We start from the raw sequence: 269663 nt of genomic DNA on the forward strand, positions 1-269663 counted from the left end.
GGGCATAAAGGAATTATCTTAATAACTAAACAAATTTGTGTTACAACTTACACAGGAAACATGCTTCAAAAATTTTATTTGATTGCATGGTTGATTTTTTGTTTTCCACAATGGCATTATTTTGTTTTGTTTATCATAATTTTAGCAGTTTTTATTGTTTAATATGTTGTTTTTGTACACCGTTTTACATTGTTTTAGGATTTGCTCTTTGAACTTTGTATTTCTTGCCCTAAAATTTTACACTAAACATTGTTTCTTTTTAAATAAATGTTATTTATTTTGTGCTATTTATCATTTTTGTAGTGGTTCATTTAGTTTAGAGTGTTTCAGTATGACTTTTTTTTCTTTGTAAATAAAGAGCCAAGAATTTGTAAATTAGTTACAAAATATGTGCAACTGAGTCATGTAGCTTAGGTTTCAGTAAGCATTTTGCTGCATGGGGTGCGGTGCAAAACTCCTGTTTGCACCTGCCAGTCTAGAGCCAGCTCTGTGTACACACACACACACACATATGAAACTGCTACACTGCAATTTCACGCTGGGAATAATAAAGTTTTTTTTTTTTTTCATTTCCTTTCATTTCATGAAGAAGCAAAACTGAAACAAAAAGCATATGAACTCATAAAGTATCATTATCTTGCGATAACAGCATCAAAAATTAATAACAGCAGGAATTGACCATTTTGGCTTTTGTAACTTTTAATACATGACTTGTAACCATTTGTATTTATTAATTTTTAGTCTTTATATTTTACTTTTGAAACTTTTCCATTCTTCTTTATCTGATATCATGGTTAGGATTTTATTTCATTTACTTCATTGACGCCTGCCAGAAAATTCCTTTAAGTACTGTAAGTTTTACTTTTGGACACCAGATGGCAGCATACTCATCAACTAAAATGTCGAGGCATTAGATAGTTCTGCTATATTTATGGCTTAACACTGCGCATGCGTGAGTTTAAACCTCTCGCATACTCTTCTACTGCGCTCGTGTGAGGGAAGTCACACAAATAAAGTCTAATAATACCTTCGGTTCTGCTGCCTCTTCCGCGTAGTTATGAAAAACCTTCATTTCAAAGATTTTTTCTGGGTGAGTACTTTTATTTTCTCTTTGTTCGTTGCTAAGTTTTTGACTAAAAAAAAAAGCTGCTTTGAGTGAAAGTAAAAAGCATTTTAGTCATGTTTACAAACTGAGATTTTCTGTAATCTGTTATCGATTACATCACTGGAAAATTATAGATTCATTTCCATTTTTATATTTGATTTTTTCTGATTATGTTTTGTTTTAAAAAATTAATTGGTAGCATAAATAGTAAATGTGACTTTTAAATGAATTAGTAGTACAACATGGCCTCATATATGAGGAAAGTCTAAATGTTGAGTATGATTACAGGCTGTTAACCTCACCTTCGCTAAATTATGGAGGTGAACAACTCAAAACATCAATTACACAGAGTGTCAAAGACACTGCATGGACCATGCCTGTCTTACATTTCACACTGGATGTTGGAGCAGTGATAATGACGTCATTTTTAATGTAATGTACATTAAAATTGTAAAAATAGTTTTCCTCTTGCTGACAGAACTCGGATCTTACTTCCACTGGTGGCTATGACGCCATCATCCAGTATCTCGGTGATGGCAAAAGGACATGCAAAGAAGTAGAGGACTTCATGAAAGCCAGGTAATGATTAATTCAGCCCTTTCACAGAGATGTGAGAGTAAGTCAAAAAGACAGGTAGTGGAGACAAAAAAAAGAGTGTGAGGTGAAAAAGAAGCTAAAGAAAAAGAGGGACATGAACTAAAGACTTACTGGAGTTGTTGCCGGAAACAGCACCGTTTATTACTTGAAAGATTGGAGTATTAAATATTGGCAGACATTGAGAGTGGTGCAGCCCAATGCAAACATCAAATATGCATTCATGAAATAGGAAGTTCCGTATCCTAAACTTTAAGTATTCCTCACTTTTAAGGTGATAAAGCTGACTTCCACATCAAAGCAGACTGGCATTGATTAAAGTAATTCAGAAAGTGTTATTTGTCTTTTACTCTTTTTAAGTACATTTTACAATAAAGTCATGAAAAGTCACATTTTTAATTTTGAATTTCTCACTGTCCTCTTTTCAGTGCCTCAGACAGAAACAGAAACATACACAAAATAAGCCCATATGGCAGCAACTAACTCAAATTACTGCACCTGATCTAACGACCAAAATGATGCACTAAGATTTTTTATGATTCCATGAAGTAACAGGTGATTGTATCAGTATGATTTCCCATAATAAAGTATGGAAACAGCAAAAGAAGATATTGCATAATAACACAACTGAAAGTTGACTAATTTAGGAATGAAAACCAGTTGTTTGCAGATTTCAAGAAGTAAGCCTTTTTGAACTGAAAGTTACCACAAGGCAACATGCTAGAGGTTATGCACATTGCATAAAAATGGAAAAAATGTATTAATAGTTTCAGTGAATATTTGTTGCATGCATTTAAGTTTATATACCTTATATACCTCTTTAGTCAGACTCAGTAATATAATAATTAATTTAGGTCCCTGAGAGTAAAATTAATTTTAACAGCCACTTCCTGGTATGACTGAGTGTTTTATGCAGGTAACATTATCTATTACGTATACCAATTTAGATTTATTAGTAGCTCATAAGCCTTTTAATGGATTATAACACACTTTACCTTAAATCCAATCAAGATATATTTTATATTTATACAACTGTATAATGCTTATTGCAATTTAATTTAATGCAAGCAATGAATTTACCTTTTGTCAGCTGAAGAATTATCCTGAGTGTCACCATGCCATTTGCATGTGTCCTTGCATGATAGACCTACTTCAACTGCTGTCTATCTTTCAGGGCATCAATCGAAGAGAAGTATGCCAAGGATCTGCTTGGTTTGTCCAAGAAGGTGTGTGGATTCCATGAGATGAAGTAAGCAACCAGCTCTACTTTGTTTACACAAAGCTTCTGCTAATTAAATGCATAAGCATGCTCTGTGCAGAGATGGTGGTGCACAGCTCCACCAAATGTGGAATTGTCAGCTGATTCATAAGTGAAAATGAAAAGGATGATTGCACTGTTACACCTATACCAATAAGACCAACAAAAATAGTCTCTTAAGTATGTTAATTTAGTCTTTTATGTATATTTTAATGTTAAAGCATTGTTTGCTCCACCAACAAACCAAGTTCCTGTTCAGTCACACGATCAGAGGGGTTTTGTTTCGTTTAAGGGTTTTATTAGTGTTATGAGGAAGGAAGACTAATTGGGGAAGATGGTTCATACAATATTAACTACTTTACCATAAAAGACGTGCAGTCACATACCTTTCTTGTAAATGTGCCCTGTGGGGTACTTCCTGGAACCTGCAGGACTTATTTCTTTTCTGGGAATAATCAGGTATTTGTCATTTCATATCATTAAGTAACATGATGATGAGAATTTGTCACCTTGACCACTCCTACTAAGTTTTTATCATAGTTTTACCGGTAGGCAGATTTTATGGCAGGTATTAAATTGCATTTCTTGTTGTAATAAACCATCTTGAAGTGATTTACCTGCAGAAACTTTTCTTGAAACATTTCAAGGCCTTTTCCTCCCTCATGAAACTATTTACAGAGCATTTTAAGCATTTGGAGAATCAAGAGCTGTTTAGATGTGTTTGCTTGTTTCATAGCGTCTTACTTTCACTGACTAGCAAACCTTACAAGGTACTTTCACAAGATATTTTTGTCCATTTGATCAGGACTATATAAACCACAAGACTTATCATGCAAAACTGCAGCAAACTGATCTGTAGTGAGCAGCATTTCAAAGTTTTGCTGTGAAAACTAAAGCTTAAATTTAGTAGATGAAGCAATGAAATCTGAGTTTCTTCCGATGACCAGGCACTATATTTCTCCAATTTGCTTGTGTGTTTTCACAGGATTAGCACACACTCACTTCCATATTGAATGAAATGATATTTTTTTCTCAGTGGGATCTAGTATTGAAGATTTTGGATCATGTATTTAGCCAGAATGCTGGTTCTTTATTATTAAAAAGCCTCTTCTATACTGTATGTTCATAGCAATTATGTAATCTTTTCTATTTTTTAAGCACTTTAAAGAGATCCATGGACATGTTAAAATTACGTAAGTGTGTAACATTTTTTCTTAACTTTCTTAACTATTAACTTTATTACTTAATTTCTATTTAGATAGCAAACTAATTCACATTTTGACATTGCAGAGACCGAAAATGTGAGCGTGTCACACTTGCAGTTGGCACAGAGCCTGAGGGAAGAGGCCAAAAAACTGGAAGAGTTTAGAGAAAAGCAGAAAGAAGCCAGGAAGAAGGTTAGTGGTTTTATCAGTTCTGCAATGCACTGAAATGCAGACAGCTTCTGTGTAATATGTTAATTTGCTAACAATAGATACAAACTTGTTTTTCAGACAGAACACCAATTAGATGTTCTCCACAAACAGAAGTCATCTCAGTTTAAGAAGACAATGGATGTAAGTTGAGATGGAAATGTGTTGAAATGCAACTAAAGGTATTTTTTGCAGCTCTGTGTCTATATAAAATGATTTGCCACAAAAATTTCCTTTCAGAACATTTCTGTTTATTTTCCATGCAACATGTTAATGATAAATAAGCTATTTGCTATGTAAATTTGTAGATATAAAGGTGGCGCTTCCAGGTTGTTTTCACTCTCCTGCAGTGCTACCTCTGTTGTGAAATGAAAACCAGAAGTACTCTAATGAAGTGGTATTAACAGATTATACATTTTTTGAGTCATGTTGGTGAAGTTTCTTTTCCCTCTGCTCTTCCTCTTTGGTGGGGGAAGTTGTGTTGAGAAGTGAATTAGACCAAAAAAATCCACGCCAAAAGAAATCATGTTTGGATCTGTTAGGATTTAGGTGTTAAAGAACCCTCAAAACAGGAAAACAGGGTAAAGCATATCACACAAATGACAAAATCTCCACCGTGATTTTTTAGAGCTCTGAATGTTCTTTTACTTATAAATCAGTGTTTTTTTTAACTGCTCACCAATGGTAGGGTGGTTAACAGCAGACATCACAACAGCTGGTTTCAACAGCATCAGACATTCAGTCTGCCTAACCCCCATGTCCTCATTTGTCAGATCATTACACAGCACTTATATAATTATAGGTTAAACCATTCTACTGAAAATGAGCTTCCCTGACTTTTTAAATACAAATAAATCACTAATTACAACCCACCCCCCGGAAATTATTTACATACTACATATATTGTGTCTAACTAACTTAAATACAGAAAAGCAAAAGTATCCAGACAAAATAAACTAATCAAAACCCCCATTTACTCCCATCCCTCTCTACGCTGACTCCTTGGTTCAGGCTAAGAAGGCGATTATTAAGTAGCTTGGGTCCTTAAAGGCTGCCCTCATGTGTGTGCTCTATGAAGCCATGTCCAGCAAGACCTCAGAGAAAGAGAAATTTCCCAAAATAAATAACAAAACCACAACTTGGATAGAAAAAAAATGTCTCAATATATGGAACACATTCAGCTTAGTGAGGAGGCTGTCCGCTCCACCCTCACAGGATCAAATTATTAAAACAGAAATAACAGATTGAAACTCTCTGCAATGATGCACTAAATAACTGTGGTTCTCTTTCCAGTCAAAGAAGGCATATGACCTGAAATGTCGAGACAAAGAAGAAGCAGAGCAGAATGTGAACCGAAACACCAACACCACCAACACCAAGCACATTGAGAAGGTATAGAGGAAATAGTCAACCTCAATGTTTCCCATTTTACCACAAAAGATGCTATAGAATTAACTTTTAACTCTTTGTGATCAGTCTTCATGCAAGGTTATTGTACATTAGTCTGCATATAAAGTGAAAGGTAGTCCTCAGCAACCTTTTTAATTCACTTAATTATATTAGTTGTTTTTGTGTTAGTTGTTATACATTTGATTGTCCTTAATCTACTGATTTAGTACCCATGATTAAACCTATTAATGGACATTGTAAAGCAGGTGTAAATCCTGTGTGTTCTTAAAACAGGAAAATAGCAGGATTGAAAAGTTTTTTTCCATATTTAAGGCACATCACACTAACAATTTTTTGAGGAGAGGGAAAGGATGGTTTAATATGTCTAGTTTTATCATAATTCACATAAAATATTAAAAATCCCATTTCTAGTAAAAAGTCTACCCTCTTATCTGGTTGACACACATTGACAAAACTAAAATCTTTAATTTGTCAATATACTTAAACTTTGTGAACTCATGTGTGGGAAAAGACTTGATTTTCATTACAGCATGCTGATCCAAATTTCATTATACACCTCTACATCAATGTATGCTCAAATCACATTAAATGAGTCATTTGTTGTTAGTGATCACCCCACATATCATCACAGATGCTGTATTCTGCACATTTCTTTTATAACAGCTTGAATGGTCTTTCTTAGTTCTGTCATGCAGAACCATGTTTCACTTTTATCCAAAAAGAGCTTTAGCATGTACTAGGGATGTGACATTCGTGAACGAATCGATTCTTTTGAACTTTTAAATGAACGATGGGAACCAAGTTACAGCTGTGAGTCGTTCATTTGTGAGCCATTCTTTTTATATACAAATTTTATAATACTGTGAGTTCTAGCTAAAACATTTACTAGAATTTGCACTGACTGCTCAGGTTTATCCTTGATTCAATCTATATTTTCCCTATAATTTTTTAATCTTGTATAGTAGATTTTATATTTATATATTTATATAGGTACACATTTTGATTCTTATATATTATGAAATTTTGTAAGATATTTTAAAAAGGAGCCAGTCTTTTGAATGGCTCTTTGAAAGGAACGGTTCCTCAAGATCCGGCTCCCTTCAAAGAGCCATAAATCCCATCTCTAGCATGGACTCATTCGACCACAGAATGCATGTCCAATGGTTTTTTTCAGTCTTAGCTGAAATCCACTGAACTCAGAGTTGATTAATGGCTTTATCCTTACATTACTGGATGAAGTGTTGAATGAAAGTTTTTCCACGGTACTTAGAGTTGGTGCCAGCTTAGAACCAGTTTTGAGAGCCAGGAACTGGTGCTTCAGGAGAGGGAAGTCAAAGAACTGGTTCTAAGGCAGGCTCTGGCTCCAAACCAGCACTGGAACCAGCTCGACATTCATACTATTCTACAGTCATTTGGCAGACGCTTTTCTCCAAAGCGACTTACATCTGAGAGTAAGAACAGCACAAGCAAGAATTCAAACAGGATGGGACATCATAATTAAGTGGTAGTCAGACTGCTGTGAGTCCAGTTGGACCCAGGTGCTGTGAAAACCCCCCATGTGGCTGGCTGTACTGATCCTGGTGGCATAGTCATTCATTGGAGGACTTCAGAGTCATGCACATCCAGAAGTTGTTTCCGTCTTTGACCTCGACATAGTGAAATATCTCAGACTCAGAATTATATGCAATGTTGATGTTGAAAAATATATATGTTTTTTTTTTTTTTTTTTTTTTTTTTGCAATCCAGCAATTCTTTGTTTTCTAAAAAATTGAAGTTATTTGGTGAAAACATTAAAAATGATTTTCTTCTTTCTTGGGTCTTTTAAACAAAAGTTTAGGTAATAAATGTTCAGTTTTATTTTAGAGTGTTTATTACAAGGAAATCTTGTTTTTTTTTTGTTTTTTTTTTAAAATGTCTTGTAGCCCCATAAGTCACATTTACTTATTTGACCTTTATTCTCTTTCAGCTACACTCAAAAGCACATCTGGCAAAACAGAATGCAGAAGAAGCAGGTAAATTTACCAGCACTGCTGGGACGGAAGTGCTAGACTCCTTTTATATATTGATTTTAACTTACACTTTTGAGGCTCTCATTCACACATGAACACTGGTGACAACATGCTGTACAGATAAACGTTGCCTCTGCATTTGACGATTAAATCCAAAATGAATGTTCCTTGCAGTGACTTCTTTCGTGATTTATTACTGTTTGTAGGTTTATTGCATGACTCAAGTCTTTTTAAATGAAAGATTTAGAGTAAAATCAGTGACAATGGATGGAAACCTTGTAATTTATCGCTGTTGTATCCATATAAGTCATCATAAAACCTGCTTGCTCAAGATATATGGTTGATAAAATTAAAATAAAATTACTCAAAGCTTTAAAACTCCATCCATCCATCCATTGTCTGCCGCTTATCCGGAGTTGAGTAAGCAGGGAAACCTAGACTTCCCTCTGCCCGGCCACATTCACCAGCTCATCCGGGGCGATCCCGAGGTGTTCCCAGGCCAGCCGAGAGATGTAGTCTGTCCAGCATGTCCTGGGTCTTCCCCAGGGCCTCTTTCCGGTGGGGCATGTCTGGAACACTTCACCAGGGAGGCGTCCAGAAGGCATCCTGACCAGATGCCTGAGCCACTTCATCTGGCTCCTCTTAATGTGGAGGAGCAGCGACTCTACTCTGAGCCCCTCCCGGATCACAGGGCTTCTCACCCTATCTCAAACGGAGTGCCCGGCCACCCTAGCTGAGAAAATTTATTTTGGCCGTTTGTATTCGCGATCTTGTTCTTTCGGTCTCTACCCATAGCTCGTGACCATAGGTGAGGGTAGGAACGTAGATCGACCGGTAAATCGAGAGCTTTGCCTTTTGGCTCAGTTCTTTCTTCACCACGACTGACCAATGCAGAGTCCGCATCACTGCAGACGGTGCACCGATCCACCTGTCAATTTCCCCCTCCATCCTTACCTCTCTCGTGAACAAGTCCCAGAGAACTCCTTCACTTGGGGCAGGACCTCAGTGCTGACCCAGAGAAGGCACTCCACCCTTTTCTGGCTGAGGACCATGGTCTCTGATTTAGAGGTGCTGATTCTAATCCCAGCTGCTTCACACTCGGCTTCGACTCGCTCCAGTGAGAGTTGAAGATCACAGCCCGATGAAACCAGCAGAACCACATCATCCGCAAAGAGCAGAGACCCAGTCCTGAGGCCACCAAACCGGATCCCCTCAACACTTCGGCTGCGCCTAGAAATTCTGTCCCTAAAAGTTATGAACAGAATCGGTGACAAAGGGTAGCCTTGGCAGAGTCCAACCCTCACCGGAAATGATTCTGATTTACTGCTGGCAACGTGGACCAAGCTCTGACACCGGTTGTACAGGGACCGAACAGCTCATACAAGGGGGTCTGGCACTCCATACTCCCGGAGTACCCCCCACAGGAGTCCCCAGGGGACACGGTCAAACGCCTTCTCCAAGTCCACAAAGCACATGTGGACTGGTTGAGCGAACTCCTATGCCCCCCCCAAGACCCTGATAGGAGTGTAGAGCTGGTCCACTGTTCCACGACCTGGATGAAAACCACACTGCTCCTCCTCAATACGAGGTTTGACTATCCGACGGAACCCTCCTCTCCAGCACCCCTGAATAGACCTTACAAGGGAGGCTGAGGAGTGTGATCCCCCTGTAGTTGGAGCACAACCCAACTGGTTGAAGACGTGTTGGTGGGATTGATAAGGTCTTTAAAGTATTCCCTCCACCGCCTCACAATGTCCCGAGTCAAGGTCAGCATCCACCCATTCCCACTGTACACAGTGTTGATGGAGTACTGCTTTCCCCTCCTGAGCCGCCAGATGGTGGACCAGAATCTCCTCGAAGCCGTCCAGAAGTCATTCTCTATAGCCTCTCCCAACTCCTCCCATGCCTGAGTTTTTGCCTTAGCGACCGCTGAAGCTGCTACCGCTTAGCCTGCCAATACCCATCAGCTGCCTCTGAAGTCCCACAAGCCAAAATGGCCCGATAGGACTCCTACTTCAGCTTGACGGCATCCCTTACTGCTGGTGTCCACCAACAAATTTGGGGGTTACCACCACGACAGACACCGACGACCTTGTGGCTACAGCTGCGGCTGGCCGCCTTAACAATAGAGGCACGGAACACAGCCCACTTGGACTCAATGTCCCCCGCCTCACCCTGGACATGGTTGAAGCTCTGCCGGAGATGGGAGTTGAAACTCTTTCTGACAGGGGACTCCACCAGACGTTCCCAGCAGACCCTCACATCACGCTTGGGTCTGCCAGGCCTGACGGCATCTTCCCCCACCATCTGACCCAACTCACCACCAGGTGGTGATCAGTTGACAGCACCGCCCCTCTCTTCACCCGAGTGTCCAAGACATGCGGCTGCAAGTCCGACACTAAACAGTATGATTACATTGTCCTGAGACTGTTAGCATTTAGAGAGATTATATCTAGCTGAAGGATGGAAAAAAATTTCCTTAAGTTTAATGCTTTAACACGGTCAGTTTACTTATTAAAATGGTTAGTGTATTGTTTCAGGGTATTCATACTATTTATCCTGCATTTCTCTGGCAGACAGGTTGTACCAGCAGAATGTGACCATGCTGGGAAAGATAAGAGACGAATGGCTGAAGGAGCATGTCAAGGCTTGTGATGTGAGACTGTGGATGACTCCTCAAGTTTAAGCATAGCACACATTGTGTAAATTAGCTAAATGTCATGTTTTGGTTTTTTTTACACAGGTGTTTGAAAAACAGTCGGTGGAGCGTATTAACTTTCTGAGGAACACAATGTGGACGCATCTTAACCAGCTTTCCCAGCAATGTGTCAACAGTGATGAGGTAAAACTCCAAAACACCAGATCGACATGAAAGCTTTTCTCATCTTTTTCAAGTTTTTTTCATATCTACATCACCATGAAACATTTTAAAAATGCCTGACTAGTAGCTTGTTTTACAAGCCCAAACAATGCATTAGTAGCTACTTCCACCCCATCATTTTTGCCCACCAGAGAATGGAAATCTGACCTCAATATTTTATTTAGATGCTATATTGTGTTGCCTATTTAGAGGCTATCTAAGCCAAAAATGTACATTCAAATCATATTACAGTCCTTTTCTAATCTAAACCAAATGCTAAACTTACCTGTCCACTGTGTGTTAAATATTACATTCAAGAGGACGTCTTCATTATGAATATAATGACTAATGAAACCTAGGGCATTCTGTATGTCTCTAAAGAATAAGCACAATATTATTTTTTTATTTTTAAGTTTTAGCATTTGTTTATTTTCAGAAATTTGCCAAATAAAAAGGGGTTTGATTTTGGAATGGATCACATTTAAGTACAGTACCAGCTTGTTAATTAGCAACATTAGCATTTAGCAGTACAACATGAAGGCTCATTTTTCTTCCTTTAACTTTTCCATGTCTTCCATTTACCAGCAGTTTTGGCCATTTTTAGGCAAACAAAACTAACCAGGAAACAACTGCAGTAAAGAGAAATAACAGGCAGGCACCATGGTGTGAAAAACTTCATAATTTCTATTAACTAATTATTCAGTTGGCTGAATAGCAAGCATCTGTTTATACAATAAAGCATTCAGCAGGTTTCCAATGAGAAAATGTTGGTCTTAACTCAAAATCTGCTGGATATAATAACAGGTGCCATGATAGACTTTATTACTTATGTCAGTGTTGCACTTTAAACTTCCGTCTAAAACAACAGAATCAAATTTATTGTAGTGACAATCTCACCATCTTGGACAAATGTACTAAAACTGCATATTGCAGACATGGCTCCTTTTTTTTGACCCTGACCTTATTTTTATTGTCTCTCTCTGCATGTGTGTGTGTGTGTGTGCGCACAGCTGTACGAGGAAGTAAGGAAGTCACTGGAGCAGTGTGACATCCAGGAAGACATTGAACACTTTGTAAACCTCAGATGGACCGGAGAAAAACCACCAGGTATAAAAGCAGCAAAAAATAAAATAAAATAGAAAAAAAAAATCACAACAGCACCCAGTCATTAACAATCAACCTGTGCTTGGTTGTATGTAGAAGGAAGTGGTTATCACAGATTAGTTTCCTATGCCTAAACTGTATCTGTGTTCCTCAAACAGCTCCTGTTGTGTACGAAAACTTTTACAGTGGTCAGAGGTCACCGACAGGAGCTCCACCCTCTCGACTGCTTCCACCAATCAGGTGCCGCTTGTCTGTTAACTTATCTATGTTTTGATAAGTTTACCTGTTCTTTGCTTCAGTTGTTGAACATTAACAGCTCAGTCCTGTTTATTTTGTTGTGTGAATCTGCAGGAGGGGCCCATTACCTGAACCAACACACAACAGTAGAGGTATGTTTTTTTGGTCTACTTAAAGGCATAGGAATACATGTCAGTAGAATCTGCCCCGCATCATTTAAAGCTTTTTCTAGAGACACTAATTAAATATGACATTTATACTGAGCATATAACTCAATTTTAATTGATGAGTTAAAATCTAATTTACCTCATCAATTAAATTTGAAATATAAAAGATGGAAGATAATAGTAATAATCCCCATTATGCACTAATAAGCTGTGACAAGCAGTTATTTTCAATATTTAACAATAATGACCATTTTTGCAATCATTTCAACAGTTAGATAATCATCAGAAATTTTATCTTTTATATTGGTCCAGAAGGGGAAACCATTTCTAGGAAATTAACAATATGTATAGCTACCATGCATAATGATTAAAAAAAGGGGCCCAACAATCCACAATTCACACTGCATATTCCTGCCAATTCTACCTCTGGAAAAATTTTCATCCAAATCCACCTTCAAAGTAATCCTGCTGACTCTCCTAGAGCCCGCAGAGGCCAAAAATGTGTTTCATGTTTTTTAAAAACAAATAATACAGATCTGCTTTCAAAGGAAAATTAAATAGACATTTTATTCATTTGCCCATTCACTTACATATATTCATTTTCTAATAAAAGATATTTTCCTGATTGTATTTATTTTTTGCATGCACAGAAATCGTTTTTGTTTGCTTTGATTGCAGATGATGCACAGTTCTCAGAGGATGCAGACTACAGTGTCATCCAGTACTAACACACACATCTCCTGCAACTTTGTCACGAACATCAGATTTCCCTATTATTTCTCATCACCCTTTGTGTGTCCTCTAAACATACTGATGTAACAATTGAAAAATTTGGTTGCATGTTTGGTTAGTTGCATTGACTTTTTTTTTAATGCATCATGCTACGTTATACCTCAAAACAATACCAGACAGTCTACTGTTACTGCATCTATCTGAATAACATTTCAACCAGGCGGCTCTTTGCATGTGTATTGAGAAGCTTTTATTCTTATGGTTTTTTTGGATAGCAAATGTTTTTTCATGGCATGGTCTTATAGACCTCCACAAACATGTTTCTAAGCTCTTGAGACCTTGGCATGATTATCCCACACCTTTCAGAGAACATTAGATTCGACATGTCAAAGGTTCTTTAAGCCGGGTCACACACTGCAATTAGTGGCACTTATATGCAACTTGATGGGTAAGGAATACTTATTTATTACTTCATGCTTCAACACCAAAATCTCTTTTAACTTGTGCTAGATGAATAATGAAAAAGACCAAAACAAAGTAATTTGTTGGTATTTCACCTTTACATGTAAGCAATGTTCCACCCGAGCTAAAAACAGTCAAAAATGTTCTCAGAGGGTAATTTTGTTAAAACAGCCATTTATTTCTGATGATTAACTGTGACACAATAACATCTCAAATTAAAACATTTTTACTCTAACCATATAATACAGTCCTCAATATGAGCAAAACATTTCAGGTAACCATAATTTTTTATCTGTCCATGTCAGTGGATGGTGTGTGAATGTGTTTCTGCAGGTTCATCCTGAATTAAAAAAGGACATAAGTAACACTAGAATCACAGGCATTAAAAGGCGTGGAAGTTGTTCAGAGACAGCCTGTTGTGTTACACAGTGTGCTCTGATCTGATCAGATCCAGAATCAGCTGGATGGTTGCTTCACCTGAATGAGAAAAACAGGAACAAACCAAACAGCAGAATTAAAGTATTTTCTCACTTTCTTACTGATTTAGATGAATTATAGTTCCCCCTTTTTTATTAAGAGAATAAAATGTGTTATTTTACAAATCTTATGAAGATGTCAAATCCACACTACAAAGGTTGATTGCTTTCAACAGCATTTCAATAAAATGACTTCCTTTTACTGAATATGAGTATTTTTATTTAGTATTCACATCGCCTTGTGCTTCTTTTACTTTTTAGCTTCCACTGTGTCTTCACTTTGTTGGGCAAAGTGACTGAGTAGAGTTGTGCATTAGATTTAGTACTTTTTAAAAGGGGAAAACTGTCACTGTCATATTGAGATGCCTGGGTTTACCTTTAAGATTCATTCTGGGGTTCTCCAGCTTCTTTTCAAGCAAAGAGTCCATCAGTTTCCTCAGATGTTTGAAGATCACACCAATCCGCACAGGAGCCTTAAAAGAGGAACAAATGGCTTTTAATTAAAAACAGCTGCAAACAAAACACTGGGAACCGAAAGTTAAAGTAGATATGATTTTTTTTTAAGAGTTTGTTTCAGATTTATTTAGAATAAATCTGTCTTTCCTCGTGTTAGGTTATGGCTGCAGTTACTGTTCAGTGCATCATAAAGCAAGAGTAATAAATTCTTATGAGTTTCTTTACTGTTTAAAAGTAACTGGACTGAGCTGGATTTTCACCTCTTCTAAATACAGAAATCCTTTAATTCTTCATATGTTGAAGTATTTTCCAGTTCAGTTCATAAACATTCAGGACATTTTAATCTGTTGGACTGCAAAGTCCATTTTTACTTAAACAACTGGACCACTCCCAAAGTAACCCCTCAGACCTCAGACCTGAAAGTGGATCCAGCCGTCTAAAGTGATGAGCTTCTCTCTGTGCTGAATGTCGATGTCACCTCCAAATAGCAGCATTGGGAAAGGAGATATCAGCGTGGTGTCTCGCAGGTAGATCTTGGTATATTTTACCTGTGCATGAACATTTGTTAACACAACGGTGCACTACAGATGAAAAAACATCACATTCCAAGTACATACCTTCTCCTGGTACAGCAGCCAGCCGTGGGTCTGCAGGTTATGGTTTACAGATGAAGGGTGGACCTGAGCCTTGCCTTGAGGTGTCTCCACTGTGCAGGCCACTCGCTCTAGCACATCCACGGAGGGGGTGCACAGGACCCGGGCCACGTTGTCATAGAGCCCCGCTGTCAGCGCCGCATTCAGGACGGAGATCTGCTGCTTGGACAGCGCCACCGATTGCTCCTTCAAACGAGAGGAGGAAGAGCAAGACCAGAAACCTGTCTGCTCCATCATCTTCATCAGCTCTCGTTTCACATCCTGCAGTGAAGATGGAGTTGAGCAGATAGATTTAGACAGGAGGAGGGAGAGTAAAGGTTTCTTACAATAAGAGAAGCTTTTGTGTTACCTCTATTGTAATGAGAGCTGTTCGATTGAGGAAGTGTTTCCTGCAGTAGGACAACTCTGCTCTCATTCCTTCAGTCTGTGCATTTTTCCATCTAATAGTTTCAGAAAAGAGAAGAGGTCACAGAATTTAAACAATCCAGTTTAGAAATGACAAGACTGTCCTCAAGTGATCCTGAAGCATTATTTCCCTCAGTCTTCTTTTCTTCTCTTTCATAACTATAAGAACAGTTGCATTGGTTGTCAAGGTAACTTAATTGCTCATGCAAATGACTTCCTGATGGGAAATTTTTACCTTTTTATATATATATATATATATATATATATATATATATATATATATATATACAATGGGGGAAATAAGTATTGGACACGTCAACTTTTTTCTCATTATATTTATTTCCAAAGATGCCATTCATGTGACATTTCTTCCAGACACTGGTATTAACTCAAATAATCCACGCATGAAAAGAAATCACAAGATTCAAATCCATAAATAGTGATTATGTGGAATTAAGTGCAATAACACAGGAAAAAAGTATTGAACACACCATGGGAAAGCTGTATAGTTTGGCAAGGAAAGGCACCATACCATCTCAAACCTGAAAGTAATTAGTCTTTGTACTTCCTATAAGTGCAAACCAACATCAGCTGGGTTAGTGCTAATTGATGGCCCTATAAACAGGTTGTTTTTTTACTAAGTAGTCAAACAAGACACATCTCATGATGGGTAAAAGCAAGGAGCTCTCTCAAGACCTTCGCAGCCTGATTGTTGCTCAGCATCAGAATGGAATTGGTTATAGACTTATCTCAAAGAATCTGAGTATTCCAGTAAGCACCGTTGGGGCCATTATCCGCAAGTGGAAGAAGCATCACCTTATCATCAACAGGCTGCGCACAGGAGCTCCTCGCAAGATTTCTGACCAGGGAGTCAGAAAGATGGTCAGAAGAGTTCTCAAAGAGCCAAGGACCACCCGGAAAGCGCTCCAGAAAGACATGGAGGCAGCAGGTACAAGTGTTACAGAGAAAACGATAGGCAATGCACTCCACCGCCATGGCCTCTATGGACGTTCAGCCCGCAAGACTCCGTTCCTCAAAAAAAGGCATGTTGAAGCTCGTTTACAGTTTGCTAAACAGCATCTGGATAAGCCTGTGGAATACTGGGAGAATGTTGTCTGGTCAGATGAGACCAAAATTGAACTTTTTGGCTGTCATACTACACACCATGTTTGGAGGAGAAATGGCACTGCACATCACCCAAATAACAATATACCAACAGTGAAGTTTGGTGGTGGAAACATCATGGCGTGGGGTTGTTTCTCATCTCGGGGTACTGGCAGACTTCATATAATTGAAGGAGCAATGAATGGAAACATCTATCGGCACATTCTTGAGATGAACCTGCTGCCATCCACCAGGATGATGAAGATGAGACGTGGCTGGACCTTTCAACAGGACAATGATCCGAAGCACACGGCAAAGTTGACTCTCGAATGGTTTAAAAAAAAGAAAATCAATGTGTTAGAATGGCCCAGTCAATCACCTGACCTAAATCCGATTGAACATTTGTGGAAAGAACTAAAGATAGGGGTTCACCAGAGGGCACCAAAGAATATTCAAGATTTGAAGACAATCTGTGCGGAGGAATGGGCAAAAATCACACCTGAGCAGTGTGGGCGATTAGTTCATACATACAAGAAGCGTCTGGAAGCAGTCATTGCAAACAAAGGCTTCTCCACAAAGTATTAAACGAGTCTCAGATAGTGTGTTCAATACTTTTTTCCTGTGTTATTGCACTTAATTCCACATAATCACTATTTATGGATTTGAATCTTGTGATTTCTTTTCATGCGTGGATTATTTGAGTTAATACCAGTGTCTGGAAGAAATGTCACATGAATGGCATCTTTGGAAATAAATATAATGAGAAAAAAGTTGACGTGTCCAATACTTATTTCCCCCATTGTATATATATATACATAAAACAAATATAGTAAATCCAAACAACCACAGAAAACTCAAACTAATCTTACTTTACATCCTTTACTACTGAGTACTATGACTCAGTTTGCAAGATCCTGTTTTTCCATTCAAAACTAATCTGAGCTGAGCTTTGTATACATATCTGAGAATCCTAAACACACTTTTTAAAGAAAATTTAAACTCTTGTGATCTCATGTGTTCCTGCTGTGTTGTATATAAACATGAACCAAGTAAAAATATTTTATTAGCAGGATTGGGATTGCAATAAAAACAAAGGAATAGAGGTTGAATGGTTACTCTACCTAATGCCTACATCTAATTCTCAACATGAATCCCAAATAATCTAAATATAATTGTTAGTTGTTGCAGTAAACTATAAAACAGCATCACACACTGTCCTTTGGCAAGTTCCTGTCTTGTTAGAGGAAGGGAGAAAATAAGCAATTTGTTCTTATCATGGCTGCTTCTCTGTTAATTTAAAGTAATTTCCTTATGTTAATCCTATTCCTGAGCACAAACAAACAAACAAGAGATTATTTGAGTCTTTTAGGTTTGTCCATACCCCAGATATGCATTGTATATGGTCAGGTGATCAGAGTTGGCTAAAGCCAGAGCAGCTTTGGCCAGGTTAGCTTCATCTTTTGAGTTCATTGGTGTGGAGAAAGGAGATTTCTCTGTGATGGCTGCTGCAATGGTTGCCTGAAACAAGTCTTCTGTTAATGCAACTCAAACACACATGAAATAACACATATAAAATATCTATCAACATAATTATGACATGATACAGGAAGAATATGTAAAAGCCATAGCAGATTCAGTTTTTTTTTATAATGAACAGGTGCAACGTACTATGGGCTCCAAGCAGCCGAGGATGGCTCCATAGATGAGCATCTTGCCAATCTTCACATTGATCGGCAGACTTGCCAGGTGGTGTCCCAGTGGGGTGAGGATGTGATTATCGGCGTGACACGCACCTATCTTCCTCAGCAGGTTGACAGCGTTACTAACCGACTGAGGCTGAGGAGCATCCAGGGCCCGGCTCAAAAAGTCCTCTGGGGAGCCGTACTGACATTTCTACCAGAGAAGAGAAGAACTTGTTTTTGTGTGACTTTTTCTATCAAAGTGACAAAGAATAATTTATTTACCATAATGTGAAGACAGAGCTCCTCCAGTGGGACCCGCAGAATCTCTGGAATAGAGTAATCCATGAAGGCATCAAACCTGGAGATGAGCGTTAAACAAGACCAGAACAAAACAGTTTTATTCTTAATGACAAAGCAAGTCCTGTGTATTTAACAGAATATTATCATTTTATTATTATGTTCGCTGTACATCTTGGTGTCATACAAACACTGAGACTTGACCAACATGTTGAGCTCCACACCTGAATTTTGGGTAGAGTCTGAAGCAGAAGCCGTTTCTGACTCGTCCTGCTCTCCCCTGCCTCTGGAGGGCGCTAGCTTTGGAGACAAATGTTTCCACCAGAGAACTCATCTGGCTGCTCTCGTGGTACCTGAACAGTACAGCAGAACAGAGTTATAGCTGTTTAAAACCAGATGATAACTTCTCAGGGTGAGAAATATTTGGAAACTGGTCTAATATTTGTTATGATAGCATTAAACAAAATATATTTATATTACAGCTGAATAAAAATGAATGAGTTTTAAATGCCTCTTTGAGACGTCCAAACTGTAGGGAGAGTTTAGAAATTACAATTACAGTTAATTAAGTCTGGAAACCTTTTAGAGGGTTCCCCATAATGGGCAAAATATGCCAAAGGAAAGCCAGATTAGGATGTGTAACAAGCAAAAAAGTGGGAAAAATGGAAAACAACATTCTTTAGAAAGATTAAAAAAGATCAAACTGCATCTTTTTCTGAATTAGTGGATAAGTTCTGAAGATTACAGCTTAGACTCAAATGCAAAAAGATTGATAGTACTGCAGTTTCAAATCCTCTATACTTGCTCATTGTAGTTCAGGATTGTGGGGGGCTGTAGCCTATCCCAGCAGTTACTAGGCAAAAGGCAGGGTTCATCCTGGACAGATCACCAGTCCATTGAAACAAACCCAGAGAGACAAACAACCCCTCACACACACGCACTCACTCCTAGTGAGAATTTATAGTGAACAGTTAAACTAACATGCATGTCTTTGGACTGTGAGAGTAAGCCAGGTACACATATGCATACACAGGGAGAACATGCAAACTCCACACAGAAAGGCCCGGCTTGAACCAGGAACCCTTCTTGATAAGAGGCAACAGTACTAACCACGACACCACCAGGCAGCACTGTAATAAAAAAGCCCACAAAAGATAACTAAAATATTTAAAGCTGCAAAGATGCAAAACTTGTTTAAACCTGACTATATATTAACTATTGCCTTTTCAATCAATTTACATCACAGACACCAAGATAAAGTAATGTCTGAAAGGGAGACTCCAATAGTTAGAACTTAATTAAATGAGAGCTGGACACAATCAAATAAACATTAAATATTCTTTTTGAGAGCTCTTACTTATTTTCTTTGGTCTTCCCTGAATCAATGACAAACACAACATCAGGAATAGTAACACCTGTCTCAGCAATGTTGGTCGACAACACAATCTACAAGAAAAAGAGCAGCGAATAAGGACGACGACTTCTGCATTATACGTCATTCAAGTACTTCTGAATTACACTTCATTTAGCAGTACCTTTCTAAGGCCAGCAGGGGGCACTGTAAAGGCAGAAGCTTGGTCTTTTGATGAAATAGTGGAGTGGAGGGCAACAATCCTAAACCTTAAAAAGTAGACAAAACACAGTGAGACAAAGGGAACAGGTGAACCTAAAGCTGAATGGTGGGTATGTTTTAACAGCTTATGCGTTTTCAAAATGTGTTGGTAATGAATTTAAGTGTGTTACATCACCTCTTTTTGTCCTGAAACCTCTTATCTGAAGAGAGCAGGTCATACAGCTGCTGGATGTGAGCCAAACCTGGGAGGAAAATGAGAATGGCTCCATCCACATCTGCAAACTGAGGGGCCTTGTCTGGTAGAGACACCAAAAATCACAAGTGACAAGTTCATTTTTCACAAGTCCTAAACATGTATGATCATTTACTTTGTGCATCCTCCGACAGTCCACTTCATCTGTACCTAAATAGTGCACAAGGTCCACGAGCAAGTCCATATTGATCTTATTAGGGTTCATATACTGCAACACCTGCCGAGTCCTGCTGCTGAAGTGGTCAAGGTCCGGACCCAGGTCCCAGCTGTTTGAGTCCCTCACTATCACCTCCTGCAATCAATAGGAGCACACAGACTGACTTGTCTGATACAGTCAGCTCATCACAAGGACAAAGGTTAAGTTCACACAGCAGGTTAACAAACACTCGTTTAGGAAACATGAGTCCATCAGCATTACTGAGCTTTAGCTGAACATGTAGGGAACTAAAACCTCAATCTGAAACTTCCCCTTCAGTGGTAAATTGAGGTTACAGTCAGATTTATTTGAGCCTAAATTATTCATTTATTAACTTTTTACAAACTTTCCTTCTTGGATTTTGTTGCATATTTTCAGATTTTTATGTTTTACTATTCTTGTTAGGAACTTGCCCCTAAAGAGCTGTCCGTGTTTATGATTGTTCATCGATGTCAACACCATCCCTTTTACATTTGAGTGCTCGTAGACATTCAGTGACACAGCTTGGCAGGATTTTAAGGATTTTTTTTTTAGTTAGTGGAGCCAGATAACAAACTACCACAATCGTCAGATATCAAACTACTAAAGAGAGCCAACATTACCTGGTGCTGTAAAGTCTTCCCTCCTTTCTGTGTAACAGATATGGAGACTTCTTCTTCTTCTTCAAGAATTTTCTGGCTGTACTCGGAGTCCTTTTCCAGAATGTATCCTGTCTCCTCCACTATGTCTTCTAAGTGGTATACCTGGAACCAAAACCACAGCAGCTTCAAACTGTCTGCTCTGTTTGAATGTACCTTTGAATTTTTGTTACAGACTCATATCCAGCCAATCACCTGCACCCACACCAGTAAACTACTACTTTACCTCTACAGGGAAAGTCCTGCCTGGAACGGTGATCACTGGGCAGCGGTTGAAGTAGTTGGAGAACTTGTCACAGTCCACAGTGGCACTCATGAGGATCAGCTTCAGATCGGATCTTCTCATTACAACATCTTTAAGGATGGTTAGCAGGAAGTCTGACTGGACGCTCCGCTCGTGGACCTGAGAGGACGAAGGTGAGGCGGTGAGATGAGAAGTTAAAGGTTTTAGCCCAACAGTGGAAAGAAAATATGCGAGGAGTGTGTTCAGCAGCTGTTAGTACCTCATCCACAATGATGTGGGTCAGGGAGCTGAGATGTTTGTCATGTTGGAGCTTCCTAATCAGAACTCCAGTTGTGCAATACAACAGTCGGGTCCAGTCCCCAGACTGGTTCTCCATCCGGATCTGGTACCCACACAGCGAGGACTAAATTCAACATAAAACATAATCATTAGAGCGGATGGCAGTGCATTTGATTTAAAACTGGGGACGCACCAATACCATTATCATGTCTAAGTCCAATAATTCTCGTACTTGGTAATCATAAAAGTACTCCGAACTACACCACCCGACACCAATGTAAAAACATTAGAGCTGTCACAATTAACACGTTAATGCAAAGACATAAATTAATAATATTCAAAATCAGGTGTCCAGAAACAATTTTTAAAAATCTTAGTGAGAGAAGCTGCATACAGGTGCCTTGTCACAGCTGTGGACATGACCCACCAAAAGACACTTCATCTTCCTTATTTATGAAGATTCTGACCATTTTCAAGCTTTACATTTAGAGGATGGCAGCAGGATGACCTATTTTATATATCACACAATGAACTAATCAGTGAATGCATCTGGCATTCTGGTCCACATTCCTTACCAGTAAAGTGTTGTTTGAATACTATTGTCAAGTACTCAAATGTAAGTACTTGTATTTTTCTTTTTTTTTTTTTTGGTGCATCCCGGTTTAAAACCAAAGACCTGAACATGAGTAGTCACCTTGGATCCTGGTCCATCTTCACAGCCCAGTTCCTCGCTGACTCTACAAGCCAAACTCACGGCTGAAATCCTGCGTGGTTGAGTCACCACAATGTTGCAGGACTGAGCAGCTTTTCCTCCAGTCAACAGCTCCTCCAGGAGGAACTGAGGGATCTGAGTACTCTTCCCGCTGCCCGTCTCGCCAGCAACCACCGCCACGGGGTGACGCTGCAGAGCTTCCAGGATACGACGTCTGTGTTGAAAGACAGGAAGCTGCTCCCGTTCTGCCTTGGAGATTGAACACTAGGTGAAGCTTTATGTCACGTAAAATCAACTTTGTTTAAAAGTTCAGGTGAATCTACCTGCAGTTTTTGGGCGAGTGGAGATTTTTTCAGCTTGAGTATAATCTCTCTGGCTGCCTGCAGTGCTGCCTCTTCCCTCCTTCCTCCAATTCTTTCACTCCTTTCTTCCACATCTTTTTCTCTCTCTCCAATATCAAGACCAGCCAGGTTCTCCCAGGATTCTTCAGGCTCCTCTTCATCAGCGCCGCTCAACCCATGCTGTCCTTGAGATGCAGGCTTCTGCCCCTGACTCTGGTTCTGCTGCTGCTGTTTGAGTCTGGTCAGGAGCCGGGAAATGAACTGGTCTCGAGGTTTGTTGGCGGCAGTGCGGCTTTCATCCTGCTGCTGCTGCTCGCTGTCTCTCCACTCCAGCCACACATCTCTGTAAGTTGGAGGAAGGAGCTGATGTACTGACTGACAGAAGGAAGAGGAGGGAAAAAAAAGAGTTCACTGCAGATGCATAGATGGACACAGTCAAAACTAAGCAAAAATGAGGCATCAAGCATATTGGACCTGGTAATACATATTACCTGTCCTTTAACTAAGGTGTAGAGAGCCAGTGTGGCAGCCAGATGCTGAGCCTGCATGCTGTCCTCAGTCAGGATAGTTGGACAAACTTCCAGGACATCATCTGCTCTCTGAACACGCACCCTGATGCATGGAAAGTCATCATGTGATTAAAAGAATATAAATCTAAACTCACTCATAAGACTCTCAAACAGTCCTACAATCTACGGTTTTATTCTGCATCTTCTGGTGGTTTCATTTTATAGTCTGTTTAAAAAAAAAAAAAAAAAATGAAGATATTGCCAGCAGTCAGTTTAGGAGGATTTCAATCATGGCAATACCGTCTAACATTTATCTATTTACTAATGTTACTCACACACACACACTTACTTGCATCTCCAGTATCTACCAGCAGCAACCTTGTTGAAAGACGGTGGCGGACTTTTGGGAAGGTTCTTTCGGACCCAGTCGATGAGGAACTGTTTGGGAGACTTTCCTGTCCAGCTGCGAGCAGTGTAGTCAAAGTTACGAATGTCCTTTGGTTCGTTCTTTTTTACAACTATAAAGAAAAATTATACAAAAAGGTCAACATTTGTCTCATACAGAGGCCTCTGAAAACACGGTTACAGTCTTAAACTCCAGATAAACAGCTTTTCTAGGAACATCTATTATTATTTCCGCCAAAACGGAGGTCGTGTATTCGGCAACGTTGGATTGTCTGTATGTCTGTTAGCCAAATAACTCAAAGTTACACATGGATTTTGATTAAATTTTCAGAAAATCTCAGAAACAGAATAAGGAACAAGTAATTTGATTTTGCGGGTGATGCCTGGACAAAATACAATGGCTTGGTGGAGGTCTGCGCTCGCTGAGTGCTTCTAGTTTTTTATTATTCTTACTAGGTTTCCTCTTCTGCTTGGTTGATGCTTCACTCTGTCCTACATTGCTTTATTGTTAACCTTCTCCATACAAACATACATGAGTGCATTATTTATGGACTACATGTGCACTAACACACCTGGAGATTTGAATGATTGGTCCGGAACACACGAGAAGAGGTCATGAAGCCTTTTTGAAGCAGCATTTCATAGTATGGAAATGAATTTAGTAGAAAAGCTTCCATTTCTATATTATGTGGATGAAACTTTTGTCCACACAGAATTAGTGTGACACAATATATAAAAACATAACCTGAACCATGACCTTAGAAAGTGTCTCTGAATAATGGCTGTTAATTGGCTCTGAAGCTGGTAGATGAACCTTTTTCTGCAGGAGGCTCCTTCTCTGCTTGCTCAAACAAACTGAAGCCAAGATCTTCTTTGACCTCACTGACAGGAAGCATCCTCTTCTCCTTTTGAGGGAAATCAACCACTTTTATGGCTGGATTGAACATGGGGTGGGACTCCAGTTGTTTCATTTCTGGAAAGAGAAAATATACCAATATATTAGAGGAGAACGTTAATGATGTAAAACTATAGGAAATGGCATGAGCTGCTGCCTTTTGCACGTGTTAAATGTGAAATTCCATAAAAAAAAAGTCAAAGAAAATACATTTGATGAATGCGATTCAAAAGTCTCACACACACAAACCTTGCTGTATGATGCGTATTCTGTCCTGCGCCATCCTCTGACCCGCCTTGTCTAATTTAGTCTTGGCAGCAGCTGCCATTTCTTTAGTGTCATACAGTTGAGCAGTGAGGATCAAATACCTGTCGTTCTACACAAAAGTACATAGTACAGTTAGTTACAGAAAAACAACATGAAGAAAAAAACATTTATATTGATGAACTGATCAGGCTCAATGGTTTTATGTGACTTAAAAACTATGTTTTGAGCTCTGTTGCTCTGGGAAAAATTATTCCATTTGATTTGGTAGAATTTTCATTGAGCTTTAGATAAATGAGGGCTTAATTCAGTTTGTATGAAAACTGCTAAAAGAAAAAGTCTGATCAGGTGGCTGACTGAGAAGTCTGTAAATGCTGCTTTAAAATGTTTTACTGACAGAGAGTCATAGATCCCAGCTGTAAGTTGCTTTAATTTTTCTTACTGGATCAAACTTTTCATCTAGTTCAGGATTGTGTGTCTTCTTCCCCCCTCTTTCTTCTTCCTCCTCCTCCTCTTCTTCATCGCTGCTTTGCTCTGCGTACCTCAAGATCCAATCTTTCATGCTGGCAGCTTCATCCTGCTCTGTGACCTGGCAAACACCACACACAAACTTACAGGTTATTGCGCAAAGCACATCATGTTCAGCCAAGCTACATGTACGTTGCCTAACACGCAAACCTTGGTGGTCTCTTTAGGGGTGTTGTTGGATACTTCTGGGCTCTTAGCTGCAGGGTTTTGCTGGGGAAGAGGCTGAAATTTCGGCCTGCTCTTTTGGCTCTCCTCCTGCAGCTGCTGGCTGAAACCATCTGGCAACTCCTCTGATAAATTGACAACAAATACAAAGAGTCACCTTTAGGAATTTCATCAGTATTTACACTTTAATGTGGAGTGATTCTTTATTACCATCTTTAAGGTTGAGACAGAGCCAGTCAAGAGCAGAGTGAAGATCACCTCCGTATAAGACGCTACTCTTCATCGCTTCTTCTATGTGTTCTCTCTTAAAGTTGAACTTTTGTAAAGCTGTGTATAGGTCCTAAAAACACATGAGAATACAAATATTTTAAATCCAAAATCTGAATGTGGTGAAACCAAAGAGGCATCAGAGGGATGGTTTAGTCTTTACCAATAATTTCTTGTTTGTAAGTCTACCAGATATGGGCCCTTTGTCTCCATTCTCCTGTCTGAAGTCATTGATCAGCTTGATAATCTTCTTCTCCAGGTCAGTGTAAATAGAAACCTATGCTCACAAGTTAAATGTAATTTATTATTATCATTTTTCAGTACGAAACACATTTTAAACCTGATATTTCTCCTTAGACATGGACACACTAAACTTACTTTAAGAATTGACTTGTCTGAGACCCCACTCGTGTCAACTTGCGCTGTGTTGGAAAGGCTGTAGGTCTTCGGAGCTGAAGACAAAACAGCAATACATGACATGTCACTACTGGGCCAATATTCATGTTAGTACAATTGTCACCTTGTCTGATGCAGATTTGTTAACTAATACTGCATAATCAGGTTTTATGGACATATTCTGGCTATTAAAATTATCTGAAAGTCAAGATACTAATGGTACAGCATGCTGACCACCGGCTACAAACTGAAGAGGATCATATGAACTGATTGACAGTAATGGAGTGTGCAACACCTACACGGAAATATTGATAAATACAGTATATGTAAACTCAGCAAAATAAATATGCGGCGTTTCAATTTATTACCACCTTTACACTTGCTCTCTTTCACTGGTTTGGTAGGTTTATTGCAGGTAGCCTGTTTCTTCGGTTCTTCCGCCGCATCGGACCCCGCTGTCGTTGCACAAGTCCGACCAGCTGCTACCGGGGCCGCCGAAGCAGCCTGAGCCGCCGATTTCTTCTTCTTACCGCCCATTAGGTCAAGATCCCTAACTGACTCGGTTTCCTTTACCGGGTTCCGTTTGCGGACATAAGGTTACAAGACATCAGTGAGCGGCTGGGTGGAAGAGATAATTACACCACCAGAACGTGTTACTGTTGGGCCACACGGCTTCCGTAGCGGAATTGTCGAAACTTTACGTTCACGTTGCATTTACGACCGTAGCCTTTTTGTAGTGATACGTCAACGCGTCCGCCATATTGGCCGTGGCAATACAAGACATTCAACTAAATCAAGTGAAACTGGATTTGTACTTCAACATATGCCCCTTTTCTAATCAAGAACACACACACAAATTTTTATATATATATATTTTATATATATATATATATATATATATACACATATATATATATATATACACATATATATATATATATATACACACATATATATATATATATATACACACATATATATATATATATACACACATATATATATATATATATACACACATATATATATATATACACACATATATATATATATACACACATATATATATATACACATATATATACACACACACACACACATATATATGTTATTTTGAGGTGTAATACAGGCAAATCCTAAAACATGCTGATAAAAAAAATACAATTCACAGGCTGTTTGTGTCACATGCTGTTGTGAATAAGAAATTGCTACAAATATTTGTTGCTGTATACTCTGTATAGCTGATTTTATGTTATCTATTGTGCAGCGCATTGAGATACTCCAGTAGTTATTCTCCCAAACCTGTGCACACAAACTATGAGAACTATCACCTTCAAAAGGATGCACTTTCCTTTTCCTCATACCCTTCAATCAAAAATACAGACATCCTAAATTCCATCACAAAAGTACACAAATCACTCTAAATTTAGTTTCAAGTGCCTTTCTAGAAATAAAACTATGATTGGAAAATAGAAAATGTCAAGGTGCCAAAACGCCTTTGTTTTAATTTGTATATTTCAGGTGTATTACTGTAAAAACATGCTACCACTGCATTAATTCTCTTATAAGACTAAATATATGAAGCAATGAGACATTTAGAATACTCTACCTGCTCTTGCCCAGTAAATTCTGATTTAGTTCAGTTTGGAAAGCCGTGAAAATTCACACAGCTATTCCAGGACATCCAAACTCTAAATTCACCTGGAATAGAGGATGTTTAGTGTTAATGGATTTACCTTTTCAGGTACTCCAGCTTCAAGCTGTGGCACATTAATTCCTCCATGTAAACTGAATTACAACCTCATATTCAGGGTTTGACCAATTATAGCAGGCAGCAATAATGGTCAAACACGCTGAGACAAGCAACTGGAGCTTGATTTAAATGAGTGTCTGGCACATGTTTGTGATCTTATTTCTCTGGTGGTTACTTGAACATGGTGATCTCCAAATTTTGCGAACTACAGCTGTAATAAGGAGACAGTATTTTATAGAAACATTTTATTTCAGTATTAAAAAGGCAGATGGTTCACATGAAAATTCCAGTTTAATACTCTTCTCCCTCAGCCTCATCACCCATGCTGTCGGTGCCAACCTCTTCATAATCCTTCTCCAAAGCTGCCATGTCTTCTCGGGCTTCAGCAAACTCTCCCTCCTCCATACCTTCACCCACATACCAGTGCACGAAAGCACGCTTGGCATACATCAGATCAAATTTGTGGTCGAGCCGAGCCCAGGCCTCTGCAATAGCTGTGGTGTTGCTTAGCATGCAAACAGCCCTCTGAACCTTGGCCAGGTCCCCACCAGGTACTACAGTGGGTGGCTGGTAGTTTATGCCAACTTTGAAACCAGTGGGACACCAGTCCACAAACTGGATGGTGCGTTTGGTTTTGATGGTTGCAATGGCAGCATTGACATCTTTAGGCACCACATCCCCACGGTACAAGAGGCAGCAAGCCATGTACTTCCCATGGCGAGGGTCACATTTCACCATTTGGTTAGCTGGCTCAAAGCAGGCATTAGTGATCTCTGATATAGTTAGTTGCTCATGGTAAGCCTTCTCAGCAGAGATGACAGGGGCATAGGTGGCCAGAGGGAAGTGGATACGGGGATATGGGACCAAGTTGGTTTGGAACTCTGTCAGATCAACATTGAGAGCACCATCAAAACGAAGAGAAGCAGTAATGGAGGACACAATCTGACTGATCAGCCTGTTCAAGTTGGTGTAGGAGGGACGCTCAACATCGAGGTTCCTGCGGCAAATATCGTAGATTGCCTCGTTGTCAACCATGAAGGCACAGTCCGAGTGCTCTAGGGTGGTGTGGGTTGTCAAGATGGAATTGTAGGGCTCCACCACGGCAGTGGACACCTGAGGAGCAGGATAGACTGAGAACTCCAGCTTGGATTTCTTGCCATAGTCCACAGAAAGACGCTCCATCAGCAGGGATGTGAAACCAGAGCCAGTACCTCCACCAAAGCTGTGGAAGACCAGGAAGCCCTGAAGACCAGTACACTGATCAGACTGAAAACAGATTGAAAACCTTATTAGTTCTGACTTTAGTGACAGACATGATAAATTCTGCTCACAATTTTACCTACCAGTTTACGAATTCTGTCCAGAACCGAGTCAATGATTTCTTTACCGATGGTGTAGTGACCACGGGCGTAGTTGTTGGCAGCATCCTCCTTGCCAGTAATGAGCTGCTCAGGGTGAAACAGCTGGCGGTACGTTCCAGTACGCACCTCATCTTAGGAAACAAACTCAAATGAATATGTTTGCAGATACTCAGTTAAGAACTCTAAGTTCATCCAGAAACATTTACCAATGACAGTGGGCTCCAAGTCCACAAAAACTGCTCTGGGGACATGCTTTCCAGCTCCGGTCTCGCTGAAGAAGGTGTTGAAAGAATCATCTCCTTTTCCAACGGTCTTGTCAGAGGGCATCTTTCCATCCGGCTGGATCCCATGTTCCAGGCAGTAAAGCTCCCAGCAGGCATTTCCAATCTGGACACCAGCTTGACCAACGTGTACTGAAATGCACTCACGCTGTAGGGGGGGGAATAATAATAATAATAATAATAATAATAATAATAATAATAATAATAATAATAATCTTACTAGAGTCAAGGTTAATTTACCTAGTACCCTGTCATATTAAAACTTCCTGAAGTCACATGTTCATTGCTCTTCACTAACAGAAAGGCTCTATTGTGAATTACTGAGGCATGAATACAGTCACCTGATTTGTCACAAGTACCTCTGAACCAAAAACATATACTAGAAGTTCGCATTTGAAACGAGCAAAACTTTTACATGAATGTTAAGCCATGGAACAAATGCACACGCAGCTGCAGTTTCCTCACATGAAAGTATCAGACCTGGCAAGAAAACTTAACCTAACACATGACAGGACCACACAATTACTGAAAATGTGGTCTTTTTAAAGTTTGCAACTGTAGTTTCATAACGGCCCTGTCAACCCCTTAAACCGTATTTCAATACGGAAATGTTTGAGAGACATCCACTCCCGCCAACAATGTGCGCACGAGAATTTTGAAAAAAAAAAAAAAAAAAAATTCAACTCGCCTGTTAAGTTCAACAAAAGATGTCGAGAAATTATACAACTTAATAGACTGCTTTAAAAGCTCATCCCGTTTGTTAAGTCTTAGTTTATTGTCGGGAAAACTAAAAAGTTGGAGAGAAAATAAGTTTAATGAGTTGTCACCTTTTAAATTTAGTTGGATAAGTCAAAACAAACATATCAAAAACAAAAAAAAATGTACTTACCATTCTTACTCGACGAAAAAGCTTCAAACTCGGGATGATGAAATTAGGGAAGGGCACTAACTGTAATCTCTTGCAGAAAGACGTTTACGAGTCTTGCTCAAGAGACACCTGACACCTCCTAAACTGTGCATGTTCCTTTTATATTTACTAACCGGAAACTTGTTAATCAAACTGTGGATGAGCCTCGTTCCCTATTGGTTAGAATTTTTTTGTCATTTCCTTCGTCGGCTAACTCGTGTTGCATTGTGGGAAAATTTCTTCTGACAAACATGGCAGATCCCTTTGGAGATGGGTTGTTCAGCGTGTTTGACGATGAACAACAAAGTTCTAATAGCAAAAAACCACCCGCAACTGTGGCTACAGAAACAACGTAAGTTAATTTCGCGAAACAAAGTCTTGTATGCGTAATTAGTAGGTTTTCTTGTATAGAAAGCGTAAACGTAGCATCATGCGTTCTCGAGCAAGCACGGATCAGTCTTAACTAGCTAATAAGCTAGCTAGTATACTGCTTAAATTAAAACAGAATTTAAAGTATTAATGAGTGCAGATCACAGCCAGTTTTAAGCTTGTCTGTATTGTAATAATAATGTTACCCCCTTTTCGATGTGTTTGAGGGAGGTTTTAATCTAGTGAGCTACATGGAGATAGCTCAACCAACGACCTGCCTGTTTATCTGTTCTCCAGGAAAACCGCAAGTAAAATCAGCGCTGACAAGGATGCAGGTCCGTCTGCTCGGGTCAAGAGGGAGGCAGACTTTGATGGCGGGGATGAGGTGGTGATTGGGAAGAAAGCTCGACATGAGACAGTTTCATCTAATGACATAAAGTAAGTTCAGTTTCAGCTTCTTTGTATCTAAGCAGTACATTATACAAATCATTCCTGATAGCCGTTATACTTTTTAGTTTATTAAACAGAACCAGTTCAGTTCATTTATGTTTTAATCTACTTTATACTTTTATTTCACAGCCTTTCAAATAAAAATGCTTTGCATATTTAAACTATACTTATTTAAATACTTTATCCACAAGAGGCCTGTCCCACAGAATATGTTATTATATGCCAGTAATGTCATGGATGTAGTTGCAAAGGATCACTGTGGGCACAATAGGGCTGCTAAACTTGGAGATCATTTGTTGGATTTATGGCAAAAATCACTGCCATTAATTTAAATAAATAGTTGCACAAAATAACCAACTTAACTTGTTCTGTTTTTTTGTTTTTATTTTTCATCTGAGACTTTGAGTTTATAAAAAGTCTTTTGCACTTTCTTGGGTTTAAGTAATTAATTGTTATGATGAAACTGTAGGGTTATCAAGTTTTTGAGAAGATTTAGAAAAAGTGATATTATAATTTCCCAATGCCCACAGTTACAGCACAGAATGCCATCTTTTATTGTTTAAAGAAATATTAAATATTAACACTATAATATTAATTAAAAAGTTACAATATTCACTGTTCAGTTTCTGATTAACATACTTTACAATAAATTCAGCTTTTATGTTATTCAAATAAACATTTTAGTTTCTAACTCAAGTTGCATAAAAAGTTTATCATAATCCTATAAGCAGATTTTTACTGTTGCCTCAATCATTCAATTTACTGAAGTAAATGAAGGATCACTGTATATACCAAATCTAGCTTTTCTCTATTGTTTAACCTCTTGAAGTTTAAGATGGATCTGATTGTTGTATCACAGTTTGCATTTTCCTTTCTTGATGTTAGTCTTGCAGAATTAATGCCTCAGGTGAAGGTGGAGCAAGTGGAAACTGTGGAAGGATGCTCACATGAGGTCAGTTAAAGACACTTGATGTTTTATGCACCTTTTTTTTTCATTCTTAATTTTGTTGCCTGTCTTATTTTTCAAGGTTTGAAATCCTAAAACTCACATTGCTACAAATTCAAACTTGCCTCAACAGGTTGCTTTGCCTGCGGATGATGAATACAAACCACTGAAACCGAGAGTGGGGAAAGCAGCAAAGGTATAACACTAATGATTTGAGCCTTCCTGTGGATATATTTAGTTAATATTTCTACACTAAAATCTATTTAGAAACTACTACAATTTTTTAATTTCTTGACAAAGGTTTTCCCACGTTTCCACAGTAACACATCTAATTGCACCTGCCATGAAGAATAGTGTATAATTTCATAGGAACATTATTTAGATTGCATTGTGAAAAGCACTAATGAATTTAGATAAAAGATAAACATGTTTCTTTCTTTTTTGTTTCAATTCATCTGACTTGTTTTGCAGGAGTATCCTTTTGTACTTGATCCTTTCCAGCGTGAAGCCATCTTATGTATCGACAACAACCAGTCTGTGCTGGTCTCTGCACACACCTCTGCTGGCAAGACTGTTTGTGCAGAGTGAGTATCCTCAGTGAATACAGTACAGTTAAAGGAATCACTTTTGTTGTTGTGACAGCTGATTGTGTTCATAAAAACTTTAACTAAGCAGTGCTGTAGTCCTGCACAATTGATGAAACAAAGCATTTAGTAACTCAGCTACATTTAATATCCTTTATGATCTATATTGGAGATTGTGCTGTCATTTATTTGTGTTGTCATTTATCACACATGACATTTGGTGGGTTTCAGAAATGGCTGAATAAAATGCAAATGTATGCATGTTTTACTCTTCTATTGTCATGTGATTATTAAGGATGTATTTTTCAGTTTTAAGTATTTTAATCTCCAGTGTTGAATTGTAAATGCACTTTTGATCCTGCCCATACAACAAACAGAAGTACAGACTGAGAACAATTGCAGTTATTGTATTAGTTTTTATTTGTTTCACTTCATCAGCTCTAATCAGATCTGAAATAATTTACTCCTGTAGATATGCCATTGCACTGGCTCTCAGAGACAAGCAGCGAGTCATCTTCACCAGCCCCATCAAAGCCCTCTCCAACCAGAAGTACAGAGAGATGTATGAAGAGTTCCAGGATGTTGGACTGATGACTGGAGATGTCACCATCAATCCCACTGCCTCCTGTCTTGTCATGACAACAGAGGTGGGAAGAAGTTGTGTTCAGAGTGGAAGCATAAATGGAGACCTCAGATACCACATTGACTTGAAACTAGTCTTTAGGAAGTGCATTGCAGCTGGTCTAACATGATGAACTTGTTTTCCATCAGATCCTGAGGAGCATGCTGTACCGGGGTTCAGAGATTATGAGGGAAGTGGCATGGGTCATCTTTGATGAGATCCATTACATGAGAGATGCAGGTGTGTAGAGAGAAAAATATTTTTGAAGTTTGGTTGTACTTGCTGCTTCCCTATGCTGAACATCATGTATACTGTGGTCTGTGACGTCCTTGTTTTGAAAAGCAGTCTGCAGGATGGGCACACAAGCTAAGCAGTGAACTGTGATGTTGCCTGAAAAAACAAAAGATGTTTGTTATTGAGTGTTTTATTACTGTTAATGTTGTCTTGGAGCTTTTAAAAGAGCGCAGTTTGATGTAACAGTCCTTCATTTGAAACGGTCACGTGACAGCAAAGTAACAAATTAGATAACTCATTACTTTGATGTTATTGATGACTACGATAATGAAGATACCAGTAGACTGACATTCTCATATTCTTTGAGGAAAACTATTGCTTTATGTTGAGTCTGATTGCTTTGAAGAGAACATGGATAGATATAACGCTGAAGTTTTACAAAAGCCATTTTTAAGGTCATGTATAATTTCATTGTGGTCCAGGCCATGCCATGGGACTGGGAGTAATAAATGATGGTTAACTTCTCTATACACTTAAAAGAAAAAGAATTTTTGACCTGAAACCGTGATGGCATATTAGAAAATGAAAAAGAAATGTGCATATGATGTCAGAAACACTTTTAAGTTTTTGTCAAGGCACAGCTGCCTCCACATCCAATGACCTTTTCTCAGTTCTTCAACTGTTTTTAAGCATCAAACTTCAAGTGTTACTATCTTTGTTACCGTGCTGTTGCAATGACAAGCTGTTAGTAGATGCACTGATAGTGTTTTCTAGGTATTTATTGACTCAAATGCATTTAAAGAGACTACAAAAATATACTGTTACTGAATGCAGTGTTGTAGGTTTTACAGGCTTCCGATTATTATTTGGTAACAATTTTCACAGTGAAACTGGCACATAAATAGTGTGAAAGAAGTTGGTTGAAATCATTGGTTGAACATTTGTGTGTGCAAAGCTAAACCATAGGGCAACAGTAAGATATTGAAAATGTTCTTGTATTTGGCCTGCTTTTGGTAACATGAGCTGCTGCTTTCTGTGTGTTTCAGAGCGCGGTGTGGTTTGGGAGGAGACCATCATTCTTCTTCCTGACAATGTGCATTATGTATTCCTGTCTGCTACCATCCCCAATGCCAAACAGTTTGCTGAGTGGATCTGCCACTTGCATAAGCAGGTGGGATTACATAGATAGATTGACAGATAGACAGGGGAAATTAAGTTGTCACAGCAGTCCGGTATAGTACACATACACACAAAAAAAAATAGACACACACAAAAAAAAAACACTATAAGAAATATTGAAAGTAGAAAAATAGAATAGATACACTTAAGGGCACTTGTGAAATGATAATACAATAATAGTGAAAGTGAAAACAGTGTAATAATAACAGTATGGTAGCAGCAACGGTATATGCTAATAATAGTAATAATAATAATTAGTTTCTTTGTCTGTCCTTTTTTTGTAAAGAGGCATCCATTATCCAGCTGTTTACAGAAGTGAACTGTTCTTGCATTACTGATGAAATGTGCTGATTTAATATTCCTGCAGCCATGCCATGTGGTCTACACAGACTACCGCCCCACTCCTCTGCAACACTATATCTTTCCAGCAGGGGGCGATGGACTCCACCTCGTGGTTGATGAGAATGTAAGGACACGTGGAACTTGCACCTATCAGAGTTTGTCAGAACTGATTAATGACATGAAGTCAAACTCCAATTTTACACTGATAATTCTGTCATCTGAATTTTATGGTCTTATTGAGCCCAGATGAAGTATTTTTTCCTCTAAACTGTGATATATCTAATGGAGTCATCATGATGTCATACAAGCATTCACACATCTTTCTGTGTTAGCTTATTAGTATCTGACATGCGCCAACTTGCTATTGGCACCTTGTTAGTAGTGGATAGATAAAATTTTTGTTTGTTTGTCCTCAGGGGGACTTCAGAGAAGACAATTTCAACACTGCCATGCAGGTGCTGAGAGATGCTGGGGATTCTGGAGGCAGCAGTGGAGGTGGCAAGTGGGACCCGAGAGGTCGAAAAGGAGGCACTAAAGGTCCGTGTATAAAGTTAACATCTGTAAATATATATTAGAACAATTAATTCACCTCAGAATGCATATTTGTGTTCTCCTTTAAGGTCCATCCAGTGTTTTTAAGATAGTGAAAATGATCATGGAGAGAAACTTCCAGCCGGTCATCATTTTCAGCTTCAGTAAGAAGGAGTGTGAGGCCTACGCTCTGCAGGTGGCCAAGCTGGACTTCAATGGTGGTATGTATGTTTGTGGTGATTCTGCTTAACAGTTTGACTTTTATCATCACTTCTTTATCTACTTGTAATTAGGGCTGCAACTAATGACTTTTCTGATGGTCGATTAGTCACCGACTATTAAAACAACTAGTCGACCAGTCGGATTATGTATCTCATGATTATTATATATGGATCTTATTTCACTTTCAGCTTTGAAATCTTGCATGAGGTTGTTAAGTAAGTCCGACGTTCCTCCTCTTTAAATGTTCGAGCATTGCAGACGTACTTCCGTGGTACACAAAGTCCACTTTACAAATCTCACATGTATTTAATTTATTTTGTAAGTTTAACGTGAAGTTATCCCAGACTTTTAACGTTCTCCGCCGCAGGTTTCCTCCCTGGTCCGCCACCATATTTTTCCCCTGGCAGACTTTATTGCACATGTGCAACTCTCAGATAAAAAAAGAAGACGATGTCTCACTCTGTATTTTTTCCCCTCTCTGCGCATGTGCATTGTGCAACTCTCAGCAGAGATAGAATTAGAAGACGATGTCTCACTCTGTAGTTTTTATTTTTGTTTCGTTTTTTTTTTTTTTTGCCGACAATAGTCGACGGCTAAATTCATTGTCGACTATTTTTATTGTCAACTATTGTCGACAACGTCGACTAATTGTTGCAGCCCTACTTGTAATTATTTAATTTGGCTCACATATAATCTCAGGCCTCCTCACAAAGAAAGAAAGGTACAGTACAAGTCTGATAGAGTTAAAATGAATCTGGTCTCCTGTAAAAACTCTACTTGGCCTGTCAGTATCCTGATAATTCAGCAAGGCATGCCAGACTAATGTTGTTGGCATGTTGTGGTTGTCTTGTGATCACAATGATTGAGTAGTTTAACATGATAACAACCAGTGATGAGTAAAGGGCATAAGAGCACATATAAGTTATGCTTTTCTGCTAAACTAGATACAACTAAACTAGTTTTGGCAGCTGTCTTTAGATTGTTTGTTTGACTAGAAATTTGTAATACATAAAATTTATCCTGGCACTTTTTTTAAAGAGTAGAAAAAAATCAATTCTTAAAAACCCAATAAACTACGATTCTTGGTAATAGGAATGAAATAGTTGCTTAACTTAATGTGTCTTATAATGTTTAACGCTATAACTTTTAAGTGATCAAACAATTCTTCTTAGATTTAGTAGTCAAAATTTTAACATGCTAGTTAGTGGCATGTTATTAATTAGGTCTCTATTTGGTGAACACGTCTGCATGCTAAAATGACATAACAAACATATTTCTTTTAGAAAAAAGCTGCTGAGACAGCTGGGAGTTGAACTTAGGAAATGGAGACTGCTCACCACCAAAATGTTAAATTGTTGGCAGGCTGGGCTGATTGAACCCTCCCCACAGGATGAGTGCCATGAATATGGCTTATTGTGCCTTCACAATTGGGTCTGCTATTTGTCTCAGCGGATAGGCAGAGGAGTTGCTTCATGAAGGCCAATCCTGTGTGGAGATAATTCAGCTGCAGAGAGAACTTGGCTCACATCCACTTACTTTAGGCTTTTTGCAGTGAAGTCAAACATGCATATGAATTCTTGTTGGGAAACATTTGTTCCTCCTCTTGATTTGTTTTTCCTGGATTGTGACATTATTATGAATGAGGTTTGTCTCAATGCTGAGCTCCTCCAGCACTGAAGGCATTTATTTTGTGTAAGAGGAAAAACTTTGCCAAAGGTAATACTAATTTCTAAAAGTACTCTTTCCTGAAAAAGTTTACTTTCCTAGAAAATGAGCATAGTCCCAGCAACAGCAATGAGATAATGTAGCTATGCTAGAAATAGAATTGAATAGAAAATAATAATGTGCTAATTCCATTTGCAAATATTGTAAAATTAACCTATTGACAAGTATTTTAGATTTCCTCACTGTGTAATAGATTCAGCCAAAGTAATGACCTCACATGATACAAGTCTAAGTTAGTGTTTGAACCAGTTCTATCTAACAAACAGCTGTAAAATCACATTGTGTGACCATTGTATATGTGCTCACATTTCTCTGTTTGTCTCTGCGTAGTTGTGTGTAGGTGGGCTATGATGAGTAGCCGGAGCCACGTGGCTCCTCTTATTTCATTTGAGCTGCTCCCCATCTCCTTCCATTCCTATTTTTTACTTTGTGCTTTCATTTCTTCCTGCATATATTTATCTATTTGTCCTAAAATACTGAAGTCTGCAGTGTGCTGTGTGATAAACTTTCTGGGCAGCGTTGGTAGAGTTGGAGAGCTATGTTGGAGTCAGGGGACCAGCTGGTGCTTAAACCCCAATCAACTGACCACATCTTACAAAATATTTAAGTTTTGGCTGGTTTATGTGGAGTCTGACAGAACTGGACATAAATCTTTTCTGTCATGTTGTGATGCAGCTTTTTTTTTGGCTGTACAGCTTCAGTACAGACATTTTTGCTACTACTGACTGTGCCTCAGGTAGATGCAGTCTCCAGGTCCAGTGTTTTTATCAAACTTAAAAAATATCAGCTTTTGTTCTATACAAATAAATATATCCTGTCCCACATTAGCTCTTCTTTTATTGTGCTTTAGCTGTTTTCTTTTCTTACCCACTTTTATAGCATGGTGTGATTAGCGAACAGATTTGTAAGATTGATGAGGAGAGTTTAATTTTTGGGTTAGAGAAATATCCAAAGCTATGCAACCCACAGCCCAGTCATTAAATCCCATAAAAAATATTTTTCTTCAGTTTAGTCACAGACGTCTAAACAAATGTCTCAATGTGGCAGAAAAAAATATACGGGGGAAAATAAATTGATATAATCGTAAAATACAGATCCATCCATCCATTATCTTGACCGCTTATTCCATTATGGGTCGCGGGTGAGCTGGAGCCCATCCCAGCATTTTAACAGGTGAGAGGCAGGGTAGACCCTGGACAGGTCACCAGTCTGTCGCAGGGCCCGTAAAATACAGATAATTTTCAAAAAGTAAAGAAACGGTGTGTTTTTATTAGTGAAGTTTATGGTCAGTCTGAAATGGTACAGCCTTACTTTAGAAAGGGCTGTGCATAAGCCAACGCTAAGTTCTTTATATTTTGTTTCAAGGAGACATATTTTCTCTGGACATTGGCTCCTACTTGGAGTGTCATCATTCTGTATGTTATGCCACTTAACGCTCACATATAAATCCTTCGACCGTAAAAAGGAAAACCCACCTCAAGGCATGAATTCGTTCTGTGGCTTCACACAACAGAAAAATTGGCAAAGAATCACATTTTCCGGGCAATATATAAAGAAATGATGCGTGTGGTGCCCCTGGTGTGAATGGGTTGAAAATAAACATCTTTTGTTGATGGATGACTTTCTCTTGCAAATTTTTATTTTGAGGACTTCCCTCTTTCACTTAATTTCCAAAACAAATATGGGATTTTTTAGATGGTTAGATTAAACCCTTTTTAAGCATCTTTATTACCCTGTTCTGTGGATCCTCTATGCTTCTTATTTTTTATTTTATTAGTAGTAGTTGTTAATATGGCTGGACGATATGAACCAAATCTTATATCTCGATATTTTTCACCTGAATTACAATATACGATATATATCTCGATATTTATTTATTTTTTTGTCAAGTAACTAAAGAGACAGTTCTAATATACAGCCTTCAGTGCCAAATATACTAATAATGTTAATATAAAGATCAGCAGCACATGTGCATTTAAACGGCTGACTGAAATTACAGTACCTTTATATTAAATTAAATGCTCCTAAAACAAAATAAATGAAAAATACTTTTCAATGACCACAACTAAAATACAGCTGTGCAAAATGCAAAAGAAAAGATGCTTTTAACTCAAAACAAGCTATCTCGATATAAACAATATTCCCTCCTTCTATATTGCGTCTCGATATATTTGGAAATCTCTATATATTGCCCAGTCCTAGTTGTTTATATGATCACTTAATTAAAATCACAGATTTATCAAAGTCAAAGCCAGTTTTATTGCCAATTCTGCAGCATGTACAGGACAAGCAGAATTGAAATGACAGTTTTCTCAAACCTTGGTGTAATGAAATACAAAAATATAAACATAAACAAAAGTACCATCACTAATAAAATGTGATAATAAATAGGCAAGGCAAATTACAGTCAGTGCAATATATGTTTATGGTTATATTGCAATAAAATAAGGAAACAGTTCAAGGTTTCCTTATTTATAAATGTATTAATTTATTTCAACTTTGGCCTAATAGTGTGCATGTGGTATTGCCTTAATACTGAATCAACTAAATGAAATTTACTAGAACTGAATTTCCATTGACCATGAATACTGAGCCATCAGACTTTGGAACGTCAAGTTTCTGAGTAATATAGACAGAAGAAGGAACATTTCCCTGAATAAATTCGTGAATAAGTAATACATGATTAAATTCCTCCAAGGATAGACACCAGTAAAGACAGTTGTCCAGCCACAGCAACATGACTCGCAACAAGATCCTCATTGTATGTAATGGAATGGGCCATAAATCCATTTATTATTCATCATTATAAAATGCTTATATTAAATCTAACAGCTTGTAGTTTCAGTCGGTCATCAGTTGGAAAGTATTGACATTTGCAAACATTTTGTACAGAATTACACAAGTTACAGACATTGTTTTATTAAAATACTTTTGCAAAGTGGATAATAATCTGTAGTCAGCAGAGACTTGCTTAATGTGTTTGTGGTCAGTGTTTTCCTGCAGGAATCCCCTCCATTGTCCCACATTTACCACACATGCCAAGAGAAATTAAAATAACATTTTGAAATGACTGCGATTTGGAGTGGTCAAGGATATAAGAATATTTTTGTGCTAACATTTGGAAAATGGAGCAGGCATTCCAGGATGTTAAGAAATTCATTTTTTTTTTTTGTTCCAGATGATGAGAAACGTCTGGTGGAAGAAGTGTTCAGCAACGCGGTGGACTGTCTTTCAGATGAGGACAAGAAACTCCCTCAGGTGACGGGACTGGTGCATAGCTGCTGTCAAACTAGTTCTTCAGACCTGTGATGTTTTAATAATTATCCTGTTTTTTAACTTAAGCTTGACACCTTGTAAAACACAAAGAAGGCCTCATAATTTCCTTTAGTCTTTTTTCTGCTAAAAGAATACAGTCAGGCAACCTGATTAAAAAGAGCTACACGTTTAATGACAGCCTCAAACTGTGAGCTCCTGTTGTTTTATCCTGCTCTGTTGAGTCATATTAGGAAAGCCAGCCATGCGTAGGTTGTAGCTGTTAGTGGGTAGACCACAACATTATGAGCCCTGGCTTTTTCCTCCTTGGTTCCTACGATTAAACTTTGTGAATTCAACGTGTCCCAAATCTGGTAGTTCAATAGTACTGAATCTCTGGTGTCATGCAGGTCGAGCATGTGCTACCACTGTTGAAGAGGGGGATAGGAATCCATCATGGAGGCCTGCTGCCCATTCTGAAAGAAACCATTGAGATTCTTTTCTCTGAAGGACTTCTCAAGGTACCTCTATGTATTTCAGAAGATGCTCATCTAAAAACAAGTTGATCTCCTTCAGCAGCTAATATCAAGTTTTACTTGTAAGCAATGCGACTTTGCCATTAGTAGTCACACGTAGAGGTGCAAACAGATTTTAGAATTCTGAATAAAACTATTTAATTGTTGTATGAGTTAATGACTGTCCTGGATAAAATACACAAAGCTAATGAAGCATTTATTATGAACGATCTTTCTGTACATAAAGATCTTGAAAGCTACATTACAAGGAACGGAAACAGACTGAATGTGTGTTGTTTGGGGTGTAACCTTATAATTAGTTTAAAAAAAAAATCTCCACAAGGCAACTTTGAAGCTGAATTGAAAATTAAATTATCGTTCGAGATGAGATTATGATTATGTCTTTTATTTCCCATTCCAGGCTTTATTTGCCACAGAGACATTCGCCATGGGCATCAACATGCCAGCTCGAACTGTGCTTTTCACCAGCGCACGCAAGTTTGATGGCAAGAGTCATCGCTTTGTAAGAGCAGCCACAGCTACACTCTATTCATAATTGCATATTAACTTGTCAGGAGGAAATTCTCTTTGTTCCTTCACCCAGATTTTTCTGCAAATAATATTTTTATATACGGCTTTGTAGCTGAGGTTTGGCCTTGCATAAGCTGGAAAATAAGCTTGTAATGCGGTTTAAGTAAACAAGGCGCCCATCTTTGGAAAAGTCAAATGTCCAGAAAAAAAGCTAACTTTCTGTATCTTTAGTAAGGTTTCAGTTCAAAGTAAAGCTTTCCAAACACTATGCTGTCTCGTTTAAACAGCTCTGGACTGTGTTTGGTGTGCCGCTGTTGTCACACAGCGTGTTGCTGTGATGGCTTTATAAGGGCTTGGAGCACTGCAGCATACATCACCACATAAACAGCCACGTATTGTTTATAAGAGCTGGGGGCCGTGTGTGAAGCTGCCATCACACATGCACACACACTTAGGCTTGAAAAGAATGAGAGTCGGAGAGAAACTGCCCTCCAAGAAGTTCATCAAGAACATCTGGTGCTTGTGATGGTGCCAAAGCTCCACGCAGGCACTCGCACTTCAAAACACACCACTCTCAGGAATGAGAGTGGAATTCAAATGAAAATCAGATCTCTAGATATAAATGAAGATCGGATAATTTCATCACAAAATAATCTGTGGGATGGGGAGAATAGTTGAATCTCACACTTTCCTGTTCATAAATTCATAAATTTAGCATTTAGCATTCTGCCTTTGGTAATAAATAAATAAATACATCTAGTTGGACAAATACACCTTACATTGCAATTATAGCTAAAAATTCTCTAATGACTTTCCTCTTAATATAAAAATACATCTTTTCTGGCCGTCTAGATTACATCAGGTGAGTACATCCAGATGTCAGGACGTGCTGGAAGGAGAGGAATGGACGACAGGGGAATCGTTATTTTCATGGTGGATGAGAAAATGAGTCCAGCTGTGGGCAAACAGCTACTGAAGGTACTGTAAGTCTGGCTGCTACAAAGCTGTGCTCTTATCACTGTAAACAGCTTTCCTGTGGCCTACATCGTTTTTTTGGTGAAAAATTGTCTCCCTATCATTTAAAGACATTTTGCCGCTTTCCTGCGTAGGAGCTTAATGTGTCCCATCTCGGGATCATCGGAGCATCTGGCTTTCTGTTATAACTTGGCAATGCTTTTACAGAGAAGTCAGAAAGTCTTAAACGTTTGCCTTTCATTGACACGTTTATTGCCTTGTTGCTACAGAGCTGCATGGATTTGAAAGAGGCTGTGTCGTATAACTGCTGTTACTGTGTTGGGACTCATCTCCCATAGAGATTTCAACAAAGCTGTTAAATGTAATCTGCTGTTCAGAAGGTTGAGATAATAAAATCTTTCTCAGGACTTAAAATTGGAGAAAATTATTTTTCTTTTAGCCCTCATAGATTCTGAGCATGTTGATCTAAATGTCTTTTTTAATATAATTATTTATGGTAAATGTGTATATTTATGTTTTTATGTGCTGTTTAGGGATCAGCAGACCCTTTGAACAGTGCCTTTCATCTGACCTACAACATGGTGCTAAACCTGCTGCGAGTGGAGGAAATAAACCCGGAATATATGCTGGAGAAGTCGTTCTACCAGTTCCAACACTACAGGGCCCTACCTGGTGTGGTGGAGAGTAAGCGTTTTTCTAGAGTTTGCCTCTGCACACACACTGGATTAGATTTGGTAGTAAGTGGTGGATAAATCCTGATTTTTGGAGGTTTTAACCCCTTATGCCCGACGGACCCACAGGTGGGTCCAACAGGTGTAAAAAAGTTACTTTAGTGATGTAAGGATATTTTATTTATAATGCGTCTCAAAGAAGAAAACCTAATGCCACTAAATCAACTCTCCAAGTGCATTTAGTCAACAAAGTATTTGTTTAATAAAAACTTTAAAATATGTATACCACAAACAACAGCACCACCATAACGAGTAACACCCGAAACAAAATGCAACACAACGCGTGATCCTTTCACTCCACCCCAACATATTGGGTATCAAATGAAACTAGAAAAGCTGCACTTTCATATGATACCAAGCATAAAAAGATTTTCGCAAAACACCTCACGTCAGTCTCAAAACATTCACAGCTCCCATTCACAGCCATTTTGTTGTCTTGTTGTGGGTCTTGGCAGTGTAAATAAAGTTTGGTCAAATTCTACATCTTACAAGCTTTCCAACGATATCTTACACTTGAACGAGGCTTTTTCTGTCAGGTATAAATGCTTGCGCGTAAACAAAGGAGCATCATTGCCATTTTGCTGCAGTTACGCACGTGGGCACACCGGAAGGAGCGAATATCGAACAGCGTTCATTTCTTTGCTTCATTTTGACTTTTTATCCATTTAGAACGAAGGATAAAAGCCATAACATGTCCAAGAAATTACAAAAAAACAAATACACCATGTTAGAAGCTCTGGAGGAAATACAGACACAGCACAATGTGGCACAGTTTCTGTATCCAAGTGGCCAAATGGAGAGTCCGCCTGGTACCATCCACACTAAAACCTGCATAAAAGCTATGAGCTTTGTTCTATTCTCATGAAACTTTGTACAGTTGTAGTCAAGGAGTTGCTGAATGCATGCAGTGGTATCTTTATGCACAGAATGATTTCTATCATGATGTTTTTATCTGTGTAAAAAAAATTTGACCTGAAAATTACAGTTATTGTTGATTTAATTTGGGTAGGTCTGTTCAGGCGAACTACACCTCCAAAAACCCTAGGGTTCAAGAGGTTAATCAAACTTCTGTTTAATTTTGTGCAGAAATTAAGAAGTTGGAGGAGCAGTATCACACTATTGAGATTCCCAGTGAAGATGGTGTGGTTACCTACTTTAAGATAAGGCAGCAGCTGGCCAAACTTGGTAAAGAGATACAAGAGTTCATCCATAAACCCAAATACTGCCTACCCTTCTTGCAGCCTGGGCGACTTGTTAAGGTTTGTCTTCACTCACCTGAAGTCAAGTGATGATTATAGATTTTTTGCATGTTACTAAAAGACTGAACTCTTTTTATGATGCAACAGGTTAAAAAGGACGACGCTGACTTTGGCTGGGGAGTTGTTGTAAACTTTTGCAAGAAGTCTAATGTGAAAGTAAGCTGTTTGTTTTGTTTTTTTTTGTAAATGTACAGAAATTAATTAATGAGGCTGGAACTAACTTGGTTTTCCCAATGTAGGCCAGCACAGACTCCGAGCCTCTGTATGTGGTGGAGGTTTTGCTCCATTGTAGCAAGGACAGCGTGAAAAACTCTGCAACGGAGGCTGCTAAGCCTGCTGTATCTGGGGAGACCGGAGAGATGCAGGTTGGTGAAATGAGCACAACAATGGACTAAACTGCTGCCACTTTTATTATAATAATTTTCTATGCAGGTGGTTCCAGTGATGCTCCATCTACTCACTTCAATCAGCTCAGTTCGTCTTTACATCCCCAAAGACTTGAGGCCTTTTGACAACAGACAGCTCATGCTCAAGTCCATACAGGTACAAACTACAGCCAAGATATTAAAACTGTCTACATAAATCCACAGATAAAGTATTTTTCTTCTCCTCTATTCATATTGTACATAGGAAGTCCAGAAGCGTTTTCCAGATGGTGTTCCTTTACTCGACCCCATAGATGACATGGGCATCAAAGACCCTGGGCTGAAGAAAGTTATTCAGAAAGTGGAGGCATTTGAGCACCGCATGTATACCCACCCCCTGCACACTGACCCCAACCTGGAATCAGTCTATTCTCTCTGTGAGAAGAAAGCTCTGGTGAGAAACTGAATCTGCATGAACGTTAAATGTCAGCCTCAGGAAGTCCTGTTAAATGTCAGTTTATACCACACGCCAGCCTTTCTAGACAACAGGTTGTTATTATGCTGCTGAAATGTTTAAGCTTACCCATTCACCTATTTTGTTAAAAACAATGGCTGACCTTTTATTCGACAAATGCAGGAAGAAAACATGGATATAACTCCTACGTCCCCAGTCATAGGTCAGTTAGCAGACTTCATCGTCAGATGACCGACAGAATATTTTTATTTTATTATGTTTCTGTAGTTTGTGTGGTGCTGTTCTCCAGAGAATCACAGTTAGCCTACAATTCAGCAGTGTTGTTCCCCTGTAACCACTGAGAAACAAACCAGCATACATGTTCTCTGTGCCTCCTCCAGCACAAAAAAACTTCATTTGTCCTAATATTTATAAAATGAATAGCTTAAGATAAATGCAGATATAAAAATGGTAGAAAAACACATCAGTGAATCTTGCTGACATTAATGTTCATCCAAGCTAACACGACCTCACACCTTTTAGTCACAATACACAGCAGCTCTGCTTCACACATGCAGTCCAGTTCTGAGCTTTGCGATGCCGTAGACAGACACGGCTTTACTCTGAGCTCAATGATGATTATTCCAGATCAACTTTCTTTTTCAATACAGGCATCAGTTTCTTACTAAAACTCAACATCTTTTTGACGCACACATATAAATGAATTGCACGGCACAGTGAAACAGGTCATTTGCATGAATACCAAAATGGTATTTTAATTTTAAATAGGAAGTGAAGTACGTGCTTTAGGACAAGAAAATCAGTTACACATTTTTTCACCAAAAAAAAAGTCAGATGTATTTTTTTCCTTATTTCTAGACTTTTCTCAATGCATCCTGATATGACTTTTTACCAGATTTTACACAACAGTTGAAACAAACAGGTGACATATTTCCCAGTAACGGTTTGTCATGCTGTCTGTGACTCTACATCAGAGCTCTGATGCATGAAAGCAGCAGACCAACCAACCCACAGGCTGAGAGTCTAAATATTTTTCAGAATAAACAACATTAAAGTAAAGAAGTAAATCTATCAGAAATGCTTCATGTACAGTTGCTATTCTTCACCTAATTAAACAACAAAACATTTACCTTTTAAAGGAACATGCATACAATTGACATTAGAACAAACTCTTTCTACAAAAATATAGTGTCCATTTGTGATGTCCTGATGGTGATTTGACACACCCCATCCATCTAGCACCAACAGTCAAACAACTAGACTTACTTTTGTTCTGTGCAACTCCACCAAGGCTGAAGTGTGTTGGTTTTAGGATCAGTGTCTAACTTATCAGCGCAGACAAAAACAAACCAAGCTGTGCTCAAAAAATTTGAATAAATATTTACATTTTGCTGTGGTTTTGAATTTTGTAAAAAGATAAACAGTGGGGTGTAAACTGGCCTTAGGTGGAACAAGATGAAACTGCTCGTTTTAACAGCCCACTGAAGATCTTCATTAGTTTTATAGTAGCTTGGTTAGATGTGATGACTTAACAAAAAAGGTACGATCTCTACTGTACTTTCAGGGATGGCTGATTTATTTATTTTTTAAAGCATCAGCTACTAAGACAATAAGCACTAAAAATAAATGCTTTTCAGTTTGTGTGATTTATTTCTTCATCAGCACACATGCAGCCATGAGTTCATTTGATTTTGAGTTTCTTTTCTTGAGTAATGCGCCTCGCTGTTGAAGTCTTTATGCGCATTTGCGTTTTTGGCCTGAAGGTGTGTTGTTTTTTGTAATGAGGAATTGAAGTGGGTAATAGATTTTGCTGGTTCAAGATAAACATGAACCATCTGTTGCAATTTTATTTCACATTCCTTTTCATCACTATGACAGTTACTGTACTGGTTGAGATTATCTCATGCACGAAACAGCTGGTAGTTATCACACAGTTGTGAGTGATGACAGTGTTTATCTAGAAAGCTGGGAGTATTACCAAGTTACATATTACACTGTATGAGAAAATGTGTTTGTTTTTTTTTTTTTTTTATGTTTTAGATTGCGGCAGACGTTCGATCGGCCAAACAAGAGCTGAAGAAAGCTCGGACCGTTCTGCAAATGGATGAGCTGAAATGTCGCAAGAGGGTTCTGCGTAGACTCGGCTTCGCCAGTCCCTCTGACGTCATCGAGATGAAAGGGCGAGTTGCCTGTGAAATTAGCAGGTAGGGAAGAAGAGAACACGTATCTTTTTCCTTTTTTCCAGGAATCCTTGTAGCCCATATTCAGTTTCAGGCCCTGGTCATGTTACTGTTTGAGTGACGTTGCTGTCAGTGCTCACCTCTTCATATTTCAGTTGAATTCTGGTTACCTCTGACAGCACAAAATACTGTATGGTTGATACGCTGCTCCTGATGGGGGGGGTGTGTAACTGACTTAAACAATTATTGTGCAGCATGCCATATTGCTGTGGTTAATCTTGCTGTAAATGCATCACACCCTTCCCTCACAGCGGTGCACGCTTTGAGTTTTGTACAGTATGTAAGGTGTTCATGTTGAGAGGAAGGAGGGACAGTTCGCCTCTGGAGCTGTTTGTGAAGGTATTAACGCAGAAAAGATGGCGGAAAGAGAAGGCTAATAAATTGTCTGGAAATGCTTTGATTGTGAACATTCAGCCTTGAAACAAACAAAATTACTATGCAAGATTTGTCCTGTCAGTAGCTGCACTACAAGGTAACACATCTCCCTGTGCATGCTCAGGATGGGGAATTGAATCAAAGTCAAGATTCAGTGCAATCTGTTGGTGTCCTTAGATAGGCAGTTATTTTTTTATTAATTGGCTTGTATGAACACAGTTATTATAAATTGAAGTAATGTGGATTTGTTTTATCTGGATCATTGAATTGATTTGGTTATGTCTGTAAAGTGCTTTGAGATGACTTTGTTGTGAATTGGGGTTATACATGTAGAGATGAACAGAATATGAACCATTTATATAACTGATTATTTCAAGTATGCTCACAAAGCAGTTCCTGACCAAGCAATAAAAGAATAAAAAATTAAAAGCTCCCTAAGCCCGCCACAGCAACACAATTACTCATTAGGACATGCTGTATTAAACATCTGCCTGTGCACCCAGTTTTCAGAGAATGAGGAAATCTAGATAAATACTGCTCTTAAAATTCAGTGAAGTAGTAGGACGTTCTTAAATAAATTAACAATATAGATTAGATGTGAGAGGACGTCTGATCCAACCTATCCTTACTTACATCATAACCACTGGTTCAATAGATCAATTGACGTTGCCATCATCTCCTGTGTGATTAACTACTAATTATTTGCATAAAACTTTGCAGCGCTGATGAGCTCCTGCTGACCGATATGGTGTTTAACGGTCTCTTCAACAACCTGACGGCTGAACAAGCCACTGCCCTGCTGTCCTGCTTCGTCTTCCAGGAGAATGTATGAACACAAACACACAAACATGTATAATTCCCTTGGCTGGCAACTGAGGTGAAAACACAGGGGGCCCCTGAGCAATGCCCTTAACCCCTGACTGCTCCCCAGGCCCCAGGATCTAGCCTGGCAGTCCACTGCTCCTAGGGTAACTAAGACAGGTTAAATGAAGAGAAGAAATTTCCCAGCTGGGATTAATTAAGTATCATAAAAATGTAACTATTAATCAATGAAAACTCTCCAAAACACTGACATAAACATCAGACATAAACATTCCCACACAGCTGAGCTCAAATCACATTTTCTGCCTCCCCTTCTTTGCAAGCAAAACAGTAACTTGAGGTCGATTTTGTCTTGTTCTGTCAGTGAGCCTGTCCAGCATGAGATGTTTGAGCAAAGATTTTCTTTGGCTCCGCGTCTTCTGAATGGTTTTCTGCCTAAACTCATTCCACTCCGCCAACGTCGTCTCCCCTTTAACTTTTCCTCAAATGCTCCTTCATGAGTAGATGATGACAAGCAGCTGTCACATTTGCAACACAAGACCTGTGTTTGGTTTGTGTGTACACAGCTGTTGTCTGTCATTTAAGACCACCTGTTAGTTTATTTTGAGTTAATGACACTGATGCGTCTTCCAAGTCTAACAGTAAATACATTGTATTTCTCTGTAAAACACTTGTACTGTAGTCTTTTTTTACAACAATCAGCGAGACATTTAGCTGTTGTTTTAGTTTAACAATGATGCCCCCAGTCTTGCATTATTTTTTTAAAACACTGTTGGTCATCCATATATACGACAGAGCCCTCATTTGGTCAGTTTTGCTTTTTAACATATAGTTTATCCTCCTCTGATTGAGTTTTAGTTGCAGCTTTAAACTCAAACAACTGTACGTCATGTAAGTCGAGTCACTCGGCCAGAACTTTTAGACCTGGAGCAGCATTTTGTGTGATTCCAGGGATTGTTATTATTTAAAACTATTACCTCTTTTATCTTAAAAACTCTGGGGCAAAGTATTTATATCATTAAAACACATGTTTTACCTCTCAAGCGGTTTTTGTTTGATATTTGTTTTTTAACTACATAAGAAAAATATTTGTTGGAACATATATTTTAAGTGTTGCAGGTCTGAATGAGTTTAGGGGCTCAGAGTGAAGCTGATGGTAGGAAACTCATAGCTGTGGACATATTTAACAGTAACATAACTGACAGTTAACAGCAGCTGCAAGTAAACATGTTCAAATGAGACAATATCAAATACCAGCTCCTCATTTCTGGTACTTTGCTTCTGCAGTGCTTTAACATTGCTGTATATTACTGGCTCGGCATGCTTGCAACCACAACTAACGTAGTACCAAACCAAAAGTAAAGGATAGTATTGGTTCTGTGGTACTACCAACAAAGGAAAAGAAAAGCAAACCACACTGTACCATAAAGTACCTTCTAATGGAAAAGCACTGTTGGTGTACTGACAACAAACATGATTTCCTTTTTATTTAAATGTGTACCAACTTTCACCTTTCATGCTTTCATTCCTCTCTCCAGGCCAGTGAGATGCCGAAACTAACCGAACAATTGGCTGCACCACTCAGACAAATGCAGGTGGGACAACACAAAGCATGAGGTGGAAAAAGTTTCAGCTGTGGTGGAAATATGAACGCTGATTCTGTTGTTGCATTCAGGAGTGTGCGAAGCGCATTGCTAAAGTATCTGCAGATGCCAAGCTAGAGGTGGACGAGGAGACGTATCTAAACCAGTTTAAACCCCACCTGATGGATGTGGTCTACGCCTGGGCCAACGGGGCCACGTTTGCTCAGATCTGCAAGATGACTGACGTTTTTGAAGGTTTGTCATTAATGTTAAGATTCAGCAGACAACATCAGGTTTTTAAATGTTCTCCTTGACAACCAGAGAGAGGATTTCCTTCACATCATCTGCCACTTGTACTGTATTATTAGATCCAGAATACTGATGCTTTTTCCCTCCACTGCTGGGGTGCAGTGACCTTTGAGTCCATTCAAAGATCTAAGAATTCGTCACTATCTGTATGCAAATAATCTTTAGAATTTTATTTGCCTTTTTGGTTCCCCAATAGTTTCCTTCTCTTTCTGTCAGCAGTGACTTTAGCTGAAAAAAAAAATCCTTGTCATCGTAACAAGGAAGTAAATAGGAGTAGGAAAATTTGAGAGGAGATTCAATTATCTTGTTTATGTTTTAGGAACAGAGAAAGAATTGGAAATGTTTTTTTTATAATTATTCTTCTGTGCTAATTCTGCTTGAAAATTAGCCTTCTGTGTTTTAATGTACCTCCTTTTTGCCTTTTTGTGTAGGAAGCATCATTCGCTGCATGCGTCGTCTGGAGGAGTTACTGCGACAAATGTGCTCTGCAGCCAAAGCCATCGGCAACACTGAACTGGAGAACAAATTTGCAGAAGGTACGAAGTTCACATGGTGAAGTTATTAAAGCTGGAGTGATTGGTTGAAAACTAAATGGTTATTTTTTAAGATAAAAATTTGCTCGTGGCTCAGAATTGTGATATAGGATTAGAGCCATTGTAGATTAAAAAATAGGTGATTAATCTAAAGAAAATATTTTAAAATATTTCTCTCATAGTTGGACACAATTACCAGCTCATAAAACCACTAGATGTTTTGTAGCAAATGTAACTGTGCCTGTATTTGCTACCAGTTGAGGTAGCAGATGAGAAACGGAGGCAGAGCATGATATAAACATTTACTTCCACAAACAAATGATGAAGAGGAAGTCGTGTCTGTTTATGTTTATCTGTCTGGAATATTCATTTTTAGAAGCTGATCTACAGGAAGATAAATTAATGTAGTGTTCCTGAAAAATGTATTATTCTGTTTTAGTTTGAACAGTTATCTGTCTTCTTTGCATAATTCGAAACCTTTCCAAACAAAGTGATAGAGATGTGGCATAAACACTGACACAAACATTATCAGCATTTTACATATAAGACCAACATGTAGACAAAAACATATTTTGTATTCCCTCCATTTTGTAACCCAACCCCCAAACACATTATGGAACTTCACTTTTTCTTCCTTTAAGCTGTTCATAGCACTCAGTCTCATACATTTTTATTTTTACATCGACTGCCTTTATTTAATATTTATGTAATTTTAAAGCAACATTTATTCAATTAATTCCTTCCAGGATGACTCTGACATTAATGTCCCTATTAAAAAGAAATAAATAAATCTTGTTCTGTGACAACAGCATGCAGTCACATGATTAATTTTTGTTCATTCGGGCTTTGCAGGAATAACAAAGATCAAGAGGGACATCGTCTTTGCTGCCAGTCTGTATTTATAGTGGTGAACCCGCTCAAGGTTCACGTTGGCCTTCTGTTCTTCACCAAGAGATATCCGATTGGAAAATGTCTTTTTTTTTTTTTTTTACCCCTACCTTCACTCATAATTTCTAATTTAAACTTTAATGTCCTTTTTGAGCTCATTGTTTATTTACATTGAATGCATCGATGTGGCCAGAACACATTAAACATTCTTTTATTTAGCTTTTTGCTTACATGGGCAATAACAGTCATAACAACAAACACCTGTTAATTTTAATGAGTGAAATGGCTTTATTTTCCATAGTTTGACATTTGTACATATTTGTAACATTGTTTTTCAATAAAAGTCTGTATGGTGATTTGTATACATACAGATTATACAAAAGTACATTGTTGTTTATTCACTTGTTAATATTAGATACATAGCTGTAGCATTTGCAGTCCAGCAAAGGCAACACAAGACTTAAAACTGACAGTCTACTCTGCAACACTAACCAACACAATAGGTCAGACAGCTGGAGAGTAAGACAGCAGCAACCTGGAGTCAGCAGTTCCAGATGTGCAGCACTTAATGCTCTCTGGTTTAGGATCAGCTTCATTTTCCAGCATTTGCTAGTTTTTCTAGCCCTTTGATTAACACTTGCCTTAAGGCAGAAAAGTTTAAAAGCTCACTTCTGTGTGCTGGAGACATAAAAGTGACCCTTAAATCACATCCTCAAGTGCTGACTGCAGGTCAGGAGAAGCACTAAGCAGGGTACATTCACAGGTTTCCCACCCTCCTCTTTCCCAGCAGTGGTCAGACCCTTTTAGTGTGTGTGTGTGTGCATGCAGGCAGGCCTTCCCACCGCCTCAGTAGGTCATGCTAAATGATTCCCATCTCTAGCTTACATCTTCGACAGTCACTTCAGTGGGATGGACAGTCTCTCTTACCACTTTGCCACCACATAAAGAACTGGTGGACAGTCTTACATCTAAATAGGCCTTGTGTGATTCAGAGTTCCTTTAGTTCAGCGTAAAATACAATCAGGTAGTTTACACGGGAGGTCCTTGCAAGGTATTGGATGAGAATTTGTGTGATATGAAAGCTTGAGAGCTGGGATACTGGGGGTGCGTTGGGACTGAGCAAGGGTCTGTGCCGCTTGCTTAGCTTAGTTAGGACTCTCAAAGTGGTTTCCATTCGTGGGCGTCTCCTGCAGGGTTGTGTGAGGGATGTCTGCTTCCTTACGGGAATCTGCACTCGACTTGAAAAAGTCTGACACAAAGAAGACCTGCAGGACAAAAAAAATGAGAAAAACCTATTTAAATATTTTATTCTGTACACCGTTTTAAATGACACGGCTCAAGGGAGAAAGTCTAAACAAGTATCCTTATTTGTGGTGTTTAAAAACCATTAGAAAAACAAATCCATGAAAATCTGCTTATCAAGCCAGATTTGACATGATCCGACATAACTTCTAAAACAACTAAGGTTGTTGTTGAAGTTGCCAGATGAGGAAAGGGACATAAGCCGGAATAACATTGACTTGGTATTTCTAAAGAGGAGAAAACCTGAGAGCCAAAAAGGCTACAGCTTGACTCAGCTAGCTCTTCTCCTGGACAGTAAGTAACAACATAAACATAAAAGTTATTTCCACATGTTCCACAAATTGGTAATGTTGTTTTGCTCAGTATGTTCGCACTTTGCACGTTGGTTCACAAATGAGGTGAGTTGAGGGTGGGGAGGAAGAGGTAGAGGGAGGTGTGGCTCATTGTTTTGGTCTACATGTAGTGCACAACAGAGAACCCTGCGGTGAAAAGATTTTGCTTTTTACTCCTTTAAGTACTGCTTTCAGTGATCAAGATTAGCAAATAGCTTACCACCAACAGAGCCATCAGTGCACCCTGCAGCAGTCCAGTCAGCACATCGCTCCAGTGATGTTTGTAATCGGACACCCTCGACAATCCTGTATACACCGATGCAGCAATCAGAAAAAACTGAAGAGTCGGTCTCAACAGCCGCGCCCACTCTACCTGGAGTCGAGCCTGCAGATAGAGCTGAGAAACACAGGCCATGCTTTAAAAAACAGAATAGATCAGCAGTCACTGGCACTGCGTAGTGAATAACTACTGGAGTAAGCAGAATTCGTCTCTGAGTGGTGGGAAAATAGGCTGCAGATGACTTAACATTTTTCTCACTTTCAGAAACAGAAGACTGTAAAAAAAAAAAAAGGTTTTTCTCCCAAATCTTATAGAGTTGAGAAAAATCTGCTGACCACATGTAACTCAAAACAAGCTGATACAAATAATCAGTACAGCAGAGACTGACAATGATATATGTATATATATATATATATATATAAAATCTATGAGAGAGAGAGGGATCTCTCATATAAGAAAAATATAGATATCTCTTATACATAATATAAAATTGTGATTTATGTACCATTCCTACCAGCAGCCAATTAAACATTATTGGTGTGTTTTTATTAAAAAAAAAAAAAAAAACTACAACATTGTAATTTCTTTCAGGGATAAAGTATTTTTCATTTTCCTTTGGTTTTATAAACCATCTAGTATCAAAGGTGATAAATACCACACCACCTCTGAAGCTGAGCGATCTTTTTTTAACTGAACATTGTGTTTGTGTCATAAGACTGCCATCTTTGTTTGTGATAATTACAGGGCTTGTCCTTTTTATTTGTAGGACAAACAAGTTCCTCATCTCTGTTGGTTGATGTCATTTAAAATGTAATGACTACTGGTGTTTCAACTTCCACTCCACAGGGAGAAAGGAGCTTATTGTGGTGCCAGGACTTTGTCCCAGTGTCTATTTATATCTGCTCTATTAAATGAATCAGCAGCTCATGGAGTTTGTGCAGTTAAACAGGCTCTGAACAATCAGAACAGGGCTACTGATACCAGGTCATCAAAATGTGCAGGGAGGTAATTTTAAATCTGTATTTCAAAGTTGTTGTTGTTTTTTTTTTTTTAATCAAATAATTCCTGCTCCGTGTTTGCAATAAACTAAAGTCATGAGACAACATTAAAACAAAAAATGTGGATAATTAAGTTCAGTCTTAAAAACAAACTGGTTTAAAGGTTCAACATCAAACAGTTAATCAGCTGGCACAAAGCCACTTAAACACCTTTACAGTGTGTAATGCAATGAATACCAGTTGATTGGCAATAATTATCCAAGTTGTCATACTATTGGTAATCTTATAACAAGCATTTACTTTGAGGCAATGTTTCCTTTTGAAAGAGTAGTGAATTGACTAGAACAGTGTCTAGTCAGTTCTTTCAGTCTGAGAACGTGTACCTGCCCAAATCTGATTCCACACAAACAGAAAAGAAGTTTAATCCTGCTGAATTTCAACATTTTAACCAATGACATCGTAATTGTGTGAACATTTAACATCTGAACCTTACTCTGCTCTGCAGACTGAAGCAAGGACTACCTGCTGTTAGGATGCAGGTTGTTTTCATGTTCAGATCAGCAGATTAACTGCTTCCTCATATTTACTGGTTTTAAGAACAAAAACAAGTTGTGAGTTTACTGGGAATTAAAATTAACATATTTACCATGAAAGCCCTGTTTGTGTATTACTGATGTTAAAGGTAATAATTTGGAAAAAAGTTTTTCTAAACTCGCTTTGGATGGAGACAGGGTACCGTTTCCCCGTTACCAGTTTTACCAGTTGAGTGTTAATCGCCTAATTTCAGTAAATATTAATGGAAATGAAAGCATCTTGATATGAAGCTGCCTGAGATACTTACAGCAAGGAACAGCATGCAGTACATGGAAAAAGACGAGTGGCCGGAGTAGAAAGACAGTCTGCAACAGAAAGACAAAAAGAAAAAACTCAGTATGTGTTTACTTGGTTAACATCAAGCTGAACTAGTTGGACAACAATATTCAGTTGTGTAACCAGAATGGTCCCTAGTAATGTTAGCGTCAGTCCTGGCACACCTGAACCAGTACAGTAAGGTTTGATGATGTATGGACTGGAGAACAAACATCTGAGAGGGTGGTTGAAATCAACATAGGCCAGACTCCCTTCTTAATCCACCTTGTTACTTCCTGTTTGTTATAGTTTTACCTCAACAGCAAAATGCAAACGAACACACAAAGTGTAATATTACTGCACACTGAATTTCTCTCCTCTGTCACTTGACAAAGAATCAGAAGCTTTGCTGTTAAAGGATTCACAGTCTGGACAGGAGTCTGGATTAACAATTCAGTGCTTGGCCTGAAAAGAATATAACCTGGTTACATTTGCAGGTAAACAAACATCCTCACCCTGCAAAGTCATCTAACATCAAACCTACCAAACAAACTCTGCATTTCTCTTTACAATACGCACCCAAAGACATCTTGTTCACCAGATAAAAACAGAGGAAAGCAGACAATCTTTGCTCTATCATCAGTACAAAACAAACCGTTTTCAGTATCAGCAGTGAGTCGACAAAGCAGGGCTCTGCAACACAACCCAGCTGGCAAATGCAGTGATACTGTTGACCTCTACATCCCCGAGCATCACATCAAAACGGCATGTTCTGATGAGACAGGTTATTGGATGTTTCCACTAGGTCAAAAGCAGTTTCTTAAAGAAACCCACCTTACAAATAATCTCTCATTTTGCCATCCTGAACAAACACAAGAACAGCTCTGACAGTCAACGTAGTCTCTCTTGGGGAAGAGGAGTCATGTTACTGTAAGATGACGCTGGGCAGGCCACCCTGACCTCCTCTCTCCTCTCTTACTGCACTTCACTTCTAGCTTAATAGCTTCTAGCTTATACACGCTGGAAGCATTATGCATCCTGAAATCAATCTTAAAAGCTCTGAAGATCTGCCTTTAATCACTGGATTCGTCTCCGCTACATTAAAAAATAAAGCAAGCAGCCTGCAGATAAGAAACAGGGTTCCAGGAAACATCAACAATGTGTACCACACCCATATAAATGTACAGTGAATTGAGAAGAGAGGCGCGGGTGGACACATGTACATTCAACTCTTAAACTCTAAAACACTACAGCTCTGAAAAATCTAAAAGAAAACAAAGCTATGAAGTATAAAAGCTAAGAATTAATAGGGTAGAGCAGAAAGCTTTTCACAGCTCATATCAAACTGTACACCCTTATTACTCTTCTGTGGTTATGCCTGCATCAGAGCAAGAAGAGGAAATCCTCTCCTCCCACTATTCTTCCCTCTGCTCTGAGCCGATAACAGACACAGACCTTAATGAAAACAAGCTTTACATTCCTGTGACATTACTCGGTCCTATCATCTCCGCTCTTGTGTGCTGGAACTGGTTGCACTGCCACGCATCATGTTTACTACATGTTAATAGTAACTGCTGCACAAATACAGCATGCTTTTATAATTCACAAACTCACAATGGATGACAATGAAGCCTTGATAATGATTCTCCTATAACTCTTAAAACACATAACTCTGGTTGTTTATGTATTAAAGATGTGATTACTTTGCCAACTAGTCCTGTTATTGTGATACAAAGTTAATCTATTCCAGGAGAAAAATCCAAAATTGCTTTTACTTGTCATGTTCAGAGTTAGGCACCTAAAGAAAAAACAGAGTAGCTGCCTGACCAAAATAAATAATCATACCATTCTTTAAAGGTTCCTTGGTGGCATATTAACCTTTGCTCTTTGTACTTACAGCATGGCGCATGTTACAAAACAGAGAGAACAGTGGTTTCTGGATTTTTTTTTTTCTCCAGATTTCAGTAATCTCTGTGAGGACTACTGAATTTTTGCAAGTTAAATGTTTACAGAGAAAAAAAGCATGTAAAGCCCGTGGACATGCTCTGATTTCTTCATTGATTACTAATTAAATGTGGTGTGATGTTCATCTTAAATCACAACTGTACTCCAACAGTTGTACTTTTCATGTCTTTAATGAACACAATGAGCATCACTGACAGTCTAGGCAAGAAAAGTATGGCATCTATTTAATTTAGTAACTCATCAAAAATCTTTATCTAGTTACAGCCTCCATTAGATGGTTCCTGTTGCTGCTTATGAAACCTGGAGAAGAATTAAGATTTTTTCATCAGCTGTTCTGTTGATTTACTTATGTCCTTTGTGGTCTTGTATTACACAACTTCTCTAAAGTCTAAAGTAAAAGTAACACAGTTTTGAATGTTTCCTCAATAATTACAAGGTATAAAATTGAGGTAGCTAAGAAACCACAAACCATTATACTGCCTCCACTGTGCTTCACAATGATATTTTGGTTTGTTGTGCTTTTTGTTGAGCTATTGTTTCCTTCCTGTAACACCCTTCTTCCGCAGAGTTTCTGTTGAAATGGACGCCTAAACAGAGCAGTTAATTTCCTCCTTGTTTGGATAGTTTCTCATTCACATCACACCACATAAAATGGTCATCCTAAAGGGTTTGCAAACTTTTGTGTTAAATTTATATTTCTTGCATTACTGAAACATCCCAATGAAGTTCCTTTTTTGATGAACTGACTAAAAACTGGCAAAGGTAAAAAAGAAGAAAAAATTGATAACATATTTTGAACAAAACACTTACCTGCCCTCATTGACCATTGTTGCATCTCCGCTGCAGGTGAAGTCTTCGATATAAGCCCCTAATGAGCAGTTGAGGAGTTTCCAATCAGGTTTACACACATCCAGGAAGTGCGGCCTGAGCCGGCCGATTGAATACTTGGCAATGTCCGTCAGAGACTGGCTCATCGCAGCACCGAAAACGAAGGTACCAATGGCTTTGTAAACACAGGCAACATAGCTGCCGAAGGATGACTTGGATTTGAGGCGGTTTAGATAAACTAAAAGGCACTCGCCAAAAACCATCTGGAAGGAGAAGAAAAACAGGGTTACAGGTTTGTATATATATAAAAAAAAAAGCTTAAAACTGAACATAATGAACTAGCTAACTGAACTACAGAGCCAGAATCTTAACATAACACACTGAATCAAATATAATTATTTAGTTTGATGATTAAAAAGTTCAAATCACAACAACATGCTGATTGCAGAAATAATTTGTATATTTAACAAACAGTTTCTAGGATGTAAAGATATTCTCTATTGGAAATTAGAGAAGTACGTTGATGCTCATGTCTGTACACAGACAATAAACCACCAACATATGCTTTAACTTAACTTTGCATGAAGACTGGAAACAGCTAGCTTGGCTTAGATGGCCGTCAAGTGATTTTAAGACAGTTTTCTTCGGATTAAACAATCTTTTAAACTGTGAACTTTGACTTTGGACAAAGACAATGCAGCTTATTTACTTGTTCCACTATTTATGCTTAGCTAACCAATTCCTCTTATTCCTGCAGCTTCACATTTAATGACGTGAACTGAGACTGTTATTGATCATCATCTGTAACCATTATAAAAAGCACAGACTACTCAAAATCTAACTGCTCATCTGACAACATTGGCAGTCTCTTGGTTTGCATCTATTTCACTGTTTTAGAATTAAATAGTACCAGCCAAAGAAGGATGCCCACTCAATGACAAAAAACGCTGAATTCAGAACCATGCTGTAGAGTTTAAGTGAAAGTATGCTTTTTAATGGAATAAGTCAGATATTTAAGCTTATAAATATAAGTTCACAAATTCCATGTAGGTGAGATGAATGACTCATGATTTCCTCACACTGTATATGTTGAGGTTTATGTGCTTATGAATGTGAGTCACAAAAAATGACAATAGGTTACGGGCCCAGAGATATTAAACTACAACAACATATCTGAGGACAGCTTCATATCAGTACTGATCTTATAAGGACTACATGCTACTGTTTGTGCTGCAAAACATTAAAAAAATAATTACTTTTTTCATCATTACGAAGATGTGTAAAAGTAAGATTAAATTAGACTGTCAGCTTTCTAAAGAATCCATACTAAAGATTAAAAAAAGCTAAGCATCTTTTCAGCAACTGGTTGATGTTTCCACTGGATTTCTTGCAAATAGTTTCACATCTGCTATATTTAGTGTCATTCTGCAAACTGTTACTGCAGCTTCGTTGGGGTAGATAAGTTACACAACAGAAATTTACATGTTTCTGTTTCAACTGCCGAAGATTAAAATTTTCTTCAACATGGGATTAGAATGTTATCGACTGTTAGTGAAGACAACAAAAAACATGCATGCAGAGAATTAATTAGGTGTAAAATAGGAGAAAAAGGAGGAAGCAAAAAAAAAAAAAACAAACAAAACATTAAAACAAAAGTACAGGAGGGAACTGTTAGCAGAAATAAAATATATACAATATGGACTTACAATGAGTATTGTGACGGGTACCATAATACCTCCTAACAACTGATAGGAAATGGTGTCCTCTTTAAAGGGGTACTTGATTGTATCATCATTACAGAAAAAACCTCGGCGAAAAGGCCGGTGCTGCAAATTGAGTATTGCAAATGGGAGTCCAGCTAGCAGAGAAGCAACGAGAGAGACAGAAAATACAAATTATCAAAGGGATTCAGACATCTTCCCATCAAGCAACTCTGTGTTTGTGCAAAGCAGGAGATAGCAGTCAGGTGAGAAGCTCTCACAAAACACTGCATCCTCTGAAGGCGGCAGTGTCCATCGCCAGCCTTTCAGGATCATTAATGGTTAAAGTGTTGGCATGGCAACAGACAGTTAAATGCTGTTAAAAGTGCATGTTAATAGGAAAAAAAGTCAAAGTGAGAGAACAAAAATTACATTTGTGAGTAGCATCAACATGTGCATTTCCATTCCTTTCTCCTTTGAGATGTGTCCTGAGCAGCAGGAATTGTGTTTCTAGACAGGCCTCTGAAGCCAAAACACTCAAATAAAGGGGCACTCATTAATTACGTCATTATCTTTCTGTATAACATACACTCTCAGAGCTGATTTTCCAGCTCTGTTCACATATATTTGCCCACAGCTTCCACTAACAGACAACAATAAGGATAAAACAAATAAGGTCTTACAGTTACATTCGCTCAGGATAGATTAAAGAAAAAAAAAGAAAAAAAAAAAAAACATTGACACCACCAAAACTTGAGGATACACAACCAGCAGCCCTTTCTGTCTCCAATATTCTCCATAATTCAATCACTCTGTTCCAGAGGAGCATTGCAGCTATTTTAGGAAGAAAGGGTGTAGCCTGCACGTCTGTCACTCTGATTAATAACAGCGACTGAAAGTTTACCCAACAGGTTGAATAACTGTATTAAAATCCAGAAGAAGCCTGGCTTGTGTTTGTGTTCCACGCTCAGATTAGTAGCTTATTTTGTGGTTTGGATCTGTTATGCTAGATTGCATTTGTGTGTTTTGGTGGTCCAAATGTTTAATTGTTAAGTTAAATTAATTAATGACTGAAATAACCAAAAATCATAAACAGCCTTGAGTTAAAGCCTCAGAAATCCTGCTGCAGTCACATTGTGAGAATAATCGCTCTGGGACAGAACTGGACTGGAATATTCCTTTACGGATTTATAGGTAGGTTTTTATCTGGAATCTACTGATTTTAAGTGGACATCCTTCTTTGCCTTTACGTTTCTTCACAGCACAGTTATCCATCTATTTGAAAACACACTGTACATTAACCTCTTAATATCTTTTTTATTAAATTGCTTTATCAGTTCCCACAGACCTTTCTCACAGTTGATATTTTGACTTGCCAATACAGGAAGAGAAAACGTGTACCCGATAAAAGCAATGGAGTAATTTTTCTATTTAGGTGTGGCAACAAAAAGGACGTGCATCATACCGAGGCAACAGCCTTGGCACACCTGAAAACGCATGCGCTACACCTGCTTATGACAAGTCAACATACTTTCAATGAGTCAGGACCTGCTATGAGGAACTCCTACTTACGCAGCTAATGGGCAGGGTGAAGCCCACAGTGTAGAGCACCGTGGAGGTGATTGTACTGTGATGGAAAGGGTACTTGATGCTGTCATCATTACAGAAAAAGCCCCTTTGGTAAGGGCGGATTTTACCCAGGTTAAAGGCTGCCAGAGGCAGACCTCCTGTGAAAGAAGAGATCAGGACGAGTTATCAAGGGGGGGAAAAAAAGACAAAATGTTTTATAAAAGTGAAAATTATCCGAGTTAGGGTGTTTTAGATATCAGGAAAGCATATTCACATAAAAGAATATGCAGAAATGCAGAGAAACGCAGCAATTTAATACATTTACAAACCAGGAATAAGAAAAAAAAAAAAAAGAAAGAAAAAACTACAGAATCAGTTGTAAGTTATCAAAAAAAATTAACAAATAACACTTTGTATGTATTTGCTTGCATGATATTCTGTTCTTTAGAAAAGCTCATAGACTACCAGAAAGTAAGAAATGTAAAACAAACTCATGTTATGTGGTTTTCACCTTGGCTTTTTTTTGTGGGGTGTAACACAGCTGCAGGTGAGATTACACAGCTGCAGCCCTTCAGTAATTGTGTCTTTGTCTCTTTGTCTGCAGTAGTGTGCTGAGACCCGGCAGAAGACAGATGTATGACGGAGTCAACCAGGGCTGATTATTGTTCATGTCCTTTGTTCAATAGAGAAAACAAAGTCTGCACAGAGATAACATGCTCTGTGACGGTTGCTGTGGTTAAAGTGTACAGCCAGTGGCTGGAGACAGTCATATGTTGTGACTGTCTTTGCACTTGTCTTTTTGTTTCAACTTTTAACTGTTTGCCAAAAAAAACCAGAGATGCTAATTTTGTACTAACAGAACCAGCATATTTGACGTTTGCGCACCAGTTTTGTTTGTGAAGCACAAAGGAACCACTCAGAAGTTACCTGGCACATTTCAGGGATCATCTTCAACCACAGATTTAGACAAACAGGTGTGCAACACAGCAGGGCAATTTACAGGGAGCTGTCTACTTTTACACAGTACTTAAATTCCTCCTGACAGAAAGAGCATGCCACCCAGTGTGAAGAAAACAATGGCAGTCTATGTATAAAGGAATAAAATACATCAAACTTTGGAAAAATAAGAAATACTAATTGGATCATTTCATTGTGGATTGTTTTTTCCCTGAGCTCAATTCCCTAAGGGAATTTGTTTTGTTTGTTTTTTTTCCACGCTGGACTCACAGAAGTGTTCATTACTGAACTCATTTACAAATTCTGCAAAATAAGACCTAAATCAGTAAAAACAGCACTGGTGACATAAACCACATAAATGTGCTTTCTTCAGGAAGTTAAATAAAAGGACTGAGTGGCTTTTGTCTGAAGCACACTGAGGCTGTGGACACAGCAAAGCACTCCATATAGAAAGCACCATAAAGATAAGAGATCATACTGATTGCTTTTGACAGTCCATAGTCTGCACATAATGCCGCTGTCATCTCTCTGACCGTTTGGCCTGTTTAGCCCATTGTATAGCAGAAAAAAAGACACATTCATCCAAGTAAAAAGTAGGGGTCAGTTTATAAAGCTGTAATGCACAAACCACATGCATGAGAAAACGCACATGAAATTTCACATGAAGATGTACGTTAATCCACAAATATTCTGCATGTAGTTTCTGCTGCTGCTGACACCTTCAGCTGTGCCATACTGAGATGACGGGTACAACAACTGGAGGTGCCAGAGAGTTGGGACACAGACACTTAAGGCATAGGCAACTCATGGGTCTGTTCCAAACAGCAAACAGCTGTGTGACTAAGTAAGTACGTAAATAAGTAAATGTTTATTTATAATCTATTCTATTCTACAGTCATTTAGCAGATGCTTTTATCCAAAGCGACTTACATTTGAGAGTAAGAACAACACAAGCAGGAATTCAAACAAGATGGGACGTCATCATGAAGTGATAGTCAGACTGCACCTTTGCAGGGCAGACAGCATCTTTCAAGATAAAACTCACAAAGTGCTTAACAATGAAACATAAAAACCAAAATAACACTTTGTCTTCGTCCTGCAAGATTTAGATGTTTAACTGCTCCAACACACCTGATTCAAATTAATGCATCACTGTACAGAACTTAACAGGCTGTTGGATCCATTTGATTTGAATCAGGTGTGTTGGAGCAGGGGAACATCTAAAACAGGGGTAGCCAACGTCGGTCCTCAAGGACACCAATCCGGCAGGTTTTCCAGATTTCCGTGCTCCAACACACCTGACTTAAACTAACAAGTCATTGTGGAGATCCTTATAGGCTGTTGGATCCATTTAATTTGAGTCAGGTGTGCTGGAGCAGGGAAAACCTGCCGGATTGGTGCCCTCGAGGACCGACGTTGGCTACCCCTGATCTAAAACTTGCAGGACTGCAGCCCTTGATATCAGGGTTCACTGTTATAGACGGATCCTTACTAAACCTCATCAGTGCTTGACTTCTGCTAACAGCCTTGAAACAGACTCACGGACTCCTGGTTATAATCGAATGGTTTATTTCACTTAGAAGAATAATTACAATCCAAACACTAAGATTCTCATGTACAGTCAGACTGCTTAACATGCTAGTTTTGCACAAATTTAAATTAAGTTAAGTAAAATGCCAAGTATCCTGTGCAGTCTGGGAAATGTTTTGGTCACCTGAAGACACAGCACACAGTTTGAAGGCCAATTATGATAAATGAACATGGAACTGATATGAGTTGAAGGTAACAAACATTGAAAATGAACCATCATGTGCATCTGGCCTGTATTGAATCCAGTTGCATTTTCATTGATTAAAAAAAGAAAGAAAAAAGTAAGGTAGAATGAGTAGCTTAATTGAATATGTTGACTTTTAGTGGGGAAAAAAATATGTAGTAGTTCTACCATGACTCATGGTTGTAATTATTCATCGGATTTTAGAGGCATGAAAACCTACAAGATCCTTGCTGGTTATCAATCTAAATATAAAGACTTAATTTTAACAACAACAACAAAAAACAAAGTGAATAGGCCCATGTGAATATCTAGAATAGAAAAAATAATCTTCAACATATTGATTTTAGACATTCAGCAAAAAATCTCGTTACATGTGCCATCAAACTAATGATAAGAAATTCCATCTAACTAATACAGTATTATTAATCAGAAGAACTGTCAATAATATTCTGCATCCACAGATGGACTCTTTATTTTAAAATACATATATATCTATAGCATCAATCTGATGGCTATAACCATTTAACCAGTTGAAAAGTCGTACATATTACCCATCCAAATTAAACAACGTTTACGCATCAAACAAATTATATTTGACAATATCAATAAAAACTCAGTAAAAGTCTCAGTGAAGCCCACTGCCTTGGACGGTCACCACTCCCTTCACGTGATGGCAAGCTGCTAAATACCCCAACAGTCAGATTATATCAGCTCGCAAATCGGCTTATCAGTAACAGCAACAAACAGGCTATATAAATGAGTTAAAGGCATTTAAAACACATACCCAGTATCAGACAGACTAAGTCGAGGAGGACGAAGGGGATTCCTTTGGCCTCAAACATGTTGACTGTTCTTCGTCTCGGTCTCGAGTCCCTGTCTGTTGATGCGTCCTCCGCTGTAATAAACCTCAGGGGAATGCTCCTCCTCGGTACGTCGTTTGCGCTGCTGCCGTTTCCGACTGAGTCAGGTCCGGAAAAAAACGTAGCAGAAAAGAGGTTTTTAAAAGTACAATCAAGGCTGACGCCCTCGTATAAAAACAAAAAGACCACCCAGGTTGCTGGAAGGCAGCTACATATTAAGAATATGCGTCTCGCTGCAGCTGTTGCTGTTGTTATTCGGTGAAGCAAGAACTCCGTGTGAGCTTCATGATGACTTAACAGCTGTTTAAAGCTTTTTAAATAAAAAATAAAGCTGAAAAAACAAACTATTCACTCCCACGAAGAGTCGGTCATTTGGACGGACACCTGTCTCGTGTCAACGTTTGTAGCCGGTGAAACGAGAGCCGACAGCGGAGCCGGTGTCGTGCCGAAAAAAGCACCCCTGCCGTGAAAAGCAGCCCCCTCAAGGAACAGTAACAGCATCTTGCCTTATCAAAAGCCTGAACTAACCCGCTGCAAAAACAAAACAAAACATATATATATAAAATTAGGAATAATGTGGACAGATTTACTGGGGGAGTGCATATTCTGGCAGTGCAGTCTGCCAGAATATGCACTTCCCCAGTAAATCTGTTCCCATTAGTCTCAGCACTTTGATCTTTTCGGAATATGCTCAGACCATGATCATCAATAACTGTTGTGAATTTGGGGGTTGTAAGGGATTTGGAGTCAGATATAGAAGTAAATCTACCCCTGTTGGTCCTGGTCCTATTATTTCTGTGTGACCTCATACAGACCATTTAAGCATAATAGTATATATATATATATATATATATATATATATATATATATATATATATATATATATATATATAATCAGCAGGTCAGTTCAGGCTTTTGGTAAGGTTCCTTGAGAGGGGGTGCTTTTGCAGGGGTGCTTTTTTCGGTACAACACCGGAAAACTCCGAAAGCGACGCAGCAGTAGGCCTCGCGCTGCTTTCCCGTACCAGGCGGAATGTCGTAAATACGAAAGACCGTGTTGCATTCACGTAACATCAGTCAAGTGGGACAACACAGTTTACTTAAACGTGGTTAGTCCCCGTGCTAACTTTATAGTCACGAGAGGAATCAGCTTGATTAAGAATTTGTATGCATGTATGTGCTACACATTATAGCATTTAGTTTGTGTCAAAACATAAATATATATTAGGCAAAATCACAAATTTGTAGCCCAAGTAGAAATTTTGACTTCTTGGTTTTATATTTGGGTCTTACGTTGTATATACATATAGGCCTATATGGCATACGTGTAATATGTCTATGGGTCATGACTTAAAAGGTTATGTCAGCACAAGCTAGGTTTCCTTATGCTTGTGTTTATGGCATGTAAAGCTGGTTGCTAGCAATTTAGGCAGAAGGGGGAAAAAATATGAATATTACTCTCATCTATACACCCCACTTGCCACTTTGTTAGGTAGATTTTACTAGTATTGGGTTGGAGCCCATTTTGCCTTCAGAATTGGTGCCTTTATTCTTCTTGGAACAGATTCAACAAGGGGTTTGAAACATACCAAACCAATGAGCTTGTACACCAGAAATGCTGAACTACCTTCAGCCACATACGCTCCGTGATCAATCAGTTTTGTAATAAAACCCCAAAAGACAATTTGTTTGACTTGAGATTTATTCACTAAGGTTTTTACTTGGTAACAAGAATGCATTTCCCCACAGGTTGCTGCCATGTGATTGGCTGATTAGCTATTTATTTGTGTTACCAAACGATTGACTGATTGGTTAGTGAGAGTACGTATATGCAAATTTATATAAATATATAGCCTATATGTGTGTGTTCCAGAAAGCCACAAAAAAGTAGGAAGTTTAACTCAACTGCAAGTATCAGATTACACATGAAGTTCATTACGCATGTTTCAGAAATCTGATAATTGTGACTGCAGTGCTGATATCAACTAATTGCTTGGATTAACTGAAAATTAAACAAGAGTGAGCTATCAAATGCAGCTCACACGGCTGTGAAAAAATCTAATTAATAAGTGAAAACACCTGTGGATTAAGCTTAGTTACAAAATTAAACATGACAAGTCTTTGGGTTTCATTCTTGCTTTAGTTCAAGCTCTTTTACCAAACCAGCATGGACTCCAATTGGTTGTAATTTACTTACAGATGCTTGAATAAAATAACACAAGTCTCTGTGTTGAGGCTTCACATTTTTCTGTAAATTCTCTTGCAAGCCTCTTTTGTTTCTTCAGTGGACCACTTTCCACACCATGCAAGTCCAAAGCCTCCAGTATCTATCCATTTTCAGTAAGGTCATTGTCCTGAAAGAATATGTTTCAGTTTTCAAATTTATTTTTGATGGAAAAGTCTAAACAAATTTGAGTGGTCCTTATTTAAATGAAGGAGCTGGGTTTGAACTAATTCTGTATTGCAGAAAAAAGTCTCACAAGGTTTTCTGTTCCACAGTCCAAGTTGTAGTTGAACAAGACTTGCTAATATAAGAAAATTAAATCAAATAAGGAATCATCTTTATAAAACATTACAATTCACAAATGTTTATTTAACTTATTTACATGAAATAGAAAAAATAACTTGACAAAGAATTCATCTGATGTTTACAGTAATGCTATCAGCACATACATCAGAAATATAAGTCAATAAGTGCCTTTTAAATATCACCCACCAAAAACAGCTAATTTTGATTTAACCTTAGTACTAAAGAAGTGCAGGAGCATGATTTCAAGACATAAAAATGACTTTTGGTTAGTCATTTACACTATTCTTAAAAATTGTGGCTACTTGATAACACATGTCACATTGTTTTCTTCATTATTGCACAATGTTTTTGCCTGTATACTTTTCACATGAGTCACACTTTATTGACATAAATAATAACAAAAAAAAAAGAGGATTTAGTTCTGACTTCTCAAGTCATCGTCAATGTCAATATTTTAATGAATTTTATCCATTCAGAAATCAGTTATGAAGAATAAACTAACACAGAGTTGTCTACATAGTTTTTGTTTTATCTTAAGTTAGGTAAAAATAAACTTTTTTTTTGACAGTGTAGGCATAAACACACACATCCTAAAAGCCTCCAAGATAATTTAATTAATGCCATGTTTTTTCTTCCACACAGCACCACTCTCCCTTCATTGTCCTGTAGAGGTGAAATGTCCTGCTCATAATACTGTTTGGGAACAAGGTTAAAAACAAAACCTTGTGGAAGTTGAACAAAGCAATTAAACACAACTAAATTAATAAAGACTGCTGATTAAAAATTTATGTAAAAAGTTTTACAAGACAGCCAAGTCTTTGAAAGATTCCTTTACTGACGGAACACCAGCATGCAGTTCTTTTTTAGTCCACTAGATGGCTCTGTTCTCCTACATATAAAAGCTTGAGGGTGGTTCAGTTTTCATCTGCCACTTACAGGAGATTTTATTCACATAAGGCACTTGGTTCAGATATGTTGTGAAGTTTAAAAAGGGATACATATTTTTAATTAGAAATGCCTTGAATGGACCATAATTATAGGGACATTTGCTGAATAAGATCCACAGCAATTGTGTGAACCCATGCTTCAGGGAGCTGTAATTTATTTGCTTCCTTAAAAATGAAAATGTTTCACTTTTTTCACTATATGAGTAGTTTAACACCTTAGAAACTACAAATTGTTTTTATAGCTGAGACTTAGACAAGAAGACTAACAATACTTTTATATCTGTATGCTTAAAATTAAGCTACAGTCAGAGGACAGTTAGCGTAGCTTAGCATAAAACTGGGAACTAAGGCAACAAAAACTAAACCAGACCTCATGTGGGTTAGAGATATACCATGTTAGGTAGACTTTTTCATTATATTAAGATAGAGACACATTAGGTCTTTTCCTTTGTTTCCTACCTTTGCAAAAAGCCACCCATCTGCCCCAGACAGTGGAGAGACAACTCACATATGGCTCTGCCTTAATTGGGAAGGCAAATTAAGCAGTTTTTCAGTTCAGACAGGCTGGATTCCCTTGCTCTGCAACCAGCTGCAGTCCTTGCAGTCATTTTAACCAAACTAGCTTTGAGTCTTCATGTTTTTTTCAGGTTTTGCTGGTGTTTCTGTTTGCGGAGATGGGCTTCAATTTCATGTCTGAAGAAGAGCATCCCCAACTGGCCGTGAGAAGCCTCGTTCATGGCCTTGGACTGCATGCACATGCGGTACTGGTCTGGAGGGAGCTCATCAGCACAGTGCTTCTCATGCCACAAGTGGAACAAGCCACGAGATGGGGCTCGAACCACCAGAAGATTGCTGTGGAGGTACTTTCTATAGAGGTGAACATCTTCTCCACCCCATCCTTTAATGTCGATGTCAAAACCTCCTGAGAGAAAAGAATGAGAATATCGTGTCAACCATTATTTTTTTTACTGAACATCATCATAGGATGTATTCTCAGTGGTGTTTCACTTCCTCAGATGATTTTGATTACGATTTCCTGATGAGAGTAGGCTGTAGAAGATTATAATCACTATGTAGTTTGTTGTTTTCCAGAGGGGGGGAGGCATTTGGACTGATGCAGTTTTCAATCAAACATCATGTTTAAACTTGCATCTGTACATGCCTAAACTTCCACTTTGTTTCTTTGCTGTTTAAAGGTCCCATATTATGCAAAATTCACTTTTTAATGGTTTTGGAACAGTCATACTGGTCCCCCCGCATGTGTAGGAGACCCATAAGTGTGAAACTCTTTCAGGCGCTCTCTCTCCCCCCTGCTCCACCTCTAGGGAAGTAAGCGCTGAAATGAGCTTGTTTGAAAGCGTGTACGTTATGACGTCATAAGGGACAATAACCACTCCCCACAGAGCGATGGACCCGTCTACCGGCTCTCAAAGCCCGCCCTCTAAAAATCACCTAGCGCCCAGTGTTTTTCCCTCTTCGGCAACCCTCGTTAGCGGACATGGCTAAGCGACAGAAGCACTGTTCTGTTTGTGGCTGCATAAATGAACACGAAAACGTTTTTTTTACTTCCATCCACTGAACCCACGAGGACTGAGTGGATTAATTTTATTTTTGGAGGAAATGTACCCGGAAAACTTCCAAAGGTTTTGCATGTCTGTGGCCAGCATTTCAGAGAGGACTGTTTCCACAACATGGGTGCATGGAAAGCAGGCTTCGCCAACCGTTTGAAGCTGAAGCCAGGTTCAATACCAACTGTCCGTGACACAGCTGGAGAGGTAAGAGCAGTACTGTTAGTCTTCTTGCTCGAACTTCTTCAGGAATGGGTTCCGGTGTTCCGGCGTTTGTTTATCCTTCACTACGCTGTAATCAGCGTCTAGTAACCGCTAAGGCCTAACCTGTCAATCACCTCATGACGGGCGATGCGATGGGCGGAGCCAACAGCTGAGCTGCTCCACCAGGGTTCCGCCCACCATAAACGGCACATTTCTGAAGCTGCTAAAAAGAGGGAGGTGAAGAGAAGCCGCTGCACTCAAACTGAGGGTCGATTTGTCCATACCATGGCGGAAATATTTCATTTAGATATTAATGAATGGTCTCAGATTGGGAATAAAGTGTATAATATGGGACCTTTAAATTTTGATTGTGGTGTCTCTCTATTTCCTTAATTTTTTTTTTTAACTCAGTCTCCTACTAAAACCATTTTACATCAGTTTGTGCATATCCAGAATCAGAAAAGCTTGTGTTGACTTACTGAGTTAAGATCTACCCTTTAAGAATTAGTTAAAGCAGTTAGTTAGCAATCAGATAATCTGCATTGTTGTGCATAGCCCTGGAGTCTACTCATGTGCATATACAAAAACAGGTATTCTCAGCAAGAAAGACAGTAAATATGAATATTCATCCTGAACGTCAAAGTATTTCTAATAAAACAGTCTTCTAGCCTTCTTGTGGCTGTGCTTTACACTTCAACATAAGTTAACACAGAAAATGTGCATTGCTGTGTGTTTGTGCATGTTTCTGTGAATGTGTTTGGGCCAAACACAATAAAACACTCAGAATTCCATTGGAGCCGCTAATTGATTTCACTTTGGAGGGGAACGAAGTTGATGTAAATCTGTCTGCAGAGCCAATATTCTTCACACAGATGGAGAGTATCCAGGGAGATGCTAATATAAGCTGTGACTGCTCAGAGCTGTTTCATGCATTGTGATAAAATAAAATCTTCTCCCTATTAGGAAAACTAATGTGATACTGAGTAATTTATTTTTTGGTCTGACATTTTCTGTGTCCATTATGCTATGGTACCATTAGCATAGCAGAGTGCATATTTTGTTGCAATTTAGGAAGCCCATTTTACAGTGTTACATAATGCCTCTCCAGAGACAATCAACCCTCAGGAACAACTGTTTATGAGTTCCAGCATTACTGAGATCTTGTGATGACTCTGACTGCATTGCAGTATTTTTTGGTATGTAAATATACCTATGTTGATGAAGTCAGATCTGTACTGGCAGGTCATGCCAAAACCAAAATCCCTCCAGAAACCTGTGTCTTTCTTGATCACCTGCAGGAAAAAGAACTAACTTTGAGAAAATAACTAAATAAATACAAAAGTACAGTTAACATACATGCAAAGGAGGACTTATACACCTAGCAGACAGATATGTGAACTATTTCTGAACCTCTCAGCACAACAGTTCACCACTGACAACAATTTTCCACAAGTTGCTTGTAGAAATCAATGAACAAAAAGCAGATTATATTGTTGGATGTTACCAGTTGCTGCTCCACAGGTGGGATGTGCTCAGGACTTCCATAGATCAGGGTGGGGTTGTACTGGCTGAATAACACTGGGTAGAACACCTTTTTACCTGCAGAGACAGTGTCATATAATTGAGAGTTGATTTGAATAACTTCAAACGTAAGTAAGAGGCCATGGTATAAACATAAAGGGACACCAAAAAGTAAATCCCAAGCAGAAAAGGTACAAACGTTCAAGAGCAGGCTAGGTGTACTGGGATGTTAGAGGTGTTGGGGAAGATTTCTGAATTTAGAGTGCGAAACCCCTGCTCTGTTTGTGATTAGTAAGCTGCTCCACCGCTTTCAAAAACAGGCTGAACTGATTATGTCTTATGTGAAGAGGTGGCAGAACCACACTTGCATGGCTGAGTTTAGATAACTGGGTGCAAACCCCACAGTAAGTGTTTTCTAAAGCTTTTTAGTTTGGTTTAAGCAGACATTCACTTTCTGACTTTGGTTAGGATTTAGCCCCAAAACTACTTCGTTTGGTGATTATATATGGTTTAGACAGGTCAAATTCTGACCTCCTTCAATAAATGAATCTCCTGGTAGTAGGTAGGGCTCATATCTCAAGCAGGTAGGTCTGACTGACATAATGAAATTAGTACAAGATGCAAGTATGTTGCTTTTGGTGGACATGTTGTGACTTGTTATCAGACTGATCAAAGATCTTCCTTCATCATTCATGGCACCATACAGCATCAGCATCATGACAGAGGATGAACCCAGCTCACAGATGTTCTCACTATTATGTTTCCCATTCTTCAAAGAAGACCGTAAGATACTTGAACAAGCGTTCACATGGACAGTGGTGTGGTAGTTAGTATGGTAGCCTCAGATGTTTGAATCAGCTCTTCTGCGATGTTAAAAGTTTCAACAAATCGTTAATCATTAATGCATGCCACAAATATCTAATGTCTTTATTCTTTTAAATGTTGAAGAGGCTTCTCTTAGCATGTGTGTCCTTCATCTCACCAGGTTGTGTGTTGAGTCGGCAGGTGTTGAGGAAGTCAGCGGTGAAGTAGATATCCACGTCACAGAAGAAAAGCAGTACGTTGCCTCCCTTCCAAGCTCGAGCCCCGACATCGAGACCCCGTCCCCGAGAAAACTCCTCATCCAGCTGCAGCAGTGTGTAGTTCTTAAAATTTACCTCCCTGTAGATCCACAGAAACCACAAAAAATCTTTTGTTTTATTAATTCATTTTTTTTAAATATTCGTCTTATTCACTAGAAAAAAAAATCTTCAATTCTGTTCTCTGTCTTTTGTGGCTTGAGTATTTCATATACAATTATCAAAACATATGTATTGCACTAATACTCCAAACACAAGCATCATTATAAATTTCTGCTCTTCCCACTTAGAATCTGGTCTAAATTGAAGAGGAACCTCAAATGAAGAATGCTAGAAAACAGTCTCCTCTATAACTGATTTTTTCAGGGCTGTGGTTTGAGTAAAAGGAAACATCTGGATCCAGACGTACACATCTGGGGCTTTTCTTCAGCCACAACAATGTTAGTGATTAACCCTTTACTCATGCATACCCCCACACAGATGCTTACATACTCACACACATATCCACACACCAGATAAAGGATACCAAGGAAAAACTGTTTCATGTGTGTCAGTCTAAAGCAAAACGAACAGGATAAAATCTTGACTCACTGATGCTGGGTGGGACGGCACATGACCAGAGGAAAAATTTTAGACGGCTTGAATCATGACACCACAATGCTCTTTCTTTGCTATGTGTTTGTTTTTGTTTGTGACTAATGTTTTTCAGTAAATTTATTTATGTGTCGTACCTAAAACCCTTTGTCTTGTTCTTATTGTTCAGCCTTTCCTATAAACAAGACATAACAGAATTATTTGATCATGAATGGCTCTAAATCCCAGACATGCATAAACATAACGCCAATTGTGAGCCTCTATTTAATCTTTCTGACCTCTGAACACCTCCAGAGGGACAAGAAGAAGTCACGTCCCCAAAATATTTGGTGACTTCAAAGTGAATTTTTCCTGACACAACATGTACAGTTTGGTTACTGACACTAATGTGCTATGTGTTAGTGGATATGGCAGAGCACAGAGCAAAGCATTTATATCTGTTTGCTGTAAATGAGTCCAAACAGAGTTGATCTGTTTATTTGAGTCCACAGAGAATCCCAGAAGAAGTGGACCCTGCAGCTGGCACTAAACTGTCCACAGCTGGCAAAGACAGAACAATGGCTCTGTTTGTCTAAAACAACTTCAAGGCAACACCATCTACGTTCACATGTTGGTTCAGACTCAGCTTTAATGGGGCAGGAAGCTTGTTTGTCAAAGATGAACAGAAAGCTGTAAAGCGCCAAGAGCACCAAATTTCTCAATGATACTTATGTTTCACAGACAGATGTTTTATGTTTTAGTTCTAGCAGAAGATTAGATTAGTTTAGATTCAACTTTATTGTCATCACACATGTACAGGTACATGGCAACGAAATGCAGTTTAACATCTAACCAGAAGTGCAAAAGCAGCAAGTGCAGATATAATAAATTAAATATGTACACGGTATGTTATGAGAATATCTTAGTGATTTATAGAATGGACTATGAACATATTATCCAGATTAATATGGGCTTTAAATATAGTCAACTATAAACAAACTATGAACATAATTTACAGGATGAAATATGCAGATGATAAATTATGCTATACAAAGCTACAGGTGGAATGACATGAAATATTGCAATAATATAGGCAGTAGCTACCTAGGATTGCAAAAAAACTAGTGATATGCGTGAGTGCAGGATAATCAAGTGGTATAGTGGTGGCGAAGTACAGTTTATGGTCCAAGGAGGAATGGGGGGTGGGCAGTGAAGTTGTGTGTCGGGGTCAGCAAGAATTCAGTAAGGACACAGTTCTGGGGAAGAAGCTATTCCTCAGTCTGCAGGTCCTTGTCCTGAAGCTCCTGAAGAGCTTGCCCGAGGGCAGTAGGGAAAACAGTTTATGGGCAGGGTGGGAAAAGTCTTTAAGAATGCTGCGGGCTCGTTTCAGACAGCGTTTCTTCTGGATGTCCTTGACGGCTGGAAGTGGAGTTCCTGCAATGCGTTGGGCAGTTTTCACCACTCGCTGCAGTGACTTGTGCAATGCGATTGAGCAGCTTTCATAGCAGACTGTGACACAGTTTGTTAAGATGCTTTCGATCACACAGCGGTAAAAGTTCACCAGGATATCTAAAGACAGGTGGTTCTTCCTCAGTGGCCTCATGAAGAACAGGTGCTGGTGAGCTTTTTTGACCAGACTGGAGGTGTCGGTGGTCCAGGACAGGTCCTCTGAGATGTGGGTCCCCAGGAACTTGAAGCTGGAGACACGCTGTACGGCCTTTCCATTGATCCAGATGGGGTCATGTGTGCCTCTTTTCTCCTTCCTGAAGTCTACAATGAGCTCCTTGGTCTTGCTGGTGTTGAGGAGCAGGTTATTTGCAGAGCACCACGTGGCCAGGTGCTGCACCTCTTCTCTGTAGGCGGTCTCATCATTGTTCCTGATGAGACCAATCACTGTGGTGTCGTCCGCAAACTTGATGGAGTTGGATCCATGCACAGGTCTGCAGTCGTAGGTGAAGAGAGAGAAGAGGAATGGGCTCAGCACACAGCCCTGTGGCACCCCAGTGTTGAGGGTGATGGTGGTGGAGCAGGTGTGGCCTGACCTAACGTGCTGTGGTCTGTTGGTCAGGAAGTCCATAATCCAATTGCAAATTGATGTGTCGGTGCCCAGATCTCCAAGTTTAGTGATTAACTTGGAGGGGATGACGGTGTTGAATGCTGAGCTGAAGTCAGCAAACAGCAATCGTGCATATGTGTTGCTGTTGTCCAGGTGTGTGAGCACAGAATGCAGCGTTATGGAAACTGCATCATCTATGCTCCTGTTGCTGCGGTAGGCAAACTGGTGTGGATCCGAGGGGGTGGGAGGGAGTTCTTCATGTGTGCCAGGACCAGCTGCTCAAAGCACTTCATAATGATGGATGTGAGTGCTACTGGGCAGTAGTCATTGAGGCAAACCAGATTGGAGTGTTTCGGCACCGGCACAATGGATGTAGTTTTGAAATATGTTGACACATCTGCTTGGGCAAGGGACAGATTGAAAATGTCAGTGAAGATCCCAGCAAGCTGCTCCGCAGATGCTCTGAGCACATGTCCAGGGATGCCATCAGGACCAGCAGCCTTGCGTGGATTGATCTGGCTCATCGCTGTGTAGACATCAGTGGAGGACAGTGTAAGGGGCTGGTGGTCTGCTGACAGTGTGGTCTTGGCAGCAGTGTCTTTGTTTTTGTTGTCCCTCTCGAAGCGAGCATAAAAGCCATTAAGCTTGTTCAGGAAGTAGGTGTCCATAGCTGTGGGGGTGGGGTTCCTGGGTTTGTAGTCTGTGATGGTCTGAATACCTTGCCACATACGGTCTGGACCCTCTATCTTGAGTTTGTAACAGTACTTGGCCTTTTTGATGCCCCTTGTCAGGTTTGCCCTGGATGAGCTGTAGGCCTGTGCATCACCTGATCTGAAGGCAGTGTTACGGGCCTTCAGCAGGAGCCGCACCTCCTTGTTCATCCATGGCTTCTGATTAGGATACGTGGTGATCTGCTTCTTTGTCGTGATACTGTCAATTGTGGTGGTGATATAGTCCAGAATAGAGGAAGTATAAGTGTCAATGTCCGTGTGTGAGTCGCAAGTGACCTGGGGAGCAAACATACTCCAGTCCGTGTGTTGAAACCTGTCCTGGAGTGCAGAGTCTGTCCCAGCTGGCCACACTTTGATGATCCTCACCGATGGTCTGACACGTTTGATGAGGGGTGAACATTTGGGAGTGAGGAACAAAGAAAGGTGGTCTGATTGTCCTAGGTGGGGGAGGGGGTCGCAGTGTAGGCACCCGCCACGTTAGAATAAACATGGTCCAAAGTTTTGTTTCCTCTGGTGTTGCAGGAGACATGTTGGTGGAATTTGGGGAGCACTGTCTTTAGATTTGAGTGATTAAAATCACCTGCAACAATAAATGCAGCCTCTGGGTGGACAGTCTGTTGTTTGCTAATAGCCGCATGAAGTTCGTTAGTATACCTTCCCTTCTGTTTTAATGGGGTTCTCTAATGAATGTGTTTTTGTGTTTTTATAACAGTCAGTGTGAAGGTTGAGCTTTTCCACCCTCTAACCCAAGGCCGTTCCTGCAAGTTTTCATTGTCTCCCTACTCCAACATACCTGACTCAAATGAATGAGTAATTGACATTGCTTGAAAATTTAATCAAAATCCGTCCATAACTTTTGAGTTATGTTGCTAACAGATAGACAAACCAACACCGCCAAATACATGACCTCTGCCTTGGAGGAGGTAATAAAACATAAGAAAGATCAACTTTATCAGCTGGTTGGTACTTGTAAGAGCTGGAGACCTGTAACAAGGCTCATCTAACCCCACATTATTAAATGAGCAGGTAAGAGATAGAGGTGAGCAGCTCATGCAAGAGGATGCAGAGTCAAGGCTGATTTGCATTTTTAACAAAGTTTGCACCAGGGAAGGGTGTAGAGTTGCAGGCACATCTCAGACTGCATTCATGTGCTGGCAAATACATCATCAGTTTGTGGTCCTATTACATTCTGCCATTAGGTTCTTCTGTGCCACAGCTTCCCATGAACGGCGTGTAATCAGTCAACAGTAAATTGTAGAAGTATAGACATCAGTGAGTCTCTTTTAAGGTCTCTGAAAACAGCTGCTCTGCTCTTTGCTTTGTCTGTTATGTTGTTTCTCTAAATAGAGATTAATCCAGGTGCATGTGTAGTTGGAAGCTCGAATAAATATTGAGGCTGCAAAATGGCCCGGTGCACACCGGTGAGGATGACAACATTTATATTACACAGGGTTTGGAGCCAGGCAGACATGCTTAAATTGCCTATTTAACCTGGTCTACACAAACCTTCAGGCTCATAAAGGGTTGTCTGCAAATGTAGGTGGGTTAATTTGAGCCTTCAGAAATAATTATAGTAAAACACTTGGTAGATTTTAGTTCTGATTTAATGCCTCGTTCTTTAGCTGGAAGTCTAATTCAATTTCTGAGCATGAGCAAACTTATCAGACAAAATGAGGAAGTAGCCAAGAGTTACAAACCACTTAATCTGACTTCAAGTTGTTTTACTACTTGAAATGAACAAATTAGATAATATAATAATATGAAACATTGTTTAGAGAACTTTATAGATTCAAATGGGCCATTTTTTTCTTTTTTTTTTGTTACATCCATCTAAACTTTTGTGTTGTGTCCACAAGTTTATTTATATTTTGAAAATACATGTGGTTATAAATAAATAATTAATACTCTACACACTCTATAATAATAATAAAAGCTAGTTAAATCACAACCAACAAACAAAATAAAAACAAGTAAAATCACTAAAATGAATTAAATAAACGCAACATAAAAGTTTCTGTTGACAAACAGAAGTTTGAAATCGCGATAAATGGAGAATGTGAGTGTGTGCTTGTTTTTATAAACAAATATTGCATATTCTCAAATATTGGGGATGCTTGTCACCATGGGAACCAAACTGAGATCCCTGCACATAGTGGTTGTTTTCTCTAAGGGTCAAAGGGTCAAAGGGTGGTTTTAGAGTAGGAAATAATTAGTGGTCGGGGTAAGTGTTAGGGTTAGGTATTAATTTGTAAGGAGCAAGAGAATATATCATGTTGATGAAGTGTCCCCATGGGTAAGTAAAGACAAATGTGGGTGTGCTCTGGTTTGAGCATATCATTTATTTAAATAAGTCTCCCAGAATTTTTGGGTGTCACCCAAACGGGAGCATAAAATTATGAACAGGCACTACTGCTATGAGGAATTCCATTTAATCCCACAAAATCCTTGTTTTCTAAATCATATTTATATCCTGCTTTTTCCTCATTTTTGCCCACAGACATCAGCCATGTTTTTATAGCCTTAAATAGTCAATTTGTTTAATGCGTGATGGCTCATACCTTGTAGCATCTAAAATTATTGAAAATGTGTCAGAGTGAAAAGTCTGTGACAAGCTATCCTGTTGTGCCTCAGCAGTAGGTCTAATCTCGTTAGTTATGCTCAGTCAGGACAGGGAGGGGAAGAATTACTGCAAACATGGTGCATGTCCAATACAGACTTGACTGTAAGCTCCAAATATGGGTCTACATTCAGCCCTCCTTTTATTATTATCACTTTTTATAGAAACCAAAAAGGCACAATAGCTTATTAGTCATGCTAGTGGCATTAACCGTCACCACTTTGGTACAGACTGAAATATGTGACAGATGTAGAATGGATTACCAAATTTTGTACAAATTTCAAACGTTTTCAAGGAACAAATTCTTTAGAACCTCCAGGTTTGCTGTTTTAAGTTTGGTAATGGATTTTAAGAGGCAGAAGTGAGATGTAAGAGATGGATTTAACAGCCTCAGGACACAACCTATTAAGATCATGGTCACAGCACTCAAATGTCTCTCAAAGCATGCCCTTAATCATTTATACCTCAGAACATTACGGTACACCTACCTAGTGGCTACCTAGCCAGTGGATCAGTTAGGAAATAAGAAATTAGCTATAGACATTAAATAAAATTTTTTGTTGTACTAGCATGGTGTGTTGAGATCAGCTCACTTGAGGATCCAGCACCTAGTGGCCATTCAAGGAACAGCAGTTTGTGGCACTTTCTGCCATTGGGTTCTTTTTTTAAATTATTATTATTACTTTTTGCAGACAGTCTGGGGCAGAGCTGGTTCTTCGACATGAAATTAGTTTTATTCCTGCTGTGAATTTTAAATGACTGCCATGTTTGGATACCTGCTGTTTATAGAGCAAACGACTATGGAGTTATTTTCTTGACAGTTGTGCAGGAGACTAAACAAAACAAAAAATGTGCTTCATGGTGAGCTGGAGAATCTGCAGGCTGTGTATGTAATGGAGAGGTAAGTGCAAGCCATGAAAAATGCAGGGTTGTTGCACTCACTTTCCAGCTGAGGCCTCAGGCAAGACAGCGACATGGGTTAATAATACTGACTAATTTGCACGATGGGTCTGCATTATATCTGTAAAGAGACATGTTCTCTTCAGAATGAATTAAATTCAGCTTTCAGAGTTCACTATAATTTGGACAGCAGTTCCTCCACAGATAATCTTCTCTATGTTAAGTCCTAAAAGATGTTCCTTACCAAAAACCCACAAATTAAAAAGACAAAGTTAAAAAAGTTGAGGGTGAAGGAGAGACAGAGTGATCTCATTCTTTGATTCTTTTAACTGTTCAGTTTCCCACATAATCCTTGTTGGTCTCCTTTCAGTCTTGAGAATTTCTGTTTTTCCTATGTCAGCTCTGTTTTTGCAATCTTATCCGTACACCTCTTCGCTAACTTCCTTTCCCACTATTTCCCACCCAAGCTATCAGCTCTCCTCCCATTCAACAACACAGTAATAATTTCTATATTTATTGATCAGTATCTTATTAGAATAGATCAATCATTCTTCTCCATCCTTTACACACAGTCTCCTTTCCTCTTTCTTTTGATTTTTCATTATTTTCAATCACTATTGGTGTGTAATGAGGCTCAGAATGTACTGAACCACTTCCTACTGTCTACATTGTGTTAGGTTTAGATTTTTCTGTAGAAGAGCTGCTTTAGTTTTGATATACAGGTGAAACTTAAAAAGTATGAATATCGTGCAAAACCTAATGTATTTCAGTAATTAAACTTAAAAAGGGTAAATTAATATATAGACTGGTTACATGCATAATGAGATATTTCAAGCATTTATTTGTTATAATTTTGATGATTATGGCTTACAGCTTATCAAATCCAGAAAAATCTAAATCTCAGAAAATTATATTACATGAAAAAAAAAAAAGTTGTTGATCATCTGTTGAGTATAGTCATGCTTATGAACTCAGTACTTGGTCTGAGCCTCAGTGCGGCGTGGCATGGACGTTATCAGCCTACTGCTGGGGGGAAATAGAAGAACAGGATGTTTCACTAGTGGCCTTCAACTCCTCTGCATTGCTCTGTCTCATGTGTCTCATCTTTCGACCTAATAAATTTTATCTGGGGTTCAGGTCAGAAGAGTTTGCTGGCCAATCAAGCACAGTAATCCCTTGGTCCAGAACCAGGTTTTGGTTCTCTTGGCAGTATGGGCAGGTGCCAAGTCCTGCTGAAAAATAAAGTCAGTATCTCTAAAAAGCTTTTCTGCTGAAGGAAGCGTGAAGTGTTCTAAAATCTCCTGGTAGACGGCTGTGTTGACTCTGGACTTAATGAAGCACAGTGGACCAACACCAGCAGATGACGTGGCTCCCACATCAACACAGACTGAGGAAGCTTCACGCTGCACTTCAAGTGTCTTGGATTGTTGCTTCTCCATTCTTTCTCCAGACTCTGGGGCCTTGATTTCCAAATGACTTTGGACCTCTGCTCAACAGATCAGTTCATTTTTTCTTTATCCTTGGTAAGACTCATCTGACATTGTGTTTTGTTCAGGAGCGACTTGACAAGAGGAATACGACACGTAAAGTCCATATCCAGGATCCGTCTGTGTGTGGTGGCTCTGGAAGCACTAACTCCAGCCTCAGTCCGCTCTTTGTGAAGGCTGCAGTCATCCCTGCTGATTGTTCCACCTTTTTCTTCCACATTTTTCCCTTCCACTCAACTTTTTATTAATGTGCTTTCATACAGCACTTAGAGAGCATCCCATTTCTCTTGAAATGACCTTTTGAGGCTTACCCTCCTTGTGGAGAGTGTCTATGATGGTTTTCTGCACAACTGTCAGGTCAGCAACATTTCCCGTGATGGTGAATTCTACTGAAATAGACTGAGAGACCATTTAAATGCTCAGGAGTCCTTTGCATGTGCTTAATTAGCTGATTAGAGTGCGGCACTTAGAGGCAACAACACTGAACCTTTTCACTCTTTTCTAATTTTCTGAGATTTAGATTTTTGGGTTTTCATAAACTGTAAGCCATAATCATTAAAATTATAACAAATAAATGCTTGAAATATCTCACTTTGCATATGAGTCTATATATTAGCTTACCTTTTTAAGTTGAATTACTGAAATATATTAAGTTTTGCTCAATACCCTAATTTTTTAAGTTTCCCTAATTTTTGAGTTTATAATATACACATTTGGAAATAATTATTTGCTAAACCCTGTAGAAGTTTTTATATGAGTTAGGAAGCTGGTGGAGACCTAGGAAAATTTTGATCTTGTTACAGTCTCATGGGAAGTCTTGCATAGTTTATAATGTTGATATTTTCCCAAAATGCTTCTGCAAAGAATTTGAGTGGGAACATCGTGCTGCTCAAAAGCAAGTAGTTTGACTGCAATGTCCGTTGAGAGTAGAAAAAAAGCTGCAGGTCATGTGTGAGCGTGCACAAACTAAAGCAGTTAGAGGAGATGAATTGAATTTGTTGGAAACGCTGTGCAGGATCTCATTGATCTGAGCCACTAATGATTCCCACACTGCTGAGAGGAAATTGATGTTTTTGAATTAAGATGTGTGGATGCTTATTTGCTTTTGAACTGTAACTCTGACTTAACCAGTCTAGTTTTACATCTTCACAGCTTTGCAAAAAACTGGAACTCTGTATAAATGCAAATACATGCAATACAGTGATTTGCAAGTCAATTGAACCCTAAAAGTCAGCAAGTCAGTAACATAATTAGGTATATATATATATATATATATATATGGTGAGCGAAAGAGAGAGAGAGAGAGAGAGAGAGAGAGAGAGAGAGAGAGAGAGAGAGAGAGAGAGAGAGAGAGAGAGAGAGAGCGTTATATAGAGAGTAGTTACACACTGTAATAGAAACTCCAATGAGGATTAAAATAAGCATGTCCTTGCACTTTCATTGCTGTATGAAACAACACATTAATAAATTACAAAAGTGACAACAGATACAATCTTTAAGCTATTCATTAAATAATTAGGACTAGTTTGTGGTTTAAATACTTAAAACCACACATTGATTCATGCACCCTTCCTTGGGAGCCTGTGAGCAGTTTGCAATTGTATCTGTGAGAATACTGTACATATGTGTCTGCTTGGGTTTGCAGATAATGAAACCACAGGTTGTTATCATCCAAAGATGATTCATATTCATTTCGTCCACAGACCAAAAGCCAGATAGAAGAAAAGGGGCACTGAGTTGATTATAGGCAGTGATGCACACCCAGATATGCTGCTTTGTAACCAATGAAGGCACTGTTACACTGTAAGAGCAATACAAAAGCTGAAAGAGTTTAAAGCTTCTGCTGTTCAGGACTTTGTTATATTGTTTTTCTTTAACACCCTTCTTTCACTGATTGCACCTTCACGTTAGCTTTAACTGTTGTCACTTATTTGTGTTTTTCTCTACAAATGTCTTTCTCTCCTTTATGAATCCTCCTGCATTACAGTTGAATCAACACAATTTCAAGTTTGTTTTATGTTCTTGTCTTCCTTCCACAATCGGAGCTTAGGAATTTTCCTTTTTTCCGCTTCATGTGACTTTTCTATCAGAGTGTCTGGTGCTGCCTTTTTTAGAGAAACAAAGACTCTGTGTGAGTGTGATACTGGAGATAGTTGGACTGATTCAAGGCCACACACAAACCTTCAAGGCTGGAAAATCGACAAGCGTCACCATAGCAACCCCTCTGGGAATCTGTGGCTGAATCCACAGCGGACCTGACTCCAGATTTGCCAACAGCCATCGTCTCTATAGGTGGTGTGGGTGTTGCGAGTGAATCATGGATGATCACAGGCCTGTTGTAATTTATCAGTGTTGGCTGGGAGCTCTTCAGCTCTTCAGCATGGGTGGCACACTGCTTCATTATTCATGGGATTGATGACTGGCTGTGGTAGGATGCCGAGTCAGGAAGGGTGTGTGATTTTGTGTATCATAAGAGAGAGTAAAGAAGAGCTTTCTCTGGTGCATCTTCTTTTATTTGACATCTTCTTCTGCGAGAGTGTGTGTGACTAAGATAGATTTGGTATAACTTAATAAATTATATTTCATATTCTATGTTTGGGCTCTAATTGAAATGGATGATTGTTGGCTGTGGTTCAAACCCACCTGGATGTGTTCTCCAGAGTATTGCGGACTTCATCCATCTGCTCCTTCCCGAAATATACCACCGTCAGATGTACCCGGCTGTCTTGACGCACACAGACTTCCCTTAAAATATGCACAAACACACAAGGAAGGGACAATAGGAATGAAAGTGTTATGTAAGCTGAGCTGATTCGAGGAAGGAAAAAAATCTAGGATCACAAGAGATGTCTTAGGAAAAGGCACTGGCCGGCAGGTTTATTTCTTGTAGAGCTGATTCAGTTAGTCCAAAAGCAACTTATTTACATCATTTATCAATAAACAAAAAAAAGTTATCTAATTTGATCTTCTCACATTTAAAAGGGTTTCCTTGATTTCTGTTTCATGCAATTATAACCTCACTGTCCTGCTTCACTCCTGTTTCCAGCAATGCACAAAGGAAGCTTATATGTGAGCACCGGAGAGACCAGGTGGAGATGCCCTTGGGTAATTTGAAGTAGACGTGTCAAATGCGGCACATAATTCAGCCCACCCACCAGAAACGCAGATGTGCACATGCATACATTTTTCAAATGTAGAAAATAATTCAAAAACAAACAAACAAACAAACAAAAAGTACATGAGAGAGAAATGAAATATGCTTACTGTATGAGTATCATGATTAATAATCATTTTTACAGTATGTATAGCCACTTTTGTATATAGGTCTCCCTTTAATTACAAAAAGATTGGAGAAAAAATATTTATTTATTTTGCTGAGAGCTGATGCTTAGGTAATGTTACCTGGACCAGAAAGCTGGAAATATGTGTCTATTTTTTGTTGCTGTTTATTCTGCACTTAAGCATAAACATGTTGGTTTTTCACAGTCTACAAATAAATATTATTTTACTAAAAGAAAAAAATCTTTGTCATCATCTCTTAACATCCAAACACTGTGACACTCGCAGTTTCTCTACAACTTAAATATAGATGAGGGGAAAATGTTTGCTCAGCCACTCACCAAGTCTTTCAAGTAAGTACACTACTTGCCATGCTGTATATCACCTACTGCAGGTCTGCCCTGGGAGGACATTTTAATGGGCTGCAACACTCCTACTAAGCAGGATTTACCATGTAAAAAGAGCTGTGATAAGCAGCTGCAACACAATGAATCACAGACATTATGGAGGACATTTCCTTGACTGATGGTGATGGACTGCAGAGCTGAAACAAGCAACGTACTTTGCTGCTACCCGATTCATTCTATTTGTTCCAACATGAATATGTAACAAAACAAAAAAGTACAACGTAGTTATTCATTTCATTTACATTTTTGCATTTGCATGAATTAAAAAGGTATACCTCTCTACCACTTTGTTTGATTACAAATCTGTAATTTAGCCGTCAGCTTATCATTGCTTACTTTTCTACAGCGCTTTTAGCCACAAATGGTTGGGTATTAAAAGTACAGTTTGGAGAAAAAAACATGGCTACAAAACTTTAAATGATTATGGCATGGTGAATAGAATAATTATTGTTTTTATGTTATGGGAACACTGCCTACAGAAAAGAACAGTAGCCAATAGATACCTTTCCATTTCACAATGCACAACCATAGATTTTGAATCTGTTTTGCCTAAACTTATCTATAACACAAAACTGGTGAAACTGGGCTGGCTTCTGTCGATGCCATGTTATTAGCCCGACTTCAAACTCAAATGCTGAGGACACAAAGAATCACAGAAAAACCCACTCACCTGAAGTTGTGCATGAACTGTTTGAACTTGTCTGTGCGTTTGGACAGTGGGACGATGATGTTGATCAGGACATTGATTGTGTCCACCCTCTCGTTTTTCACCTTCATCAGGGGTCCGAAGGGCCGGAAGAGGACAAGGCGCCTGAATTCTTTATTTGACTCCCCTCTGAAGGTCAGCTCATACAGCGTCCCTTTATCTTTCTCTGTGCGGGTGATACCTGATGGGTCAGACACACAGATATATACTTATAATCAAACACATTTATATACAGCTGAAATGCAGCCAATCTCATGTCTCCAGCTCTGCATATATACTACAGTTATGGACATGGTATTGATCTTCTTAAATTTTCTTTTTGGTAAAGCTTATGGTTAAGACTGGCCTGGGTGATCCTTGGCTATCCCTTTAGTTATGCTGCTATAGGCTTAGACTGCAGAGGAAGAGCGCTGCCCTCCATTTCTCTCTTTATTATTTTTTCCCCATGTATAAATATATGACATTATTACTGTCATTAACTTGGGCCTCTCATTTTCTGTTTCAGCAGATATCCCTGGCTTAGAGTCATGGTGCTGTTCCCGTCCTCTCCAGCCGCAACCAGTTGAGGCAGATGGCCGCCCTTACTGAGCCTCGTTCTGCTGGAGGTTTTCACTTTCTATTGTTGCCTGCCACCAAATGCATGCACAGAATGGGGGGACTGAATTGAAGAGAGGATTTTATGCAATCCATTAGTTTCCTTAACTAGACAATTATTTTCACGAGTTGGTTTATATGAACACAGTTATTATAAACTGGACTGATGTGTGCTTTAATATTGTTAGGTGTTATATGATGTATTGTCCAAGAATGGACCAGGATGAACATACTAATAGGAGTTTGCTGTTTATAATCAGCTTTTGAACTCAAGTTTTAGTTTCTGAGCCTGCAGTTTTCTGTTTCCCTTTGTAACAATGATTTTGTTATTCTCACTTTCTCCAGGGTGCAGCTTTTCTTTAAACCTCATGAGATTTTCATGTGCCAAGAATCATGTTTTTCCCCTCCAGTTTTTAAGCATCTTATTTTAAAAGTTCAGCATTAAATATAAACATTTCGACGGGACACATTTTTTCTACCACAAGTACCATCCTTATGTCTTTTTTTGGGGGGGGGGGGGGCATATGAGACATCATCCATGCACTGTGCTGCTGTTGGGCTCAGATCCATAACTATATATGTAACACACATACACTAACAGAAAGAGAGGCTATTCTCGTCTTCCAGACTAATTTACTTGTTGAGGGTCTTACATCAGCATGTTCCCTAAAAGAGAAGCAGTTTTCCAATTGCACAGCCATTACTAAGACTTTTTCTTGCCAACTGACCCTGTGTGGTAACTGGACAAAGAGAAAGAAAAGGAAATTGAATGCAGAAAGTGGGAAGTGAGACCTCAGAGAGATGCAGAGATAAGGAGCAAGAGAGAGAAAACTGTGAAAAGAAGCATATGATCTTCGAAGATAGATTGGAGCCAGAAACAGAGCAGACAGACAGATAGAGGAGAGCCAAAAGATGACAGATAAAGAGAAGAGAGAGACACAGGGGTTTCTGTGGGTACAGATTAACAGCCTGATAGAAGCTTGAATTAAAGCCTCCTTGTTAAATTGGACAGCTACTTGTGTTGTTCGGCCTCATCTCCCAGTGGGACATGGTGAGCATTCATTTAGTGAAAACACTGAACAATTTCAACTAAGTACTCACTTCCTGTTTCAGTCTTTTCTAACTGTACATCTTTGTCTCCATCTGAGGACACAGTGGCTAAAGAGTTCATTTTACATACCCTCAGTGTTTGTGGACAGTTTCAACTCACTAGCTTGTTAATGCAGCCCTCAAGCTCCCTGAAAATGCTGATGTCAGTCTTCCAGTCTTGTTTGCTTTTCACTTGGATTTAAAACGCTTCTTCAAGATTAAACAAAAATGGCTGTCCATTTAATAGAATTAAAAAATGAGTAAGAGGGAGTCACTAATTCTCTAAAAGCAAGTTTCACTTTCCTGCTGTCTAGAGGAAACGTACAGCCCATTTTTGTGAATACATACAGATACACACTAAAATGCATTCTCATTTCTTAAATCAGACTCACATAAACACACTTACTGTAGATTAAACAAGACTGCACACAAGTTATACACATGAGCCAAGCTTGGTGTCCCCACTGCTCACTTCTGAAGATAGTAACCTTTAAAGAGTGTATACACACACACATGCATACACACAGACCGCTTTTGAAGAGATGCTGCTCTCTGAATGAGCAGCAGCTGCATTCATTTCCTGAAGTTTTGATCAGAGTTGAGCAGGACAAACCCAGAGGATATCCTGGCAGCAGTTGTGGACAAACACACTCATGTTTCTGACCCTCCATGGATTTACTTGTAAGAAAGACAAAAGTAACACAAAGTGGAGGAAGAACTAAATATTCGCATGTAGGAAACTTTAGAAAATAAACAGAGTTCACATATGGTTATCTGCATCATATCCTCTGAATGATTTTATGTATATGATATTTAATAAATGCCATGTGGTGCATTTTCAGACCTGTACATTTTACTTGAACATTTTACTTGTAGAGTGCAGAATGAGGTAGACACCCCAGAGTTTGCATCCTGAACTATACATGCATCATCCAGGAGCAGCTAGTCTAGGTGCACTTTCCGAACACTTTTTTTTTTATTTAAAAAGGTAAAATATCTTTCTGATCACATGATAAAGCAGTAAAAATACTCCTAATTTAACATACAGTTAAATAAATATTGATTTTTCTGTTGGTGTTTCTTGATTTTATTGCAGGTAGTTGACCCTATTAAAAGTACTGTACTGTTTAAGATCATACTGCTTTCTTCTGCCTTTCCAAACTGAAGGAAAGCAGACTACTGCTGTCTGTGATACTGACAGTAGTGCACTGATAGCTTACTTGTGTTGGTTAGGGGCTTTGATTGATTTAAAAAGATTGAAGTAAAATCCTATGAAGTTGGCTTTTTTAGGTTTATGTAAGGATACAACTTTTGACAAACTCTGTAATGAACCCTGTTGTCTTTAAGCTAAAACTCTGTTTATTTGCACCTTCATCATAACGGCAGACAGGTCCACTTCATATGTCTGTGTGTGTGTGTGTGAAATAATTTACTGTTTTAAATGAGCTGCATATGACCATATTTTCTAGGAGACATTGTAGAGATGAGTTCTCACCTTCTATGAAGTCAGACGGTGTGTAGACTTTGCTTGTTTGAGTCTTTTTTGCTGCAGCTTTGCTGTCTTGCTGGGACGAGGGTGCGTTGAGGCTGTGCAGAGCAATCTCCAGAACCTCCCCCAACTCATCTCTTTTGTCCTTCCTCACAGGCTTCTCCTCAGGATGACGCGTGAGCCCCATCTCCAGTTGGTATACCCTTTGCAGAGTGAAGCTCTCAAAAGGCACCACAGCATACTCACTGGGCAACCTGATGCCATTATTGACCTCAGCCTTTGTCAGCTGGCTCTTCAGGAACTCCTGGAGGTCAGATTGCTGACTCTTGGACCCCTGAACTTCTCCAAGGACACCTCCCTGCAATTCAGCACCCCTTTCCTGCCCTTCACCCAGCCCCCCAGAAACTCTTTTGAGGCTTTCCTGGACTCTTTTTAACTGCTGGCTGCGCTCCTGCAAGTCCTCCTTAAGCTGAGCTATCTCCTTCTTTAAGGATGAGATGTAGAGACGGTGCTGCTCCTCTCGTTCTTCAAGGAGCACCTGGTAAGTGTGGGCTCCTGCTGGGCCACTGCTTTGGGCAGCAGCTCCAGCTCCTCCTGCCCCACCAGCCCCTGCTCTGATTACTGGCCCTGTACCTCCTAAGCTGGGGTGGTTGGATCCAACATGGGGTAATACATGACTCAATGAAGGATCGTCAGAGTGAGGAGGGCTGCATGTCATTACATAAAGGAGTGACAAGGAGCAGCAGAGGATTACCAGTATGCCCCCAACTCGGGACACCCAGGTTAGAAGTCCACGCCGCAACATTTCTGCATGAAACATCAAAACTCACACAAACAGAAATCTCATGTAACTTCACACACTCCAGCCTCAACAATAAGAGTGCATTTGTGATTATATTCCATTACCCAGCAAGGAGGTGGCTACTTATCAGTGTGAGGTTATTTATTCTGAATTAGGTCATTGCCTCTTAGCTGCCTGAGACTGTGACTTATTTTCTCATTGGCAGCAAAAATGAATGAGTCAAGAGCTTGGAAGAAATCACTCTCCCTCTTTCTGTTGGTCCATTTCACTTCATGGTCTGTTAGAGGACTACTTGAGCCATTTGTTACATCATCTGTCACTCATATGTGACTCATCTGTTTGCATGAGTTCTGACTCTCTTGGTCAGTCCACATTGTCCTGTTTCTGTCTGCCCGCCTATGTTTTGGGATGACGCAGCATTCAGCCACATAAGCTGGAGTAAAGCTGACAGATGCATAGAGAGAAATGTGAAAAGAAAATTCAATAATAAAACAAATCCTCTGTGATCAGCGTTGGTTTTTCATGTTGTCGTCCTGAGGGAGACACAGACAGAGACAGATGTTTGTTATCAGAAACACAATCATTCTTCACATTTAGACACTTAAAGTGTAACAAAATCACAACCACAAATACCAGGTTTTAGGATTGGAAAAACCTAAACTGCTTTCGTCAAATATATTACAAATAAAAAGCTGCAGAGTGAAACAGACTTCTCTGTTTATTTACATAGCCCTTTTTTCAACCACACCATCTGCTGAGATATATTATCTTCTCTGAAAGATAATGTCTATTTAAAACAGTTACATCACTCTAATAGTGTATACCCAATAATACTACAGCCTTGTTCATCACTTTGGACCTGTGTGTTTCATACTATTTGATGGATTCTTGATTAAATTTATAAACATTTATAATCTCTTGTGGATGAAGTCTATTAAATCATATATGCTTCATTGATTTTTTTTTTTTTCTTTTTTTTTTAGAAACAGGGACGAAAAATATCATTTTTAATTAAATATGGAGTTTACATGGTTGTAAAATATTTGGCTGGCTACAATATGTAATGTTTAACAGGACTAAATGCTAAAAAAGGAGCTTTTGGTGTCAGTTGTATGGCTGATACAATGGCTGCCTTTTCAATTTAGATGTCATAGGTTTTAGGTGCAATCAAACTCATTGTAACCAGACATAAAATAAAAAATATTTAGTACACATTCTTTATTTTCTATCTGGAAACAAAATTAGAACTAGAAATAACTGTGAATGTGAGACTTCTGTGTAAATTTAGAAACATATTTTTGCTGAAAGGTATTTCAAGGTGTCTGAGTTACTGTATGCATCTGTAAATGTATGTCTGTGTATCAGTCTCTGTCCGTTGTGACTCCCTACACAGTCAGCTCTTTGACACCCTGAAGCCAAGGCAAATGAAAGGATTAGTATTTGGGAGAAGTGAATACTGAACTGTGCTCTAACACATGGCTGAACCAGGAGACACAGAGCATCTCTCCAGCGGGGTCTCCACTGCCCCTACCAAAATGTTTGAGGAGAAGGTGCTCAAGGAGAAGTGGGTGAGTTGGTTTAGCAGAGATGGAGTATCATCTTTAGATAAAGAAGAAGAAGAAGAAGAAGAAGAAGAAGAAGAAGAAGAAGAAGAAGAAGAAGAAGAAGAAGAAACCATGATGCTATTGCGCAGCTATAAATTCTCAGAAATAGAAGGGCAGCTCAATCGATAATGTTTGGTTTGCATGTGGTTTCTATTAGTTCTGCTGGGAGCTTTCTTTATTTGAAGGATTACAGAACTTAATGTAGATTTTCTGTTTTCATGATTTCCTGCAACATTGAACAATACAGTACTTCTACCAGTGCCAAGGACTGTGATCACAAGCCATTCACACAAATGAAAGCATTTATTTGAGATTGTAAAGGCCAGTTTGTGATTTTGATAATAAAAAACTCCTTACTACTAAGTATTTTTAACTAAAGCAAGCCACTAAAGCTTTTAACTACAGTGGGCATTATATCCATCTAACATCCAAAGTGTTTATATAAGAATGTTATATAAATGCAAAATCCTAAAATTTAAGAGGTTATAATATTTTTTTCATTGTAGTTTGTTTAAGAAACAACTGTAGCCTTAATAAAAAGCATAATTTGGAAAAAATAAACTGAGGTCAGACATCTGTATCTGACAGTGCGGTATTTTCCCTCCCTGTTGAGACATGCTGCCTCCAGAAACCTTTGCATGACAGAAACACAATAGAAGGACATGTCACCTGGAGCGAAGCAATCATCCCCATGTTGTAAAGTTACCAGAGAAAGAGTCATCGAAGGAAGGGGGGGCTGGTGTGATTTAGATTTACGAGCACTGACTCTCAGTCAGACCGCTGAGTCTCACTGGAATGAATGCGTTGATTCAGTAGTTATTTGACTCCCCATAGGGATAAGGCATGGCTGCAACACATGAACACTGGCTGCTAAATAATCATGTTTGATTTTATTGGTGGCAGGATGCCTGAACAGGCGTTTGTAATTTCCTGCTGCCGTAGCTGCCTTGATTGTGCCCATGTAATGCTTATCCTTAAGGTATGCATCTAAAGAACATTGCATTTGATATATGATAAATATTTGGTACATTAAGATGATGGAAATATAAATGATGCATACCGTTTACAAAGATCAGATTTAACCAAATAAATAAATAAATAAGCCCAAACAGGTCTGGAGCAGCATTCTTTGGACAGATGAAACTCAAATTACCCTGTTCAACAACGGAAGACTGATGACACAAACATACGTGGCTTACAGAGGCACATAGCAAATATTGATAATACAGAAAACAGAAGCTGTTGGATAACTGCCCAAGCATACAGCTATAGTCTGGATACAAAAAGCAAAACAGCTGACTGGATGGTGTGTCATAGTTCAGACAGCCAATGACTCAAAGCATGCTGCTCCTGCATCCCAGGAGCGTCTGGAGGTAAGGAAGTGGAATATTGTGGACGTCAACCCTATCAAGCTGCAATGTACTTGTTAACAAAAGACGACTGAATAATAAAAATATACAATTTAGGTAAAAAACATTATTTGGCCTCAAATATATGAAACTTGACAAATTGTTAGTGTTATAAAAAATGGATAAAGAACTTTGTACTGGGACACTTCAAAGGTGCAGAGAGGAAACCAAACCATTTCATTATGTGATTTTAACAGCATTCCCCCCCCCCCCCCCCCCCCAAAAAAAAACAAAAAAACACAAGACTATATATTTAATACAATTATTTTACAGCATATTCTCAGCAGGTGCCCATTTCAGCTAAACTTACAATGAGCCTGACATGAAATTTACCACAACAGTTCCTGTTTTCTCCTTTTCTCTGCAGAGCTTTGACTTTCCTCTCTTAAAACTCTGTGCCTGGAAGGACTGGCAACATTTTCCTGGTGTTATTTTCCCTTTGTTCTCTTCATAAACTCCTTATATAAAAAAAAACCTCAAGGTGTTGCATTGCTAAACCTCTATTGTAAAACAAAACCTACGAAGCTACAGTCTATCTGCACACATTTGTTTACTTACACTGCAGCAAAGGGGAGAATACGTTTCTTTCACTTCCTGAGATGGCAAAACTGATAAATGTGTTTTCACCTTTATCACATATTCCATTTTGTTTGCAGGAAATAGAAACACAGATGCAGAAACGAGAGTGGGAAAGGCTTAGAGGGAGACATGAAACAAATAAGTAGGATGTCAAGGAAACAGGAGATGAGATAGAATATTTCAGCATTTGGTGACCAGAGCTCTGCAGCCTTTGGTTCAACCATGAAAACAACTTCCTTTCGTAATGCTGCAGCTTCCTGCCCACAGCGCGTTTGTGTTTTCATCAGAAAAGATTCCACTTTTATCTGCATAAATATCAGCGTTAACCTCAGTCTAAACACCTGTTAAAATAATAGCGGTTATCTTTAGGAAAGTGAATCAGACGGAGGCTGCATGGTGAGCAAACAGAGATAGCCGACTGACAAGCCAGTGCTGCAGGGGTTAGCTGTCAGGAAACATAAAAGATGAATTCCTTCTCAGTCCTCTGGCCTCATTACTGTTCGACAGTAACACTGGTACTGCAGAAATAACACACAGGTGAAAGGCTGTCTCCGCTTGTGTGTGCCTCTGAATGTCTGAGGCATCTGAGAAGCAACCTTGTGACCCTCTCAATAGTGACAAATGTTGCAACTGACTCCTGATGTTGGACTTGAAGAGCAGTGTTTTTATTCTCTGACTGTATCTAATATATTCAAGATTGCTCTTAAAGAATAATACATGCACTGAGACCAAACTTTACACAATCTTTTCAAAGAGTGTAAGAGAGTGGGAGCAATAAAAAATTTAAGGGAAAACTGTAACGTGGATACACAGAGAAGATACTGTATGTCTGCTTTAAAGCAGTTTATCTGTTTCATGGTTGCTCTTGTGCTTTGGTCTAATAATTGGTGATAACTGGGATAATCACTCTCATTTTACGTTTAAACAGTAACATGTCGATGCAGCAACATTTTTATTTTAATTTGCTATTTTCTTGCGACTTTTGGATTAAGCATTGCTAAAAATAGAAATATGCTTATCAGAAGTGGAAAAGCTAGAGAAGGGATTTGGGTTATGCAGAGCAGATCCTCCCACAACAGCTTGAGCAAACATCATGAGGAGCAACTGACTTGGAAAGACAAAGGTTTGACCTAAGTCAGCTTGGACCTATGACTATTTCTTTATGCATCTGGCTAAAAAAACTGCACATAGATGTAAATGTGGCACAATTTAAAACGTTTAATGTAAATTCAACAGCATGTATATGTACTGTATAAATCCCGTACGGAGGAAGGGGTAAACACTCATATCCTCATATTGATTTCTTGTCTATCCCCCAACCTTGTGTAATGACACATAAATTGAATTTTTAAAAGAAAATAAATCTTTTGATTCATTTTCTTTTGAAGTATTTATCTTTCTGTTCCTGGCAGCCATTGATTTCTGTTCATTTTCCTGTTTTCTTTTTCTGGCCTGCAGCACGTGGAAAAAAAAAATGTAAATGTCATCACATCAAAAGATGAATCAACAAAAAGAAACAACCCACAAATCCTCCTTAACAAGACTAAAATGGTGTAGGCTAAAACCAAAGCTGATTGGATCCACCTTTCCACATTCACCTTAACACTGTTTCTTTTTATACCCCACTTCATATGCAAAATAAAAATCATTATAGCATAAAATGAAGGACTTGAGAGAGACAGCCGTGGAGCCTGCTGTACTTATCTAACTACTTTACTACTATAAATACAGATTAGAATATCTGTCTGGTCATACTTAAAAAACCGCTGATCATCTGTTTGTTTTTCTTCTCTCACAGTCAGTACAGAAATTTTTTAAATTCCTAAACAGTTCCTAAAGCATGTGCTACATGTTGTAACACATGCTTTCTACTACACATGGATGATCTTTGGTGAAATCATCACAGACTTTAGAAACCTTCTCCTGGACACAGTGCACTCAGAAAATCGGTGCTTAACTGGGATAGTCAGTAAACACATAAGGATAACACTACCCAGTAATCTACAGTAAGCATTATGTTTTTATTATGCTTTTCTTTCATGTTCATGTATTTTTTAATGAAAGAAAAAACTGTGACTTGCTAACCTCATAGTAAAAGTACTCATTAAAAACTAACTGTACCCATACAAACATACTGTACGCAAAGTATAAAGTTAAGGAAATCATAAATTGAGCATAGATATTCTGCTTTTATGGTACTATAGAATTGACCTATGATAAGTTAGCATGCATATGGAGCTGATCATCATTCCTATAGGTTTCTTAAATATGTAGCAGAATTATCACAGTGTACTACTCAGTGTTAAGTAATTGAGATGCATTACCATGATGTCAGCCTCGTTACGCTTTGTCAAATAAATAAAACATTTCAATTAGTGTTTCATTCTCACAAAACATATAACACAAAACTAACTGTATTTCCAAAATTTACACCCGGATATTCCTAAGGGATCTGCTTCAGTGTCACATCTTGGAGAGATTGTTCAACAAAGTCCAATACATAGTCAGCCATGCTGACATAGATCTTTAGTATTTCCACTTTACTTTCTCTCACGAAGTCATCTTACATGAGGCAGCTGCTGGTCATACAACTCATTGAGCCCAATAAGTTATAATATTAGTGACAAATAAGTGTCTACTTTTAAAGAAAAGTGACCAAGTTTGAGTGCAGGAGACTTGAACCTGCAACACTGAACTTGAGAAGGGGAGCAGAGTTTTGAAAGGATAAACTATATATTTTAGAGCAAGAAGGGACTTTTGAGTGTGAGAGCAAAGAGTTTTGAGAGAGAGCAATATATTTGATATCTTGCTCTCAAATCAAACAATTATGCGTTTGATTAAAGATAGGAAAATACCTCCATAAATATATCTTTATATCTATCAAAACCAGTGTTTGAAGGCAACTTGCAAAAAGATGTTACTAGCTAAGAAAGTCACAAGTAACTAGATTTCTAAATTTGGAGATGAAACATTTTTTAAGCAAAAATAAAAAAAATAAAAAAAAGATTATTTGTTTCCAATAAGAATCAGCAGCAGAAGTTTGGACACCCTGCATGGTCACCACTTTACAAAAAGCTCTGACAGTTCTGACAGCTGGTACACATGTTGTGTCCTTGAAAAAGGATTTATGCAGTATTACATACTCTTTCCATTTGTATGCAGAGATCTTTTTAAATCATGTTTCCCTTAAAGGGGGTGCGAGGACCAATTCAAAACCTTCAGATCATTGTGGATTTTGAGGTAGGATCATTATGTTTTTATATTCAGCTTCTTTACTAATGGTTTGATGTCTGTTTTCAACATTTAGTGGTCATGAAAAGATCTGCTGTAACTTCATTAATCCACAGACCTTGTTTCCTACATCAGGCTTGGTTAGATGCTTCTTTGCAAACTTCAGAGTCTGACAATTTTGTGGTGGACCTCCACTGTCACTCTTAATTGCCAATTACATTGTTACAACCCCAGCTCTGCTAGGGGCAAAGGGGTGGAAACATTACAGACAGAAAATGAAAGGTAAATTAAACAACAAAAAATGGACTAAAAGTATTAGAACACAATTAAAAAAGACAAAGAAACTCAAATCCAAACAATCCCAGGTCAAGTGCTTTACTAATTAACAGAAAAACCGGTGGCCTAAAGCCATTCACAAAACCAAATCACAACAAAGACCCAAATCAGTCCACCTAAGAGTTATTCAAAGCCATCACAAAATGGGTCAACATGGTACACAGTTCAGCAAAGCACACAATCCCAAGTCCAAAGATTTCCAGTGGTAAGCTACTCTGAATAATCACAGCTGCCCTGAATGACGGTCAGCAGCCTGATAAATAGTGGAGAACCAGGTGGACATCAGAGGATTGGGCAAATCACAGGCAGGTGATGACAGAGCCAGTCAATCGCATGATGGGTGATCTCAAGTATTTGCTGAGAAGCCAGCCAATTGCAGATGGGAGATGGCACAGCCAAATACATGCTGAGGAAATCCAGACAGCCAACCAATCACCTGGCTGCAACCACAAATAAATTTAAATACAGTCACAAAGGCCAAATCCAAGCCTTAGGGCCTTAACAACATAATCATCCAAGAACACTGCTTCCTGAAAATGCCTTACAACCATCTTCTCGTAGCCTTCTCCTTTTTTGTGGCCATAATTACTTCCATTTTCAGAGAGCCTGGCAGCTTTATGCTGACTCTCTCTTATTGATGACTGGGAACAATCCATAGCCCAGATAGGTTTTAGTTCTTGGTAAGCGTTTTCATATGAGAGCTTGAACCTATTTGAATGCCCAAATGTTACATTATGCTTTGTTGCTGTTTTTTCCCCATATGCATAAATTATGTTAGACCAAACCTGATTTAGATGTTGAAAGAAAGTTGTATCTTTAGCTTTATTCATTTTTGGTGATGAATTGATCTACTTAAATTTTCATAGCAACAAGAATTTAGACCAGAGTTATAATTTTACATCCATGCCACTGCCAGTCAAACGCTAACTATTCAGAACCAGTGTTACTATCCTTTAGGGAAGTTCAACATCCATTTAGTTTTATAGTTTCAAATACTCATGTTTATATGGGGGTGCATTAATCTTTTAAATCAGCCTTCCTCCCAAGTAAGTGGGCTGTATGAGTATTAAAAACACCCTGATTAACTACAGGCTCATAAATGTGTGAGTGTTTCTGTCCATTTCTGTCTCCCTGTGGCCCCTGCTGGGTTGTGTATTTGCTACAGGTTAAGAATGTTAACATGTTTATGTGCATGCCGGTCTCGGTGAATGTCAGTGTTTCTTCTCAGACAGCTCTGTCTGAACATGCCCTCTGGCTATCTCTCTGTAAAAATGAAGAATTATCTCTGGGGAAGATGGAAGAGAAGAGATTAATAATGATAAAATTTAAAAAATGGAAAAGGAGCTATAAGAACATCAACAATCCAGAGATCACTTGAGGGAAACTATTACACGAGCAGATAATTTACATGGTGGAATAAAAAAAATCAAGAGCAGATACAAGCGAGTATAAAGTGAATATATGGGAGGGCAGAAGGCGAGAGAAAGGTTTCTTTTGATGTCTCCTGTCCCCTCAGGTGATTCTCCCTCTCATTCATTAGGAGCTGTTTTCCCCGGAACCTTCCTCTCAACATGCCATCTGGAAGACCCTTAAAAAATCCACTACACTTCTTTACATCACTACAAGTGCCGGCTATTAACATCAGGAATCCAGCCCCTCCTGCCCTCTCCCTTTCTCTCTGTCGGCCCTCAAACTTTTCTGCTTCCTCACAGCAATGGCAGACTGTAGCAGATGAAACTTTAATGGTCCCCAGAGGAAAGTGGGTCATTGCAGCAGATAACATAGACTGCAAGCTATTCTGATAACAGAATAAACTTTTTTTCTTCTTCTTTAAAGTTAAAATTTTGTTAATATTAGAAAATTCTACATTTCCCTGTTTTCTACTGTAGTGAACTTGATATTTTGCTACCTTTAGAAGACATACAGCACCAGTCCAAGGTTTTGGACACAACTACCCATTAACTTTGAATGAGTAAGTGTGTCCAAACCTTTGACTGGTATTCTACAATAAGTAAAGAAAACAATGATCATACACAAATGAGCTGCTAGCATATTAAACATTGAATTTTTTGCTGATTGCACAATTTGTTTTGATTAAAATTAATCCAGTAACACACTCATCCTCCACTCATATTCTCCAGAAAATTAAGAACCCATTAAAATGAGTATAATTACATAAATAATGTACAAATTCATGCTCAGAGACATAGTTTTTGCTGCTTTTATTTGCTACCGAACATGAAATGCGCATTGCATCACACTTAGATGAGTCCACATTTGGAGGTCAGGGGTGTGAAGGATGGAGCTACATTGATGTTTTTACATTACAGTTTTTAATGCCAAACCAAGTATAAGCTCTTGGCTAAGGCTAGAAAATATCATAGCTTCAACAGGTACTGTTATAACATATTGCATGACTAGGCTATATATTTTCCCTGGATCACCAACAAATCAAGTCCTGTCCCCTTCACTAAACACACTAAATATGTTGGACACACAAATCAAATGGCCCGTTGAAATACATTCGTATTCTGTCTTGAGACTGTGGAATTTAAACCTTTTGGTATATCAAGGCTACTCGGTCATTTGTTAACATTGCATTTCTATATACGGGCCTTGACACTGCTGCTACAGAAGTTATGTTTGTGTATAAAGAACAAATCATGTAGAATTGAAAACACGTTTTTGTGCAGCAGGTATTTGCTCCTTCTAGTTGCAGTTTCCAGGTCATGAGTTTCTCCTGTATCTTAACAAGACCAAGACTTGTTCTGATAATATTTTCCCTGGAATGCCATATAAATTGGTGTGAAGGGAAAAAAAGTGTCTCCCTCAACTGCCAGTAATGTGCTTTGCATCCTCCTTGCAGCAACTATCACATGCATTGTTTTTCAAGCTGTAACTTACAGCTAAAGTAGTTGTGTGGCAATAGGTTTTGTAAAAAATTCAAATGATTCCCCCCTGTAGTTCGGACAGCCTTAAAAAAGGATAAAGACTCAGTTGATAAAACATACAACTTCTACCTCAGAAATATGTTGGCTTAACAAATGCAACATATTATGACTCAGTTTTAAAGATCTTCATTACAATTGCTTGCTGAAATAATAATAATTGGTAGATATGATATACACTTAAATATCAGTTCTTGCATCTGCCTCAAAAATCCACTATCATTTGAGTTTTGAACATAAACACCTTCTATTAACCAACAAGAATGTCATATCTATCCAAAATTAACACAGCTTGAAAACATGAACATGAGCATTGATTGCAGAGTTTGAAGGGATACAAAACTATTTGTGACCTAGATTGATCTATTCCATGAATCAATAATAAAATGACAGCTATCACCAAGTTCCACAATGTGCTACAGCTATATATAAAGCAGAAAGCTAAACTAATGGACTTCGATTTGGTCAAAAAAACACAATGAAAAACCACAACCCTGACAAGACACAACACAATTCTGCATAATTACGGTGTAGTATGATAAATCTTAGTACACTGAGACACTCCCTGTGTCATATGCTTCACAGTTGTTGACAGGGTTTTACAAGTGGAAAGTTACGAATAGCTGATAACAGAGATACCAAAAGGGCAAACAAGAAGGATTGACACAAGATAAATACATTCAATATGCCAACAATTCTGTTTATATCAACCATCAACCTGCAGCACAACATAATGACATTTACAGCTAATGCCACTTGTGCAACAGCAGTGAACTGGAAATCCCACAGATGTTTGGCAAGCTTTGCTTTCCTGTTCTACATGTATTGTAAACTGCCACAAAGTCATTAATAAAAGTCTGTGCTGCCTCCTAACTGTAACATTTACACATGGAAAGGTGGTTACAGAGGACTGGTGACTTTAGTTACTGCACCATCTTGACTTTCTACCGTTGCCAACACTGATTTATGCAAGAGAAACTGTCAGTGAGACCTTAAGGCGATACTGCACTCAGTGTAACTAATAAGACTTCTATTTAATTCAATAGATTGGAATAAAGTGGCATGATCTAAACAAGCATAGGCAAATTTAATTTCATCTGGGGTAATTTGTCAGTTTGCCACAGGGAGAACACACCAGTGCCATTAAAATGACACTGGTTAACTTTCTGTATGACACTGTGATCTGATATGTGAAACATGAGAACACATAGAGTCTGCACAAGAAGAGAAAGTGAGAGTACACACATTCCCAGACTCCCAACCAGCACTAAACACATATTTAGGACACCAGCACATAAAGAGGATATCAAATGATACAGCTTTATCTTCAGGGCAGAGGAAGCACATATGTGTCATAATGTATTACATCATGAGTTTCACATACAAATACAATAATTTCCTCATGGCATGCACATGTAATGCAGTGCTCTGTTTGCTAAACAACCTGAAATACCACATGTTGTAATCCTCAGTTCTGTTTTTCCAATATCAGAAAAAGAGAGAGAGAGTAAAAAAAAAACAAAAAAAACAACTGCCTGCTTTCAAACCGAATACTATTTCAGGGTGCTATGTGCTTGTTAGTGAGAGCACTAAGCAGGATTAGAGCAATTTTCCTGATAAAACCTTCAGCTTGCTCAGTATGCTCTATGCGTGTGTTTGTGCTTGTGAGGGAGATGGAATGGAATACTGTTGAAAAGAAGCACGCGCTCACACTGCGTGCACGTAATTTCATTATCTGGCTCTGCTCAGTAGAAATGACTGTGGGCAGTATTTTAATTAATCCACGTGATTTGAAGTGGACAACAATTAATATTTGCAATAAAAGAGTTGTTTAGTTTCTATTGAATAAAAGGTGAGTAAAACGTGTGTGGCTTAAGTCTGTGACAGTGCGATGTCTGATTACAGGTTACTTTACGATTTCAAAACTAAACAAAAGAAAAAGAAAAAAACACACACAAGCAAAAAAAAACGGGATGTCCCATTTAATAAGCCTAAAGTTACTAGTTTTAATTAAGCAGTTTTATATAGGTGAGAATAATCACAAAACTCACAGAAACTGAAAATTATTTAACATTACAGGTGTCTACAGTTTCTGTCTACTCAAGTAGCGTGAATATGCCTGATCAACCACTTTACCTTTCCTTCCAGCAGGCGTTGGTTCCGTCCATTCCTGAGCGCAGGTTTTGTTTCGTCTCGGTGCGGCAGACGCGTCTTGAGGTATCGGTCTACAGTCGACTCCAGGGAAGTCAAAAAGCAGGCGCTAGCGTTTGTACTGAGGAGATGTGTTAAGTCAGAACAACACCGGAAAACGATGGCTACTAACCTTCAAAATAAAAAGATAGACTATTTATTTGACACAAGTCGAAATATAGGCGTTTGGGAGAGTTCGGAGTTTTGCCTTCCTGAATATTGGACCTGGAAACAAAGATCAATTTAATCTCTAAAACCTATTAAATAAAATTTAGTGACAGGCTATCTTTTTGGATAGCCTATGTCAACCAAGTTTTCATCCACATAATCTGAAACTATAATGTCCATGTCTAGCACACGTGCGTTTACGTTCTTTTTTCTTTTCTTTTCTTTTCTTTTCTTTTCTTTTCTTTTCCAATGAGGTAAAAGTGAGACAGAAAGGGACCTGGACTTGGAGCAATTGTCTGTATCTGCAGCTTAAGAGCAGTTTCTCCCTTTACAGACTGGCAAAGAGGAAACATCTTTAAGCAATTAGTCTTGTTAAGTGGTTCATATGTTTTTTTTTATAACAACTTACAGCCTCCATGACAATTATTATAGCCATTTCCAAGATATGCCTTTAGAAATGATTAATGATTATGGCATTAATTTCTAACTGGGATTTTTATGTTACCGCACATTGATAGTAAAATGAACAATAAGTAGCCTAAATAATTAAATCAAACTTTGTTGAAATAGCTAAAAAAAATCTCAGAACAAAATACCTTTAAATTTGAATATAGTTTAACATGCAGTGTACAAAGCTGAACAGACAATCTAAATCCACACCTGTGCTAAAAAAATCAGTTTGATGTGAGAACATTAGAAATGATAAATAGGCTTCCTTGTGTTTTTAATAATTTGACCAAAAATATTTAACTATTAATTAGATTTAGGTTCCCATATGATTCCAACGTTTTAATGAGCAGGAAAAGACAACAAGATTGGCAGATAAGATGAACAGTGCCCACCAGAAGCAACCAGTGCTGACTCCCGAGAAACAATAAAATTATAATTAAGTTGATAAGAACTCAGATTGCATTAATTTTGTTTTGACTTTGTAATGTACAAGCCATTCTATGGCTTCTAAAATAAATCTCATACTACCTTTAAATAACTAAAAAATGATGGACATTTGACATAGAAAGGTTGTTAGGCTCTTGAACCAGTTCTGTTACGGTGCAAAAAAACTGGAGTTTAATGTTGAAAGTTTTGAGCAGAAGTTCCTTTTGTCAACATGTTGAACTTGATGTCAGGGCGCTCTCTGTGCAGGTTCGCTGGTCCACCCAGATCTCCTCCCCCCCTCCCTCCTTGCTCTCACATAAAGACAGCCTTGTTAGTTGACTAACTCAAGACACCGCTACAGCAGCAGGAAACACTACCGCCTTTCATTTGTAAAAGCCTAAATATGAAGTCGACATCCTAATCTAAAGTGACCTGAGGGGTTCCTGGCTGAGCGGGGTCTCGATCAGATTGCAGGCAAGAGGTAAAAATCCTCTGACCTTAGAGGTGTGGAAACGTGCTCTTTTTACATTGCACGCTGCATTGTAGAAATACTCTGCAAACATTTCACTTCTGTCAAATTTGTAAAACACTTCAAATAAAATACTGACTTGTAAATAAGCAGTTTTCAGAAAACAATAAAGCTCAGATCTCAAAGCAGCTCATTGCAACAAAAGGAGAACATCTGTTATAAATTCAAAAAACAAAAATGAGCAGATATGATTTACATTTAGTTAATCATAGTAATTGTATGTCAGTGATTATAGTGACCTGTTCAGTTTTGGACCTATAGCCAGTGTCTATCTGTTATTCTGCAGAGCCAAGACAGGAAGAGATCAATCTCATTACTAATCATAACAAAGAAATGGGATACAGAAAGAGGTGCAGCTGTAGTCATGAGGTACCACAAAAGCCCCAATACTACAAATCACAGCTGCAGTAGTGGTCCTTCCAAAAATGGCAACACTTGCAGTGCACTTCTTACTCAGTGCAACGCTGAACGCTGCACGTGATAAGATAGGTTTCCACTGGAAATCAGAATTTCTTTAACAACTCAAACCCTATGAAAGAAGCAGCTAAGCCTAAATAAATAAAATGCCTGTTTGTGTTTCAGTAGGAAATTTTTAGATTAAACTTTATTTTATAACATGAAAAGATGCTTGAATATTGGAAGCAAGTTTCTTTTATTCATATACCCCAACATAAACTTGTTTAGCTCAGACAAGCTACAGCATGTTTAATTTGAACCTGGCCAGAATATCACCACAACAAATGCAAAGTTCTGTCAATGAAGCATGGAGGAGGGAGTATAATGGTATGGTGCTGTGTTTTTATTAACTTTTTAGGAAGTTTTCTGGTATAATTATTGCTCTTGCTGTATCCAGTAGTGCTTATGAGGACTGAAATCCAGTTCTTATGAGACAGAATGCCATTTCTGGGGTCCTAGTTATTCTTAGGACCAAGGTGTAAACTTAAGTTGAGTTGAGTTTAGCGTTAAGAATGAACTGGACATGGTCAAGATTATGGTTGGGGCTAGGCTGTCCCACTTAAAGAAAGTCAATTTAACGTCTTAACATAGATAGATGCTAGTGTTTGTACTTTCAATCAGCATGCTGGCATTGCTGTTACTTGGTGAAATGACAGTATGTCTTTAGCACCATGTTCTGCTGTGGCAGGGCTCTTCTACCCAAACAACTATTTGTCTATGCGACTATCTCCACAGGAAAATTCCAACATGACAACAATCCAAAGCACATTGCCAAGACTGAAGAAGGGTTTTTTTCTTAGAAAAGAAATAAAAACTACAAAACTGCATGTATGCTGTCCAACTTGAAACCAACAGAAGATCTTTAGGGAATTTAAAAGATGAGGTCAGAACAAAATAACTTCTCCAGGAAAAGAGAAGCTGGGAAAACATGTAGATAAAGAACAGTGGAATATTTTCTTTCCAGGACATTGGGTAATACCAGTATTTTCCATTTGGAAGAACATTGAGTCTGTCATTAAATATTATGGTGGACATGCTGAAAAATAAATCCACCCATCCAGTTATCTGATATCTGGTCTCAGCAGCAGGAGCTTAAGAAGGGAAATCCAGACTTTCCCGGGCCACTTCTTCTAGTTTGGATCCTAAAATGTTCTCTGACCAGCCGAGAGATATAATCCCTCCAGTCAGAGTCCTGGTTCATCTCCAGGATGTTCTCCTGGTATGCCCAGAACACTTCACCAGTGAGGTGAAGACAGCAGGCATCTTAACTAGATACCTAAGCCACTTCATCTATTTCTATATATGAAAAAAAAAGTCTACATCGCAGTAAATAAAACATACTAAATTAATCAGTATGTTTTGTTACCAAATAGCTGTAATGAAATTTGTAATGGAGGGACTGCACAGTGGTGTGGTGGTTAGCACCGCTGCCTCACGGTGGGGTGGAGTTTGCATGTTCTCCCCGTGTATGCGTGCATTCTCTCCGGGTACTCCGGTTTCTTCCCATTGTCCAAAGACACGCATGTTAGGTTAATTGATCACTCTAAATATCCCCTTTGGAGTGAGTGTGAGTGTGAATGGTTGTTTGTCTTTCTCTATGTTGGCCCTGCGACAGGCTGGTGACCTGTCCAGGGTGAACCTTGCCTCTCACCTGATAGATGCTGGGTTAGGCTCCAGCTTCCCCGTGACCATTAATTGCACGAAGCGGCATAGATAATGGATGGATGGATATTTACAACGGAGTATAGGCAGTAGGATATTAGAAAAATATTTAAGTACACCAAAATTTTGGTTTTTAGTAAAGAACCACTGGCAATGCTGAACACAGCATTTGAATAAATTAATCAAATATAAGTAATCCTGTGTGCTCTTTCATCTCATATTGTGCACAACTTGTTCCCATATTTTAAGTCAGCCCAAATAAAAAGACTGTATATGGATTTAATAAATAACTTAAATTTCATGTGAGTGCTGCCATCTCATGGCTTCTCCCTGTCATGGGGTTATACCACATCAATTATTCATCACAAATCACTGTTCCCTACTTGCAATGGTGGTCATCAACTTCTTAAAAAAGTCTTCTTCTTCCTCACTGAATCCATAAAATACTCAGATATGTTTTAATATAAAATATTTAACTGGTGGACAGAGGATGCTTTCCAGTGTACTGAAAAGTTTATGAGACAGCATTTAGATGTGAAAACAGGATTTACACCACAGCTTCTGCACAGTGACAGTAAAACATAAAAAGAAAAAAAAAAGAGTAATATTTGAGTAATCTCCTCAGACCTCTGGATTAAACTGCATTTTATAGTTTATTCCTCTAACTGGTATTACAGACTAATGGAAAATCCACTGCTTAATTTAAGTGTGCACACTGGTGACGGTAAGCCGTTTTCTCATATGTAACAACACACTGACCTCACATGGCAGGGTGCAAAAACTGCAACTTCCACAGACTTGCTTCTGTGAAATAATGATGCAAACTGGAATAATAAGCCTCTACTGGATGTTAAAACACCTAGATTCACTTTGAAGTACAGCAGATGTCTGTGGGTTTGTCAGATCTTTTTCCAACATGTCAATTTAAGTTTTGTACTTCACATTACTTCTAGGAGTTGCATCAGTTTACCAAGTAAGATGTAAGAAGATGCTTTCACGGCACAGTCCTCAGAGGTTGGCCCGTGATAAGCACCACCCTCTGCCCAATTTATTTGTGAATGGAGTGTCTGAGAATTAGAGGCTATGAATTATTTGAGGCCTTAAGAAGACAGACTTGGATAAATCAGCCTGTGCAGAAGCATCATGAAGTCATCACGTCTGCTGGATGATAATTGTACAAAGTAAACGGGAGCATCACTCAAGGTAAACAGGCAATTAGGGCAGTGGATGTAAATGTGCTAGCATGCTGGAAACAGATCCTGAGGGATTTATGTCATTTAATGAGGCATAAGGGGAATCAATGTTTGTTGTTCACATGAGCTCATTGATACAAAATTATAAAACAAATCCACCCAAAATCACAATATATTATCATTGCTTTTATTACAAATCATAAAAAACAAAATATAAAAATATACAGGCAGTTCCAAAATATACCCACAAGCCTTTTTTTTTTTTATTGGTGGGGGTTATACAAAAGCAGTCTACTTAATATGGGGAAGGTGTAGCTGTTTTTCTGGTGCACTACCTTCAATAGAACATAAATTAATGTTTATATATAAAAAAAAAAAAAAAACCTGAAAAACTAAAGTGGCTGTTAATTACACTAAACACACACTTTCCCAAATAATTATGCCTGAGATTCATTTTAAATGCATAGTATGTTTGGTAGTTTGGTAAAGGTCTGCAATTGAAGCAGTATTTTAAATATCTGTTATCATAAAACCATGTCATGTACTCAGTCAAATAAGGTTTGACTTTTCTTCTAACAATGCCTCATTCTAAGGGTTTGAGTAGGTACACAGAAAGAAAACATCCAGGCTTTAAAAGGATAAATTAACTAATATAATTTAGTTTAAAAGACATATAAATTCTTCTTTCTTTAATTTAATTATTCTATAATCTTTCGGACTGGAAAGGAAGCAATAGAAGTGTCTTATAGGGTAGGGATATCTACTTGATGCTCCTTCTAACCCTTGAAGTTTTGAAAGATCTCTGCAGCATCCAACCAAGACCTGAAGCAGGCCAGACCTCGGTCTCGGATCTGTTTCCTGCCCTTATCGGTGATCACATCTCCATTTTCCTTCACGATCACCAGTTTGGGAACCGCTGTGATTTTGTAGCGCTGCTTCAGTTCACTTGAATGAAAAAGAAAGAGAAACATAAAGGTAAGTTCAGCAGAAAGAGACACTTGATATTTTAAATTATTCTATTTTATGCAAGTTTGGAGCTTTTCCATTCCCATCTACTTTTAAACTACTCCACTATGTGTATCTGAGAGGCAGGGATGCAAGATACCTGAAACTTTTGGTATAAACATGGTAACGCATTCTGATGTTATCATAATGAACCAACCCCACAGTAAACAGCATACGGAGAAAAAAAAAACATAACTCCACACTGAAAAACTACAGAATTAAAAAGCAACATCAGGGATAAAGTGAAACTTTTGGATTCATTTTAGAGGTTAGACTGTTAATCAGTTAAAATAAATCATTTGATGATGTTGGTTTTAGAGTTTCTGATTATTTTACAAAAATATTAAGATAAATAAGCTGAATTATCTTTGATGAAAATAACAGCCAGATTTACACACTTAATAACACAACTCAGCTTTAATGACTAATTTAAGACAGCTGTACTTGTGTAAAACTTTTGAAGCAACCAAAAACTTTTACTTTTTACTTTTCCACTTTCACAGATGCATTTTACTTACAATAAAGACCTGTGTGCGATTTAATAGAATCTGAATTTAAGTGGTTAACAGCCAGCATAAAATACACTGATAACAGCGGACCTGAATCAACCCTGAAGTGAATTAAATTAATCATAAAATGGACATTAAATTAGATTGCTCTGAACCCACTGTAGCTCTGAACTCAGTGAGGAACTGTGTCTGCTCTGAATTTAAACCTAATCCCTGGCAGGGTGACCCCATAAGCATTTTACATAAGCTGGAGCCTTTTAAGCTGTGTAGACTACACTGTTTAAATCTAATAGGATGTAAAGCACCTAATTATGTTCCAGACATGTTATATTAAATTAAATCTGTGAGAAAGGGCGCCATTACAAAGGCAACTTTTCCTGATACTCACTGTTTATAATCATCTGTCCAGGGCAGCGCGAGCCAGTCTCCATGCATATCATGATAATATTCAACCATGTCGTCTGTCGACTTGTCAGAGGAGACAAAAACTATCTCAAACTGAGCCGGGGGGTCGTTCTCCTCCACCAGCTCCGTGTAGAAGTCACACAAGATTGGCGTGAAGTCCCGGCACGGAGGACACCATCCCGCAGAGAAGTATATGCCCACCACTTTGTTTCTCAGTGCCTCTTCAGGGTCGACTACATCCCCGTCTTTATTCAGCAGTGTCCGTCCGGAAAACACCTCCACCATGTCTGCTAGACTTTCACATACAACTCAAGATTAAGAGTCCCGTAGGTCAAACTGTTCAACGAGCCGGTTAGCTCATATCTGCCCGGTTACATCGACTCTAGTCAGAAGTGTTGAAGGTTTCCCTAATGTTTACCTTACTGCAAAAGCTACTTACAGCCAATCCCGATAATCACCTGTGGACCAATGATAAAGCGAGAAGACTGTGTCGTGTTTGCGTTAACGATCCACGTGGGTGTCACACAAATCTGCATTGCTGCTCTTAAATATGTCATATGCTACGAGCTCCTTCCGCATCAGCGTCAAGAGCTGCACGACAATTCTTTACACTTTCCGCCAATCTGACGCAGGCGCAGTGCCTGCCTTTTCTTTCTTTCTTTCTTTCTTTCTTTCTTTCTTTCTTTCTTTCTTTCTTTCTTTCTTCAGTCAGCAAAACAAACCTTGAAATTATGTATTATGTAAATTCATGAGTCACCTAAACTTAGCTGAAATAAAATAAAATGAATAAAAATAACACTAAATTAAGCAATAGATGAATCAGATTATTATATGTTACAGTTTAGCATTCAAACATACACAAAAAGATTAAAGGAAAGCATTACATTACATTTGGCCACTGGCTAATTTCCATTAGTAATCCATCTCAGCTAAACACAAATATTTATGGAGTATACAAATACATATCAAGAAATTAAATACAAATAAATACACAGATATACTATGCTCCCACTCTAAATAGTGTACTGTCCAGTAGGTCTACAATAATAATAATAATAATAATAATAATAATTCTACAACAGTAGTTATTTTATTCATTTGTGACAGCAAATAGGTTTCTGTGAAAAACATCATCAGAATGATTAAAACTGTGGGGGCTTTACTGTGGTTAAACACTCACCGTATTTCTAACTAATTATTAAAGTAGCTAATTTGTCTTACAAATGAATATCCATGTTGTGGGCTCTAATATTAATTAAGGGGGCTGTTGTTGTTTCATTCTTTGTTTTGTCTTCAAATGCACGTGGAGATCAGTATGCCTCCGTCCCTCCTTAGTTTCCTCAGCGGAGGGCACTGAGGTCATTTGGAAAGAAACCCGGCCATTCTTTTCTTGTTCAGCATTTGCTGCTCATTAGTGGAGTCAACTGCTTGTGTCTAGAGACTACGGAGACTGTTTTCTTTAAACAAGGGATTTCTCTTCACCAAAACGTCTCCTGCAGATATGACTTCTAATTCCAATTTATCCAACATGCGACGCTTGGTAGAACAACTGAAGCTTGAAGCCAGTGTGGAAAGAATCAAGGTAACAAAGGGAATACTTTAAAGATGTGAGATATGAAGCGAGTGAGACATTATAGGAAACATTTTTTCATTAGTTTGATTATAATGTTTACAATCTGTGATTAATGGAAAAAGAAACAGTGCTTTAAAGTGTATTTTTTTGTTTTTATGGTACTATATTAAATCGTACTTGTGTTGTTACAGGATGGTTATTCTTGTATTCAAACTAACTTTAAATAATCCCAAATGTCTCTGTTTCAGTGTCTGAAACATGAACCTTTATTGCTTCCTGTTTTGAAATGTTTTAATATTTTCAACGGATTATTTCAGTTTATTGAGTTTTTAGTTTGGGACAACAAACAAGAGAGTTTGAGCTATGAGTAAGATGCTGTGAAGACATTTTTCCCTTTTTAATGTTAATTTTGTATGAAGAAAATAAATAAAATAACTGAAAAATTAAATATCAGTTTGATTATTTTCAGTTCTGCACAAAAGAGTGAAAATTAAACTTCACCTTTACTAACTACAGTTATACAATGCAATGAACCTATTAGGGTATCAGTATTAATACTGTAAATTTAAGATTGCAACGGTCATTGTTGCCTCCTTTTACATCCTCAGGGCTGCACGTCATGGAGTATTTTTATATTATGGTATCATTACTAAAGAGTTGAATACTTGAGTTTCTTGCAACAGTTTCTGTTTAAGAAATGTGTGTTCTTTAACAATTCATCAACAAAACGTCAACCATCTGCATTTCTGGTTTTTATAAAAATATTAACAAATAATTTTAATAATCAAGTCTGTAGATCAAGAATATAAGAATGGTTTTGCACAACCTGGTAATTCAGTAGCACCTGTTAGCCCGTAGATAAATATTTCTGATGGTGTTGCCAGGTGTCTCAGGCGGCTGCAGAGCTTCAACAGTATTGCCTGCAGAATGCAGGTAAAGATGCCCTTCTGGTTGGCGTCCCTACAGGCAGCAACCCCTTCAGAGAGCCACGTTCCTGTGCTGTGGTATGAAGGTCAGAGTCCATACAGTTTCTTTTTTCTTTATATAAGCAGTGCTTACTTACTGCATTTGAATTTTAAATGAAAACTTAACAGCGTGCAATTTTTTTTATCTTACAGAGGAAGAAGATGTGTTCGTAGTGGCTCAGAGGAAAATTATCTTTTTTATAGCATGGTTTATGTTGTCTTAACTTCATGTTTTTATAAAAAAAATAAAAAGTAACAAAAAAGCACATGATCATTTTGATGTATTTGGTTTAAACTTACTGTCTTGTTTTGACTTATTTTACAATATAAACATGATGTTTTTCAGATATATTTTAAAGGGCATTATGTGATGTCAGTGTTTATTTGAATTCCTTTTGATAACTTAAGAATTATCTCAAGTGGACAGTTACACACAGTGGACAGGGCAGAGTCACACTGTAGTTATCTGTAAATTGCACAAAGCAGATGTTTTTGACTGAGCTCTAAGAGACACTTTGGAATCTAATGGCCTCAGAACTTCCTGATAGTCTAAAGTTAGGAATGCAGCCAGAGAGAGGAAACTGAGTCTTCCTGTTTAAACTGCAGAGACAGAGTGCAAAATTTCCCTCATTCAGCCTTTAAGCTTTGTGGAATTTTTTTAAAATGAGTTTGAAACAATGCTAAACTAGGAATAAAACATAAATCACCATGGTGTAAAAAGCAGAATACATTTATTGTATGAATTCTGTTGAACATAATATGCCAGTGCCCTTTATAATAATGGTGTATGATAATAATCAGTGTTTATTTGTGTATCTTCAAAATAAATCAAAATTTCAGTGTTGATATTTGACAGTTATCCAAGATAGAACTAAGTTCAGCATAAATGTCTAGCCAGTCACGGGACAACTCCATTTGCTCTCATGTTTTTCACTTCCTTTTCCTCTCTCTTCAATTTCAGGGACAAGTCTCAATAGTTTTATGCACAACACAAAATCATGCCCCTCTTTTAAAATAATCATAAGCATAAATGATCATTATGTAATGAAAAGTTGAACAAAGCGTTGACATTTTACGTTATCTTATATCAAGGCATTAAAATGGGTATGAAGCCAGAAAACTGAGGGAAGCTGGTTTGTTTGTATTTCTGTTTAATATATATATATATATATATATATATATATATATATATATATATATATATATATATATATATATATATATATATACATATATATATATATATATATATATACATATATGTATATACCGTTCAAAAGTTTGGGGTCACTTTGCCATGGGATTCAATAGGGAAGTGACCCCAAACTTTTGAACAGTAGTATATATATATATATATATATATATATATATATATATATATATATAGAGAGAGAGAGAGAGAGAGAGAGAGAGAGAGAGAGAGAATTATTCCAATACAACTTTGTACAATAAAATTTATAAAGATAATTCTAAAAACATGAGTTTTTTTTCTTTATTTGATTGTAAATTTCCACTCTCTTTTCTACTGTAAATTCTAACTTAGCTAACATTCAGTGCCCCTTAAATGTTTATAACATATTCATAGAAGTAGTGAAGCTAAACACAAAAACCAATAGTAAAACATAAATGCTATACACCTCTGTGTGAATTGTATTTAAATATCAACATAAGGATTGTTTTTCACTTCTGTCTCACTACTTTAACATATAATTTTTGCATAAACTTTCAAAGCAACATGCACAAACGATTTAATATGCTGCTTTATTATCTATATTACACTTTTAATAATTTATGTATTTATGGTGTGTGTTGATGACCATAAAAGACCATAAAAATATAAATTAATTTCTGAGCTAAATTCAGTTAATAGCACAAGAACACTTCACTAAAACAATTTTTTACTTCCTGGTTGTTTAGGCAATACAAGAGATGTTATCAATAAGATAAAGAGACTGTTAAGTTGTTATCTCTGGATAAGGATGTTAATTTTTTCTTCAAGCATCGTTGCTGTCGGCTTCCAAACTGGTTCTAAACTGGTTTAGCCAGTTATTTCACTAGTTGGGACCAAAATACGTTATTTTTTACAATGTGACTATTACATACACGGAGGCCGTTCGTATGCTGTTTCTCTAACGGCCATCAGAGGACTCATTTTCTCCAGGACGCATTTTACCAGCATCTCAACAAGGAAAATAATCCCTGAACACATCACAAAGATGACTTCCAACTACCAGCCAGATTTTGAAATTAAAAGATGGCAACTGGGTGCACACACTGAAACTACAAGAGAGTCAGAGACATGGCTGGTTGTTAGTGTTTACTTGGTGTAGAGTATAAATCCGCCTGCTAAGAATGCCAACCATGCCACATTCAACGAAGAGGGCACATCATGGACCTACTATGTCTTGCAGGTATTTGGTGTAGTATTGTTGAGCTTCATTTATGTTGGATTAAATTTTCCAGAGGTATAGTGGGGAGTTTGTAAAAAAAATTTAATATGATTAAAATCAGTGACTCATTATAATCCTACAGTTTTAATTTACAGAGTCTCTTCTTTTCTGAGTTTATGGCTGTCCATTTTGCCCTCACATTTGTGAAGTTTTCCAAACTAATTGGCCATGCTCAGCATGTTCTTTTAACCCAATGGATTGAAAAGTCGATGTGACTCAATAGCAGTAATATAAAGCATTTTTTGAGCATCCTTCCTTATCAAAGTTTGAAGGTTAGACTGTTGAATTACTCTGCGGTGATGAGGGATTATTATTCCTATTTACATGTGAATTTTAGTGGGTATAAAAATGGACAATGTCTTGGTGTAAACCATGATCAGTTGCCATGCAACAAGCATTAATTACATAATCCTATATTATACTTGTGTGGGTAATATTATAATTAATAGCTATATTCTTATTTTCAACTTGTAAGTTATAATCAATATGAAAAAAGCAAAAACAGACAAACATAATTTTGACCTTTCTTTCCTCCAGTGTCGACATCGCTGGTGTATAAATGTGTGTGAACATTTGATAGAGGTCAGAGAAGTTGTTGGCTGAACATTTGATAGAGGTCAGAGAAGTTGTTGGCATGAATTGTTTGCCAAGTTTTTTATCATTCTGCTCCATGGCAGCTGTCAATTCATATGTAGCTTATTACCACTAAGTATGAATGTGATGTAAATGAAAACTGGATTCAGTGTAAGGCGATTTGGGTGCCTTAAAAAGGTCTATGTCAATGTAATCCATTATTATTATAATTATTATTATTATAATTGTTATAATAATAATAATAATAATAATAATAATAATATATACACAGCAGTGCATAGTAACAATCACTTTTAATTTATTATAACATTATGGCAAAATACAAAAACAATGAAACAGCAGAAAACCAAAAACAGCTTAAGATTTTACGATTGATAATTGCTATCACACCAAACTTTAGTTAATAAAATATAAACAAAACAAATAGTAAAAGGGAAATGCATATCGTCATTTCACATTGGTGTAAAGTTCACATGAATTAAATGCATACGTTGTTTAGATGTTTACAGCTCTCTGTATACACTTCCACTCAGTTTTAATAGAGTTTAAGTTTAGTGGATTCTTGCACATGTTTTGTTTTTTTGACAAAAGAATGAGTTGTTTTTTGTAGATGTTCTCACAGGAAACTGACTTATGGATGGGTCAACCACTTATACTAACCCTAGCGTGATCAACCATGCAGCAATGCATTTTTTTTTAAAAAGGTGATATGATATTATAATCATTTAAACCATGTGCACAATGTTAAGTTTTGCATGACAGAAGTGTTTGTTTTCAGATTCTACACTTTCTACAATAAAACGTCTCAAATTCTGCCATCTGCTGGTAAAGTTTAGAAAAACACAAACTGAGACTAGGATTCTCCTGTTTGATGCATGAGTTCAGAAAGAGGCCATTTCATGATGTAGAAATAGTGCATTACAAGCCAGAAATTGGGTAAATTATTGCCAATGTTCACAAAGTAGCGAAAGTTCTCAGTTCTTTTGAAAATGTTGATTTGCATGATACATTTACTATAATGACATAATTAATGGTTTAAGAATTAGTAAGCCTCATCAAAACTGTTTTCTGTTGAAGTTGTGTTAATCAAATGTATAATAGTTTATGGACTCATCGGGTTGTTTAAAGTAACTTACAGCTATCAAGTAAATGCAGTAATGAGAAAAAAGTATAATATTTTTATTCATAGCAATTTTAGCATAAGATTTTCTTTAAATTTTGGAGTAATAAGTAAAGACTTGTTCGAGAGGAAGACCTGATGTTGCAATAGTCCCTCCTTCTACATTTACTTTCTGTTTTCTGTTGGTCCAGTTTTGCCTGCAAACCTCTAAAAGACAATACAAAAGAAAGCAGAGGCTTAGGTTTGGCTAGTAAACAGGTTGCTCTTTATTATGAATGAATGCTCCACCTGTCATTCCATTCTCAAGAAAAAGAATGTCAGGTATAAAGATACACTTGTTCTACAAAGAGGAACCAACCTGAATACCTTGTCTTTTCCTTTAAAGGTGTGGGCGGAGAGCAGACTGCAGTGTTGGATTTCAGTACATCCCCTTTTCTAGTCTCACTAACTGCAGTCCAGCCCAGCCACAGTCCAGAGTCGCTTTGCATGTGAGGGTGTCTGTGTGTGTTTGTGTGTGCGCTTTAGTTGTAGCCTCAAGCTTTCCTGGCTGACTATTAATGTAGCCGCCATCAATGAAGAGACACAATACAACACATCAGTGGGGAACTTCCATAGATTGTCCACACCTTTCTCAAAGGTCATTGACCTCTGTTGAGAGGCTGATCCAGTTTGATTTCTATTTTTCAATGACGGCACATTTTCATGACCCATGTGAGTGTTTTTATCAACTGAGGAGATGGCCAAGGTAAATAGACTCTATATAGGAGCTTTAACAGGTAAGATTCAATGTTGTTTTTACACATTTGCTTTTCACTTTCTGTTCTTCCTAACATATTTTACCCTTAGTCGTGTATCAGCAGCACATTTTAATAATGCTTACAAATGATTCTTATTTCTATTGCATTTTTCAGTAAAAGTTTTCTGAGGATCAAATAAAGTATGAAAAACAACATTTTCTTGCATATAACAAGCCAAACCAGGCTTGAAGACAGGGCCCTCTGAGCAAAACAGCAAGATTTAGTGTTGGTTAATGATTGAAAGAAGAACCATACATAAGCAAAATGTCCTCTGTGACTACAAATGATTGTTCAGTTAGAGTTGACTGTGTACGGCATTTTGAAAGTCGTGGTGTTATCATGTCTATAACTTTACACAGTCATTAGTAAACAATTATTTACTCTGAGTCCTCATGGGGGTTAATATGGCTTGTGTTGAAGGTAGTGAAAGCTTTTTCATCTCTTATACAATATTTGGAATGTGGTTACAAATTGGCTAAAATGTTTGCACATGGCCTGTGTCCACATGTTTGTTGTGTGTGCCTGGCTTTTTGCTTGTTGTGTGTTACTGGCTTTAATATTTATTTGTTTCTGACTTCAGTGCTGGCCTTATGCAAATACTGCCTGGCAGAATGGAATTCCACCGACAAGTCTGCCAATCGAACTGTGTCCCAGTGTCATCTCCATGGCGACAGAGACAATTGCACAGGTAGACAGACAGGCAAGGGGGTGGATCCGTCAGTAGTGCCATAAATGCTTGGTTTCTTTGAGGTTTTGAAGTTTAATGGATGAATTATCCTGCTCTTAATAAGTGTTGTTTATTTATTAATTTCTTTTGGATCAAATTGATTTTATGTTTTGTATATTTTTTCAGCTGTTTTATTTACTACATATTTTATTCATTTAATTTATTGTTTTTATTGTAATGCTTTGTATGATTTGTGTTTTAGTATGAGTGTGTTTTATAATTTGACAACTCTAGTTGCAACAGAGGTGAGACCTCTAGAAATTTCCCCAAGTGGGACAATAAAGTTGATTTTAATGATTGGCTCACACACAGAAGTAGATATATGCAAATATGCCATAGGCATTGACAAGTTTATTAAAGGCTAAAGCTAATTGTGAAAGACAGCAATTTATTAAAGTGTGAATTAAATGGAAATAAACTAAATGAGGCAAAAAAAAGTTTGTGCAGTACTAATAAAAATTAGTCTATATTTTTGACCTCCTTTATTCTAAACCCAGCATGAACATTGTTGGACAAGCTTTCTTGTTATTTCTTTAAGTAGACACCAGGAAAAGTCCTCCAGGACTTTCAAATTACTTTTTTTGGATGTTGGCTGCCTTTTGATCTGTTCTCTGTCAAGACGAACCACCACTGCTTCAGCACTGTTGAGACAGTGGGGAGGATTCATCACTCGATACAACATGACTTTCAGTTTTTTAAAAATGAAATTCCTCCTCCTTTCACTTTAAAAGTCAATGAACAAAATGCCGAGGACAGACCTTTTCCTCAAAATGTCTTATTGTGTAGGCAGATATAGACTACAATCATGTTTAAAGAATATTCAACCTCTAAGAGCCATGAGAACAACTGCTTGTGAACTATTCATCATCTTAGCAAACTATTGACAAAACTACAAAAAAGCATGCCCCTCCCAAACTGTCTCATTAAACATTACGTTTGGAGGTTTTTCCTTTCAGTGCAGAGGTTATGACAGCAAGCTGGTTCTCATGTTTCAGCTAATAATGGAGCGCTGCCATTGATGTATTCTCGACAACAGTATTGTTTTACAAGCTCATTTTAAAAGATAATTTCATTTGAGTAGGCTGTGAAGATAGCGGCAGCTTTGTAAGAAGTGCTACGTGAAACCACTGGTCAGAAGTTCAGCAGGTGTTTCAGGGTGTGTTTTGAGTAAACTAGAAAGAGATGAGGACATAGACAGAGAATGGGAATCCCAACCAGTCATGTTTTATTTAGCAAAGAATTGTCCTAATTGAGAGAGGTGGTAATGAGACCTTGAGGACACCAGGCCTTCTTTTGGTTCTGACCATCACACTCATATTACAAACACTATTTATAAATCAGGTCATGTCAGGGTGTACGTCAGAGATCCACAGTCAAACATACAGAGATACAAATAACATATGACTTAGCACACCAAAGTTCTCTAGAAATGTACACAATGAATGATGTAAGTATATCTCACTGGTTGCACATAACCAGGAGGGAATGAAGTAGTTAAAAAAAGAAAATCTAACAGCGCACATCCAACATGGCAAAAACCTCTTTTGTCTCTTTTTTTGCAGATAAAAACAAAAATAACAAAAACAGGATAATGTGCAAAAAGTTTCATTACTTTGGTTCATGACGTCATTACAAAAATCAATAAAAAAATCATATCAATAATATAAATAATCAAGAATCATAAACAATAACATAAATAATATTTATAGCAGTTAAAGACTCCATAGATATATATTATGATTCTGCTGATGGTTCCTAATGGTCTGAATTTTAGAAGCGCATTGTTCTACTGGGAAAGCAACCAACAGAAAGTACATGTAACTTTTCAGACTGTTCTCATGCAAAAATATGAAATTATAACAAAGCAAAAACTTGCACAAATGGACACAAATAATAAGAAATATTAAATCATCTTTTTTCTGTCACTTTAATTTATTCCTTTGGGAGATGAGGTTGGTGTTTCCAACATGTTTTTTTTTTGGACTGTTTTCCACTTAGAGGAAGTTCTGCTTTTGTGTGTTTCCTGCAACACACACCCTGTGTTCTTGTTAACCCTTTGACAGTCCAATCCAATCCAATTTAATTTGTAAAACAATACTGTCAACCAAAGTGCTGCTCAGCCTGTTTGGTAGTAATGAATTCTTTTAAAAAATTGTGGACATAAATCTTCCTGAACCTTTTCTACTACTTGCGTAAATCAAGTGTTTATTATCTCATTATTTCTTATTATTATTGTCCAAAAGAAAAGAAAATCTGCACAGAAACTGTTTTTCCTCTTGCTTTTTTCATGTTGTAAACTTTAAGGGTTAATATGCCTGAGCTCACGACCACATATAAAAGTAAAGCATACTGCCAGTGCAATATTCAACAATCATGGTGCATTTTTCTGTGTATATGACTGTACATATAGCACAAATGATAATGATGATAATAATTCATCCAAGTCAATCTGTCGTTGTGTCCTTGGGCAAGACACCTCCCCTTCCTTGCTTCTAGTGTTGGCGTCGCTGGTGTATGCATGTGTATGAGTGTTTGGTGGTGGTCAGGAAGCCCACTGGCATTGATTGGCTGCCATGTTTCTGTCAGTTTGTTCCAGGGTAGCTGTGACTACACATGTAGCTCACCATCATCAAATATGCATGTCGGGCGAATGAATAATGGATTTAAGTTTATATTGTAATGAGACCACCAGTGTTGTTCACTTCAGTTGTTAGTGGTTTGAATGTTGTGACTAAACTTTGTATTGCCCAGGTTAACAACTGATAAAATGCAAACCTTTTCTTGAAATAATTTCAGATACTGTGATTTTTTTCTGTCTGACAGACACAGAAGAAACAGGACAGTGGAATGGCCACTTCTCAGAATGTCCTGAGGATCTGACATATTACTGCGTTCATGGAGAATGTCGTTACATTAAGGAGCAGGAGACACCATCCTGCAGGTGAGACAGCTACAAAAAGTTGTTTATGGAGAAGGATGAGCTTGAGAAAGTGAGAAGCTCAACTGCAAAAACAGTTCTGCAAACAAAGATCTTTTGAGCTGCTTCAGTATGTACCTGTAGTATGATGATCAATTTAATTCAGTTCAATTTAGTTCAGCCTTATTGGTATAGCACCAGTTCACATCTCAAGTCATCTCAAGGCACTTTACAGACAATATCACTTCAAGACAATTAATTGGGATCCAATTTAAACAAATCCACAACAATAAAACAACTGTGTTCTTGCCAATTAAAAAAAAAAAAATGTAACTAAGGAGTCCAATAGATTGAAACGTGTCCTTGAATTAGACACCCATCCTGAACATGCATGAGCAGCAGGCGACAGTGGAAAGGAAAAACTACCCTTTAACAGGAAGGAAAACCTCCGGCAGAACCCGTCTCAGGAAGGGTGGCCATCTGCCTCGACTAGTCGGGTGTGGAGAGGACAGAACAGAAGGATCGAAAGGAACCACAACTTTTAGCAAGAAAGACTTGTTGAGACAGAAGAAGACAAATACAAATTCATGACCCCAATAATACCATATATTTATACATGGGAACTACAGAATAGAAAGAAAAAAAAGAGAAGGAAGCCTATGGCAATAAGGTGGATCCTCCACCAGCAGTACATCACTTGATCCTGCAAAAACTGCTCAAAGGCAGCCAAAGAATCTGACAGAGTTTAAGGGGTTCACTGGGTCTCCAAACCCCCCAGATACCAATCTAAAGGGATCTGATGGCTTCTGGGGGAACCAGGGCCCATCTGCAAATGCTCCTCCTTACAACCCACGAGAATAAAATTATCTGTTGTTAATGTTCTGGTATCATACACCTCAGGAAACTCTGCACTGACCAACCAGAGCTGTTTTTTGTGGCAAAATGAGAGCTTTTTAGGCAGTGTTTGGTAGATGGTTATAATGTTATGGCTGATCAGTGTTACTTCAGGCAAGCATGGACGGCTGCAAGGAAAATTCACAAAAAATGGAAGCTAAGAAAATCTTTGTTGTTTTCTCTACCCTCAGGTGTCAGAGTGGTTACACTGGTTCCAGGTGTGAATATGTGGACCTGGACTGGCTGATAGGAGAGAGACGACAAATCATAATAGCCTGCGTCATTGCTGGGCTTGTTTTCCTTGTGATTGTCATTGTTTTCATCTGCATCTGTTCAAAGTAAGATGAAAAGTCGTTTAACTTCATAGAAAATGTACTTAAAGGAACAGTTTGGTTTTCTCACCAGTTTCAATCAGGTCTGTTTCAGCTTAGTTGACTTATTGTCATTTTTGGGTTTTGTTGAAATTAAGTAAAATTTAGGCAGCTGGTTTTATGAAAAGCTCATTGCTTCCATGACTTTAGCAACAGGTTAGAAAGACTGTCCAGCACAGAAGACTGGGAACGAACTCCTCTCATGTGCTGCAATCCGTCAGCCTTTTGTACCTGCAGCTATGGGGGAGCTATGAGTATAATGCTACTAGAACACCAGCCATATTAAAAATAAAGAATTCATTTCTTGAACAAGGAGCAAATGGTAATTCTGTTTTGTTTTCTTATTGAAAACACATTTTGCTCTTCAGTAAGACTTTAATTTACATCATGAACTTGCTGGAAAAGGTTTATTGATCTACTTGCCTGATGCTTGCTCTTAAAAAATGTCATTAGAGCTTTTCTTTTTCAAACTCAGTAGTTTTGTTAAACCATCTACTGCAGGGATCCCCAACTCTGGTCCTCAAGGTTCACTGTCCTGCAGACATTCTGTGTTTCCCTGCTTCAACACACCTGACTCAAACTGATGGTTCATTAGTAGACTCGTGCAGAGCTTGTCAGAGAGCTGTTTAATTTGAATCAGGTGGGCTGCAGTAGGAAGATATTTAAAACTTGCAGGATAGTGGGCCGTGAGGGCCAGGGTTGGGGACCACTGATCCAGTGTATTAGGTCATGTCTGCACAGGATCAGGGATAATGTGGGTCACCTGAGGCCAGGTAACAGACAGTCTCAGTTTGGGTTAAGTTTGAATATGTATGTATTGGCATGCAGCGAATGTCAGTCTGATTGGCAGCCATTTTTTTTTTTTTTTTTGCTCATTTGGTTAAATAAATTGCATTATCTAACTTTTGGAAAGAAATGTGAAGTATTTTCCACAAGCTGTTCCTTTAAGATTGAAATCTAAATAGTCAACAGCTGTGATTTTTGAGTCCCTGCCATCCTTTGGCTGCAAATGTACTGTTGTTGTTTGTCTCTCAGTCGCAGGTGCAGACGGTTTTGGCAGAGAAGAACACGAAGGGAAGAACCAAGGAATGGGACAGAAAAACTCAGTATGATGGTCACCAGTGGGACGCACACACCCTTAACCGCAGACTTAAATGAAACAACACATACCAACTCTGTATGAGATCTTTCTGGGAGCAAATGAGCACTTACAAGTCTGGGAATTATTTATACACGTGTCTCAGTGACAGCAGGGAGCTACAGGATGTCCCTGTGCAGCATCGAGGCCTTAGAGCAAAAACACTTCAAGATAAAATGTACCTTGTCGCAGGAGTTAGAACCTTTCCTTTTAAAGAGTGGCTGTGTTTGAGACTTCAAAGAAGCCTCTGAATGAACAAGATCCTCTCGTGGATTTAAGAACAAGAATTGGGCCGGAGCACCCAGCTGCTTGTGTTCTGGCAAGGAGACTTAATTCAAATGCTGCAGAGCAACAGGCCTTTCACTGAGTGGTACTGAGTGAACAACACTACATAAATTGTTGCTATGTTGGAAAAAGCTGGGACACCAGCTGGCAGCCAGTGATAACAGCCGTTGGTTGGTTGGTTGGTCTGCTAATGGCTTGTGTGGGAGACACATTTACTCTGTCAAATGTGAAGAAAGGGACTGTCTGAAGACGCTGCACTCCACGTTCACTTTAGGGAACTGAAGTCACCAACATGGATCATTGAATGTATAGAAATATGCAATCTTACAAATACCAGCAGCTGCTGTTTAGTATGCCTATCCTTTTAGATTGTTTCTATTTTGTTTACTGCTGGTATTTACTTAAGTGTCAGTTTACTCTCTGGGTAATAATCCACAGTTATCACTTCTTCACTCCAGAGCCACATCTCCAATTTAGCTGACACAGAAAATTGTTACTCATGTACTTTAGCAATGCAAGTGGTGCCCCACGTAAACGAAAGGTTGCAGGGTTGGAGGGAAACAAGGAGAACTTGTGCTGGAGGCTTTTTTGATCTGTATATTTGGAGCTGAGCAGCCACAGCTTCAGAACAGCTGAAGCTGTGTGCACAGGCTGAAAGTGCTCCACTGTATAAAACAGTTTCCAAACAACCAAACATTTACTGTGATTTAATGTATGTCTCTATTCGTATGAACTCAGAGTCAGTTAATTCAGCTCCTGCTGTTTTTTTTATCACCTTTTTCAATAAATATGGCTTTTTTTTCTTTTCTTTTTTTTTTGTTGTTCTGTGCATTTTCATAATTTCAGTTATTTGTATCTATTTATGGAGGCTAGGTTTTCTGCACTGTGTTTTGTGTTTTAGCAGGATTTAGCAAAGAAGTCTTGAAGAATCTTCATGAAAGAAACTACATACATTTTGGTGTCATAAGCACTTTAGTGTGATTAGTAGCACAAAAGGTTGGAGATCTAACTTTTCAACTTCTTCTCTGATTGTTGCCAATTAGGTTTTGTTGGATTCCTTGAATTACCCAATTCACAGTTATGATGTCAATTGTAATGTTATTTACCAATTACAAACTTGCTCCATTGACTTTGAAGTATGAAACTTTGCAAAAAGTAAAATTATATTTGACATTATGACCATTAAAGTTTTTACTTTACACTTAAAATTTGTCTGGCAGGTCATGCCATCACTTATTGTGTCAGGAATAGCTTCTAACTCTTGATATCTGAATGCACCACTAGTTCACACCAGAAAAAGCTTCCAATTTAATTAATAAGATCTGCTGCTTCTCATTGTGCTGTACTGCTGCTGGCTCCTTTGCATCAGACTATAATGTACTGGTTACCTTTGGGAATTTCTCTCACCAACAAAGTACTGAAAGCTTTCATGAAGAAAACCCCCACACTTCACTGAAGAAAGTAACCCACCTCTTTATGTAGAGTTTGTAACTCACGAAGCAGAACTTGCTCAAATATAACAGTGGCCAGGGTGTCATAGGACACAGAGCACAGAACACTTTACATATGGTGTTTCAAAGAAGCTAATGGCCTTAAGAAAAATTCAACAGGTTTTTCAGCAGTTTGAGAATAAGAAAGTGTTTTCTTGGAATCACTAGTCAACATGCCCTTACTTTGCAACCAACCAGTGAGTTCACAGAACCACTGCTGACTGGGAACCCCACAGATTAATGTCTCAGATTTCCTGAAAGCTCCATGCCCTACAGTGTCCCTTGATCTAGGTGGGCTGAAATTATCACTTGAACATCTGCAATACAGACTCTGTGTAGAATGAAAACAAATAAGACTTTGAGGTTAATGTTATTAAAATTTATAGTATTACTGTGCTGCTGTGGTGCAGTTTCACCAGCTTGAGAACATGTATGTCAACAAATATGACTATGACCATAATACATTACAGTCCTCTGACATATGGGACTCTATCCTGCCTGCAGTAAAGCCTTATTTAGTGTCTGAATCCTTGATTCTAATATCACTTTAATCATCACCCATTGTTTGTCTTTGCCCTCCAGTGTTGTGCCATTAAACCCTTCTTAACAGATTTATTCAAGTCAAAATCCATTGTTTTCTCAACTTTTGTGTTTTTGACAATTTGGTCAGACTTGTCAAGAGGTCCAAAATGCACATTTACACAAATAAAAAATAATCCAATTAACATATCTACCACATGCTCTGTTCACACTGAAAGCTTTCAGATATTTGATCTTATTTCAGGTGGCTTGTATGACCAGCTGTTTTCAGCTGAGTGACAACTCCAGTTTCTATATGAGTGGGTGTGTTTGCAGGAAATTAAACTGATAAGAAAGACAGATACCAGCCAAATGGCTGTAGAACAGCAATGGAAAACCAGAGCATCTGCAGTAGTTCAATTTTCAATCATGTTAAACTGATATGCAGTATACTTGCCTCTGGTAGACCTTAGAGTTCAGCTGAAATGTGATTGCGGAGCAAGCTAAATGCACTTTTCACCCTTACTGCAAACAGCTCCATCTGTTCTCCTCTGGTATGCTGGTGCCTCTAACAGCTGTGTGGGGACTACAACAGTTGGGAGATATTGCAGTGCATGGAGGGCTGAAAGCTGCAGATCATCACTGGAAGTAAAGATCGTGTTTGCCAAAAACAAAACAAAAACAAACAAACAAAAAAAAAAAAAACAAACAACAACAACAACAAAACAAAGGGGAAAAAGTAACAGTGTCATTCCGTTCTGGTCAATTCATGTTCAGCTTTTGTACTTTGTACAAATGCCACTGGAGGTCAGCAGAGAACAGCAGCCTTTTAAGGTACTCATACATACAACACATACAGTGTGTGCAGAATTATTAGGCAAATGAGTATTTTGATCACATCATCCTCTTTATGCATGTTGTTCTACTCCAACCGGTACAGGCTTGAAAGCCTACTATCAATTATGCATATCAGGTGATGTGCATCTCTGTAATGAGAAGGGGTGTGGTCTAATGACATCAACACCCTATATCAGGTGTGCATAATTATTAGGCAACTTCCATTCCTTTGGCAAAATGGGTCAGAAGAGAGATTTGACGGACTCTGAAAAGTCAAAAATAGTGAGATGTCTTGCAGAGGGATGCAGCACTCTTAAAATTGCCAAGCTTTTGAGGCGTGATCATTGAACAATCAAGCGTTTCATTCAAAATAGTCAACAGGGTCGCAAGAAGCGTGTTGAAAAAACAAGGCGCAAAATAACTGCCCATGAACTGAGGAAAATCAAGCGTGATGCTGCCAAGATGCCATTGGCCACCAGTTTTGCCATATTTCAGAGCTGCAACATCACTGGAGTGCCAAGAAGTACAAGGTGTGCAATACTCAGGGACATGGCCAAGGTAAGGAAGGCTGAGAAACGACCACCACTGAACAAGACACACAAGAGAAAACACCAAGACTGGGCCAAGAAATATCATAAGACTGATTTTTCTAAGGTTTTATGAACTGATGAAATGAGAATGAGTCCTGATGGGCCAGATGGATGGGCCCGTGGCTGGATCAGTACAGGGCAGAGAGCTCCACTCCGACTCAGACCCCAGCAAGGTGGAGGTGGGACACTGGTATGGGCTGGTATCATCAAAGATGAGCTTGTGGGACCTTTTCGGGTTGAGGATGGAGTCAAGCTCAACTCCCAGTCCTACTGCCAATTTCTGGAAGACACCTTCTTCAAGCAGTGGTACAGGAAGAAGTCAGCATCGTTCAAGAAAAACATGATTTTCATGCAGGACAATGCTCCATCACACGCATCCAAGTACTCCACTGCGTGGCTGGCCAGAAAAGGTCTAAAAGAAGAAAAAATAATGACATGGCCTCCTTGTTCACCTGATCTTAACCCCATAGAGAACCTGTGGTCCCTCATCAAATGTGAGATCTACAGGGAGGGAAAACAGTACACCTCTCTGAACAGTGTCTGGGAGGCTGTGGTTGCTGCTGCACACAATGTTGATCGTGAACAGATCAAGACACTGACAGAATCTATGGATGGCAGACTTTTGAGTGTCCCTGCAAAGAAAGGTGGTTATATTGGTCACTGATTTGTTTTTGTTTTGTTTTTGAATGCCAGAAATGTATATTTGTAAATTTTGAGTTGTTATATTGGTTTTCCTAATGAAAATAAATAAGAGAAATGGGTATATATTTGGTTTTTGTTAAGTTGCCTAATAATTATGCACAGTAATAGTCACCTGCACACACAGATATCCTCCTAAGATACTAAAACTAAAAAGAGCCCCACTCCAACTTCCAAAAATATTCAGCTTTGATATTTATGAGTCTTTTGTGTTCATTGCAAACATAGTTGTTGTTCTATAATAAAATTAATCCTCAAAAATACAACTTGCCTAATAATTCTGCACAGCCTGTACATTTAGTCCTAATCCTTGTTAAAATTAGTTTTAAAATACTTCCTTCTTTGCTTCATTTCCATCACATATAGCTGTTTCACATATAAGTCTGAAACAATCAATCTTCTGTACTCATTACATCCTTAACTAGGCTGTTATTTATTATGAATTGGCTCAAATTGATATGCGTGTAAAGTGCACTGAGATGGTGTTGTTATGAAGTGGCACTATACTGTACAAATAAAGCTGAATTGAACTTAACTGAATTGAATTGAAATTCCCACTTTGTTAGAGCTTGTTATGCCTCCTACAGTCTGTCCACGTTCCATAATCTTACATCTTCAGACAAAAATAACAATCAGATTACAAATGAAAGAATTCCTTATGTAACAAAGAAAACATTCACTTTAACAGCTTTATTTAGCTGTTTCTACACCTAATGAGTTATGTTACAAGTCACATGTTTAACTCAATATCAAGCAATGAATTAAACAAAAATAAAAAAGTAGTTTGAATTAGTTATTCAGCCTAATAACTGCACTTTTAATATGTTGTTAATGTGTTGATCATTTAGGTATGATGTACCTTCAAGCATTATAAGTATACTTTTATCTAGTATGCTTTTATTCAATATAAAATTTTGAGGCAGTTTTACGGCAAGGCTAGAGATGGGTGCAAATACTCCATCTATTGTATTTGGGATTTTACAAGTCTATGGCAGGCATGGTCTGATATGTATTACTCCTGTTACTACATGCACACATTTGCATCTTTAAAGCAACTGTTATTTATCAGGATATTACAGAAGTGTGGAGCTGTCATTCAAATAAAAAAGGGACCTTATCTCTTTATAACATGATAAGGTCCCAATTCTTTTTATTTGGGTGGCAGCTCCATGCTTCCGTAGGATATATCTAAAAGAAATGTTAAAAATAAGTTTCATATGACCCCAATCTTTTTCTAAAGAAAAGAAAAAAAAAGTTTGGTAGAGCTTATAAGAAATTTGGTCTCTATGCAGTAAACGGGCAGCCGCTTTTACTTTTCTTCATTTTGCTGTCATCTGATGATAGCCTCTAAAAGTCAGAGGATCAGGAGGCCATTATTGAGATGGTAGGAGTTGGAATTGATGGTAGTGATACCAGAGATTTTTCCTTGCCAGAAAGCTTAACCCAGATTTTCAATCCATGCTGTTGAGAATCAGACATGTTGGTCTCTGCAGAAGCTTGCTTGGTATAAAAGAAATGAGCAAATGTTTGATTAAAGCAATATGACAGCAACCAAGATTTTCTTTTCTTTGGTTGTGAACCCACAAAAATAGAAGAAAAATCCTGTCCTGCTGACCTCATTGATAATGAAAATATTTTTTCCTTTTCAATTATGGATTATCTCTGATGATATGATGCTTCATTTCATTCCGCCTGCCTTATCAAATTAAACTGATAAGGCAAGTCTTTTTTGACAGATAACAAATGATTCATAATTTATTAAATCAAATAAAGAAAACTTAGTAAAACATTAAAATTTCTCTTTTTGAATTAATAAAGTGTTTTTTTTATTCATTTTTCTGAAATGAATATGTCCTCATGGTTTTGATATGTCATGTAAACTGTTGTTTTAATTTGTTCAAAATTATAATAAGAAGCCTGACGCCTCTACAGATGACTTGAAAAATCTTCTGGTAGAAATAAAGTCTGAGTAACTAATGCAGCCATAACTCAAAGGCTCTGTGAATCACTCTCCTTACAGCAGTATGAGTTATTTACTGTTGGCTGCTGGAGCTTGCACATCAGCCAAAGAAACACCTATTGAAAAGCTCACCATCATGTCAACATCTTGTCAGGTAGAAATAAACAGCAGCAAATGAACTAACATTTCAAACCATAAACAAACTGTCAGAATGTGTCCATCATCTACATATATGCAGTTAAAAGGTATTCAAGTGGATTTTCTTACACTCTGAATCTTCATTTTAACTTAAAAGAATTGCTTGAGCTTTTTTCAAATAGTAAGGCTGCACAGGCTCTCGTCTGTTTTTCCTTGTTTGGCTTTCAACTTACTATCCTGGAGGTTGCACTCATCAATTGAGAAATGATGAAAATCAAAATCAACTACATGTCATTCAAATTTATTTGACCTAAATATCATCATGGTGTATGAGTTCACGTATCATATTGTGCTATAACCTTACATCACAGCACACATGACAAGAATAAACATGAAGAATTAAAGCTGACATTTTTACCAATAGTGGGCAGAGTTAGAGCCTATAGCAGATGATGTTTAAATATACCAAACACTGTAGTCTCTATGCTGCATGCACACAGCAGGCATCAGCTGAGAAAAGTTACAGCTGCATTATAAGCAGCACTTAATATGTTAACAGTAAAAGGTTTTTGAATGACAAGTTCAGGTGAAAAAGGTAAGTGTTCTGCATCAGCTTAAGTCTTCACTGTCCAAAAGTTGTTTCCCTCAAAGAAAAGCATCAGCAAAAAAGAAAGAAACTGCTGTTTCTAGCAGTTTGTTCTTTTATGTTACTGCCAGTTTCCTTTTCTTCCTGATTTATTGTGATTCAATGGTTTTCTTTGCTGGGGAAATTTGCATGAACTAACTTTGAAAATACACATATATACACACAATTCTACTAATATCACATCTAGAGGTACAAAGTGGAAATATCCTGAAAGTATCTTGTTTATTTCAAATGAATGTTTTATGGATTGTAATTGGTACAGTTTTTTCTAGTACTGTAGATAGCTATTGTGTATGTTTAGTTCAGCAATCACCTCATAAAACATGCTCTTTGGATTTGGACATGATGTAAACGTTCTGTCAAAAAATCTGTTACTATGAACAATCAAGTGTAATAGATGACCAAATAAAGTTAAAAAAACATTTAGATCTTAATTATTCTAACTAGTAGTACAAAAAGTCATTTTGTGCTGTGAGATTATTGGCCCCCAGGTCAACCAAAACAAACATTTTTGGATGATTAATTCCAGAATTTCAGAAATGGATGCCACAGGCGTCGTTAGATATCTATCTGCAAAATGTTGATTCTACATTGTGTGGAGAGCTATTCTCTCAAGTTTTCCAAGCTTCATATTTTCACCTTATAGGTGTTTTATTAAAAACTGCATAAATGGTTCTGAAAAACTTCACTAGCATCTATTACACAGTATTTTTTTCTGCTTTAGCGGCATACAAAGAGTTTCATATTTTGATTGGAGTGTTTTTGTTGAAAACCTTCTTCGGTGTTGATGATTCACAGCAATAGAAAATATTTCACCTGGAGTTCCCAAGGTTTTATATGCTGTTGTGTTATCTTCCAGGAAGAAAATAAAATATTTGCTGCTTTCAAAATGTAATTTTATTTCCATAAACTTTATTTAATACTATTATGACACGTATACCTTTGTAGAGAGCATTCATGGTATTATGCAACTACATTCATCATCATCATCATTATTATTATTATTATTATTATTATTATTATTATTATTATTATTATTATTATTATTATTATTATTATTATTATTATCATCTACTCATGCCATTGACTGAAATTAAGAATGATGGCTTTCCTGCTGGATTACAGAAAAATGAGTCACAGTATCTAAAAGGAGAAATTCCCTCAGCTCTAACAAAAGAGACAAAAGTGGACAAGTGCCTAAAAAGAATCCCATTCTCTAAATGAAAGCTTTACTTATTTGATGGAAAATAACGAATCATGACAGAAGAGACAAATGCCCTTTTCATTTTAATTAAAAATTAAGCTGAGGCTTGGTAGATACTATGGTCTTGATTTGTGTGCTCAGTAAATAAGTTCAATGTCATAATGACAGATTAAATCACTAACCAGTACAAAATGTTATATAATAGAGCAAGATGTCCACTTAATGAATTATAGTTTAATTTAGAGGTTACACTGTGATCTACAAGCTAGGAAATTGTGGTTTCCACTGATTTCTGTCAGGCTCACTGTCATTGCTCAGAGGTAACTTCTAGTTTCAAAAACCAAGATGAGGATGATCAAAGCTTGTGAACATCCAGCTTCAAAATGTGAATTATTGAATGCATGGTTGAAGTCAGTGTTTGCCATGTCAGTCTGTTCTACCCAGTCTGTGGAGACAACATTGTGAAGCAGAGGTGGTGACAACTCACATAGCAATATTGATTGTTTCCACAATTGTCCTGCTGTGTTTCAGCGCCGCTGTTTTATGCCACATAAAACAAAGTATTGCAGGTTGTAGCCTGCATTCTGGAGCAGATTTCAAATTTTAACATTTAATGCCATCCAGTGTTATTTGATTAGTTTAAATATCTGATTTGGCCACTGTGCAAGATCACTTTCAATAGTCTGGATCTGGGTTTGGGTGGGCCGAAACAACATGAGCTCAGATATTAAAAAGGACCCTGTTAACTACAACATTGCTATGTGTCTTCTATCATGTAATTTTTATCCCTTTGTTTCGCTTAAAAGCTTGTGGGGAGCAGTGCAGCCTTTTGATTATCAACAATGATAAAATTCAACTATTCAAATATGGTACCAAAAAGCTATAAACGTTTTCTGTACACAACCTGAATATGGACTAAAACCAGGCAGATGTAGTTAGCATGATTAACATCAAAAGTATATATACTAGGTGGACACAAATACAACTCAGAGTTGATAAATTAAATATGAATATGCACTGTTGTGAGGCAACAAGATACCAATAACGTGATGGTGCCCATGTGTCCTAACTGAAGTAGTGGCTAAGGTCAGGATTCTTGTACTCCATTGTTTTTTTTTATGTAAGTTACAGCCTGCTATCTATCTTTGCTGTCTGGGCCTCTGCTTACAAAACACTAGCCTGTGCAAACACTTTTTGTTGAAATTGCTCCGAAAATTATAAACTGGTTCTGATGCTGCTTGTGCTGAATTGGCAAAAAAAAAAAAAAAAAAAAAATAGGATTTAGGCAGGAGCTGTAGTTAAAAGAAAATGAAGAGACACGATGTCTTTTGGGTTGACAGTTTTCCCCCTGCAAAATCCCCTTAAGTGCGGTGCATGACTGTCATCCTAAGCTGTTGGCTTCACATGCAGTAATGCCCAATTCCAGGGATTTTGCAGCTAAAACACAAGTAAGAGCAGAAAAAAACTCCAACCAGGTCTCACAGTTGCACATAAAAACAGTTATGAAATTTAAATAACTGGGTTTGAGATAATGGATGTGCATCATCAATTTTCTGACACCCAGTATTTCTTTGTTCGATGCAAGCAGCTTTTAATTCCTGAATTGACCCAATCAACTGAAAGTGGAGGTAAATTAATACTAAAAGGTTGGTGTAGTATAGTACAGGATCAGATGTGAACTTGTGTACCTGGTGAACAGTCTTGTGTCATTACTGACCTCTAAGAACAGAAATTTGAGAAATTAGGTTATGTTTCCCACAAGTTTACAAAATTAGTTAAAGGTTGTATAAACTAACATAAACCACATGAATAAAGATATTGGCAAATATTTGAAAATCAGCACCATATTTTACAGACTTCAAGGACAGTGGGAGTAGGGCCATAAAAATACTCTATATAAAAAATAAAATACTCTATATCGTTATAATGAATATTGTGTCAAGTCATTTAACTGACTGTAATTCTGAGCAAGACAGCATTATATTTCTCACTTTTCCATTAAACTTATCTATTGAAAATTCATATAGATTCGGTAGAAGTGAAAAAAGTTCCAGACATGAAAAACTCAGCATCCTTGTCCTAGCATGCCGAGTAATTCTTCCTAACTTTGGAAGCTATATTAAAATCTAACAATGATAGTTTAACAGCACAGGTATATTCAAATTTAATCACAACCTTATGTCCTTTTATGACCTTTATCTTTATCTACTCCTCAGTTAAACTAGTTCACAGGTTTCAGATTATTTCCGGTTACACTTTACAACTAAGAATTCACAAGGTCGATATTTTATTGTTATCTTATTCATACAACCAAATGACCCTTTTAACTTGTGCTGTGAAGAGATAATTTCCATCTGTGTCATTGAGACAGTCTTGGAGACACTGATGTTCCAGTAAGTGACCAGCCATCAACCAGTTTGAAGCGAAATTCAATGTATAAATACAATTTTTATAAAAAGAGGACTGGCATAGTACATAGTACAAATAGTACGCAGTCATACACAAGCAGCGTTTAAGCATGGTTGTTAAGTCCAGTAGAGCAGATTTTATTTATTACAAACTCTGTTTCCAGAAAGATTTATCTTTGACAACTGCAGAAAACTGCAGTCTCTAATTTGTAAATTAATTCAAACTGTTACTGAACACACTTGAACCCCCAAAGACATCATTTCCGTTTTTTTTATTTATTTTTTTTAAATGTGTAAACAAATCTGGGACAGAAGCATGTCTACCTCTGAGTTAGATAATCTTTTTTTAATAAAAAATTTTTTAAAGTAACCTTTTAAAAACAATGGCATGTTTAATTGAATAACAATTTTAAATGGTTTTGTAAAAAAGATAGTAACTGATGCAGTTGTTAATCTGTTCAAGACTCTATAGTCTTTGTTAAATACACTTCCTCATAACACTAATTTCATTTAGTGAATCTACAGGTGAATCTACAGAGCTGATGTTGATGTGGCTTCTTTGCATAACAAAGCCTCAGATTATATTGCTGGATGGTAGACAGTGTTTAGTAAAATTGATTTTCCAAAGTGCTACCGAGTCCATGTAGCTATATTAATCATAGTAAATAAACACCTGGATGAGGGAGAATTTTCTACAATTAAATGAAAACAAAACTGAGATTATTCTGTTTGGTAGCAAAGAGAAGAGGGTCAGCATTGGCAAACACCTGGAGACTCTGGCTCTTAAAATCACCGACCAAGTTCGTAACCTGGGAGTGTTGATAGACTCAGATCTGACTTTCAGCAGCCACATCAAAGCTGTCGCTAAGAAGCTTTTTACCAGCTCAGAAACATCAACAGAATTAAAAGTTGTCTCCCAGAAAGACCAAGAGAGACTCATCCATGCATTCATCTCCACTAGGCTGGATTACTGTAATGGTCTTTTAACAGGACTTCCTAAAAAGAGCATTAAACATCTGCAGCTCATCCAAAACGCTGCTGCTAGAGTTTTACTAAGAGATCTGAACACATCACACCAGTTTTGAAATCTTTACACTGGCTTCCAGTCAGTCACAGAATAGATTTTAAAACCCTTCTGCTTGTTTACAAATCCCAGAATGGTTTAGGCCCAGAATACATCTGTGATATGTTCAGAGAATATAAACCTAGCAGAGCTCTTAGGTCCAAAGACTCTGGTCAACTAGTCCAGACCAGAGTCCAGACTAAACATGGAGAAGCAGCATTTAGCTGTTATGCTGCAAACAAGTGGAACAAACTGCCAGTGGAGATTAAACTTTCACCAAATGTAGACATTTTTAAATCCAGGTTAAAAACATTTCTTTTCTTATGCGCCTATGCATGAAATCTGCATGTTAACTTTTTGTTAAACTTATCTTGCTTTTAATCAATTTAATGTAATTTATTATTTTTTTGTGATTATGTGTTGATGCCTTTTACTATTTCTAAATATCTGTAATGCCTTTGTTTTATGTAAAGCACTTTGAATTGTCCTGTACATGAAATGTGCTATACAAATAAACTGCCTTGCCTTGTCCATAGTGGCATGACCATTTCTTACACAGTGATGCCTGAGGGCTCCAAGATCACCTATACTGAACAATGATTCAGCTTTGGCCTTTATCTTCAGAGTCTTATTTTCAGATTGAGAAATATTTTTCTTAAACTTCTTGATGCTTCATTGATTAGGTTTGGCACAAAATGATGAACCACAATCAGTCCTTTCTTGGAAAGACTAAGCTTTAAGTGAAGGCTCTTTTATACCCAATCCTGGCACTCTGACATGTCACTGATGAATCTATTGCAGAATCTTCCAGAGGCCTGTACTACGAAGCTGGATTTTCTCTTATCGGGATAACTTCAGGGTTAACTCTGGGTTTTCTGTACTATGACGCTGGTTCGCTTCTTACCAAGGTGTGTCACAGCAACAGACTCTGAAAGGCTAACCTGCTCCAGAGCAGGTTATGTTCAGGATAAGAGATCAGCGAGTATAAAAGCGCCACCTTCTGACCAATCAGATCTCATGAAAAATTGGCTGCCCATTTTTAGAAGATCCCGTTGACGTTGGTGCACGGATAGTGAGAGGAGCGCTTAGGAGAGAAAGAGTCTTTAGGGACAGATCCAACCCGTTGGACTTTCCTGGTGACATACTGTACCAAAGGTACAGATTTTCAACAAATGGGCTAAGATACATATGTCAGCTGAATATCAGATGAATTGTGCTCCTTTCATCCATGAAACAGATACAGTAATAAAGCCTTGTCACTGACCGCTCTGAATTATGGTTTTATATTTGTTCTTTACTTGCTCCCAAGTCCTTTTAGCGCCACTGGGGTTGCTTCTGAAATGGACGTTAATAATAATGATAATTCCTTTCCACGCATGACATAAGAACAGAACCATTAAGTTATGGAACGAACAACTATGTGTGCATTCGTGGTGGAGGAATTGCTATTCCGACGTATAACGCGCTCACGTGGTAGCGGATCCTTTAAAGAACTGGGAAATATGACGTAAATAAAGCATTCCCAGACATGTTTGTGCTGTAATACAGTGATCTGAGTGCTGTCACTTTATATTGTCCCATTAATTAATTAATATTGGATAATCTGACGAACTAATGCATTAACGCAGCCGGAATTTTCTGCCAGCTTTCCTTCCTGACTTTTGCTGCAGCAACAGTGTTGCTTTTAGTCTGAATTATATTTTTAAATTTTTCGTATTTTTGAAGAATAATAGATTGTTCCTCCATGGTAAAATACACTCAGTATATAAAGTACACTCAAATATACTGGTTAGAACGTCCAACCACCACCCCTTTTATGTGAACGCGCACTAATCTTAATTGGTAAACCGCTGAGTTACCGAGTTGATAACCAGCTTCGTAGTCCAGATCCTGAATGTCTGGGTAAGTCAACCCAGGTAACAGAGAGCAATCCGGGGTATGTCAATCACGCTTCGTAGTACAGGCTTCAGGACACTGTTTCTCAACAAAGAATTGCGTCTTTCACATATTTGTTTTGAGTGTTAAAATTTAATATTTGTTTAATTGCTTTTTAAATAGTTACAATTAAATTCACCAGAAAAAACAAACAGAAAAAAAATGCAATTAATTTCTTTACTTGCATCTAGATAAAAGAGCAATAAATAAATTACACATTAAAGTTTTTTCAGAAAGTTTTCCTAACCTTTCTGAAAGTGCAGGTTGTAGTTTTATCACATCTTGAAAGGATATCGAAATGTTAATCTGCTGTAAACAAATAAATGTTTTAAGTTTTAACTCTTCAAATGGCTCTTTAAATGGCTAATCCAATTAATAGAAAGTAGCATTAATTGATATACATCATAAAGGTACGGTACAAGTTCCCCCGCTTGTACAATAAACAGTTCATTACCTACATGCTTGATTTTAAAGCTCCATAAAGTAGGTGTGAGTCAACAGTAAAGACCTAATGAAAGCTTTCACAGGTTGACCTCCTTTACTTAACCTAAATGAATAAATTTAATCTATGTAAACACACGTTTGTGTGCGTTTGTGCGTGCATATAAACTGGGAGAGGGAAAGAGAGGAAAAAGTGAGATAAAGTGTGAGAAAGAGAGAGAAAGAGAGAGAAGGAGAGACAAAGAGAGAAAGAGAGAAACCGTGACTGGGCAAACAGTTCAGTTGATTTATCCCTTAAACCACTGAAATTTCCTCTGTGTAAATTGTTTAATAAATGTTCCACCATGATAGCCTTCGATTTTCTGAGTTTTACCAGCATGGAATGGATTGTGAGACGGAATTTATGCTTGCTCGGCGTCTAATCAGGACCAAGGACAGCGGCAGATTGCGCCGAAGCGCTGCGTCAGGTTGCTTTGTTCACTGTTGGAGAGCTGAGACGCACTGAGACATTCTCAAACGACACTGCAACCTGATGATCAGCTCTTTGTACTACTAAGCAACATTCTTTTTCTTTTGCTAATTTGGATTTACAAACGACCTGCGACTTACATTTAAATATTTCAATGTTATACCAACGTGGAGTCTGAGACACGAACCTAGAGCCAAGGATTATTTTTCCAAGACGCACATCAGTTGATCAGGGCATGACTTTTCTAAACATCATCAGAAAGATAAGGTAAAATGTCTGGAGAATTTACCAACGTTGTTGATGAAGGCTCGGTAGTCACTATTGCCACATCTCTTAACTTTACCTGCAGTTTGAACACGACTAACTGCTCTCACAGGGACTTCCAAATATCGGACTTGGGGAAAATGAATTTTTTGGGAGATGGCGCCGCTGCTGTGAGGATTACCATCTCCGTCATTTACTCGCTAGTTTGTGCACTTGGTCTTGTGGGGAACTTGTTAGTATTGTACTTAATGAAGTCTAAACAAGTGTGGAGAAAATCTTCCATTAACCTTTTCGTGACATGTTTGGCAGTGACTGACTTCCAATTTGTCCTGACTCTGCCTTTTTGGGCAGTGGAAAACGCGCTGGACTTCACTTGGCCTTTTGGCAAAGCAATGTGCAAAATAGTTTCCTTTGTGACAGCTATGAACATGTACGCCAGTGTGTTTTTCCTGACAGCTATGAGCGTGGCGAGATACTGTTCGCTTGCCTCTGCGCTCAAAGGCAGGCGGCGGCGGACGCACTGCTGCTCCGCGCGGTCCGTCACCATTTTCATCTGGTTTGTCGCTGTCTCTGCGGCTCTTCCTCACGCAGTTTTCTCCACTACCGCAAACGTTTCAGGCGAGGACCTGTGCCTCGTTAAATTCCCGGAAGCCAACGGAACAGTGCAATTTTGGCTGGGACTGTATCACTCACAGAAAGTGTCACTGGGTTTTGTGGTGCCTTTGGGAATAATCTCAGCCTGTTATCTACTCCTTTTGCGCTTCATCACCTCTAAAAACATCAACACGTCCAGTGCCAAACGACGCGCCAAGGTCACAAGGTCTGTCACCATTGTGGTTTTGTCCTTTTTCCTCTGCTGGCTGCCCAACCAAGCGCTGACTGTCTGGGGCATTCTCGTTAAACTTAACGTGTTTAATTTCAGTTATGAATATTACACCATGCAGGTGTACGTGTTCCCCGTATCCGTGTGCCTGGCGCACTCCAACAGCTGCCTGAATCCCATCCTGTATTGTCTGATGCGACGGGAGTTCAGAAAAGCGCTGAAAAATCTCTTCTGGCGCATGACTTCTCCTACCCTGACCACCATAAGACCGATCACAGCCTCCACAAAGCCAGAGAACGACGAGCAGGGGCAGGTACTGGTGCCCGGTAACGCATCAGAGGCGCCCGCTGTGGTGTTTTTTCCTCCGGGGACTGTGGTTTACAATGACAGACGAGACCTGCCGCAAAACAGCACGTAGTCTAATGTGACAGCTTAAGTTTTAATCGTATTTGATTGCTGTGCTCATATGCATTTATGTTAATCACCACCGTTCATGCCCAGCATGCTGCCAGAGAGCTTAAAGAGCTGAAGTTGGATCTGCATTTTTTTTAAAAAGAAAAACTCAAGAAACCTGTCAGTCATTATGACTCATTCTGGTCCAGAGAAACGGTACTATGGTCTCATCAAGTCTGTGTTTTGAATCACTGATGTAAAGTCAATTTTGTGTATAAGACAGAAAAAACATATTTGGATTGTATTGTTCAAAGGTGTCAAGAAATGTTCAATGTGCAAGTAAAGTGCATCAACAAACTGTGGCATTTGCTGATCATTCTCTTTTTTATGGAAATACATTTATTTGTAAGTAATAGTCAGTCAAGCTTCATTACTGATTATGAATTTGGGGGAAAGAAATCCAGCAAATGGAGGGTTAGGATGCCAGAATGAGCTGGTGTTTAAGGAAAACTTGGACTGCAAAGACAGGGGATCATAAGTTTGAGGAAAAGTAATTTTATATAATCTTTCAACAACAAACAGCTGAAACTTATTTGGTTAACAGCCCTTTAATCCTTTATCCTCCTGCCTCTAATCTATGTGTGCCTGGTGAGTCAAGACAGTGACAAAGCTAAATAAAAACATTCATATATGTCAGACTTAAAGAAATCTTACAAATGCACCAACAACAGTCTCCCAGAGATAAACACCTTATGAATTATTTAGCTACACAGCTCACAGCTAAAGGATTATTTATTTCTTAATTTAAAATTGCTGATTTAATTAGAGACAATTGGCTAATGGCAATAGTACTTTGGTATTAATTAAGTACACCAGACAAATTTATCATGTGGGTGCTGAATCTGACACAATGTGTGCACAAACACGCTGGCGTTTTTGAGCATTCATCTGTAGAAAAGCCTTAAATTGATATCAGGCTGAGAATTCAATTGTAGTAATGAGTATTCTTTAAACGAGTAGCTAATGTCTCAATCTCTCATTCATTGCAACGAATAGTACCCTCTAATGTGTTGAGATTAAATAGAGAATTCTGGAAAATATTTCGACATTTGTAAAAATGTTTTCTTTAACTCAATTCCTCTTTTCAATCAAATGTCTTTTGAACAATGGTCACAGATTAATGCTGACCTCTGAAGTTCTGCCAGGTAGTTTTAGCTGTCAGTTTCAACAATTACAAGCTAACAAACATGAAAATGTTCTTTTAACAAACTATTGATCTGTCTCTTTCCAATGCTTCAAGGAAGCGACAGAAATGCTGTATAATGAAGGGCAGAGAAGGATAACTTCACTGAGCTCCAGTAAAAAGCTTAAAGTAAGAGAGCTCTGGACGAACACATAGGGGTCCCCTCATTTTTCCCCATTTCTCTTGTGCTTGTCATTTTAAAATAACCTAGACTGCTTCTTTGCAGAATTTCTCTGTCTGTACATTTTACAAATATAAAGAAAATTCTGATATAATTCAAGAGGAAAATACTGCCTTAATCATATTCAATACACCGTTTAATTACCCTGTTAAAAATGTTTCAACAAGGTTACTCATTCACCCATAGTGACAGATACAGCATCAATGCATTTCCTTTGAGAAGTTTAAGGACCAAAAGTGCCAGAACAACATGAACAACCTTAAAACATCATCAAGTAAACTGGTCATCTTCCATGAACAGTAACGATTCCTGAGGCAATTTCCCCCATGATTGCAATCACGGGGGAAATTGTCTCAGGAATTGTTACCAAACACTGAACCAAACAGTATAATTTTAGGTAATTTCACAGTTTCAGTTGATATTCAGGAAAATTTTCTCCAAGAAGATTGCAAGAAGAAAACATAACGAAATACAATTCCAGTTATGGCATTTAAATAGTTAACTGAAATAAGAAAGAAACAGCACTAGGAGGCACAGTCAGAAGTCACAGTAAAGAGTTTCCAGTGGCTATCGATGGAGGATTAACAGGGGAAGATGTTTAACTTAGACGGACTGGGAGTCAGTCACAGAAGAAACTATTGAATCAGATCAAAAGCACAAAATTCACCTATTGTTTCATTGCAGTTAAAAGTTCTTAAAGACTAATAAACATCTATACCTTATATATAACTCTGTGGTGCATGCTGCATCATTGGATAATTTTAAAGTTAGTGTGTTTGTTGTGATTTGATTGATTGCTGTTATTTTAAGCCACAAACCTGCATGCTGTCATTACCTGGTGTCTTCACCCTCTGTCCACAGCCTTAAAACATAGCAAAAACAAGAAGAAAGAAAGGAGTGACTTGTAACAAACATGGGGGCAAAGAAACAGACTAAGACTCACTTTTCTGGATGTATAAACACAACTAAGAGGGTTTCATTTGGTAGGAATCTTTACATTTCATAAAATGCCTTTTATAAAAGGAACATTAGCAAAAAGACTCATTCAAGTTTTCACTTGTGTGGAAATATTTCTTAGGACCATCAGTGATATCCAGAGTGGTTGGTGTGTCAGACAGTCATGCTTGTACACGTCTAAAACTTCAAAATGATCAAAATCACATTTTAAGAGTGTTTCTCCATATGTCTTGAAATTGCTTAAATGTTACTCGGCACCTACAGCTGCAACTGTCTCATTTAGTTTGCATGGATCAACAAGCCTCTCTCCATCTTCACTGGCCACCTGCATATTCTTATTCACCTTCAGACACCTTAAAACCTCAATGTTAGAACATTAAATGATTTGGCTATGCATGTTTGAACCAGAAAGCAAATCCAAAGAAAGCTGGACTCTACAGCAGCAGTCCCCAACCAATAGGCTCCACATCATTAAACACTTGTCTGCAGGTGGTCCAGCCACAAAAGTATAGAGCAGTAAGTATTAAGTATTTCTTTATTGAAACTGTGAGTTGGGAGTTGCAAAACTTTCCTCCATTTGAGGAAAATATGTGCTTTATGTATACTGTCAAACAATCCTTGGATGTTGAGATGGTATACATGTGCATACAATAAATATAGCTACAGCTGATGAGAAATAGCTTAAGTAATATGTGTTAATGTGCCAATTAGCTTTTTGCAAATTAGCTCTATTTAAGTGCTAAGTACCAAGACTTGTGACTATGATGCAAAAGCAGGCTGTGAGGATGGTTAGTTGGTAATGTTTTATTTACCAGAAAGAATCCCAATAATCTTATAAGTTTATATGACCATGATTTATATGGCTGGAGTCAGTAATGGAAGAAGCAGGATCCAAGCAGATGAATGCAGTTTTCTAACAGTTTTGAATGTTGTGAGCAAGGCAGCAAACAGGCAGCAGGCCAGCCAGTTGGTCCATCTCTCATTGTGAATGCAGAGGATACACCATGAAACACCAAGAAAAAACAAACAAACAAAAAAAAAAAAAACAAAAAAAAAAACATTTGTTCACTTGCAGATTTAGCCTCTCCAGTATGGTGGACAAGCACGCCTGGTTTGTACTAGTTTACAGTCTTGTAAACTATAACTTTACTTCACTTTAGGACATATTATTTTGTAAAATAAATTTCAAACATAAAGTAGCTACTTCTAATTATTTCTAATAATCTTTGTCTGCACCCACCCAGTTTAAGCTGCTAGTAGAGCCTTAACAAGACCCTTGTGCAGGTGGGTGTTTCTTATCATAATCCAAACATAGAAGTGGCAGTAATTTTGTTTCAAATGACTTTTTCTTCAATTCACAGTTTTAAAACCAAACACCTATTTAGCAATTATTTTCTTCAGCTGGAACCCTCTAACAGCAATTGAGGTGGCAGCCTTGGAGCCATGCTTGAAGTGGGAACCATACAAATCAGAGGTTTCAGAGGAGACATTGTGAAATGGAGAAAAAAACTAAACAAAATTTTCTACATTCAAAATACAATTATTCTGTTTTTCATTTAGATGAATTCAGGTGGAAGGTGGAAAAACGACACAAAAGCCACTCCAGAGTTAATTAGGATAATATAGCTCACTAAAGTTAATTTGTGAGATTAAAAAAGTGTGTAAGTGTAAGCAGTCGGTCTAACTCTGTAAAAAGATGAACGACCTTATAAGTAAGTCTAAAGCTTGTTATATACTCTTAATACAGCAGTTACACTATCGCTTGAAAGACTTTGAAATATTGGGAAGGAAGGTAATGCAAAAATACCTTGATGTGCAGTGTTGAGTCAGTAATAAAATTTGACCATTTTGTGAGATCTAGTCATTGTGATTTTCTTGTAATTTTTCCTGTCCAGCATCGTAGCAGCAGAATGATGGTCTGGCTACTGTGCTGTGCCGAACAAATTTGCTTTGCCAAGGGAAGCTTTATGGGTACAAGGCTCCTCTTGATAATCTTATTTATTTATTTAATCTTGTTTATTTATTTTGAATTATGGAATTTTTGCAATCTTGCTGGACCTGACCAGAGGGGACAGAAAAAAAAGGAGAATAGTGAAGAGAAGTTAAAAGGAAAGTAGAAAGAAGAAAGAGGAGACAAAGATACAACAGAGAGAAGGCAATGACCCTTCAGTCCAAACTAACACCAGACAAGCAACTGCTACACCTGTACAGAAACACAACAGAGAATTTCTCATGGCTTTTATGGGTAAACTAAGCTGACAATCATGAGGAATTCCTAAAAAAAATTTGGCCAAGACAGGCAGCTGCTGGGCACTGGCCATCCAGGGCTGCCAGAGAACAGGGCCAGGACCACCCAGTAAAGTGAAGTAGCTGATAAACTCAGGATTTTTAAGTAATGATGTATTAAATCTTCAGTTTCTAGTTGCTGGTTCATTGTTCTTATTTCTTAGAGTGAATCATACTTGTGTTTCATTGCTGATGGTAATGGGATGGATTTTGATTTGTGACATGTCACTCATCAGCGAGCTGCTAGTTTAGAATTAATCTAATCTAGAATACGAATGGTGAACTGAAGAGAAGAATGTGTATTCTCTTAGTGTGGGAGGGTGAGAGCGCCAAGCATCCTGCAGCCAACTGAAAATTTTAACCTCTTTTCCCTTGTGCCAGCTCCATGCACATTCCAAATGCTTGGTCCAGATGGCACAAACCTATTCATGATCCAACAACAGAAATGAGGGCTATATGCATATTACTGAAGCGTGTGTCTGTGTGCATGAGCGCATGACATGGATCTGTGTATTAAATGTTTGCATGTGTGCTTGTGCCGTTCCCTCATACATTGCGTGTATGAGGGAATGTGTGTGAATTGTGCAAAGGGCTGATGTGTCTGCAACCTGGGCCTGATGTTTGAGTGTCTGTGGCCACGGTTCGCATTAATATAATGACAGGTGGGATTTCCATTAACTATAAAAGGGTTGGAAAGAAAAAGAGTGAAAAGTATACAGTGACAGTGCCAGAGGAAACAAAACAAAAAAAAAAAAACCAAACAAACAAACAAACACATCTGCATTGAGAGCAGTGTAGTGGAGATGGGCAGTGAATTTACTGTTAACTATATTTTATGGCAGTTTAAGCATTGACACAATGTAGTGAGAATATAGGAGGATTAAAGCACATACCAGCTAGTCAGTAAAACCATGGAGTGATGTTTGGGTCGCGGTACAGCTGTCCGTTAATAAATAACTTATCCACCACGTTGACAGCATCAGAGTCTTTAGTGATTGATTTTCTCTTGATGGGAAACAGGACTCTTGGTTGATCTAGGATCTCTCTTGGATATTGGTCATAATTTTGTTATTATAATTAAAGTGTCATTTTAGTGATATAGAATATGAGTCTTACATCTTTGTCAATTCAGATCTTCTCAAGCTCACAAATCATTCCATAGTGTGATGATGAATGTCATCGTTGCCTCTGCAAGTTCATTAGAAACTGAATTTTGATTACCATCGCTAGACATGATGTCAAACTATAACAAAGTTTTTAATAATAATTAAACCTAAACCATGTGCAATTCATCATAAATGAATGAATTAATGAATGATGTTAACCGAGTCACAGCTATTTTAAAAGAGAAAATGTGTTGGATAACATTAAGTAGGATAGGATTTGAACTTGGTTTTCTTGCATGTCAGTATGCTTACATGACACTAGAAAAAAATGGATTATTGTATCATAATATGACCTTGAAAATGCATTTAACAGATATAGTTTGAAACAGTACAAAATCAAAGCTGTCAAAATCAGAGTAACTCAACCATTTATTGGAGTTTCCACTTGATCAACTTCTGCATTTATCAACTCAACACGCATGCCACACGTTTTTTACACGTTATTTAATCTGTTTTTATAATCAGAAAAGCATACGTATACATCAATACAGCAAAAATCCCAATAATGCTGCTTTTGTTCAAAGTTTTTTCTTCTTCTGTCAGATGGCTGAACATATCATTAATTGTGATTGAAAAGTAGCTCATTACACGGTTTTCCATTACACTGGGCCTGTAGAAGATTTTGCCTGCTTTGTTTTTTGTTCACTAAAGAAAATGTGAAACTACTCAACATTATTAAGCAAGTCACAATTTCCATGCAATGGGAAAAAAGAAGGATCATTCTGCAAATGAAAAGTGTGAAATAGGGGAAATAGTGTAATGTTCTGCAAAAGGAATAAAACACTGGACATTTAATGAAAACTTTGGCAAGATTTTTGTATTGATAAATCAATAATGCATGTATTTCAGAGAAGCAGATTGGTTAGTTCAGCTAAAGGCATATCAAGGAAAGTCTCCATCAGGAAAATACTGGTGCTGAATACAAAGAACCACTCCAGAGGCTGAAGTTGTGCATATAGCTGTATTTCCACAAGAGAAAGAGAAATGTTTGTGGTGGACTCAAAATACATGAAGACTCATTTTCTCTCTATGAGAGTTATGCCAAGTGCAGAAAAGCTCCTTAAACAACTGAGTCTTTAGCTTGCTTTTAAAAATGGATATGGACTCTGCGGATTGGACGGCGTTTGGTAGATCGTTCCACCACTGGGGGACAACAGAGGAGAAGAGTCTAGCTACTGATTTTATGCCACGTTTTCGCTGGCAAAGCGTAACTGTCGAGAGGGAGTGTAGCTCTGGATTAAGGAGTGAAGGTAGACAGGAGCCGTTTGGGTTATTGTTTTGTAAGCCAGAAGCAGCGCTTTGAATTTGATGCTTGCTGCAACTGGAAGCCAGTGGAGAGCGATTAGCAGCGGAGTGACATGAGCTCTTTTGGGCTGGTTGAAGACCAGGCGTGCTGCTGCATTCTGGATCATCTGCAGAGGTTTAACTGAGAATGCAAGCACACAAGCCAGTAAGGAGTTGCAGTAGCCAATGCGTGAAATGACCAGAGCTTGGGCCAGGAGCTGTGCCGTGTGTTCAGTCAGGTAGGGTCTGATCCTCCTGATGTTGTAGAGAGCAAATCGGCAAGATCAAGCAACCAAGGCAACATGGTCCTTAAAGGTCAGCTGGATGTCTACCATGACACCAAGATTCCTGGTAGAAGACGTAGGCACAAGCGATCCTTCATCCATGCAGGGATATTAGCAAGACATGCTGATATTCGCATTGAGACGGTTGTGTGGTCAGGTGGGAAAGAAAGGAAAAGCTGAGTGTCATCTGCATAGCAGTGGTAGGAGAAACCATGAGAGTTAATGACTGCACAGAGTGAGGAGGTGTATAGTGAAAAGATAAGAGGACCAAGCACTGAGCCTTTTGAAGGATCTTCCTGTGAGGTAGGACATGAACCACGAGAGGACAGATCCTGAGATCTCAAGCTCCGAGAGTGTGGAGAACAGTATATGATGACTGACCATGTCAAAGGTAGCAGACAGGTCCAGCAGTATAAAGATTGAGGGCAGTATAAGGATTGAGGATTGACCAGCTGATCTGGCAATCCGTAGGGCAGAGGTGTCCAAAGACGGCCCTCGAGGGCCGCTGTCCTGTAGGTTTTCAGTGTTTCCTGTTTTAACACACCTGACTCAAATTAAATAGATCCAACAGCCTATTAAGTTTTGCACAAGGACTCATTAATTTGAGTCAGGTGGTTTTGGAGCAGGGACACATCAAAAACTTGCAGGATTGTGGCCCTCGAGGACCGGAGCTGGACACCCCTGCCGTAGGGAATCAGTAACTGACAGGAGATCAGTTTCAGTAGAGTGGCCTTGCCTTGCCTACAGCCAGATTGATATGGATCAAACAGGTTGTTGTCTTGGAGGAACTGTGAGACCTGACTGAAGATGGCACGCTCCAGTAGTTTAGACATGAATGGAAGCAGTGAGACCAGCCTGTAGTTTTCAACCTGGGCTGAGTTGAGTGTGAGTTTCTTCAGCAGCGGGGTAACCCGAGCTTGCTTGAAGGCAGAGGGAAAGACACCGGATTTAAGAGAGGAGCTGATAATATGGGTTACTGCAGTTTTGATTGTAGGTAAAATGCTCTGCAGGATGTCAGAAGGAACAGGATCAAGAGGAGCTGACTAGAAGTTTAGAGACTTCGTCCTCATTTAGAGAACGGAAGGAGCAGAGTGAGGCACCAATAGCTGGTTTGGTAAGGCTGAGTTGGTCAGGTTCATTGAATTGGTTACTGATGGTAGCAACCGCTTCAGTGAAGTAGGAAGCAAACATTTCTGCAGTCAGCATAGTGGGAGGCTGAGCAGGTGGTGGAGATAGTTGTCGTGTGTTGGGAGCATTGTGGAGCTTGTTCTGATAAAAGGCTATCTTGGCTGCCTTTAGGCTGGATGTGAAAATTTCAGGTTTTTGCTGGTACTCAGACATGTCAGTGTGCTCTTTTGATTTGTGCAACTTTCTTTCTGCAGCCCTGAGTCCGGCTCTGTGCTCCCTTAGAACCTCTGTGAGCCATGAACTGGGAGGGTTTTGTTTGGCTGGTTTTGACACCAGAGGACAGAGTTTGTCCAGAGAGGAGGTGAGAAAGGAGCAGAGTGTTTCTGTAGCCTTATTAACAGACAGTAAGGAGAAGTCTAAGTGTGAAGGGAGGGTAGAGTAAACCTCATCAGACAGCTGTGTAGGTCTGAGGGATCTCAAGTTTCTGCAGTAGGACATGATTTTTGGAGCCGCTTGGGTGACACGAGGAAGGAAGACAGAGAATTTAACCAGGAAGTGGTCTGAGAGGTGCAGTGGGGTGACTGACAGGTTGGCTATGGAGCAGTTTCTGATCAGTGCCAAGCCAAGAGTATTGCCAGCTTTGTGTGTTGGAGGAGTTTGTACCAGCAGATGAGAGTAGAGCAGATGATAGCCAGAAAGTCAGTTGCCTGAGGTTTGCCTATGTGAATGTTCATGTCTCCCATGACAATTAGTGGTGTGCCATCATCAGGACTGTCAGAGAGAATCATGTCCATTTCAGAGACAAACTCATCTATACTGCCACCCAGAGGGCGGTAAATGACCAGAATGTATGCAGTGACGGGTGTAGAGACCTTTACTGCTTGATACTCAAGTGATGAGCAGTTAGCCATAGGACAGAGAGAGGTAAAGTTCCACTTTTTAGAAATAAGAATGCCTCCTCGTCTAGCTGAGGGAGGTGTTTGGGTAAATTCTGCATTGGCAGAAAGGGCAGCTGGTGTAGCTGTGTTTTCATGGTCGGATCCAGGTTTCAGTCAGGTCTAGGACCTGAATGTCTGAGAGATTTATCAATGAACTGATAAATTCTGTTTTGTTCACTGCAGACTGACAGTTCCAGAGACCAAAGGTGACAGAGGATGTGGCAGACGTGCATGCCATTGGAAAGGACAGGCTTTGCAGATTGCGGTGTCTATGGGTGACATGTCTTGGTCTGTACCCATGTCTGACAGGGATGGGTTTGAAGTGCATTGTGCGTTGATTTTTAATGTTAACTGGCCTTCACTTGGGTAAACATCAGATGTCCAAGGATTAGTAAATGCAGCAAGAAATATATTTCTATATGTTTTTTTACATCATCTCTACCAAGTTCTGGATCATAATTCATACAGCATCATTTTTACCAACCATCTACATGGTGCTAATATCTGCAATAAAACTACCAGATATGATGACTGATGTTAAACAGCCAATTTTGATTAAAAAGCTCTTGCAAAATTGATACATTTTTGTTTTCATGCTTGTGAAGTCTTTGTGCAGCAGTGATAACAGTCCTACAGCAGCATCACCCAAAGTAAACATCTGCTCATAAAAAAATAATAAAATAAAAAAAATTAATTAGCTGTTGCAAGTTTTTCTTAATTTTTTACATTATATGATTATTTTAATTATAATTTATTATATTGTAATAATCAGTTTAATTTTTCTTAAAATCTAGACCTTAAAAAAAAATGTTTTTTTTTTTTTTTTTTTTAAAAGAAAATCTTCATCCTCCATGGGGCGACAGCCATGGGTTGCTCCATCAATGTTCTATTCTCAAATCCATCCAAAGAGCCAACCTACTCATCTTGTTCCATCTTGCCTATTAACACCATGTCCATATCAGAGAAATGACAGATGTATTGGGCTTGTCATGCCATGCATGCGTTAATTGCATTAAAAGTATTAATGCGTTTTTTTTTGTTGTTTTTTTTTGTCAGCCTTAATTATGTACATTTATTGTTGCCCAGCAGAGTCCAAGGGTAAGAAACCAAACTTCACAACTTTTTTTTCCTGTCGTATGCTCATCACTTTACAGCAGCATTTCACTTTGTGGCACCAAGTCACAGGCCAGCAAATGGATATCAACACATGAGCCATTTTGACTGTGCATCATGGCTGAGTCAGCAAAGAAATCCAAGAGGACATTATCAGAGGAACAGAAGACAGGAAAAAGAAAATGAGTTAATATCAAACAAACTCTTATAGAGGGCTAAAAGAGGAGACAGTATGCAAGACAGGTGCTGAATTAATCGTCGTTAAGGCACATCTCAGTGATAAAATCTGTCAAAGTTCAGTCTTGGGGCTTTAATGTTTGCTCTGATGTCCACAGTATTAATACATCAGGCATAGTTTAGTAAATATCTTCCCCTGCATATATATTGGCATGGGAAAAGGACAGTGTCCCAATTTAAGGTCCATGTTAAACTGTAACTTAGGTATAGGTCAAGTGTGCATGTCACCGTAGTCACCGTCCATTCTCTTGTAACACCAGGTAAGCGGTTTTTTAAAATGTAATAGTTGCGCAATATGTCATATTTATGACAGTTTTATATATTGCAAAAAAATGTGAAAGGCATGCAGCTGTTTGGTAGCTGAAAGTGAGAAATTTTATTATTTTGAACCTTTATGGTACTGCAAAGCTCCTATGTTTAGTGACTAGTATGTCTGTCATTCATTCTGGTGTGACACTGCTTTGATTTCTCTCTTAAACTAATTAGTGAGATTCGCATATGGTAAACTAGAAGGTTATATTAGCTGTTTCTCCATAGTTAATACGGAAAATAGCAACATTTAAGCAAACAGTAAATGACCATTAGTTCCCAAAGCTTTAACATTAACCCCACACTTGTTATGCCTGTTCCTCCTCCACTAGTGTGCTCATCTTTCACTGCCTACCGATCACTGGTTCTGACGACAATATCCATGATTCCTCTGCTTCTGCCATCTTGGATTCCACCTGTGCTCAATCATCATCAGTCTCATGAGTAATACCTGTCCACCCTCCTACTTAAACCATCAGTTCACACTAGTCTTTGTGTAGTCTGTTGTTTCCTTGATCCTGTGTTGGTTTCCTCTGACTACGCTGTATTAAAACAACTTAAACTCTTACCTGCGTTTGTGTCCGCCGTCAAGAGACCATATTGTGTGTCTGCCATTCCTGCTGTTAAACTATTAAAATACGTTCTGATAAGAATTACACATTTAAAGGATATAATAAAGAATCTTTATTAAAACAAAACCAGAAAAGTCGTCTTTCAAGCCATATCATTCCACAGATCTGATAAAGAGAGTGATGAACATGCAGCCAATAAGGGACATGGTTGAAGCTGAGAGGACCACAACGATGACACTTCCTGCGGCATTGACCAGAGCCCCAAGCCCCGCACCTACAATGATCTGAGCCAGCTGAACCATGCAGGTGAGAGCCGCGCAGTCCATCCCGATGCCTCGGGGGCTTTTATTACTTCCTTGTAGCTTCAGTTGTTCCTGGAAGGACAGTGGGTAGAAATATTGTTAATAACTAAAGAGGAAACAGAGGGAGAGGAGAGCATATCTGAGGTCATTAACTTTTGTATTATCGGAAATGTTTGCAGCCAAAAACAAACAGGAAAGTAAACAGACTCAGCCATGAAAAAAAAATCTAGAGACCACTTCCAATAGAACATCATTATTTCAACGCCACCTCAATAGTTTGATATCACGTTGTCAGCTGATTCATCTTAATGAGGTATTGACTGAGCATGCAAGAAAATAGGATTTTTTGGGAACAACTGATTTTTTAACAACAAGCTATGGGATGGTAATGCAGTTTTGATAGAAGCTGCAGAAGCCAAAAATGCAACAACCAAAAACAGCCTCCTCTATTGTGATGGCAAAATATGGAGTCAGTAAGGAAACAGGCTGATTCTAATTTGGATTCAAGTCACGAATGCCTACATATGTGGCTGGCAGATTTTTTTTTCCCCCTGATTAGATTCATTTGAATTAATTTATTCATTGTTTTTAGATTCATGTACCCAGTCATTTCCGGAGATTTTGTCTTTTTTAAGTAGATTATCCAGTTGTGATAAGGTAATTTTACAATACAATGTCAGGTCAGTCTTCACAAACATTTCTGCTCAACATAAGAAGACTATGTAAAGTTTTCCTTGGTTCTGTAAAGATATTTCCAGGAAAACCTCAGATGTAGCTATAGATTAAAAATTTTTAACCAAAAGCCTACACTCACCAGATATGGTATCTTTTGACACCATCTGATATCACCATGCTGATGTTGTTCATTCAACATCAAAACTGCTTCAAGAAATGCCTTATTTTCTAAACTAATGTCTTTATGTTGATACTCCCAAACAGTCTTGTAACATGGACTTTATGATTAAAAATAAATTAGGCAAATGTTATGTAAATTACATGTTAAACAGCTTTTCTGTCTGATAATCTATAAAGAGCCCTGTAGGCAAACCTCCGACATGACAGGCACGTGTAGGTGTGCCTTCCAGGCTTCCTAACAAAGGTTAATTTTGTGAAAGGGTCTGTTTAAATGCAAATCATGATCCAAACCATAATTCCTGAAGCTTAGAAAATGGTATCACTGTGACTGAAAAGCAAAAAAAGAAACATGCTTCTTTTTGTTTTTCTCCTGAACTTAGTTTGACTAATCACAGAGGTATTCTAAAAGGTAATCCAAGCCAACAGGTACTTAGACCAAAGCTACGAAAAGATTTTCTTTGCATCAAATGATTATTTATATTGTCAAGTTAATTTCTTTTATATGAAAAACATCCAGGCTGCAACAGCAATGTTCTTGGCTTGGAGAGTAAAAATTTAAAATGTAGTTTTTCCTTGGAGCTTTTTGAAGTTTAAAGGTTTGAGTTGTTTTTGAACATTCTCTCCTCTGGTCGGCCATGGTCTGAGAAGCATTTAGCTTGACTCGCAAACATTTCACACAACCACTTGCTTCAGTCTTTTTTTTCTAGTCAGAACAAACAACATAATTGACCATTTGAGCAACTTTCATCAGTCATGAATGGCAATGCTTTCCAGATGTTTCGTTTAACTTTGTTAAACTGTCTTGTGCTGTAAATCCACTTCTTTTCTGTCTAAAGTGGCTCAACTTTGGAACCTGTTAGTAAAATATAAAATCTTTAGATGTAAAGAGAAGCTGTCATTAAGGTATTTTTTTATCCTTCCAAGTTAATTGCCTACAAATAGTGTCACTTTGCTTCAATGGATTTGTGGGGACAGTCCTGTGGATAAAAAAATACTCATATAATAGCAGTTTTAGTGAACAACAGATTTGATCCTAAATCCTGATGATTGGATGTGAGCAGCCATCTTGTCTTTTTGGTTTGCTTAATTTAAGATCTACAGCAATGTTGATTGCTTCAGCTCCTTGTGCTCCTTGTGATTGTCTGCTGTCTTATTCAGAGGCCTTGGGATCTCTACAGGTGTGGCAGCTGGTTGTTTGGTTTTTCTGTTTGAGTCTGACTGTACTTGTTCTTTCTTTTGTATATTTATTTCCTTTGTTTTCACTGCACTCTCCACTTTTCTGTGTTCCAACCAGCATTAATATATAATTAACCAACAAAAAAAAATTAAAAACAAAGAACAATACTTGTCATGCAGACATGTCTGCAGAGCTCCATTCCTTTAAAGCTTATTAAATTCCTTCTTGGCAAAGCAATTTTTTTCTGACACATCACTCTGCCTGCCTTGATGCTGAACAGGACACGGTAGAAAAGCTCTACAGCAAGATTGTTAAACTAAAATTGGGTCTGATCATAACGCAGTTCTACTTTTAAATCCATAACAAACACATCTAACACAGCTCCTTCGTGAAAATTGTGGTGATGTGCTTCATGGTCATTTAAGAGCCCAAAGAATCTCTAAAAGAGGTCATGCAACAAACAAACCAGAAATTGATTTGTTGTGTTATCCAGCCATTAATAAAAGAAGATGATTGGCTCGAAATGGCTGAAAGTTAAATGGAACAGACATTTTACACACTGCAGAAAAATCCTGAAATGAATCACAGAATAAAAAATAAATCAGTCTTTTTTTTAAAAAAAATCCTCTCTGTTCTCGGTCTCTGGTTGAGTACAATATCTTTTCCTCTAATTAAAAGTATCTCAACTGTAAAAAAAAAATATCTGTAGTCCAGTACCTCTTCTTCACGCTGATACTCTGCTATCAGGTTGAATGGGATTGTGTAGAGCGTGCTGGACATGACGCCAAACACACTGCAGAGGATGAGCGTGGCGATGACATTCGGAAAGAGGCCAATTAGGCTTGTGCCCATGCCGAACACAAAGTAGCCCATAAAGTATAATCCCTTCAGGCCGATGTATGGGAGGAGGAAACGCTGCACATCTGAAAACACACAAATGCATGCGTCATGGATAGCTACAATTACTTGAGAATCAACAAAGCCACATAAGGTGTGTTGATTCAAGGTAGACAGAGGATTATGTGATAACTGCCTTGGTTTTTATGACCCACAGAGTGCATTAAATTTAAACAGTTTGGCATTTAATTAAAACATGCTGCCTTTAATTTCTAAGCGGCAAAGAAGAAATAAAATTTCTCAGTATTCTGGATATAAATAAAAACCAATTTCACATATTTTACAAGCCTTGATTGCCAAACTTTGCTTTATTTGTAGCGCATTATCTCTTCACCCGTTTATTATTTTTTTTTCTCAGAAATTGCTGTTGTAGACCCACAACATATAGACATAATGTGGTTTGCCTCTGGGAAAACACCATTTCAGCAGAGCCTGCTAATGAGCGGCTGAAATCTGTGCACCTAGTTCAGATAGCAGTGAAGCACTGATTACACACTACTATCTGTTACACAGAATAACCTTGTCAGACTATTATCTGTCAGGATGTAGACTGAAGATAACACAACCCCACTTCATCATACAGACAACTAGCAATGTCACTTACATGAATAGAGAGCAGAAGACACCGCGTTAATACACAACCCCCAGCAACCAACTTCTACTCCTCTTTCATATGTGGCATACTCTGTAGAGTTGTGGTCTGCATAAGGATTTCCCTTATATACAATCTGCATGAGAGAAGGAGAAAAGTAAAGAGGAGAATGTTAAAGACCCACCACTCTTTTCAGGAGAGTTAAACAGCTTCATTAACATAAATATCATGATGGCCTCAAGTGTAATAAAATCCTTAACTGTGTTTTTTCTATAAAAAATGGCCATGTACACAAGTCTTAACCCTGATAACATGCAGTTTCAGATAACACAGTGTGTCTGTGATTAATGAATTCAGGGTGCAAACACAACATCAGGATGTGATGTGCATCCTTTGATGAGCATGCTCACTGTGACATTGAAAAGCATTCATTGTTATTACACATGTCACACAACAATACTCACCACCCCTAACCCCCACCTCCTCACACAAATAGGGGATTAATTAGCTAGAAGGCATCTGTCTGCATGTGACAGTTCATTATTATCATTTTGTAACCTTGCCTTGGCTGACCTTGAATCATATTAACAGCTATATCCATTACTGTGTAACTGCCTAATTGTTTCTTTGATAAATTGATTTCTATGCATTTCTAAAACTGGGAACTTTAAACTACAATAAAAGGGGGTTGCGTTTGAGAGTTGTCACTCATTAAATGTGTGACATTTATAATACATACTAAGGAACAGTTTAACTTCAAAATCTTTTAACTTTCTTGCAAAGAATTTTGATGTCATGTCCCAGGTCTTTTGTTCTCTAGACGAAAATGTAATGGCACCATAAAAAGGAGCCTTGCTTCCCTCAGTTGTACATATATTGTCTCTCAGGGTCCAGCATTCCCAGGGTACCATTTTTGCCAGCTTTCGGGTATTTACATTCTCACTCCCATCTCATCACATATGGATCCACATAATCAGGGTCCTCTGTGCCATTTTTAATTTGCAGTTTTGGCTGATAGACTTCAGCAGAAGTCCCTTGGTGTCTGAATTAGATGCCATGAGACCTCTACCAAATGTTTTCTGCAGATGATGACAATTGAGAACACACACATTAATGTTGTCTGTTTAGTGTTGTAAAATGCTGTTTTAATCCAAACTTTACTTTTCTGACTGGTAGTCCTGTAGCTTTCCCTCCAACCCCACTGTCCCTAAAATTCTCACCCAACAAGATGCCAGTCAGAACCTGCACTTGAGGGAAAAATACCCTAGAGTTACCCACTGTGTCAAAAGGTGTTGTTATAGACATTTTCCCATATGACCACCAGAGTTTCAGGAAAAAGTCTTGCTACAAAAGACATTTTTTTTTTTATTTGCTCTTCACTCAAGCACATCACAGCAGGAGGCATTCTGCTGTGCTCCCAGTTGGAGATGCAAGGGGCGTGGGGTCATGCAGGACACAGCATGTCATGCAGAAATTACCTGTGGAAATATTTTTTTCTTGTGTTGAGAATAGAAGATGAGCCTCCTTATACTGTCGAGTGTTGCACAAAGAGCAAGCTGAGAGCAGCAAGCCAACAGAAAGAACAAACTCACTAGCACTCACACACTTTCACATGCACAGCAGTCACAAATGGTCTTGCATGTTTTTTGATAAATTCATGCAATTCTCAACATGCACATGCAGACGGGGGGGCTGAAAGTACAGCACCTGCCTCTCTGGGTATTCATGGTACAAGTGGTGCTTAGAAAAACTTTTTTTCTTTTTTTTTTTTTTCTTTTTTTTTTTTTTTTATCTTATCCTTAGGAGGAAAAGGGGATTTAAAGCCAGCAAAGCTGAAGTTTAATTATAATTTTGCTTTAAATAAAACATGTAAATAAACTGACATGTCTGTCATTAGTGAGTTTATGTTGCTTGATGACTGGTGGCCAAATGCCATCTGCAACTGGCTTTAGCATAGCTGACGCTCTTTGCAGCAATGCCACAATTTCTTTGGACAAACTTACTAAAATTTGGGCAGTATTATGTGCACCTTAGTGTATTTTGCAAGACGAACTTGATACAAATTACTCACTCATACTTTCTTTTTTTCCCCTCTTTTCCCTCTCAAGCCATTCTTAGTCACCAGCTACAGCCACACTTCTGTGCTGGACATTATAAGGCTGAAGACAGCTTCACCCCATTTCAGTTTATCTAACTAAAGCCCACTGTTTTGGTGAATATTTTATATTTAAATAATGATGATTTGCCTACAGGGGTGAGCCACTTTGTTAATTAAATAGTGCTGCATACTTACCTACAAGCCCTCTTGGGTTTGCAGGTGAAAAATTCCTCTGTAACATATTTTTGTCTGAATGGTAGTCTTGCTGCAGTTTAAAGATGCCTCAAAAAGAGGTAATTACAACAAACACTCAAGGAGCTTCATGTTGTTGAAAAAAGTAGTAGATCTAATCTAATTTAATCTAAATTGTTTACAAGGTACAAGGGTTGTTAAAATTTGTTCTCAGAATAACGGAACACTTCCACTGAAGGATTTAGCCTTATTCACAACAGTTGAAGAGGCAAATGAAAGGACAGATGAGGAGGTAAACTTTGTAAAAGTGTTTTGCATTTGCTTATGCAGGTTTGCATCAAGGATTGTAAAAATGTTTCACAGAATCAGAGATGGAGATCTTTCTCCAGTAAGTAAAATCAGTCTTTTAATTCCATTTGTCTCACACTGGTTTGGCTTATAATGCTGTGTAACACCACATAGGTTTTTTTTTATATGCATGTAGTGAAGCCCACTTGCAGACACACATAAATCATTACCTGCCCCATGAAATCAGTGAAAAACAACATGTTGCAGAGAAAAGCTGCCCATCCCAGGAGGTGACTGACACACAGACAGCGGTAGTGGCTTGGCATGTTGACGATGGCTTTCATCAGTGACTTGAACGTCATCCTCTTCTGTTCCTGCAGATAAACAGAGCGATCTGAAATCAGCCCTGACCTACACAGCACTGACAGGAAAAATGTCATCACACTAATTGTTTTTCTGACATCAATTCAAAACACTGAACAATAAAAACAAATGCAAGTGCCATAAAAACCTTAATTAGAATTAATAAGTGGTTTCAAGACAAACATTTTGAAGGGATCAGATCAAAATTCAGAGACAATGATGAGGATGATAAAGAGAGAAATAAAAAGCAAACTCAAAATGCTCTGGAACAATTAGCCACAACGTTCCACAATATATTTGATGTATAATTACATTTGCAGCATACTTCTTTGTAACAATCAGAACACAAACTTTTATGGTACTATTCACTAAAGACAAAATGAAGGGCTTAGTCACTGACAGTAAGATAAAAACTCTTAGAACAAAATCTGCAAAGAAGAGTAGATTTTTATTCAAACATTTCTGATATAAACTAGTCCAAAGATAAGAAAAAATATATTACTGAAGCAAAATGTGAGGGATCACATTTAGGTGGATGTGTCTGCTCATGTGAATCAAACTGCAACTGCTTTTCATCAAATATTTTTGTGCCTTTTGTTTCCAGAAGTTTGCATTGGTGGGAAACATGTCTTCAGAAAAGAATGAAAGTGTCAGAAGTCAAGCTATCATCAATAAGAATGACTTTTTCCTTGTCAAAACACCACTCATCTAAGAGTTTCTGTCTGATCTTTACATGGCAATCTAAGACATTTTTGTGGATTCTGGGTCAGTTGTATCCAAAGCACAATGAGGCAAAAAATGAGCACAAAATCAAAAGAAATAAAACTACTGTCAAATGTTGGAAGATTAGTAGCCTCTAAAAACCATTTCACAGAAGGGGAAAAGATACAAACACTTTAGAAAGTGCTGAGAAAATGTAACAATAGATGACTAGAAACATAAAAGAGGGATATAAGGAGATATGCAGGAGAAAGAATGTTACCCCTTGTATCAAATACTCTTGAGTTGGAAAGATGCACTAAACTGACTCCATCATGACAAAGACTAATCTTTTGTTCTTTAAAAACAAGCAACACCTTCTGGATATTTGCATATTTGTGGGAAATACAGCAGAATAACGAGCTAGAACACACCTTAAAAAGCTTTAAATCACACCTAGAAATTCAGGGGTGAGCTTTGCAGGAATAGGCCTGTCTGTTTAAGTGATTGATGTTCACACCATGAAAAATTATTAATCAATGATCACCTTAATGCGTGATGAAAAAATGATTTCACTCAAAATGTATGTTGCAAAGAAATAGTCATAGTTTTCTCAGCAAAATATTTATACGATTATTTAAAAGACTCAATATTCCCATCAATAGCTTTAAGAAATTAGGAAAGCTAAAATAACTAAAAATAAAATAAAATAAAATAAAAAAGAAAGCCTTCAGGGATGGACACAGGGAGTTATTGAAGACAACACAAAAACAACTCAAACAAAGATTAAGAAGTGCAAGAAGGACTAAAGGAAAAAGTTAGAAAACCAGCTCCAACAGAACAAAGTCAGGGATGTGTGGTCAGAAGTGAAAAACATCACCGGCCTCAAGTTAAAGGGGGGATCAGTCTGATGGAAGAGCTAATGAGCTAAAAATGTCCTTCAATAGGTTCAGTTCAGAACTAAGTCCAGCAATATCTCAAACAGACCACACACCCTCCACGAGTCCAAAGCTTTCCTCTCACACCTCCAATCAGTCACCCTGCAGCTCAGTCATGGACCTTAACACAGCCTCATCTCCCTCAAAATGTGAACATACTGAGACTTCCTCTACCTCCACTTCTAGGTACGTCTGTCTCCTGCTGTCAAATGAAGAAACAACTGGAGAGACTTAACCAGAACAAGGCTGCAAATCTACAATATTACAATTTCCCTCTGGTATTAATAAAGTATGTTTCATTCATCCATTTAATGTAATTTAATTTCAAGTTTAACTGCTAATGAAAGCACTGATAGCATCCTGCATGTCGCATACCTTATTTGGCTGCTTGGAGCTGGAGGTCACCGAGTTGGCCTCTCCCAGAGCTGAGAAGGACCTTGGCCTTTCCACCAGGGTTGAGAAAGATCTGGGTCTTTCCCCAAGGGCTGAGTAGGATCTTGGCCTGATGTCTGTGACAGATACTGGGACAGCCGGAGAGGCGGGCTCTTTACCAAGTGCTCCATAACCATTATTGTGATAACTTAGTAAGCGAAGGGTACTAGGAGCTGAGGTATAAGACTGATCCTTGGCCAGAGGTTTTTCTGGAATACTGAAAAGGTGCACACTGAGGAAGATGCCCCAGGTGATTGCAGAGAAGAAGTAGATGACTTGGTACTCAGAGCCCAGCAGCCGACCCAACACAGAGTGGCCCCAGTCCATGGCTCCCACCAGGTAACCACAAGCACCACCCAGTCCTGGAATACAAAAAGGAAGAAATAAGAAAGCTGTACAGATCTCATTCATTTTGTGTCAATGTAATCCACGTCACAGTGATGCAGAGTTTATAACTCATGGATGCATTGCTTTTCTGTGTGAACACCCATACTTTTAGTTCAGCAGCAGCCAGTCATCACACAGACTATTAAAACTTGGTCTAATGAAGATGAAGATGCTCTGAGAGGGTGCTTTGAGGCCATGACACACACAGTCATGGTAATGACTGAGTGTGTGGGGCAGATTATATCAACTTCTGTGGACAGTATCATCCTAACAAGAACAGTAAGATGCTTTCCCAATAACAAACTCTGGATCACCAGTGACCTGAAAAAACTGTTAGACTTCAAAAAGAAAGCCTTCAGGGATGAAGACAGGGAGTTATTGAAGATAACATAAAATAACGTAAAACAAAGATTAAGAAATGCAAGAAGGAGTAGAGGAAAAAGTTAAAAAAAGCAGCTCCAGCAGAACAAAGTGAGGATGTGTGGTCAGGAATGAAAAGGACCACCGGCTAAAGGGGGACCAGACTGATAGAGGTCTGGACAGAGCTAATGAGCTGAACATGTTCTTCAGTAGGTTCAGTTCACCCATGCTTCTAGCCCAACAGACCACACACACTCCAAAAGCCCACAGCTTTCCTGTCGTGGACCTTAACACAACTGCATCTCCCTCAATATGTGAACATACTGAGACCTCCTCTGCCTCCACCTGTCTGTCTCTTGCAGTCAGGTGAAGAAGCAACTGGATGGTGTCACCCCAAGTGCAACAAAATTACAAATTATCTGAACCAAATGACTACAGACCAGTTGCCATAACATCTCACATTATGAAAGGACTTCCAATACAACTCTGAGTCTTTTCATCTGCAGAAATACTCTGATGTCTCTGCATGTGTGGGATGTATCAATGATGAACAAGAAGCTGTGTACAGAGAACTGGTCAATTTGTGAGCTGGTGCTGAAACAATCACCTCATTTTGAACACAAAACAAGAGATGACTGATGATTTCAGGAGGAACAGGAGTAAACAGAAGACTGTTAACATCCTGGGGGAAGAGGTGGAGATAGTGGAGGAATACAAGTACCTTGGAGTTCAGCTAGAGAACAGACTAGACCGGAAATGCAACACAAAAACATCTACAAGAAAGGACAGAAGAGACTCTGCTTCTCGTCATTCAATGTCTGCACCAAGATGTTGCATATCTTCTCTAAGTCTGTCATGGAAAGTGCAATCAGCTTTGCAGCCATCTGCTGTGGCAACAACCTCAGAGCCAGAGACTTAAAGAGGCTGAACAAACTGATGAAGAAAAGCTGGTTCTGTGCTGGGGATAACTCTGGACCTGCTGGAGCTGATTGTCCAGAGAATAATTCTGCACAAGCTGCTGAAAATAGTGGAAGATTCCTCACATCCTCTACACAACACTGAGGAAACAATAAAACGTGTTCAGTGAGAGACTTCAACTCCAATGCAAGACAAAAAAAATACCAGAGATCATTACAACATTGACTATACTTACTATAGCATTTAATCTCCCTCTGGGATAAATAATGTATTTTTAATTTTCATTGAATTTATTTTATTAACAAATTACACTTTTTGGAAGTATTTCATGTGTCTACTCTCACTGCTTCTTGCTAACACACTACATGACTTTGGTGGTTTGAAGGAGTTGCATGGATAATATTCACATTTAAGGGAACTTAAAGATATGTAGTGTTTGTGATTATAAATAAGCTGGTCTGGGCCAAAGTGATAGGGCCAGTTATTTATCCCAGTACGCCTCAATCTATATTTTACTGTTGCATCTGGCCCAGGTCGTCATTGTAAATGAGAACTGGATCTCCACTGGCTTTCCCGGTTAAATATAAGTCAAATGAAATAAATAACTGACAAGTGATGCAGAAAGTGGATGTTGTATCTATGAAGATATACACAAAACCTCTTGAAGCCGTTGACCTTTTCATTATATTTCACAGTAGGACCTGTCTCATTTAAGCTCCCTCAACAAAGTGTTTGTGTCATCGTGCCAAGATCTAAAGAGCTCCCAAAAGAGTAGAGAAAATGTTATTATTGCTCTGAGCCTTGCAGGGAATACTCTTTAAAATACTCTCAAATAAAAATGACTGCATAGAATATAAAGTAAAGTGAGTTATTTTTCTGCATCTTAAGGAGATTCTTGCAGATGCGAAAGTGTGCATCCGCCATCCAGCAATGAAATTTAATATCACATATAAAAGAGGGCCTCCAGACAATATTAGGTGGACAGATTAAAGGTTCACATTGAGGATTTCAGTAGTGTCACGATCCTCAGCACGCCTTTAAATCCACCAAGGGATGTATTAAAAAGCAGAAGGTTGTCTAAAACTCAAACCCCACTGAAATTTTGTGGGGTTATTTCAACAGGTAGACATCACCTTCATTCAACTTGCAGTGGATAGATAATGGCCTACAAGAAAAATACAAGATATTACATTTAATTAAACTGCCACTGCATTCTCATGCCAAACAATGTTTTATATACATTTTTTTATATATATAGAATAACAATTATTCATGATTTTGTTTCACTAATGAGGCTGAAGTGAAAAATGACTTTATGTGCTTGACTTGTAAGTATTGTTCATACTGTAATAAAAGAAAATGATAATTTTCTTATTTTTGTTCTGCCTACTCTATCTGACAGAAGTATTAAACCTACAATGTAACCAAGATTTTGTTAGTTGCATAATTCATTTGATTAGGAAATCAGCATTATGTAATTGACTCTGGGGTTATTTAAGAACGGTTTGCTTACACTGAGCTTTACACTGAGACGACCCACACACCAAGGTACTGTCAGTGACCCCTCAGAAACCTGGATTTAGCTGCTCTGTCACAAACAATATTTACTACAGATTGCAATGACAAGTTAAAACAAGTTTTAAACCCACGCTCAACAGCTCTTGTGTGTGTTGGGGTTTAAATGCCACATCTGTCTCTTTTCTTACAGGCTTTCATTATTAACACCACCTCCTCCTGTTTCCTGCAAAGCATTGTTAACAGCAATGCCTGAGGTTGTTTCTTATTTATAAACACACAAGCTATTTATAAGAATTTCAAGCGGCTCAGATTAAGTAGTACAGTTGGCTTTTTGGTGTGAGACTATAACAGATAAACACAAGCCACCAGGCGGGCTGTTGCCATGCAGTGCAAGAATAATAAAAGCAGCAGTTATGGTTTCGTTTTAATGTGATGTTTTTCTTTTGATGAAAACATAAATGTGAAGCTGAAAGATCAATTTTCTAGCTGATGCTGCATTATGACACAAATTTTGTCAGTTGATTTTCACCTGCAAACCTAGTACATTACATGACAAAACTGTACAAATTGGTTGTCAGACTAACTGATTGATTCATTAGTCCATCTAACTGCAGTCCTCTGTACAGTTTGCTGCAGTCAGTCACATGAAATGGGGTCATTTTTCTGTGTTTCAGTAAGTGGCAGGTTTAATAATAACCACTTGAGGAGTCACACTTTGCTTGCAACTGCATGACTGAAAGATTGTTCTTCACTCTAGTTTGAGATCCTTTGCTCTTTACTTTCAGCATCATCAATATCAGTTTGAACCTTTCTGCCCTCTGCCTTAACTATACATTTTTTGGGTTTTTGTTTAACTGCAACAGATCAGAGATTATTGTGGTGCATGACACTAAAACAGAAACAGCAGCAATGAGAGAGGAAAACATTCAATATTAGCCAGATAAAACTCTTTAATTTAACTATCCAGTAAATTTTAAACATTAATTCATGATGTGTTGATTCTTATTTGTTGTGGCCTTAGCAGCTAATATATACTTGGTTTTGAAGTAATATGAAATTACCTAATATTAACAATGGAAATAACCTGAACATTCTTCTGAAACTACTAAAAGAAAGCTTTCACTGTATGCAGCAGTCCTTTTATTCATCTAAATGGTGATACGAGCTTTCGAATGAATGATAATGTTGATGCTTAGCAGGTAACATCCATTAGTGCATGTTATATCACCAGCTACTCCTGTCCTAACAGTACATCCTAACCTAAATTTAAAAAATAAAAGAAAAAGAAAGGAAAAAAGCAGGAAAAACGAGAGAGGAAAATACATTTTCTGTCATTTTACAAGGAGTACAAATGTAATTTATACTACTAAATTGTGAATGTCAGATAAGTTTTTAAACTATAATAAAACGCTACAAATCTAATTAATTTTTCACCATGACTTTTCTAAAATTTTGTACCAGGTTTCTATACATTTCAAAAGCGTGACACAGATCATCATTTTTTTTTTATCTCCGCAGATGAACTCAGATAAAAGTGCACGTTATGAGTCCTGTCTGTACAAGACATATCCAAAACACATTTTTACTTTAAATTCTTGAAAAAAAACACCTTTTTTTCAAAAGCTCTTCAAAAAAGAGGGTGAAATTAGAAGCACCATTTCAAGTCAGGAAGGATAAAGTCGAATTTGAGAATAAATGTACCATGAATTTCAATTAGGAGGGAATTAATGATGGCAGCATTATAACACATATTACTGTATGTCAGACAAACACAGTGATGCTGTATGTGAGTCTTTAAATGCATCAAACAGTTAAACATCCTCATCCAAAATGTTTCATTTACAGACTTGAACATATGATTTTTCATACTGACGTAATGGTCTGTCTTCTGTGGTGAAAGAATTCTTTCTTTCTTTCTTTCTTTCTTTCTTCCTTTCTTCCTTTCTTCCTTCCTTCCTTCCTTCCTTCTTTTATTTTTTGCCATTTTCCACGATGGGCCCATGGGGAATGACACAATGGCCTGAACTCTCCCTTTACCATTTTCGTTAACTATCTAATGCTGTAAAATGACACAAAATAAGTCTTAAATGTACAAGAACTGCAAAAACAATTACTAATAAGAGCAATGCTAATTTTAGGCTATACAATGAGATCATGCTAGATTTGAATTTTAGTCACATTTAAAACAGTAACTTTCTTGTGTAGTTCCTCACCTAGAAGATATCATATTGCTTTAAAACAATGAACCAAAAAGTGTGTTACATAAGATAAAGGTTTCCAAAACCAACACCGCAAAGTTTTTGTTATTTTGCTGCTTTTTTTCTTTGTAGAAAATGTGATGAAATGCAGAAATACTAAAATATTGAAAACTATTCTGTTTATATATCTGTGTATATATATATATATATATATATATATATATATATATATATATATACATATTAATTTCAAAGATCACCAGCATTGGCTACAGACCTTCTGTCAAATGGTTCAGTGCAGAATTTCATAAATGTTGCATACCTCGTGATTTCTTTACCTCAGTTGTGTTACTAACTTTGTGGTTATTAGGGTCCGAGCCATACGAAGTATGGAAGGACCCTATTGTTCCTGAAATGTTTATTCTCTTCCTTCTAAGCGCTTCGACTCCAAATATGACCCCCTAAACACCCATGAAAAGTTGTGAAATTTGGCACACACCTCAAGCCCGGCGAAAATTGCAATATTCTAAGGTCCGCATACACTTCAATGCAAAATTGGCTCAACAGCGCCACCTAGACACCAAAAAAAATGCCCAAATGAATGGGGCCCCGAAAGTCTACTTCGACATAGGAACATGAAACTCGGCACACACATGTAACACCCCAAGTCGACCAAAAAAGTCAATAGAACACCTGTTGCCATGGCAACGGCGTGCCCGCCATCTTGGCATGTGCGGCCATTTTTTGCACTTTACACTCATCGTATTTGAACAAACTAGTCTGAGGGGATTCGTGCGATTGACTCCAAACTTGGTGGGAAGCTTCCTGACAAGTTGGGGACCAAACGCTGTTCAAATCTTTCTAATAGGAAAAAGCGTGTAACCGTGGCAACCGATGGAAAAAAGCTTTCTCGCCATCAAACACGGTTTGCTCATATCTCCATAGGAATACATGGGAACTGCACCAAAGTTGAAAGTATTCATGCTTGTTGGGTCCTTAACGCATTACACCACCTGTTGTCATGGCAACATATTAGCATTGGGTGGCGGGTTCCAGGAGGCTTGGACCCGATGGATGCCGCTTGCGGCTTTAATTCTTTTTACTTCAGGACCACTGTAGTGTGACCAATAAATGGAAAAAATGCTAAACGTTTAAACAAAATACATATAACACAGTTTTGTCTTTTAAAGCCAGAAACAATGCTAAATACAGACCGGTAGAAACTATGGCAGGTTGAAAGATTGCGTGTTTTGTTTTAATTCATCATGAGTGTCTGAGAAAAATTTCATGGCCATCCATCCAAACATTATGTGTGTGGGTTGGGCCGCTTGTTGAAGAAATCACTTATCTGCAGTGATTTATGTGGTATGTAAGAATTTAATTAAACCTCATTGATAAAAGCAAGAACTAACCTAACATAAAAGCAAGTGTGTGATTAGTAAGGCTTAAAAAAAAAAAAAAAAAAAAGAAAGGAACAAAACATAACAAAGAAACAGAATTCTTGCCCTTTCCTCCTCTAGCCTCGCATACCAGTAGTGGCAGGGGCGTCTCGAGAGTCATGTGCCTGGTTTCTGTTTCTCTCAGCCTAGACTCATGACTGCAGCACATGACAAGCTCAGGGCTGGATTACTGCCTGACTTGCATGCTCTAACCACCCGGTGCCTGCTGGCAGCTCAACACACCTCTCACGCTCACACACAGGCATTATCTAGAATATATGCTTGATCCTGTTTGTTTTTAGATATTTCTTTTAGGTCTAATTTGAGCTATATCATTTAATATTGCAGTGTTTTATATTTTTATATTAAATATACGAAAAGGTGGTGTTAAAGAAAACCATTTTAGAATGTTTAATCATCGTATCAAAATGAGACTTAATGGTGCCAAGAGAACATGAGATCTTGTTGTTGAGACTTGAAAGAAATAAGAATTAATTTCCAGTGCTGCCCTGAAGAAAAACCGGGGCATAAAAATGGCAAAAAATGTTTCCTAAACTCATGTTCATGTCCATCCATTTTCTATATTTTTAATTCCAATACAGGACCGTCCAAATCCTGCTCACATAACATTTGTTTCACAAGCTTCAAGCTCTGAAACTTCCAGTTCAGACTGGTTGTGGAGTATGGGCTTTTACTGGGTCAGTGAGGCTTGATTACAGTACAGCACATATATAAGAGAGATATGTTTGGGCCACTCTCTCATGTGCACCCCATGTGACCAGCACACAACAAAGTTTGGTGGATAATGATGGGTTTATCTTTCCTTTCTTTTTTTTTTTTTTTTTTTTAGCTTTTTTAGTTTTTTGGATGTTGTTGACCTGCTAACGTTTGCATCAGTTTACCTGATTACGGGAACACCATTTAACATCTACGAAAGAAAGGTTAAGCATTTAGTTGAAAATGGAACTTTACAAAGTAAAATTTACAAATTATAATCCATTGATCAATAAAATTAAATTTGATGTTAGCAGATGGAATCAAATACCGTATAACACAAAGAGTGGATGTGGTAGAATTAATGTATTACCAAAGCTTCTGTACCTGTTCCAGAGTCTGCTCAGGTATAGAACACTGCAGCTACCTAAAAACAAAAGGAGGTCTATCACTTCTGTGCCTGAAGAGCTATTATCAAGCTACACCAATAAAAATGTTGGTCAACATATACAACCCCTGCTACTCAGCTAGATGGAAAGAAATTGAGGTTAGCACAACAGATGGACTCCCTATACAGCTATAATAGGGGACAGCAACCTAAGAAAACATATTAGTAAAGGGACAAGCCCTTGGTTGGACATAGAACTGAAGATTTGGTTTGAATGAATCTCTAATAATGACTTGAGAATTCCAAGTATATTATTAAGATGGATTGGGTATGATTCTGAATTAACCCCAAACTGAATAGATAGGAGTTTTAAAAATTCGGAATGGGGACCAATATTTTGAGAGCTCTTAAGAAAATTAAAAGTTTTCAAGAGATGAAAGACCAATATAGTTTAACAAATCTGGATCAATACAGATATTAGCTGTTAAGACATTATCTAGAACAAACAATAAGGGGAACCATGGGGGGTGGGTTAGAAATTATTGAGTTTTTCAGCCACTGAATCTAAACTGGGGAAAAGCTGATTTCCAAGTTATATAAGGGAGTGGAAAACTTAAAAGGAAATTACACTGTGTTTATTTAAAAGAGAGATGGGAGAGGGAAGCAAATTTGGTTATATCTGAATGGGAAGAGCTAAATGAGCAGCAGTAGAGAACAACTTGTTCTTTATCTTGGAGAGAACATGGGTGGAAAAACATCACAAGATCCTTTAGAATACCATCACAAACAAAATACCAGGATACAAAGTGTTGGCGAGTATGTATAAAGCTGACTATTACAACGTGTTCTGGAGTTGACCCTCCATTCGCAGCTCTTGGGACAAGCTTAAAAAGTGTTTGGATATAGACCTTCAACCTACATTTAATGTTTTATACTTGGGGAAACTGGGAATAGATTTTAAAAGATTTGGAGCCAAACATATTTATAGAAAAATGTTGGTTGCAAGCAATTACCAGAAAATGGATGAAGAATGTGACACTCAAGCTTGAGGACTGGGTTGAGGTGCTGCACAATATATATGTGATGGAAAAGTTAATGTTTTCTCTGAGACTGGAGGTGGACAAATTTAAAAGAATTTGTGAAAGATGGATAGAGTATATAAAACCAGTTAGTACAGACTTTATTTAAAATGTATGTCATAGAAAAATAAAAATATCCCAGTTAATACCTACAGAATTTGAAATGTTCTTTTGTTTTTTTCTTTGTTTTTTTTTATTAAGTTATTTTCTATTATTGTTGTTTTTATTATTTTCACAACACTGTTAAAACATAAATCTGATAATTAACTGGTCAAAATGGTTGGCAGAAGACAAAAAAATCATTGTCCTGATATAGAATATTTTATCGGTATATATGACGAGGTACAGTTACCTGATATTTTGATTTAAAGCAAATGTTATGTCATGTTTGCATTTTTGTAAATGTACTGGGAAAAGGGCAAAAACCTAGCCATTGTGTACCATATGTACTTTCAATGGTTGTGGAAACGCTCAATAAAACCAAGAAAAGAAACAAAAAAGAAATATGGGAAAAATGAAATGCCACTGGCGTCCATCTTTGTCCCCTTTTCTCTCAGAAATAGTGGATCTCAGACAGATTTTTTTTTTTTTTTTTTTTTACAATTTTCCACCTATAATATTCAGAATCTTAAGATCTATCCAAGTAAAAAAGATCTCAATATAACAAAGAATGGAAGTATTTGCAATGTTGAAAAACACTTTTGTAACCCTGTTTATTTCAGCGTTACTTGGCAACATATAATGTCCTCTCAGAAACATCAGGACACATAAACACCATCTGTGTGAGACCAACTGAAGCTTTAGCTGCTTCTAATCTTTCTGAGAATTTTGTTTTGGTAGTTGGAACCCTGCTGTACGTTCCTCACGTACAATTTTCTCTGTCTGAAAGCACAAACTGAGAAACCATTCACATAACCCACCATGTCCATGACCTAAAAGTAAAGTGCAGATTCATCGAGAGACAAAACCAAAACATGGATGTGTATCAGCGTGGCTGAGAAACACACAGTTTAAAGATTTAGAAAGTAGACCCCCCCGCCCCACCTGCAATCTCAGACTGTGAAGCTGTAAAGTGGCTTGTGTCTTAGAAACTTATAAAATCCACCAAGTATAGAAAGCAAGAAAAAACTGATACAAATGTTGTAATTTCCTAAATGCATATAAACCTATTAATACTGTGTATACCATAAATCAAGCATTTGGTTGCATTTAATCATTTAAAGCTCATAAAACCAAAAGACAGATTTTTTTTTTGAATGGAATAAGATTTAGATTATCAGAGATAAATTTTCCTGATATTTTATCGTGTCTTGGGAAACATTTAGTGAGACTTGCAATTTGACAAGGATAAAACATTGTGCAGTTGAGATGCAGCTCTTGTCATGCAACTGATACTGACTGTGGAGATATACACAATGGCCCGACCCTGTTCCAACACATATGCAGGTTCTCTCCACTTTGGTCTTTTTGACTACTGAAACATTTATGCAAGAGCTGGGAGTCAGGTTGGTCATGTCACAACTGTTTATCAGCAGCACTCTCCTGCAAGTTGGGGATGCAGTAAATCAACTGGCCACACAAGCCACATTCAAGAGGGAATTTAATACTATATCAGGGTTTCCTAACCTAACACCGTCTGTACAATAGACTGCGCGTGTGAATTAAAGGACTTTTGTTAAATCTATTCCCCTAGCTCAACCCTGAGCAATATCACTACAGAAAATATCCATCTCATTTGATAGTCTCTTTGGCACATATCTTTAAATAATTACAATGGTGACTCTTTATTATAATGATCTGTTTTTATCAGCAGGTTAAAGATATGCCCTGGACTTCTGTTTAATAACACCACTTTCCTGTTTTTTGGTCGCTGTCTCACCTTTGTCTGTGTCTGCATATGACCCTTCAGTCTCATGCCCTTTTATGGGTATTTTCAGCTGTTTACTTGCAAGTAAGGACTAGCTGACATGTCTTTTTAATTCACAAGGAGATTGGCTTTAATTGATCTAAGAGCAATGATGCAAAGAGTTTTGTAGCATGAACATGTCTCTGAATCTGATGTAGAATTTTCTTGAGAACAACTTAAGAAAGAATTAAGAAAATTCTTGAAGAAATTGGTGAATGAAGCCCAATGTTATTTTTTGAAGCTATGCTGGTATCCATTAATATAAATATACTATATATACTGTATATAACACAATAAAAAAAACTCTATTTTATCTCGGTTGTTATTTATTGTGAGTCAAAACCAAGGAGCAATTTTTGTTTTTTTTGTCTTTTCCAAACTTAATGACGGCTTTCCGCATCCGCTCCATGAGCACATAGCTGAAAATAGATCAATTCTCATCAGTCCGGCTGCATCCAAAGGGATAATTTATGCTTCCTTGAAGTCAGACATGGTTTGAGAGAGCAGTGAATAAGCCATAAGTATCCAACCGAAGTAACTGTCACATCCTTTTATTGATAGTGACTAATAAGGCTGACTTTCACCATCATTCCCACCTACATACATGTGACTTCAATAGTTCATGTGAGAGAGTTGAAAGAGTCTCATGTGACAACAACCCCACCAGAGCCACAGGATAGTTGAATGATCTTAACAACCCTCGAGGTACAAGTCATCACACAAGAAATAAATTTCATTTGGTGCCTCATCAGTCAGCCAAAGAAACCTCATTTTCAAGAGCCAAAACGAGTATTGAATCTGACTACTCATAATTCTTCAGAACTAACGTTATAGATTCTCTTTTTAGCTAATGAGCGAAGAGCTTCAGAGGTTCTGAGGTTTTATGCTAAAATGGCCATTTTTTATGCATTTAATGGGCATACAGGGTGGTAACAAGGCTCTTATCAAACCTAGAGAGCAAATAAGTGTAGCTTACTTTCCAAATAGTCTATTTCTCTTGAATCCCCTATTGCCACTTTTGTGTTGATCTCTAAATGCATGCACACCTCATCCATGGTCTTACGCAATATGCAAACAAAGAAAAACTCAGATTATGAAAACATTCATACATTTTTCAGTTAGTGCCGTTCCACCCACACTGTTGAGATCTTCTTAAACTTATTCTGAACCCCCATCACTTTTATGTGAGCAGCTCAGCAAAAAAGCTTTGAAAACAGTGAAAAGCATTAACACTTTCTAAACAGAAATAACTGAAGATGATGAATTTAAACCAGATCAATCAGCATGTATGTTGGAAACAGCATTCATTATGTAGTAAGCACAGATGAAGTGAGTAATGAGCAGTAGCAATGTTACATACCTGTGAATAAAGCATGGTAATGCAGACCTCGCTCCTTGTCTTGGTATGAGCAGACATCAAACAGATAGGCCTTGATGGGCCCATCAATGAAATCTGCAGCAAAGTCAAACAGCACAACCCCAAACATCACCACAACGATGGCCCATGTGCTCTTCAGCGACCTGTCACTGACTATCGCTGCAAGACACAACAAAACGTCTCATCACTCAGCAAGCACTGGAGAAAGTTAACACACAGTAAATAACCACAAAAACATCCATTGAGCAGATCATTGAAATTAAACTGATTCAATGTCAGATTTTCTGTGGAAAAGTAGAAATCTTTGCAGATGTTTAGAATTGTGCATGGCAACTTATAGCGAGGTTTATAGAGAAGAAACACGGTGAACCTGCATTTTACTGGTGCTGATATCAGTACTGTTTAACTGAACTAAAAAGATCATTTTTAACACTGACACATTGTCTCACGTGATGATCTAAAACATTTAGGTTCTCACATGTAATGCCCCCAGGACAGCAGCAGTAATGCATTTGAGGAAACATTTAAAGTGGAAAATCAGTTGTTTCAAAGGCTGAATATGTTCTACTACAGACATGTGCACAAACAGCTTTGGTGCCCTCCAGAAACAAACATGCTCCTGTTACAGTATGAGTATGGATGACATATCGACGCTGATTACCACTTGCACAGTGATATGCTGTGTAAATGCACATAACGGATTTATTCTGCACACAAGTCCATGCGTCACAACAGCTTGTTGAATCCACTGTTGTTCTCAAAGAGCTGCTTATTCACCCTCTGAAGACATAACTTATATCACACATACCAGCAGAGCCTATAATCAATTAAACAGGCCTGTCACAGTTTTACCTGGAATTTATGTTTCCAAAACAAAGGTCTAGTAACTTATTCCACCATTACCTCTCCAGCCTCCACATGTGGACCTGCACACTGCTGATGCAAATGCTGGGAACTATCAAATATTTTAACACTGTGGTTTCAAGAGATTTCATACAAATAAATGATTTCTAGAAGAGTATATGTCACACTTGACATAAAACATTTTTAATGCTAAGCTTGAGATACATTATATCTAACAGTTATAATACTTGATCTGAGCACAATGAAATCCACAATAGAAGCCACATAAAAACAGGATGATGAGGACTAAATCAGGGTTACGTGAAAAACTGTAAGGTGCTCTATACTGAAGTAGAGAGCTGGATTAAAAAAAGGTTTTTGTCTTTACTGACCTCTAATGTGGTTTTTGCGAAGTGGGCAAATTATTTTTATGAAAATTCTTTTTCCAATCCAATCCAATTTATTTCATTTTAAACACAACACTGTTGATCAAAGTGCTGAACAATAAAACAAGAACAAATCATTTATAAAGCATGTATATCTATAAATACACTGAAACATAGGTCAAAAACATCAACAGTCAAATAATTATTAAATTAAACGAAAGAAAAAACAAACAAAAAAAATAATTTAAAAAAGTCACCTCAATTAGTGTTAAAAGCCAAATAAAATAAATGGGTTTTAAGAAGAGTTTTAAAAATAGCCAGTGAGGAGGCTGTTTCATGTTTGAAGGCAGGTCGTTTCACAGCTTTGGGGCTGTTTTTCTTTGTGTAGGAGATCATATCTTTGTTTTTAGGGCATTAGCTGAATTGGGGCTGCGACAAGAGTTGTCTTAAGATATTGCCACATTGGCACTGGACTACTTTACTTAGACTTTGATGTTAAAAATAAATATATTTTAATTTAGGGACTGATATACCCTGTTTGAAGTAAATTAGTTGACCTAAAAGTTCTCTAGTTTCATTTCAAGGAACTTGGATTTATTTGAATCCCTTTGCTCCTTGCTGCATGACTATCCTGGCTCTCCCACATTTCCCATCTCTCTGAAATTGTCCCTTGTACATGAAGGCGAAAATCAAAAGATGAGAGGGGAAAATGTTGGCCTGATGCACATCTAATAGAAAAAAATGCGCATACAAAAAGCTTGTCTGGATTAAAAGCAATGCAAGATTTCAAGGATTTATGACAATTATATTGTAAAGACTGTTTGAACATAAAGCTGAAATCTGACTTTTGTTCTTCTCAGAAGAGAACGCATAAGCTGCCAGGGCCTCAGCAGGTGGTCCAGTGACTGGAAGGTTTGCAGTTTGAATCCCAGTCAGCTGTAGTTTTGTCCTTGGGCAAGACATTTCACCCTCCTTGTCTCCAGTGTTGGTATTGCTAGTGTATGAAGGTTTCAGTGGTGGTCGGAGTGAACGTTGGTGCACACTGGCTACCACATTTCTGTCAGTCTGCCCCAGTCTGTGGCTGCACATGTAGCTTACCAACACCAAGTATGAATCAGGAGTGGATGAATAATGGATCCAATGTAAGTGCTTTGAATGCCATCAGCAATAAAGCACAATATAAATAGAAACTACTGATGCACAACGACAGTTTACTCGAATTCATAGTTTTACAATAAGTCAGAACTGACCTTCCCCTAATATCTGTGAAACAGAAAACCAAATAAAGACTTTTCTGCTGGTCAAAGTAAAGCTGTTTCTCTAAAAAGAGAAGACTGAGTGTGGTTACTAATACAAATATTATGTCACACAATTACTCAGGCATTTACTACAACTCTGGGAAACAAAGAAGTAATCAGCTTACCCAGTAAACATCAGAACAAAGAAAGATTTATAGCTCACATGAAGACTAAGATAAAAGCCTTTTTTTAATGGAGCTCAACTTTCACAATTACAGCACTTAAACAGCTGACATTTTTGCACTTTGCACCATTTAAAATATAAAAAAATTGGGGCTATGTAATTTGCTGTGATTACCTTCAGGTTATGGGATAATGAAGCCTCTGACTGAGCTGTCAGGTTTTCAGCAAATCAATTTGTGAGGATGGTCTTTGGAAAACATGCTCCTCACATAACTTATCTGGTCATCAGTTTTTGTGAATTTTCTCGTGACACTGCCTGAAGCTCGGTGGATTCTCCCAAAACTATTCTGGTGCTTAAATGTTATCTGAGATATCCCACTTTACCCTGAGAAAGATTTTCTTTGCCATGTCTCATTATCCATCTGTCCCGCTGGGCATCTGCTCAGGACCACCCTAATCGTCATGCATTAAACTTCAGTCACAAGTTTAAAGTGTGAGTCTCTTGGGATTTTCTTTTCATTTAACAAACTGAATCTTTCAGGTCTTGGTAAATGAGTCCATTATCCCTAAATCTGCAAGCACGCAAAAACAGTCTGTAGATGTTCCTCAGATAGGAAAAATACTATGGACAGAAATGATAACTTGTAATCATTGTGCCAATGGGAAAATAATCCAGTTAGATCTGAAGTCTGTGTGGAAACTAATGGCTATTTTTAATGAAAGGAGAACATATGTTATTTTATTCTGTGTTGAGATGTTTGCCTCACATTTTTTGAGTTTTATTTCACTAATATGCTACAGGATGTTATTTTCTCTGGTTAGTCTAAGAAAGACTGAAAAGGAACTGTCAGTGCCACAAGAACTCATTTTCTGATGTAGCAAGATTACACAAATCAATATAACACCCCACCTTTCAAACCCAGCCCTTACCTGAAATGACAGCATCTCCGTTGAGGAACATACTGATTCCCACCAACATGAGGATACCAAGGACCAGGATGTACGGCCTCCGGCGGCCCCATGGTGAACGGCAGTAGTCGCTGGCTGAGCCGATGATGGGCTGGAGCAGGAAGCCCAGGATGGGGCTGATCAGCCACACTAGGCTGTACAGACTGCGTGGCAGGCCCACACTCAGAAGCACCGGCGTGACAAATGCTGCCTCCACAGCGTAACAGAATTCCCTACCGAACATTACCAAGCTGTGGAGAATAAGCCGACCCAGAGAGCGTCTGGGAGGTTCCATGGCTGCGAATACAGCGTTCTCCCCACTTTCCATGAAGTCCTCTTTGGAGCCAGTGTAGTCTGTTGAGTACTGGTGCAAAGATGTGCTGATGTGTTTGCTAGGCTCCGAGAGCAGGCAGGGTTGGGGCCTGCTAGACTGGTCCTCTGACAACAGGGTCATAGTTTAGAGAAGGAAAAGAACTAAAAGGAGAAAAGAAGAATGAGAAGAGAAGTTAAGAGGAAATTAAGGCAAAAACAAGAGAGAGGGTATGGTCTCTCTCAGTCAGCCAGGTGATGGATAAATGGCAAAATGCCAAATCCTTGCAGTAATGCTCAGCTAATCCTCTTCCCTATTGCATAGCTGAGCAATGAGTCCAAGAGCTACGCTACATTACTTAACAAGTGGAAGTCTGCTCAGTGGACTAAGCACAGCAGACTCAATGAAGAAGGAGGAGAGAAAGAAGTGGGTGTTATTTGAGAGATTACAGTGTCTCTTCCCCCTTTTTAATGTCCAAAGAAGTGAATTCCCTGAAGCAGGTCATGGGAGTGTGTACTAGGAACTGCATGCATGTGAGTGTGTGCGTAATAGTGTGCATCAAATAATGAGTCAACAAGTATGCGCCATGGAAACCTGAGGGTTTATACTCTAAATGTGAACAAACCAACAAGATTTATCATACATCCTCAGAACACTGGAAAAGTGGACATAGGTCAATGTTTGACTGTGTATGCTGAACAGATGCAAACAGGCAGACAAGGCACAGAAAGACAAGACTGTATGCACACATCGACTAATTAGGTAAAAAGGTGAAACCAATAAAGCTAGGAAAATAAAACAAACAAAAAATGGCACATGCAAACAAACTGAAATGATTAAGGAAATACGCTTTTAACTTTAACACATTTCAGCCCACCCCCACCTCAGCTTGTTGTATTTAGTTTGTTTTTTCTAACAAGCAAAACTTGTTAGATTCCTTGTCATCAGATCTAGAAACCCAGGATACATCTTTTCAGTCAACTGATGAATGCTCTGGACTGGGAGGTCTCAATCCAGGAACATAGCAGCAGTCCAGGAGATTTGGTCAGAACAAAGAGACCGGTCATTTCCAGCTAGTAAGTAGCAAGAGTAAGTTTCAAACACATCCTGGCTGACTAGGTAGGTGAGGCTGCTGGTGCCAGGATGATGTGGAGCATAATATTTCTGTAAGTAATCCTAAATGCTGAGGAAAAGGAGCCTGGAAAATTCAGAGGCAGGAGCTGTAATACAACACAAACAAACAAATTTAATCCCCAAGAAATATTTAAAGTCCTTTTCTCAATTGACAAAAGTTGTTGCAGTTTTAGAGGGAAAAAGATCCTAAATGTGGAATTATATAACATCCTGGGTGTGTTGAAGCAGTAACAGGAGGTGTAATGCAGTGGTAGGTGTGGTAATACCAGGTGAGATAATGGAAGGCAACTTAAATAGATTCCCACTTTACATGCCTCTGCAATGATGTTTTTCATTTTTGATTATTTAACTATAGATATGGGTTATCCATACACATATTCTCCATATTTGTAATGTCATCCCACCTGACACAAATACACAGCAAGATGGCCTTTAGTTGTTTGCTTGTTTTTTTAAGTTCAGTGGAGAGTCTTCAACCAACAGACTGGCCTATCACACAGTGGTTTACTGATTAATCTTAAGGACATGAACTCTGTAATTTAATTTCTAATTATTCTCTAAATGCTTTCTGGCTGCAGCACAAAAAAAAAAAAAAAAAAAAAAAATCAGTATTGCATCCTTCAAATCCTACATTAGGTTAGCCCAAATAGCTGTACCTAGCTTTTTCAGATAATTATTTAGACTTTCATACATTTTTTTTAAAAAACTTAACATCTGCAATCAGTGTCTAAGAACATGTGACATATATGAGCTGTTGGGGCCACGAGCTACATAGAACAACACCAAAGTATTGTGAGATGGATTAACACATTGTATTTTTTTACATTCTTTATGGCATCTGTTGAGTGTAACAATACCACGGGCCACACCAGCTGTAACACTGGGACCATAACTATGGAAAACATCATACGTGTCTACACAACATACCTCAAATACCTACATTTCAAATTTGTTAAAAAGACCATGCTTTATATTATATCTACAATAAAACCTGGTTTTATCTCATCTGTTAAGTTTGTTTTTTTTATCTTGTATTGTAGTAACCTGTTGTGCTGATGCTATTGTGCTGGTAAAAATCGATTAAAGAGTAAATATATGCATACAACAGCATTAATGAAGCATTAAGTTCTTGCTACAATAGCTCCTAACTGGAGCACATTTTGCTTTAATTGTACAAACACAGATTGACAAGGTGAAACTTTGGTATCACACCTGTTAAATCTAAAATACTGCAGCTTTATAATTTTGCGTCGTGATTAAAATAATTAGATGTGACAAACTGGTTTAATGGACCTGAATTATGTTGTCTAGTAGTAGAAGAAGTTATTCAAGTGATGTTTGTCTTTCAGGTTTCCTAAAGTTTAGAAGTTAGCTTGTCAGCTCATCATGCTTGTTTTATCCAACTGATAGAAGAAAAAAACGTCATATTTCATCCCACAATGGCAAAACAAAGAAAAGTTACTCCAATTTAATAACAAGCCAGTCGTTTCCACAACTCTACAACAAGCAATTAAATAGTTCAGATCCAGAACTGGATGAGTGGTCAGGGTGTTAACCAAAACGCTGCTGTTATAATTGTCTCCTCACACGATTAGATAAAGTTTGTGTATCCTGCAGGGCAGACAGCTCAGGCAAGGCTCTTACCAAGGCAGAGAGTTTCCATTGCAGTTACAACAGATGAGCTTTATATCGGAGATGGTTAGGGCTGTCTGTAAAGTTTCATAACGCAACAACAAACTAAAGTTTTTTTCTTTCTAATTATATCGTCTGAACTGAAAGAAAGAAAAACAAATGTTTTGGACACACCATATATAACCATATAATGAGAGTTGCACTTTTCTTTCTTACTAGTGGCAATGGTAGGTTTTAATAAATATTCTACATATTAATAATTATCTAATTATTATTTTTTTATTCTGAAGCTTGGGACAGTTTAATCTCTGTTAATTTATTGGGCTTTTTTGAGTCATTATGCTTCTTATATTAATTAATTATCACAACTCCTGAGCAGCTGAGAGGAAACTTTTTAGCTAATTAAAAGGAAATTATCACACAGTCACGGAGATGGATCAATGAGTCAGGCTGGTGGTGTGTATAAAACTGTTAAAGCATCTGTTTCACAAATATTGCTAAAGCTGTTCTCAGTCAAAATCCTGAAAATGATTCTAAGTAATTGGCTGTAAGTGGAAATAATTTATTCTGATACACACACACAGACAAGTACATGATATACATAGATAAAACACACAAAAAGCAACATATTGGCTACAGTATAAAAAGTGTGATAATATTTTTTCTGGCCAAAGCCAATTGGATATTTACAACAAATTGCTGCAAAGACTGTGACATGCATCTGAGTGACCCTTTTTGTGTGTGTGTGTGTGTGTGTGTGTGTGTGTGACAGAAGGACTTGATCAAGGAGGCACAACTTGAAAATTAGGGATCTTTCTTGTGAATAAAAACAATCCTGAATCTGTGACTAAAGTCATTTACAGTGTGGAACTGAGGAAATAAGTGTCACAAGCTTTTGATGGCAGTGTTGTTCAGGCATGTGAGGTAAAGGTGAAGGAAGACAAGTGATGGCAGTTGTATTGTGCTGGCCAGAACTGAGTTTATTGTCTACAGTGAGTTAAAGATGCCTGAGACTGTTAACTTGTGAAGCTGTTTTGCCGTAGATGGAGGTAAGGCCCACAGCAGGACACTGTCTGTTTAGTGTGTCACTCATAAATTCTTTTGTTCATAAGAATGAATGGAGAGAGGAGGTGGAGTTTTGAAAGGCTGTAACTACTGTCAGTTAGTAGTGTAATTATGGTATTTTGTGAAGGACAGATGTGATGAGGGTGAAAGGAAATGGACAAATGATATAATCTTGTGTGGCTTGAATCTAAGTAGGTGATGTTTCTTTTTTTCTGGTGACAAATTTGCTATTGTTAAAGTTCCCATGAAACAGCATGCAAAATGATAACTTTAACATACTGTTGTCTTCCAAAGAAGCTGGCTCTGATGGATGACAGTGGGTTTATTAGCCCCTTGTACCATTCTTTATCACCTCTGTTGCAACTTGAAATAAAAAAAAAAAATAAAACATTCTATTGGATGCAAAAAGGATTGAACACAATTTAAAGGTAAAGAGGGTAAGAATTACTGACATCAAGAAGTAAAGATGTGCATAGAAATGACTTGAAACACCACGTTTGTGAATGGATGGTGGCCAAAATAGTTCCAGATTCAAACATGTTTTCATCTGTTAGTGGTTCCAGCTAAGGCGCTACTTATCTCAAACAGTGCTCTAGCATCTCTCAAACAAAGCTGATGCTGCAGTTTGAAAGCTCAGAGGGTTCTGACTTTATACACAGATTGTTTGTGTTTAGAGACGCCGTGTTAAAAATGGCAGCACAAATATGGCAACTGCCATGTATGTGGACACACGGCAAATAGATACATGTCTCATTCTATGAGACTAAAAACATAATAGTTATTTTAGTAAAGTGATTGGATACACCTTTAAATTGTTACTGGGAAATTACAGAATTATTGAGAACACCTTCTTTACTACTTTTTTTGCTCTTGCAGGGCCAGATGAGGGGTCCAGCATAGTGCAAGGCCAAAAAAAAAAAAAAGTTTTTTATTGTAAATTTAAGCAATATACAGCGACTCTGAGCAGAAAGGTGGATGGGTGCAATTTCCTGATCACCTGTCCCTGCGTACCGAGTTCATCTGAAGCCCAAAAGAGGATTGTATAGCATGTTATTCCAGTTATTCTCAGGTTGGATATTGCCTGGTTTCAGATGTTAGAACAGGTCATGGCTTGACGCATCAGTCTGATAACAGGTTAGGTTGGAGGAGGATAAGGAGAAAGGAAGTTACAGCATACTTAACTTTTTAATTAGGTAAAGGTCCGGCTGTGGGCAAACAAATGTCAGGACAGTATTCCACAGAGACTTTTCAAAGACTTGTTTGCAAAGTTTGAACTCATGCTGCTGTCCCTCACAGAGCAGCAAGTTCTTGTCGACTTTTATCTCTGAGAGGCAATTAGTAGTTTATCGATTTTACTCTGTCAGAGCAACCAGTATTTCAATATTTTTACCAATAGAAATCAAACTCCCATTAATCCCTCTGAAGACTAAAACCACAATTAAAAAGGCAAACATCTTTGACCCTGAAAGCGATTAGCTATTTATTCTGTTTTAACCAAAGTTGGTGAGCAGCAGGTTCACATCCACAAGGGAAAGTCAAACAACTTTGGACTCTGCAATAAAGAGCCATTTGGGGTTGGAAGATGAAAACACCTGTTAGTACTTATGTTCTAACTTCCACTTAATGAAATAATATAGCCATTATAAATATAAAGCATATTTAAAACAAATACCATTCACTAAAATTTTACCCATAAACAAAACAAAAAAACTTTTTCCGAAAAGTTTATCTCCATATTTTTAGTAGCAGCCGTAATAAAAGCTGTTTACATTCTCTAAGTACTAAGGAAAGGCGCTTTAGTGCTTCTTCAGTATTTCCTTCAACGCAGGGTCTTATCCAGCTGGTTCTTTGTGCTGCCAGGTGTTCATGGTGTGCCGTTACCTTCTTTAGCCAGGAGGTACAGTATGTATCATATTTAGGGCCTGATCTGAGTCCAACACCTCTCACTTGAGACTGGTTCATATGTCTGCCACTGTGACAGTAACTGAGTCTTGTTTTGATTGTTTTTGTCAGTTCTTAGATAAGTGGAAAACATCTCATTTATCCTTCAGGCTTCTGCTTTTTGGGTGTTTCGTCTCAGGTAAGCATCCAGAGTTATGAGCTTTTGTGTGGTAGCGTTCAGTATCTTGTGTATTTTCTAGGCAGATGTGTTTTCATTGCATCTTTCTGCTGTTCTGATGACAACTTGTTTCTGTGTTGCCCTGAACTTAGACTCTAATAAATAAATAGATATCTTTAAACGACTGTAGTTTGAGTGCTGCCCATCCACTTCAAACCTTAGTGCAAGTAAGGTCAAATTTGTATTACAGTACTTTTGAATTTCTCCAAACATCTTTCCTCAATTTCATGATGTTTCCCAACAAGGTCAAGGAAAAGACGATTGAGGTGATATCTTTGTAACTATCCAGGATAACCCAAGGTTTTCTCTGTTCATTGCCAGATCTTTGCATCCAGTGTTCTACATTATAGTCTTATTTTCTATTCTTCCTCATACTTTGGTTTATGTTACGATTCCTGCCTCTGCAACATGTTTGGTTCAGTTTTAAAATAAAGATTTATTTTCCTCACTTTACTGCCTCCTGAGCCTGTGTTTGGGTTCACTTCCACGCACAACTTACTAACACAGATGCAAACCCTGACGTTAAGAGCCTGTTCTATGAATTTTCAGCTGCAACAAATGTAATGATGCAGAATACATGCTATCCATGAAAATAACCAGATAATCTAAAAATTGGGGACAAGAATCTCAAAAGCATTCAAATCACTCATCCAAGTGAATGGGTCTCTGACCAACCAAGAGATCACAAGAGCTCTTTTGTGTTCGACTGTCTAAGCTAATCAAGTGATGATACATGTGATTCCTGAGGCAGGGAAACAGAGAGGAGCAAACAGACAGGAGGTGGGATTCAAAGGCAAAAGGTTTTCTTCTTTGTTTTTTGTTTAGATTTGTTTTTTTCCAATGGTACTGTACACAGAAAACCTCACATATAACAGAAGCATGAGACATTACCTGTGTACACTGACAAACACGTGCACTTACAACACGTGAGGCTACACTGATATATATAATGCACATGCACATCCATATGCTACCGTTCAGCAGAAAAACTGTGTCTGTAATTATCCTTCTGTCTGTTACATACAAAATGTTCAACATATATAGGATATCTTTTAATTTGGCATATATTTATCATGCCAAAAGACTGATTAATTGACGGACTAAAAACTGAAAAATATACAGTACAAAATAGAAAAGGGCTGAAGAGTGCTATAAAGATAAGAGTCTGTAAATAACAACTGAACTTGGTGGATGTTTCAAATTGTGAATGGCCCACACAGTCGCAATCCTATCATTAAGACACCAAGAGAAGAGCTGGGACAAGTGATGAGATAAAAAGTAATCATGGCATTATTTTTTAATATAATTTCACCTTAAGGTCTAAAACATTTCTATTCTCCATTATACTGAAACCATTAGAAGTTGAACTCGTGCTGATGTTTGGTTGTCCTGTGTTTGGTCTTGGATGTGGAAAGTCAGATGCCTAGAATCACGCCACACACATTCCTCACATACTTGCTAGCCCAAAGCTCTGGTAGTGCAACAGAATATATAATTGTACTTCTTACCAAGATGATTAGTTGAAGAGAGCCAACAACTGCAGTAACGCCAGCTGAATGGAAAACATTACAGAACAAATGGTACCCTTTCTCAGTAGGAAGTGAGAAAGATGCTGTTGTCAAAGCCAATAATGACCACTGTTGTACCCACAGGTTGCTTAGTTACAAGAAGATAACCCATGACCATGCTTGGAATATGGATATACACAAGTCACCAGAGACTGGAGATTAATCAGCCCATCTAGAAATATGTTTCCCTTTTTTCCCAGCAGAAACTTGCGCTAATGACCACAGTGTCGTTGAAAAGTCATGCATCTGCTGAGTTTTTCAGATTCCATTTCTTCTGATCTCAGCACCTCAAATTCCACATTTTCATCTAAGAGACTTATATAACTTGCATTCTTGGTAAAGATAACTAGAAAAATCTCCTAGGGTTGTTGGCAAACAGTAGCAAGCAAGAATTTTCTTTTCCTTTTTCCTGTCTGTAATTCTCATTCAAATAGTTAGAGTTATTTCACATCCACCAGATTAAGAAAAGTTTCACATTTTGTGCTGCATTCCTGTTTTCTAATGAAGTGGATTCCTGTCATGAAATTCTTGATGCAAACAAATAGTATTGTCACAACAAAAGCAGTAGAATAAACCTTTAATCTGCACTATATCCTGCTTCATGAAATTCACAAGCTCACTGTTGAGCCACAAAGTCGTTCAAAAATCACTTCAGCTACACAGAAAGTTGTCTCTAAAGCCATTTCAGGTTTGTGCTGCAACTTGTCTCTACAGATTTTAAATGTTTTTAGTATAAAATTTGCATTTAGAAACTAATTTTCCATTCACCAGTTCTAAAAAATGCAATATACAAATAGGGGATGTGATTTGACACATTCAACCCCCAGAACTGAATCATTTCTACTGATACATTTAAATCTTCAGCTGCACTATTAGGCTGTATTGAAAAGATGGAACTGCCTGATAATATTAGTTTAATAAAAAATACAAACACAAGTTAATCATAATATAAACAAAAAGTGACAGCAAACTAGTATTTCCCTTTAGGCATTTCTAAACCTTTCAAGGCTGTGCTTATCCTATTTTATGCTAATTCGTTCCCTTTTAATCACTTTGGGGACTCTGCTTATTAAAGCTGACACAGTTTAGATGTAAAATGTTCATTTATATTTGAAGCTTTCATAAATTACTTTACTTTCTTTTAATAGTGAGAACTCACAAGCTTTATTAAGCCTATAATAATAAGGCTATACACATCCAAATAGGCTGTTTCAAGATACATATAACTTGCAGCTTCTTTTACTGCATCATAATTTTTTTTGTCAAAGCTAGCTCAATGAGATCGCTGAAGCAGGAAATTTACTTTTGAACAGAAAAAATAGTTATGGGTTATTAAAGAAGAGCTTTAATAATCCCCTATGGGAAAATCTTGCGAAGTCTGGCCCTCATTAAGCGGTATAAATAGCTTAGATGAAGTGTTACACTGAATGGAGAAAGTGATCAGCGAATCTGTGGTTGTCCGTTTTGTGATTAATGTGCTCCTCTGGTCAAAGCAGAAAAAAAACTCTTCATCAATCACCAACAACTTCAGATTCATCAGAGAACTCCTGCAGGAGGCACATCTATGTCACACTCACTCGGATGTGTGCAGAATAAACAGAAAATAGTGCTCCTGCCCTCCACCCTCCTGTCTGACAGGTACCTGACTGGTAAGTTGTCATTTCATTCATTTTAAATCTCTGCTTAAACTTAATTTATTCTCTTTGTCGTTTAACCCAGCATTTTTGGTTTTTATATATTTTTATCTTGTTTATATTATTTTGGTTTAAAATTGTTTAATTATGTTTTTACATTTATCTTTTTAAATGTTTTATGTATCGTTACTATTCTTACTTTTTAGCACCTTTGTCAGTACTTACAGTTTTAAAGTGCTTTTTAAATAAAGTTGGCTTGGCTTCATGAATAACGGCCACTTAGTCGACAGACACCATCTTGATACAAACCTACAATAGAAAGGCAGGCAGTAGTTCAAGAGATAACGGTTTATGACACACAGCTGGGGTTTAAATATCTTAAGTACCCCTGAGCTGATGGTGTTGAGACCAGCAGCCTTTGCTGGGTGGCATTTATAGACCTTGGTTGGACAGCAAACTCCAGGTGTCGTTGAGGCTGCTGATCTGTGATGTCAACGTGAAGCTGGATGTAAAATACACAAATGAAATGGTCCAGCTCACTACTTCTATCAATGTTATCAACCCTTCGGGGTCGAATTATAGAGAGCTCAGCTATAAAACCACTTTGAGGTTATATTTAATTCATTTTCATTTATTTACTAATTTTTATTTTGCTTTTTGTGGTTGGTAAAAAAAAAATAAAAAGAACTTTCCATCCCTGTCTGTATCTAACTGACTCAGCTACATACAGCAGTAGCAGGAGCAGGATGTTTTGGGCAGTAAGCCTGTTTTTGGCCACGCTGCCATGCACTGTATGCACACGCATTTACCTGCAATGCACACCTGAAAATAAAAGCCCATCGATTAAAGTCTTGCATTCTATCATTTGGGTGTAAGGCTATCCTTTTGTTTTTTGTTTTGTTTTTTTCTACTATTTACAAAAATGAAAATTCCTCCTCCATATATTTACAATAAATCAAAATTTCATTCACTCTGGAACTCCTGACAGAAAGTCAGTCTATTCCTTCAGAATTTTAATGCAGCCAAATTCAGTTTAGCTTCATATAATTTCAAGTTTCTGACATCAGACAATGAAATCAAATGAAAAAGTTTATAGCAGCTCACACACACTAATAGTGTCGAATCTGTTTCATCAAAACAATCTTCAGTCAAAGTAAACACAGTCAGTAGTAATAGTGACAGCATCTGTGCTTGGATTGTATTAGAAAGTCTAAAGGCACAAAAAGGTATATTTGAACAAAAAGGTGGTTTGCCTAGGCATATTAAACACAAACAATTTAAATCCTGCTATTATTGGAAACTGAGAAGTAATTTCTTACTGTAGCTGTTGTGCTACGCTGTATTGGAATAAGCAGGTATAGACAATGGATGTGTTTCTTATTGTGTGTATATATTTTTAATGCATTTGATACTCCCAAGCATTATAAATTACCCACATGAGAAACACACATGGATTAATAGATCAATAGAAAGGATGATTTCTCTAACTCTATTCAAGTCATTGCCTTTCAGCCTTTCCAAACTATGAAAGATAGACAGAACAGCCTGTTTTCAATCCACTGTTGCAATGATCCCAATTTAACTTGCATGTTTTCAGCCTCTGAAAGGTTTTTCATTGGACAATGAAACCCAACAAAGCTGTGAGTGAAATTTAAGAGAACAACACAGTTAGATTTAGTGGAGATTAGGAATGAGAGGACAAAATTACAGCCACTAGTGGATAAGCAAAAACAAACAGTTCTATTATCTTGGTGAGCTTTTAGACTGTGCACACAAATTGCTTGTGGCATATTTTGACCATGCACTAGATCATTTAAAACCCATGAGGAGAGTCATTTAAAGAATATTTGTGCTTCTCAAGACTTTTCACACAGACTCAGGGAGCAATAAAGACACAAAATCCCAAACGCATCCATGCACCCTGATAATGAAGTGAAGCCCTAAATATGCCCAATTTAGAAACAGTTTAGACATGAGCTTGAATTTCTACCTCAGGAACAAAATGAAGCCTTCCCTTCCCTTCGAATTAAGACTCTAATATTAAAAAGAAATTAACTGAATGGCAAATCTTACTGTAAATCACTCAAATGTCCATTGCGTTTTTTTCCCCAAATAGAACACATTTTTCCAATTTGTCCACATAACTGATTTTTTTTCAAATTCCTCTTCCTTTACAACTTTGCCTTCACAGCATTACACTCTAAGACACCTGCTGCTAACATCTTGTCTATCTCTGCTTTAGTAAAGCCATACTCCTCCAGGACCTCAACTGTGTGTTGTCCAACAGCGGGGTCGGAAGTGAGGCAAGGCTCCGCAGGAGTCCGAGACAGAACCGGGGCTGGCCGAGGGCTCTCCTCCCCACTGGAGTCTTTCATGAAAGAGCCTCTTTCCTGGTTGTGGGGGTGTGAGCTCACCTCATCGAAAGACAACACAGGTGTCACACAGGCATCAGTGCCATCAAAAATCCTAGACCAGTCTGCTTGCGTCTTTGAGGCAAAACTCTCTGTGAAGATCCGTCTCAGCTCCGGCCAGTCACTGAAGCTCATCTGAGGAGGCAACGCTCCAGCGTCCAAGTCCAAGCCTGGCAAATAAAAAAAAAGACTGGTGTAACACACTGAAGAAACAAACATAAGTCAGCAGTGAAATGATGCAAAACACAGCATAATACAGCAACAGTCAGCTATGCTTTCGTCTCAGTAGAGATGCTCTTTTTCACAGTTTTTTTTTTCCTTTTATTTCTTATACTTCAGTACATTTCTATTTTACAAAGGACACTTTTTCTTTTTTTTTTTAATTGCAGATGTGACATAAGATCATATTATGTAAGAAAAAAATCCTCAATGCCTCAGTCAAATCTATACACAGATGTTTAGGAGATTTTTCCAGCTAAATAACAATAAAACTGAAATGATTGTTTAAAAACAAAGATGTGCATCCAAAGATTAGTGCTCAGCTTCGGCCAGCCATGTTGAAAACGACGACTGGTGGCTCAGCATGATTCACGATAACTTGTTCATGCATTTGTTTTCAGTAAGCTCGACTACTGTAATGGAGTTTTTACAGGTCAGACAACTGCAACTGATTCAAATGCTGCTATTCGTGTACTCAAAAAGAACATGAAAAGGAAACACATGACTCCAGCTGTCAGATCTCTACAGTATCTGTATGCCAATCATTGATTTTATTTTTTTTATTTATTTAATTTTTTTGCTGGTAAACAAGGCACTGAATGGTTCTGGTCCAAAATCCGCTCTGCTGATGCCATATGAGTCACCGAGACTTCTAAAGTCATCTGGGTCAAGTTTCCTTTCCATCCCAAGCGTTAAAACTAAACTGACTGCTTCTACTCTAGCTTGTTCTGATTTTATTTATAGTCTTTTCTTTTTAGCTTGTTGTAATTGTTGTTTTTAATGTTGCTTTTGAACCTGCTGCAACATTTTTAATATCTTATGTAAAGCATTTGAAATAGTTTTCTACATAAAATGTGCTATACAAATAAACTTACTTTGCCTTCAAATTTCCCTGGAATTTAACACTCTGATGTATGAACAGTGCCATTTTTTCCCACACGTAGTATTTTACTTTTACAGACATTAAAAATGATGTTTTTCTTCATTTTTAATCCTATTTGACTTTTTATGTTACTTATTTGTATTGTTTTCATAAAATAAAATAAAATAATCATTTCCCTATATCATTGTTTTGACCCTTTCATGCATAGTGTCTACAACAGTAGCATGTAAAAATGGGCAATGCTGAAAAGATTTATTTCACACAAAAATACAGACTTAAATCTGTTTGAGCATGCTACAAACCCTTTAGTAGTTGTTTGTAGAACTGCGGTTCTATTGCGCCCACAGCCATGTACTTTCCATCCAAAGTCTTGTAAGTATCGTAGAAAGGCGCTCCACTGTCCAACATGTTCTCTCCTCTAGCACGATCCCACAGGCCAATGCGACGAGATTTCCACACAAATGAACCCGTATATGCTGCTCCCTCTACCTGAAGAGAGTAAAACCGGACACTTATATAAAACGTGTATAGATGATGGCAAGCACAATGTCTCCACATATTTGTTATTCACTTTTTCACTGATTATATATGCATTCCTCTATAAAGCTGTAGAAAAACCATCTGTCTATAACTTTCATATAAATTAAGAGTAACCACATAAACAGGGGTTATGCACAGCCAATAATATGTGGCATTGTGTGAGTATAAGGCTTTATAGTAAAGCATGCATGACCCATTATGTTGGCATTTCAATGCTTTCATTGCTATTGCTGAATGACTGAAAGAGAAGGAAAAGAATGATAAACCTTGATCAAACAATAACTAAGATAGACCTACCAAACTTCAGCAGCAGTTAACTTTAAAAACATTGTCATGGAAACATCTGGACATTCAAAGATCTTTGTGAGTAATATTACTGCTGACTGCAACCAATTAACTGAGACCAACCTTGTATGAAATGTGTGCTTTCTTGCAGAAATTATGATAACAAAAAAAGAAAGAAAGAAATGAAAGTAGCACAATATTCTTGGCATACACTGTTTCCAATTGTTCCTTTTATTTTCAATAAAATATCTTTATAAGAGCCAGTTATTAGTTTCTTGCTGTTAAAAACTAATATTCTAAGATGACTGAAACATTAAATAATGTATAACAGAATGTATTTTCTGTCAAGCTGCAGCTTTGTGAGGATACAAATCACAGAGAAGCAGACGGCCCGTCTGTCACTGGTCAAGGCCTTTACAATTATTCTGTGTCAAAAACCCAGACTCATGCATGAAAAACTGAGTCTGTGCAAAAGGTGGGATAATACTCTAAATGTGAATTCTTATTTTGATGGTTTTTGGTCATGAAAAATGACATTTTGGGAGAAAAAAAAGTTTCTGATATTTAAAATAATTAATGAGGTTGGATATTAAATAAAAGTCTCATTTTAAGCTAATTATAAAATAATAAATAAGATTAAAGAGAGTGTCCCTAACCTCCCTTCTTGTCTGTGTGCCAGTTAAATGTAATTGCTCAACTGGCTGCACAACACTCGCTTTAACCCATTAACTTCCTGCCTTGTCGTTCATCATATTTTATATCGTAGAACAAACTTTTAGTGACTAATGAATCTCATTAAAAATTCATCTAAGTAAACCTGCCTGAAGCCTTTGCAAACAACAGCAAATCAGCTGCTTGTTAAGGCACCAGCTGGTGAATATAGAGTCAAAACTGATGTTTTCCTGACGGAAATGTCAGGCTCATTAAAATGTTTTGTAAAACAGGTGAGGTGAGGGTCATGCAGCTAAACAACACTATGAAATTATTTACAGGAGCGCAGCTTCTGAAACACATGGTCTGCCAAGATGTCATTGATATATTACTGGGTTTAACTAATATAAGGGATCCAGACTCTGACCAATAAATCACATCATACATAAATATGAGTATGCATGTACACTTATATGTACATTTGCTAGTACACTGTGACACAACATCATACTGAAGTGACAATAATGATACCAGACTTAGATAACAGGCTGGGAGAAGCAAAGGGAAAAAAGAATGAGAGATTATACTTGAACAACAGATAAAGAAACTGATGGCTGTGTTGTATTTCACATGATGACACCAATTTCATGTCTCATGCACATGGAGGGGACTGAGGCAAATATTTTTCCTTATAGACCCATAATATGGAGAATGAATCTACTCCATTTTGAATAAAATTGCCCTAATCTACCTGAGTAAAAGAATCATGCTCATAAGCTGCCACTTTGGTTAAGAGGATATGTCAGAGCGGGATTGATGCCAGTCCTATTAGTGTCTAATAGATGCATTTGTACAAAGAAGAGCTGGCACAGTAGAAAATACTTCATTTTTCAACAACTTTGTCTGCAAGAACAACCAAAGGTGGAACAGGGACATTGTGTGACAACAGCTTATGTGATTAGGTCTTAATTTTTCCTAAGTTTACCTGTATTTAAAGATCTCTTTCCAGTACTTTCCAGTTTAGCAAGGTGGATTGTTAACACACGCACACACACTGTAGACACATATATGTGCACAAAGAAAGGTTTAGAAAAAAAATCTGTGAATAAATACATAAAATCTTTACATATGACATCGGAAAATAAAGTAAGTTGTGTTTTTTATGAACTACTCTTTGACCAGAAAGACAGAATGTGGATCCAGTTCATGCCTGGTGAGTTTAAAACAGGATTTCTACTCACTGCTTTCTGTCCAGTTTGGAGCATGCTGGGATTTATTGACTTGAGTCCACACAAACCACAAAAGAATAAATAAATAAATAAATAAGTGGTGAAAGGTGGACCAGTGAATGATAGATAATATGACAGAGAACATATTTGCAATGTTAGGCGTTTGAAAGATTGGATGCCAGGTGAAAAATGTTCAGCCCTGATGTGTGAAGGTGACAGTTCTGAAGCAGCACCGAGATCCAACATAATAACATATTGTTCTGTTAACAAAAGAGGCAACAGCAGGTGTTTCTGCAGCCCAACAATGACGATCTGTCTTAACTAAAAAGCAGATTAAAGTATGAAGTCTTCATTCACTAGAAATCATTACACTGATGATTGAGTTTCTTTTGTTGTTTCACATATATTGCAATTCTGAAAAAAAAGCTTGATTTGAAGCCATTATGTTAAGAAAATTTGCCAAAACAGAGTATATATTGCGATAGCAGTTAAAATTATTTTAGTAATATTTACTTAGAGAGCAGAATTGGTAAAGCACAAACACAATTAGAGCAGATTTTAAGGCCGTTTATACATTTGTCTGAACATCTCTTCAACAAGTGATGGTCTGCTGTTGTTCCAGAATTTATGGCTCTCAAACAAAATGGTACTGAAAACATTTAAAATACAAAGTAATACAAAAAATCTGTTATTCTCAGTAGAACTTCAGAAAATGTCAGATCTTGAAATGTAGATATTTTACCATTTCATGAAAATATTAGCTTATTTTGAATTTCATTGTAGCAACACATCTCAAAAATTTTGGTGAGGGTGATATTTACCATTATGTAGCATCCCCTCTTCTTCTAATACGGTCTGTAAACGTCTTGGAATTAAGGGGACCAGTTGCTGAGTTTAAGTAAATGAATGTTGTCCCATTCTGGTCTGATGCAGCATTTTAGCTGCTCAACACTCCTGGACCTTTGTTGCCAGATGTTTTGTTTCATGATGCTCCAAATTTTTTCTAGTGATGAAAGGTCTGGACTGCAGAAAGTCCGTTCAGCATGGAGTCTTCTACAAAGCCATGCTGTTGTGATGAATGAAGTATGTGGTTTAACATTGTCTTCTTCTCATGTCTGGATGGGAAGATGTTGCTCTAAAACCTTGTTTTTTTAGATGCTTTTCAGCATTGATGGAGCTTTACAGATGTGGAACCTTGGCTATAGGCTCTAATGTAACCCCATATCATCACAGATGGGGGTTTTTAAACTGTCCACTGATAACAATCTGGGTGGTCCATCTCCTCTTTAGTCTACAGGACACGGCATCCATGGTTTCTAAAAAGCATTTCAAATTTTGATAGTTCAGGCCACAGAATAGTTTCCACTTTGCTTCAGACCATTTTAAATGAGCTTTGGCCCAGAGAAGACGGCAATGTTTCTAGATTGTGTTCACATATGGCTTCTTTTTGGCATTATAGAATTTTTAACCTACATTTACAGATATCACTGTAAACTGTGTTCACAGTCATTTCTGGAGGTGTTACTGAGCCCATTCAATGGTTTCCAGAAGAGAATTATGCATGCTTTTAAAGCAGTGCTGCCTGAGGGCCCAAATATCATCCATTATGCACAAGGATTCCCCCTGGTTCTCTAAACACTGATGATGTTATATACTGTAGAATTTTACTTTTAGGAACATTTTTCTGAAATTGTTCCGCAATGTTAGACATGGTCACAGACTGGTAATCCTCCACCTACCTTTACATCTGCCTCTCTAACATGTTATTGAACTGTTGCTAATTAACATAATTAGTTGTCAAATGCTCCTCCATTGTTTTTCCAGTCTTTTGAGATGTGTGGCTGCCATTGAATTCAAAATGAGTTAATATTTTTATCAAATGATAAAATGTCACAGATTCAACACCTGATATGTTGTTTGCTTTAGTTGGAATAAATTATGGGTTTATGAGATTTGCAAATCATTGCATTCTGTATATTTTTTTAACATTTTACACAGCGTCCAAACTTTTTTGGAATTGGGCTTGAACATAATAACGCGCTTCGAGGGTTATTAGGATTAATCTGTTTTCAAACTTATGTTCGAATGATAGCTCAAAAGCTCTACCACCAATTTCAAAAGAGTGGAGCGGAGGGAAAGCAGAGTGTCTCAATCGACCCCTAAAACTAGCTGCTATGTGCAAAGATGTAAAGAGAATTTTGAAACGAAGGTTGTGGTACTGTTTCTCTGGAGTTGTAACCAAAAAGCATGTCACAGATGTTTCATATGACCTCACAAAAGTGTGTCAACTTGTAGAAAAGAAACAATGATATCCTCTTGTCTAAAAACGGAAACTGGCCCAGATTTTATGCATTTATACTAAAGATTCAAACATTTGGATGAACAGGGGGATGCTTATAGAAAACTGCATGTGCAGTTTAAACCACCATGATTAACTATGAACTTAATAATTAATGAACAATATAAAAATTAACATTTGCATAATGTCAAAGTGCAGATGATTAACTTTATAATAGGTTAAATCGATTAAAAACAACAACTCTGCATGCACAGTCATTGTCAGTGAAATACATTTAAACATCCCAGGAGCAAATATCTGCATCTGCATGAGTATTCACTTTATCTACTCCTTCACTCACAGCCAGGAGGTGAATTTACAGATAAAACTCCTTTTGAACCAAGCACTGACCTTTGATTAGAACTTGATGGGTGCCTGCTTCTTTTAACACTAATCAGAGGACTACAAAGGTGTAAATGTTTGCTACCCTGAGAGCAACAATGTGTTTTAGCTGCCACAACCCAGAACCCATATTTCATTCACTCATTCCACTGAGCTGTAAATCACCACACAATTTAAAGAAAAAAAAAGCTACTAGCACACCTTTCAGGCACTTTTTGAAGCCAGATTGTGAAGTGAGAAGTGTCTCACTTCTCTTCAGGAGATTTTCTCACATTTCTTTCAAAAGGATCGAGCCCTGTAAGACTCTTTGACTGTTCTGCATGCGCTTCTCTTCTGAGATGTTAACTTTTGACTTAAAAGGTCAGGACTGTGAGGACAATGGCAAAAACTTTAATTTTATGCCTCTTGAGATGGTTCACTGGGATTTGGAGCCATGATCATTATCCTGTTATAGATGTGATCCTTCTTTCATCTTTATCTTTTTAACACACTGTGAGATGTTTGCTTCCAGAAGTTGCTGACATTTAAGAGAAACATGACAGGGAATTTAAAATATATATATATATATATATATATATATATATATATATATATATATATATATATATATATATATATATATATATATATATATATATATATATATATATATATATATATATATATATATATATTTTCCTGTGTGTAAGGGCATACGGTATATTTGGGCCTTTTTCTCATCTTTCTTCTTTTCTCTGCTTCAAATGCAGAAAAACTAATTACTTAAATACTACTAAAATATTGAGTAAAATGTCTTAATGTTAGTTACCAAAGATTTAATACACAGAGAAACGGAGTGCATGGACAGTGAGATCCAGAATTTACGGAGGAGATATGTGATGCAGGAATTTCCACATAGGTGCTCAGTGGTTTTTCTTAACCTACCAATTGCCCATTCTACGACTGCAGATAAGGGGAATGTAACTCTTTTGGCTTAAAATTGCCATTGAAGTATTTTTCTCAGTCCATTTACTGCTTACTCTCTCAAACCATAATAACATGCTCCAAAGGTTAAGTGCTGCAGATTGCAAAAGGCGCACTATGAACAATCGACTGGGGCACTCCATGACCCTAAAATCATGCTCTTGAATAGAGCTATAAATTAATGGAAGAAAAAGGAGCACTTGCAGTGTGCCTGTATTATTTTCATCAAAATATATCACAAACATTTCATTAGGGACTTTTTTGTCACCTGTGGAAAAAGAGCATGTGTACACTGTAGATGATCAGTTTTGGATGCTAAGGGCTGCAACACAGTCTCAAAACATGATAGACTGGTGGAGAGGTGCACTTTGCAATCAATTCTGCACCCTTTTTTTTCCAAACATAGTTTTGCTCATTGCATTAGTCTCTAAAATGTCTTTCCAAAATGCATCAGGCATGTTTAATTATTCATTTGGAAACTTTGATGCTGAACTATGAGGTGAAGTTGCTATTAAAGGTTGTCCTCTGAAAACCGAGGGGCCTTTCTATGTGATTAAGGCCTTTAAAAAATTCAGATGAAGCTTTTGATTGGCCTTTCAGGCAACCCTCCTTCAACCTCATGAACATTTTTTTTGTTTTCCCAGATCTTAATTTGTCCTCCACCATTCCACCTGGTAACTGCCACTTTTATCAACCAAAGAAGCAGGTACTTGGAAACCCTTTCTTGCTGAAAAAGGAATTAGATACAAGAAGCAGGGTATTAAAAAAAGCTTCAAAATATGAATCTCATCAATATTTACATCTAGTGAGCCTCTCACCAGTTTGTTTACACCGCAGAAATGGTTTATCTAACCAAGTTTTGCAATCTTATATCCAGCCAAAAAGTCTTTTTTAACTTGTTAAGAGAGTTTTATAGGCAAAAGCAGAAAGTGTAAGACAATTAATCATGTTTTGAGAGTATATGTCTTTTATGTCATACTTAGTTACAAAATCCTTATACATACAAATTAAATTCAATCATTTGAGAAACTTTTTGAGATCAAATTGTATCTTCCACACCCAATCTTAGCTGTGAAAACTTGTTTCATGATCTTCCAGCACCAATTCTCACACACAGTCAAAATCTGTTACCTTAATGTAAAAAAACATAACACTTTTTTTTCCTGAAATAAGGAACAAATTCTACACTTGTGTGAGAAATATAAAACAAGTGGTGAAACACTCATTCCAAATCCTTATTAAGTCAAAAAAAAAAAAAAAAAACACTAAGCCACCCACAAAATCAGAGGTACTTCCACATGCTTTTAATGCAGAGGGTGCAGGTCAAATGTGTGCCCACCACAGTTCCCTGGAGCCCCGGAGCTCTTCTTTGTGTGTTCCTCTACATTGTGATATTAATTAACAATTTAAAAAAATCCATTTTTAAACATTAGTATATCAATTCCAAATCATCCACATCTGCTTCACAATGCATCTAAAATTATTATAAGATAAACATTCAAGTGTCCTGAGGAACAGAACACACATTAGATTAAAAATAATAGAATACCAGCCTATGTGGTTATGAGTCAAATAGAAAAAAAAAAAAAACTAGATGGATTCTAATAAAGAGCTGAGGAAATTAGTTTGAGCCAACAGGCTATAAAAGCCTTTGAACTCTAAATTGAATACCACCCACACTTTAAATGAACCTACATAACCCGATTCAGGAAACCAACATATGCAAAGCATGTGCCTAGAAAGTTAAAAAAATACAAAGGATGAAAATAATAATAAGCCCAGTACAGCATGTTCTTCTCGTACTTCACAGTGGGATGATTTCATTTAACACATTTCCCTGCTCATGTGGGTGAATCCTAATGTATAATGTCTCCTGTGCCTGGAGGAGCTTTCTGAAGTCTGAGACAATCGTGGTGACAAGGCCGCTCTCCTAACGACACCGACTCAGATATCAGCTGACAAACCTTTGAACTTAATCTCGCCTTGACAGCTGCTTCCCCCCCCATTTGTTCTACTCAAATCATTGCACACAGAGAACTGCAGGACAGCAGGCTTTAGATTCTTTGACTAGCCTCAAAATTACCTGACAGAAACATGGAGAATATGCAGCAGCGCTGCTCGATCAAAGTCACTTTTTATCCAGCTGATCAGATGTAATTCCTGTCATCTTTAAAGGTGACCAAACATCCTCTTTTACTTGGACATGACATATTTTTTGAGAGCGATGCTTTGTATTCCAACTGTGTAACACTACTACTCTCTTTAAAAAGCCAAATGCCTCTTCTCTCTTTACTTGTGGACTTCCTGCAACAACTCGTCACCCAGAAAATGTCTTTTCCTTCAGCAAAGATCCTGTCAACGACGTCCGGCAGACAGAAGCCCTTTTCTTCTTTTTTGCCTCATTCTCTCACTCTGTTGGGCTTTAGTAGTAGATACTTGATGTAGTCAGTATATACTGATAAAATGCAATCAATATTTCTAACATGCCCCAAAACTTTCCTTTGAAAGATTAAAATTCAAGATATTTTAGTTTTTGCTGTAAAGTCTTCATGACGAGTAAATAATCTAAAAGTTGTTCATCTTTGCAGAATTTTAGCGCTGCAAAGACTGAATTTTGTTTTAGAAATTAGAAAACTCATGGAAACATAAAATTTGATTTTCCATCTTGCAACATTTCCCTGCAAAGGCTTTAAGTTAACTTTACTGAACAAGTGTTGTTTGTTTTCTGTTTTCCCATTTTTATGGAAATAAGCAGCAGAAGTACCCCTGCAGCCTCACAATGTAGCTCAGAAAATCCAATACTCGATTTGCATCCACTATAATATAATCCATAAAATTGATCTTTTTCTAATGTGCACCTTTGAAAACATCAACAAGTTTGCCATTTTCAGCTTCACGCCCTGAAGGACTTCATTAGAGTGGCTCTGCTTTGAAAACTTTTTAGCTACACAACAAGCAGTGAATGACACAGCAGGATTCAGAGACTTTGATGTCCTTTTCAAGTATCTCTGCTGTGAGCAATCCAACTTATCCCACTAACACTTACTCTGTTTGCCACAGACTGTTTGCAGAATAACCACCAGCTGGTAGTGGACTGCACAGTGGTGCAAAATATATTGTAGCCAATAGTTTGCTGCAGTCAATTGATCCAATTGTTCACAAACACCGAGACTGAAAATGGAATTTGTTCTGCCGCCTTTTCTGAGCTCTAAAAAGCCTCCGAGAGGAATGAATTCCTTTGCGGTGTCTGATCAGTCCTCCTACCTTGATTACCTGGTTTGTATTCCATCAGCTGTACCTGCAGCAATAAACCCACACTAAGGCAGCCGCCAGGCAGCTTAAATGTTTGCTGCAGGGCTGCTGTCACTGTAATTGTGGCCCAGCCTTGGCCAACAAATTTGTAGCTGCAGCCCAGTTACACTAGAAGAAATAAATCCTTACCATGCTAGCATCAATGATCTGTCCTTTTCCTGACTTTGTCCGCTCCAGCAGCGCCAAAACTACCCCCAGCGCACAGGTCAGACCACCACCAGCAAAGTCTGCTAAAAGATTCATTGGAGCGTAGGGCTTCTCTCCACTTCGACCCAGCCGGGATAAAAGACCTGTGATGGAAAAAAAAAAAAAAAAAAAACACCATAAAAATGCTTTATAAACCAAAGTTTAGAAGTAAAACAAATACATCAAATTAGAAAAGTTAACTTAACAGCTGCTGCAAACAGGAATAATGTTGGTATGGATGTGCACAAAACTCCTTTGAAGATTTCTCTAATTTAGTCATTGAAACTGCTGTAAAACAAGCACTTGACCTCTGTACAGGACTCCTATCTCCTTTTACTACGCTTTAATCACACAGATATTAAAAGGGACCTTAAAAAGACAAAAAACTATGCAGTGAAAAAAAGATTGTTTCTTTTTATCTGCTCTGCTGCTTTGGGTGCAAATAAAAGACACACACACACACACACAAACGGTGGGAGCTGCTTCAGCTGATGCATTTTATTTGCAGAAGTTCTACATCCTGAAACAAGGTGAGAAAAAAAATTCTTATAATTTGTTTAAATTTGACCTCATGCTAGACTGTGTGAGTAAAATTACTTAAAAAGAAACTTTTTTTTACCAAATGCATTGTAGTTTAGAGTCTATTTCTATATATTAAGGAGATGACGTGAACGGGGATTCAGCGGAGCTGGATGGGGAACAGATCTTGACGGGGTAACTGGTCTTGATGAAACACTGTATACTTGTATCAAGCACCAGCAGAAACACGTTTAATCTCCGCTGCCACCTAACGTACAACAAGGAGCTATAAAATAATCCAGCAGCTGTTTTGTGTTTTGTGTGTTGCATCTTACTGTGAATCCAAATTACCTGATATCTGCCAACACGGACAGCAGCATGGATATTCAGACAAACGACTTTAGATAGTGCTCCAGTTACTGGTGAAGGTGTCCTATCTGGCGATCTTAAAGTCATTCTGATTTTCTTATTAGCCAGGCAATAACAATACACACTAAAATAAAAAAAATATATACTAATAATTTATCAAAACTTGGTAAATAAATAGCTTTAAACTTTAGCAAAGGCTGTCAATTTACTATTTTACCTTTAGTCTTTAGGCTGCAGGGCACCACTGTACATGATCTGTTTGTCTTACTGACCAAATTTTATGAAGAAGAAAAGAATTACCAAAATCTGTTATTAGCTACAACAATTCTACTGTTATTACAGCAGAAGCTGCAAGGCTTAACAGATGTCCGTGCATGACAGTTTTATGAGTACGGCTCTGTATGAGAGCTGCATCTGTCAAAACATCGCAACTTTCAACTTATTGCATGTTTTCCTGATATCATGCAGCCCTACTTATAGCCAAAAATAAAGACAGCTCTTAGCAAAGCAGTGCAGAGGAAACTAGAAAAGACATATTTTTGTTCTTTATCACAGCTGGATTTCTAATGACAGTCATATCATCTAAATTTTGCAATTATGTCTTTCTAAAATAATAATAAAAACTCATTAAAACCCTGTTCACCATGTCAAAACAACAGAAATCTTTCTCTTTACTCAACAGCAGCATTGACCATGAAGCTGAATTAAAACCTCTCTCACAGTTTCAACAACTCAAACCTTTAATAATTATTTCTTTTCAGGATTTGTTGTACTGGACCACTGTAATTGTAGCAAAGGGCAAATCATGAATTAGAGCATATACCCGCATCAAACTGCTGCATCAAACAAAATATCTGAGTCCCAAATAACTCCTTTCACTGTTCATCCTTTTGATTTCATCCTCTGAACCTTTCTTTACAGCAGGATGGAAGGATGTTGTCAAGGTCTGAACTTTGCTGTCATCTCCTGACAGTTTTCAAGGTCCTGCTAAGATGTGTTGAAGAGCAAAACCCTAAGAAGCATGAAGACCTTACAATCACATGAAAAAGTAGAGAAACTTGAAATAACTTAGGTGTAATGCATGTCGTGTTGAGTTCACATTAAAACGCTAGCATCACTAAAGCAGAAAAAGATACACCATTAGTTGATTCTACAAATTCACTCAGTGCACACTAGCTTTTCTTGTATATGGAATTAGGCTGAAACAGAAAGGTGCTATCCTAATGACACAATTCACAAATATTTATTAGCAGTATTCCATATAACAAGCAATACTCTGTTGGTTTCAACTATGGATCTGTTTGAACATTCAACACATCTGTAGCATTCATTATTGGGACATGAAGGCATCAGTATCAGAAAAGTGATGATGTATACTAACATGTTACTCAGGTGGTGTGTGAATGCATTAAAAGAAGAAATTCACCCTGCCTCTCATATGAGCTGTAAATTACCTTTTAATTTTTATTATAAAAACTTAATGGAATTCCATCACTTTTTCATGGCAAGGTATAAAAAGAACAGCTCTGTGTGTGTTTTTACCCGACATGGCGAGGTAGTTGATGTCATGCCCCGCTGCGGGGGCGTAAGGCCCACTCTGGCCGTAGCCTGTCAGACGAGCGTAGATGAGACGTGGATTTTCCATTAACAGCTCGTGTGGACCGAGTCCCAGTTTTTCCATCACACCTAAGAGGTCAGTAAAGTGTCAGGCATCAGAAACACTTCTTCATCTGTGCCTCCTTGTGGTGTAAGTTTGAGATAAACTGTTTCCGTTTTGCAGAACTTCTACATTGATTAAATGTAATCTAATTTAAGGATTGTTTAGGATTTAATAAGCAAAACTGGTAAATCAAAAAATTGGTTACATGTTTTGCGTCATTTACAAATTATAGACAGTTGCAGTTATTCATGTTTGGTAATCTATTCTTTCATCTGGTGTTTTACTTCATGAACTACTGACTCTGACCATCCAGTACCACAAAGCTTGTTCCAGCTTCACTTATAATGCAGGTCTGACCTTTACGGTAGGGCTCAAGCACCACGTCGGACTCGATGCAGAGCCTCCTGAGTACAGCCACACCCTCTGCCGTCTTCAGGTTGATGGCCACAGAGCGTTTTCCCCGCGCTTGGGTGTCCACAGACATGCCAGCCTTAGTGCGGTCCACACGGATCACCTTGGCTCCAAAATCTGCCAGGATCATGCCACAGAACGGTGCTGGAGCCAGACCTGCCAACTCGATAACTCTAACCCCAGCCAGGGCCATGATTTATGGACTGCAGAGTCAAATAACAGAGAAGGCTCTTAGTTTAATTCAAAACTGTGACATTTTTTGTTTGATTTAACCATTTAGTATATGTAAAACATATAATATGAGCTTCAACATTCATTTTAGAACTTACTTGTGTGAATGGATCACATACACAGACAGTGGAATATGGAAAGAAACTGAAGGTGTAATGTTGCCATTAGTATAGCAAGTTGTATTGTAAACTGCAACATGCAAACAGCGTTTGATGACTTTGATATGCATGCAGAATTATCTAGCAATAATCCATTTATACTAAAATCCACTGGATGTACAGATTACTGTCAGCAAACACTTGATACAGAAGATCTTCTAAAAACCTGATTTTTCTCACTTAAGTTGTGAAGCATTTAAATTCTGGCCTGTTTTTGCATATTGTACCGTCAGATATTAGAACACATTACACAGAAATCAGAGAAGAGGAGGAGCCTCAAACTAACCTCATAGTTCAAAGATATCTAAACTTTAGACTTTACACTGAACGGATTTAACAAGTTTTTTCGAGGCTCGGCGTTTCATCATTGAGGGCTCGCAAAATAACTAAAATACAAGTACTCCAAGAACTGCATACACGCCTACCATGCACTTGTGCCAATTAGTTACCAATCTGACTTTTCTATAACAGTAACAAACTAATTACTGCTGCATTTATATGCAAAACACTAACAGATGGCAACGTTGTAGCAAAAACTACTTAATGTGGCGTTTTGAACAGAAAAACAACAACTAGCTGCAGCATGAAAAGATCGCACATGGTCGCACATGGCACAAGGTTTAAACACCCCTGACAGAGTTTGGCTCACCTTATTTATGTGTATTAATTGTGTACAAACCAAAGGGTGCCTGTCTGAGCAGACCTGAAAGAAAAGTTTGTTTGTTTCAAGTATCAGACACCCGGCGGCGGATCGGAGCAGTAGCTAGCTACACAATCACCCCTTTTCTTGCAAACATAATTATTCTAAAAATTAAATTTACACAACACAACTTACAAATCACGTAGTGACTTATGGTAGCTACAGTAGCGTGAAATATGAAAAATATCAATATTTGTAAGTACTTACCTGTGGTAAATGCACAGATAGTAGTAAAAATATAGTCCTCTGGTCCAAACCTGTCGAGCTGTTTGGTGATTTTGCTGTGGTTAAGGTGAAGGTGAATGGGGGGGGACATCAAAGTACGCCGTAGTTTACTCTGCCTTAATCAAAGCGCTAACTCCGCCCAATCAGGCGGATATCCGGGTACGCCGGTGAACTCTGGAAGCACACCCAACATGTAAGCGATTTCCTGGTGACCACTCGTCGTAAAGATTTCTGGGAAATGAAGTTCTCTTGCCTTCCACGCTAGCAAGTGATAGATAGATAGATAGATAGATAGATAGATAGATAGATAGATAGATAGATAGATAGATAGATAGATAGATAGATAGATAGATAGATAGATAGATAGATAGATAGATAGATAGATAGATAGATAGATAGATAGATAGGTCAAGTGAAACTGGCACTTTGTTTAAGTTTCTTTTTTTTTAAAAAAGAATAAAAACAGATAATTCACATTAAACAAGTACATCCTTACACTAATACAATTTGGCTTTATTTCTATAATGCCAATTCATAACAAAGTCATCTCAGGGCACTGAACAGACATAATCACTTCAAGACAACTCATTGTGATCCAATTTTTTAAATCCACATTAGTTCATGTTATAATAACTGTCTTCACACAAGCCTATTGATAAAAAAATGGCCTATGTAAGAAAATCACACTGAAGTTACAGATTGGGTGCCAATTATTGTGGGAGTGTGTGATGTCATGCTGAGATCACAAGAGTCTTCCAAGGTCTAAAGAAAAAAAATGTGCTTTTGAGTCTGGCAAGGGATGTATAGTTTATCTAATTAATCCCTTTACATGGAATTGCAGCATTTGGTCTCTTTTGCATGTTTAAAATCAGACAGAAATAGTACAAATTGTGCTTGGTGGACATATCAGGAAAAAGCCTTTTTTTATCGAAAAAGAACACAGTGTACAACAATTTGTAGTTTTGTAATTGCCTTTCCTTTTTTTTCTTGTTTTTTTAAAAAAGGCAATGGTTAAAAAAAAATCTTCTTTTGACAGACAATTCAAAGACAGAATCTTTGTCATTTGATCATTTCTGTGGCATGATCCATCTCATGGGGCACTGTTCTCCAAATGGCCAGTATTTGAGGCAGTCCACAATAGGTCTCCAATTGTGTCTTCTTCACAACTTGTCTGCACATTAATTTTGCGCATTTATCATAAATAGATTAATTGCAAAATGCAATTAAGTGCAGGCACATTTTTATTAAAAGCCCTTTATACACTGCCTGGCCAAAGAAAAGTCACCACCAAAAACAAAAGGACACACAGTCTAATATTATGTTGGACCACCTTTAGCTTTTATTATGACACACATTTGCTGTTATTAATAGGCTTCTGCAATGTCACAAGATCTATTTCTATCCAGTGTTACATTAAATTGCCTCAAAAAACAAAAAAGTAACTTAAAGATATAATGCACACATACACAATCAGAGGGAGACAGAAAAAGCTAATGAGACACAAGGGACTGCAAACACTTTGGATACTGCAGGAGGTAGAAAATATAGCCCAGTTTAATCTAAAAAGTTCAATAAAGTGATTCAGTAGTTGCAGAAGGTATGAGGTCCATGAAAAGTCACCTTCTGGATAAATTTTGTTTAAGCGTTTGTATTGTTTGCTGTTCCTTTAACGTCTGAGCAGACTGTTGCTGCATTGTGTTGTATAGTAGGACTCCGGTGATCAAAGCGTCTTTAACATCATGCTGTGATGCTGCATGTTAGTCTCACAGGAAAATATCCAGTTACATTCACAGTAAAAAAAAAAAAAAGGAGCTTGTTTTAACTTGAAATGCTGATATAAAAAAAAGAAAATTAACAACATTCCATGTACAGTAGATATTGATCAATAATAAAAGAGGAGTTATTGATTACTCTGCAGGGTGTCAGCAATACTACAAAGGATGACTTTTTCACATACAAGACTGAATTATATCTTATAATTCCATGTCACTGAATGTTGACTGGAAAAAAGTCCCTTTGGCAAGTCCAGTCTAAGGTGTTTGCTTATAGACTGCATATTTCTAAATAAATGAAGTGAAATAAATAAAATTAAAAAATGAGACTTTTCTGCAGACAAACTGTTGACTCAGTTTATTGGAAATTTACTGAAGCTATTTTACAGGCATTACACGCATTTCTGGGATCATTTCTCTGGGTGGGATGTTGATGTACTTTTGAACATGCAGGTCAGGATTAAGTTTGAATAGAAACTCAGAGATTTAACAATGATCCAATGGGCAATGCACCCAGGGGATTATTTCTTTAATTATGCTCTCATATATTATTCAACTGTCTGAATAAAAGCCCCTGAATACTTGCACATTTGATTTGGGGTTACCACTGAGATACCTTCCCACTGGAATTCTTCTCTTGTGTTTGGAAGAACATCTCTTGCATTTGTAACACATCCACACAGACACACAAAGAGTTGCAAGCCAAACCAGAAGTACAAAAAAGCATACATCACACAATGAGACAAAGGTGGCATGACTGGAGGGGCCCAACCACAATTGCTTTAAGCTCTAGGCTGATTAAAATTAAACAGAACATTCAATTAATGGGAGCAAGACCAAAAAATAGTTTTTAGCTATTTAATAATTACTCAACTGCACTGGAAAGTAACACGTATAGACCAAAGGCCTTCTGTCTGCTCTGCAGCAACATAATTATAGTAGCTATTCACAGGTTTGGTATTTTCTAACACACAAAAAGTACAATAATGAGAAAAACAGTCAGATTTTAGTCAGACATATAACATGATTCAAACCAAGAATTGCACAAATTTTCCTCCTCAGATGCTCTTCAGTCCGTTGTCTATACCTGCCTATTCCAAGGCAGATGTATAGGGTGGCAGCAGCCTGTTCCAGGTGGTAGGAAAGGGGCAGGACAGGTCACAAATCGATTGCAAAAAAAAAAAAAAAAAAAAAAACACTTGTAGGGAGATTTTAGCAACACCAGTTATTCCAATATATGTGTCTTCCTACTGAGGGAGGAACCCGGAAAGAACTCGCACATGCATGTGAAGAAAATGTAAACTCCATTCAGAAAGATCCCAGCCAAGGAAGGTACCAAGAACCTTCTTTCTGTGAGGTAATGGTAGTAACTGTTGCACCACAAAAACAGCTGAGGGAGAACCAGGGAGAACCTGGAGAGCCAGGTTCAATATTACAATATGGTTAGAGCCCACAAGTCCAATTAGGAAACAGGAAGTCCACCTAGAAGCACAGCCTGTACAGAAAAAAGAGGTAAAGACAAAACTGCACAAAAATAGGCTAAACAATTTAGAAGTGGTTAACTTCTGATTAGGTCTGCAAACATCAAACCAGCCCCACAGTCCATATAGTGCTTTAAACAACATACAGAAGCAGATAAACACACTGTAATAATGATCTGCTCTGTTTGGTGGAGATTATATAACAGTTAGGCAGCATTTCTTGACACCAAAAGAGGAGGAAGTGCTACTGGCAGTGTTCACCTGCAGCAAACCATCCACTCAATGCCAACACAGTATGATACTGACTAGAAATAAAAAACAACAAAACAGCAATGAGTCAAGTGGAAAATTAACTGCGGCTAACCCACAACAAGATGATGAAATTAATTTTCTGCTGTAAATAAATGATATAAGGTAGATGAAGGAACTGAGATGACAAATGTATTACTAAAAACATTAAATTGTGGCTAAATGTAATGCCTATGGTGACATGACACTATATTAAGGCCAATGTAAAAGACAAACACGTAGACAGTGATAGGAAAACATTAAAATAATTTAATAACTGTAACAGAATGCATCAAAATGTTTCTCATCAAACAAAACTGGTTTTTATAAAACCACATGACCCCTGAATCATAAGACATGCCAAGTATGCAGATACATTTTGATTTATCTCATCCTCAGCATTCCTATGGAAGCCCAAAAGTCTTTCTTTATTACTTTCTGACCAGTCATTTGATATTATTGTAGGTAAGCAGTATTAAATCTGTCTTTAACCTTGTTCTGAACCTGCTTTTACATTTTAGACCAACATCTACGCAGAAAGAAGATACTCAACTTACTCTATCTAATATCTAAAATGCCGAAATATAACCCACACTGACTCAGTCAGGTGACTTTCATGTGAACTCACCTTCTGCTGTCCTGTTAATCTAGCTCCATTAGTGTTATAGACATCAGCCTCTAAACAACTTTTTATATGGAAATCAAAGATTGTTTGCAATGCCTGCAAGTCTTTCATTAAGAGAGAATTTCCTTAGTTAATTGTTTTGTGTGTGTGTTTCTTTATTTGGATCAATCCTCAAGGATCAATGCCTCTGTTTTTTTCAATATTACTTTTAAAATAAAGCTGCTGCCAAGACCTGGCCAGAAAACCCACATTGTGTTGAGACTGTATGATTTTTAGAGGTTGATGTAAACTGTAAAAAAAAAAAAAAATGGCTGAATTGAACTAATTATTATGGAAACAAATTCAGCAAATGTTCAGCAAATAGATTGATACAGTTTACAAATACCTCAAATATCATATGTGCACACATAGTTGTAATATAAGTTATTCTCAAATATTGATTTCCATTCATGCTATGCCTTCTGTTGCCATGGTGTCCAAAATGTTAATTCATTCATTTTATTTTGAGGTTTCACTGGTGTTTTAAAGATCCTCAGCATAGTCTGAACCAAGAGCCATGTTTTTGTTACACTGTACACAGCTGATCTAGTTTGGTTTCATTTCACATTTAACTCTCTATAAGCACCATAAGAAACAATGCATGGCAAATCTGATTGTTGTTACCTGTAAGATGCCTGTAAGCTTCACATTAATTGGTTTAGAGACAGACTCAAGTCTTCATCAGCATGCTGGTTGACAGGCTGTTGCTGTTTGAATGAACAAGGAAGATCAATGAACAGATGCACTGTCAAAGCATTGTTATGGCACTATCAGTACACTAGATGAGCATATTACTCAGATCTGGTTTGAAGTACATCCCCATCAAATGAGAGCTATACTGTCACCTTCAGACTCTAAAGAAAATGATAAAATATGTGTGCATGTAAAATGTTATCCATTCTCATTCAACTCTCATTGTTTCTGCTTCTTAATGTTTAAAACTTGAGCTCTTGTTTGTGCTCCTCATGTATTAGCAGAATTTATTGTCAGTGAGCAGAATAGTAGCTATCACACCTTTCTCCATAAAAATCAGCTCCAAGGTTTGGTTTGATCAGTAATAAGGCAGCGAAAATAGTTTTTACCAAAAAGTCTATAGGTGGTGCTGGTTAGGGTGACCCTCAAACATTGTTTAGTTATGCTACAATATCCTCAGGCTGCTACTGAACACTTTCTCCCTACTCTCATTTTCTATGCATTTATATGCTGCTGTTGGTGGCATTAGCTTGGTGTGTCCATGATTTGTTTTCTTTCTCTTCATTCTTCTCTGTCCATCCTGTTATGGAGGAGTGAACTGTTAAACCATCCATTTTCTAAACCTGCTTCATCCAGTTCAAGGTCATGTTGGGGCTGGATCCTGCAACTAGAGGCAGGAGTAATCACCAGTCCATCACTGGGTTAAAACAACCATGCATACTCACATTCCCTCCAAAAGTCTGTTTAGAATCACTAGTTAACCTAACATGCATATTTTTGGACTGTTTAGAGCCAACACAAGGGATGGAAAGGAGACTGTACAAACCGCCACACTACCATGTAATCCTATAGAAATATATAAATAGTTAAATACAATTCGTTGTGTATTTTATGTCTTCATAAATTTTCTGTCATTTTGACATTCTAAAGAGTATAAATGTTTTGTAATGTTTTTTAATGGGATCAGTATCTGGTCAGCTTATCAGAATCAGTGTGCAGAGATTTAACATGAACATCTTTCTCCCTCACTTGTTGAAATAATTAAAGCAACTAACCAAAAGGTCAACTTTTATCATACTTTACTTTAGTGGGAGTTCAACTGTCTGCACCACATTTGTGTATTTTGCAGATGATGTTGGATTTATTGCCCAGTGAGTCAGAAACGGAGACAGCAGATGACTTGATGGTGTCTCTTTTATGTCAAGCCGTAGTATTCTTTCCATCATTACCTAATAGTTTGTTATTTCATGGACCACACCGGTTTATGTAATTACCAAGTCAGTTTTGATGCTTAAACCACAGCATTAGTAAGCAGCAACAGAAATCAAAAGCAAATTTCAAACAGAAGACAAACTCAGTCTCCTGGTTGAGACATCAATCACCTAACTCCCACAATACAAACATTATCTTGTGATAGTTTCATGAGACTGCATTTATTCAAGTATTTTTTATTACCATAAAAATCCTTGACCTATACATTCATATGTTGTACTATATTTTTAATGTATTGTTCATTTGACTCATCTATAGTAGAAAAATAGCAAAGGTCAGGACCAGGAGATACACACATGGAATTATGTGGCCAGCAAAGAAAGTGCATTAAAAAAAACCGAATAGATTTTATACTTTAGATTCTTCAAGGTGGATATGTTTTGATAAAATCCTTGTACACAGTTGACAATCTTTATCCTTTCTGATTAGCTTATAAGGTAAACCTGCTGTTTAACAGGACTGTGCAATGTAAAAGATAAAAATAAATAAATAAATGAATAATAATGGCATATTAATTCATTGCAATTTTATTGCAACGTTTTGATTCAGAAGGCTTAAACCTCCCAAACATATAACAGAATATGAACTGTTCAGAACGAACACCTTCACAGAAACTAAATATTATATGACCTTTTGAGTTATTCAAATATAGTCTAGCTGATTACCTTTTTAAAAAATCTGTGACCTTCCTACGTAACTCAGAGCTATGACTGTTAAATTACTTTAAGTTACTGTGTGCAGTGCAGTTCGCCCTGAAACAAATCATTTTGGTGCTGTTGGGCATATGACAGAGTCACTTGGCTTGATCTGAGCTTTAAATGATCTAACGATACAACAAACGATGAAATGTCATGTCTTTAAAACTGGTCTGTCACGCTGAATGATGTAGAATGTATATTTGACAGCTGAATGTTTAGAATTACAAGACCTTGTCACTTTTACAGCTTTTGTGATAAAAGCAGCTTCTGAATGGCAGACAGTCTAAATGACTGACTGAATGTCACTTCTTGAGGTATGTTTATCCACTTACACACACACACACACACACCACACATAGCGAGATAAATGGAGGGCTTTATGCTCCAGCAGTATAACATTTTTCCCCTCTAACAACAGCTCAACAACAACTCTGACAGGGTTGCTACAATTTCTCTTTTCTGTGATAACAGCAAAAGCAGCACAGGCTGAAAGAGCAGTTGTTTTAGTTATGTACTTGTTTGAAGCTATGCAAGGAAGCCAAAGCTTTTCTACTGTCAGTCATCCTGCAAGTCAGAAGATGGAAGAAAAAATCTGCTAATGGCATTGAAGATGAGAGAGTGAAAAGACGCTGCAGAGCTCTGCTGCCCTCTGTTGGCCCTGCATATAAAACAATGTTTTTTAATGTCTTGGAACAGTATTGCCATTTCAGACCTGCAGGCATAATATGTTTTGTTTTTTTTTTATCAAAGAAAAAATGTTGCAGTACACATTGAGCTATAACTGTCAGAAATGATCTCTTTAACGACTCCCGGTGAGGAGGCAGACTTCAAAGTTCTCTGTGCAATGTGTCTGTGATGTGGTAGTTAGTAGATTTTTAATGCTTGGTTTGAACTTGGATTAAATGTTTTTTCTTGTAGAAAAGAAGCAGAGGGTGTCTTTGGTCACATGCGTCACAAAGCTTATCTTGATTATAAGGTTAAATTGAACGGGCACAGTGTGTATATTCACTCATTCCCTCTGAATTTTTGTTTTATTTTGTATAAAATAGTACCAAAAAAGGATTTCTTGAAGATTTGTTAGCTGTTTTGACTTGAGGATACAATGCACTTACTGGCAAAATAATAAACTATGCAGACCAAGCAAATACCAACATAATTTTATTTCAGTTTTTGTTTAGTATGCACAATTTATCATTTTAAATATAAACAATTTAACGTCTTACTTATATAACATGATATCACTTTTGTATAATATGGTCCTTTACTGTTAAAATAGACTGAAGTGGATTATTGTACTGTACAATCATTTTTTTTTTTTTTATAGTATTTTAAGATTAAAATCCTCTCTAAGTTTTTGTTTTGTTTTTATTGAAATAAGCACATATGATTAATTTGAAAGGAAAATGAGAAAATAAGTTGTTTCTTGTTTAAATGAGAACAGGATTGTCAGAGTAAGCCTGCACATTACAAGATGCATGAATACCAAGTTCGTCATTATGCTCAGTGGTGGCTTTTGTCCTGTGAATCAGATGCATGTGCACACAAAGCAAATACTATCTCACCACCATCCTATGGAGATAAAGAGAGCAACTCTGGCAAAATACAAAGAATTGTTCATTCCAAAGACAGACAAGTGAGTCAGACAAGAGGTACATGTCTGAATATGGGAACACAAAGGCTTGGTAGCATTCACTTATGAGATAGTTAGGACTTTTTTCTAGCTAGTCATCAACAGTCCAGCTTGTTATCATCTTAAATATCTCCTGTTTTGCATAAATGTTACTAATGCATACGTGTTTGGACACCTTGCACACACTGAAGGTTGTTTTTGCAAGCATATCAGAAAGCTTCACTGCTGATAACAATATGAAATGGCCACAGTGGAAGACGAGGACAAGACCTGTTGTAGAGAGAAAAACCCTATGATGTATTCAAAGGAATTAGAAAGTGTACTTCACTAAATTTAATTCACAGTGTTGAAAGTATAAGTTTAGAATTAAAAGTTATAGAAATTGAATATAAGAAAAGTAAAAATAATTTAGATTTAAAAAAAACTGTGGGGAACAGTTCAGGGAATCCGTTTCTTTTTTCATGGCAGTGCCTTCACACAACAAAGCCGGTTCTATAAGACAAATGATGCATCAGGCCTGTGCAGGAAGGGTCTGGTCAGAGTAGCTACTGAACTTTGATGAACTATGAATACAACTTGGATGGTAATCTCAGGAGAGTTTATTCCATTTATAGCATAGCATTATTGTTGTGGAGCGGGGCTTTCATCACCATCCCTTTTGAGTATAATGAGCTATTTGGCTGTGTACACACTTTTGGTTAAGTATGGGCCATAATTAATTTCTAGAATATCACATGCACATGCAAACTGTGAAAGAACACTCCCTGGAGTATCTTTGCTATTTGTTTTTTCTTCCTTTAAAATTCTTTGGGATGTTTTCCCAATTACATAATTATCATTTTCTGTTATTTATTTATGTTTAACATTTTTAATGTAGTATGATGCTTAAAAATCTAATGATTGTTTGAAATGTTTGAGAGACTGCTGCCCCCGATGTTCTTCAAAATGTTGTTGCAGACCTTTCTGAGTTAACACAGAAAGAGAAGCATGCTCAAACACTTAATGCGAGAATCTGTCAAATAATACATTTTTCTTATGTCCAAAAGTAAAGCACTCGAAATCCTAGGTTTTGATGTACAAGCATTTAATTCCACTTTCAATTCCAGCAGCAGTCTCTTTTGATTGGATTTAAAGTTCCAGTTTGACATTTCATCAGGCTTAGGCTACTTGATGCTGTTATTTTAGTTCAATATCACATAACTGTCTGAGAATTGCAGCTGAAAACTGCTGCTTCAGGCAAAGCATTCTGAGTGTACGAACATAAAATGCAATTACTGCTGTATCACGGCTCCTGTCAACATGGACTTTAAACATAGAAGTGAGAAAGGATAACCCACGCACCCCCCCAAAAATCTAATATTAGCCTGAACTCTTTATGGCAATTTTACTACCCTATGAAAAGGGATTACAGATGTAGAAATTTGAAATACTGCATGTAATTTAATGTGGGCTATATCTTTATTTGGCTTCCTTAAATGCCTTAATTATGTTAATCCAGTAAATTAAGATGTGAATGTTGTTTAGTTAATCTTTAGCAAAAACTTCCTCAAGAATTATAAAAGGTAAACATAAACATTCTTGTTAAAAGGCTACAGTTCTGGAGATGTTTGTGTAGTAGTTTTCAGAGAAAACATAGAGACATCTATGTGTGAAGACACTGTCTGATAAATGTTTGGAAACTAGACTAATGAAAGCCAGAACTTACTTCCTGCACTACTGTATTCAAACTCAGTAGTTTTATTAAATATTAGCTGTCAACGTTTGTGTAAACAATGCCTTGCAAGACAGATTGAAATTAAAGTATAAGCAGAACAATAGACCACATTTATTTCGTGTACAGCACAAGTATTTTTGCCTTGCTGTCATAAAACATCCTTAAGAAAGACAATGAGAGGATGTCAGCTCGTGTCTGTTTCTTCTCTGTCCCACAACTATGACAATGACAAACTGCAGCAAATACCAGAGTGAGAGGAAGAAATCTGCTAAGGATGGGTAAGTTACTGGTTTTATGACCTTCAAACATTTTGAAAGTTATTTCACAACTTTCCATTTGTATGAAAGCAACAGCAAAGGTGAATGACGCACACTTCTTTCCTTACAGAAAAGTGTTCATCACTTTCAAAAGAATCACATGTAAGTTTGCAAAATATATATATATATCTTTTTATGAAGATTTGAGTAGAAAGGAAATCAGTGTTGCAGCTGGTGAAGGTGAAGCAATAAAAAAAGACTACTTTAAATATGGATGTTTTCAACATGAAGGTTGAGCACCTCATGGTCCTTAAACACATGTGACTGAATCTAAAATTCACCCTTTTTTTTTCTTTTAAATGACACCAACATGCTCAGAAGACCAAATCAGCTGCACTTTGTAGCAGAAAGCAAGATATTTTTAAAAGTATCCAGAGGAGCATATTAAACAACAGATTAATATTTGTTCTTCTGCTGCTTTGCATCAGAGGGCTTTCCAGTTGGCATCCAGTTGCAGAAAATCCTTTGCACAATTGTCTTCTGCATGACTCTCAGTAAAGCAGAAATTGTCAGTCTGTGGGGTTTTGTTTCTGTTTCAGTCTCTGCTCCTTGATGGGTCCTATCCTGCAGGTTTTAAATACTTCCCTGCTCCAACACACCTGATCAAAATTAAAAAGATCCAACAGCTTTTTCTGCACAAGTTTTGCACAAAGACCCATTAATTTGAGTCAGGTCTGTTGAAACAGGCAAACAACTAATAAACCTGTAGGACAGTGGCCTTTGGAGCAAATATAATTTCTGTAGCCATTATATTTCCAGAGTGAGAAAAAAAAACTGGGGTGTGTCCAACATAATTAGCTTCTCTAATTTAAAGCCTTTTATGATTTAGCATATGTTAGCCTTAAAAGAAAAAGCAGCCTTGGGACAGGCTCTGGAAACTTTCCCACATTTCTTTCTAATAATGACTCTGTGCAGGAAAGAAACAAAAAGGAATATGTACAATACAACCTTAAAGAGCCTTAATGCAACAAACCTTAATCTTAACTGCAATTCAAATCTGTAACACATTCATTAGACATGCATCTGTGAGATCACATAAGTAGGAAGAGGTGGGTGTACCTCCTCATTTATATCGCGTAGATACACAGTGAGTCACACAGATGGCTAATTATTAACTTAGTAATCAATAAACAGTAACTGAAGTTCAACAACTCTGTGCGACTGAGAAAAGGAAATGTTTATGAGTAATGTATTAGGGAGAAATGCTCTTTTCCATTATCTAAGGATAGTATGTTCTTGAAAGCTGTAGGATGCTCACATTAACTGTACAGCATTGAAATGACGAGCAACATTAATCCACTAAGACTGAGGAGGTTTAGAGCAGGTTGCTAGGAAGGGAAACTTTGTAGCAGCAGAGTCCATATTCAGACTGCAGGAAATTTCTTCCCCTTTAAAAGATTAATCAGGTACAAGACCAGAGGAGGAATTTTACTATCTGGAAATCTATAGTCTTCCGCTTCGTGTTATATCCCACTATAAAAACAAACATGAATGACTAATTCAGAGACAAGCCTTCAGATAGTTTATAAAGTTTATCCATTCTCTATACCATCATATTCAAATCTATGGACGAGGCAGGATGCATCGTGAACATGAGAGAGGAGATTTTTCATATGTATATGTCATCAAAAATATCACCCAGGGTAGTTTTAACCTTTGCATAAAGTTTGACAACACTAACAGCTATCTGAAGGGAAAATTTGCAGATTTGCATTCATGTGCAGGATCAGTAAACTGAATATCATGCATCATTATAGTTAGGTTACAATGGCTGGTATTTTAAATTTAATTTTTAGGAGTATGTGATCTGTATAGCAATAAACCAACAGCAAATATATAAATAACCAACACCTACTGTGTGTTGTGAGAATATTTCTTATCCTTCCCCATAAGTGCACTCTTCTAACCTTGGCATTATGCTCAGCTGTTATGTTGGTTTAAATGAACAAGTTCAGCCCCTGTGAGAATCAAGCCAGGAAATCTGTGTACACAACTTAACCTTGGCGTGAGATACAATAACTGATAATAAATCAGAGAACACAAACATCCCTAGAGCAACAGAATACATTTGTTGCATACAGAAAAGCGAAACAAAGCCTTTTGGTGTTTGCAATAATACATTTTGTTGACCTAAAAGGAATAATTTTAGGCGTTATCTTGGTGTTACTTTGACTTTAGAGAATGTTAATGACAAAAAAATGACTTCTTCTGTACCAGAGGCCAAGTTAACTCACGCAGAAGCCACATCTGTCATAGTGATTATAGAGGGAGGGGTAACTTTACATGTGTGACCGGAATTTTTTAAAAAGGAAAAACTTTATCACTGTGAGTAGTCCATTATTTTTGACACTCTTATATAGATCACAACAAACAGTGACCTGTGTTTTTTTTTAATTGCAGAAGGGAGTGTAGATTATAAAGTACACAGGTACAGACATCATATCCTATGAGCATGTAATTAGGAAACACTTTATGCAAACAACATCCTCCTGTGTTAGGCTATGGTGCACTTACTAAGACAAAGGAGAAACAAAATAAAAAACAAACACTAAATGAGAGCAGTTATTAACACCCATCTGCTGTAGAGTGAGAAGTGTGATATACCCGAGACAAATTCAAACCATCACAAAGCAAAGAAAACACAACCATGCTCCAACACCCATAGACCTACATTTAGTTTACAATCATCAATTAATTTGACATGTTTTTTTTTTTTTTGTTGGTTTGTTTGTTTGTTTTTTTGTTGTTTTTTTTTGGACAATGGGAGGATATCATTGTATTTGAAGAACATCCACTCAGACCATGAGAGAACATGCAAACTCAAAGCAGCAATCTTAAGAGCTTGAGTAAAGGCCAAACAAAAAAAACCTAATCTCAGAACCAAACCAGAAACTTATTGGTTTGGATTATGTATATATATATATATATATATATATATATATATATATATATACACGGCTTGGTTGAAAAGCACATTTACAGTCACTGTTAGGGTGTTCTTTGATGTGGTGCATACTATGTTCACAGCTGCATCTGTATTCCTGGAAAGACTGTCGTTTGGGCATGAAGTTCCATAAAACTAAAACATACAGCTGCAAAGAAGAGATGAAAATGTAAAAGTTTCAAATAATCAGTGGGCATGAAAACATGTGGTAATTGATATATCTTTTGGGATATACAATCGGTGAACACTTTATTAGGTTCTTGTTTGTACGGAGTTGGACCACTTTTGCCTTCAGACCTGATATGACATTATAGCATCGTACTTGGGTGTAGAAAGCTTCGCAAGTGTAAAAACAAACCAAAAAAAAAAAAAAAAAAATACCCACACACACACATATATATATATATATACGTATATTCCAATCAGGTCTGTATCTTCTGCAGGATGTTCACTTTGGTCTAACACATCTTTACTTCAATATATTTGTGAGAAAAACACAGAACCTTTCGTTAGACACTGATCTAGCCACCAGTGCTTACACAGTATATGTTCAGTATCCTGTCCTCTGTAATTGTTTCCTAACACAATGGTAATTCAAGGGGAAAACATGCCATTGAAGCTGAGTGAACCACTGATTGCATTTTCCTGTTATGTATAACAAGCACTTGGTGTTTAGAAAAACTCTGTTTCTATAAGTTTTATGTTGCATGAGCCTATACAAAGCAAACTACAGGGGGACACAGAGAGACAATGGTCATTTCCTAAAACCTATTTATAAAATTAGGTCAGTAGATGAAAAAGCCTCTTGACTTAGTTTTCAGCTGGATTCTTTGACCTTTCTTCATATTTTATCTGTGTTTGCATTTGCACCTGGCTACTAGTTGGATTATTTATGTTCTTAAAGCTTAAAAGGCTACAAGACAAAACAGCTGTCCCACTTGTAGGCTGTGGACTGACAGTGGTTAGAGACAAAGTGTGGGACCTTCAAGGCTGAACACAGCAAATGAATGAAACATGCAAGGTTTGTATGCAAATTAAACAGTATGCAAAGCAAAAATCAATAAAGATCGCATGAATCATTGACTCTTTGCCGGGTAACACGTCCCACAGATCATGATAAGAATGAGTAAATAGTTTTAGTTTCTTGTGTTCATATTTGCTTACATGCAAACAAACATATTAGTCAATGAGACACATGCAGTCAAATCCATTTTGATATATATATATATATATATATATATATATATATATATATATATATATATATTCCACCCCAAATCCAGCATCCTGAGACTGTACACTAAGCACAAGGAAGGAAGCAGAGGACCAGTGAGTGTCAGAACCACTATCCAGGATGAAACATTCAACATCCTTGAATACATCAGGAAGATGTCCTCAACAGACGAAGTGCTCTGTGAATGTCTCATGCAGTGGAAAACAGATCATGTGGTGATGGAGGAACCATCATGGGAGGAAAAGCCCCTCCATGGGATGTACCACCGACAGATAACTGAAGTGGCTGATATCGAGAAATCCTACCAATGGCTAGAAAAGGCTGGACTGACAGACAGCACAGAGGCACTGATCATAGCTGCACAGGAGCAGGCCTTGAGCACCAGAGCAATAGAGGCCCAGAGCTACCATACAAGACAAGACCTCAGGTGCAGACTGTGCAAAGAGGCGCCTGAGACAATCCAGCACATAACTGCAGGGTATAAGATGCTGGCAGGGAAAGCTTACAAGGAGCGTCATAACCAAGTGGCTGGTATAGTGTACAGGAACATCTGTGCGGAGTACAGACTGGAAGCCCCGAGGTCAAGGTAGGAAACACTACCGAAGGTGGTAGAAAATAACCGAGCTAAAATCTTGTGGGACTTCCAGATCCAGACTGACAAAATGGTAATGGCAAACCAGCCGGACATTGTGGTGTGGACAGACAGCAGAGGAAAGCCATTGTGGTTGACATCGCAATACCAAGCGATTGCAACATCAGGAAAAAGGAACATGAAATACCAAGGCCTGAAAGAAGAACTTGAGAAGGCCTGGAAGTGAAGGCAACAGTGGTGCCTGTGGTCATCGGAGCACTCGGGGCAGTAACTCCCACACTGGAAGAGTGGCTACAGCAGATCCCAAACCTCAGACATCTCGGTCCAGAAGAGTGCAGTCCTAGCAACAGCCAAGATACTGCGCAGAACCCTCAAGCTCCCAGGCCTCTGGTAGAGGACCCGAGCTTGGATGGATGAGACGGCCCACGGAGGGCGAGGGGACAATATATATATATATATATATATATATATATATATATATATATATATATATATATATATATATGTGTGTGTGTGTGTGTGTGTGTGTGTGTGTGTGTGTGTGTGTGTGTGTGTGTGTGTGTGTGTGTGTGTGTTTCCCTTTCTAAATATGGACATGCTTAGTCTCACCATGAAACCATCCACTGTTTCACCACCTGACGATGTGAACACTCAGTCTCGCTATACTATGACATTGAAATTCAACATCTGCTTCAGTCATTTTGTATTTGATACCTTACTACATGATGTACTCATCAGATGCTGTTTATCTGGCCACAAACATTTATAACAGGGGAGTGGAGGACAAAGACTCATCATAATTCTCCACAGTACAATAAATAGTAATATAGTAAAATAGTGATTGGAATTTTAACTGTAGGTCCTGCAGTAGACTGGGGATCTGTCCAGGGTGGGCCCTGCCTCTCGCCTGCTAATTGCTTGGATAGACTCCAGCTTCCTTCTGACCCTGAATTGGAATAAGTGGTATAGAAAATGAATGAATGAATATTAATCGTATTATAGACGTGAGCAGGGATTAAAACAAAAGTAATTTTGAATGTTATATAGAAAATGTGAATTGCTGTTAACCTATTCTATAATTATAGTTGATTTATCCCAGCTCATCAAAGTTTCAGAAACATAATGTTGTGGTAATAGAGATGAGTCAGTCATTGTGAGTCTACCCATGAGAGGATCTGAAAGTTTACAGTCTTATGGTTGACAGCTGACTTCCAGTGATGTCAGAATGCCACTTAAATGTAAATACGAACAAAACTAAACACCAGTGTGAAAGTACTTGAAAAAGTCAAAGACAAACATTCAGATTGTCAAAGAGTATCAAAGCAATTCAACTACAACATTCAAGCCAACAGTTTAATTTTGTGAGCAGCATTTGTGTTGCAATAATTACCGTTGGCTGATTGAATATAATGAAATATTATGGGATGATCTTGAAGTATAACATTACCACAGCTTGTGGTATGTGCATGACACCGAAAAACAATGTGTGCATATGTTTAATTTTGCACTGGCTTCAATCAAGAAGCAGTAGGCATGAGAATTTTTTTCTTTCCAGTGTCCTGTGGGTTGTAGCGTAAGTCCAGATCAGACTTGTTCCAGATCATTCTGCAAATGGTTGATAAAACTAAAATCTGGAAATTATACAAGTTGGTTAACTGCTCTACGCTTCCTTTTGGGTTTCCTGCACTGTTCCTGCCAGCAGTCTATTACAGTTAGATATTGTTTGCCTTTATTCCATTTGACTTGTCAGTATTAGTGAGGTTTACTAATGACACAGTTGTGAAATCTGCTAGTTATAAGACAGCCCACATCTATGAAGATAGATCAGATATGTAGCGAATGAAACAGCAGAAGGAAGCAAGGGGATCTCTTCTCTAAATCATTGCTGCGGTGCAGATGTTGGAGACAAAGGACTAATCATTTAGGGGCCCTGAATGCGGTGAGAGAAATTGTGAACAGGCACTGAGATAAATATCAGAGCAGGTTCTTCTCTAACACAGTAGTTGACAGGTGGTAGAAAGGATAATATAATATAATATAATATAATATAATATAATATAATATAATATAATATAATATAATATAATATAATATAATATATAATAATAAATATAATATATAAACAGTTGTTTACTTTGGCGATGCTGCTGTAGGACTTACACTTCAATGACTTAAAAAAAAAATGTTTTTATCCAGATCATCAGTTTTATCAGAGTTTCTTCATCAGTGTTGGCTGTTTAACTTCAGTCGTCACATCTGGTGATTTTATGGCAGATGTTATCACCATGGAGATGGTTGGTGAGATGATGCTGTATGAATTCTGCATTATGATCTAGAACATAATAGAGATTATGCAGAACTACTTTACTTGCTGCATTTACTGACCCTTGGACATCTGACGTTTACCCAAGGGAATGTATGGAAGTGTGTATGTTGTAGTTGCATGTCCACCGTGTACACAGAGCAATCCAAGCTGCATAAAATCAAGAATGAGGTCAAACATGGTCATATGAAAGGTGGACTCTGAAAACAGGGGTCTCATTGTGCTCAGCTTTCAGCTTTAGGGACATGCTCATGCCACTGTGAACAGGTGTGCTGCAGAGAGGACTTTACAGCCATGCTGGGCCTATAGGGTACACAGATGCTACAAGGAAGCCTGAATCACTTTCCATGCTGCCAATCCAAGACAAACCAGGAGTCTACTGCACATTTCTAATTGCACATATTGCCAAAAAACTGAGCATACTTAGTGCCAAGTTTACATTTACAGTGGCAAATTTCTGGTATTGCAGTTTCATGGGATGATGGGAATGATTTTCTTTTTTAAATACAGTTTCATAAAAAAAAATTAAATGAAATGAAATGAAATAAAATGAACATATTCTGTTTAGAAATGTGACTGGAGAGAAAATTTGATCAAGTTGGGAATTTTTTTGTTTATTTTTTTTATTTCTCAGTCAAATATCTGGTGATTTATTAATATTAATATATTAATAATTATCGTTATCATATACAGATTTCAATACAGAACATTGCAATTCTCCAACAGCATAATATAGCTATTGATTCAGATTGTGTTATAATTTGATTATGCATGATAAGATGTTTATGCTTAAGGACATTTTAAGATATATTTAAATATATAAAATAAGAATTTTGATCGTAATTAATAACTTAGCATTTTAATCTGTGTTATTAGTTCCAGTTTTAGCAGCTGTACGACAATGGAAATCATATTGAGCTATTAAAGGGAAATGTTGATGATACATTATGAATATCATGTAAAAGATATTTAGGAAACTTCGGCTTGGGTAACATAACAGCTTTATAAATTAACGCATCTAACATTGTGGGTCTTCTGACGATTTAACAGTATTCGATTACTTCTCTGCCTGTTTTATCTGCCGCTTGCAACCACGGGGAACTATAAACCAACAGCCGGAAGTGTTTTTTTTTTTTTAAGGGCTTTACAACAAATGATGCACGTGGCTGTTTCCTCGAGTTCTCAACAGCATACAACTTGTTGCTTGTAGCTATACAACGTTCCCTCACAGCAGGAGATGAGCACGCATGAGTGGAAACCACTTGCTATTGTCAAATAATAGTCAATACTTTAATGAAACTATTAAAGTCAGAGTTTAGGCGCGAGCTGCGGACCTACTTTACAGACTTTTAGATAATAACGGTCTTAAGCCTCTGACTCGAGCTCGGTTACTGTATATTTGACTGTACAAATAGGGAAATGTCTTAAACGGGGCTTACAGGGGTTTGAGGTATAGGGTTACTATAGGTCGCACCGCGGGGAGAGGCGCGTTTACGCGGCACGGACTCTCACGCGCACACAGCGGGCGAACTGCGGGACCAATCAGAGTTCTCCTCGGACGGAGGGGGTAGAGTGTTTATAGCCCACTACAAATACTCCGTGGCACTTTTTTATTTTTATTATATGTGCTTTCGGGTCACCACTTCAGATTGACTGAGGGGACCTCGTGGCAGAGAACGGCAGCAAGCAACCAGGCGCCCCTGTAGTGCAACGCGGGAACCCGGGAAGACCATAAACATAACACCGTTACTTAGTGACATCAAAGAGCTGGCAAACCTACAAAAACTTTTTTGTTCAACTTCTCCGCAAAACATAGCGAAAGAAACAGACTGAGGGGGTAAAGCTCTGAGCACTTAATACACAACATAGAAGAAGCGGAGTAAATTATTTCAGCGTGCGGAAATAAACGGCTCCATCCATCCTTCAAGTGATCTCTTCTAGTAGCACCTGCAAACATGACACGAAGATCATGCGCGATTTACGTGGTCGGGATCCTCTGCGCCAGCCTGTTGGTCGTTGGGATCGGTTTGGTCGTGGCTCAAGTTTTCCGAGATTTTATGCACAACCGTCTGAAAAAGGTAAAAAGAATTTATCTTTTTCCTCAAAACTTAATGTGTTTCTAGGACTGCTCGAATGACTGGATGCTGCTTTGTTTTGAATGAACTGCTGTGTACAAGTTGGGTCTGTTGAGAAAAGGACAGAAAACTACAACGATGGGATTGTGTGATCCTCACTCATTCACAGATCCTCTACTGTTTGCAAACGGTTTTTGTTTGACTGCATTCACACCATGTCTTTAGCACACATCATAAGCCACGAAATGATTCACACCAGAAACTTGTTAAGTGGGCTGTAAAAACTGTTAATCATGCATTATGATTTTACTTTTTCCCCTTTTTATTAGGTGAATCTCCTTTTTTTAAACAGCATTCATAAAACTAACACAACGACTTTTTTGCGTTGTTGAACGTAAGCTGAATAAATATTCAATGGAAAATCTATTGGAAAATTAAACAACTGGTTAATTAGTCATCCAAATGGGTGCTGCAAATTTCTTTTGTGTCCTGCAGCTAAGAGACACAGAAACAAATCATTTCAGTTCTGCATGACTTGAAGTGCACAGTAATTTAAGAAAGGTTTTTGCTGCAGTGTGTAAAATTCTGCAGTACAGTCACTGTTAACTTGTAAAGGTCACTTTTGTCCTTGATGAGCAGAACTCCCTCAGTGTTTTTGATTGACTGTCACACTGTTTTTTCTGCTTCAACTTTGTCCCTGTTACCAGTTGTTGCTGTTGGCTCATACACTCTGTCAGATGGCAAGAATTCCGAGCTGCACTTAAATAACTACAAACTTTCTGATCCACATGAGGCTGACATCTTTTTCACCTAGGCCTATACCAGTTCTTACAGTGGACACATTTTAGGATGGTATACTTGCACATTTACCTAGGACATTAGTAAGTTTTAATACACACTGCCACCCACTGGCCAATCACTGGAAGTGCAGCAAAATTTTCTGAAAACCAGGATGGAGGATGGATTCTGTTAATTTGTCACTTGTTAGTAGAAAGGTTGCATGAGCTCCACAGAAGTGTCTTTAACTCGCTCAATATTAAAAATAAAAATGTATATGTGTAAATGTAAAATAGTAAAAACATGTTTTAAAAAGTTGTATGTGAAAGGGTTATACTTGCTTTTTAACCTCAGGATTACACTTAAAAACATAAGCTGTAGACCTTTCTAAATTTTTATGATGTAACCAGTAATTATGGTGGCAACAAGCAGATTATTACATGGTTTGTGTTAATATCACAACATGTTATAGGCACACAATTATTATGAACTGTGCTAATGTAGATTATGTAATCAATTTTAAATAGGATTTAATTGGATTATTCTAGTATTGGATTGCATCTTTAAAAGTGCCTTGAGATTACTGTTATGATTTGGCACCATACAAATAAAGCTGATTTCATTTGATTTCATTTGAATGGTTGCAGAATTACAGATGGTGTTTTAGGAAACATTTCATGTTTCCTCAAAACCCTGTGCTTCTTCCTCATTTTGATGGTACGCATTTATAATGCACATTCATGAAGCTGTAATTGCTCTGCAATGTCCCAGGGCTGAGAAACCGCACTTCACAGTTTCTTTTAACCAGGCATCACATGACAGCTGCATTTTGTTTAATGGCACGGCACCGCAGCAGCTGAATATCAACACGTTTGCTGTTTTGATCATGCACTGAGGCTAATCCAGCATATAAACAAAAGAGGTTGTACTGGAGGAATCAAGAAAAAGAAAGAGGGAAAGTGACAGCATAAGAGTCAACATCAAACACTTTTCCTGACTGGACTGCTCAGGAAAGAGACAAGATGCAAGACGGATCATGAATTTGCCTTTCTCAAGGCGTGTGAAAATCTGCCAAAGTTCAGTAGTGGCACTTGAAGGCCCCTTAATCAAAGATGGTGTGTATCTAGTAGGGGCGTAAATAAGATAAGATAAGATAAGACCCTTTATTGATCCCACAGTCGGGAAATTTTACTGTTAAAGCAGCTCAAACACAAAGTATTAAATCACAAGTTTGATGAAATTAGTTTATTATGTTGATTCAGCAGAAAATGATTCGGTGTTCACTGATATCACAAATCATAGTTACACACCACACCTTTGGATACCAACCATTTCTTTATTTCATTGAATCAATGTAATGATGCAATTTATGTATTTTTAGAATCCTAATGTGTGGTAACAATTCCCCGAATGCTCCCATGGTAACAAAACAAACTGCCTCCATCAGTAATTTCCATATGCATAGCGTTAATTCTTAAGCACACCAGCATTAAAAAAAATGCATAATATGTGAAGTATCCCTCATAAAAATGGTAACATTTGATCAAAAGCAACAATGCTCCGATCCTTAAAGATGCAATATTTTCAGTAATGTTGTGGCTGATGTTACCTGAATAACACAATGACAGAACTCTTTAACGCTTCATAAAAAGAGGACCTCCAGTAAGCAATGGAGGGAAAGGCTACTGATAAGCCGTTATGAGTTTCAGTAGCCAGTTTGCAATCAGCTCTTTTCTGTGCCATTAAAGTATTGAGGAACAGGAACTGTGACTTAGCAGTCCAATTGTAGGCGATAGTGCAACGTTAGAAAAGTTCACCAGCAAAGCATTTTCCTACTCAAGACTGATTTAAAGGAGGTTTTGATGCGGAAGCAAAACAGGTTTTTGCTTTTCAGGGGGGTATTAAGACAAATTTAGCTAAAGGTTTGTGGAGCGTTCTTTTGTTTTTGCTTTTTCTATTGGCCTATTCATTTTATATATACAGTATCAGTTAGGACAAACTTTTCCATTGAACCTAACTGGATAGTGTGTCCAAACTTTTGACTTGTAGTTTAGATATTATAGCTTATGTAATCTTATCAGCAGGTGACAGTTTGAAGCTATGCTGAGCTCCATGTAACAAACTATTTTATTGAATTGTATTTATTTTTATATTCCGTTTTATCATAATTTTGTCACGCTATTTTACACACAGCAGTTCCAGTTAAATGATCTTTAATGTGTGAAGTAACAAGGTAAGACTGTTCAGCTGAAATGAAAAAGTTGAAGTTTAAACAGTGCTGTGTTTACAAGGACTAAGATCCTCACAATTTGCTTGTAATTCAAAGAGATGAAAGGCAATTATTGATTAGAAAAACAATTTTGAACTTTTGTGAATAAATAAAAAATCCCTCATATCTACATCTTAATGCATTTAGGATGTTATTTTCTGCAAAATAACATACATCCCTGGTACCCATGCAGTGTTCCCATGCAGTTGACAGCTAAGTGCTGGAAACCTCAAAGGTAAACAAAGTAACCTTCACCTCACCTTTCTCTTCTCTATATCCTCTGTGACACACTGTATTTATAAGAAATAGTAAAAAGGATTCCTACACTAGAAAACAGCAAGAATAATAACAAGAACACCTGGGAAGTATTAAATATAATTATTAAAAACAGAAATGATAGATTTAAATCTTCTACATACTTTCTAAATACAAATAATGAGACCATAGATGACATGGCTTTGATTGCCAATGAGTTCAAAAGATATTTAGTAAATTCTTGTACTGACCTGGGGCCTCATTTATCAAACTGTGCACGGCAAAGCAAACTACATGTGGTGTACGCAGGGGGGGAAGGAAATGCCGCGCATAAAAACTTTCAGATTTATAAAAGTGTGTGCACGCACGCCTGTTTCTGTTCATAAATCAGAATCAACTCTAAAGTGGTCACACATGAGGAAGCGCCTTGCCATGCCCTTGTGGTGGTCATTATATGGTCAGATGAATGCCTATGATTTCCATTCCCATGATGGCTCAGGAGAGCAAAAGAGGCACCGCAGAGTGTGAGAATAAGATCCAATGGACCACTTTGAAAAAACATAAAAAGGTTTTATTTAGTGGGTACGATGTGGGCAGTACCAGTGTCAGAAAGGCAGAGGAGTGCAGCCGGTGGCAGATGCTGTCATTGCTGTGGCAGAAGGGAAAATACGCCAGAGGCATTGGATGGTGCGGCTGGATGTCTCAGTTGGTAGGTCATCCATCTCCCAGACCAAAGTTCGAATCCCATAGGGGTGAATCGCTTTGGAGAAAAAAATCTGCTAAATGACAGTAATGATGCCGGTAATTTAGTCATTTGTTTTAATTTATAAAATCAGTATGTACAGATACATCTGAGATTTGTACCAGTTTATTTAGTGTTAAACAATATATACATTCAGAGGAAGTCCTGCAGGTGGAGAGGGACACAATTAACGAGGTGGCCAAGGAGTTGTGGGAAATAAAGACTGTCTGGACAGAAATTAGGACAACAATAAAAATAAAAAAAAAATCATTGCGTAAGAATAAATAAATAAAAGGAAATCCACCTCTTGTGTGTTTCATAAGCATTGCATCACTTCTAGACCTCCAGCTTCCAGTCTGCGTCCTGCTCTGCTGGGTCTTAGAATAAATGACCAAAGCTTCTTTTTCGCATTTTCTTTTACTGACTGGTACATGCTGGCAGCAAACTGTCCACCTTATTTAGCTGAATGTATTTTACAACATGTAAGTTTTGTTTCACAATGACAGAACATATTTTAGTGGCTGAGGTTCTTATTATCATCATCTCCCCTTTTCTTGAAAACCCTGTTTTTTTTTTTTTTTACCTTGAGCATTGAAGTTTTAAAATATTCTTTGTTGGCTTTAAAAGATTTGTTCACCACCTGTAAATCAATCATCAGAAGTCCCTTAAAAAATCCACATTTTTAAAAGAAGGCAAAAACACCAGAGTTTGAGTAGAATTGACAATTCTTTGTTAAGCCAGTAATAAGAAAACAATACATATCTTCTCGAGAAGGAGGCCTGTTAGCTTAGCTTCTGATCACTAATACACAAAGTGTCGGGACCCTTCGGTTCAGCCAAAAGACCCGCCTAACTAAATTATCCTCCTCATTTATAGTGATACAAAGCATTGTGGCTATGTGCGTGCATGTAGTGCGCATTCATGTGAATGTGTATTTTGCAAGGTGGTCCTTCCTTCTTCCGGGAATTTGATTCCTCCAGGTCCTTCGTCTGAGGTGCGTCAGAGCTGAAAGGAAAAAGATACTATGCTCTGCTTCACTATCTTTTTCTGCCTTTCTACTGACTCCCTTGTATTTTTCTCACAATATTCACACAAAGGCTATTCTTTTTAATGATTTCTGAGTTACTGGGAAATTCCGTTCTGCTAGGAGTGAATAGATAAGCAAAGAGGTACAAAAATATTTACGATTTACTCCCTAGTGGCCATCCAGAACATTGTCAAGGCCTTTTCTCAGTATTGAACTCAATAACCTTATATGAGTTTATGTGAATACACTATCTGTAACCTGCAAAGCAATGATGACAAATAAGCTGTAGTTCTATTAAAAGCAAAGCCTAATGCATGTTACTAAAATCTAAGGATAAAATGTAAATGAATAAATGAATAAGAATGCTTAAATGAGTAAATGAATAATAAATGAGTAAATGAATCAAAATGCTTATAAAATATTTGCAACAGCGTGCACTCCTAAGTATTGCATGCTCCTCTTTATTCATTTCTGCAAACAGCTTTAAAATATAACATGCGGTGTAAAAGGTAATAGTGGATTGTGCACAAATGTCGCATTTCACATAATTTTACTGATTTTATTCTGTACCGTTGGGTCGCTTTCTCCCATTTTTCCAGATTTTGTGCATACGTGAGGGTCAGAGTTGCTGTGGAGGTAGGAACATTTTCCCGCCAAGCTTGGTTTTTAGAAATCCCAAAAGTTGACTGATTGGTGTACACCAGTTTTTGCTTAATAAATGAGACCCCTGGTGAGGGAAATCCAACATCCTAAAAACAGAGACAACACAAATATTATAGCCTAAATATATAAAATAAAAACGTACACAATGTTTTTGAAAGGAACTGATTATTTAAATAACAAGCTTTCTAACGACTGTAACAATATTGATACAGTATTTGTATCAATATAATTGAATGTGTGGTGAAACCCTTTGTAATCAGCAAAGGTCATACAAATATTTAAAGTTACTGATAAACACAAACTTTCTTACTACAGGCCATTTCTGTACTGCCTTGAATCTCTGAAATATTAGGCGGAAAAAAGTAGTTTTAGTTGACTGGACGTTTTCATAAACACAGTATTTATTATATTCCGGATAAGCGGAAGAAAATGGATGGATGGATGAATATTTTGCCTGACAAACAATATGACTCTAGAAAAAACAAAACATCTTCAAATGCACCTTTAGAATTTGTGGAAGAGGTATACCAGTATACCTTTTAAATTTGGGGGAATTTAAAAAAGACTTTTGATACAGCAGAACATGAGTTATTGTTTTTTAATTTCTCTTTTGTTCAAATAAAACTTTCAATCATTTAGTCAAACAACACTGAAAAAGTATGACATGAGAGGAGTGGCAATCAGCTGGCCTATCTGAATAACAGAGAACAGTACGTTGGAATAAATCTGATGAAATCAAAAGTTTCCACAAGGTTTGGTTTTTAGAACCATTGTTATTCATTATTAACATATTCTGTATGTAAAATTTGGTTTGTAAAAAGTTGGTTTGATCTTTTTATATTAAACAAAATATATAATATCTGGGAATAGATTAACAACACTAATAATAAACTCATGATAAATAATATAGAAATGGAAAGAATGTCTGAAATAAAATTTGTTGGTGTAATAATAAATGAAAAAGTGAGCTGGAAGCAGCATATAAACTATATTTATTTAAAGACATCTAAATAAATTTTAATTCTTTATATAATCAAAGATTTTTTAAATCAGTCATCATTGTATAGTTTGCAGTGTTCCTTCATACTACCATACATTACTTATTGTGTGGAAGTATGAGGGAACATAGACAAAAATAAATTAAGTCTTTCCTCTTAAAGAAATCAGAATAATTACTAAACCCACTTATACAGAACCTACAAACTCTGTTCATCAAAATGAAAATATTTAACAGTATCCAGAAGTTTTTCAAATTAAATGAGAGTAAATTCAATCTGAGAATATAAAAAAAAACCAGCTGTGAGAACAGACTAAACTTCACTGTATCTACAAGAGGGGTTCAGATATGGAAAAGCTGCAGTGACATAAAAAATGTCAATCAAGATTTTAACAAATGAGAAAAATGACATGATTAAAAGATATGAATGAATCAGACTTATTGCAAACAATGTATATTGTGTTTGTGATTTTTATGAGAGGGTATTATTATCATTATGTGTTATGGTTTGTAGTGTCTTTAAATATCCTGGTGAAATACTGTGAAAATGTCAATATTTCTATTATTGTTGACAAAAGGGTTTTGGACTAGATAAGTATTTAACTTCATCCCTTTTTGAACTCTGAAACTTTCGATTTTGTCTATTAAATGTTCACTTATTTTGTTGAAATTTTAGTTAGAAAAAAAAATACAAAACAGAATAAGAATAAAATTTTAGCCTTGTTGGGATGGTAGCCTTCTTGGTCTGCACATTTTTAAAGAAAGTAGAGGATTCAGAACATAAACATTTAAACTGCTGAATTTAAATTGTAGAGTTTCAGCCAATTGTTGAATCAAAATTAAAGTTAAATTTACTGTAAGTTCTGTTTATAGATGGTAAAATCCAGGCTCCTCAGTTGTGGTCTTCAGCTTTAGTGATACATCACCCAATCTGGTTTGTAGGAGAAGCAGTGTGATTTAATCTGTAAAGTTCAAAGCTGACAGGAAGTGGCAACATCAGTACTGTCATGTACACACACGCTTGTCTCTGTCAGTTCAATCCTCCAGTTTAAAAGGTTTGCAAATGTCTGATGTTTGGTCCCAGAGGTGGAAGATTCAGCTATCTGCAAATACAAATATACACAACATAAGAGGTATCTCCTTTGATTGTTTCTCAAAAGCTGTGTTTCATAATATATTTGCATCTTAATGAAAACTCAAAAATACTTAAACTGGCTTTATTTATTTGTGTATTTATTAGGAAAGTATAAAAGTAAACAAGTAGATCGACAGGATTGAGGCAATGTGTTCCAGATATGTCATCAGCATAAAATAAGACAACAAATTTTTCAATCAATGATGGCAGTGGAATTAAAACAACAGACAGCAAAGTGGTTGGTGTTGATCAAGGGAGGCAGAAACAGACGAGGACGTCTTTTAATTACTTTCCGAATTGGCTCAACTGATATGTGAAAGGACCTTGTTTTGTTTTGTTTTGGTTTTTTTCCCCTTACTTTGCTTGATAACTAACGTAATCAAATTGATTAGATTGATTAGATCTGGGCAAATGTAGCTTGTAAGGACAAGCAGTTTTCTGCCAATTGGAAGCTTGATGGTTTGATCCCAGATTACTCAGACTATTCATCAAAGTGTCCATGGGCAAGATATGGAGCCCCGTGTTAATGTGTTTATTGGTGTACAGATGTGTTTATGATAGGGAAAACTGAGAAGTGCTGGGTGAATATGGCAGGAGTGTAATAACACAGTGATCAATAAGACTAGAAAAGCACTTTATAAATGCAATCTAGTTATACATAAAATACTTGCTATTACCACATAAAGCCTTAGTAGATAAGTCTCAAGCAAACACATTGATTTTCTGAGATTTATTTAACTGGTGCTCAGAAGGTGAGCATTACATAGTGCATTATCATGCAATCTATGATAATGAAATTACTGGTTAATCAGTTATCCAAATAGGTGCTGTGGATCTAGTCTCATAGATGTGAGAAGTCACATCTAAATATAGCTCATCTTTTCATTAAATAAAACCTTTAACTGAAATAAAAATGCAAGTGGACAGAAAATGTACAGTAGGTATTTTGAACTGATTGCATGACCATGGAAGCTTCTGTACAGCTGAACCAAACGTAAGTTTGAACAAGCGTCTGCAGAGTCCTGATCAGTTTACACACTGACTGGGGCAATCAGTTCTAATTAGGGAAATCATGCATGGAAACCAAGTTCCAGTCCTTTTTAGTTTACCACTGATGCATAAGTTTTATGAAAGGAACATTTTTAAACGATATGCAAATATGTTAAATATGAATTGCCTTGTAGTTTTCATGACATTAAAGAAGAGTATACATAGATCACAAAACCAATTTACAGCCGTTATTGACACAGTTTAAGTGACGTCCAAAGCTGCTCTTTGGAAGGATCCATGTTGCCTACACAGAGAGAGTTGTGGCTATATGCATACCTAAATATAAAGAAATGTATCTTTGGACTAAAATTCTTAATAATAATGTAAAAAATATGCTTTAATAAGTCCTATAGACATCCAATTGTATGCATTAGCGGGAAACAATTTCTTCTTCAAATTAACTGCATGACATGTCTGCACCTAAAGCATCAAATACATTAATGCTGAGGTCTAGCAGCTTTTATAGCTGCATAAGTGCAGCATTTACTAAGCATTTGAATTTGTTGTGATTGTCCCTAGTTTATTTTTGTTGTTCATGTAAATGAACTTATTCCTTATCTTTGATAACTGATGTCTGAAATTCACAGACACTTTTGATGCGCAGAATTTCAGTGGAGCCTTCCCAGAAAGTTCACCTTACAATGATAACAGTGCAGGCATGAAAATATTGTTGCCTCACTTCCAGGATGATCATATGGCACACCCCCATCTTTATTTTCACATAAAGCCATCTTCTCCCTGGGAATCCAATGGTTTTGAGGAACCAGTCACCTCACTCCAATGTGTAGAGTTGGTCATAACTGGGTGAATTACAGTTTAAAATTACATCTTTAAAGTCCCTTATACTTAGCTCTATGTGGCTAACTAGACTGTAAGTAAGTCTGTTTTAACTTATAATAAAACATTTCAAAGTCAAGTCAAAGTCATCACAACATACATAAAGAAAGGAAGTTGGACTTTTAATTATTTTCTATTGAACATATTTAAATGTCTTTGGCCTTAAAACTTTCTGGTTTGATGTGATGTGAAGCCATGGACAGTTACTCTATTTAGTGCTTTATGAAGGAAGATAATATTTTGTGTTGTTACCATTACATGAAACTACTGAGGTTAAGGCATTAGGTGGAGAGTCCGTGGTTAGGAATGAGATTAATCTATGATCATGTGTTTTAGGTGTTGCAGTGTGATTAAAGGTCTAATGTACATTTGTAAGGATTCATTTACCAACTCATATGCAGAGGGTGGCATTTTTCTAGTTGAATAGCTGACACCAAATATCCTCAGTAACACTGTAAACCTTGGGTTTGGTTACGTCCACTGCTGGTGACCTCACTCACCCTGCAAATAGACCGAAATTCTGTTTAGGTACTGAAGGATTTACACATCATGTTAATTCTGGTCCTCTGGTTCACATAAAAGGCATATGTTTGTAAAGAATTCATATAAAATGAATCTGAATTGATCTGTAATTTCATTTTTATTTGAAAATGAAGTCTGACAGTACAAATATATCTGTGGGTGAGACATACTTTCTTAGAACTCGTGTTTCTTCACATATAGAGTAGCCTGCTGGACAGCATGAAATATTTTAGCTGTATCAAGTTACTCCTTCACACCAGTTGCACCAGTGTGAAGAATCTCTTCCCAAGGATACCCTCCCAGCAGCAGACTCTTTGTGTGCTAAGCCTCTTTCATACTTTAAGATTTATTAGGAAACAGGCAGACTTTGCAGGATTTGGCTCCCGTGTGAGGCAATCTGGGTCAGTCTCCAGTGACCCTCTGATAAGGTTGATTCTTGTTTGTTCTTGTAAGTATACATAGTAAAAAAGCTCGACAAAGTAGCCAACAAAGAAGCTGGTTAACACCCATAATTAATATCTTTCCAATATGGTAAAATGCTTCTTTCAGAGCTTTTGGTGCACAATATATAGGAAATTCATTGTTATCACTACACCAACAGTATATCAATATCACAAAGACATTTTGAGTTACAACAGAACAAGCATGGGGTGTATTTTTGAGGGCTTCATTACACTTGGACGAAGCTTTGCTTTTGTCTTTTTGTTTGTTTGTTTGTTTTTTCAACTTGACTTGTCCTGCATAAAGGCATGCAAAATAATGTTCTGATTGCCATGTTGCACTGAACGAATTTCCCTTTCCAAGGGGGAGTTTAATGGGTATAAAGGCAATGAAGCTTTGCAGTTATAAGGCTCTCATTGATACTTAAGTGCTATTCTTAAGTTTTTAATTTGTTTATTTCTGAATTGCATATTATTCAGGGACCTGACAGGGGAACAAAGAAAAGGGGAGAGCGAACAGAGGAGAAAAGGAGAGAGAGTGAAGAGAAGAAAAAGAAAACAACTGTACAGTCAAGCCAAACAACCAGCTGTTTCACCATAGAAACTTAAATGAAAACATCCTAAGGCCCCTGTAAGAAAACACAGCAGACAATCATCAGGAGCACCTGCAGGAATAAAAACAAATGGGCATGTTTTGCTTTTGTGCATGTTTTTGTAGTAGCATACACAGGCATTAAAGTCAAATGCAGCTGACATGATCATATATTAAATTGAACTATTTGTTTATACATAATGCACTGTCAACAACCTGCCATATTACATGTTTTCTTATGTCACAGTCTTATTCAGAGCCATCAACATGAATTTGGTGTTTGACAGGTAAAAATCTTGACCACTAAAATTAAAATCACGTCATCATAGTTTTTAGAAGCTGTCCAGTAATCAGATTTCCTGTCTTGGACTCAGTCCCAAAAAGTGATCTGGCAAGGTTGTCTTAAAAGTGAATGAATCGTAACTTGTTTTTGATGGGGTCAATAACAAAAGGGATGGACATCTCAGCTGGTTTAGCTTTGTTAATGTGTTGTTGCCTCTACTGAGGCAAACCCTTTCAGAGTATGTAAAGCTTGTGCACCATGACTGTATGTGAACAACTCCACATCAAAGCCTTAGCCTTACGTGTGTTTGTGTATTAACCCGCCACATGTGTTTTCATATAGGGAGTGGCATGAGAGTAGCGGTGGTAAGTACTGAGATAAGAGGGCCTTTCTGTTCCTGTTTTCCATGTATTTTTGTGGCATGCTGCGAGGGATACCATATTGATTGTTCAAAGCATGAAAAGAAGGACATAGAAATGCTCTCTCTTCCTCAATCTAAGGTGACAGCTTTATTGTCCTTGGCTACTCAGCTAAGCTTTTGTCTCTGAACACAAGTAAAGAGGACCCCCAAACAAGGAGGGGGGCTTATACTCGGGAATTAACAGCACTGGGTGTAATCAGCTCCTCTAAACTTCTTTCATATCAAAGTGCTTCTGTTAACTTCATGACAAATCTGACATAATTAGGCCAAATTGAAATTTCCTCTTGATGTGCTGTTGAAGGAAATGGTAATCCCTCTACACCTCTTATTCCCAGTGTTTTCTGAAAATATTCTTTCAAACAGGGAGAATTTTGTCTTTTAGCAAAAACATTTACTTAGAAATTTTTCATACTTTCATCATACTGTGTAACCAAAAGGGGCAGCTGACTGTGTTGCACCTCCAGGGCCTCATCAAGCTCGATCCTAAGGAATGTGGCTCACATCATTAAGGTTGGAGTTTCACACAAACAGTGGGCGTCCAGCGCAGCATCACATGATCTGTCAGAGGCTCTCTCCGAGTGCCCGTTGTCAGGGGCAACTGCTGACAATGGAGCAGTGGAAGGGTCTCCCCTCATACCATTCAAGTAACGCAGCCAGTGCTCTTGTCTGACGCTCAGACAGCAGCTCCCCTCCACCACATCCCCCAAGGATGTTTTTGTCCTTTGGCTTGGTTTAACTTGAAACATGCTGTGGAAAGCTTAAATTGAAAACATGTGTTGGCGCTTGCAAAATCTTTTACTCTTCGCAGGAAATATGTTATTCACTTAAAGCCCCATTAAAAATTTTCTGTTTAAAGTCATCCATGAAATATTTTGTCGTCTTTATATGTTCAATTTTAATTTATGCATTGATTGCATGTAGATTTTCTATTCACATCTTTGCAATTACTGCATCTAAATGATGCTTTGATTTACAGCCCTTATGCATATGAAATGAAATGAAAATGAATGAAAAATACTTTATTAATCCCAAAGGGAAATTCAATATTGTAGTAGTAGTAATTTTTTAGTAAAACAATCACATTAATTAATTAAGGGCTTTGTTCTTCAGCCTGATAGCTGCTGGAAGGAAGGATCTTCTGTATCTCTCTGTCTTGCATCGGACTTGAACAAGCCTCCCACTGAACACACTCTGTTGTTTCGTCACGGCGTTGTTTAGAGGGTGTGAAGGATCTTCCATTATCTTCGTCAGCTTGTACAGAATTCTTTTTTTGATGATCAACTCCAGCGGCTCCAGAGTTACTCCAAGCACAGAACCGGCTTTCTTGATCAGTTTGTTAATTCTTTTCAAGTCTCTGGTTCTGATGCCGCTGCCCCAGCAGATTGCTGCAAAGCTGATTGTACTTTCAACAACAGACCTGTAGAACATTTGCAACATTTTGGTGCACGTTAAAAGATCTCAGCTTCCTTAAGAAGTAGAGTCTGCTCTGACCTTTCTTGTAAATGTACTCAGTGTTGCTTTTCCACTCAAGTCTGTTGTCCAGCTGAACTCCAAGGTACTTGTATTCCTCCACCACCTCCACCTCCTCTCCCATGATGGAAACACTTCTATGTGTGTTCTTGTTCCTCCTGAAGTCAACAATCATCTCCTTTGTTTTCTTGGTATTCAAGATGTTTATAAGATCATGATTTTATTTTTAGGTGTGCTAAAATATGTTGATATGCATTAAGCTATAAAATTATACATAATTTTTAAATTTTAAAATTTTGTATGCTTCTGCAGCAGCTATTGGCACCTTTCTAAAATGCCACATTTAGTTTCCTGTTACTTTAAGGATCCCGCCCCAAAGCAGAGTCTGCTGTGATTGGTCAGTTGCTTGATACTTCTTTTTTTGTCGGTTATACCAAAATAACCACAAGACAGGCAATGTGGCCATGAGCTCTATATATACAAGTGAAGGAAGAAAGCCTATTTAATGTCCCAAAAAGTCCACAAAAGAGCAAACAAACCAAATCCTCGATTTAGATTTTTAGTTTTTTTACATGCACAAAAAGTTATAACAAAAATAAAAAGATTATGATGTGTACTTTTTGTCTCAACAGGAGATTGTTTTAGTGGAGGGCAGCCGGGTGTTTGAGTCCTGGAAAACCCCTCCCCCTCCAGTCTTCATGGAGTATTTCTTCTTCAATGTGACCAATGTTGAAGAGTTCCTTAAAGGAGCCAAGCCAGTTGTCACCCAGGTTGGACCTTACACATACAGGTAGGTTGCAGACGCAAACGGTGACCCATTTTCTTGTAAAGTACACAAATGTTAACCACAGGACAATTTTCTTGTGTTCATTATGCAAAAGCTGCAGAAAGCTGCAGTGCAACATATTGACTTTAATTTCTGTTAAATACTCAGCACATGTGCAAACTGTTTTTACAACCTATCTTTCTTTTTATGTTTGTCTTCATTTTTATTTTTGGACATTTAAAATCTTAATAATTGTCATGCCACATCTCAGAGTTCATGGTTAATTGTAAGAGGTTTTTACAGTTAAAGACTACACAGTGTGTTGTTTCCTATCCTGTTAAGTTTGTGACCTTAGTACTGGCAGAAATTAGTCTTTTAGGTTTAAATTTGTCATTTTGAATTTCTTCTACATGCACCCAATGAGGTTTCTAGTTGACACTCATTAATAACACAAAATATTGAAGACCTAATGAACCTTTAAAACTTCTTAATTGCATTTACACAGGGAGTACAGGTATAAGGAAAACGTAACAATGGTGGAAAACGGCACAATGGTGTCTGCGTACAACACTAAAAGCTTTGTGTTCCTGCGAGAGAAGTCTGTGGGTGATCCAGCTGTGGATAACATCACCACCGTCAACATCCCTGCTTGGGTGAGTCATGAAGCAAAGGTTTAATTCAAGTAGAGAAAAATGTTACTCCAAGTAGGGTAAAGTGGAATGTGTTGTTTGTTCTCCTCCGCACTTTGTTAACTGTTTCCTCGGCTTCATTTCATTGATACCAACACTACCTTATCTCAAAGTATTTCCCATTCCTTCTCATGTCTGCTCCACGTCCTGTTTCTAGGCTGTTATGAACAAGGTGAAAGGGAGTTTTTTTAAGGCCGCCCTCGTGTCCATGTGGATGAGCTCTCTCAAAAGCGACCTCTTCACAACTCGCACTGTAGATGAGTTGCTTTGGGGCTATGAAGATCCATTGCTGGCCCGCATTGCCCCGACCAATCCTGAAGTGGAGACCGTCTTTGGCCTCATGTACAAGGCATGTACAACACTAAACTCGATTTTAATGGCGTATGAAAATGATCTGGTTTCAGTCATTTCCATTGTGAAACCAATAAGGATTTTTGGCTGCTTTTGACGCACATTTAAATGACTCCTTTGTTTTACTTAGAAAAATGGAAGTAACGATGGGGAATTTGTGTTCCACACTGGACAACAGAACTACCTGGATTATGGCCGGGTCAAAACCTGGAAAGGTCAAAGGTAGAACCGATGCAATCACACACAAGCACACACTCCGGCACCGTGATGAAACTCTGTTGAGTAGTAAATTAGTAAACTTTTAAAATCTAAAGCTTTTTTTTGCCGATAATGAGTAGGAGCCATCTGTGTCTGTTTGTTATGTTTTTTGCTTTTGTGTATCTACCATGGAATGAGGGACCGGACATCCTGATACTTGGAATGTCTTAATAAAAACTTTTTACTGATCTGTTTTATCCTATTTTCTTCTCTCTTGAGGTCTCTAATTACCATAAACCCAGGGGAAATAGCTTTTTCAAGTGTTTTTTGAAGATAAAAAACATACTTGATCATTGTAATTTCATCCTGTTAAGACTGAGATGATATCGTTTATACTGCTTGTAGGGGTTTTGAATAATAGTACATATTGCTTTGTTTTTTTGTTTGTTTGTTTTCTTCTTTTACTTCTTTCTGCATGCATAAAATGAATCTAGAATAGTCATGTACAGTATGCATAATTGTTTGCATTGACTACTTTGTGGGAAAAATATATTTATTTGAAACATAAATCCCTAGAACAGAGAAAATCCCTCTGTAACTGGTGTAATTTTTAAAAGAAGATCTCCTTTTTGTGTAGTTTTTTAAAAATAGATACTTACAGTTTTTACAATGTTTTATTTTTCAGCCAGCTTACTTTCTGGTCAACTAATGAAAGCAACAGCATCGTTGGATCAGATGGAAGTGCTTTCCATCCACTGCTGGACAAGAACGAACGCATTTACATCTACACTCCAGACCTCTGCAGGTACAGTTCAAACCCACAGTCTCCTGATTCGTCCTGGGTTTTTCTTGTTTTTGTTTTGTTTTTTTTACTTTATAAAATTACCTCACTATGAAAAATATTTTCCTAAAGCCCAACTAGTGTTTAGTTAGGCAAATCTCACACAATGAGTGAGTGTTTGTCTTTTTTCACGAAAAATGGGTCAATGAGCAGACCAGTCAGAGCTCACTGGGTCATTTAAGGAGACAGATTGTGAAGCATTTATGCATGTACTTCCTGATTGATAGACCTTGAAAATATCTTCATGATAATCTAAATAAGTCAGATATGGGCTTTTTGAAATGTTTAAATTATGTCTGAATATACTTCATTGGACTCTGCTTAACTGAATCTTGTAGTAGAATGTGCTGCAGAGAAAACCTTCATCCTGGCATTCACGTGGATGTTACTTTCACACTTGTCCCCTACGTAAACACACTTTTACAACAATCACATCCCGTCCATGTCAACAACAACAGTCCTTCCCCTTACTTCCCCTGGATGGAGCATGAATAAATAGGAAAAAACTAAGGAAAATCATTTTGAAATTAAATAAATTAAACAATTAAATAGATAAATAAACAGAAGACATAAATCCAAACAAAGCATGAACAAAACCAAAGATCACGATGTAAAGAACGATAAAAAAAGGAATGGTGCGGTTATGAGTTGGTGACTATTTCTGGTCCATGACCTCACACCCTGGGGTGGGAGCTTTCACATGCAGTGTGACCGTAGTGTTCAGAGGCTTTGGATCCCGCAGATTCTTACCATAACATCCTGATCACTTACAAACAACGCCGCAGGTGACCGCTATTTACTTCAGGCTTTTTCTGCCGATGCTGCTTGGGCTCTATAAAAGACTAACATGCCATTTCCAGGAAACACTGTGGAATGGCTTACTTGAGAAGGAATGTGTTTGGAGCATATTGGAGATAGAAGGGGGAAGAAACAGGGAAAGGTCGCAGATATAACGAACTACAAATGACAAGTTGTATCCTTTGGAAGCGCAATACAGACGTTACCCTTTGATAAGCAGGTGGAAAATTGCTTGAGCTTGCTTGACCCATGCTGAGAATTGTCTCTCACAGATTGACCAGCTCCTTGGAGGTTGATTTCACATTTTAAACCATGTACGTTTGCAAAACAGACAAGAGATTGTGATTACAAAAAACAGAAGCAGCACTTTGCAGCTTTTCCTTTTTGTTGAGTGTGGAAAGAATCTGTTATGGTAGCAGCACAGAGTGGCTCACTGATGCCTTTGACTCTGATTGGACATGTTCCCAAAACCCCTCACCCAAATATTTACAAAAAACTTTCACCTACTTACTCATTGCCTAGTGGTGTCATGTTGTCCATCTGTGCTACTGACTAAAAGGAAGACTCTCCCCATGTTTCCTGTACATTTTGTACTAATTTAAAGAGGAAACATTAAATGAGGTCATATCTACTAACCTTTACCACACATACAGTCACTGGAAGCTTGTGTGCAATCAGCTCAAGAACACATTGTGTGTAAAGAATGCTTCATTAAATGACATCTGGGACTGATCTGTGAGTTAAAACAATACAAACACTACGATAATTCCCATCTGTAAGCTGACAGCGCAGTGACCCTTTGCTCCTCTAGCCGACAGCTGAGTCACAAAAACATCAAAATTTTGATAAACTGCAGACAGGTGTCAAATACCGCCACGCCCTAATAGACACAGACATTATTTTCAGCCTTACAGTCATAAATAACCAACACTTAAAATAAGGTCAAAATGTAAAACATTTGCAAAAAGATTATGGTAAAGTTTCCTTCATGTCTGTTTCAGTTTCATTACTAATGAAAAAGAAGACATACTTTATCTGAAATTCCTTGAAATTTCAGCAATGTCTAATTCCCAGCAGTACAAGGCAGAGCCTTTCAGTCCTGTTCTAGTCTAGTAACGCATAAGGCATTTTACTTGGCCTCTTTCACAAAGGTCAAGGGAAAGGTCTATATAGTATTGTTACACGACTGGTGGGCTGCGGATCCTCCCAGCCAGTTGGCAGACAGTGTAAAGAGACCTTTGTTCTCACTGAGGATTCCCTTGACATGACAAAACTGTATATTCACAGAACAAGGATGAGCTGCACACAACACTGCAGTTCTATCAGGAGCTGTTTCAAACCAACAAAGCTTAACAATTAAATTATACATCTGCAGTTTCTGTAGTTCCAACACAAAGGGAAGGTCAAGCACACAGTATTGTGCTGTTTTTCTGATCTGATGCAGACACCCATAAAGATTTCATTATACATCTCTTGAACTTCAAAGCCAGTTTGTATATTTTCCTTCCTAACTTTTTCCCTCTGTCTTAAAATAAAAATCAGGTCATAGTTTTTCTTGCCATAGCCAATTGTCATACTACATAATTAAAAATCTCTTTCTCTAATTTAAAGAAACACTCTTTTTATTTCAACCTTCCTTCTTTTTGTAACTCTGAGCCAGCATAATAAATATTAAGCATAATGTTTTTAGCTTATCTGCCCATCCTTATCTATGTCCCATAGTAGCTCTTGACCAACTTGCAGAAATTTCTCAAAAATTGATGCAAATGGTGTCTAGTCGTCTCGTAGACGACCTGCTGTGACCTGATAAAACAAGTTTTTGGACTGAGCTCAAGACATCATGAGTCAACAGAATTTTACACAGTCGATCAGGAGAAAATGGCAAAGTTAAGACATTTTATATGCAGAAGGTCGAAGTTGGATCTCACTGTAACACCACTGATATAACACTTTTCGTAGGATATTGAATTGGTGAGACTAATCTTTGGTGTCAGACCTTGAGGTTTGGTGTCATTCTGTACTGTCTGGGCCTCTGTTATATACTTCATACTTTGTACTGAATAAGGTTTTACTACATACAATTTATGAGTCTGTCCAAACTGAGGTTTGGACAAATGTTGGATACACCACATTCACCAAAATATTTTGTTATTCAGTATCCTTTATCAACAGCAATTACAGCTTTAATGCTTTAAGGAATATATCTGTACAGGTTTTTTTTTATCATATCCAGGGGAATTTTGTCCTCAGCTCACAGTTACAATCCCAAAGCTTTCCTTGTGTTTTGTATACTGACACAGCTCCTCTGGAAGCATTGGAAAAACAGCAGATTTGGTCACACAGCCACTCATATTCAAGTTGTTCCTCTTTGGAAGAGAAAAGGGGGTTTGGTTATTATATCTAGCTAGTAAGATGCATTTATGAATCTTTTTTGTGTCCAAACTGGTGAAAATATGTGGTTTTTAGAATAGTTTCTTTCCTTTTTTTCTACCAAACTCTTGGGAGATGGAAACTGCAAATTGAGCAGTTTATTAGGCTGTGCAACCACATCATCTTAAAACTGCAGCTCAGCAAAAAATAAAGAAGTATTGTAGCAAAACAAGAAAGATTTCCCAATGTGAAGCATAAGTGTTCTCTTGGTTAGATTAACACAAACCACAGAAGAATGATATTACCGTTACATCATTGTTTAGCACATGTCTGTGAATCGTGTCTTTTTTCCTAATCATGAACAATTACAGGAAGAAAAGCCTATCTGTTATGGACACCTTTGTAATCTTTCTTATGGTTTTGAGGGCCAAATATAGAGCTGTTTTTCTATTACAGCTATTTAAAAGAGAAGTGATTTATGGATGCTGATGAGCCATCAAATCCACTGCAGGAAATCGCTGTTGTGTAATGTAATAAGTGATTACTGGTATTTGCTGATGCCAAATTTATTACACAGCCAGCCAGCATGAAAAAAAATTAAATTAGACTTCTAGAAATTGCTCTGCCATTAACATGCAAGACTGATAAAAAAAAAACATAATTGGCATTCTATTGAACTGCTTATGTTTTTATCCCCTCATGTGCCTCCACCAGCCCAGGCTAGTGTTCACATGCAGGTTTCTAGCAGTTACATTTAGGAATGAGATGAGTTCATTTGCAAAACTTTATTGTAAGTCAGAAGACTAATGTTGCAGGCTCAGTTAAAATGAAAACTGCACATAAGGAGCACCAAGAATTTTTTTGATGTAGATGTGTTGAGTGATAATTGAACTTTTTTTTCTTTTTTTTTATATTGTAATTTGAGATTCTGCTCTGCTCTTCAGGACAATCTACATGGAGTTTGAGAAAGACGTTGAGGTGAAAGGTATCCCAGCCTACCGCTTCACACCACCGCGCTCAGTTTTAGCCAGCAAGGAGGAGAATCCGGACAATGAAGGTTTCTGCATCACCCCTAAGGAGTGTCTGGGAACTGGTCTCCTCAAAGTCAGTCCCTGTCGGAAAGGTAAAAGTCAGTTTGTGCTCACATTTTCTCACCCAAAGCATCACTACGGCTTTTTCAAAGTCCTGCTATTTTTGGTTCTAACTTCTCTTGTTTCTATTTTAATAAATAGAGCCTTCCTTCTGCCAACATATGACATTCTTAGGTCACCAAAAAATCCCCAGCACAGTTACTATAACATTCAAGGTTCTTTCATACTACAAGTAATACTAACACCACCCACTTCTTTGAACGACCCATGTGACACAGCTCTCCAGTTCTTGCCACACCTCAGGCACCATCTGACCATGACTGGCCCAGTGGCTGTGGGGGGAGGCAATAAGCCTTGTCACCTGATTTTGCCCTTGAATATGACCAGGCATTATCTCAGTGCCAGTGTTCAGAGCCCTTGTGTCTCTTAATCTTTTCATTCTTGAAGGTTTGTAAATCCTGCAACTGAACGCCAATGATGTTTGAACATATTGTATAAATTTACTCAAAGTGTTTCAGCTTTTAAATGCAATTTAGGGCAAATTATAAATTGCAACATGCAAATATTTAACTGGACATCATGTCCTCTTTATCTTGTGTCAAAGTTAATTGTGGTTGTGCTGTAACAGTTTGTGCCTTTGCTGTAAAATAATATGAATAATCTAGAATGGGATCAAAGAAGACATCGTGAATTAGTGTGAAAAAAAAAAAGTTTGTGCTGCTATGACGCTGCTGTTCATGTTAATAATAGACGATTTGCCATAAAAGCAGGGAATAAAACCCGGGGAAGATCTGACATCAAATCACACACGACTTAGTTCAAGAGTTTAGTTTAGCCACCTGCAGAAAAAAGGCTGAGAGGAAAGGGTTACAGAGAGTTTTGGACCAGGTGTTTGGGGGAATGAACATTGCGATTAAGGTCACCCAGGAGCATACTGATACAAATATGTGACCTTGTAGGCTGTCATGTGAACAGCCTCTCAGGTGACTGTCCAATGTTTTTTGTCCAGAGTCTGTTGCCAAACACCAGAGGAGGAAATCTGTCACCTCTGCCCCACTTCACCTCCAACTATTCCTCCATCTGACTTTGTTATTGCTCCAAAACACATGTGCTTCATGCAAAGCCGGACTTTTCTTGTTTTTGCCAGTGCTTACATCCATAATTAGTTCCATAATGCACAAAGCCCATCAGACATGTGTTATGCAACTGTTCAGTTTCTTATCTTAACTTGTGCGATCTTTGAATAATGGTTCCTGCTGCTGATAGCATGAGGAACAAGACTCTATATCTGGACTGCCCCTGATTAGTTTTACATGTAGAGTTATTTTCCATGTGTGTGCCTGTATTGTTTGCTTTGTTTGTGGCTTTAAATCAGAGGTCTTATTATATCCTTTAACCTCCACCTTGAAGTTTTTTCCAAGATTATATCCTGACTAGATCAAACTTCAAACAGAATAAAATGTTCTCTATAATGCCGCTTTGATGACCTGTGGTGGGATGTTTTTTTTCACACCACTGTAATATTGCTTTCTATCACCTTTTTCCATGTTTAAATACCTAAACAAGCTTAAAATGAGCAGACATGCAACTCAAGCTCTCAGATTGCAACTTCTTTGAAACACAGGAAAATCCGACTTGATGCTCCCTCTGTTTCTTTATATGTATGCTGACATTAAAAACCCCTTTTATAGTAGAAAATAATAGAGAACTTTTTCTGTTTTGGAAACACGTGGCAGCTTAGTTACTTAGTTTTGTGATCATCTCAAAGGTGCTCCGGTGGTCGCCTCCTTTCCCCATTTCTACCTGGCAGAAGAGAAATACGTGGCTGCCATTGGAGGAATGTTCCCTAAAAGGAAGCATCACCAAACGTATCTGGACCTCAACCCGGTAATCCATCAGACAACACTGTATTCATCAACCTTCAGCTGACTGAACTTTCCTCTTTCTGTTATGATGATTATGAATATATAGCAATACTTCATGGGACGGAGGTTGTGTGTAAAAGCAAAGGCTATTCTAAATAAGGATGTACTGCTCCACCCCCTAGTGGTGATGATCAGTAGTGCAAAAGTTGACTTAAGTTGATAATATCCTAATTTTTTTTCTAATACATAATAATCTACTGTCCACAGTATTTTATGAGCATTGTATATATTTTTTTGTTGCTGACAGACCACTGGGGTGATTGTTCGTGCAAACAAAAGAGCACAGATTAACATCCTGATCAACAGAGTCCCTGGATTCCCGTGAGTTTCTGCATTTAAACAGACTTGTTATTACTATCTTATCACTTATTATTACTGGTGTTTTGTTTGTGCATGTGTACTGAAATGAGTTGCTATGTGTTCCCATCCCTGTTTCTAACAGGAAAACAAGAGACCTGAATGATACAATCTTTCCCGTCATGTTTATCAATGAGGTAAGCAATGATAGAAGCCCTCTTATATCTTATAACTGCTTATTGCTGAGAGTCACACAAGATTGATAGTGTTGTTGTAATTGCCCAGTAGCCAACACACAAGCAGATCTTAGTTTAGCTAAGCTTAACTCAGCTTGGTTTAAAGACTGGCTGTAGCAGAAATGGACTGGCTGGTAATCAGCATGAGGTTGCCCTCCTATTTGTAGTTCTCACACTGAGGTTTTTTACTCTGATTAAACAAACACAACATATTTACTTCTGTCTTCATGGTGGTACATCTAGGTCAGTCCTCACCTTGACTTTCTCTTTATGCATCTGACTGTTACTTCAGATGCATAAGGACTGTAAGTTGTCCAGTTTAAAGAAGAGGAGCGAATGGGGTTCATATGAATGAGGAAATACGAAATAAAGTTTTGGAGTCATCTCTGTTTGTTGTGTCAATCTGCTGCAATTTTACCGTTTTTATCAGCAAGAATAAATTTGTTCCCTTTGACAGAGTCGGCTAACTTTACCTGATTTCCACTCTTAACACTAACCTCAATTTGTCAGATGCTGGTACATGTTTATTGCTTTATTATCTTGTGTACTCTATACAGAGGTGCATAAACATTTATGGGCTTGATCAGCTCTATGTAATGTTCATAAATGTGATTTAAAACATCCACAGATTCTCACACAGGTCTTATTAGTGGATTAAAAGAGATAATGGATGAGCAAATATGATTAAATTATTGCATTGTACAATTTATTTTATTTATTAAGGAAAATTATCTACATATCAAAGAGTAGCAAATCAAATACAGAAATCCCAGTTCGGGGTTTTCAGTCTGTCAGGTTTCCAGTTTATTCAAAGAAGGCTGATCTATTCTGGTCTGGGTGTATTAAGCGGTGTTGACTCTCCTGAGGCTGTAAAGGTTTCTAAACAACCTGTGAAGTGGCTGGACATCACCAGACACGCTATAGAAATTAAGCAAAGTCGAATCGTTATCCAAAAAGAAAAGGTCACTTTTAGAACTGAGGTGCAAAACTGTCCAAGGTCACAAAGTAACCAAATGAAACTAAGAGCCTCTCTCATGTTAATCTAATGTTAGTGAGTTCATTATCAGGAGAACTTAGGACATTATGTTTGGAGAAATGAAAACTGCATTTCAACATGAGAACCTTATCCTGTCTCTAAAACACAGTAGTGGAAGTTAATGGTTTGGGTCCACTTTGCTTCTTCCCATCAATGGCAAGACTATGAATTCTGAAAAATAAAAAATATCAGGACATTAACATGTGAACTGAATCTAAACAGAAACCCTTCATACAGCAAGACAAGAACAAACACATTCTTCTTCTTTAATGGATCTTCAATAATGTCTCTTGATACACAGAGCGTGGTGATTGATGATGCATCTGCAGCAAGAGTACAGAAGCTACTGCTGATTGTCAATTTGGTGTCCAACTTCCCTCTCCTTATTGTGGGGCTGGGTGGTATCATGCTCTTAGTTTTCATCATCCTTGTGGTCCGGGCTCGCCAGCAGAAGGTATGACGGCCCTTCTCACTTTATTCTTAGAACGTACAGTTTGCTTGGTCCTGATATGTAATTTGTGTTAACTGCCATTATTAATTTACTTACCACTCACTAATAGCACTGTGCATGTATTTATCACCTCTGTGCAGAATGAAGTTAAGCACATTGTGTTTACCAAGGCTGTCTATGCTGTAAGTCTTTACGCTTTGTTTTGTTTTTTGCTGCTTTGTTTTCATTTGCTTTACTCTGTCCTTTCTCTTATTGCAGTTATGAATTATTACCTAAATGCATTGTACAATCTCATAAGTACATAATAAACATTCTCACCCCTTGTTTTAACTTCTTAACAAAATTTGGTGGATAAAAGCTAAAAAAAAAAAAGTTTTTCGTTTACATTGTAAGATGGCACATTTAAGGACACCAAGCATTTTTAGTTGTAATCACACAAGTGTAATAAAAAGTTAAAGATGTTTTTTTAATGCTTCTTTTCATCTGAAATGTTCCACTGCAGACTTCTGCTGAAGATGACACCTCTTACTCTGCAGTCAATGCCAAGGAAAAGGATGATCCCCAAAATGGAAGCTACATTGGTCTGCCACTGTCAACGGAAATTAAGTTTGTGGAGGAAGAAGAAAAAGGGGCTTTTTAAAGCAGAGTGGGTGGTTGGGGGTAGAGGAAGGGGAAATGTATTTTTGTCTCAAACATCTTGTAGTATATGTTCTTAGTTAAACTCACGGAGAGCTAACTAAAGTCCAGATTCAACACAGTCAGTTTCCTGAAAGATTGTTATGTTTTGTTGTTTATCTGTTGTTGGTGATGTAAAATTATTGACACCAGGTTGCTGTTCTTTAATGACCAGATATGGAGAGTACAGTTTGTAGTGGTTTTAAAACAAACACACTTTAAATCTGACATGTGAGATGAATGTGCCTTTAATGCTGCACCCTCAGTCTGTTTGGCTACCTGGTTTCCTTTGCTTTGAGCTAAATGCATTCAGATCATTGGGGCTGACTACTTCATAAAATGGACACAGAGGGACATTTGAAGGAGCAGGGTTTTGAAATCCATTAACAGTATTTTTATATGTCGAGGGGTGGGGAGGCTCATTATGGATGCAGTCAAACATTATTAAAGCAGGAAAAAAGCACACTTAGAAGTCTTCCCTTCTTGCAGGCTTTTAGACCAACTGAGTATTATTATGTGTCATTTGCATTTCATCCTAAAATTCAATAATGCAAACGTTTTCACAACTCATCATTGTATGTTCACGCACATATTTAGGTTTGTGCACATGTTGAGAACTTGACATTTACATCAACACTATGTTTTGAACTACTTACATTCTTCTCCGTGTATGATGGGGATTAATATCAAACAAAACACTGCATATTTGAATACTTTAGATTTGTAAAGAAATACATAGTTTGCATTTGTAAATGTAAATGTAGACATCAAATGTAGAGATTAAATGGAGAACATTTCAAGTTTGAGCTTCTCAAATATCTTCTACTCCCATAATGTGCAACAGCTTCCTCAGTCATTTAAAGTCCTGAACATGACAGGAAATGTGCCATGTGTAACTGCTCATACTAACTTTGCTATTTGAAAAATGTTTTAAATGCTGTAGTTGTGCCTTTAAAAGGATCAGTGTTACTGGATTTTTTTGCCTTTGATCTGTATTATTTTCTGAAACTAAGTGCCATGAAAATTATCTTCAGGTGCCACTTCATGTAATCTTGAAAATGCTGCAGAATCACCTGATTTAAGCTGTGATAAGTCTTGCTGTCAATATTACTCCTATATTGAATGTAATTCAGTCATTTCACGCCAGCTCGTCAGCCACACTATAATAATCGCAATGTGTATATCAGACAATAATGGAGGCATTTGATTCAACTATTTCTGTTTGATGTTTTCTTTAATCCAACTTCCTACAGTAAGAAACCTTGAGCAAAGACAAGTTAATAGAATTTCCATGATTTGTTTTTTTTTTTTTTTTATTCATCTGAGGTGTGAATTTATAGATAACTCTTGTTTGTGATGCAGAATACACAGTAGTACACAATATTAGTATAGTTGTTTTTAAAGAAGATAAATTATTTTGTTACATTGATATAAACCAAAACACATACATTGCCACATGGACTCAACACTGGGATACTTTGTGTCACATTTTGATTACACATGGTTATTTCTGAAATTATTGTTACTGCTATATCCACATTTTCGTCTGATTGCTAGCTTGTTTTAAAATGTTGACTGTTTTTTACTCTGTACACAAAAATAAAAAGTAGTTTCAGTAGACATGGCTTCTTCACTTTACACTGCTGTTTGCCTTAGTAAGTTTATTAATGCATATTGTAAGTACAGCACAACATGCTATAAACAGTATCCTTTTAAACTTGTAAACATGCTCTGCAACCATAGAAGCTTAATTTTTTTTACTATTAGAGATAAAGATATTTAAGGTTTGAGGTGTAAACCAATTTACAAATTAGACACACAAAAGGATCAACTTATTTAAAAAGTAGAACATTTGCATTGTATCTTTTTTTAAATTATTTTATTTGTAGTTTTACTAACGTTTCTGCAACAGGCTTCCACTATCCAAATTAATATAATATAAATTAATATAGTAATAAACATTACAAATGCTGTTTGACCTTCAGCCTTGCGTGACATCATTCTGAGCACCAGGTGGCGGTAACGATCAGCTTTAATAGACGATGACTAACATCACAAGGAGTAGAAGAAGAAGAAGAAGCCCACTTGTGACAGTCAACATGGCGTTTAGTTTTGGCGGCGCCACGAATAATCCAGCGTCAAGTAAGGGCAGCATTTAAATTAATTTGGAGTACCAATAGGAACTGAAGTTATGACACATACATAATATTATTATGACTTTATTTTATTGCGTTTTGTATGACTTGTGGATATTTATTATTTGCAACTGCTTCGGCTCACTGTCCTCAAGCTATGACGATGGTGTCATCTATCTGTTATCGACAGATTTAAGGGGAAAGTGTTGTTTTCCTTTTAGATTTAACGTTTGTAGCTGCTTTGCAGATTGGTCCAATATCTGCTCATTTGACTACTTAAATAGGGCTGAATGAAAAACCTCTAGTCATTAACAAGCGATGTCCCTTCTTAGCTAACTTGCTAGCTAGCATGATCATCACATTGTACATACTCGTGAAATAATCTTTTACAGAAGAAAAAGCCGCAGCTGGTAAAATGCCTTTGTAATGTTGCATTCATGACACGTAGCACTAAGAAAACACTGTTTTTGTGAAGGCACGTCGGGGTTTTCTTTTGGTCTTGGTGCCAAGACGACAGCATCAACATTTGGCTTCAACCCCGCTGCCACCACCACAACCGCCTCATCGGGGTTCGGCAGTAAGTCTCCAGCTCTGACCCACGCAGAGGGCTCCCCTCTCGACACTCACTTCACAGCCGTGACTATTTTAAATGGATACATATTTGGTAGTTAAAATCGACCACTCTGGGTCTGTATTATACATCAGAAAGTGAAAGGGAACCACAGTATACCTCAGATAATGTGTCGGAGATAGCTTGACTTGGGCCTTTTTGAAATTCATATCCAAACTCAAAGTTTGGGCCACGCTTAAACATGTACACAACATATACAAAGTGAGGTGTGCAATATCAGATGTACAAAAGCAAAACAAAGCAGCATCTCATCACGTAAAACATCCAGGAATGTCTCATATACGCATAATGAAATTGATCAAAATAAGAAATATCTTACACGACAAAAGTAATTTATCAATTTCTGCTATTCAAATTGACGCATTTTGCTAACACTGGCCTCTGTAGTTCAGATAAGATTGCAAATGTGTTGGTTTGAGCTTGAGCAAGTAAGACACTAACGGTTGGAGGTGAGGGCTCAGGGTCTTACAGCTTAATGGAAATCTAAATCAAACGGCAAAACATCGGGGTTGTATTCTGTAAATGCTGGATTTAAAGATATCCAGAAAGGTGTGAGTACTTTATGGATCATTGTTTCCCACTAGAATTAAAGACAAAACAAGCAGAATTAATTATTGTTCTGTAACTATCCTCAAGTTATTTAACATATACAAGAGTGAGAAGAAAAACTTGCAGGGAAATAAAATTAACCTGGAATGATTGGAATTGTATAAAAGTATCAGAGGAAAAATACATTAGATCACAATATGATCTATAGTTGATGTTGCCATGTGTATATAAACAATAGGAAATCACTGAAAACTGTTAGTGTTTTGATGCTGTCTGCAGAGTTTGGCTCTGTCTTTGTTGGTTATTTTGAAGTGTTTTCTCTTTTTGTGTTCACAACATAACACCAGTTTAAGTAACAACTCAGTTAATTTCTATTCTGTCTTCATAGCTCTAACAGCTCCCAGTTTTGGGACAGCCACAACCACTGCTGCTGCACCAGCCACAGGATTTAGTTTTGGCTCCACCAACACTGGTAAGACACACACTATGTTAAAAGCTAAAGCTTTTGTAAAGTTTTCTTTAGACAAACCTCTTTTTAGGCACTTTACGATTGTCTAACAGTTGAGTCCATGCAAGGTCTGGCATTGTCATTTAATTCCTCCATGTCACTCTCTTTCTCTCGCTGCCTGCCTGCTTTGGCTGCAGGATTTGGGGGGCTAGGAGCTGGAAGCACCACGGCTGGTGGGTTTAGTTTTGGGGGATTTGGTTTAAATGCCAACCCAGCAGCAGTCAGCTTTAATGTGGGATGTTTTGGTACAGCAACCACTACTGGCACTGTTTTCAATTTTGGTAATAGCCTGGCTAGCACAGGTAGATGAACTTTGTGATTCAGTGCATTTTGTTTATGTAAAAACATGCATTTTCATCTTATTTTTTTCTTTCTTTTTTTCACTTCATTGTGGTGCAGTGATTATTTTTTTCCCATCTCACCTGGTGATTCTTATTCATAATGCTTGAATCATTGCTGTTTCCATCTGCATGAAGACACAAAGTATTACATAATGCATTCATCTCATTTGATTGCTGTGGCAAGTCGGTGCACTTTCTATGTATATGTCAGAAAACATTAGTATCTAGAATTCAAATTTCCTTTTCAGTAAACTTAAAACCTTTGTCATGACACAGCCCTTATGCTGTACATCAAATAGTGATTCCATTCTTTTGTTCTTTCATCCCTTTTTTTTGATTTGTTGCCTCTATGATCACTTTTGTCATCGTTTACTTTATTTCCAGGCGCATTTGGGGGTTTTGGTACAACTACAACAACTGCTGTTGCACCAGGGTCCAGTTTCAGTTTTGCTGCCCCTTCCAACACTGCAGGTCAGTAACAGAGTCACTTAATTACAGTCCACCATATAGGTGCACCAAATAGAGATGTTTCAACACCATTTTTTATGTCTGAAACCAATTCCGATACCTGGGGTTTAAGTATCTTCCGATAATAATAATAGTATTGGTAAGCTACGTGTGTAGCCACAGTTGCGCTGGGGCAGACTGACCGAAATGTGGCAGCCAATATGTGCCTACGGCTTCGCCGACCACCACTGAACATACTCCATACTCATTTATACACCGTTGCTGCTGAGACTGGAGGCAAGGAGGGTGAAGTGTCTTGCCCTAGGACACAACGATAAATCAACTGGAGAAGTGGGAATTAAACTGCCGACCTTCCAATCATTGGACTACTCGTACCGATTTGATGCCTGTGTTATTTCATAAGGGGTCTATCAAATTTATAATTTTAAATAAATTATATTTATTATAGACTTTTATTTATGATATTCTTACTATCTATCAATGATTTGCCATAGGTTAAATATATAACAGGATTTTTTATAAACAGGTTAAACTAAAAAATTTAGAATATTGCGCAAAACTGAAGTTATTTTAGTTATTCAACTTAAAAAGTGTAGACTAATATATAGACTCATTACATGCAAAGTGAGATATTTCAAGCATTTATTTGTTATCATTTTGATGAAAATGACGACAGCTTATGAAAACCCAAAAATCTAACACACAAGAAAATAAGAATAGTGTGTATTTTCCTGGCAGTGTGTAAAGAAATGAGAGGTGGCTCATGACTTTTGCCCAATACTGAAGCTGCCACAAGATGTCTCACTAACCCTACCAGAACATGGAGCTGCTCTTTTACTACTGCTGTAATCCAGCTGCAGAGCTGATGGCCTGCTTTCTGTAAACATGACATATCTATTTAATTTCTCACTGTTCTGGTACATTGTTTTCTTTTAGGAGGTCTGTTTGGTAACACACAGAACAAAGGATTTGGGTTTTCATCTGGGCTCGGGACTGGTGCTGCTACTGGAGTATCGGGATTTGGAACTGGATTAGGAACAACTGGCCTGGGTGGATTTGGAGGTTTTAATATCCAGCCAACACAGCAGCAGCAAGGTGAAACCTTCTCTTTCTGAATGATAGTTTTACATGTACATATACAAATAACATAATATTAAAGCACATTACTGCTGGGTATTTAAAATGTGTAAATTACATCTTTTGGTCCCAGAAAAGCAAATACAATGTGTTTTTTTCTAAAGATGTCATAAATTGTCCATATTTCTGATAATATAACATGGTTTTATCTCCAAACTTTGTATACAGCAGGCTTGTTTGGACAGCAGGCCCAGCCACAGGGCCAAACTCAATCTACCCATCTTTACCAGCAAGTCACTGCTCTATCAGCGCCCACTTTATTAGGAGATGAGCGTGACTCCATTCTTGCCAAATGGAACCAACTGCAGGCCTATTGGGGCACTGGGAAGGGCTACTACAGCAACAACAACCCACCGGTGGAATTTACCCAGGAAAACCCTTTCTGCAGGTTCAAGGTAAGCGTGAATATTTTGGGGTAAACAGTTGGTTTGTGCTCTTGGCTTTTGATTATTAAACAGTAATCATCTGTGTCCTGTGATCCCCAGGCGGTGGGATATAGCTGCATCCCAGTGAGTAAGGATGAGGACGGGTTAGTGGTCCTGGTTCTCAATAAAAAGGAAGCTGATCTGCGAGCTCAACAACAGCAGCTGGTTGAGTCCCTCCATAAAGTCCTGGGAAGCAACCAGACACTAACTGTCAATGTAGAAGGTGTCAAAGCTTTGCCAAGTGACCAGTAAGTTTCTAGAACTTCTCCAGAGCTAAATATACAGTAGATCATAGACACAGACATCCTTCGTGCTTCGTATCATAGGACAGAAGTGATCGTTTACGTGGTGGAACGTTCTCCTAATGGGACCTCCAAAAGAATCCCAGCTACAACCCTCTTCAGCTATCTGGAGCAGGCCAACATTAAGGTCCAGCTCACGCAGCTTGGAGTGGCCATGTCTGTTACACGCACTGAGCTGTCTCCAGCACAACTAAAGCAGCTGCTGCAAAACGCTCCTGCAGGTAAATATATGCAAGTATGTTGATCAGCAGCAGCGAGTAGTAACTTGTTACATTTACTTGAGTAACTTCTTTTTTTTTTTTTTTTTAAGTATACCTTAAGAGTAGTTTTACTATGCCATATTTTTACTTTTACTTGGGTCTGTTTGTGAAGAAGAAACGCAACTTTTACTCCGCTACATTGGGCAACATTAAACTCGAGTGTTTTGTTTTTTTGTGTTTTTTTTTTCCCAGAATGTACTCAGTTAGATATGAGATGCTGCTAATTTCACCACACAGACACAGTAAAAATCATCACATGCCTCTCACCAATTAAAAATGAAAATGTCATGTGATCCAGTCAATCATGCCGAGCTGATCACAGATCCAAGCATAACTGTGATGAAGTTGTACCAATTGCTGGTAAACTTTAACAGAATCTTTTCGTAATAAATTAATTTGTTTTGAGTTGTTAAATTGTTGATGTGTGAGAGGACATAGGAACAGTGATCCGTATGATCGGATCATTTTCACAGCACTCTTAATAAAAAAAATAAATATGTCATCTATAGTACTGATGTTGCTTGACTTGAAAGTTCAGATTCAAAACTCTCCTTGTAAGAAATAGTACTTATTTCAGTTCAGATTAAATCATGTTTGTGTATTTTGGGACCCAATATATATTTTAATACAATAGGTTTAATTAAAAAAAAAAACACAAACATGACATTAGATCACAAACATTTACTCAGTACTTTAGTCCTTTCACCAAATATTTTATACCCTTTAGTATTTTTACTTCTACTCGAGGAATATTATTTTGAACTACTCTTACTTGAGTACAGTTTTTGGCTACTATACCCTCTCATGTTTGCCAGTTGGATGTTTTGAACAGTACCTGAAGATGTTATCTCTCCTCAACAGGAGTGGATCCCATTATTTGGGAGCAAGCTAAGGTGGACAACCCAGATCCAGAGAAGTAAGTCACTGAAGAGCACCGGATCTCCATAAAGGCAGTGAAATATGATCATTTATTGTAGTTTATTACACAGTGATAATTTAGAAATCTGAGGCTAAACGTTGCAACAGTCGCTACGTTGACATGGATAAATATTTCATCCATGTGATTGAAATTAATCTGATCAGAGATTCCAGCTGACATGTTTACATGCCTGCTAAATAAAGTGATCTGATCTGTTGTGTGTACATGATGGACAAATTTAGTATGATAACACTTTTGATATGTGCAATGCATATTAGTTCGGAAGGAGAATGTTTTTTTTTTTTTTCTTCTTCTTTTTAAACGTTTTGCCCATCAAAATGCCCAACAATCCTAAGTTTTCAGTTTCTAACAAAACATTGCATCCGCCACAGTCCTGTTATGCTGCCGCCAAGTTTTAAGTCTTCCGTGAAACTCATTACGTCACGTAAATCTCATGTGGTTCAAGCATGCGCAAAAACAACATACACCACAGAAACCATCGGAACATCTGTATACATGGTTATTTTCTCCTGCTGATCCGATCATGAAAAGGTTTAAACCACCAGTCTCAATCAAATTGAAAATCTTTTTTCCGATTAAGGCCGATCGGATCAGCTGACACGTTCAAATGACACGTTTATTCTCACTGAATGTTGAATGGATCAAAAGTGCTACATGTAAACACTGCTAATGACTTAATCTTGTGGTGTTAAGCTATTTGATGGGCTACATTTTCTTTTTTTCAGCAAATTACATTTAATATTGATGTGAAGAAAGAACCAAACAAAAAAAAAAACACTTTATGAGTTTAGAAAATACAGTAAAAATAGCTTTTTTTTTTTATCATTGGGTGCCAAGATTATTTTTCCTTGTGTTTTCCCAGGCTGATACCAGTGCCCATGGTTGGTTTTAAGGAGCTGCTCCGCAGGTTGCAGATCCAGGAGCAGATGACCAAACAGCACCAGACCAGAGTGGATGTGGGTGAAAATAACAGCACTGCTGTTGTTTCCAGTTTTAGCAAAAAGTAAAAGACTGATAATCAACAAAGGAATTCTGAAGCAGATTTTTGTGGTGTCAAGGACAGTCCACAGATGTCCAGCTGATGCTTCTTGCCAACAGCTTGTTTTTATCTGGAATTACTACTACAGCTGCATGTGGCATTCATGGAAGTAGAAGTAGCTCTGAAGTCATGCACTCCTGTTTTCATTCACGCTCCTATGCTTGCAGATTATCTCCAACGACATCAGTGAACTGCAGAAGAACCAGGCGACCACTGTGGCCAAGATTGCTCAATACAAAAGAAAGTTGATGGATCTCTCTCACAGAGTGCTGCAGGTAACAGCCTCGTGTTGTCTCAGTCAGCTGTCACTTCTGAGTGAGCACAAGAATTGGCTTCAGCGCAATTGCTTTAAAAACTAGGAATCTAATTCAAATCAGAAAACAGCGGGCTGGAGAAACCTTAGATACCAAGATGGAAATGTTTTGTTAAAATGGCTGGAGATTGGTCCAATGCCAAGATCAGTGAATTATTCTCCCCTTAAAGCTGGGATGGTATATTATGAGGGATGAACACAATTATAGCGAGACCGAAGGTCCTGGATTTTAAGCTACCTGGAACCTTAATTGTAAGCAATGGCTCTCCTTCACGACCTTTTGAATAAACATGAATGTCAGAGTTGTTTGTGTATACCGTCACTTAAACTGCTTGTATTCTGTCTCTGTGACGATCTTTATGCTATTTGGTAAAAATGATTTTATTCTAGTTTTTGTTTTCCAGGAACTGTGATGAATACCATGTGGATATTTAACCAGATTTGAATGTACTGGCACAGTCTGCATCTTTCCATGTTTCATCAGTGCTTCCTCATTGGCTCTGCTGTATTGATCGTTGCCATGTTTTCCTAAAAGGTGCTGATCAAACAGGAGATTCAGAGAAAAAGTGGTTATGCTATCCAAGTGGACGAGGAACATCTCAGAGTGCAGCTGGATACCATTCAGTCAGAACTCAATGCCCCCACACAGTTCAAGGCAAGTGTGTCTGAACTAGAGTAGCAATTTAACACAGAGTAAAGGCCTTTTTTTCAGAAATTAGGCAGAAAAAATAGACTTAAAATAAAGCTAAGGAGGCTTCACTGTTGATTTGAGACTATTTACCATCATTTTTAAATGTCTTTATTAATTCTGTTTCTTAGTTAGAGTACATTACATAAGTTCTTGTCAAGTTTGAGTTAGCTCTAAATGTGTTTATGACTGAACTGGGCTCAAACTCTTCTTGATTGAAGGCTAACCTTTTCATTGTTTTGTGGTGTTTTGTCTCATCCAGGGTCGGCTGAATGAATTAATGTCCCAAATCCGAATGCAGAACCATTTTGGAGCTGTGAGATCAGAAGAGCGCTACAGTGTTGATGCAGACCTTCTCAGAGAAATCAAACAAGTGAGAGTCAGCATATTTACAGTTCCACATCTTTGCCCTGTAGTTCTTGAAATCCTCCTGAAAGTCATCTTAGTACCTAAAAGCTCAGCTAATATGAACAAATTTTATGCAATATCTAATGCTTTTTGATGGCAGTGACGTCACCTGTTATATAGGAGACATCCAGTCAAGATTGTTTTTCTAAATTTAAATTATTTTACTCCGAAGTCCTTAAAATTTGACTAAAATTATTTAGAAATTTTTAAACAAATAAATGGTAGATTTTTATCTAATCCCACCTGTTTGCTCATCTCACACTTTCAGCACTTGAAGCAGCAGCAGGATGGTTTAAGTCATTTGATCAATGTCATCAAAGATGATTTGGAAGACATCAAACTCATAGAGCACGGGCTGAGCGACTCTGGACACGTGAGAGGAGCCATCCTGAGCTGAGTCCACCCGGTCAACACTCTCAGACCCTTTGTATCTGTTTGCAAAGGGACACTTCTCAACCAGACTACACACCATAATATTAAAATTGTTAAAAAAGACCAGTTTTGCTGTAGTGTGTGTTTTGTCTTTCCACATTTTAGCAGGTATGTCATTTGCCCCCATATCTGTATCAGCAACTCATTGACTAGTTAATCTGTGCTGTCTGAACTGATATAGACAGCTTAATGGAAGGACTCAACGATGTCTAATAATAGCTGGCTACCCTTATGTTAAATCAGATTATACATATGAGACTCCAAATGCACCTGTTAAGTAAACAACCTAAGGGATTGAGAGTGTGTCACCATTTAACACATGTAAATACACCTTTGTACTTGTTTTTTTATGCTATTAAAACGATAATAAATTTAGTTTCAATTTAAAAGCATGCTTTACTGGATCTCTTTCTCTACATAGAAGCTGTAAAAGAAGCCTAATTTTCCATGTTTGTGTTATGGCCCAGTCGGTTACACATAAGCTGTTACGCCACTAATACGGAGCACAACATTCGTTGTTTACCTCCTCAGACTTGCACTTTCCTGCATCTCATCAAAGCAGGGCTTGAGTTGATAGGATTTATGTCCTGGATTCACATCCCTACAAGGATGAAAAGACTGATTGGCAGTTGAACTGACTAGGCAGCTTTCAAATAGATTATATCCCCTCATGCAGTAGGGTCACCCATATATCATGGGTGTGAATTACAGTATCACCCAGAGCACAGGTAAACACTAAGGTACTGCCAGTTAAATTAGAGAGGTAAGCAATCAATAATTTGCTTATATCCTCAACCAAGTATAAATTATAGATGAATAACTATTTGTTGGAGCCAAACTGGCCCTGACAAACCCACTGAAGCATTTTGCCCCTGCTCATTATTTTCTGATCTTTGTTCTGCAACATGTTGAAAAATTAGGAACAGCTGCTCAGTCTGTGGTGAAGTGCTCAGACGGCTTGTTTTACTGCATTTATTAAGCTGACATGAAAAAAATCAAATTAAAATCGAGTTTGTGCAGTTCCTTCTGGAGCAACAAGTCTCTGCACATACTGCAAAACTTTATAACAAACTTCATAGAATTCCCCTGTGCAGTCGTTAAGACTACAAGAGATGTTTATTCACCAACTAAACATGAGCATTAAGTTGAAAACTTACATATACAAAAAAATATAGATGGTAGAAAACAGCCCAAAAACAAGCTTTAGGAGGTAGAAAACGTCTATGTTGCATCTGTGGAAGTGATAATGCACTACCCATGTGACATGGTCAAGTATTTCTAACCATTCAGACCAATAGAAACATCTCCAGCTGAACAAGATTGTGCCTGGTAGTCTGTGCAGCAGGTATTCGGGATCAACTAAACTGCTGTAGCAACAGCTCCTCTTCCAGGCTATCAGGTGTGTGTGGAGAGGTCCACCAGTCGGAAGGCCTCCATGAACTCGTTGATATCTATGCTGCCGTCCTTGTTGAAGTCGATGCTCTGAGCCAGGTCTGCGATAGCTTTGTCACTAATTTCCACCTTGAGATGAGAGCTCAGGAGTTTCCAAGTCTGATGAAACTCCTCAAAAGAGATCAATCCTGGAGGAGGAAGCTGTAGTTTTTAACCATGAACTGTGCATTATGCTGATTAACGTATACTCCTATTTTAGGCATTTAAACCTATGTGACTGTTTTACAGTTCCTGCCGGTGAGATAATATGGTAGAGAATCCATCATTGGTCACTGACCTGAATGATCTGTGTCTATGATGCGGAAGATGGTTTCCAGGTTGGAGTGGTTTTTATACATAGTCTCCAGAATACTCATGTCTGACACCTACCGAGGGAAATCAGTAAGATATTTTTAAGTCCTTCCAGTAAATATAATGTTAAACATTCCTACAGTGAGAAGCAAGATGAGAAGGAATAAAACACCTCTAGTTTGGGCTCAGTGATTGAGAGCTCCCTGATCCATTGCTGATAGTTCACCATGCCATGCTGGGTCCTGCTGACGAGCTGAGAGCGCAGAACCCTCCAGGGCAAACCCAGCTTTAGTACACTCTCCAAGGCACTGGCCCAGTGCCTCAGAGAAATCAACCCTGAGGTACAGACATGAAATTAAAGAGTTACTGAATTGTCATTTTCAGCATACACTCCGACATAATGCCTATCTGGTAATGTATTTTTAGGCATGAAATGTACCTGTGTTGTTGGGATCAAACCCCTGAAAGGCACTGATGAGATCTGACTTGTGCACAAACAGCTGCTCCCTCAGAGCTCGGAGGGCTGACCTCTCTGTCCATCCAACACTAACAAATAACAAGAAAGTCTCAATACTTGGGGATAAATATTGAAATCTTTAAAAAAAAAAAACTTTTTAAACAGGCACAGTTGAATCTAAATGTTCTGGAGAATATCCTAGAGTTATGGGAACTAGAGTGTTCCTGAAGTATAACATCCCTTCAAGGGTGAGTTGCATTTACAATACAGATAGATTTATAAGAACATTACAAAGACTTCTGCAGTCTAAAAGCTCCTTTGAGAAATTGTAACATGTTTCTACACTGATCGGTTTCTCTCTTCAAACTTGAAAAAGACTGATTGGACTTCAGTTTGAATATTGTCTGCGTTCTTTCAAAGTGTGTACCTTTGTCTCAGGGTGAGCTCTCTGCATGTCTCGCTGGCCTGGTACTGAATGAAGTGCGGGACCAGATCAGAGCCCATTCTGATATAGGCTCCTCTATTGCTGCCCACCTCATAGTAGTTAGAGGCAGAAAATATTGTCAGCACCTGCATATAACAGGAGAAACATGGTAAATATGTAAATATAAGCTATCTAAACCTTGCTTAATCCTCAATTCTTCTTCCTCCCAAAAGCTTTGCAGTATGTTTCTATGTAATCACCCTGCGATTGTGGCCGAACTCGTAGCCGTCCTGTTTGCACTCATGGGAGCGGATGAGGAGCTGGAGGTTGTGTCTTCCCAGCACCTCCTCAGTGACATCTGGTCCCCAGTAACAGCCTCCTCCTCGCACTTCATTGGGATTGCAGCCATTTTGGGGCATAGGGTCACTCCACAATAGGTCCACAATCTGAATGGATGTACCAGATATTGATGCAAAAGTTAAGGCGCTCCAGTCAAAGTATTTTAAGAGTTGAGTGAGTAAAGATGAATACATCTTTATACATTTATTATACAATTAGTGTTGTATTTGTAAGTTTTCCTGAAAAGAAAAATGAAAGGAGGATCACACAAAGTTTTGGGTAGAGATTTGACCTTCCAGATAACTTTAATCCAAATCTGGAGCCATGAATCAGTCATAAGAAAAGTCCAGTTGATCAAAAAAAGAGAAAATCTCCTGAAAGGAGTGCTTGTAAGAAAAACAAAGCTGCAAGAGACCTTGAGTGGGATTTATCAAACTGAAGAGATTAACTCTTCTCATGAGTAGCAACACCTGCACACATTTTTTCTGCATCTTCACCTCAAAATTCAGCACCGGCCTAAATGAATGTCACCAAGAACTGACAGTGTAAAGTACCCAAACTTTTCTTTGTTTTTTTGTTTAGAAACAGAAGTTTAAAGGAGACAGTAGTTGATATTTTTCTATTTTAAATCAGGTTATCTTTGACTCATTTAGGTGAACTACTGTATGCTCCGACTATCTGCAAATATCCTCACTGTCACTTACTTGTTTCCATTCATTTTCGTCTGTTTCTGTCTCTTCTCCAAACTCTGGGTCGGAGTCAGAGTCTGACGTCTTCACTTTTCTGTAGGACTGGTCAAACCCGGCCAGCCTGCGCCTCTTCTTCAGCTCATCCTCCACCGACCAGTTCAGCTGATTGCTGATGGACAGGTTGTGAAGCGAGCGGCGTGGGAGGTTGTTCCTCTGAACGGAGGCAGAGTTGTGGTCGGTCAAAGAGCGCACTCGTCGTTGCCGGCCTTCTACTGGTTTGCCAGCATCTCCATTTCTGCAGTTTATTGTCTTGTTCCCATAAAGTGCTTGACGGACCATCTTTGGTGGCCTTAGGACTGATACATACTGCATACGTAAAAAATTTGTTTTAGTTTTTAGTATGCACATCATTGAACATACACTCATTTAATTAAAGCTGGGGGCTTTTCTTACTCTGTGCCTGTCCACTCTGGCAACTATATTGAGGTCTGTTGTGTCAGATATCCCTCCATGCACAACCAGCACTTTGTGATTAATCACTGTGGCCACCGGCAGCCAGCTGAAGATCTTTTGGAGAAGCTTTAGGATTTTCTTACCATGCACCTGTAGCCCATTTAAAGGGGAATTATTATAAAGAAGCATACTGTAACTCTAAATGCTTCTACTGAATTTGAGACTTACCCTGTATTTCCCCAAGACTTCTTTAGTGAAGCCATACCTGGAAAAAATACAGCGATTACCTGGTTAGTATATCAAGTGTTGGCTTATTTAAAAAAAATCCATTTATGATAACAACAAAGCGTGCTTTTTAAAATAAAATAAAACCCAGTGTCCAAATAACAAATGGCATCGATCTTTGGTTTCTCCGGCATTAAAACAGACATGATTCTCTTGTGGAAATCACTGCAGGCTTAGAAACACTTCTGAAAATCATATTTAATGCAGCACACTGTTGTATGTGCAAATGCTAGTTAATAATCTACCATAATACCATCATTATCTCCAGCCTGATCTCATTTAATATGTCCTGAGGTGAAGGGAAAACCTGTTATGCCATCTGACTGATCATGATTGCTACACCCACTGAGCTAATGAAAAATGGTTGACACCCAAGAGTGATTATGTTTCTCCTGTGGGCTCTCTGGAAAATTATAACAGAATATGAACATTTTCTCCTAAACTTTAAAGCTCTAAACAGAATAACTCCTTTTTTGTATCAGTAATCTCATTATTCCCAACCAATAACAACCCCTGTTGCATTACTAAACTAAGTAAAGTTCTGTGCAAGCATCCCAGAACTTATTCATGTAGCAGAAACATGTTTTGGTCAAACGTTTTTGACCATTTTTACCATGGTTGTATGGCTGAAGTGACTAACTTAGCTAAACAATCTGTTGAATTGGATTTTGAAAAATAGGAAGCACTCTGTAGATTATCTTACCTCAGATTAACAATGTGGTCCTCGTGGTTCCCTCTGTTCAGATGCACATCATTGGGGTAAACGAGGAGGAATCCAAACAGGATGAGCAGAATCTCTAAAGAGTTCTTACCACGATCCACAAAGTCCCCATTGAAGATGTACGGTTTCTCAGACGATGGTAAACCATTCTGGACAGTTTAAATTCAGGGTATTCACTAAAATGAACATTATGGCAAACAACATATGATGGCTTTTTTTGTTTTAATACCTTATAAAATATCAACAAAAGATCTTCAAGCTGTCCGTGGAGGTCTCCTGTGAAAAACATAAATCCTAGTTATGGCACCATTTGTCAAGTAAAGGTCTGCTAAATGTTTCCAAGGCAATGAAAAAGACTAAATAGAAAATCTTGGAAAAGCCTGCTTAGCATACCGCATATAGTAACCTCTTTGGTTTGACAGACAGATACATGATTGATGTTTGGAAGAATTCGTAGAAGTCTCCAAGTCTCTCCAAGAATCTGCAGAACATATCGAGCATGGAGCTGCTACTGGGAGAAAAACGTGTGAATAAACTGAGTGCTGAAGAAGATACTCACGTTGTGCAATCTCTGCTTTAACTGTTTTCTCATTATTTTCCTTTGTGTGCTTCATGTGCCAGTGTACCTACTTGTTTGTGCTTAAAAGCCTCCACAAGCTTTGACACCCCACAGAACGTCATTGGGAAGGTGAGATGGGGGCCAGTGTAGCTGTCCGGTACCTCAATGCTCTTGTAGCAAAAATATCTTTCCCATTCTGTGTCATGGCACATGTCATTCTCTCGGAAGATGTGAGATATGAGGTTTCCTTTATTAAAACAGGGAAGGAAGTAAAGCCTCTTTATGTCTTTCAGCAGGGAGCAGTCTGAGCACAGATCAGCTTACTGGCTGTGATCTTATGAAAGCCAGTGAGTTAAACAGATTGTGTTAGAGAGTTATTGTCTTACTTTCACTGCTGGCTGGGGTAAAGTGGTCCATCAAGAAGCCAAAGAAACTGTAGAGCTGCAGAAAGGAAAAGAATAACATTTAAGATTAGCTTTGCAATGACAAAGATTAATGCCAAGAGTTTATAGAAATATAATCAGCACTAAATATGAGGCTTAACCGTTGCTGATGGGATTGTCATCAGTTTTCAGCTATAAAGAAATTAACCAAAGTATTTGACTAAAGTTTTAACGCCATTATAGTTTTGGATTTTTCCTAGTGAGTTTATATTTTGATAACTTATACCTGCATTCCGTGCTTCCCTTTTATATACTGTGTATATTGAGTTTATTTTCTATTTCACTATATCTTTACATTGTTTTCTTATACATTTGTTTTTCATTTATTTTAATCTGATGGCTGCTGCTATAACATAATAATTAATAATAATTAATATTTTTGTACTATATTGATTAATATAGTTCTATCTATCTATCTATCTATCTATCTTTCTATCTATCTATCTATCTATCTATCTATCTATCTATCTATCTATCTATCTATCTATCTATCTATCTATCTATCTATCTGTCTGTCTGTCTGTCTGTCTGTCTGTCTGTCTGTCTTGTTGCTACTCTACATAATGTCTAATATTTATTATATGGAAAATAATTCAGTTTTGTGTTTTTTGTAATGGCTGAGGCAGTAACTAAAGTATTTAAAAGGTTAAAATTCTATAAAAGATTGAATGTTTGGTAGTTTTGAGTACGACAGAAGTTGTTTGAATGATTTATTTAAAAAAAAAAAAGTAGAAAGAAAATTTTGATTTATGACTATTTTATAGCATTTTTTCTGCATGGACACTTTTGGACACAAGGGTGACCAGAGAAATGTGAGGAGAGCTCAAAGCAATAAGTTCAGAACAAGGAGGTTAAAAGGAATAAATAAATTGAACTAAAACACATTATTGTAAAAGTTATGTTGTTATGGGGGATTAATCATGTCATGTAAAATCCTTTAGTGACTGTTTTGTCTTCTGGAGACCACGAAAATTCCCAAAATCAGGAGATGACCCCATAATCCTCAAGACATTTCCCTTTGACATACAGTTATCCACTTCCTGCAGGATAAGGGCATCATCATAATTACACAAAATCTAACTTCCATTCATCCCATTGTTGTTAGAGGTGGACTATATTTTCTGTTTAGCAGGGCAACAAACCAGACATAAAAAATTAGTTTTGACACAGACTAATATTAATTCCCTGCAACTGTGTGAACTCACCTTTATTTGATCTTGTTCACCTGCATATTCGATAGACTGAAAGATGTTCCACGTGCACCTGCGTCTCATCTCTAGCCGAGCAACATACAGCCGATACCAGCGCTGGATCAACAGAGCTGCTCTTATCGCTGAGGATTGGCGGTAAAATATGAATGACTTGGTCCAAAGTGGAAAACAAGTGGACAGCTTTTTGGTTTCTAATTAAGTTTACCAAGATGCTGCTAAACACTCTGACTCTACAACAAATGCAGAGGTCTCTTAGATTGTAATTACATGTATTTTAAGAACCAATGAGAAAATCAGTTTTTTTAGAAATACCTTAAAATTAGTCAGATACAGACTCAAAGACTCACCTGTGGCAGCTTCAAAGGATGCATGAAATTCAGGTTCAGATTTCAAAAGTTAAAACAATATTTGTCACAGATCTAACACAAAATTTAACAAGCGGCATTGGAATAAAATAGAATTACCTGGGACTGAGATGCTCACTGAAAATGAAAAAAAAAGAGAGAAATGTTGTATTACAATAAAAAGAATATAAAGAATAATTTATATAAAAATATTTTTAACCTCTGTCGCATTTCTTCTGCTGAAGTCTTGATTTTCCCATGCCGCATCCCATGACCCTTTGCTGTTTTCACTGTCAGAAACGATACATTCATGACTGAATCTGACAAATGCAACCTCGTGTTTTGAAACTATTTGGAGTAAAATGCAGCAGGAGGTTTCTGTATACGAAGTAGCACATGTTTCTATTACTTCTGCTATCTCACCACACTACACACCTGATGAATGAAGTTTTCAGAGTAGGCCATGAACAGTGTCAGGAAAACACAAAAATTGTGAGACATCTTGAAAAATAACTCTTATTCCTTATTATTACTGGTATTTTAAAACGTACTACAAACACTATATGTAGAAGTAATAATTTAGGTTTTCATTTAATGTCTAATATATTCGCAGATTGTCGAAAAGGAAACTCACCTGCCTTCGTCACCTGGCTGTCATCCCCTCACTTCACTTCTGCTGCATTTTTAAATAAGCCTTTTCATTTCTTCTCAAAGCTCCCCAACTATTGTTACAACAAGAAAAAGAGAAGGCAGAAAAACAAAGCATGCATTATCTCCTGGTCTTTTCCATTTCCTCCACTCTATGCAGCTACACACTCAGCCATCAGAAGCACATGCCAAAGGCTTGTGAATATCAGAGCCGAGTATCTCCGACAGGCTCCTGTGATCACTTACTCAAAACAAGATTCAATTGGATTAGGATTAAACCTTACTACAGCTGGCATCTACGCTGAATAAACAGATGAAGGCTCAATTAAAGGGCAGCAAGTGTTTTGGAAAGCACGTTGTGTAGTATGGTCTCAGTACAAGACTATATGTCAACATTGTGACTCATATAAAAACTATTAACAGTTGAGCCACTATAAAAAAAATTAACTAATGGCTTGTGTGGACTCTTACTCTCAGTTAATAAAGATATTTTTAATTGTATAATGTGCTGACTTGCAAAAGTGTTGAAAATCATCACAGTTTGGTTGAGATTTGGTTGCAAATTTAAATGAATAATAACATCTTGATGTTCAAATCTTCTCTAAATGCTGTCAAGCTGTTTGAAATCCACTGAAAAATTTCCCACAGCTGAATTCTTATCTGTTTCCTTGTTCTGCTCCAAAGAAAATACAGCTACATTTGTCCAAAGGCAGTTATGAACTAATGAAAAGTAACCATCTTACAGCAGCAGCTTATTAAACTCCCTTAATCTCACAGGAATGTAGTCTGCAGTGTCAGCACTAATATGTTTCGTTAAATCATTCATTTGTATATAAAGACTCTCTGTGATCCCAGCCACTGGCAGCTGGAAGTGGTGTGACTCCCCTCATTACTACAACAAGGAAGTGGTGGGAGACGTCCAGTACTCAAGGACTCAGATGGTCCAAAGCTGCACTATGTGCACCTGTCTGTGTGTATGGTGGGGGGGGAGTACTTGTGTTGTAGGCTACTAAATAAGTAAAGAGAGTCATTGAAGTAATTTTCAGTAAAAATGTAAAAGAAAAAATACTTATATTTGACAATGAATGCAAGCTTGGGCTTAGGTTTATAGTGGGGGGGGGTGACGAAGCCTTCTCAGTATGTGTCATTGTGTTGAAAAGAAAAAAAGAAACAGGTGAAGAGGACAATTTTGTCTCTTTAAAAAAGAATATTTAGAAATGAGTGAATTAGTGATTGTGGCTTTCTCTGGCTTTCTTCCAATCTGACAGAAATCTACTTTTATTAAAACTTCTGCTTGATTATGCTGTAAATATTTGATCATTTTTGGTAAAATTATGGAGCAGCTGGTGATTGTTTTTATCAGTATCAGATCCAGTTACAAACTGAAATTCTCTGTTTGTTTTTTTAAATAATTATTTAACATTGTTTAATCCAAATATCTAAAAAAAAAAAAAAAAAAAAAAAGTGAAACTTATAAATCAGTTTATTTGTTTCTGTTTTGTCTTCTCTCTATTCCCATTGATCACCTAATGAGCCCTCGGTAGACAGGCTGCTATTCACCAGAAAAGCTTATTTGGAGAATTTTTTGAAAAGTTACGTTACTCTAAAAAGTTTCCATTGTATAGTCTGGAGAGTGTGGTTGGAAATATACTGTGGGTTACATTTCTAATTGTTATTCAGAAATGGAAGTAGTTCTTAAAAATGTAATATCATCTCCAGGAGGAAAAGCAACAATAACAACTGCAGTGGACAATAACAAGATGAAGATCCTTTCAGGAATTACTTTCATATCTAAGAATATCTGGAAATTACATAATATCTGGCATATTTTGGTCACTCATTTGAGTTTGTTGTTTTTTGTGTTACAAAGGACAGAAAGGAGGACAGGAGTTATTTTAGAATGAGTCAATGTAAAAGTTTAAGTCACAAAGCAATTGTTTTCTCAAATGTTGTTGAGGCATTAATTTTAGTACCAAGAATTGTGGTTTTGGTTAAATAATTAACTGAAATTTAATCCAAGTCAAAATATGGCATACTAAAATACATGATCTTCACATAATTGTACAGACTTAAAAGACATGTTAGCTTCAGATTCCTGCAAAAACATGCACCATAACAATTTAAACTTGTTTATTAATTAAAATGATTCTAACAATGATTAAACAATTAATTCTTCCACTAATATTACTAATTCTATGCAATTATATTTAGTCAAAAATATCCTATATATCCTATTTTCTTTTGAAGAATATTGCAACTATAAGGGTAATGATTCTCTCTGTAAAATACCACCTCACTATAGTGGAGGGATTTGGGTACCTCCATGAACCTGGAGAGGGTACTGGAAGGTGTCACTGGTGGGGGGGTCTTCAATGCTTAGGATTGGGAAAATGTAGCAGACAAACTAATGTTTTGACAACTTGGGCTCTTGGAAATGTTCTGGCTCACACTCCAGACCACGTGGTGTCAGTAATGCACCACTTTGTTTTTTCCAACCACCAAATATTATGAAAAAAAAAAGAAGAAGAAAAAGAACTGCAGAACAGAGATCAGGGTTGACTAAATGCATCAAAGGTAGAAAAAATAAGAGAAAGATATGGAAAAAGGTAACTGGCATGAGGGCAGATACCTTGCTCATGGTTTAACAGTAAATGTGTTTCTTATTACAACTTCCTCTTATCTGTTATGAGTATAGTAAGTTACATAGTTATGTAGTTTTATATATATATATATATATATATATATATATATATATATATATATATATATACATGCCCATGATCCAGTGGCTCACAAGGTGCAGAGAGAACTTTTAACACTGTGTGAAATGGAAATGGGTAAGTACAGACCTTGACTCAGGATGTTATGGATCGGTTGAGGATATACTTTGAAGACCATCTTAATCTCACCAACATTCCTTCCAATGAGGAAGCAGAGTGTGGACTAGCCTATCTCTTTGGCTAAGGTTGCCAAGGTGGTTTAGAAGCTCCTTGGTGACAGGGCCCCAGAGGTTGAAGTGATGGCTCTGGATGTTGTGAGGCTAGCTTGCCTCTGCAACATCATGTGGACATCAGTGGCAGTTACCTTTGACTGTCAGACCGGGGCTACTGGT

General features: G+C 37.7%; 15 protein-coding genes and 1 long non-coding RNA gene across 28 annotated transcripts; 7 read left to right on the forward strand and 9 right to left on the reverse strand.

The window, feature by feature from the left end:
- The first annotated feature begins 980 nt into the window (after positions 1-980).
- Positions 981-12970, forward strand: pstpip2 (proline-serine-threonine phosphatase interacting protein 2). Its single transcript, XM_041969953.1, has 14 exons — positions 981-1090; positions 1584-1684; positions 2874-2948; positions 4116-4150; positions 4248-4354; positions 4451-4513; positions 5663-5761; positions 7746-7791; positions 10365-10444; positions 10532-10630; positions 11659-11755; positions 11911-11992; positions 12104-12141; positions 12835-12970. The coding sequence occupies exons 1-14, from the start codon at positions 1058-1060 to the stop codon at positions 12882-12884; spliced, it is 1005 nt and encodes a 334-aa protein (XP_041825887.1). The 5' UTR covers positions 981-1057; the 3' UTR covers positions 12885-12970.
- A 57-nt stretch (positions 12971-13027) lies between these two features.
- dhx29 (DEAH (Asp-Glu-Ala-His) box polypeptide 29) lies at positions 13028-26808 on the reverse strand. Of its 3 annotated transcripts, none has more exons than XM_041969947.1 (28): positions 26466-26808; positions 26071-26144; positions 25856-25969; positions 25636-25765; positions 25411-25550; positions 25175-25321; positions 24718-24844; positions 24388-24546; positions 23518-23686; positions 23151-23271; positions 22642-23034; positions 22301-22567; positions 21587-21730; positions 21310-21486; positions 21048-21188; positions 20400-20541; positions 20172-20292; positions 19959-20043; positions 19781-19869; positions 18648-18776; positions 18409-18484; positions 18113-18337; positions 17826-17962; positions 15285-15375; positions 14900-15196; positions 14699-14830; positions 14203-14299; positions 13028-13827 (listed from the first exon to the last, which is right to left on the reverse strand). In XM_041969947.1, the coding sequence occupies exons 1-28, from the start codon at positions 26623-26625 to the stop codon at positions 13772-13774; spliced, it is 4140 nt and encodes a 1379-aa protein (XP_041825881.1). In that variant the 5' UTR covers positions 26626-26808; the 3' UTR covers positions 13028-13771. The 3 variants fall into 3 exon arrangements, with proteins under 3 accessions (XP_041825881.1, XP_041825882.1, XP_041825880.1); XM_041969948.1 differs by having other exon boundaries at positions 25684-25765; positions 26460-26808; XM_041969946.1 differs by having other exon boundaries at positions 26460-26808.
- A 1263-nt stretch (positions 26809-28071) lies between these two features.
- On the reverse strand, positions 28072-30521 carry LOC121629970 (tubulin alpha-1C chain-like). The gene is made up of 4 exons (XM_041969952.1): positions 30373-30521; positions 29409-29631; positions 29185-29333; positions 28072-29107 (listed from the first exon to the last, which is right to left on the reverse strand). The coding sequence occupies exons 1-4, from the start codon at positions 30373-30375 to the stop codon at positions 28133-28135; spliced, it is 1350 nt and encodes a 449-aa protein (XP_041825886.1). The 5' UTR covers positions 30376-30521; the 3' UTR covers positions 28072-28132.
- Positions 30522-30602: 81 nt separating this feature from the next.
- Positions 30603-52832, forward strand: mtrex (Mtr4 exosome RNA helicase). The gene is made up of 27 exons (XM_041969950.1): positions 30603-30742; positions 31057-31197; positions 32095-32161; positions 32289-32351; positions 32627-32739; positions 33212-33386; positions 33511-33601; positions 34642-34766; positions 35142-35240; positions 35533-35653; positions 35737-35868; positions 40773-40852; positions 41257-41367; positions 41783-41884; positions 42745-42870; positions 43401-43551; positions 44685-44857; positions 44945-45013; positions 45097-45222; positions 45290-45400; positions 45488-45676; positions 47738-47901; positions 49033-49138; positions 50673-50729; positions 50810-50972; positions 51458-51562; positions 52412-52832. Exons 1-27 carry the CDS (start codon positions 30642-30644, stop codon positions 52462-52464), a joined length of 3114 nt encoding a protein of 1037 aa, XP_041825884.1. The 5' UTR covers positions 30603-30641; the 3' UTR covers positions 52465-52832.
- Positions 52712-66205, reverse strand: plpp1a (phospholipid phosphatase 1a). Of its 2 annotated transcripts, none has more exons than XM_041969955.1 (6): positions 65786-66205; positions 62274-62428; positions 58984-59264; positions 56201-56258; positions 54302-54478; positions 52712-53712 (listed from the first exon to the last, which is right to left on the reverse strand). In XM_041969955.1, the coding sequence occupies exons 1-6, from the start codon at positions 65841-65843 to the stop codon at positions 53593-53595; spliced, it is 849 nt and encodes a 282-aa protein (XP_041825889.1). In that variant the 5' UTR covers positions 65844-66205; the 3' UTR covers positions 52712-53592. The 2 variants fall into 2 exon arrangements, with proteins under 2 accessions (XP_041825889.1, XP_041825888.1); XM_041969954.1 differs by lacking the exon at positions 62274-62428 and adding an exon at positions 60708-60859 and having other exon boundaries at positions 65786-65987.
- A 2228-nt stretch (positions 66206-68433) lies between these two features.
- csgalnact1a (chondroitin sulfate N-acetylgalactosaminyltransferase 1a) lies at positions 68434-102801 on the reverse strand. The gene is made up of 8 exons (XM_041969951.1): positions 102684-102801; positions 89645-90973; positions 86431-86647; positions 84718-84819; positions 73614-73792; positions 72615-72709; positions 72321-72402; positions 68434-70260 (listed from the first exon to the last, which is right to left on the reverse strand). Exons 2-8 carry the CDS (start codon positions 90456-90458, stop codon positions 69971-69973), a joined length of 1779 nt encoding a protein of 592 aa, XP_041825885.1. The 5' UTR covers positions 90459-90973; positions 102684-102801; the 3' UTR covers positions 68434-69970.
- Positions 102802-107822: 5021 nt separating this feature from the next.
- On the reverse strand, positions 107823-110130 carry nxnl2 (nucleoredoxin like 2). The gene is made up of 2 exons (XM_041969160.1): positions 109524-110130; positions 107823-108566 (listed from the first exon to the last, which is right to left on the reverse strand). The coding sequence occupies exons 1-2, from the start codon at positions 109823-109825 to the stop codon at positions 108398-108400; spliced, it is 471 nt and encodes a 156-aa protein (XP_041825094.1). The 5' UTR covers positions 109826-110130; the 3' UTR covers positions 107823-108397.
- A 761-nt stretch (positions 110131-110891) lies between these two features.
- gng10 (guanine nucleotide binding protein (G protein), gamma 10) lies at positions 110892-113222 on the forward strand. Its single transcript, XM_041970210.1, has 3 exons — positions 110892-111122; positions 111998-112125; positions 112232-113222. Exons 1-2 carry the CDS (start codon positions 111042-111044, stop codon positions 112121-112123), a joined length of 207 nt encoding a protein of 68 aa, XP_041826144.1. The 5' UTR covers positions 110892-111041; the 3' UTR covers positions 112124-112125; positions 112232-113222.
- Positions 113223-114280: 1058 nt separating this feature from the next.
- Positions 114281-126056, forward strand: btc (betacellulin, epidermal growth factor family member). Of its 2 annotated transcripts, XM_041970260.1 has the most exons (6): positions 114281-114489; positions 116628-117018; positions 117620-117727; positions 120590-120707; positions 121769-121915; positions 122984-126056. In XM_041970260.1, exons 2-6 carry the CDS (start codon positions 116979-116981, stop codon positions 123129-123131), a joined length of 561 nt encoding a protein of 186 aa, XP_041826194.1. In that variant the 5' UTR covers positions 114281-114489; positions 116628-116978; the 3' UTR covers positions 123132-126056. The 2 variants fall into 2 exon arrangements, with proteins under 2 accessions (XP_041826194.1, XP_041826195.1); XM_041970261.1 differs by lacking the exon at positions 114281-114489 and having other exon boundaries at positions 116470-117018.
- An 11561-nt stretch (positions 126057-137617) lies between these two features.
- rxfp3 (relaxin family peptide receptor 3) lies at positions 137618-139564 on the forward strand. The gene has a single exon (XM_041970259.1). The coding sequence runs from the start codon at positions 138043-138045 to the stop codon at positions 139273-139275; it is 1233 nt and encodes a 410-aa protein (XP_041826193.1). The 5' UTR covers positions 137618-138042; the 3' UTR covers positions 139276-139564.
- Positions 139565-151081: 11517 nt separating this feature from the next.
- Positions 151082-176158, reverse strand: slc45a2 (solute carrier family 45 member 2). Its single transcript, XM_041970266.1, has 7 exons — positions 175647-176158; positions 172049-172225; positions 159725-160143; positions 157580-157723; positions 154784-154907; positions 154000-154205; positions 151082-151322 (listed from the first exon to the last, which is right to left on the reverse strand). Exons 1-7 carry the CDS (start codon positions 176116-176118, stop codon positions 151101-151103), a joined length of 1764 nt encoding a protein of 587 aa, XP_041826200.1. The 5' UTR covers positions 176119-176158; the 3' UTR covers positions 151082-151100.
- A 10044-nt stretch (positions 176159-186202) lies between these two features.
- Positions 186203-202899, reverse strand: amacr (alpha-methylacyl-CoA racemase). Of its 4 annotated transcripts, XM_041970285.1 has the most exons (7): positions 202508-202539; positions 202456-202466; positions 201391-201665; positions 200916-201059; positions 198429-198589; positions 188942-189128; positions 186203-187707 (listed from the first exon to the last, which is right to left on the reverse strand). In XM_041970285.1, exons 3-7 carry the CDS (start codon positions 201635-201637, stop codon positions 187298-187300), a joined length of 1149 nt encoding a protein of 382 aa, XP_041826219.1. In that variant the 5' UTR covers positions 201638-201665; positions 202456-202466; positions 202508-202539; the 3' UTR covers positions 186203-187297. The 4 variants fall into 4 exon arrangements, with proteins under 4 accessions (XP_041826219.1, XP_041826216.1, XP_041826218.1 ...); XM_041970282.1 differs by lacking the exons at positions 202456-202466; positions 202508-202539 and adding an exon at positions 202741-202899 and having other exon boundaries at positions 201391-201647; XM_041970284.1 differs by lacking the exons at positions 202456-202466; positions 202508-202539 and adding an exon at positions 202791-202895 and having other exon boundaries at positions 201391-201647.
- Positions 202900-205198: 2299 nt separating this feature from the next.
- On the reverse strand, positions 205199-215204 carry LOC121630167. Its single transcript, XR_006008482.1, has 3 exons — positions 215143-215204; positions 207588-207670; positions 205199-206025 (listed from the first exon to the last, which is right to left on the reverse strand). It is a non-coding gene; the product is annotated as an uncharacterized LOC121630167 (long non-coding RNA).
- A 6732-nt stretch (positions 215205-221936) lies between these two features.
- LOC121629861 (lysosome membrane protein 2-like) lies at positions 221937-249277 on the forward strand. 4 transcript variants are annotated; one of them, XM_041969704.1, is made up of 14 exons: positions 221937-222458; positions 236568-236725; positions 237207-237354; positions 237548-237739; positions 237872-237963; positions 238625-238744; positions 242893-243071; positions 244808-244926; positions 245212-245285; positions 245407-245458; positions 246835-246987; positions 247125-247166; positions 247401-247404; positions 247494-249277. In XM_041969704.1, exons 1-14 carry the CDS (start codon positions 222336-222338, stop codon positions 247622-247624), a joined length of 1587 nt encoding a protein of 528 aa, XP_041825638.1. In that variant the 5' UTR covers positions 221937-222335; the 3' UTR covers positions 247625-249277. The 4 variants fall into 4 exon arrangements, with proteins under 4 accessions (XP_041825638.1, XP_041825637.1, XP_041825640.1 ...); XM_041969703.1 differs by lacking the exon at positions 247401-247404 and having other exon boundaries at positions 247487-249277; XM_041969706.1 differs by lacking the exon at positions 247125-247166 and having other exon boundaries at positions 221938-222458.
- A 458-nt stretch (positions 249278-249735) lies between these two features.
- nup54 (nucleoporin 54) lies at positions 249736-258624 on the forward strand. 3 transcript variants are annotated; one of them, XM_041970750.1, is made up of 15 exons: positions 249736-249801; positions 250270-250371; positions 251363-251446; positions 251620-251655; positions 252208-252294; positions 253228-253386; positions 253597-253823; positions 253914-254101; positions 254180-254376; positions 255277-255331; positions 256218-256311; positions 256562-256669; positions 257243-257362; positions 257658-257768; positions 258072-258624. In XM_041970750.1, the coding sequence occupies exons 1-15, from the start codon at positions 249759-249761 to the stop codon at positions 258198-258200; spliced, it is 1740 nt and encodes a 579-aa protein (XP_041826684.1). In that variant the 5' UTR covers positions 249736-249758; the 3' UTR covers positions 258201-258624. The 3 variants fall into 3 exon arrangements, with proteins under 3 accessions (XP_041826684.1, XP_041826685.1, XP_041826687.1); XM_041970751.1 differs by having other exon boundaries at positions 253600-253823; XM_041970753.1 differs by lacking the exon at positions 251620-251655.
- A 575-nt stretch (positions 258625-259199) lies between these two features.
- Positions 259200-266677, reverse strand: LOC121629566 (serine/threonine-protein phosphatase with EF-hands 2-like). The gene is made up of 18 exons (XM_041969205.1): positions 266538-266677; positions 266124-266193; positions 266024-266041; positions 265554-265681; positions 264292-264346; positions 263977-264152; positions 263740-263854; positions 263576-263622; positions 263329-263495; positions 262569-262605; positions 262341-262490; positions 261903-262253; positions 261120-261305; positions 260863-261005; positions 260418-260524; positions 260151-260314; positions 259965-260052; positions 259200-259815 (listed from the first exon to the last, which is right to left on the reverse strand). Exons 2-18 carry the CDS (start codon positions 266173-266175, stop codon positions 259631-259633), a joined length of 2169 nt encoding a protein of 722 aa, XP_041825139.1. The 5' UTR covers positions 266176-266193; positions 266538-266677; the 3' UTR covers positions 259200-259630.
- Positions 266678-269663: the final 2986 nt, after the last annotated feature.

Source organism: Melanotaenia boesemani, chromosome 19 (genome assembly GCF_017639745.1).
Source record: "Melanotaenia boesemani isolate fMelBoe1 chromosome 19, fMelBoe1.pri, whole genome shotgun sequence".
NCBI classification, from domain to species: Eukaryota; Metazoa; Chordata; class Actinopteri; order Atheriniformes; family Melanotaeniidae; genus Melanotaenia; species Melanotaenia boesemani.

What these genes read in the sequence shown, in the direction of transcription:
- LOC121629970 (XM_041969952.1), bottom strand. An exon ending in CTTGGAGCCCACTGTCATTG is followed by an intron (nt 29,334 to 29,408) that starts GTAAATGTTTCT and finishes TTGTTTCCTAAG; the next exon opens with ATGAGGTGCGTACTGGAACG. An exon ending in TGGACAGAATTCGTAAACTG is followed by an intron (nt 29,108 to 29,184) that starts GTAGGTAAAATT and finishes ATCTGTTTTCAG; the next exon opens with TCTGATCAGTGTACTGGTCT.
- gng10 (XM_041970210.1), top strand. Translation starts at nt 111,042, where the DNA reads ATGACTTCTAATTCCAATTTATCCAACATGCGACGCTTGGTAGAACAA. An exon ending in CCAGTGTGGAAAGAATCAAG is followed by an intron (nt 111,123 to 111,997) that starts GTAACAAAGGGA and finishes TGGTGTTGCCAG; the next exon opens with GTGTCTCAGGCGGCTGCAGA.
- pstpip2 (XM_041969953.1), top strand. Translation starts at nt 1,058, where the DNA reads ATGAAAAACCTTCATTTCAAAGATTTTTTCTGG. An exon ending in CATGGACATGTTAAAATTAC is followed by an intron (nt 4,151 to 4,247) that starts GTAAGTGTGTAA and finishes TTGACATTGCAG; the next exon opens with AGACCGAAAATGTGAGCGTG. An exon ending in AGCATGTCAAGGCTTGTGAT is followed by an intron (nt 10,445 to 10,531) that starts GTGAGACTGTGG and finishes TTTTTTACACAG; the next exon opens with GTGTTTGAAAAACAGTCGGT.
- btc (XM_041970260.1), top strand. Translation starts at nt 116,979, where the DNA reads ATGGCCAAGGTAAATAGACTCTATATAGGAGCTTTAACAG. An exon ending in CGACAGAGACAATTGCACAG is followed by an intron (nt 117,728 to 120,589) that starts GTAGACAGACAG and finishes TCTGTCTGACAG; the next exon opens with ACACAGAAGAAACAGGACAG. An exon ending in TTCATCTGCATCTGTTCAAA is followed by an intron (nt 121,916 to 122,983) that starts GTAAGATGAAAA and finishes TTTGTCTCTCAG; the next exon opens with TCGCAGGTGCAGACGGTTTT.
- dhx29 (XM_041969946.1), bottom strand. Translation starts at nt 26,625, where the DNA reads ATGGGCGGTAAGAAGAAGAAATCGGCGGCTCAGGCTGCTTCGGCGGCC. An exon ending in GGAGCCTCCTGCAGAAAAAG is followed by an intron (nt 23,687 to 24,387) that starts GTTCATCTACCA and finishes TTTTCTTTATAG; the next exon opens with TTGTAAAAAAGAACGAACCA. An exon ending in GGACCTTGTGCACTATTTAG is followed by an intron (nt 20,293 to 20,399) that starts GTACAGATGAAG and finishes TGTCTCTACCAG; the next exon opens with ACAAGGCCCCTCAGTTTGCA.
- LOC121629861 (XM_041969703.1), top strand. Translation starts at nt 222,336, where the DNA reads ATGACACGAAGATCATGCGCGATTTACGTGGTCGGGATCCTCTGCGCC. An exon ending in TCTTTGGCCTCATGTACAAG is followed by an intron (nt 237,740 to 237,871) that starts GCATGTACAACA and finishes TGTTTTACTTAG; the next exon opens with AAAAATGGAAGTAACGATGG. An exon ending in AGTCAGTCCCTGTCGGAAAG is followed by an intron (nt 243,072 to 244,807) that starts GTAAAAGTCAGT and finishes ATCATCTCAAAG; the next exon opens with GTGCTCCGGTGGTCGCCTCC.
- mtrex (XM_041969950.1), top strand. Translation starts at nt 30,642, where the DNA reads ATGGCAGATCCCTTTGGAGATGGGTTGTTCAGCGTGTTTGACGATGAA. An exon ending in ACCTCGTGGTTGATGAGAAT is followed by an intron (nt 35,241 to 35,532) that starts GTAAGGACACGT and finishes GTTTGTCCTCAG; the next exon opens with GGGGACTTCAGAGAAGACAA. An exon ending in TCGAAAAGGAGGCACTAAAG is followed by an intron (nt 35,654 to 35,736) that starts GTCCGTGTATAA and finishes TTCTCCTTTAAG; the next exon opens with GTCCATCCAGTGTTTTTAAG.
- amacr (XM_041970282.1), bottom strand. Translation starts at nt 201,637, where the DNA reads ATGGCCCTGGCTGGGGTTAGAGTTATCGAGTTGGCAGGTCTGGCTCCA. An exon ending in GCTTGAGCCCTACCGTAAAG is followed by an intron (nt 201,060 to 201,390) that starts GTCAGACCTGCA and finishes CTGACCTCTTAG; the next exon opens with GTGTGATGGAAAAACTGGGA. An exon ending in CTACAAACAACTACTAAAGG is followed by an intron (nt 187,708 to 188,941) that starts GTTTGTAGCATG and finishes TTTATTTGCCAG; the next exon opens with GCTTGGACTTGGACGCTGGA.
- csgalnact1a (XM_041969951.1), bottom strand. Translation starts at nt 90,458, where the DNA reads ATGTTTCATGCAGAAATGTTGCGGCGTGGACTTCTAACCTGGGTGTCC. An exon ending in ACTCTGGAGAACACATCCAG is followed by an intron (nt 73,793 to 84,717) that starts GTGGGTTTGAAC and finishes GTGGATCTACAG; the next exon opens with GGAGGTAAATTTTAAGAACT. An exon ending in CCGACTCAACACACAACCTG is followed by an intron (nt 72,710 to 73,613) that starts GTGAGATGAAGG and finishes CTGTCTCTGCAG; the next exon opens with GTAAAAAGGTGTTCTACCCA.
- rxfp3 (XM_041970259.1), top strand. Translation starts at nt 138,043, where the DNA reads ATGTCTGGAGAATTTACCAACGTTGTTGATGAAGGCTCGGTAGTCACT.
- nup54 (XM_041970750.1), top strand. Translation starts at nt 249,759, where the DNA reads ATGGCGTTTAGTTTTGGCGGCGCCACGAATAATCCAGCGTCAA. An exon ending in TTTTGGCTCCACCAACACTG is followed by an intron (nt 251,447 to 251,619) that starts GTAAGACACACA and finishes CTTTGGCTGCAG; the next exon opens with GATTTGGGGGGCTAGGAGCT. An exon ending in AGCACCAGACCAGAGTGGAT is followed by an intron (nt 256,312 to 256,561) that starts GTGGGTGAAAAT and finishes CTATGCTTGCAG; the next exon opens with ATTATCTCCAACGACATCAG.
- plpp1a (XM_041969955.1), bottom strand. Translation starts at nt 65,843, where the DNA reads ATGTTTGAGGCCAAAGGAATCCCCTTCGTCCTCCTCGACTTAGTCTGT. An exon ending in ACAATGGTCAATGAGGGCAG is followed by an intron (nt 56,259 to 58,983) that starts GTAAGTGTTTTG and finishes TTTCTGTTGCAG; the next exon opens with ACTGTCTTTCTACTCCGGCC. An exon ending in CACTGATGGCTCTGTTGGTG is followed by an intron (nt 53,713 to 54,301) that starts GTAAGCTATTTG and finishes TTTGTCCTGCAG; the next exon opens with GTCTTCTTTGTGTCAGACTT.
- slc45a2 (XM_041970266.1), bottom strand. Translation starts at nt 176,118, where the DNA reads ATGACCCTGTTGTCAGAGGACCAGTCTAGCAGGCCCCAACCCTGCCTG. An exon ending in CGGAGATGCTGTCATTTCAG is followed by an intron (nt 172,226 to 175,646) that starts GTAAGGGCTGGG and finishes TGTGTCTTGCAG; the next exon opens with CGATAGTCAGTGACAGGTCG. An exon ending in AGTATCAGCGTGAAGAAGAG is followed by an intron (nt 151,323 to 153,999) that starts GTACTGGACTAC and finishes CTGTCCTTCCAG; the next exon opens with GAACAACTGAAGCTACAAGG.
- LOC121629566 (XM_041969205.1), bottom strand. Translation starts at nt 266,175, where the DNA reads ATGGGATGCGGCATGGGAAAATCAAGACTTCAGCAGAAGAAATGCGAC. An exon ending in CAAAGAGGTTACTATATGCG is followed by an intron (nt 263,623 to 263,739) that starts GTATGCTAAGCA and finishes TGTTTTTCACAG; the next exon opens with GAGACCTCCACGGACAGCTT. An exon ending in GTTTGATCCCAACAACACAG is followed by an intron (nt 260,315 to 260,417) that starts GTACATTTCATG and finishes TCTGTACCTCAG; the next exon opens with GGTTGATTTCTCTGAGGCAC.
- nxnl2 (XM_041969160.1), bottom strand. Translation starts at nt 109,825, where the DNA reads ATGGTGGAGGTGTTTTCCGGACGGACACTGCTGAATAAAGACGGGGAT. An exon ending in TGGACAGATGATTATAAACA is followed by an intron (nt 108,567 to 109,523) that starts GTGAGTATCAGG and finishes TTTTCATTCAAG; the next exon opens with TGAACTGAAGCAGCGCTACA.